Source organism: Aquarana catesbeiana, linkage group LG02 (genome assembly GCF_042186555.1).
Source record: "Aquarana catesbeiana isolate 2022-GZ linkage group LG02, ASM4218655v1, whole genome shotgun sequence".
In the NCBI taxonomy this organism is placed as follows: Eukaryota; Metazoa; Chordata; class Amphibia; order Anura; family Ranidae; genus Aquarana; species Aquarana catesbeiana.
Genome location: NC_133325.1, coordinates 635767509 through 636055866, shown reverse-complemented (window position 1 = coordinate 636055866; position 288358 = coordinate 635767509).

Below are 288358 nucleotides of genomic sequence, written 5' to 3'. Positions count from 1 at the left end.
CGCGAACGGCCCATAACGTTCGCAATTCGGTGAACGATCGAACAGCCGATGTTCGAGTCGAACATGGGTTCGACTCGAACACGAAGCTCATCCCTAATAGGTGCTAAGTATCTCCAGGGCATGGCTTGAGTCCTTAATAAATGATGGCAAATTCGTTACCAAACCCTGGAGAAAATGGTCAATATAGCTACCAAGGTTGCTGGTCAGGCTGTCCATTCCCGCAATGATTGGTCTACCTGGAGGCTTCTCCATATCCTTATGTATTTTGGGGATATGATAGAAGTATGGGACCACTGGATGTTTAGAATACAGGAATAGGTGCTCGCTCTTAGTGATAACCTGATTGGCTAGTGCTCTATCGAGAAGCTTTTTAAGCTCAGTATTGTAGCTAGCCATAGGATCCCAGGTGAGCCTTTCATATGTATTGGAGTCGCCAATCAATCTGAATGCTTCCTCCAAGTATTGGTCTCTATCTTGTATGACCAAGCCTCCACCCTTGTCTGCTCTTCTAATTATAATATCAGAGTTTTTTCTCAGGCTATTCAGAGGGCCATCCAAAAAAGCTTCATGGCCTTTGTTGTATTTCTGAGTATTACCTTCACAGATCTTCCTAAACTCTTCCATTACAACCTCATAGAAGGTGGGTATAAAATTACCCTTATTCCAATGGGGGTAGAAGCTCGATCTAGGTCTAAAATTGGTGTTAATGATCTCACCCTCGAGGATCAGAGGGGGGAATCTCGTTAGTGCACTCATGGCTTCTCTCTATATATAGTTCTGTTCCATTAAGTTCCTTCAGCCTAAAATGGCGCTTGACAGTAAGATTTTCTATATGAACACGTACAATAGGTTCGATATGCGTGTGTATACGTGCACATGTGTTGTGTTCACTTTTTTACTAATCATTTTTTACTGATAATTTTTAATCCTTTGACATTAATATATATTTTCAATGGTTTTATGCATCTAGTTCTACACCTTCATATGTATGTACGTGACTACATGTATATATGGTTTTGTGGATATATGTATGTATGTATGCACATTTGGTTTCTTTGATTTCCCATATGTACATGTCTTCTGAAGAAGGTGTATATATGTATATACATTCTCCTTATGGGGATTGTCTAAAGGTCTATGGTCTACAATGTGGTCCAATACATCTGTATGATTAAATTTTTTACCAGCTCTTTGCACTTAATATTCCATATTTGGGGACTTCCTAATGGCCAACATTTATGAGGCTGGTCTCCTCTGTTTGTTGTGTTGTGTGGTTCTGTGTGTCTTGACCACCTCGCAGCATCAGCTTTTTCCACTTCGGCCCTCCGCCTTCTTTTTTTTTTTCCCATTCCAGCCTACCCATTCAGTTCCATCTCCATCCCATTTGTATTGGGCCAATTAGGGGGGATCTGTGAGTAACATGCAGTGTTTTGGGGGTACCTATCTATTCCGGATGCATGCGCATCCACACACTCACTGTTCTCAGCGAGTGCTGAAGTTACAGCGGTCGGAGGTAGCGGGTGGAACGCATATCCACCCGTACTTCCGGACCGCGTCCTCTGCGCACGCGCTAGCGGAAGTGACGTCTGGGCCAGCCGGAATTCGCCGGTGGATCGCAAATGCACCCGCACTTCCTGGTTATTGAAGCGGCGTGCGTTCCAGCGATAGATAGCGGCTGAAGGCACCACTACATCCAGGTTGGTATGTGTTACCCCCACAACACCCCCTTAATACGCGGCAGTTGTGGAGGTGGTACAGGTAATATTCATGCCCGACCACCTCCGTTTGTAAGCCCATGCAGTCCCTACTGGTATATTAGGATATGGCCATCTATCAATCCTATTCATCCTGGTATAGTTCAGCCATGTATGTGCGGGGTCACTGGCTTAAATCACTATGGTGTTACTATGGCGATTGAGTGCCACTAGGGAGGGCCCTACCACCTAAAAAGGGGGGTGTGATTTCTGTGTAGGTGGGCATGTCCTGTGTGGGCTGGTGCTGGTGGTGATTGGGATGCACAAGTGCACACACATATATAGAGGAGTCGTTACATGTGAGCAGCCACTACCAGCTTAGGCTCCGAAGAAAGGGGTTCTCCCCCCGAAACGCGTTAGCCATCGCCTTACCCACCTGTCTGGTCCGGGTTTGTCGACGTTTATTACTGCTCACCTGCAGCCATTGTCAATGCCTGTTATTCATGCTCGTTTGTGAGTATTATTTTGCTGTTTTATATATTTTAATAAATGTTACCAGTGGTAATGCACTAGGTCGGTGCGCCCTCCTTTCTTTCTTTTTTCTGTAGTCTGTGAATACCCATTATTCTGAGGAGGGCTGCAAGATGGCAGATACCACTGAAGTATTCGGTCATACCACACATTGAGGAACTAGACACCTGAGCGCAGGAGAGATTTCTGGCTTTGGGAGATCACACCCATGATATGTAAAGAAATTATGCTCATTAGGGAACCATATATATTACCATGTGTGATAACTCTTACATATCTCTTAACTCATGTTTGTTTTCCTTCCTAAAATGAATTGCGTTCGCAATTCATCAAATATACTTCTCATAGTATACAGACAAATATTATGGACAAATTGTTCCCCTCTTGATAATGTGAATTCTTTTTTGCAGATATGCAACCAGGGGTGGACTGACCATTGAGCCACTTGGGCACTGCCCGAGGGCCCTGGGCCACTAGGGGGCCCCATCAGGGTTTCCCAGCCTCAGTAAAACCAGGAAAAGCATGTATAAATCTGTGGGTTTTTTTACATCTGTATGTGTATACTGTGTGATTGTATACTGTGTGTGTGTATACTGTGTGGCCCCATAATCTCTGATTGCCTGGGGGCCCCATAATCTCCTATTGCCCGGGGGCCCCATGAGTTATCAGTCCGCCCCTGTATGCAACTACATTGATTGCAAGATCTGCAATTGAAAGTCCTTTTAATATGAAGGAGTATAAGTCGATTTTAAATTTTACAGATTCAGCTTCCATTGATTTCAAACGGGTTTGAGTTTGGCATCCAAACTTCTTTGAAGTTCATCAAACCCTTCTCGAACTGAATCTAGAGCAATCTGGCTCATCACTAAATGTGTCCACAATGATTGTGCTTTGTGTCTAAAAAAAAATCTAGTATCCCATGTGTGAAAAGTCTATGGCCAATAGATTTGAAATACTTTTAAACTTTGCAGAAAGGACACAGAATTGGAAGAAAGTGCCCTGGATATTTATCTGTGGAAAATATAATTGGCTGGACTGAAACAGGTGAGCACCGAGAGTGTATGCCATGCAGGCGAAGCAAATAGCAGTGTCTCTTTCGGCTCCTCTCTATTGAATGTGACTGGCGGGGTTTGATTACTGCTGTCTGAGGAAGAAGTCTCAAAATGTTGCCGCTTTGTTTTGGCAACATAAAGGGGATAATTTACTAAAGCTGGAGAGTGCAAAATCAGGCTCACTTATACATAGAAACCAATCAGTTTCCAGGTTTTATTGCTAATGCTTAATTAAACAAGCTGAGGTTAGAAGCTGATTTCTATGCAGAAGTGAGTCTGATTTTGCACTCTAAAGCTTTAGTAAATAAACCCCAAAGTGTCCTGTCTGTTTTTTTTAAACATGGTGTGCTGGTGATATTTTGGATTGGACTTCTGCTTTGGAGGGTACCATCAACCATTTAAACATACAGTATCACCCTCCAGAGACGGTCATATTGCTATATGGCGTGCATTGGACTCTTTTTGTTTAGTGAGGTATTTGCCCACCCCTTTGAGGTACTAGCTATGAATGCCGTACACTTTTTTTGCTGCCACGTCTCTTATCTTTGCTTTGCTGCTTACTGAGGTTCTATGCTCCACCTCAACACAGGAGTGACAGGGAAGTTGAATGCTAAAACCACAGCATAAGGTGGGTGATACAGGCACCAAAATGTTGAATGCTGAATAATCTGATGGTGTTGCAGCTCCAAAACAGAAGGAGAACTAAAAGACAGGGGCTGTAGAGAAGTGCATATATTATCACTTGAATTTCAAGGAACTGGCATTTCATTTTTTTTAGGTGACGGACAGGGTTTTTTTTCCAAATACATCCTCCCCCCTACCAACCAAAAAAAAGAGAGATAATAGTATTTCAGTTTACCACTCATGCCAAAGGTTTTTAGTGACAAGAGGTTAACAAATGTGGATAAAAGGTAGCACCCATGGCAGTATTATTGTCTTTTTATAGACCATTTGGGCTGTAAGAAAATGTAAAGAAAATAAATAGGTCATCATAAATGAGATAAAGATGAAATAAACAGAACAAAACATTTTTGTGATAGTTGTTCGTTGACACATATTAATGTGGATACCCTGATGCAAATAAAAGCTGTAAAGTAACTACAGTGTGCCATAGTTATGTTATATATTTAAAAAGGGTACATTTAAAATGTTTATGGGCTTCTTATGTATTGTGATGAACTTACCAGTAAGAACACATTTAAGATTGCAATCATAATGGTGTAATTACACAGTAGGGTAGATGAAGAAAACAGAGGGAACTGCTGCAATTTTAAATCTGAGCAACTTATTAGCAAAATTAATTCTAAAAAATCTCTAAACAATAAAAAACAGATTTTTGTTAACATTTGGGCTGTGCTAAAAACCCACTGTGGATCGTTAACTATGGTCAGTTAAGAACCTCGCTTCAGATAAACAGTGTGCGTTTTGCTTACTGGAACCTGACAAAAATGAAATGACTGGTAGCCAAAGTGATAATAGCAACCAATAAATGTAGTGCTACAGAAGCTATAAATGTCTTTCTGGTAATAGGACAAAGTAAGGAAAAAAGCTGAACACACTGTTTTGCAGTTTGTCATACAATGTTGAAATGATCTAATATATTGATTTAATTTACTATAATTATATACAGCAGTATACTGAAATAAATACTGTGCACTGAAGAAAACACTCCATCATTTAAACAGTGTGTCATCATTATTTTGGCTACTGTCCTTATAAAATAAAAACCATTATCCTGTAGTGTATGCCAATGTAACATTAAAGAAATATGCCACCTTTCAGATCATGTTTTATGTATATTTTGGGTATAGCATGAAACACAGTTGCATCCTCAACCTGCCCTCCTTACCTGAATCGAAGCATACTTTTCCCTACAGCAGTCTCTATTTTCGCTATAGCTGAATGATGGCTACAGCATGGTCGTCTATTGACGTCCTCTCGGGAACTTACTCAAACTGTTATGGTCATGTCCCTTGGACACAGGCAATCACAGATCGTGGTGAATGGCCAATCACAGTGACCATTTACCATGTGATCACCATGTTCAATGAGAGGTGATCTCAAATGTAAACATATGAGACCATTTCTCATAGATGGCTCTCTTTCTCTCACACATATTGCGTAAGAGGGAAGGAGAGCTTCTGTGAGGTCGTGAGTTGGATACATTTTTGATATGGTTACAGGAATCAGTTCAAACAGTGCCCAAACAGTGTCCATCAGTGTCACAGTGCCCATCAATGTCACAGTGCCCACCATTGTCAACAGTGCCATTAGTGTCAACGGTGTCACCAGTGCCATCAATGTCCACATTGTCACCAGTGCCATCAGTATCACCATGCCATCAGTGCCACCTGCCATCAGTGCCATAGTATCACCATGCCAATAGTGCCATAGTTTCACTGTGCAATCAGTGCCATAGTGCCATCATTGTCACTGTGCCATCAGCGCCTCATTGTCATCAGTGCCATAGTGCCACCGTGCCATCAGTGTCATCAGTGCCCTAGTGTCACCGTACCATCAGTGTCATTAATGCCATAGTGTCACCATGCTATCAGTGTCATCAGTGCCATAGTGTCATCAGTGTCAACGTGCCATCATTGCCACAGTGTCATCAGTGCCATAGTGTCTTCAGTGTCACCAGTGCCATTAATGTCACCGTGCCATAGTGTCATCAGTGTCACAGTGCCATAGTTTCATCGGTGTCACAGTGCCATAGTGTCATCAGCGCCATCAGTGTCACAGTGCCGCATATCAGTGTCACAGTACCATCAGTGTAACATTTCCATCAGTGTCACATAGTGCCACATATCAGTGCTGCCTCATTAGTGGAACCTCACCAGCACCCATCACTGTAGGTGATTAGTGCTGCTTATCAGTGCACATTTGGATAGGCTCATCAGTGCACATTTGGATAGGCTCATCAGTGCTCATCAGTGAAGGCTAATCAGAATTCATCTGTGCAGCCTCATCACCACCACCATGTCAAAAAAATTATTTTCAACTGAGGAGGTGTACCAAATTCTTAGTGCGGCCGACAAGAGCAATGGGGAGCTCTCTGTATCGGATTCTACTTTGGATTTGGATTCTGGGTCTGATGTCAATTACAAGCTAGTGCTAAACAGTGGGACACTGACAGACTCAGAGGAGGAGGATAGGCAGTGGCTTCCACCAGCACTGCAATGCCATTAACCAGCAGTGCAGTACCTCAGCAAAAAAAGGCCAAGTACTAGTGGGGTGTCACCTCAGCCCCAAAGGGTTAGGACCCATGCCAGCCTACCCTATGCCCTTTAGGACCCTCTGTGGCTTCCTCCTAACTCAGGAGCAGCTAACATTCCCCTTTTCACTGCCCAGCCAGGAGTCCAGGCGAACACAGAAAATTTTGCCCCTATAGATTTCTTTAAATACATTTTTACAGGGGACCTGTTATCATCAATTGTGGCCCAGTTTAACCTGTGTCCAAAACAATTTATAGTGAGTAACCCAACGTCCTATTATTCCCATCCCTATGAGTGGAGAGACCTAACAGTGGAGGAGTTCAGGATTTTTTTGGGCCTTACATTCAATATGGGACTCACCAAAAAAAAAGACCTACGTTCATACTGGTCCTCCAACCCCATCCACTACATGCTGATCTACTCAGCAATAATGCCCAGAACCAGATATTTAATGATAATGAGGTTCCTCCATTATAACGACAACACCCAGTGCCCTCCCCGAAATGACCCAACACATGACAAGTTACAGTTGTGCTCATAAGTTTACATACCCTGGCAGAATTTATTATTTCTTGCCCATTTTTCAGACAATATGAATGATAACACAAAAACATATCTTTCACTCATGGTTAGTGTTTGGCTGAAGCCATCCTCACCTGTGATCCGTTTGCTTGTAAATAGTGGGTGTATAAAAGGTCATTGAGTTTTTGGACTCTTGACAGACCCTTGCATCTTTCATCCAATGCTGCACTGACGTTTCTGGATTCTGAGTAATGGGGAAAGCAAAAGAATTGTCAAAGGATCTGCGGGAAAGGATAGTGGAACTGTATAAAACAGGAAAGGGATATAAAAAGATATCCAAGGAATTGAGAATGCCAATCAGCAGTGTCTCAAACTCTAATCAAGAAGTGGAAAATGAGAGGTTCTGTTGAAACCAAACTAGGTAGGTAGACCAACTAAAGTTTCAGCCACAACTGCCAGGAAAATTGTTCGGAATGCAAAGAAAAACCCACAAATAATTTCAGGTAAAATACAGGACTCTCTGAAAACATGTGGTGTGGCTGTTTCAAGATGCACAACAAGGCACTTGAAGAAAGATGAGCTGTATGGTTGAGTCGCCAGAAGAAAGCCATTACTACGCAAATGCCACAAAGTATCCCACTTAGAATACACCAAACAGCACAGAGACAAGCCTCAAACCTTCTGGCACAAAGTAATTCAGAGTGATGAGACCAAAATTAAGCTTTTTGGCCACAACCATAAAGACTACATATGGAGAGGAGTCAATAAGGCCTATGATGAAAGGTACACGGAGGTGGATCACTGATGTTTTGGGGAAGTGTGAGCTACAAAAGCAAAGGAAATTCAGTCAAAACTGATGGCAAGATGAATGCAGTATGTTATCAAAAAATACTGGAGGAACATTTGCATTCATCAGCCAGGAAGCTGCACATGGGATGTACTTGGACATTCCAACATGACAATGATCTAAAACACAAGGCCATGTCAACCTGTCATTGGCTACAGCAGAATAAAGTGAAGGTTCTGGAGTGGCCATCTCAGTCTCCTGACCTCAATATCATTGAGCCACTCTGGGGAGATCTCAAGTGTGAAGTTCATGCAAGACAGCCCAAGAATTTACAGGAACTGTAGGCTTTTTGGCAAGAGAAATGGGCAGCTTTACCATCTGAAATGATAAGGAGGCTCATCCCCAAATACCACAAAAGACTTCAAGCTGTCATTGAAGTTAAGGGGGGCAATACATGGTATTAAGAACTGGGGTATGTAAACTTTTGATCAGGGTCATTTGGGTAGTTTCTGTTGTCATTATGATTTAAAAAGAGCAAACACAGTTGATTGAAAGTAAATGGCTTCAGCCAAACACTAACTGTTATCATTCATATTCTCTGAAAAATGACCAAGAAATCATAAATTCTGCCAGGGTATGTAAACTTATGAGCACAACTGTATATAAAATTCTGGCACTTCTAAATAATTTTTCATAAAAAAAATTTCCCCAGTTATTTACCCCAGACCAAAATATATCAGTGGATGAGTCGCTTGTCAACTTTACCAGCAGGCTGGGCTTCAAGCAATTCATCCCCAGCAAAAGGGCCCAGTATGGAATCAAAATGTACAAATCATGTGACCAAGCAACAGGGTACACCTATGACTTCACGATGTATGAAGAGAAGGATACCCAGTTGCCCAGAGTACATAGGATGATGCAGGAAAGTCGTTTTTGACCTCATATACCCACTCCTGGAAAAAGGCTATCACCTGTATGTAGACAACTTCAACACCAGCTTACCCCTTTTCTGCAACCTTCACCGGAGGAACTTCAGAATGTGGCACCGTGAGATAGAAAAGGAAAGGCTTCCCTCAAAAGTTTATTAACATGTGTTTCTTAGGTAGGGTCATGTGGTGTAGAAGGAATTGGGCCGGGCTGCAGTCTAAGGTATATGCGGTGATCTGTGTCATTAAAACGTGTACTTCTTCTTTCCAGAATTGTTGGAGTGGGGCACACTCCTACCAAATGTGGAGCATCGAGCCTTCCACTTCCTTGCATCTCCAGCAGATGTTTGGTATCGTGGGGGAAAATTTGTGCAGTTGGAAAGGGGTTCTGTACCATTTGGTCGCAATTTGAATTTTCTTAAATTGCTACATTCAGTGAGCCTTTATGCGTGTATTTGTATATATCAACCCAGTTGTTATCAGTGAGGGTGAGTTTCAGGTCTCTTTCCCACGATTGACAGGATGCATCTAGATTAGGGGGGGACACTCCTGAAGTAAGCCGTAGAGAAACGAGGCTGTGAGAAAATTTGTTAATATGAAGCTAAGAAGAGGAGACACTGTGAGTTTGCGAAACGAGGACATTCTGGCTGTGAAGTGGAGGGACAGAAGGGGTGTCTACATGCTGTCTTCAATCCACAATAACACCTACGTGAAAATTTCCAGAAGGAATGGCCCAATCCAAAAGCCAACATGTGTCTACTAATATAATTTGCTCATGGGGGTAGTGGACTTCAATAACCAAATGCTCTAACCCTACCTTGCCACGAGAAGAACCTACCACTGGTATAAAAAAGTCTCAATTTATCTTTTTAATTTTGCCATATACAATACTTTTGTAATTTACCGCACATCCACTGAGAGATTCTAATCCTTCCTTGGCTATCAGAAAGAAATTATCACTGCCCTTATATACCCAAATTGCCCACAAGAAAACATTCGATCAGATGTGATAAGCAGACTCAGTGAACACCACTTTCCGAGAAAATCCCTCCCAGACAATCAGGCCCAAGATGTTAAAAAAATGCAGGGTTTGCTCCAGAGGAGGAGTTAGAAGAGCCACCTCTTATTATTGTCCCCAGTATCCTTCCTAACCAGGTCTCTGCATAGGTGACTTTTACCGCTGTTACCATACTTCTATACATTATTAGTTAAGTATGGTAAACGTAATTAGCAATTCCTGCCATTTACCGTCACCCCCCTTATGCCACTGATTGCTCTTGAACTGACCCTGGCCTCTGATTCGACCATGCCTTTGCCTGCCGCTTTTGTACATACATCTGCCTGCTCCGGAACTGACCCTGGCTTGTTATTCGACCACGCTGCTGCCTACTGCTACTGTACATACCTCTGCCTGATCTGTAACGGACCCTGGACTGTTTGAGCACTTTTTTTGCCTGCCTCTTTGACTGATCTTTTACCCTGCTACTGGAGTAGTGGGATTCATAACACAGGGGTCTCACATATGTGAGGAGATCCAGAATTGTTTTTCTGGATGAAGAAAACAATTTTTGGGTTTTCTCATTCCCAGATTAGAGTCTGGAGAACAGAGGTTTCAAAGAGATGTGGGTGGGAGAAGCCTCTACCCCTGTCCCCATTCTGTAATGACCAATGCCCTATTTCTGCCTGCTGCCTGTAGGACTTACTGTAGAACTGACCACACCTCTGCCTGTTACCTGTACTATGGACCATGTTCCTGCCTACTACCATTACCAATATTTTGGCACTGCTGAATATCTCTGCCTGCACTGACCCTGGACTGTTTATGGACAGTATCCCTGCTTGCGCTGACTATGGACAGTATCCCTGCCTGTTGCCTGGACAATTCTGTTCACTGTTGTTGGCCAAGTTCCTGCCTACTGCCTGGACCAGTGCTCTCCTCCTGTGGACAACTGCACTATTAAAACCACAGGTAATCTTTTGTTTATCCTTTGCACAGCTGAATGTATTTTGGGGTGTAATTCTTGGTATGTGCATGCTATGTGTCTCTAGAACACCTGATGGTGTTCCTTGCATGTTGGGCCTCTGTATGTGGCCAGGCTGTGTAAAAGTCTCACACATGTGGTATCGCCATACTCAAGAGGAGCAGCAGAATGTATTTTGAGGTATCATTTTTGCTATGTAAATGTTGTGTTGGAAATATTTTATAAATGGACCACTTTGTGGAAAAAAAAATGCGTTTTCATTTTTTTTCCACATTTTTCAACAACTTCTGGAAAAAAATTACATGACTCATTATGCCTCATGGATTACAATTTGGGATGTTTGCTTTCCAAAATAGCATAATTTTGTGGGCGTTTCCATTGTCCTGGTGCTCCAGGGCCTTCAAAATTGTAATAGGTGGTTGAGAAATTAGATATTTCATTTCTACTCCTACAGTAGAATGCCTAAAGGTAATACTTCAATGTTGGGCCTCTGTATGTGGCCAGGCTGTGTAAAAGTTTCACACAGGTGGTTAACCTCCCAATACTATGCTGATATGGCGGTATTGGATTGTGAAATTGAGCGCCTGAATGCACAATTTCAACACATTATGGACTCCACCACTTTTGCTGCTAAGTGGAAAGAGGTGAAGGAACTTTTAGAAGAACTTAACAAAAAGATTATAGTAAAAAAGGCAAATTTCATAAAGATAAACTATCATTTTCAGAAGGCTATGCATAAAGATGAATGGGGAAGTTCCCCGTTAGAAGAGGCAACATGCGGACACAAACACCACAGGACACCTCTAACTTGATGAATTTAACTGAATCTGACTCTTCTGCATCTTCTCTTTCTTCACAGGCTCCATCAGGCTCTACTAAAGCACACTTACTGAGCACTTCCTGTAAGAGATCACTCACTGGTGATGGGCATCCTTTGAAGGACCCTAAATAAAAAAAGTAATTGACTCAAGTGGTATGGATGTGTCATTGCCATCATCGCATATAGCATTTCAAAATCTGGACAAACCTCTAATTTGGGATTTTTAAGGCAATGAGAGCAATTCAATTAAGTAAAAAATAATTTATTATAAATATAGATATAAATACGTAGAACAAAAATTGATAAGTAAGGCTTCCCCATATCACAAACATTAGGTAGTTTTAAAAAAGCACAGTGGATATTGAAGGGAGTGAAAGAAAGTGATACATCATACTACAAGATACAATCACCACAAATTCAAAGAGGTGGTGTCAAGTAGCAGAATTCTAACGTGTTTCAACATATATTATTTAATAGAGTCTTCCTCAGGGAAAATTGTATCACATTCTAAGAAAGATCTAAATCACAATGTTATAAGCTACATACAGATATCACATTTAATGCAAATGGACAGAGTGACTGGTAAACCACTTACATTTTCCATATGCATTTAATAAGCAACAACTAGTGCATTCCCAGTATCAGAGTGAGAGGTTCCAGTCCTCCATTTGCCCAAGCTGCCATACATATGTATTACAACCAATTACGTAATTTGTTGTCAGACCACTGGCATCTCCTAAGGGATCACCATGTCTTAGGGCAATATGTAAGGCCTAATCCGGAACTGGTGTTCAGCAGAGCAACCTCACTTAGAGAGAGACTTACCAGCAGCCACTATCGCCGGGGGCCCTCGAGGCACTTTCTGTTGTGGCCACTGTCCATGTTGCCTGTGGATTCAGGAGGGCACAACCTTTGTTCTTCAAATTGAGAGCTCTTCTCCCAAACATGCCAATTGTGGCATGAGGGGAGTTGTAAATCTAATGGTCTGTGCTTGCAATGCATTTTATGTAGGCAAGAGCATTAGATAATTAAGGAAGAGAATGGGAGATCATTTGTATTACTCGTTAAATGGAAAGCTCACTATGGTGGGCCGTCACATAGGCCTACCCCATAGATTCCAGCCTGAAGTGGTTAAGTTCATGGTTCTGGAGGTGGTTCCAGAGGATCCATGGGGGAGCGATTGGGATTGTTCAATCCTTAAATGTAAAACTATCTGGATTGAGCGATTCAATGTCCTTGTACCTCCGGGCATCAATGAAGCCCTTTCAAATAAACTCTTCTTATGAATGAACACCTTAACCCTTTTTTTCCCTCTTCATTCTTCCCCCTTACCCCCCATCTGTATTCCCCTCCCCTGTCTGTCTTCCATTCCTTCCCCACCCTTTTCTTTATAATCCATCTATACCTTATGCATTGGTGATGCTCTCTGGATTGCTTTGGGTCTATTTTCATAGTTTTAATAGCATTTTTTGCTTTTATTTTAGGATCTGTATGATAATCGTATGTGATCTTATTTGGTGAGATTGTGATTGGAGGAAAACTCCACATGCTCATATTTACCTGTTTGGTATGTATGTGCGTTGTGACGCTGATTGAGATGTGCTTGTTCACACTGTGATCATTGCCCTGACACACCTACCATTTGCTATATAATATTTTTCTACTTCCTTTTTTCTGCGTTGCTTCGTTGTGGTTTGTGCTGACACCAGCAGCCTGAGGTGTGGTTTGTGGTGACACCAGCAGCCTGAGGTGTTTTTTTTCCCCCATCGGCAGGCACGCATCTCTCCAGGATGGAGGAGGGTTTCCAGTTGATCTGGGGAATGCTCTCCCCTCCTACCTGGGCGATGGGCATTCTGGCCGCCACCCTTCTATGGTCACGCACGCGCATGGTCCCCGTGTGTGCGCAGCAACAGGTCGCCTTCCTTCCCCCGTGCTCTCTGCATCCCCCTCAGTGCTCTCCAACCCCCATGCCCCCCCTCCAGTGCTCTCTTGCCTCTCCAGCGCTCTCCACCTCCCCCGAGCTCTCTTGAGCCCTCCAGTTCTCTCTGCCTCCCCCCATGCTCTCCACCTCTCCCAGTATGCTCCACCCCCTGTGCTCTCTGACCCCCCTCCAGTGCTCTCCAGCCCACCAGTGCTCTCTGCCTCCCCCCATTGTTTTTTGCCTCCCCTCAGTGCTCTTGAGCCCCCCCTGTACTTTCTGTCTCTCCCTGTGCTCAACGCCCCCCCAGTGCCCTCCAGCCCCCCAGTGCTCTCCGCCTCCCCCTGTGCTCTCCACCTCCCCCATGTTTTCTGCCTCCTTCCATGCTCTCCACCTCCCCGTAGTGCTCTCCCCCCAGTGCCCCCCCCTCCCCCAGTGCTCTCTGCCTCCCACCAGGCTCTCTGCCTCCCCCTAGTGTTTTCCACCTTCCCCAGTACTCTCCAGCCCCCCCCCCCCCAGTGCTGGATAATAATAACATGTTCAAAAGATTCTTTATGCTTCATAGAGTATACATTGGGGTGTTTGCTTTCCAAAATGGGGTCATTCTGTGGGCGTTTCTATTGTTTGGGTGCTCCAGGGTCTTCAAAAGTGTAATATGTGGTTGAAAAATTAGAAGTGTAATGTATGCTCCTAGAATACTTGAAGGTGCTACTTCAATGTTGGGCCTCTGTATATGGCCAGGCCCGGACTGACCATAGGGCACAATGGGCACTTGCCTGGTGAGCTGGTGCCACCAGTCCTTGCAGAACCAAGGCAGCTGGGCTGCTCTTTGAGCCCACGCTGCTCACCTGACCTCTATGTGGCCGCCCAGCTGCCAATTCAGTTCAGCCGTCTGGGCCGGGGACGCAGATGATGATGGGGGAGAGCTAGAGAAGACACTTTTGGCCTCTCCACGGTCCCTGTTGAACCCCGCCAGTATATTTCAGCCATCTGCATCAGGGGGAATGACCATGAAGGGGAGGAGCTAGAGGAGACACCTGCTGAAGACACCATGGAGTCAGATCAGAGAGAACGTGAGTGTGGCTCACTGTAACCTGGATAGGAGGAGTGGTGGGGGTGTCTGCATATAGAAGAATCATTCTGTCCATTCCTTCTGCAGCTTCTGAATGCCTGCGTGAGGGATAGGAGGAGAAGCGGGCTTTCAGAGGCTGCAGAAGGAAATGGAAAGAATTATTCTTCTATATGGAGCCACCCCCACCAATCCTCCTATCCTGCTTCTTTCTGTTGCCCCCCTGTGCTCCCCCGTGCTCTCTGCCTCCCCTCAGTGCTCTCCAACCCCCCCATGCTCTCCACCTCCCCCCCATGTTTTCTGTCTCCCCCGTACTCTCCAGCCCCCACAGTGTTCTCTGGCCTCTCCAGTGCTCTATCCCTTTTTGTTTGTTCTAAACAATACAAAACCCACGGTCTATCTAACAAAACCCTAATGGACCAATCATTAAAAAACACACACAACCATGGCAGCTGCAGGGAAGTTGTATGAACAAACTCCTCTTCCAAAAAAAAGAAAGGAAGAAAAAAAAAGAGAAAAACAAAGGCACATGTTCATAAATGTATGTGCCCTAATGGGGGTACAGTCTATATCAACTAGATCAAAAAATGTATAACATTGCCTCTTCCATATTGTAAAGTGGTAATGTATAGCTCATAGCTGAATATTACTGAAGATTCCTTAAAAGGGATCCTTTGGTAAAGTATGTTCCAGGACTGGTTTGAAATGGATGTTTATTTAAAGTCCATTAAGAGAACTTCTCTTGGATATGCAGAAGTCCAGACCAAATGTTGACAATGTCGCCCCCTGCGTGGCCGACAATGTGATAAATTCTTTGGGCTGTAATGTAAAATCAACCCAGCTAAGGGTGATATGATAGGCCACTGCATGTGCTTAGTAACCTGTAGAGTCCATAAGGGTATCCCATATAGGATCAGTCCTTATATATACAGCCTGAGATGAGAGTGAAATAGTGGCTTGTATAATGAGCATCAGGTACAATTGGAAAAATCCCAGGGAAGGATTTCCTTGTCATCACATATAGTACTCTGGTAGTTTGTAGTAAAGGAAGTGTACTTAGCCTTCCATATGGGTCTTGAAAGGTCCAAGCTGTGTTTGTATCAGTAGAAGTACATAAGTCCATATCCAGAGAGAATTTCAATCCCTTAAAGGAATAGGAAGGAAAGGGGGGTAAGGGAAGAGGTATACCCAAGGCTGGCTGCATGGGACCGAGATGGAAGCCTGATCTGTTTCGCCGGTCACACCGGCTGCTTCCCATTTTATCTTTTTTTGTTTCAATCTGGGTGGGAGCCATCTGTGCTACAACAAAGCACTACTAATGCCCACTAAATCTTTGAGGAATAAATAAGCACATTGTAGGATTTTAAAGGTTCATCAAGAATTTAAGTTCATAATATTTAGTAAAAACTTTTTTCTACACTCATTACACTCTACACTCCTTACAATTTGACATGAAGTCATGATTTCAAAAGTTCCAGGCTGACATCCAGGTCTTGGGAGAGAGAGTAGACCCCATCGAGGATAAGTTCTGAGAATATTCCGATTCCTTCAACATGTTAGTGGATCCACACTCTGCTCATGATGAGGAACTGGCATGGCTTCTGACTTGGAAGACAAGTCCCCATGCAACAATTTGAAAATCTGAGTGCCAAAGTCTGTCCAGCAATCACAACTCCTGCAATATGTGTTGGGCCTTTTCCTGTTGGTCCTACCATCCTTCACATCTTCTGACCTTATCATTGACAGAATACACAACATCCCTACACCTGATTAACTTTCTTCTCATATACCATGGGATGTCACCCTATGTATTCACTTTTACAAAATGAAGCAAAAACTACTCGAGGTGTTTTGGTGTTCGGACCAAGCTCCTGATCGATTTTCAAAATTCTAACTACTGCCTGACCTCTCCAAACACACTCTTCAGCAGGACTCAAAATTATGTCTATTAATCCCCTGGGGTTAAATCATCCGACTAAGCATTTTTCTTTATGGTGAGAAGCACATAACACCGGCAATAGCATTGCTTGTGCCCAACATACCCATTTCCACCTTAACCCCACTCCTAAGTGTACAGAGACTTCCTGCACATTTTTATGGCTTGTGCACCATTAAAAAGCACCAATAAAAAAAAAGGATACTTCCCACCACCAAGAACTTCTTAGCCTTTACGCTTAGGGTTTTCTTTCCCTGACACTGAAAGTCAATATCTAATTCTCCATTGTGACAATAACAATTGCCATTTTCGTTAGTAGGAGTGTATGCAAACATGCACCAACTGCGGTTCATGTGTAAGTTGTTTATCAAAATTGACAAAGAGAAACATGGTAACATTTTTTGTATGCAGGAACTTTAACACAACATTAAACCCTCAGCTCGACACCACCTCCCCCATGCAGCATCGCTTGCTCTCCGTTCTGGATATTTTCCATAGGAAGGACCTCTATGATGTTTTGTGTTGCCTGCATGATAATGAAATGGATTCTATGTATCTCTCACCTAGACACATCATGTATTTGAGGACTGATTTTCCATAGTGAATAAATGGTTATTGCAATGGGTGTCTTCCGCCACCATCTTGAACATCACATGGTAATACCATGTGGTCATAACGATCATTATAGAGGAGCAGGGAGCTTGTGCTCCAATTTGTGTTTGGCGCTGTAATGCTAAACTTATTCAAGAACCATCTAATAGACGTGCTCTCTCAGCATCTTCAGGTACTTTTTCAATGAAATGCCCCAACTGCTGCAGATAGCTTTTCTGGAATGCTTACAAAGCATTTATAAGGGATATCCTTATCCAAATGGAGGCTAGGGTCAAAAAAGCATAATTCATACATTAATAATGTTCTGAAGGAAATCAATACTCTTCACTGTAGGAATAAACATGCCCTTACCATAGTCAACCAACTTTCTCTATCTAAGCTACAGTGTCACTTTAGAGCCCACTTATCTGAACAACATGACAAACACATTGGGGTTGATTTACTAAAGGTAAATCCACTTTGCACTACAAGTGCACTGAAAGTGCACTTGGAAGTGCACTTGGAAGTGCAGTTGCTGTAGATCGCTGTTGCTCTGAGGGGAAGTTATGAAATGAGGTGATGCTCTGCTGAGTTTATCATTCAATCATGTGCAAGCCAAAATGCTGTTATTTATCTCCCTTGCATGTCCCCCTCGGATCTACAGTGACTGCACTTCCAAGTGCACTTTCAAGTGCACTTGTAGTGCAAAATGGATTTGCCTTTAGTAAATAATCCACATTGGGTATCTTAAGCTTCATTTTTCTGCTTCGGGTAATAAGGCAGTGAAATTCCTAGCTAGTAGACTAAAAACTTGAGCGTCCAAATACAGAATCTCCCATCTTATCCATCCCAGTACCCAGCATAAGATAGTGAACCCTTGGAAATTTGCTGACATGTTTGCAGAATATTTTGTCAGCCTTTATTACCTTAACAATCTTCCTTCTGCACCAGGGGTAGGCAACCTCGGCCCTCCAGCTGTTTTGAATCTACAAGTTCCATGAGACATTGCAAGACCCTGACAATCACAGGCATGACTCCTAGAGGCAGAGGCATTATGGAATTTTTAGTTTCACCACAGCTGGAGGGTCGAGGTTGCCTACCCCTGGTCTACACCCTAACCTTCCACAACCAACATGACAGCTTTTCTATCCAAATTGAAGCTTTTATCCTTAAGTGAAGAGCAAGTTTAACACTAAAATAGGAAATTCACAAAATTGTTGCTTCCCTCCCTTTAAACAAATCTCCTGACCCAGATGGCTTTTCAAATTAATATTATAAGGCATTTAAGGACCTGCTTTCCCCCATCTTGCGAACCTTTTTGAGTCTGGCACGTTGCCTAAGTTGGGGAAAGACCCCACAACCCTCTCTATCTTTAAACCCATATTTAACGCTGTTAAATTCTGATGTGAAAACCTACGCCAAGTTTCTGGCCAGGTGCCTTATCTATGTAATGCCCGTTTTGGTCCAACAAGATCGGATGGGGTTTACTTCTGGTAGACAATCATGGGATGCCACCAGGAGGATCGTTAATATAATTCATTGTGCCGAGCTCATCAAATGTCTTCTCTTCTCCTCTCTATTGATGCAGAGAAGACATTTGATAGGGTGCATTGTCTCTATATGTCCCAAGTGCTCCTTAATGTTGATTTTCGGGGGGATATCTTCTCCGCCATCTTGGCATTATACTCAAACTCCTCCATGCAGGTCTATACCTCCAACCTGTTATCTAAACCCTTTTATATAGCAAATGGCATGAGCCAGGGATGCCCATCATGACCTTTTTGAACCTCAAGATGCCCATCATGACATTTTTAACCTCAAGATTGAGCCTTTGCTGGAATGATCCATTGCCACCCGTCCATATCTGGCTGTCAGTTTCACTCCAGACCACATAAGAGTAACCTTTTCACAAATGATGTGATACTCATTATTAAAAACTCTTGTCTGCCCTTACCCTGTGCCCATCAGGTCCCTACACAATTCAGCAATATGTCCTATTACAAAGTTAATTTCTCCAAATCCCTCATTTTGGATTTGGGTGTCCTTCAGAAAAACAAACACCTCGTACAATGAACTCCTTCCTACTTATGGAATGATAGAGAAATACCATATCAGGGTATCACTTTGACCTCTAAAGCATCTTCCTTTGCCCATATTAGGGATGAGCTTCGAGTTTGAGTCGAACTCATGTTTGACTCGAACATCGGCTGTTCACCAGTTCACCGAACGGGGAACAATTTGGGGTGTTCGCGGCAAATTCGAAAGCCACAAAACACCCTTTAAAAGTCTATGGGAGAAATCAAAAGTGCTAATTTTAAAGGCTGATATGCATGGTATTGTCATAAAAAGTGTTTGGGGACCTGGGTCCTGCCCCAGAGGACATGTATCAAGGCAAAAAATTTTTTTAAAAACAGACGTTTTTTCGGGAGCAGTGATTTTAATAGTGCTTAAAGTGAAACAATAAAAGTGTAATATTCCTTTAAATTTCGTACCTGGGGGGTGGCTAAAGTATGCCTGTAAAGGGGCACATGTTTCCCCTCTAGAACAGTCTGACAGCAAAATGATATTTCAAAGGAAAAAAAGTCATTTAAAACTACTCGCTGCTATTAATGAATTGTCGATCTGACAATACACATAAAAGCTCATTGATAAAAATGGCATGGGATTTCCCCACAGGGGAACCCCGAACCAAAATTTAAAAAAAAATGGCGTGGGGGTCCCCCTAAATTCCATACCAGGCCCTTCAGGTCTGGTATAGATATTAAGGGGAACTCCGCGCCAAATTAAAAAAAAATGGTGTGGGGTCCCCCAAAAATCCATACCAGACCCTTACATATAGTTACATAGTAGGTGAGGTTGAAAAAAGACACAAGTCCATCAAGTCCAACCTATGTGTGTGATTATGTGTCAGTATTTCATTACATATCCCTGTATGTTGCAGTCATTCAGGTGATTATCTAATAGTTTCTTGAAGCTATCAATGCTCCCCGCTGAGACCACCGCCTGTGGAAGGGAATTCCACATCCTTGCCGCTCTTACAGTAAAGAACCCTCTACGTAGTTTAAGGTTAAACCTCTTTTCTTCTAATTGTAATGAGTGGCCATGAGTCTTATTAAACTCTCTTCTGAGTTATCCGAGAACTCAACCTGGCAGGCCACAGGAAAAGAGGGGGGACGAGAGAGGACCCCCCTCCTGAACCGTACCAGGCCACATGCCCTCAACATTGGGAGGGTGCTTTGAGGTAGCCCACCAAAGCACCTTGTCCCCATGTTGATGAGGACAAGGGCCTCATCCCCACAACCCTTGGCCGGTGGTTGTGGGGGTCGGGGGGCAGGGGGCTTATCGGAATCTGGAAGCCCCCTTTAACAAGGGGACACCCAAATCCCGCCCCCCCTGTGTGAAATGGTAATGGGGTACAAAAGTACCCCTACCATTTCACAAAAAAAGTGTAAAAAATGTTAAATAGAGACAGTTTTTGACAATTCCTTTATTTAAAGTCTTCTTCTTTCCATCTTCTTTGGGTCTTCTTCCTTCTTCTTTCCTTCTTCCTTTGGTTTCTTCCTCCATCTTCTTCTTCCTCTGCTTCTTCCTCCGATCCTCTGCTTCTTGCTCCAGTATTCTCGTCCGGCATCTTCCTCCATGGCGTCTTCTTGCCCCGGTTACTTAACGGGTGACCCCAACCCCTTCTGACATCACGAAGAAAGCCATAGGGAAGTCCCCATCAAGTCCCCATGTGTCAGAGGGGGCGGGGTCACCGGGTGGCCCCTCCCTCTGTTATATAAGAAGTGTCAGAAGAAGAGAAGCGTCACACAGCGGGAGCCTCCCATGGATGCGGAGCGGCCCAAGAATGAAGCGGGGAAGAAGATGCCACGGAGGTAGATGCCAGATGAGAACACCGGAGCAAGAAGCAGAGGATTGGAGGAAGAACCAGAGGAAGAAGAAGATGGAGGGGGAAACCAAAGGAAGAAGGAAGGAAGAAGACCCGAAGAAGATGGAAAGAAGAAGACTTTATATAAAAAACTTTTTTGTGAAATGGTAGGGTTTTGTTTGTACCACATTACGATTTCACACGGGGGGGCGGGATCTGGGGGTCCCCTTGTTAAAGGGGGCTTCCAGATTCCAATAAGCCCCCCGCCCGCAGACCCCCACAACCACCGACCAAGGGTTGTGGGGATGAGACCCTTGTCCCCATCAACATGGGGACAAGGTGCTTTGGGGGGCTACCCCAAAGCACCCTCCCAATGTTGAGGCCTGGTATGGTTCAGGGGGGGAAATCTCTCGTCCCCCCCTCTTTTCCTGCAGCCTGCCAGGTTGAGTGCTTGGATAAGGGTCTGGAACGCCATTTTTTTTATTTTGGCACAGGATTCCCCTTAAAATCCATACCAGACCTGAAGGGTCTGGTATGGTTTTTGAGGGGGACCCCCACGCCTTTTTTTTAAATTTTGGCGCGGGATTCCCCTTAATATCCATACCAAACCTGAAGGGCCTGGTATGGAATTTAGGGGAACCCCACGCATTTTTTTTCTTAATTTTGGTTCAGGGTTCCCCTGTGGGGGAATCCCATGCTGTTTTTATCAATAAACTGCTATGTGTATTGCCGGACTGACAATTCATTATAGCCGCGAGTAGTTTTAAATAACTTTTATTCCTTTAGAAATGTCATTTTGCTGTCAGACTGTTCTAAACACGGGAAACATGCGCCCCTTTACAGGCATACTATAGACACCCCCCTGGTACGAAATTTAAAGGAATATTACACTTTTATTGTTTCACTTTAAGCATTATTAAAATCACTGCTCCTGAAAAAACGGCCGTTTTAAAACTTTTTTTGCATTGATACATGTCCCCTGTGGCAGGACCCAGGTCCCCAAACACTTTTTATGACAATAACTTGCATATAACCCTTTAAAATTAGCACTTTTGATTATTCATGTTAGAGTCCCATAGACTTTAACGGTGTTCACATGTCGAAAATACATTTTTTGCCTGTTCGCATGTTCTGATGCGAACCGAACAGGGGGGTGTTCGGCTCATCTCTAGCCCACACTAATTATAAACACCTTCTTGATATATTGACTAAAGAGTCTCAACAGTTCTCACAGGTGAAGTTCGGCAGATTAGCTTCCTATAAAATTATGCTACTGCCTAAGATTTTATATTTATTCTGGACCTCCCCATCCCAATTCACTCCTATTATTTAAGAGCCCTTACTTCCTTACTCAAAAAATACCTTTGGAAAGGGAAAAGCCCCAGATGTCCTTATACATGCCAAATTATAAACATAGAAGAGTTGGAGGTATAGGCCTTGTGATTATTAAGGACTACTATCTAGCGGCCCAGCTGGACCAGCCTAAACACTGGTTTGGCTAGACATGGCATTGGCCCTGGTGCCGGCTTCAGACTGGTATAACTTATTTCTTGCTGATCTTTAGTGGACCCAGTTACTTAAGGGAATGCTACTGCCAAAATATTTCATATTCTACAATTTATTTCCCAATACCCTCTCCCTGTCCTGACCTTACATCCCAAGGTGTGGAAATCTTAGATTTACACCCGTCTCACCCAGTAAGGGTATTTCACTATTCTATACCCTATTTCACAATAAACTATCCTTTACCAAAAAGCCCACCATGATGAAATGGGAATTATATTTGAATGACCAGTACACAGATGAATAATAGCTTAAAGCCTTTAAAGTATAACTAAAGGCATTTTTTTTTAGTTTTGGATAGAGGGGAGACGAATTATAACCCCCCTGTTAATTTTTATTGCTGTCCATGCCCCAGTTAGGGAGATTCACTCTCTCTATTTGTACTATTTACCATTATCATTTAAAGTGAAAGTAAAAAAGTAAATGTTGGGTTGTCCCCAGAAAAGTAATAGAGGGGAATCTCCCTAAGGGTTACTAGTTCTGGTGACCTGGGGGTCCCCAAGGAATTCCCCTAATTTGCAGGGATTTCCTCTCACTTCTTGTTTGGCTATGGGACACAAAGTGAAGAGAAATCTCTGCAATGGGACACAGAGGGCAAAAAAAAATATCTGACAGGGGCTGTAACTCTCCCTTACTCTATCCAAAATGAAAAAAAAAATGTTTTTCCTATAGTTCTACTTTAATTCTACCTACACTGCAACACACAGCTCTAATCATTGTGAATTAACATAGAAAACTACCTCTCAGTGGTATTACACACTATTCCATTTATCTAAGTTTTCCTTCACCAGTTCTCTGTACTACTGGCAGGTGGGAAACCTGTTTCATACCCTATGGTAGGGATGAGCTTCATGTTCAAGTCAAACCCATGTTTGACTCGAACATCGTGTGTTCGGTCCTTCGCCAAATTACGAATGATATGGATCGTTCGCGCCAAATTAGAGTGGCGCGTCATGGTTCATAATTCACGGCGGCATCATAGTGCATTGCTGGCTGATGATTGGCCAAGCATGCACTATGACCCAAATGCTTGGCCAATCACAGCACTGTGTGTGTACAGAGAGCTGTAATTAGCCAAAGCCAGGGAGGCTTTAGCCAATTATGGCTCAAGGGGTTTAGTACACGCCCCACACTATATAAGGCCACCTGCACGTAGGCCCTGTGTAGTGTGTTCCAGGTTGAGAGAGAGATAGACAGAGAGAGAGAGTGACATTTGATTTAAGTTAGATAGAGTAGGCAGGTCGAGTCAGTTAGCTGCACTTACAGTGAATTGTGTATATATATATATATATATATATATATATATATATATATATATATATATATGCATCCCAGGTGTTGTACATATATATATATATATATATATATATATATATATATATATATATATATATATATATATATATATATATATATACTGTATTCAGTTTAGCCTGTTCTGTTCTTCTCTACCTAATATACTGACAGAAAGTCAGGTGTTTTTACACTATTTCCAGTTACTGTACTGTGAACCCCGCACAGTTCCACCTACAGTATAGCTACCTGCAGCCAGGTGCTTGTGTAGGCTCTTGAAGCATTTCCAATCACTGTACTGTGTACCCCAAACAGCTGCACCTACAGTATAAGTACCTGCATCCAGGTGCTTGTGTAGGCTCTTTGAAGTATTTCCAGTTACTGTACTGTGTACCCCGCACAGTTGCACCTTCAGTATAGCTACCTGCATCCAGGTGCTTGTGTAGGCTCTTTGAAGTATTTCCATTATTTTACTGTGTACCCCACACAGTTGTACCTACAGTACAGCTACCTGCAGCCAGATGCTTGTGTAGGCTTTTGCAGTATTTCCAGTTAATGTACTGTATACCCTACATAGTTGCATCTATAGTATAGCTACCTGCAGCCAGGTGCTTGTGTAGGCTCTTTCAAGCATTTCCAGTTACTGTACTGTGTACCCCACACAGTTGCACCTAAAGTATAGCTACCTGCAGCCAGGTGCTTGTGTAGGCTCTTTGAAGTATTTCCAGTTATTTTGCTGTGTACCCTGCACAGTTGCACCTATAGTATAGCTACCTGCAGCCAGGTGCTTGTGTAGGCTCTTTGAAGTATTTCCAGTTATTTTGCTGTGTACCCTGCACAGTTGCACCTATAGTATAGCTACCTGCAGCCAGGTGCTTGTGTAGGCTCTTGAAGTATATCCAGTTACTGTACTGTGCACCCCACACAGTTGCACCTACAGTATAGCTACCTGCAGCCAGGTGCTTGTGTAGGCTCTTTAAAGTATTTCCAGTTACTGTACTGTGTACAATGCACAGTTGCACCTACAGTATAGCTACCTGCAGCCAGGTGCTTGAGTAGGCTCTTTGAAGTATTTCCAGTTACTGTACTGTGTACGCCGCACAGTTGCACCTACAGTATAGCTACCTGCAGCCAGGTGTTTGTGTAGGCTCTTTGAAGTATTTCCAGTTACTGTACTGTGTACCCCGCACAGTTGCTCCTACAGTATAGCTACCTGCAGCCAGGTGCTTGTGTAGGCTCTTGAAGTATTTCAAGTCACTGTACTGTGTACCCCACACAGTTGCACCTAGAGTATAGCTACCTGCAGCCAGGTGCTTGTGTAGGCTCTTTGAAATATTTCCAGTTATTTTACTGTGTACCCCGCACAGTTGCACCTACAGTATAGCTACCTGCAGCCAGGTGCTTGTGTAGGCTCTTGAAGTATTTCCAGTTACTGTACTGTGTACCCCGCACAGTTGCTCCTACAGTATAGCTACCTGCAGCCAGGTGCTTGTGTAGGCTCTTGAAGTATTTCTAGTCACTGTTCTGTGTACCCCACACAGTTGCACCTACAGTATAGCTACCTGCAGCCAGGTGCTTGTGTAGGCTCTTTGAAATATTTCCAGTTATTTTACTGTGTACCCCGCACAGTTGCACCTACAGTATAGCTACCTGCAGCCAGGTGCTTGTGTAGGCTCTTGAAGTATTTCCAGTTACTGTACTGTGTACCCCGCACAGTTGCACCTACATTATAGCTACCTGCATCGAGGTGCTTATGTAGGCTCTTGAAGTATTTCCAGTTACTGTACTGTGTACCCTGCACAGTTGCACCTACAGTATAGCTACCTTCAGCCACGTGCTTGTGTAGCCTCTTGAAGTATTTCCAGTTACTGTACTGTGTACCCCACACAGTGGCACCTACAGTATAGCTACCTGCAGCCCGGTGCTTGTGTAGGCTCTGTGATGTATGTAAAGGTTCCTGTACTATGTATCCCGCACAGTTGCACCTACAGTATAGCTACCTGCATCCAGGTGCTTGTGTAGGCTCTTGAAGTATTTCCAGTTACTGTACTGTGTACCCTGCACAGTCACACCTACAGTATAGCTACCTGCAGCCAGGTGCTTGTGTAGGCTCTTTGAAGTATTTCCAGTTAATCTTCTGTGTACCCCGCACAGTTGCACCTACAGTATAGCTACCTGCAGCCAGGTGCTTGTGTAGGCTCTTGAAGTATTTCTAGTGACTGTACTAAGTACCCCACACAGTTGCACCTACAGTATAGCTACCTGAAGCCAGGTGCTTTTGTAAGCTCTTTGATGTATTTCCAGTTACTGTACTGTGTTCCCCGCACAGTTGCACCTACAGTATAGCTACCTGCATCCGGGTGCTTGTGTAGGCTCTTGAAGTATTTCCAGTTACTTTACTGTGTACCCCGCACAGTTACATCTACAGTATAGCTACCTGCAGCCAGGTGCTTGTGTAGGCTCTTTGAAGTATTTCCAGTTACTGTACTGTGTACCCTGCACAGTTGCACCTACAGTATACCTACCTACAGCCAGGGGCCTGTGTAGGCTCTTGAAGTATTTCCAGTTACTTTACTGTGTACCCCACACAGTTGCACCTACAGTATAGCTACCTGCAGCCAGGTGCTTGTGTAGGCTCTTTGAAATATTTCCAGTTATTTTACTGTGTACCCCGCACAGTTGCACCTACAGTATAGCTACCTGCAGCCAGGTGCTTGTGTAGGCTCTTGAAGTATTTCAAGTTACTGTACTGTGTACCCCGCACAGTTGCACCTACAGTATAGCTACCTGCATCGAGGTGCTTATGTAGGCTCTTGAAGTATTTCCAGTTACTGTACTGTGTACCCTGCACAGTTGCACCTACAGTATAGCTATCTTCAGCCACGTGCTTGTGTAGCCTCTTGAAGTATTTCCAGTTACTGTACTGTGTACCCCACACAGTGGCACCTACAGTATAGCTACCTGCAGCCCGGTGCTTGTGTAGGCTCTTTGATGTATGTAAAGGTTCCTGTACTATGTACCCCGCACAGTTGCACCTACAGTATAGCTACCTGCATCCAGGTGCTTGTGTAGGCTCTTGAAGTATTTCCAGTTACTGTACTGTGTACCCTGCACAGTCACAACTACAGTATAGCTACCTGCAGCCAGGTGCTTGTGTAGGCTCTTGAAGTATTTCTAGTGACTGTACTAAGTACCCCACACAGTTGCACCTACAGTATAGCTACCTGCAGCCAGGTGCTTTTGTAAGCTCTTTGATGTATTTCCAGTTACTCTTCTGTGTACCCCGCACAGTTACACCTACAGTATAGCTACCTGCAGCCAGATGCTTGTGTAGGCTCTTGAAGTATTTCTAGTGACTGTACTAAGTACCCCACACAGTTGCACCTACAGTATAGCTACCTGCAGCCAGGTGCTTTTGTAAGCTCTTTGATGTATTTCCAGTTACTGTACTGTGTTCCCCGCACAGTTGCACCTACAGTATAGCTACCTGCATCCAGGTGCTTGTGTAGGCTCTTGAAGTATTTCCAGTTACTTTACTGTGTACCCCGCACAGTTACATCTACAGTATAGCTACCTGCAGCCAGGTGCTTGTGTAGGCACTTTGAAGTATTTCCAGTTACTGTACTGTGTACCCCGCACAGTTGCACCTACAGTATAGCTGCCTGCAGCCAGGTGCTTGTGTAGACTTTTGAAGTATTTCTAGTGACTGTACTGTGTACCCTGCACAGTTGCACCTACAGTATAGCTACCTACAGCCAGGTGCTTGTGTAGGCTCTCGAAGTATTTCCAGTTACTGTACTGTGTACCCCACACAGTTGCACCTACAGTATAGCTACCTGCAGCCAGGTGCTTGTGTAGGCTCTTTGAAGTATTTCCAGTGATTTTACTGTGTACCCCCGCACAGGTGCACCTACAGTATAGCTACCTGCAGTCAGGAGCTTGTGTAGGCTCTTGAAGTATTTACAGTTACTGTACTGTGTACCCTGCACAGCTGCACCTACAGTATAGCTACCTACAGCCAGGTGCTTGTGTAGGCTCTTGAAGTATTTCCAGTTACTGTACTGTGTACCCCGCACAGTTGCATCTACAGTATAGCTACCTGCAGCCAGGTGCTTGTGTAGGCTCTTTGAAGTATTTCCAGTTACTGTTCTGTGTACCCTGCACAGTTGCACCTACAGTATACCTACATACAGCCAGGGGCTTGTGTAGGCTCTTGAAGTATTTCCAGTTACTGTACTGTGTACCCCGCACAGTAGCACCTACAGTATAGCTACCTGCAGCCAGGTGCTTGTGTAGGCTCTTGAAGTATTTCTAGTGAGTGTACTGTGTACCCCACACAGTAGCACCTACAGTATAGCTACCTGCAGCCAGGTGCTTGTGTAGGCTCTTGAAGTATTTCCAGTTACTGTACTGTGTACCCCACACAGCTGCACCTACAGTATAGCTACCTGCATCGAGGTGCTTATGTAGACTCTTGAAGTATTTCCAGTTACTGTACTGTGTACCCTGCACAGTTGCACCTACAGTATAGCTACCTTCAGCCACGTGCTTGTGTAGGCTCTTTGAAGTATTTCCAGTTATTGTACTGTGTACCCTGCACAGTTGCACTTACTGTATAGCTACCTACAGCCAGGTGCTTGTGTAGCCTCTTGAAGTATTTCTAGTTACTGTACTGTGTACCCCACACAGTGGCACCTACAGTATAGCTACCTGCAGCCCGGTGCTTGTGTAGGCTCTTTGATGTATGTAAAGGTTCCTGTATTATGTACCCCGCACAGTTGCACCTACAGTATAGCTACCTGCATCCAGGTGCTTGTGTAGGCTCTTGAAGTATTTCCAGTTACTTTACTGTGTACCCCGCACAGTTACATCTACAGTATAGCTACCTACAGTCAGGTGCTTGTGTAGGCTCTTTGAAGTATTTCCAGTTACTGTACTGTGTACCCTGCACAGTTGCACCTACAGTATACCTACCTACAGCCAGGGGCTTGTGTAGGCTCTTGAAGTATTTCCAGTTACTGTATGTGTACCCCGCACAGTTACACCTACAGTATAGCTACCTGCAGCCAGGTGCTTGTGTAGGCACTTTGAAGTATTTCCAGTTACTGTTCTGTGTACCCTGCACAGTTGCACCTACAGTATACCTACATACAGCCAGGGGCTTGTGTAGGCTCTTGAAGTATTTCCAGTTACTGTACTGTGTACCCCGCACAGTAGCACCTACAGTATAGCTACCTGCAGCCAGGTGCTTGTGTAGGCTCTTGAAGTATTTCTAGTGAGTGTACTGTGTACCCCACACAGTTGCACCTACAGTATAGCTACCTGCAGCCAGATGCTTGTGTAGGCTCTTGAAGTATTTCCAGTTACTGTACTGTGTACCCCACACAGCTGCACCTACAGTATAGCTACCTGCATTCAGGTGCTTGTGTAGGCTCTTTGAAATATTTCCAGTTATTTTACTGTGTACCCTGCACAGTTGCACCTACAGTATAGCTACCTGCAGCCCGGTGCTTGTTTAGGCTCTTTGATGTATGTAAAGGTTCCTGTACTATGTACCCCGCACAGTTGCACCTACAGTATAGCTACCTGCATCCAGGTGCTTGTGTAGGCTCTTGAAGTATTTCCAGTTACTGTACTGTGTACCCTGCACAGTCACACCTACAGTATAGCTACCTGCAGCCAGGTGCTTGTGTAGGCTCTTTGAAGTATTTCCAGTTAATCTTCTGTGTACCCCGCACAGTTGCACCTACAGTATAGCTACCTGCAGCCAGGTGCTTGTGTAGGCTCTTGAAGTATTTCTAGTGACTGTACTAAGTACCCCACACAGTTGCACCTACAGTATAGCTACCTGAAGCCAGGTGCTTTTGTAAGCTCTTTGATGTATTTCCAGTTACTGTACTGTGTTCCCCGCACAGTTGCACCTACAGTATAGCTACCTGCATCCGGGTGCTTGTGTAGGCTCTTGAAGTATTTCCAGTTACTTTACTGTGTACCCCGCACAGTTACATCTACAGTATAGCTACCTGCAGCCAGGTGCTTGTGTAGGCTCTTTGAAGTATTTCCAGTTACTGTACTGTGTACCCTGCACAGTTGCACCTACAGTATACCTACCTACAGCCAGGGGCCTGTGTAGGCTCTTGAAGTATTTCCAGTTACTTTACTGTGTACCCCACACAGTTGCACCTACAGTATAGCTACCTGCAGCCAGGTGCTTGTGTAGGCTCTTTGAAATATTTCCAGTTATTTTACTGTGTACCCCGCACAGTTGCACCTACAGTATAGCTACCTGCAGCCAGGTGCTTGTGTAGGCTCTTGAAGTATTTCAAGTTACTGTACTGTGTACCCCGCACAGTTGCACCTACAGTATAGCTACCTGCATCGAGGTGCTTATGTAGGCTCTTGAAGTATTTCCAGTTACTGTACTGTGTACCCTGCACAGTTGCACCTACAGTATAGCTATCTTCAGCCACGTGCTTGTGTAGCCTCTTGAAGTATTTCCAGTTACTGTACTGTGTACCCCACACAGTGGCACCTACAGTATAGCTACCTGCAGCCCGGTGCTTGTGTAGGCTCTTTGATGTATGTAAAGGTTCCTGTACTATGTACCCCGCACAGTTGCACCTACAGTATAGCTACCTGCATCCAGGTGCTTGTGTAGGCTCTTGAAGTATTTCCAGTTACTGTACTGTGTACCCTGCACAGTCACAACTACAGTATAGCTACCTGCAGCCAGGTGCTTGTGTAGGCTCTTGAAGTATTTCTAGTGACTGTACTAAGTACCCCACACAGTTGCACCTACAGTATAGCTACCTGCAGCCAGGTGCTTTTGTAAGCTCTTTGATGTATTTCCAGTTACTCTTCTGTGTACCCCGCACAGTTACACCTACAGTATAGCTACCTGCAGCCAGATGCTTGTGTAGGCTCTTGAAGTATTTCTAGTGACTGTACTAAGTACCCCACACAGTTGCACCTACAGTATAGCTACCTGCAGCCAGGTGCTTTTGTAAGCTCTTTGATGTATTTCCAGTTACTGTACTGTGTTCCCCGCACAGTTGCACCTACAGTATAGCTACCTGCATCCAGGTGCTTGTGTAGGCTCTTGAAGTATTTCCAGTTACTTTACTGTGTACCCCGCACAGTTACATCTACAGTATAGCTACCTGCAGCCAGGTGCTTGTGTAGGCACTTTGAAGTATTTCCAGTTACTGTACTGTGTACCCCGCACAGTTGCACCTACAGTATAGCTGCCTGCAGCCAGGTGCTTGTGTAGACTTTTGAAGTATTTCTAGTGACTGTACTGTGTACCCTGCACAGTTGCACCTACAGTATAGCTACCTACAGCCAGGTGCTTGTGTAGGCTCTCGAAGTATTTCCAGTTACTGTACTGTGTACCCCACACAGTTGCACCTACAGTATAGCTACCTGCAGCCAGGTGCTTGTGTAGGCTCTTTGAAGTATTTCCAGTGATTTTACTGTGTACCCCCGCACAGGTGCACCTACAGTATAGCTACCTGCAGTCAGGAGCTTGTGTAGGCTCTTGAAGTATTTACAGTTACTGTACTGTGTACCCTGCACAGCTGCACCTACAGTATAGCTACCTACAGCCAGGTGCTTGTGTAGGCTCTTGAAGTATTTCCAGTTACTGTACTGTGTACCCCGCACAGTTGCATCTACAGTATAGCTACCTGCAGCCAGGTGCTTGTGTAGGCTCTTTGAAGTATTTCCAGTTACTGTTCTGTGTACCCTGCACAGTTGCACCTACAGTATACCTACATACAGCCAGGGGCTTGTGTAGGCTCTTGAAGTATTTCCAGTTACTGTACTGTGTACCCCGCACAGTAGCACCTACAGTATAGCTACCTGCAGCCAGGTGCTTGTGTAGGCTCTTGAAGTATTTCTAGTGAGTGTACTGTGTACCCCACACAGTAGCACCTACAGTATAGCTACCTGCAGCCAGGTGCTTGTGTAGGCTCTTGAAGTATTTCCAGTTACTGTACTGTGTACCCCACACAGCTGCACCTACAGTATAGCTACCTGCATCGAGGTGCTTATGTAGACTCTTGAAGTATTTCCAGTTACTGTACTGTGTACCCTGCACAGTTGCACCTACAGTATAGCTACCTTCAGCCACGTGCTTGTGTAGGCTCTTTGAAGTATTTCCAGTTATTGTACTGTGTACCCTGCACAGTTGCACTTACTGTATAGCTACCTACAGCCAGGTGCTTGTGTAGCCTCTTGAAGTATTTCTAGTTACTGTACTGTGTACCCCACACAGTGGCACCTACAGTATAGCTACCTGCAGCCCGGTGCTTGTGTAGGCTCTTTGATGTATGTAAAGGTTCCTGTATTATGTACCCCGCACAGTTGCACCTACAGTATAGCTACCTGCATCCAGGTGCTTGTGTAGGCTCTTGAAGTATTTCCAGTTACTTTACTGTGTACCCCGCACAGTTACATCTACAGTATAGCTACCTACAGTCAGGTGCTTGTGTAGGCTCTTTGAAGTATTTCCAGTTACTGTACTGTGTACCCTGCACAGTTGCACCTACAGTATACCTACCTACAGCCAGGGGCTTGTGTAGGCTCTTGAAGTATTTCCAGTTACTGTATGTGTACCCCGCACAGTTACACCTACAGTATAGCTACCTGCAGCCAGGTGCTTGTGTAGGCACTTTGAAGTATTTCCAGTTACTGTTCTGTGTACCCTGCACAGTTGCACCTACAGTATACCTACATACAGCCAGGGGCTTGTGTAGGCTCTTGAAGTATTTCCAGTTACTGTACTGTGTACCCCGCACAGTAGCACCTACAGTATAGCTACCTGCAGCCAGGTGCTTGTGTAGGCTCTTGAAGTATTTCTAGTGAGTGTACTGTGTACCCCACACAGTTGCACCTACAGTATAGCTACCTGCAGCCAGATGCTTGTGTAGGCTCTTGAAGTATTTCCAGTTACTGTACTGTGTACCCCACACAGCTGCACCTACAGTATAGCTACCTGCATTCAGGTGCTTGTGTAGGCTCTTTGAAATATTTCCAGTTATTTTACTGTGTACCCTGCACAGTTGCACCTACAGTATAGCTACCTGCAGCCCGGTGCTTGTTTAGGCTCTTTGATGTATGTAAAGGTTCCTGTACTATGTACCCCGCACAGTTGCACCTACAGTATAGCTACCTGCATCCAGGTGCTTGTGTAGGCTCTTGAAGTATTTCCAGTTACTTTACTGTGTACCCCGCACAGTTACATCTACAGTATAGCTACCTTCAGCCACGTGCTTGTGTAGGCTCTTTGAAGTATTTCCAGTTATTGTACTGTGTACCCTGCACAGTTGCACCTACTGTATAGCTTCCTACAGCCAGGTGCTTGTGTAGCCTCTTGAAGTATTTCTAGTTACTGTACTGTGTAACCCACACAGTGGCACCTACAGTATAGCTACCTGCAGCCCGGTGCTTGTGTAGGCTCTTTGATGTATGTAAAGGTTCCTGTACTATGTACCCCGCACAGTTGCACCTACAGTATAGCTACCTGCATCCAGGTGCTTGTGTAGGCTCTTGAAGTATTTCCAGTTACTTTACTGTGTACCCCGCACAGTTACATCTACAGTATAGCTACCTGCAGCCAGGTGCTTGTGTAGGTACTTTGAAGTATTTCCAGTTACTGTACTGTGTACCCCGCACAGTTGCACCTACAGTATAGCTGCCTGCAGCCAGGTGCTTGTGTAGGCTTTTGAAGTATTTCTAGTGACTGTACTGTGTACCCTGCACAGTTGCACCTACAGTATAGCTACCTACAGTCAGGTGCTTGTGTAGGCTCTTTGAAGTATTTCCAGTGATTTTACTCTGTTCCCCGCACAGTTGCACCTACAGTATAGCTACCTGCAGTAAGGAGCTTGTGTAGGCTCTTTGAAGTATTTTCTAGTTACTGTACTATGTACCCCGCACAGTTGCACCTACAGTATAGCTGCCTGCAGCCAAGTGCTTGTGTAGGCTTTTGAAGTATTTCTACTGACTGTACCGTGTACCCCACAAAGTTGCACCTACAGTATAGCTACCTGCAGCCAGGTGTTTGCGTAGGCTCTTGAAATATTTCAAGTTACTGTACTGTGTACACTGCCCAGTTGCACCTACAGTATACCTACCGCCAGGGGCTTGTGTAGGCTCTTGAAGTATTTCCAGTTACTGTACTGTGTACCCTGCACAGTTACACCTACAGTATAGCTACCTGCAGTCAGGAGCTTGTGTAGGCTCTTGAAGTATTTCCAGTTACTGTACTGTGTACCCCGCACAGTTACACCTACAGTATAGCTACCTGCAGCCAGGTGCTTGTGTAGGCACTTTGAAGTATTTTCTAGTTACTGTACTATGTACCCCGCACAGTTGCACCTACAGTATAGCTGCCTGCAGCCAGGTGCTTGTGTAGGCTTTTGAAGTATTTCTAGTGACTGTACTGTGTACCCCACACAATTGCACCTACAGTATAGCTACCTTAAGCCAGGTGCTTGTGTAGGCTCTTGAAGTATTTTTACTGACTGTACCGTGTACCCCACACAGTTGCACCTACAGTATAGCTACCTGCAGCCAGGTGTTTGCATAGGCTCTTGAAATATTTCCAGTTACTGTACTGTGTACCCTGCACAGTTGCACCTACAGTATACCTACCTACAGCCAGGGGCTTGTGTAGGCTCTTTGAAGTATTTCCAGTTACTCTTCTGTGTACCCCGCACAGTTGCACCTACAGTATAGCTACCTGCAGTCAAGTGCTTGGTTAGGCTCTTTTAAGTATTTTCAGTTATTTTACTGTGTACCCCGCACAGTTGCACCTACAGTATAGCTACCTTCAGCCAGGTGCTTGCGTAGGCTCTTGAAGTATTTCCAGTTACTGTACTGTGTACCCCACACAGCTGCACCTACAGTATAGCTACCTTCAGCCAGGTGCTTGTGTAGGCTTTTGAAGTATTTACAGTTACTGTACTGTGTACCCTGCACAGTTGCACCTACTGTATAATTACCTACAGCCAGGTGCTTGTGTAGGCTCTTGAAGTATTTCCAGTTACTGTACTGTGTACCCTGCACAGTTGCACCTACAGTGTAGCAACCTACATCCAGGTGCTTGTGTAGGCTCTTGAAGTATTTCCAGTTACTGTACTGTGTACCCCGCACAGTTGCACCTACAGTATAGCTACCTACAGCCAGGTGCTTGTGTAGGCTCTTGAAGTATTTCCATTTACTGTACTGTGTAACCCGCACAGTTGCACCTACAGTATAGCTACCTGCAGCCAGGTGCTTGTGTAAGCTCTTTGAAGTATTTCCAGTTATTTTATGGTGTACCCTGCACAGTTGCACCTACAGTACAGCTACCTGCATCCAGGTGCTTGTGTAGGCTCTTGAAGTATTTCCAGTTACTGTACTGTGTACCCTGCACAGTCACATCTACAGTATAGCTACCTGCAGCCAGGTGCTTGTGTAGGCTCTTTGAAGTATTTCCAGTTACTGTACTGTGTACCCTGCACAGTTGCACCTACAGTATAGCTACCTACAGCAAGGTGCTTGTGTAGGCTCTTGAAGTATTTCCATTTACTGTACTGTGTAACCCGCACAGTTGCACCTACAGTATAGCTACCTGCAGCCAGGTGCTTGTGTAGGCTCTTTGAAGTATTTCCAGTTACTGTACTGTGTACCCCACACAGCTGGACCTACAGTATAGCTACCTGCAGCCAGGTGTTTGTGTAGGCTCTTTGAAGTATTTCCAGTTACTGTACTGTGCAGCCCACACAGTTGCACCTACAGTATAGCTACCATCAGCCAGGTGCTTGTGTAGGCTCTTTAAAGTATTTCCAGTTACTGTACTGTGTACCCCGCACAGTTGCACCTACAGTATAGCTACCTGCAGCCAGGTGCTTGTGTAGGCTCTTGAAGTATTTCTAGTCACTGAACAGTGTACCCCACACAGTTGTACCTACAGTATAGCTACCTGCAGCCAGGTGCTTGTGTAGGCTCTTGAAGTATTTCCAGTTACTGTACTGGGTACCCCACACAGCTGCACCTACAGTATAGCTACCTGCATTCCGGTGCTTGTGTAGGCTCTTTGAAATATTTCCAGTTATTTTACTGTGTACCCCACACAGTTGCACCTATAGTATAGCTACCTGCAGCCAGGTGCTTGTGTAGGCTCTTTGAAGTATTTCCAGTTACTGTACTGTTTACCCTGCACAGTTGCACCTACAGTATAGCTTCCTACAGCCAGGTGCTTGTGTAGGCTCTTGAAGTATTTCCAGTTACTGTACTGTGTACCCCGCACAGTTGCACCTACAGTATAGCTACCTGCATCGAGGTGCTTATGTAGGCTCTTGAAGTATTTCCAGTTATTGTACTGTGTACCCTGCACAGTTGCACCTACTGTATAGCTACCTACAGCCAGGTGCTTGTGTAGGCTCTTGATGTATTTCCAGCTACTGTACTGTGTAACCCACACAGTTGCACCTACAGTATAGCTACCTGCAGCCCGGTGCTTGTGTAGGCTCTTTGATGCATGTAAAGGTTCCTGTACTATGTACCCCGCACAGTTGCACCTACAGTATAGCTTTGACCCCATGGACTGAGTTTGTTTGATTTTTAGATTTTCACGCTATTAATATCATTGTACTTCACATGTACACATTTTTTGTTTCTTCTTTTTATTTGAGTTTTTATGTTTTGCACTTATATATTTCTACCACTCATGGTTCATCAGTGAAAAAAAGCTTCCATCCATTATACAGCTCAACAGCAACTAATCCCCCTATGAGTGGATTGACAAAGAGAGAGATGTGCAGGATGGTGCAAATCCACTGGCGGTGACTCCAATAAGTGAGAAAGTGATAAAGGTGGACTCGTACCCTCCGTGTTGGACCCCCTCCTTTGCAGGGTCTATCAGGCATGCAGATTTTTGCCCTCTGCAGGGACCGTGTAATGAAAAGATCTCCCCAGCAGCTGTCAGGAATGTTGTCTCCGATCCGGGCTGGTCCAAGTGAAACGCCTGGAGAGGGGGGAAGGAAAGCTCTCTTGCGAGAGCTTTCAAGGAGGGGGTCCAAGGAGGGGGTCCAACACGGAGGGTAAGAGTCCACCTTTATCACTTTCTCACTTATTGGAGTCACCGCCAGTGGATTTGCACCATCCTGCACATCTCTCTCCTTTGTCAATCCACTCATAGGGGGATTAGTTGCTGTTGAGCTGTATAGTGGATGGAAGCTTTTTTTCACTGATGAACTTTTTATGTTTGAACCCATGGACTGAGTTTGTTTGATTTTTAGATTTTCACGCTATTAATATCATTGTACTTCACATATACACATATACACATTTTTTGTTTCTTCTTTTTATTTGAGTTTTTATGTTTTGCACTTATATATTTCTACCACTCATGGAGTCATTTACTTGCTCTCAGTAGATTGTGTTTTTTACTACCACCCACATGTATTCACATCTATGTGTGTATTTTCATATAATTAGCGCACTTTATTTATTTTTTATTTTTCATGGTATACACAGATATTGGTGTATTTTGTGTGCAGCTTTTACCTTTGATCTTTTTTGCTCTGCAGCGCAGTTTTTCTTTTTCTTTTTGCACCTACAGTATAGCTACCTGCAGCCAGGTGCTTGTGTAGGCTCTTGAAGTATAACTAGTAACTGTACTGCGTATCCCACACAGTTTCACCCACAGTATAGCGACCTGCAGCCAGGTGCTTGTGTAGGCTCTTGAAGTATTTCTAGTTACTGTACTGTATACCCCACAAAGTTGCACCTAGAATATAGCAAACTGCAGCCAGGTGCTTGTGTAGGCTCTTTGAAGTATTTCCAGTTATTTTACTGTGTACCCCGCTCAGTTGCACCTACAGTATAGCGACCTGCAGCCACGTGCTTGTGTAGGCTCCTGAAGTATTTCTAGTTACTGTACTGTGTACCCCGCACAGTTGCAACTATAGTATAGCTACCTGCAGCCAGATGCTTGTGTAGGCCCCTAAAGTATTTCCAGTTACTGTACTGTGTACCCCGCACAGTTGCACCAAGAGTATAGCTACCTGCAGCCAGGTGCTTGTGTAGGCTCTTTGAAGTATTTCCAGTTATTTTACGGTGTACTCTGCACAGTTGCACCTACAGTATTGCTACCTGCAGCCAGGTGCTTGTGTAGGCTCTTTGAAGTATTTCCAGTTACTGTACTGTGTACCCTGCAAAGTTGCACCTACAGTATAGCTACCTACAGCCAGGTGCTTGTGTAGGCTCTTGAAGTATTTCCATTTACTGTACTGTGTAACCCGCACAGTTGCACCTACAGTATAGCTACCTGCAGCCAGGTGCTTGTGTAGGCTCTTTGAAGTATTTCCACTTACTGTACTGTGTACCCCACACAGCTGCACCTACAGTATAGCTACCTGCAGCCAGGTGCTTGTGTAGGCTCTTTAAAGTATTTCCAGTTACTGTACTGTGTACCCCGCACAGTTGCACCTACAGTATAGCTACCTGCAGCCAGGTGCTTGTGTAGGCTCTTGAAGTATTTCCAGTTACTGTACTGTGTACCCCACACAGCTGCACCTAGAGTATAGCTACCTGCATTCCGGTGCTTGTGTAGGCTCTTTGAAATATTTCCAGTTATTTTACTGTGTACCCCGCACAGTTGCACCTATAGTATAGCTACCTGCAGCCAGGTGCTTGTGTAGGCTGTTAAAGTATTTCCAGTTACTGTACTGTGTACCCTGCACAGTTGCACCTACAGTATAGCTACCTACAGCCAGGTGCTTGTGTAGGCTCTTGAAGCATTTCCAGTTACTGTACTGTGTATCCCGCACAGTTGCACCTACAGTATAGCTACCTGCAGCCCGGTGCTTGTGTAGGCTCTTTGATGTATGTAAAGGTTCCTGTACTATGTTCCCTGCACCGTTGCACCTACAGTATAGCTACCTGCATCCAGGTGCTTGTGTAGGCTCTTGAAGTATTTCCAGTTACTGTACTGTGTACCCTGCACAGTCACACCTACAGTATAGCTACTTGCAGCCAGGTGCTTGTGTAGGCTCTTTGAAGTATTTCCAGTTACTCTTCTGTGTACCCCGCACAGTTGCACCTACAGTATAGCTACCTGCAGCCAGGTGCTTGTGTAGGCTCTTGAAGTATTTCTAGTGACTGTACTGAGTACCCCACACAGTTGCACCTACAGTATAGCTACCTGCAGCCAGGTGCTTTTGTAAGCTCTTTGATGTATTTCCAGTTACTGTACTGTGTACCCCACACAGTTGCACCTACAGTATAGCTACCTGCATCCAGGTGCTTGTGTAGGCTCTTGAAGTATTTCCAGTTATTGTACTGTGTACCTTGCACAGTCGCACCTAATGTATAGCTACCTGCAGCCAGGTGCTTGTGTAGGCTCTTTGAAGTATTTCCAGTTACTGTACTGTGTACCACGCACAGTTGCACCTACAGTATAGCTACCTGCAGCCAGGTGCTTGTGTAGGCTCTTTAAAGTATTTCCAGTTACTGTACTGTGCACCCTGCATGGTTGCACCTACAGTACAGCTACCTGCAGCCAGGTGCTTGTGTAGGCTCTTGAAGTATTTCTAGTGACTGTACTGTGCTCCCCTCACAGTTGCACCTACAGTATAGCTACCTGCAGCCAGGTGCTTGTGTAGGCTCTTGAAGTATTTCCAGTAACTTTACTGTGTACCCCACACAGCTGCACCTACAGTATATCTACCTGCAGCCAGGTGTTTGTTTAGGCTCTTTGAAGTATTTCCAGTTACTGTACTGTGCACCCCACACAGTTGCACCTACAGTATAGCTACCTGCAGCCAGGTGCTTGTGTAGGCTCTTTGAAGTATTTCCAGTTATTTTATGGAGTACCCCTCACAGTTGCACCTACAGTATAGCTACCTGCATCCAGGTGCTTGTGTAGGCTCTTGAAGTATTTCCAGTTATTGTACTGTGTACCCCGCACAGTTGCACCTACAGTATAGCTACCTGTTCCTGTTCTTCTCTACCTAATATACTGACAGGCAGACAGGCTCTTGATGTATTTCCAGTTACTGTACTGTGTACCCTGCACAGTTGCACTTACAGTATAGCTACCTGCAGCCAAGTGCTTGTGTAAGCTCTTTGAAGTACTTCCAGTTACTGTACTGTGTACCAAACACAGTTGCACCTACAGTATAGCTACCTAAAGCCAGGTGCTTGTGTGGGCTCTTGAAGTATTTCCAGTTACTGTACTGTGTACCCTGCACAGTTGCACCTACAGTATAGCTACCTACTGCCAGGTGCTTGTGTAGGCTCTTTGAAGTATTTCCAGTTATTTTACTGTGTACCCCGCACATTTCCACCTACAGTATAGCTACCTGCAGCCAAGTGCTTGTGTAGGCTCTTGAAGTATTTCCAGTTACTGTACTGTGTACCCCACATAGCTGCAACTACAGTATAGCTACCTGCGGTCAGGTGCTTGTATAGGCTCTTTGAAGTATTTCCAGTTATTTTATGGTGTACCCTGCACAGTTGCACCTACAGTATTGCTACCTGCAGCCAGGTCCTTGTGTAGGCTCTTGAAGTATTTCCAGTTACTGTACTGTGTACCCTGCACAGTTGCACTTACAGTATAGCTACCTACAGCCAGGTGCTTGTGTGGGCTCTTGAAGTATTTCCAGTTACTGTACTGTGTACCCAGCACAGTTGCACCTACAGTATAGCTACCTGCAGCCAGGTGCTTGTGTAGGCTCTTGAAGTATTTCCAGTTACTGTACTGTGTACCCTGCACAGTTGCACCTACAGTATAGCTACCTACAGCCAGGTGCTTGTGTAGGCTCTTGAAGTATTTCCAGTTACTGTATTGTGTACCCCTCACAGTTGCACCTACAGTATAGCTACCTGCAGCCAGGTGCTTGTGTAGGCTCTTTGAAGTATTTCCAGTTTTTGTACTGTGTACCTGTAAAGACACCCTGAGTATGAAAGGGGTTAAAGTCGTTTAGGACATTGCATACCAAAACACAAAAACTAGCTACCGAACACTCCAATCAGCCAAACAAGGAACCCATACAAATAATCCACCCCAAAAACAAGGCACGGCTCCGTCTTCAGGTTTCAAACAGGAATAAATTTTTATTCAAAAAACATGTTATACAGGTCCCACTTCAAAACATTTCCCCCCCACCCTTGGAAAACAGGGCGGGTTAAACTGTCCAATAACAATGGACACACAGGTCAGGTGTGCTTAACTTCTCATCAGTAAACAGTCTTAACAGGGGGGCTGCTGGAGGATTCCCCCGCCTCTTTCCTCACAGCAATACACATCCTGTGATCCAAGGCAGACAAACACAGTAGATCATTGGAACACAGCCCCACCCCAAACCATCACAGCAAACAGCACACACCACATACACACACACATACACAGCATTGAGTCTCTGACCAGCACATATCACAGTGGGGTTCCCATTCATCCCGTGCCTCTATTAGTGACTCTCGTCACAGTACCCCACACTTTTGCACCTACTGTATAGCTACCTGTGGTCAGGTGCTTTTTTAGGCTCTTGAAGTATTTCCAGTTATTTTACTGTGTACCCTGCACAGTCGCACCTACAGTATAGCTACCTGCAGCCAGGTGCTTGTGTAGGCTCTTTGAAGTATTTCCAGTTACTGTTCTGTGTACCCCGCACATTTGCACCTACAGTATAGCTACATGCAGCCAGGTGCTTGTGTAGGCTTTTGAAGTATTTCTAGTGACTGTACTGAGTACCCCACACAGTTTCACCTACAGTATAGCTAACTGCAGTCAGGTGCTTGTGTAGGCTCTTTGAAGTATTTCCAGTTATTGTACTGTGCACCCCACACAGTTGCACCTACAGTATAGCTACCTGCAGCCAGGTGCTTGTGTAGGCTCCTTGAAGTATTTCCAGTTACTGCACTGTGTACCCTGCACAGTTACACCTACAGTACAGCTACCTGCAGCCAGGTGCTTGTGTAGGCTCTTTGAAGTATTTCCAGTTATTTTATGGTGTACCCCGCACAGTTGCACCTACAGTATCACTATCTGCAGCCAGGTGCTTGTGTAGGCTCTTGAAGTATTTCCAGTTCCTGTACTGTGTTCCCTGCACAGTTGCACCTACAGTATAGCCACCTACAGCCAGGTGCTTGGGTAGGCTCTTGAAGTATTTCCAGTTGTTGTACTGTGTACCCCCCACAGTTGCTCCTACAGTATAGCTACCTGCAGCTAGGTGCTTGTGTAGGCTCTTTGAAGTATTTCCTGTTACTGTACTGTGTACCCCGCACAGTTGCTCCTACAGTATAGCTACCTACAGCCAGGTGCTTGTGTAGGCTCTTTGATGTATTTCCAGTTACTGTACTGTGTACCCCGCACAATCGCACCTACAGTATAGTTACCTGTTCCTGTTCTTCTCTATCTAATATACTGACAGGTAGTCAAATGCTTTTACAGTATTTCCAGTTTCTGTACTGTGTACCCTGCACAGTTACACCTACAGTATAGCTACCTGCAGCCAGGTGCTTGTGTAAGCTTTTGAAGTATTTCCAGTTACAGTACTGTGTACCCTGCACAGTTGCACCTACAGTATAGCTACCTGCAGCCAGGTGCTTGTGTAGGCTCCTTGAAGTATTTCCATTTATTGTACTGTGTACCCTGCACAGTTGCACCTACAGTATAGGTAGCTGCAGCCAGGTGTTTGTGTAAGCTCTTGAAGTATTTCCAGTTACTGTACTGTGTAACCCACACAGTTGCACCTACAGTATAGCTACCTGCATCCAGGTGCTTGTGTAGGCTCTTTGAAGTATTTCCAGTTATTTTACTGTGTACCCTGCACAGTTGCACCTACAGTATAGCTACCTGCAGCCAGGTGCTTGTGTAGGCTCTTGAAGTATTTCCAGTTATTGTACTGTGTACCCCGCACAGTTTCACCTACAGTATAGCTACCAGCAGCCAGGTGCTTGTGTAGGCTCTTTGAAGTATTTCCAGTTATTGTACTGTGTACCCCTTACAGTTGCACCTACAGTATAGCTACCTGTTCCTGTTCTTCTCTACCTAATATACTGACAGGCAGACAGGTGTTTTTACACTATTTCCAGTTACTGTACTGTGTACCCTGCACAGTTGCACCTACAGTATAGCTACCTTCAGCCTAGTGCCTGTGTAAGCTCTTTGAAGTACTTCCAGTTACTGTACTGTGTACCAAACACAGTTGCACCTACAGTATAGCTACCTGCAGCCAGGTGGTTGTGTATGCTCTTGAAGTATTACCAGTTACTGTACTCTGTACCACAAACAGTTTCACCTACAGTATAGCTACCTGCAGTCAGGTGCTTGTGTAGGCTCTTGAAGTATTTCCAGTTACTGTACTGTGTATCCCACACAGTTGCACCTACAGTATAGCTACCTGCATCCACGTGCTTGTGTAGGCTCTTGAAGTATTTTCAGTCACTGTATTGTGTATCCCACACAGTTCCACCTACAGTATAGCTACTTGCAGCTAAGTGCTTGTGTAGGCTCTTTGAAGTATTTGCAGTGATTGTACTGTGTACCACGCACAGTTGCACCTACAGTATAGCTACCTGCAGTTAGGTGCTTGTGTAGGCTCTTTGAAGTAATTCCAGTTACTGTACTGTGTACCTCGCACAGTTGCACCTACAGTATAGATACCTGCAGCCAGGTGCTTGTGTAGGCTTTTTGAAGTATTTCCAGTTATTTTAAAGTGTACCCCGCACAGTTGCACCTACAGTATAGCTAGCTGCAGCCAGGTGCTTGTGTAGGCTCTTGAAGTATTTCCAGTTACTGTACTGTGTATCCCGCACAGTTGCACTTGCAGTATAGCTACCTGCAGTCAGGTGCTTGTGTAGGCTCTTTGAAGTACTTCAATTTACTGTACTGTGTACCCCACACAGTTGAACCTACAGTATAGCTACCTGAAGCCAGGTGCTTGTGTAGGCTCTTGAAGTATTTCCAGTTACTGTACTGTGTACCCCACACAGTTTCACCTACAGTATAGCTACCTGCATCCAGGTGCTTCTGTAGGCTCTTTTTAAGTATTTCCAGTTATTTTACAATGTAAACCGCACAGTTGAACCTACAGTATACCTACCTGTTCCTGTTCTTCTTTACCTAATATACTAACAGGCACTCAGGTGTTTTTACAGTATTTCAAGTTACTGTACTGTGTACTCTGCACATTTACATCTACATTATAGCTACCTGCAGCCAGGTGGTTGTGTAGGCTCTTTTAAATATTTCCAGTTATTGCATCTTTTACCCCGCACGGTTGCACCTACAGTATAGCTACCTGCTGTCAGGTGCTTGTGTAGGCTCTTTGTAGTCCTTCCAGTTACTGTACTGTGTACCCCACACAGTTAAACATACAGTACAGCTACCTGCAGCCAGGTGCTTGTGTAGGCTCTTGAAGTATTAACGGTTACTGTACTGTGTACCCCATACAGTTTCACCTACAGTATAGCTACCTGCAGCCAGGTGCTTGTGTAGGCTCTTTGAAGTATTTCCAGTTACTGTACTGTGTACCCCACACAGTTGCACCTACAGTATAGCTACCTGAAGCCTAGTGCTTGTGTAGGCTCTTGAAGTATTACCAGTTACTGTACTGTGTACCATACACAGTTTCACCTACAGTATAGCTACCTGCATCCACGTGCTTTTGTAGGCTCTTGAAGTATTTCTGGTTACTGTACTGTGTACCCCACACAGTTGCACAATCAGTATAGCTACCTGCAGCCAGGTGCTTGTGTAGGCTCTTTGAAGTATTTCCAGTTATTTTACTGTGTACCCCACACATTTGCACCTATAGTATAGCTACCTGCAGCCAGGTGCTTGTGTAGGCTCTTTGAAGTATTTCCAGTTATTGTACTTTGAAGGCTCTTTGAAGTATTTCCAGTTACTGTACTGTGTACCCCACACAGTTACACCTACAGTATAGATATCTGCAGCCAGGTGTTTGTGTAGGCTCTTTGAAGTATTTCTAGTTACTGTACTGTGTACCCTGTGTCACGGAACATCCCACACTCCGCTTGAGTGCTTCCGTCAGTATACCGCTTCCTAAGTTCTGGAACACGAGTCCAATGGATCTGGCTATAGGAACCCCCAAGAACTAGACAACACCAGTCTTAGAGTACATCAGAACTACTCTTTATTTGAGATCTCACACACATTTATACACCAGGCTGACTCAAAGCTAACCTAATTAACATGAGCTAATTTACTAAAACATTTACGCAGACCAGATGACAGACTTGTGGGCACCGAGCTTCACATAGTAGTATAAACACAATAGCTGGAGCTAATTACAATTAACAATACAAACAAAACCTAATTAACCTATTTAACATGAGCTCCAATAGGAGTCCTACCGTCTCCTACATTGTATAGAGGACAATGTGATCAGCTCATTCAATTAACATACATTACCATAAACATCAACACAGGGTTAATTAGAACAAACAACAATGAGTTGAATACCCTTAGAACCTAGACTAAACTTATTTACATTAAACACATGATAGCTGACATCAGACAGGTGAGTGGAGTTGATGACATTAGCATCTCCTCACAGGATGTGTCCCAACAGTATAATTCAGTCTTATTCTAATATGGCTATAACGGGTTCCAGAGTCTGTGTGTTTTGGGGGGACATGGAGCTGAATCCAAAGTAACACCAACCCCAGGGTCCCCAGGCATACAGCTCACAGAGAGCACCATTCCCCCAAATGCTAGGGCCCATAATCAAAAAGCAACAGGCCTGCATTCAGTCCTCCCCAACTGTCTCTGTCCCGACTAGGTCTGTCACATTTCTCCCCTTTCGGCAGGAGACTAACACAGGAGGAGACCCCAGACGGGTTGACTCCGAAGTTAGTAAGTAGCTCCAGTCCTCTAATGCCTGTACCCACACAGTACCCCAAATAAATTGTTCCAAACAAAGCATTACTCACCCAGCCAACCTCTGCCTCTCTCAGAGAACATATCTGCCGCTGGGGAGAGGCCTGGACTGGTCCTTCTCCCTGGAGTTCTTTCTGCCACTGGAGAGAAGACAGGGTGACTGGGTCTCACTCTGTCATGCTGTTGTGGATCTGGGCCCACTGCCCAGCATCCCTGGGGTACACAGGTGGAGACTGAAGTCCCATCCACCTTCATAGGAAATCCATCCTCTTTTAGTTGAGGGAAGAGTCCAGCAGACCTCGGCCCTGTTGCCAGCCCTTCTGCTGGAAACCCCACACCATCTGCTCCGGCTAACTGTTGGGGAGGGTCAACACACACCTCCTCTCCCTTCTCCCCCTGTATCTGCTGCTGGGAAGTGATTGCCATCTTCTCACCCTGAGCCTCCACAATCGCTGCAGGTGTGGGGCAGAGGTCTTGGACCCTTTGTCCGGTTGCCAGCACTTCTGCTGGGGGTTTGCCAGGTGGTTCCTCCTCTACAGAAACGTCTATTAAATCCCCAGTCTCTGGAATTGGTAAAAGTGTGGGACAGAGGTCTTGGACCCTCTGTTCAGTTACCAGATCTTCAGCTGGAGAAGTTTGTTTTAACTCCATAGATGCTGCTGGCAGAAAATCACATGTCCCTGTCAGTGTTGTGGGAGAAAGGCCGACTACCTCTTCTCTCAAGAAGGCCGAAGCCACTGTTGGTGCTGGGCAGAACACAGTGAACTTTGGCCCTGATAGCAGCTCTTCTGCTGGAGGCTCATCAGGTTGTTCTTCCTCAGCAGAAAAGTCTATCAAATCCCATGTCTCTGCAACTGATGTCTGGGGATAGAGGTTCACCATCTCCTGTCAATGGAACCCAGAAGATGCTATCATTTCTGGGCAGAGGTTAGCAGAGCTCTGCTCTGTTGTCAGCACTTCAGGTTTGGGGACGGCAATCTCCGGATTTTCCACTGCCGATTCTCTGGCATGCTGCCGAACTTGTTCTAGCAGTTTCCTGTATGCCCTTTCCAGATGCTGTTCCTTCCTTAGCAAATGGTCCAGATCAGGTTTGAGCTCTGAGACCCCTGCAAGACCGAGCATAGCCTCTCTATATTCTCTAGGTCCTCATAGTCAGGTTCCCCTTCATTGCCAAACATAAAATGATCTGTAAGGCTCTCCCACAGCAATCCATGGCCGCCAAAGTCATATCCCTCCGGAGAGCATTCTGTTGTCTCCCCTAAATATCCCTCCTCTGCGTGCCATTGCAGAGCCCGATAATGATTGTCCAGCTCTATCTCCTGCTGGACCAGCCTGTCCAACTCAGTCACCCATTGCTCCTGGGGCCACTCTCCCAGGAATGACATCCGCAATGCCCGTTGATCACTGGCCCGTTGCTCTTGGGTTGGAAAGCACTTGCCCTGTGTCACGGAACGTCCCACACTCCGCTTGAGTGCTTCCGTCATATACCACTTCCTCCCAGTCTGTATACAGATATCCCAACCTCTCTGAGCACAAACAAGGCGACACTTGCTTGTTACTACCAAGAACTGACTTCATTCAGAACCAGAATACAGTCTTATATACACAGGAGAAGATTACTCTAACAATACAAACGTAACCTAATTAACATGAGCTAATTATATAATCCTTTATACAGCTTAGGTGACTGAGACATGACCTTTCGCCCAGACTTGTGGTCACCGAGCTTCACACAGTTATAGCAGTAGTCCCGTCTCCTACATTGTATAGAGGACAATGTCATTAGCTCATTCAATTAACATAAACACTGGTTGATGACACCAGCATCTCCTCACAGGATGTGTCCCAACAGAATGAATCCATTGAAAATCCAGGGCCCATAATGAAATGGCAACAGGCTTGCATACAGTCCTCTCCAACAGCCTCTGTTCTGGCTAGGTCTGTGACACCCTGTTTTATACCAGCGAGCTGAAGGGCTCCAATCCAGAGCTTCACCCAAATCAGCTGCCTGAGCTCCAGGTATTCATCCTCCGACACCGTTCTGGTGTATGTTGAAAGGATGATCTGCAGCAGCCCCGGGAACTCTGATGCCAGATCCATATCTCTGCTGGGGTGACTGACGTCTGCTATGCTGATCTTGGATTCAGTTGGAGGTTTGGATGTCCCAGACAGCAGGAAGCTTTCCCGCTGCTTGCCACCAATGTCACAGAACGTCCCACACTCCGCTTGAGTGCTTCCGTCATATCCCACTGCTGCCACCAATGTCACGGAACGTCCCACACTCCGCTTGAGTGCTTCCGTCAGTATACCGCTTCCTAAGATCTGGAACACGAGTCCAATGGATCTGGCTATAGGAACCCCCAAGAACTAGACAACACCAGTCTTAGAGTACATCAGAACTACTCTTTGAGATCTCACACACATTTATACACCAGGCTGACTCAAAGTTAACCTAATTAACATGAGCTAATTTACTAAAACATTTACCCAGACCAGATGACAGACTTGTGGGCACCAAGCTTCACACAGTAGTATAAACACAATAGCTGGAGCTAATTACAATTAACAATACAAACAAAACCTAATTAACATGAGCTCCAATAGGAGTCGTCCCGTCTCCTACATTGTATAGAGGACAATGTGATCAGCTCATTCAATTAACATACATTACCATAAACATCAACACAGGGTTAATTAGAACAAACAACAATGAGTTGAATACCCTTAGAACCTAGACTAAACTTATTTACATTAAACACATGATAGCTGACATCAGACAGGTGAGTGGAGTTGATGACATTAGCATCTCCTCACAGGATGTGTCCCAACAGTATAATTCAGTCTTATTCTAATATGGCATATAACGGGTTCCAGAGTCTGTGTGTTTTGGGGGGACATGGAGCTGAATCCAAAGTAACACCAACCTCAGGGTCCCCAGGCATACAGCTCACAGAGAGCACCATTCCCCCAAATGCTAGGGCCCATAATCGGTGGGCAAGAGGCTTGCGTCCAGTCCCCTCCAATAGCCTCTGTCCCGGGTGAGTCTGTCACACCCTGCACAGTTGCACCTACAGTATAACTACCTGCAGCCAGGTGCTTGTGTAGGCTCTTTGAAGTATTTCCAGTTACAGTACTGTGTACCCTGCACTGTTGCACCTACAGTATAGCTACCTGCATCCAGGTGCTTGTGTAGGCTCTTTGAAGAATTTCCAGTTACTGTACTGTGTACCCCGCACAGTTGCACCTACAGTATAGGTAGCTGCAGCCAGCTGTTTGTGTAGGCTCTTCGAAGTATTTCCAGTTACTGTACAGTGTACTCTGCACAGTTGCACCTACAGTATAGCAACCTGCAGCCAGGTGCTTGTGTAGGCTCTTGAAGTATTTCCAGTTACTGTACTGTGTACCCTGCACAGCTGAACCAACAGTATAGCTACCTGCAGCCAGGTGCTTGTGTAGGCTCTTGGAGTATTTCCAGTTACTGTACTGTGTACCCCTCACAGTTGCACCTACAGTATAGCTACCTGCATCCAGGTGCTTGTTTAGGCTCTTTGAATATTTCCAGTTATTTTACTGTGCACCCCGCACAGTTGCACCTACAGTATAGCTACCTGCAGCCAGGTGCTTGTGTAGGCTCTTGAAGTATTTCCAGTTACTGTACTGTGTACCCCGCACAGTTGCACCTACAGTATAGCTACCAGCAGACAGGTGCTTGTGTAGGCTCTTTGAAGTATTTCCAGTTATTGTACTGTGTACCCCGCACAGTTGCACCAACAGTATAGCTACCTGTTCCTGTTCTTCTCTACCTAATATACTGACAGGAAGTCAGGTGTTTTTACAGTATTTCCAGTTACTGTACTGTGTACCCTGCACAGTTGCACCTACAGTATAGCTACTTGCAGCCAGGTGCTTGTGTAGGCTCTTGAAGTATTTCCAGTTACTGTACTGTGTACCCTGCACAGTTGAACCAACAGTATAGCTACCTGCAGCCAGGTGCTTGTGTAGGCTCTTGAAGTATTACCAGTCACTGTACTGTGTACCACACACAGTTTCACCTACAGTATAGCTACCTGCAGCAAGGTGCTTGTGTAGGCTCTTGAAGTATTTCCAGTTACTGTACTGTGTACCCCGCACAGTTGCACCTACAGTATAGCTACCTGCAGCCAGGTGCTTGTGTAGGCTCTTGAAGTATTTTCAGTTAATGTACTGTGTGTTCCGCACAGTTGCACCTACAGTATAGCTACTTGCATCCATGTACTTGTGTAGGCTCTTCAAGTATTTCCAGTCACTGTATTGTGTACCCCGCACAGTTGCACCTACAGTATAGCTACCTGCAGCTAGGTGCTTGTGTAGGCTCTTTGAACTATTTCCAGTTACTGTACAGTGTATTCCACACAGTTGCACCCACAATATAGCTACCTGCAGCCACGTGCTTGTGTAGGCTCTTTGAAGTATTTCCAGTTACTGTACTGTGTACCCCGCACAATTGCACCTACAGTATAGCTACCTGTTCCTTTTCTTCTCTTCCTAACATACTGACATGCAGTCAGGTGTTTTTACAGTATTTCCAGTTACTGTACTGTGTACACTGCACAGTTACACCTACAGTATAGCTACCTGCAGCCAGGTGCTTGTGTAGGCTCTTTGAAATATTTCCAGTTATTGTACTGTGTTCCCCCCACAGTTACTCCTACAGTATAGCTACCTGCAGAAAGGGGCTTGTGTAGGCTCTTTGAAGTATTTCCAGTTACTGTACTATGTACCCCGCACAGTTGCACCTACAGTATAGCTACCTGCAGCCAGGTGCTTGTGTAGGCTTTTTGAAGTATTTCCAGTTATTTTACTGTGTACCCCGCACAGTAACACCTACAGTATAGCTACCTGCAGCCAGGTGTTTGTGTAGACTCTTTGAAGTATTTCCAGTTACTGTACTGTGTACTCCACACAGTTGCACCTACAGTATAGCTACCGGCAGCAAGGTGCTTGTGTAGGCTCTCTGAAGTATTTCCAGTTACTGTACTGTGTAGCCTGCACAGTTGCACCTACAGCATAGCTACCTGCACCCAGGTGCTTGTGTAGGCTCTTGAAGTATTTTCAGTCACTGTACTGTGTACCCCGCACAGTTGCACCTACAGTATAGCTACCTGTAACCAGTTGCTTGTGTGGGCTCTTGAAGTATTTCCAGTCACTGTACTGTGTACCCCGTATAGTTGCACCTACAGTATATCTACCTGCAGTCAGGTGCTTGTATAGACTCTTTGAAGTATTTCCAGTTACTGTACTGTGCACCCCGCACAGTTGCACCAACAGTATAGCTACCTGCAACCAGGTGCTTGTGTGGGCTCTTGAAGTATTTCCAGTCACTGTACTTTGTACCCCGCACAGTTGCACCTACAGTATAGCTAACTGCAGCCAGGTGCTTGTGTAGGCTCTTTGAAGTATTTCCAGTTATTGTACTGTGTACCCCACAACGTTGCACCTACAGTATAGCTACCTGCATCCAGGTGCTTCTGTAGGCTCTTGGAAGTATTTCCAGTTATTTTACTGTGTACCACGCACAGTTGCACCTACAGTATAGCTACCTGTTCCTGTTCTTCTCTACCTAATATACTGACAGGCAGTCAGGTGTTTTTACAGTATTTCCAGTTACTGTACTGTGTACCCTGCACAGTTACACCTACAGTATAGGTACCTTCAGCCAGGTGCTTGTGTAGGCTCTTTGAAGCATTTCCTGTTACTGTACTGTGTAGTATGCACAGTTGCACCTACAGTATAGCTACCTGCAACCAGGTGCTTGTGTAGGCTCTTTGAAGTATTTCCAGTTATTTTACTGTGTACCACGCACAGTTGCACCTACAGTATAGCTACCTGCAACCAGGTGCTTGTGTAGGCTCTTGAAGTATTTCCAGTTACTGTACTGTGTACCTCACACAGTTGCACCTACAGTATAGCTACCTGCATCCAGGTGCTTATGTAGGCTCTGAATTATTTCCAGTTATTTTACTTTGTACCACACACAGTTGCATCTATAGTATAGCTACCTGTTCCTGTTCTTCTCTACCTAATATAATGACATGCAGTCAGGTGTTTTTATAGTATTTCCAGTTACTGTACTGTGTACCCTGCACGGTTGCACCTACAGTATAGCTACCTGCAGTCAGGTGCTTGTGTAGGCTCTTGAAGTATTACCAGTAACTTTACTGTGTACCCCACAGAGTTTCATCTACAGTATAGCTACCTGCAACCAGGTGCTTGTGTAGGCTCTTGAAGTATTTCTAGTTACTGTACTTTGTACCCTGCACAGTTGCACCTACAGTATAGCTACCTGCAGCCAGGTGCTTGTGTAGCCTCTTGAATTATTTCCAGTTACTGTACTGTGTACCCCACACAGTTGCACCTACAGTATAGCTAACTGCATCCAGGTGCTTGTGTAGGCTCTTTGAAGTATTTCCAGTTATTTTACTGTGTACCCCACACAGTTTCACCTACATTATAGCTACCTGCACCCAGGTGCTTGTGTACGCTCTTGAAGTATTTCCAGTTACTGTACTGTGTACCCCGCACAGTTGCACCTACAGCATAGCTACCTGCACCCAGGTGCTTGTGTAGGCTCTTGAAGTATTTCCAGTCACTGTACTTTGTACCCCGCACAGTTGCACCTACAGTATAGCTACCTGCAACCAGGTGCTTGTGTGGGCTCTTGAAGTATTTCCAGTCACTGTACTGTGTACCCCACACAGTTGCACCTACAGTATATCTACCTGCAGTCAGGTGCTTGTATAGACTCTTTGAAGTATTTCCAGTTACTGTACTGTGTACCCTACACAGTTGTATCTACAGTATAGCTACCTGCAGCCAGGTGCTTGTGTAGGCTCTTTGAAGTATTTCCAGTTACTGTACTGTGTACCCTGCACAGTTGCACCTACAATATAGCTACCTGCACCCAGGTGCTTGTGTAGGCTCTTGAAGTATTTCCAGTCACGTCACTGTACTGTGTACCCCACACAGCTGCACCTACAGTATAGCTACCGGCAGCCAGGTGCTTGTGTAGGCTCTTAAAGTATTTCCAGTTACTGTACTGTGTACCCCACACAGTTGCACCTACAGTATAGCTACCTGCAGCCAGGTGCTTGTGTAGGCTCTTTGAAGTATTTCCAGTTACTGTACTGTGTACCCTGCACAGTTGCACCTACAGTATAGCTAACTGCAGCCATGTGCTTGTGTAGGCTCTTTGAAGTATTTCCAGTTATTGTACTGTGTACTCCGCACAGTTGCACCTAGAGTATAGCTACCTGTTCCTGTTCTTCTCTACCTAATATACTGACATGCAGTCAGGTGTTTTTGCAGTATTTCCAGTTACTGTACTGTGTACCCTGCACAGTTGCACCTACAGTATAGCTAACTGCAGCCATGTGCTTGTGTAGGCTCTTTGAAGTATTTCCAGTTATTGTACTGTGTACTCCGCACAGTTGCACCTAGAGTATAGCTACCTGTTCCTGTTCTTCTCTACCTAATATACTGACATGCAGTCAGGTGTTTTTGCAGTATTTCCAGTTTCTGTACTGTGTACCCTGCACAGTTTCACCTACAGTATAGCTACCTGCAGTCAGGTGCTTGTGTAGGCTCTTGAAGTATTTCTAGTTACTGAACTGTGTACCCCACACAGTTGCACCTACAATATAGCTACCTGCAGTCACTTGCTTGTATAGACTCTTTGAAGTATTTCCAGTTACTGTACCGTGTACCCTACACAGTTTTACCTACAGTATAGCTTCCTTCAGCCAGGTGCTTGTTTAGGCTCTTTGAAGTATTTCCAGTTATTGTACTGTGTACCCCGCACAGTTGCACCTACAGTATATCTACCTGCAGTCAGGTGCTTGTATAGACTCTTTGAAGTATTTCCAGTTACTGTACTGTGTACCCTACACAGTTGTACCTACAGTATAGCTACCTGCAGCCGGGTGCTTGTGTAGGCTCTTTGAAGTATTTCCAGTTACTGTACTGTGTACCCCGCACAGTTGCACCTACAGTATAGCTACCTGCAACCAGGTGCTTGTGTAGGCTCTTTGAAGTATTTCCAGTTACTGTACTGTGTACCCCGCACATTTGCACCTACAGTATAGCTACCAGCAGCCAGGTGCTTGTGTAGGCTCTTAAAGTATTTCCAGTTACTGTACTGTGCACCCCACACAGTTGCACCTACAGTACAGCTAACTGCAGCCAGGTGCTTGTGTAGGCTCTTTGAAGTATTTCCAGTTACTGTACTGTGTACCCCACACAGTTGCACCTACAGTATAGTTACCGGCAGCCATGTGCTTGTGTAGGCTCTCTAAAGTATTTCCAGTTACTGTACTGTGTACCCTGCACAGTTGCACCTACAGTATAGCTAACTGCAGCCAGGTGCTTGTGTAGGCTCTTTGAAGTATTTCCAGTTATTGTACTGTGTACCCCTCACAGTTGCACCTAGAGTATAGCTACCTGTTCCTGTTCTTCTCTACCTAATATACTGACATGCAGTCAATTGTTTTTGCAGTATTTCCAGTTTCTGTACTGTGTACCCTGCACAGTTGCACCTACAGTATAGCTACCTGCAGTCAGGTGCTTGTGTAGGCTCTTTGAAGTACTTCCAGTTACTGTACCGTGTACCCCACACAGTTGCACCTACAGTATAGCTACCTTCAGCTAGGTGCTTGTGTGGGCTCTTGAAGTACTTCCATTTACTGTACTGTGTACCCTGCACAGTTGCACCTTCAGTTTAGCTACCTGAAGACAAGTGCAGGTGTTATCATACTAATAATACTACAGGTAGGCAGTTGATTCTGCTAGCTGCATTATAATCAGTGTATATGTGTATATATATATATATATATATATATATATATATATATATATATATGCCAGTTTTGTGCAGCTCACTGCAGGCCATTAGTATGTCTGGAAGGCCAACAAAGAGAGGCAGACAGTTACAAGCCAATAAAAGAGGGCAAGCAGGCTCTGTGTCTAGAGGCAACAGTGCTGGTCATGGACACTGCGCATTCCTCATTAGCACGTGGCCGTGGGACACGCTTGGCCTGGCCATGTTGAGCGGCAACATGCGGAAGACTTGGTCGAGTGGATGACCAAGCCGTCCTCATCGTCCTCTCTCACCCAGATTCGGGGTACTTTGTCTGGCAAAGCAGCTGCCAACGCGACCTCTTCCCTCGGCTTAATGGCATCAGTGACTCCTTCCCTAGTCCCACCATGTCCTCCTGAGAAGTCCCTCAAACTATTTGACCACAGTGTTGGGTACATGCTCCAGGAGGATGCCCAGCATTTTGAAGGCTCTGATGATGGTACTCAGCTAGAGGAAGGCAGTTACGTGAGCCCAGACAGAGGGGGTGCCCAAGAAAGACAGCAATCTGTCAGTCATGTTCCCCCTGCTGCAGGTTTGCTCCAGTGATGAGGAGTGAGGGGATGATGAGGTCACTGACTCCACGTGGGTGCCTGATAGGAGAGAGGAGGAGGAGGAGTAGGAGGAGGAGGAGGCACATCACCAACAAGGCAGGATGCCCTCCAGGGGCCAGCCTGAGGGCAGAACACTGACTGCATCACACCGCAGAGCTCCACATGTGCAGGGCGCTGCTGTCTCTGCGTGTTATTCCATAAGTTCTTTGGTGTGGGCCTTTTTTGAGACGAGTGCATCGAATCCCACCGCTGCTATTTGCAACATATGTCTCATCATATCTAGCGTGGCCAAAACATCACCCGCTTGGGCGCCACATGCTTGACCAGACATATGTTACCTAAAAGACCCACACCAAAGAACAGAGGACCTCTCCTTGGTCCTCATCAGCTGGGATCTCCAACCCCACTATACCTTCAGTCCTCTCTGAGACCTGCACTGAGAGGAATGAAGGTGTAGAATTAGGTGTGTCAAAGCCAAATACTTGCGGGCAATCTACTATCGGTACACCAATGTCAGATTGTACCAGGCAAATTTCCCTGCCCCAGCTGCTGCACCGCAGAAATAATTTCGCTCCCAGCCATCCACATGCCCAGCGGTTGAATGCTAGCTTGGCAAAATTGCTAGCACTTCAACTGCTACCTTTTCAGTTGGTAGGCTCTGCCCCCTTCCATGAGTTTGTGGAATGTGCAGTTCCTCAGTGGCATTTTCCCAAATGCCACTTTTTCTCATGGAAGGCAATTTTGGCTCTCTACCGGCATGTGGAAGGCAATGTCTTGGCCTCGCTGGACAGGGCGGTCAGTGGTAAGGTGCATATTACCGCTGACTCATGGTCCAGCAGGCATGGACGTTACCTAAGTTTCACCGCGCATTGGGTGACTCTGCTAGCAGCTGGGAAGGATGCAGGACAAGGTGCAGTAATGTTGGAGGTTGTTCCGCCACCACACCTCCAAAATGCCAGTATTGGTGATTCTGACACACCTCTCTCCTCCACCCCCTCCTCTTCTTCTTCCTCCTTGGCCTCTTCCTGTGCTTTGTCCTCGGAACCAGCGGTGCTCCGTAGGCGTTCAAGGGGCTACGCAAGTACGCAGGTCAAAAGATGCCATGCAGTGCTTGAGCTGGTGTGCTTGGGGGACAGGAGCCACACTGGGGCAAAGATTCTGTCAGTTCTGCAGGGGCAGGTTCAGAGGTGGTTGACACCATGCCAACTTAAGGCAGGAATGGTGGTTTGCGACAATGGCACCAACCTCCTCTCTGCCCTCCGACAGGGACAACTGACCCATGTGCCCTGTTTTGCTCACGTCCTTAACTTGGTAGTACAGCGGTTCTTGGGCAGGTACCCAGGCTTACAGGATGTCCTGAGGCAGGCCAGGAAAGTCTGTGTGCATTTCCGCCGGTCATATAATGCCAGCGCTCAGCTGGCAGACCTCCAAAAGGAGTTTAACCTGCCCAAGAATTGCCCAATCTGTGACATTCTCACCAGGTGGAACTCAACGTTGGCCATGCTGACGTGGCTTCACACGCAGCAGAGGGCCATCAATGAGTACCTGTGCAACTATGGCACCATTACAGGGTCAGGGGAGCTTGTTTTTTTCCCCCACGCCAGTGGGCCATGATCAGGGATGCATGCATTGTCCTGTCACCATTTGAGGAGGCCACGAGGATGGTGAGCAGTGACAGTGCATGCATCAGTGACACTGTCCCCTTGTCCACCTGTTGGAGCACACGCTGCATGGAATATAGGACAGGGCATTTGAGGCAGAACAGGGGCAGGAAGAAGAGAACTTCCTTAGCTCTCAAGGCCCCCTTTATCCAAACAGTGCTCCTGCGTGCCCACCGATCACACAGGAAGAGGACGAGGAGGAGGAGGAGGAAGAGGAGGATTGTGTCAGCATGGAGGTGGAGCCTGGCACTCAGCAAGGGATAAGGGATCATTTACAGTCCCAAGAAACCCATGGACTTGTACGTGGCTGGGAGGAGGTGGCTGCGGATCATGTCATCCTTAGTGACCCAGAGGACTCCGGACCAAATGCCTCAGCAAACCTATGCTGCATGGCCTCCCTGATCCTGCAAAGCCTGCGGAAGGATCCTCGTATTCGTGGTATCAAGGAGAGGGATCAATACTGGCTGGCAACCCTCCTTGATACACGTTACAAGGGTAAGGTTGCAGACTTTATCTTGCCGTCACAGAGGGAGCAGAGGATGAAACATCTTCGGGAGGCCTTGCAGAAAGGTCTGTGCAAAGCATTCCCAGAGACTGGGAGGTTACAAACTCCTGTTCCTGGACAACGTGTTGCTGAGGCTTCGGTCAGTCAAAGAAGGAGCGGTGGAGAAGGTGGCCGTCTGACTGATGCGTTCAGACAATTTTTTAGTCCGCAGCCCCAAGGTATGATCGGTTCCAGCAACCATAGCCAGCGTCTGTTTTACATGGTGCAGGAATACCTAGGGGCAAGATCAGACTTGGACACCTTTCTCACCGAAAATCCTCTGGGTTACTGGATCTTGAGGATGATCAATGGCCAGAGCTTGCACAGTATGCAATTGAGCTACTGACCTGTCCTGCATCCAGCGTTCTTTCAGAATGCACATTCAGTGCTTCTGGAGGCTTTGTAACTGATCACAGGGTGCATCTGTCCACCGACTCGGTCGATCGACTGACCTTCATAAAAATGAATCAGTCTTGGATCACCACCAGCTACCAAGCACCTGATGCTGATGTAACCAAATAATTTTTTTTGAAACGTCAGATCCCTTCAAGACTGCCTATGCTGATGCTGAGTGACTACCCTGTTATGCTGAGTGATTATCCTCTTCCTCCTCAATGATGATGCTGATAGCTTGTAAGAACATTTTTGGTTCTGGGCGCCGCCACCAGTGCCTAAGGCCCAATTTTTCAGCCCCTGTTTAACAGGGGCGTGTAATTACAATTTTTGATGCAATACTTTGCAGCAGGGCTTGTTCCTGCACTCCAACTAGAGTATCTGTGAGGGGTTGCAGTGTTGTGGCACCAGCACCAGTCCCTAAGGCACAATTTTTCTGCCCCTGTTCAACAGGAACATGTAATTACAATTCTTGATCTAATATTTCACAGCAGGGCCCGTTCCAGCACCCACCAAGAGTAATGCCGCGTACACACGGTCGGACTTTTCGTCTACAAAAGTCCGACAGCCTGTCCGACATACTTCCGACATACCTTCGGCGGACTTGCGGCAGACTTTCTTACGAACGGACTTGCCTACACACGACCACACAAAAGTACGACAGCCTAGTACGCGGTGACGTACACCAAGTCCGACGAGACTATAAAACGGAAGTTCAATAGCCCGTACGACACCCTTTGGGCTCCTTCTGCTAATCTCGTGTTTATCTCGTGTTAGTAGAAGTTTGGTGAGAGACGATTCGCGCTTGTGAGACTCGTATTTTTCAGTTCGTTTTAACTGTTGTTCAGTCTGTGCTTGTGAGGTTTGTATCTGCTTTTCAGTGCGTTTGGTCAGTTGGCATTGAGAAATCTTTGTTTTATTGGCCGCTCGTTCCTGATTTTCAGGTCGTTCTTCACAGGCCTTGCTGTTCTTCAGTGCGTTCTGTTTAGTGCGTTCTGACCAGCCGACCGTTTTGAAACCATGTTACCTGTACGTACTCGTCGTCGAGCTCATGCATTGTATGTGCTTGGTGCTGTAGTTTATTCTTCAGCCCAAGACCAGTCCATGAACAGGGCGAGGAGGAGTTCATGGACCAAGAATTGGTTGCTTCAGCATGACCAGTTCTGTCACATGCCTTTGCTCCGTGAGATCCGTGAGAATAATCCTGAGGATTTCAGGAACTTTCTCCGGATGACGGACCCCGTTTTTGACCGTTTGTTGGCTTTGCTGACCCCCTATATCAGCAGGCAGGATACCTGCATGAGGCAAGCCATCACTCCGGAGCAGAGGCTGGTCGCTACCTTGCGGTATTTGGCCACAGGGAGAAGCCTGCAGGACCTTAAGTTCTCGACAGGCATCTCCCCCCAGGCTCTGGGGATCATTATCCCAGAGACCTGTTCTGCCATCATCCAGGTCCTGCAGAAGGACTATATTAAGGTAAGATATTTTTCTTTTATTAGCATCACATGTTCTTTTATGTAATCTTTGATAATGTAATGTATTTCTTGCTTCAAACACTACTTACCATCATTGCAATATAGTGTGAATGTCCCCTTTTTATCCTCACACATGCTGGATTTTTTTCCTGTTATTTTTTGTCATGCATGTATATTTTCCTTCAATAACCTTCCCAGCATGAAGTGATGGGAACATATCCACCTAGTCTACTCATTTTGAATGTATTTTGTTTGAGTGTATTTAGTGTGCTTATAATTAGCAATTAGCTAGATTTCCCAACCCCCCCACCCACCCCCACCTAAACTCAGTCCAAATAGTGTGCTGCTAATTAGCAATTATCTTGATTTCCCAACCCCCCCACCCACCCCCACCTAAACTCAGTCCAAATAGTGTGCTGCTAATTAGCAATTATCTTGATTTCCCAACCCCCCCACCCACCCCCACCTAAACTCAGTCCAAACAGTGTGCTGCTAATTAGCAATTATCTTGATTTCCCAACCCCCCCACCCACCCCCACCTAAACTCAGTCCAAATAGTGTGCTGCTAATTAGCAATTATCTTGATTTCCCAACCCCCCCACCCACCCCCACCTAAACTCAGTCCAAATAGTGTGCTGCTAATTAGCAATTATCTTGATTTCCCAACCCCCCCACCCACCCCCACCTAAACTCAGTCCAAATAGTGTGCTGCTAATTAGCAATTATCTAGATTTCCCAACCCCCCCACCCACCCCCACCTAAACTCACTCCAAATAGTGTGCTGCTAATTAGCAATTATCTAGATTTCCCAACCCCCCCACCCACCCCCACCTAAACTCAGTCCAAATAGTGTGCTGCTAATTAGCAATTATCTAGATTTCCCAACCCCCCCACCCACCCCCACCTAAACTCACTCCAAATAGTGTGCTGCTAATTAGCAATTATCTAGATTTCCCAACCCCCCCACCCACCCCCACCTAAACTCACTCCAAATAGTGTGCTGCTAATTAGCAATTATCTAGATTTCACAACCCCCCCCCCTCGTAAAAATTTGCTTGAATGTTCTGTGGTGTTGATTTGTCTAAAGCAAATATATGTTGCAGTTTGCAAAATGCATGTGCACTCTACAAGTGCATTTGTTCCAGTGCTTTAGTAAATGAGCAGAAGCTCTGCTGATTTCCATCATCAAATCATATGCAAGCCTCAAAGTTTTTTCATTAATTGCCCTTGCCTGTGATTGTGTACTCCTTGCAACATGAATGCCTTTTTACATTACCTCATTTACTGTAAGCTGGTTAGCAACTGCACCTGCAGAGTGCGACAACTGCAGTCTTGTAGCCTTTTTAGTCCCTAAATTCCTGCGTGTCCTAAAAGTAATCTTTTTTAGGGATTTCACAACCCCCTAAAATGTAATCAATGTTCCATCAGAGGGGGTGAGCAATCTGATAAGTGTGCCTTTCCATATTAGTTATTCCAGAAGAATTAAATTATTTAATGTTATACTGATGCTGGGGAATAATGTTTTTAATTGTCTAATTTTCTTGCAATGTTAGCTTCCAAATTAATTGATTTTGGTTTTCTTGTTTGATTCCCCAGTTTCCTTCAACGCCACAGGAATGGCAGACTGTGGCATCCCATTTTGCCAGCCGTTGGGACTTTCCCAATTGTGGAGGGGCAATAGATGGGAAACATGTCCACATTGTGCCACCACCCCCATTCGGGGTCATACTATTTTAATTATAAGGGGTTCCACAGTATTGTTTTAATGGCGGTGGTGTCGGCACACTATGATTTTTTATATGTGGACGTGGGGAAGAATGGCCGGATGTCGGATGGAGGAGTATTTGCCCAGACGGAGTTCTGCCAGCGTCTCCAGAGTGGTGGCCTGGGATTGCCACCTGATGCGGATAACGTGGAAGGACTCCCCTTTGTCTTCATTGCCGATGAAGCCTTCGCTCTCAGCAAGCACCTCATGAGGCCATTCCCCCAAAGAACCCTCACCCCGGAGAGGAGGGTTTTTAATTACCGGCTGGCCAGAGCTAGAAGAGTGGTTGAGAATGCGTTTGGAATTCTGGCCAGCCGGTCCTGCCTGTTTCAAACAGCCATTAATTTGGCGGAATACAAACTTAATTTTATCATTTTATCGTGCTGCATTCTGCACAACTTTTTAAACAAACATTCTCCGAATTATATAGGCACAGTTGGGCCTGAGGCCGGACAAATAGATGCCAACCTTACGGGCCTGGATACTGTCCGTACTGGCTTGGCCCCCCAAAGTGCCCGTCAAGTTAGACAGCAATATGTTAATTATTTTATGGGTAGGGGGGCCATTGCAATGGGCCAGGATATATAATTTTTTACAATAAAAAAAATATTGAGGAAATCTTGCATTATATTTATTGCTTGCCTTTCTTTTGGGCTGTCTCCTAGGTTATGGTCGAGCAGTTGTAGTGCCAACTGTATTTTAATTTTAAATGTCTAAATAAGCTCCATTGCCACTGTAAACAACTTTTTTACAATTATAACCAAACTGATACTGAGCCTTGAAATAACAAACCACACATTTATTTCATTCCTATAAGGAGATGTTTTTATTAATGGTTGTTATGCATTCAGTTCTGCATTTAGTATAAAATGTTCATAGACAAAAATATAATGATATCTTAATAATGTAGAAAAATATAATTATATTTAAATATTTCTACCTAATCCACAAAAAAATATTTTTGGCTTTTTGATTTTTGCAAACAGGCTTTTTTTGTTTTTTTTTGAAAATCAAGTTTTGTTATTTTTTTTGTTTTTTTAAAATCAAGTTTTATTTTTTTTGGTTTTTTAAAATCATGTTTTATTTTTTTTGTTTTTTTTTGAAAATCAAGTTTTGTTATTTTTTTTGTTTTTTTAAAATCAAGTTTTATTTTTTTTTGTTTTTTAAAATCAAGTTTTATTTTTTTTGTTTTTTTTTGAAAATCAAGTTATGTTATTTTTTTTGGTTTTTTAAAATCAATTTTTTTTTATTTTTTTGGGGTTTTTGAGAAAATCAAGTTTTATTTTTTTGTGGATTTTTTAGGTATTTACGAGAAACAGCCCTCCTTTTTTAAATTAGGTTAAACAGCCATTTATGTTCAGCCAAAAAAAGAAAGAGAAGGCCCAGAATGGGGTCAGCAAAACAGGAAATGAAGGACATGATTGATGTTTTGGGGTTTAAAAAAGGGCATTTAGATTCGACCCAAAACATCAATCATGTCCTTCATTTCCTGCTGCATACGATCCAGCCGATTACGCATTTCATCGATGTCTTTATTCCAGGCCATTATTTGACCAATTAGCCGTTGGGCACTTTCAGAGGTGAAATAGTCACTTCTTGTTGTACCTAAAGTGGAATGAAACCAAAAAATGTCTTTAGAAATATGCACACATACATAGTTTACCTTACCATAATAAAGCTGTTGTCTCAGACACTGACCTGGTGGGGTGCCCATGTAGCATAATTCCTCCACATCCTCGGGGGTGGTGCTGTTGCTTGAATCAAGCACAACCAGATCCCCTAAAATAGAGTAGACAAATTACATTAAACAAAAGGCAGCCATGCATAGATTAACGTAAGCTGGTGTGTCAGACACTCACCTGGTGGGGTGCCCATGTCGCCCACCTCTCCTTCCTCCACATCCTCAGTGGGACTTGGGCTGATTTCCCAATCATGTTTGGCTTGGGGTGGACTGTCTTCTTGTTGGCTGAGTGATTTTTCCCCTATGTGAAACAAAAAATTATTATTCTACTTAGCACACAGATATTTTAGTACATAGTAATTTTCCAACATTTGTAGTGAAGTGGTTTGTGTAGAGTTCCTATTTTACCTCAATATTTAAAATTATAAAGACATATCGGATAGATAGATATCAATATCTCAAAATATAGTTAATAATCTTTTGATCTCTCTCTCTCTATATCTGGAACAAAATCTCTAAATATCTAACTAAATGTAAAGAAAAAAAATAAAGATAACTTAAAATATTCAAAAAGAATGTTTTACATTTCTATATCTATCTATCTACCTATCTCTATATTTCTCTCTCTCTATATATTTCTCTCTCTCTCTCTCTCTATATCTATATATATATCTATATATCTATATAGATATATAGATATATATATATATATATATATATATATATATATATATATAGATATATATATAGATCTATCTATAGATATGTAACGAGGTTTATTAAAAGATCGTTTAAAACGATGAACAAAAAATCGTATAGGAAGGAAAAGCACATGGAGCAGTATACAAGGTAATAAACACAAGAGAAAAACACGACAAGTACTTACTTTTTTTAAGAACTTTCCGGATACGTCGGTATTGATCCGGCTCCCTGAGTTTCAGGTCAGACCATCTTTTTCTCAGTTGATCTCTGGAGCGCTGGACCCCAAAAGATGCCTGCAAAGTGTCCACGACCTTCGCCATTATTTTGGCCTTGCGCAAATTTGGCCGTGCGTACGGCCCATACTTCCCATCATAGTCGTCTTTGTGAAGAATGGCCACCATCTCCACCATCTCTTTAAAACTCATATTAGAGGCCTTAAATCTAGGCCTCATAGATTTGGTTGACGTTCCAGCCTCCGGGCTGTCTCCACTACCTGAGGTCGTCAACATTTCAGGTGTCTCCACCATTATTTAACTCCACTACGCGCCGTAACAAAAAATGGGCGGAGAACATGAGTTAAAATCGAACGTCAGGGGCGGGCGACGCAGGCGGAGTTTCACACATGCGTAGTGTATAAAGAGGGGCCTTGCGCACGTGTCGTACGTACGTTCTGTGCGTCGAATTAGGGGGCGGAGAACATGAGTTAATTTCGAACGTCAGGGGCGGGCGACGCAGGCGGAGTTTCACACATGCGTAGTGTATAAAGAGGGGCCTTGCGCACGTGTCGTACGTACGTTCTGTGCGTCGAATTAGGGGGCGGAGAACATGAGTTAATTTCGAACGTCAGGGGCGGGCGACGCAGGCGGAGTTTCACACATGCGTAGTGTATAAAGATGGGCCTTGCGCACGTGTCGTACGTACGTTCTGTGCGTCGAATTAGGGGGCAGAGAACATGAGTTAATTTCGAACGTCAGGGGCGGGCGACGCAGGCGGAGTTTCACACATGCGTAGTGTGTAAAGAGGGGCCTTGCGCACGTGTCGTACGTACGTTCTGTGGTAGGTGATAGTGGACCAGGACGTTACAAAACGAAGGTAATTTTAGATATATATTTTTTGGGTTTTATGGTCATGACTTTGTAGCAAGCGGCCTATATGGCTTGATAGATTGATGAGGCCTACATAGGGAGAAGATGATGAGGGGTTAGCAGAAACCTATAATAAAAGTGTTTTTTGTCTTGTGACTTCATCTTTTCCAGGTATAATGAATCCCCTATTTAAGGATCCAGAGTTCCTTACAGCTTTTATTTCGAAATATCGAGAGATGAGGAATTTGTGCGAGGTGAAACACCCTCAGTATTATGCAAAGCATGTGAGGAAGTCAACGCTGGAGAGACTTCTGTCCTTTGTCCAGGCGACCATCCCGGAAGCAACAATGGAGACATTGCTCAAGAAAATTGGGGTCTTGAGGAACATGTATAAGAGGGAGCATAAGAAGATCCAGGAATCAAGGAGATCAGGAGCATCAGCAGATGATGTTTATGTACCCAGGCTGTGGTACTACAATCAACTCCGTTTTCTTCATGACCAGAATGAAGCCAGGCCATCACTTTCAACCCTTCCCTCCACCCTTCCCTCCACCCTTCCCTCCACCCCAGCAGAGGCTGATGAGGAGCAAGCTGGGTCTTCCATCCTGGATGAACCAGATATGACCATCTGGAGTCAGGTAAATTATTTTAACAAATATTTACTGTACTAATATTAATGATGTTAACTGGATGTTATAATTGTCTAAAATAATTTGTCACTCAAAATTGTGTATACATATCAATTGACAGTAGTGGCTAAATATGTTTGGCACCTGCTTGAAATAATTAGGGTGTCTGATTAGACTCTTTTATTAAAGAGATGTATTCACATTGAATTTGCTATTCATGAGAAGCAAACTGTGTGTCATTGATGAACCCAAAAAAATATACTCAAACTATTGTCCTTTTTTTATACACAGGATGAGTCCATCCAGGAGGAATGTGGGGAAAGTGGCAGGCAGGAGGAGACCGGGCCCATGGACAGCCTGGAGGAGGCCGGATTCACCATCATCCTGGAGGAGGCTGGGCCCAGTGTCAGGCAGGAGGTGGCTGCTCCCAGTGAGGTGGCTGCTCCCAGTGAGGTGGCTGCTCCCAGTGAGGTGGCTGGGCCAAGTGAGGTGGCTGGGCCCCGTAGGAGCCTGACCGAATCCCAAGTGCCTCCCCTCCACCTTCCCAAAAAAAGGGCCAGGAAGGGGATGGTCACACAGGACGCATCCCTGCGCCTCATGCAAGAGGCCACCCGTTTTTTAAGGAGCCCCCCCGAAGCGGAAGAATCCTATGGCTGCTACTTAGCCAGCAGGCTTCTTCAGATGGATTGGGAGCAGCGCCTCATTTGTGAGCGCCTATTTGGGGAAACAATCCATAAGGGGCTGCAGGGCACGCTAACACAAAACACCCAACTACATGAGGCAGCCCCCCCTCCTCCTCCTCCTCCTCCTCCTCCTGCCACAACTGAAACACCAGAGCCACAGCCTCAAAAGAAGGCTACAGGGAAGGCTGCAGGGCAGCGTGGAGGAAAGGCTGCAGGGAAGAGAAGAAAGTGATGACCTGGGTTCAGTCTGGTCTGACAGAAGACGCAGGCTGTTGTAGGACCACAGTCTGGGGACATCTAGATCATCTGCTGGTGCTGTTGATCTCTGGGATTCTTGGACCAGATTGTGCTCCCTCTTATATGGACTCCGCAAGATCCCAATTTTCTTGTACACCGACTTTTTCCAGCGTTGACTTCCTCTTTATTTTATTTTGACCATGAATAAATGGATCTTTTTTGAGTTTAGCAAAAGACTTTATGTGTTTTCTTTTAAATCATTGATTTTACACACAATGTTAAATTAACAAGGGACAACAATCTCATTGAGTTTGGAAAAAACACACCAAAAATACATTACTAATGTTAATAATGTTCAAGTGGTAAGTCTTGAAAATAAAAAAATTTACATAACCAAAAACGGTGCTTTGGGTTAACTTTATCTAAAAACTAAAAAATAATCACTATAAAAAAAAAAAAAGAATAATGGGTTCTTTGTGGTAACTTTACAAACCTAAAAAAAAAAAAAAAGGGGAAAAAGTATTATTAGTATGGAAACATTGTTTTTAAAATGCATACTATATCATTCATGAAATCAAAGAGAAAAAGAATCCAGAAATCAGTTTGGGAGAACTCTGATTATGAACAGCAAAACACCTTCGTTCTTTAGAGCATTCGTAAAGAAGAAATAAAATGCGCTGCATTCAACGATCACAGATTTTGCAGCGTGATGAATGTGCTACCTACAATATGAACACTAGTTTTACTAGACCGAGTGCTTCCGTTTAGTTTTTGCTTATGAGCATGCGTCGTTTTTTTGTCCGTCGGACTAGCATACAGACGAGCGGACTTCGGGGTCCGTCGTAGTTACGACGTAAAGATTTGATGCATGTTTCAAATCTAAAGTCCGTCGGATTTGAGGCTAAAAAAGTACGTTGAAAGTCCGGAGAAGCCCACACACGATCGGATTACCAGCCAGCTTTAGTCCGTCAGCGTCCGTTGGACTTTTGTAGACGAAAAGTCCGACCGTGTGTACGCGGCATAACTGTGAGGACTTATAGGGCGTATACACGGTCGGACTTTGTTTGGACTTTCCAACAACAAAATCCTAGGATTTTTTCCGACGGATGTTGGCTCAAACTTGTTTTGCCTACACACGGTCGCACAAAGTTGTCGGAATTTCCGATCGCCAAGAACGCGGTGACGTACACCATGTACGACGAGACTAGAAAAGGCCGGTTCAGAACCAAGCGCGGCACCCTTTGGGCTCCTTTTGCTAATCTCGTGTTAGTAAAAGTTTGGTGAGAGACGATTCGCGCTTTTTCAGACTTGTGGCTTTCAGATCGTTTTCTGCCGTTCAGTTTGTGCTTGTGGGTTTTTATCTGCTCTTCAGTGCGTGCAGTCAGTTCGTATTGGAGTTTTCTGTGTGATCTTGCCTGCTCGTTGCTGTTTTTCAGGTCGCTCTTCACAGGCCTTGCTGTTCTTCAGTGCTTTCTGTTACTTCGTTCTGAGCAGCCGACCGTTTTCTAGCCATATTTCGTATGTGTACTCCTCGTAGAGTTCGTGCTGTGCGGGGGCTTGGTGTTGGGGTCCTGACCTTGACACAAGTCCAGTCCATGAACAGGGTGGGGAGGAGTTCATGGACCAAGAATTGGTTGCTTCAGCGTGACCAGTTCTCTCATATGCCTTTGCTCCGTGAGATCCGTGAGAATAATCCTGATGATTTCAGGAACTTTCTCAGGATGACAGACCCCGTGTTTCACCGTCTGTTGGCTTCGCTGACCCCTTATATTAGCAGGCAGGATACCTGCATGAGGCAAGCCATCACTCCGGAGCAGAGGTTGGTCACTACCTTGCGGTATTTGGCCTCAGGGAGAAGTCTGCAGGACTTGAAGTTCTCGACAGGCATCTCCCCCCAGGCTCTGGGGATCATTATCCCAGAGACCTGTTCTGCCATCATACAGGTCCTACAGAAGGAGTATATGAAGGTAAGATTTTTATCCTTTTATATCACATTTTATTGTCTTTAATGTTTGATAATATATTGTATTTCTTTCCTCATTCCCTAATTACCTTGATTGTAATATGCTGTGAATGTCCCCTTTGTCCTCATGCATGCTGGATTTTTATGCAATTATTATTTTCGGTCCTTCATACATATTTGCCCTTCAATAACCTCCCCAGCATGGTGTCTCTTGGCCCTATATTCACCCCATGTAGTCACTTAACAATGTATTTTATCTGCTCCATAGTAGTGCTTTACCCCAAACACCCCCTAAAATGTTTGGTAATGTTATTTTTGATTTAAATTCAGGCAGAGTGCCAGAGGCTTTTTTTTGTGGTGTCCCCAAATAATTTTTAGTAACCCTCCCTCCCCCAACTGCTAAGTCAGCTGATCCCAATTCTCTATCCTCAATCATCTATCTGCTGACTTTGCCAAACCCATACACACTATACCCATCTCTTTAGTGCTCTGATTTATGAATGAATTCCCCAAAGCATGTAGTGCAAGGGCCTGCCTGTATACTTTCAAATGGTACTGTTTAAAGTTTTTGTAATAGCAGAATGTCCAAATGTCCTCAAATGTGTACAGTGTGTATTTATATCTTTGTATTATGACACTTCTTACCTGTCCAGTGGGCTGCCAATAGTGTAACTAAGGAGGGGCTGTTCCAAGTAATACCCTGTATTTAGGCATTCATCTCTCAATGAAGTGAAGAGGGTTACCTGTCCAAGAGTTCCCCCCCTATAATGTTAGAAATGGCCCATGAGAGGGGTGGAGGGGGAATATGATAGGTGTACCTTATACTTTGGCGTTGTTAAATTCCCCTTAATAAATGCTATCTGGAGGTTGCCCCATAATGTTTGTGTATAATCTGCTTGCCATGTTTCTGTGAAAAAATAGTAATGTTTATTGTTTTTTCCTCAACAGTTTCCTTCCACGCCACAGGAATGGCAGACTGTGGCCTCCCACTTTGCCCAGCGGTGGGACTTTCCTAACTGCGGAGGGGCAATTGATGGGAAACACGTCCACATCGTCCCACCACCCAACTCGGGGTCGTACTATTATAATTACAAGGGGTTTAATAGTATAGTGATGTTGGCGGTGGTGTCGGCTAATTACGACTTCTTGTATGTGGACGTGGGGAAGAATGGCCGGATGTCCGATGGTGGAGTGATCGCCCAGACGGAGTTCTACAGGCGTCTCCAGAATGGCAGCTTGGACTTGCCAACTCCAGAGGACAATGTGGAAGATCTCCCATTTGTGTTCGTTGCTGATGAAGTGTTTGCGCTGGGGGACCACCTGATGCGGCCATTCCCGATGAGGACCCTCACCCCGGAACAGAGGGTTTTTAATTACTGGCTGGCCAGAGCCCGAAGAGTGGTGGAGAACACATTTGGAATCCTGGCCAGCCGGTTCCGACTATTTCTGACACCCATCCATATGGCGGAGTATAAACTGAACCATATAATACTGGCGTGCTGTGTTCTCCATAATTTTTTAAGAAAACATTCTGCCAACTATGCTGGCTCAGTTGGGCCAGAGGCCGGAATCCTACATCCAACAACACTGACGGCTCTTGAAAGTGGCCGTCCTGGCTTGCCCTCCCTGAGTGCCCGTGATGTCCGGTTACGATACCTGGAGTTCTTTGCGGGTAGGGGGGCTATCAACATGCCAGACAATATGTGAAGCCTTTTTCAAATAAAAAAAAAAAATAAATTCTTTGTGGACATTTACTGCTTGTGTTTGTTTTAGCTGACCCTGACAGAAATGTGTGGAGTCCAGAAAATGTAGTGATTGTGTAACCTTATTATACAAAGCACTGTTGGCTGGTATTTTCTAAATGCAAAAACACATTTCACTACAAGTGCACTTGCAACTGCACTGAACCTGCACTTGTAGGCAGAACTAGAAATAGCAAACATTGCTTGGAAGTGGGGTACAATTGTCTATTTTAGCCGAGTTCCAAGATGTATATTTTTTATTGGCCTTTGTCAAGCTGCAATACTTTACCTGTTTGGTACAAGCTTCACAGATGTAGCCCCCCTATAGTATACACTGGAGCACCTGTGTGGCCCCCCTAATAAAAATGGTGTTCTGGGGTCCCACACTAGTGCTCCAGTGTCCAGATGTGAAAACAGCTGCTCAGTGTCCTCTCCTTACACACAATCTAGTTTGCATTTCATTCTAGTAACAAAGCCATCTACACAACCCAATTCTTTGAAGACAAGTATAGGGCCTCAAAATGCTGGCCAAATGCATATTGGCTAAACAATGGTATTTTATAGTCCGAAAGAAAAATGTGTGATCCGAACGAATAATGTGCCCATAAACATGAAAGTTGCCATTTTAAACTGTACAACAGTTCCTAAAAGCACATGGAGCAGCACGAACGTAATAAACATAAAGAATAGGAACACAGCACAACTACTTACTTTTTTGCAGCACTCTCCGGATCTTTCTGTACTGCTCATGTTCTCGTAATTTCAGGTCCGACCACCGATTCCTGAGCTGATCTTTCGATCGTTGTACCCCAAATTTCCGGTGCAGACTCCTGACCACTTTCACCATGATCTTGGCCTTTCGGACATTGGGGTTGGGGTAAGGCCCATACTTTCCATCATAGTCGGCCTTCTTCAGGATGTCCACCATCTCCAACATCTCCCCAAAGGACATATTTGAGTCCTTTAATCTCCTTCTGGATCAGGACGTTTCAGGCTCCGGCCTTTCCTCCTCCTCCTCGTTGCTCCAATTATCACGATCATGCTGTCTATCCGCCATGTGCTCTTCCCCCACTACGCCGAACGAAAAGGGGCGGGGAATAGACTAGAAAGAACGTCAGGGGCGGGCGGAGTTATATGCATGCGCAGTGTGTATAAAGCTTAACACACGTTTGTCTTACGTACGATCTGTGAGCGGAGGAAGGAGCATCGGAGACGCCGATCGTGCTAACGAAGGTAGGATCTAAACTTGGGCCTATACTGCTTCTAAATGGAAGCCTATATTGTAACAAGATTAGGGGAGTTTGGCCTGACATTAGGGTTTGTATTGTGTTGTGTATTGCAGAGAAAATGGATGGGTTCAACGACCACAATTTCCTGCCCCTGTTCATAGACAAGTACAGGGAGCTGCCCTGTCTGTGGCAAGTGAGACACCCCCACTATAACCACAAACAGAAGAGGCAGGCAGCGCTGGAGAAACTGCTGGAGTTGGTGACGCCGGTGGTCCCCACGGCAACCATCCCCTATTTAAAAGCCAAAATTGGTGGCCTGAGGAGCACATATCTTAGGGAGCACAAGAAGGTCACGGATTCCCAGAGATCCGGAGCTGCAGCAGATGACGTTTATGTCCCCAGGCTGTGGTACTACGAGAGACTGCGATTTCTGTCAGACCAGACTGAAGTCAGGGAATCCCTCTCCACTCTTCCTTCCACGCTTCCTTCCACCCCAGCTGAGGCTTCCGATGTCCAACCTGGGCCTTCCAGCCAGGAAGAAGTGGAGGAGCCCAGCTGGAGTCAGGTATAGCATTCTTCTACAGATTTCAGGACAATAAAAAATGATGTTTACTAGATGTTATTATTAATCACTAATTGCTGATAAAAAAAAGTGTTTTACATATCAATAGACAGTAGTGGGCACCCAAAATTGGGACCAGAATGAAAACTGCTGGGCTCAGAAGGATAGTCTGTTATATTTGTTAACATTGAATTTGCAGCAGTCAGGAGGTGAAAACTGTGTGTGATTGATGACTAAAAATCTCAAACTATGTCCCTTTTTCATACACAGGAAGACCTCAGCCAGGAGGAGGTTGTGGAATGTGGCAGTCAGGAGGAGGCGGGGATTGTGGCAGCCAGGAGGAGGCGGGGCTAAGTGTCAGCCAAGAGAAGCCTGGGACCAGTCGCAGCCTGACTGAGTCTCAGGTCCCTCCCCTCCGCCTGCCACATAAACGAGCCAGGAAGACGACTCCGAGTCCCGTGCAGGATTCAGCGTACAGGCTGATCCAGGAGGCTTCTGCGTCCCTCAGAGCCTTCCCCAGTCCTGAAGAGGCCTTTGCCTGCATGGCTGCCACAAAATTGCAGGGCATGCAGGAGGGTCAACGCAAGCTCTCTGAGGACCTGATTTATAAAGTCCTACGTAAGGGGTTGAGTGGGGAACTAACAACCAAGACGGATGTCATTGAGATCGACGATCCTCCTCCTCCTCCTTCTGCTGCCACAACTCCACCACCACAGCCACCGCGTGGAAGGAGGCATGGAAAGAAGACCAGAGAGTGATGGCCCTGGGTTCAGTCTGATCTGACAGAAGATGCAGTCTCTCGTATGACCACAGCCTGGGGACACAGATGTCATCTGCTGCTTTCCGGATCTCTGGGACTTCTGAACCAGACTGCACTCCCATAGATAAGGACTCCTCAGGCCACCAATTTTGCTTTTAAATAATTGATGTCTGCCCTGGGGGTCCAAGGCTTCACCCACTTCTGCAGTTTCTCCAGCGTTGCCTCCCTCTTTGTTTAGTTGTGAGCCCTTAATAAAATTTTTTAGGTAAATTCTACTCTCCTGTGTGTGTTTTCATCCAAAAAGGACAGTTTGTTGGTGACGATTCAAGTACATTTCTAAAGTACAATGTGAAATTAACAAGGGACAACAGCACGAAACAATCTCCTACAGATTAAATAGAACAACATATCAATGGTGTTGTGGGAACTTGTCACAAAAAACACACACAAACATTTTCGGGAGTACAAATCAAAATCACCAAAAAAAAAAAAGAGAAACACAAAAAAAATCTACATTAAAGACAAAAAAAAAAAATAAAATATAAAAAAAATGTTGTCAGATGTGAGAAATCAAAATATATTGAGGGAATCCAGATAAATAGTAACGAAATAAGTTTGTGAGAAGTGTGTGTGAATATGAGCAGCAAAACTACTTAATTCTTGTCACATTATAAAGAAGAAGAGAGTGCGCTGTATTAAACCATTTTTAACATTGCAGCGTGACGAAAGTGCTGTATCCATTGCGAACGCTAAGTTTACCAGAACGAGCTGTCCCATCTCTGAATTTCTTCTGAGCATGCGTGGCACTTTGTGCGTCGGAACAGGCCACACACATGGTCGGAATTGACGCGATCGGATTTTGTTGTCGGAAAATTTTATCTCCTGCTGTCCAACTTTTTGTGTCGGAAAATCCGATGGAAAATGTCCAATGGCGCCCACACACGGTCGGAATTTCCGACAACACGCTCCGATCGGACATTTTCCATCGGAAAATCCGACCGTGTGTACGGGGCATTACAGTGTTGTGGCACCAGCACCACCAAAGGCCCAATTTTTCTGCCCCTGTTCAACAAGTGCATGTAATTACAATTCTTGATCTAATATTTCACAGCAGGGCCCGTTTCTGCACCCACCAAGAGTAACTGTGAGGACTTACAGTGTTGTGGCACCAGCACCACCACCACCAAAGGCCCAGTTTTTCTGCCCCGGTTCAACAGATGCATGTAATTACAATTCTTGATCTAATATTTCACAGCAGGGCCCGTTCCAGCACACACCAAGAGTAACTGTGAGGACTTACAGTGTTTTGGCACCAGCACCACCACCATCACCAAAGACCCAATTTTTCTGCCCCTGTTCAACAGGGGCATGTAATTACAATTTTTGATCTAATACTTCACAGCAGGGCCCTGTGAGGGCTTACAGTGTTGTGGCAACACCAACACCTAAGGCCACAATTTCTGCAGAGTATATAGGGCAGGCCCCTACTTTCAAACATCCAGCTTACAAATGACTCCTACTTGCAAACGGAAGGAGACAACAGGAAGTGAGATGAAATCTACCCCTAGGAAGGAAAATTCTCTCCTGTAAGCGTTAATATGAGAAAAATGTTTCTCCTTTCCACTGATGCTTTATCACCAATCCTTGTTTCACTAAAAACCCCAAATTTTCTAAAAACATTTGTCATTTGCACAGAAAGTGAGGTGAAATCTTCTAAAGAGGAGCACAGACAGCCAAACAAATGTCACAGGGGTGATAACCCTTCCCTGTTTTCCAAAAAGCTTAAAATAGATTTTTTGGCTGGAGCTAAACATGTTAAAAATGTACCAGTTCAAAATTGCAAACAGATTCTACTTAACAACAAACCTACAGTCCCTGTCTTGTTTGCACTGCCTGTATACTGCTGTTCAGAGTATATAGGGCCTGGTGGCCCCACGCCTTTCCTTTTTTTAATTTGGGTGCGGTGTTCCCCTTATATCCATACAAGACCCAAAGGGCCTGGTAATGGACTGGGGGGGTACCCATGCCATTTGTCTCACTGATTTTCATCCATATTCCCAGGACCCGACATTGCATTAAAGCCACAAGCAGTTTTTAAATTACTTTTATTCCTTAAAAATGTCATTTTTGCAGGGACTGTTCTAATCACGGGAAACACGCTCCACTTTACAAGCATACTATAGACACCCCCAGGTACGATATTTAAAGGAATATTTCACTTTTTTGTTTACTTTAAGCATCATTAAAATCACTGCTCCCGAGAAAACGGCCATTTTTAAAACTTTTTTTTGCATTGATACATGTCCCCTGGGGCAGGACCCGGGTCCCCAAACCCTTTTTAGGTCAATACCATGCAAATTAGCCTTTAAAATTAGCACTTTTGATTTCAAACGTTCGAGTCCCATAGACATCAATGGGGTTCTAATGTTCGTGCGAATCTTCGGTCCGTTCGCAGGTTCTGGTGCGAACTGAAGAGTTGGGTGTTCGGCTCATCCCTACCCTATGGACATTCAAATGTCCAACCACCTCCTGACGCAAAATTTTTCGAATCATTTCTGATATGACACGTATCCTAATGCCCACCAATCAAGCTTTAGCACTACTGAATCTGGGGATAGAGAGATATCCAACTGTATACCATAACATTATCACCCATATCCTATCAGAAGCTAGAACCTTGATAGTTAGGCACTGGAAGGCCATTTCTTACTGAGAACCAATTTTGCTTATGAAAAAGTTCTGGCCTTGTGCACTAACCAGTGTTAATTTTGTCAGCGAAAATGTTTTTGTCAAAGTTTTCGTCAGCGGTATCTGCTCTCCCTCCCTTTTCCCGCCCCTCCCTCTGTGCAGCCTGTCCGTGCACTGTGTATGTGCAGAAGATGTGTGGGTGGGAAAGTTTCAACCAAGCAGCCGAAATATGAAGCTGGGGACTGAGTGAGTGAGCAGTTCAGCACTGTGACTGTACTCTCCCACTTCTCCCTCAATCCCTTTCTGCCATCTCTCTCCTGAATATCGCCTCCTCCTCCTCCTCATTCTTATGTTGTCCCCCAGCAGAACCCCCAGCAGAACCTTTCCTTAACTGCAAGCATAGAACTTTCATTCATCAGGCTATAATAGTACTTGTTTCTATGTGCATTTAAGTGGGCTCGCCATGCCATTACGTTGAGGGATAGGCATTTAGGAGGTTAAAACAGACAGTGAGCAAATGTGATATCACCTCCTCACTGCCTGTCAAATGCCTCTGAAAAGTGACCTGAGCATAGATCACTTTTCTGTTGAGTGACAGTGTCTGCTGCAAGTGTGAACAACCTTTTGGGTTCACACTGGTATGCTGTGGTTTGGCCGCAGTGGTGGTGTACTCGCAGTTTTCCTGCGTGTTACTCCTGGCTTTAGCAGCAGTCCCATAGACTACTATTATGTTGCACATTTTTGACACATTTTGTGAAAGCGCACCTAAAGTCCTGGATGCTGCATCTTTTTTGTGCGCTTTCAGAAAACCCTACAAAAACGTGCAATCTAATAGTAGTCTATGGGACTGCAGCTATAACCAGGAGTAACAGCAGGAAAACCGCGAGTACATCACCACTGTGGCCAATCCACAGCACTGTGCATTTCAGGCCTCCTTAGACCAACCAAAGTTGCTAAATCTGTATCTGTGAGTTTGTTCAAACCTTAATACCACAAATATTAACATATTAGAATTTTTTACTTAGGAGTATATATTAAGTTTGGAAATTCTAGAGAAATGCGTAAATAATGCATTACAATTTAACTAAACCCATTTGATTTAAGTCGACGAAAATGATTTTAGTAGACTAAAATTTAGGGCATTTTAGTAGACTAAAATGTAGTGCAGATTTAGTCAACCAAATACGACTAAAACTAAAACAATTACAGATGACTAAAATGGGACTAAAACTAAAATTACATTTTAGTCAAAAGACTAATGCCCTGTACACAAGGTTGGACATTGATCGGACATTCCGACAACAAAATCCATGGATTTTTTCCGACGTATGTTGGCTCAAATTTGTCTTGCATACACACGGTCACACAAAGTTGTCGGAAAATCTGATCATTCTGAACGCGGTGATGTAAAACACATACGTTGGGACCATAAACTGGGCAGTAGCCAATAGCTTTCATCTGTTAATTTATTCTGCGCATGCGTGTGGCACTTTGTGCTTCGGATTTGTGTACACATGATCGGAATTTCCGACAACGGATTTTGTTGTCTGAAAATTTCATAGCAAGCTCTCAAACTCTGTGTGTCAGAAATTCCTATGGAAAATGTGTGATAGAGCCTACACACGGTCTGAATTTCCGACAACAAGGTCCTATCACACATTTTCCATCGGAAAATCCGACTGTGTGTACAGGGCATTAGACTACAACTAAATCAATGTTTTTTGCAAAAATATAACACTGGCACTAACTCATATCCTATTTTTTAAAAACTATGGCAACCCTGGGAAGACTGGATTTCTGGCGATAATGCTGATTAACCACTGTGATGGACCGCCTGGCACCCAGATACAGTTTTCTCCAATCTAGAACAAGGAACAAGGAAGCATTGCACCCAAGAACTAATCCACACTCGCTTAGGTGCAAACTGGCACTGACTATTGTAAGTTCACCCAGAATTTATACCAATCACAAAATCAGATAAGAGCTTGATCACAGTATCCTAAACAATGTAAACTTTAAACATTAATATTATCAGTACATCTAACAGTACATCCAATGAACAGATAGCAGTGAACAGTAATCAAATTAAACAGTTACCTAACTATCAGTAAGCTAATTAACAGCTAGGCACCTGAACAAGCCATGATTAGTCAGGGAGTGCAACCCCCAGACAGTCTGGCACCAGTATTCTAGAAGACCCATGGCTGTGTAAATCTCATTACCAGTTTTCTTTTCACATCCATTTTCTCGCTAAGTTTCAAGTTGGCAAAGACCATCAATCGCAGACTTTTAAATATGGTAGTCATCTTGCATTATATAACAGGACATCTTTCGGAATGCTTGTAGTAGACATGTGCACAACAAAAAATTTAGTTTAGTTTAGTTTAGTTTCTTCTTGTTTCCGTGGCTTCGTAACGATTCGTAATTTCGTAATACGCGAGGGTTCATATTCGGACTCGTTCGTATTTTCGTAACTGTTGTATTTTCGTTAAACTTTTAGCGATATAATTCGTAATTCCGTTAGTCTTGCAATTCGTAATTTCATAAAACATGGTTCGATTCGGAGTCGTTCGTATTTTCGTTGTTACTGAATGATTCGTAATTCTGTCTAATTTTATTTGATTCGAAAATTCGTAATTTTGTTAGTTATTTTTGTTTATTCTATTCGGTACGCTTCTCGTAATTTAGTAATTGTTACTTTTGTGGGATTGCCTTATGCTTTCTTTCCCTTTGATTCGTAGTTTCATAACATTGTTTTGTTTTTGTTGATTCGAGTCTACTAGCGTGCTTCGAATGGATTCGTACATTCGTAAATACATCGCGGTCATTAGTAATCTCGTATTTTAGTTTCGTTTTCATTTTCAACACGCGGCTAGCCAGCTAATTAGCCTCCGCCCCTGTACACCATTTTGAGAGGGTGTACTGTGCATTGGTACTGGTAGGGTGAGGTGTGGGAGCTGGGAGGAGCAGAGAGCAGAGAGTGAGATAGTTGTTGTGGTAGTTGTTTTTGTGTGGTTTGGTAGTTGTTGTTGCAATTACTATTAGAATGTCTGGGAGTGAGAATGGACGTGTGAGTCGTCTAGTGAGTGAGAATGTTGGTGTTAGTGAGTGTGTTGGTATGAGAGTTTTTGCCGTGACTGCGAGTAGAGGGGAGCGGAGAAGTGGAGTAGGGAACTCAGGGGAGAGGAGTGGAGGGGAGCGGAGGAGTGGAGGAGGGGACTCAGGGGAGAGGAGTGGAGGGGAGCAGAGGAGTGGAGGGGAGCGGAGGAGTGGAGGAGGGGACTCATGGGAGAGGAGGCGTGGAGGGGAGAGGAGGCGTGTAGGGGAGGAGAGGCGTGGAGGGGAGGGGAGGCGTGGAGGGGAGGGGAGGCGTGGAGGGGAGGGGCGAGGCGGGGAAGAGAGGTGTGGAGGGGAGGAGAGAAGAGGAGGGGACGGGAGGCGTAGATGGAAAAGGAGGCATGGAGGGGAGAAGAGGCGTGGAGGGGAGAGGCGTAGAGGGGAGGAGAGGCATATAGGGGAGAGTATTGTTGAGGAGAGGAGGAGTGGAGGGGAGGAGAGGCATGGAGGGGAGAGTATTGTTGGGGAGAGGAGGAGTGGAGGGGAGAGGAGTGGAGGTGAACGGAGGCCTGTAGTGGAGCCAAGGCCTGGAAGAGAGTGTGGAGGTGGAGCGGAGCGGAAGCATGGCCAAAAACGGAGACATGTGTCCCCCACTACATCAGAGAGTGCGGACTCAGACATGCAGCAACCCCACCAAAGCAAGCGACAAAGATCAAGGGGGCCTATATTTACCCAAGAGGAGAATGCTGCATTGGTTGCTGCAGTCCTAAGAGAAAAAATTACACTCTTCTGCCAAACTGTGCCAACATCCGAGAAAGCAGCAGGCTGGGGACGAGTCCGGGACTCGGTGAATGTGGTCTCCAAGTTTCGCAGGCCCACCACTGGCGTCAGACACAGGTAATTATTCCAATATTCTTTCACACTGGGGCGGTGGGGACGTCGGCGGTAAAACAGCGCTATTTTTAGCGCTGCTTTACCGTCGTTATTGCAGCGGTATTCGGCCGCCAGCGTTGCGGTTTTAAACGAAAAAGGGTTAAAACCGCTCGTATAGCGCGGCTATAGACGCGGTATTGCCGCGGTATTGGCGCAGTATAGTCGCGCTGTCCCATTGATTTCAATGGGCATGAGCGGTGAAGGAGCGGTGAATACACCGCTCCTTCACCGCTCCAAAGTTGCGGCTTGCAGGAGTTTTTTCTTCTCCTGCCAGCGCACCGCTTCAGTGTGAAAGCCCGACAGCAGTGGCTGTTTCGGGTCGGTTTGCAGGCGGTATTTTTAGCGCAATAACGCCTGCAAACCGCCCCAGTGTGAAAGGGCTCTTAGAACACACATTTGTAAAAAATACACAGTGTAATAGTCAATAAAAATTTACAGTTCTACTTTACAAAACTATTTATTTGGCACAGCCACATACAGAAGAGAACATTAACATACATGGAAATATTGTAACATAAAAAAACGACAGGTTGCTTTTCAAAAAAATAAATCAGTTTGCTTTCTATTTTATGTAACTAATAATGTTTATTTTTCATGTGCAGATTCTATGATTGTCGGGCGGCAGTCATCAAAAAGCTGAAGAAGCGTCTACGGGGAGAACATATTAGGGGAAAGCCTGTGGAGTTACGTGAGTGGGAGGTAAAGCTGAAAGATGGCCTTGGCCTTCTGGCAGAGGATGTCCCTGGAGTCAGCAGCAGGGGTCCACATGAAAGAGCTGTTGGTGAGTAAAATGAAATATATCATTATATATTGCTGTTATATGGTTGTTTCAAGCTCACTATTATTTTTTATGACTATGCATGTGAAATTAACGTTTTTCTTTACATACATGTTTTCCAGATCGAGAAACATCATCTGTAGAGCGATCAGCTCCAAGTCCATCCCATCGACATTCTGGTGAGTACCTAACACAAAGACAAAGGATGTATAATTAATGATAAACTTCTATTTAAAGTGGTGTTCCATCCTAAAAAAAAAAAGTCATGATTGTGCCTAAAAAAAAAATAAAAAAAAACATTTGGATATTTTTTTTTTACTTACCTCTAAATGCCTGGTGCTAGGGGGTCCCTCGTAGTCTGCCTCTTCCAGTGCCTGGGCTGGTGACATCACTTCCCCCTCGGCACAGGAAGGGCTCAGCTCTGCTCCCTCCCTCCTGTCAATCATCTGTGACCCATTACAGGTCCCGGGTGACTGAGCGGCCAATCACGGCGCGCGGCGCCGCTCGCGCATGCGCAGTGGGTGCCAGGCAGTGAAGCCACAGCCCGGCGCCCACAGTTGCAATGCCGGCGCCACTGAACGGAAGGGGGAGACGAGCGGGGCTTCGATCCCCCATATCGCTGGACCCTGGGACAGGTAAGTGTCCAATTAAAAGTCAGCTGCTGCAGTATTTGTAGCTGCTGACTTTTAATTTTTTTTTATTGACTGGCCCTCCTCTTTAACATTTAAAGCAGGCATCACTAAATGGCGGACTGTGGGCCAGATGTGGACCAAGTCACTGTGCCACCTGGAACGCCACAATCCAGCCATTTAGGTGACGGTTCTGTCTGCCTCCCTCTGCCGCTGTCACTATCGCAGAAATGCTGAAAATAACTTCACAAGTTAAACAGCAGGTGATTGGTTGCTATGCGGCCCTAGCAACCAATCAACTGCTGGTTAACTTCAGCAGCACCTCCTGCTCCCACCCATTATTCAGTGCTGCTGTGTCTCCGGCTCTGTGTGCCCAAATAAGGTAGGATGGGGCAGCGCTGCAGGGGGGATGTGAAAGTGTCAAAGGTGCAGAGGCTGTGTAATGTGATGGGGGCCAAATATGCAGGGGGCTGTGTAATGTGAAGGGGGCCAGAGGTGCCGAGGCTGTGATGTGAAGGAGGGTCGAGTTGCAGGGGGGTTAGGATGCAAAGGGGGAGGGCAGAGGACACAGGTGTGCTCAGGTGCTATGAAGGTGGGGGAGAAGATACCATTGTGAAGGGTGTTCAGATCAGAACACTACTGTCATGGGGAAACTAAAACAATCATGGGATTGTGTAATAAAAGAGGGGGGTGTACTATCAAAGGGCAGGCTATTTACCAAAATATTAATTGGTCAATTTGCCAAAAAATATATCATCTCATCTGTTTTAACACATCATCAACTTCAGATTAGATTAGATTTTAACATTTCCAGTGCAAATTAAATCGTTAGTAAACCACGGAAGAAAAAAAAAACACCTGCAAGACAATAGCATAATGTGCTAGTATGCATCGCATACTAGCACATTATAAAATAAACGAGGCCCCAGCAGCCCAACCTGGCCAGCGCTATGACACGTTGCCTAGCCTTCTCTTCCGGGCGTCGACGCTGTATGTGGCTGGAGGCGCTATGGGGTCTCTCCCACGCATGTGTGTGGGAGTCCAGTTTCCAGCGAGGTGCTTTGATTTTTCTGAACCGTCCGGCGTCCGCCGGCCCTTCAGAGCGCATGCACCGCCACTGACGTCAGCGGCTGCATCCGAGGTGGATATTTCCTAAACCGTACAGGTTTAGGGGATATTCATTTCATATTACCTACAGGTAAGCTTTATTATAGGATTACCTGTAGGTAAAAAAATGACAAAGTGGGGTATGCAATCCACTTTAATTCACCTCAGTGCACTGTTTTACGCTTTGATTATAAAATATGTTGTTGTCGTCCAACATATACCAGGCAAAAATAATAAATAAAGCTGTTGACTTTATCTTGAACATTACCTTGACTCTTGTCTTTTCTTCCGTCTTTAACAGAAAGCCCGATCCGTATCCCGGACTCTCCAGAAGCATCAACTGGCAGGAAGCAGCGGACCATTACGCCTCAGGGTAAGTAGTGTACATAATCTGGAAAGAAACAGGACACACCATCATCATCATTCATCTATGTCCTTGTCCATGATATTATATACACACAGGCATTATCATCTAATACACATTATTATTAAATATTAAGGTCCATTTTCAAAATCATACACACATGACACCTCATACCTTCAGAACACGACTGTGAAGGGGAAACTGTGAAGTGAAGGGGGGGAACTGAGGATACTGAAGTAAGCATGGGATTGTGTAATAAAAGAGGGGGGTATAGTATAGTATATGTAAAAGGATATTCACAAAAGTGTTCATTGTTCAATTTGCCCAAAAATATAACATCTGTTTTAATACATTAGCAACTTTAGATTTGATTTTACAGTTCCAGTGCAAATTAAAGCGGCTTTAAATAATTAAATAAATAGCGCTGTTGACTTAACTTTATCTGGAACATTACCTTGACTCTTTTCTTCCATCTTTAACAGAAAGCCCCAGCCGTATCCCTCCAGCGTCATCTGGCAGAAAACAGCGGCCCAATACTCCTCAGGGTAAGTACACAAGCTGCCAATATAAAGAAACAGGACACACCATAATCATCTACACATTACACACAGTCATTATTATCCCCTTCCCGCCGAGCGTACGCAGATGTGCAGCTTAGACTTTCAGGGGTTATACCGGGAAGATGCCCGCACTGTTTTGTAGAGCGGGCGATCGGCTTTCCAAGTATAACAACCGATGCGGCTAAAAGCTGCTCGGCTGTTATACCGGAGGAGTGAGAGGGGACTCCCCCCCCCCTCCCGCCGCCTCCTGCTGCTCTTACCAGGCCTCCCAATCCACCGGGAGGCCTGATCACCAATCCGCCATCTCGGCTACTGCCGGCTGCTGACAGTCTGGAACGAAGCTGAGAGCGGCTTCGTTCCAGTCTTCTAATTGTAAATGCGGAAGCGACGTCATGACCTCACTTCCCGTCTACTCGGTTGCCAGTGGCGCCTGTTTTAAAAAAAATATACAGTATTCAGAATTGCCCAAAATGGCGATCTGAATACTGTGAAGTGCAAAGGAGGGATCGGGGGTCTTTTAGACCCCCGATCCCTCCATAAAGTGTACCTGTCACCACCTATTACTGTTACAAGGGATGTTTACATCCCTTGTGACAGCAATAAAAGTCATCCAAAAATTTAAAGCGCCCCTGTCCCCGCGAGTTCGCTCACTAAAAAACGCATACGGAAGTTGCGCCCGCACATGTTAATGGTGGTTAAATCGCACATGTGAGGTATCGCCGCGATCGTCACAGCGGGATAAATAACTCTAGCATTAGGCCTCCTCTGTAACTCTAACCTGGTAAACGTAAAAAAAAATTAAAGAGTCGCCTATAGAGATTTTTAGGTACCGTAGTTTGTCACCATTCCACGAGTGCGTGCAATTAAAAAGCGTGACGTGTTTGGTATTTATTTACTCGGCATAACATCATCTTTCACATTATACCAAAAAATTGGGCTAACTTTACTGTTTTTTTCTTTTTTAAATTCATGAAAGTGTCCCTTTTACCAAAAAAATGTTGTGTTAAACACCGCTGCACAAATACCGTGTGATAACAAATATTGCAACAATCACCATTTTATCCTCTAGATTCTCTGCAAAAAAATATATATAATGTTTGGGGGCTCTAAGTAATTTTATAGCAAAAAAATACGGACTTTAACTTGTAAACACCAAATGTCAAAAATAGGCTTAGTCATGAAAAGGTTAACATATAAAAGATATTACCATTCATTTTCATACACACAACTCATACTCCATGAAATCATACAGTGAAGTGTTGTGTTTTAAAGTAGTAAACAATGATGTGGATTTACACAAAATTACAGTGCAAAATGTGGTGTAGCTCTGTAGAGAAATCAATCAGCTTCCAGATTTTTTGGGAAAAGCCTAATTAAACAAGCTAAAGTTAGAAGCTGATTGGTTTCTGCATAGCTTCACCAGAGTTAGCACTGTGTCCAGTGTTAGTAAATCAACCCTAATGTTTGTATGTGTAACCTAGAATTGTTTATGAATGCTATCGTCAACATTTGCTATCTCTTCTATTTTAGATCAACAAGACCAGCCAGAGGGGAGAGCGCAGTGCAGCCCGCAATCGCCTGTCCTTATTTTGGAGGGTATAGTGCAGAATGAGCCAGAATTGAGACCTGCTATGTCACAGACTCCTGCCTTCTCCCCATGGCCAGAGGAGGAGGTCAGGGGCCAAAGTTCAGGCATGCTGCTGCCACCATGTACTGCTGCTCCCAGTGTGCATGTACTGCAGTCGCCACCTCCTGTCCGGGTGCCAACTGCACCGGGCTTAACTGCACAAATTGAGAGGCTCCTTAGTGAAGTGAGGAGATTGACAACTGAAAATCGAAGGCAGTCACGGGACATCAGAAGGCTTACCCGGACCATACATCTCATAGGCAGACAGCAAATGGACCATTTTGAATTGTTGTTGAGCCGGGTAAACCAACAGCACAACCAGGCAATGGAGCATTTGAGACTCTCATTGATAGAAGCAATTTCCAGGCACAATGCTCCATTGCCTGGGAGCTCGTCTGTTAGTACAGAAAGCAGCAGAGAACCCTCTCCTTCTGAAAACTGAGGGTTAGTTCTTCCTCTGCCCCAGGACCCAAAGCAGCTCAGTTCACCATTTTGTTTAGAGTTGTATATATATATATGTATACGTGTTAACATATATGTTATTTTTCTACGTTTGTTTGTGCAAATAAATGCAAATAATTTTCGCCAAATAAAAGCATACTTTAGTGCCTTTATTTTGATTATTATGTGATAATTTAAAAACTTTATTACATATCTGGTTGCTTATTGCTTGATAATAACACACATGCTATCACACATGGTAATCATCAACTTAAAAAGAACATCTTTGCCAGTTGTCACCAACAACTTAATTTAGATTTAGCTAGGTATTATACTGGCTCGCTGACCTTACTATTCTCTTTTTATTTCCGCATCATTATATGTTCTAGTTCAAAGTTGCAGTAACAGAAATGGAAAAAGTATTAGTAATGAATACTAATACTATTTCCATTTCTGCTACAGAAACTTTGGACTACAACATATAATGATCTGGAAAAGTGTATAAGTGTTCAGTATACTGCTTTCTTGATTTTAGGTTTGAAATGAACATGCATCACTTGAGATTCCCTCTATGTAGGGATGCACTGATACCGATATTGGATACGAGCAATTTTTGATCTGTATTCGTCAATAACAAATGACTGCCAATCAAGAATCTGGGAGGCCTGGCTTCCTGATAAACTGTGAAGCTGGCGTCACACTCAGTACCTGGATGCACCTGAATGGTCTTTGGTATTGAAGACGAGTACAGAGAAATAATTACTAGTATCCAATACTGCTATTGTGCATCCCTACATACATGTTTGCCGTTATTTTTACATCCTAAAAGATGTGTATGGTTAATGCGTACCTGTGAAGTCTTCAACTTGTATGTGTCTGTCATGATGAAGTCTCATCCACTCATTCCAGTGGTACTTACACTACATTGGCAAATAAAACAAGAGTTACATAAATTAATGGAAATCAATGATGGATGGGGGAGTATGTGGGCAGTTGAGCAACTCACCTATTTCTGACTCACGGCAACGCGATAACAGTCTTTCCTTCCTTGTTGTGGATGATGACTTTCCAGATTGCCAACTTACAATTGCCATATTGCCAACAATGTGGCCTGGAAATTGCATGAATTTCTTGGTGAACTGGATATATTAGCAGCAAAAAACTTTTTGCCACGATGTAGGTGCCGTTAGAGGGTTGAACAAAAAAACATTTTGGTGGTGGGGGTATAGGAGACTCGTAGTACCATTGTAGGCCTTCATTTTCATGTGTCTGTAGGTATATTAGCATAGCAGCAGACTCAGTATCACCACTATTTCCACCACCAGTACTACAAGTATAGGAGTAACTAAGCAAGCAACAGCCAGGTTGGCAAGCTGCATAACACAACAACCAAAACTACAACATTTTTAACTTAATAAATACAAATCCAGCAGCTTGAGCCAGATTTGACACCTGTCAAGGTAGTGAAACCCCGACAGAAGGCAATCCTCCAAGGTGCTGTTTGCACTCATGCATGGTCTGTGCTTTCCTGCTATATTGCATGACCGTGTGCGCTGTCGCACTGCCAAACGGTTTGCCTTTCCCCTTCATGGTGTTGCTTATACCAAACTTAAAGGGAATGCGTTTGTGTTCCAGTGTCCTAAGTATTGGAGATTTGAGAAGAAGGCAGGGGGAGTGGAAACAACAGGAGTTAGGAGGACTTTTAGCAGGTAAGTTTCACGAACTGAATGTTTTAAAGTTTTAATATGTACAAAAGATACAGCTGTCCCATTTATTTTTTATGATACTAAATAAATGACACAGTTGTCTCAAAAGGACAACTATTTAAGTTAGACTACCAGATCAGTAGCTAACCTTGGACAGGAAAATGGCAGGGCAGGAGGTATGAGGTGGGACTTAGTAGGTGATCATTCCATGCCAAATCATCACAAACCAAATGGAAGTTTGTTTTCAACCTGACCATCTCAGTTGTTCATTATATTTGGATGGTATAGGGTCAGACATGGAGTAACTAACTACCATATTTAAGCCCTCACATAAATGGTCAGGATGGGATATCTGATGATTTCTGGCATGGAATGAGGACCTTAGGGGAGACGTGGGACTCGGTCAGGTGGAGAATTCAAAATTATGTTAACATGGATGAGTTTTTTTATTCAGCATCAAACTCAAGAGCAGGGTAACCAAGCTTTGGCAGGTTGACTTTTAAAAAAGCCATTTGCTCTAAGAGCTGGGGGAGCAATTGTGAGCGCTGAGGGCATAAAATATTTCCTGTTACAGAAAACACCCGCTCACTCTGGACCGTGGTTGAGGGACAGGAAAGAAGCTCCTGGGCTACCGAGGACAAAGCAGGCCACACACCCTTCTTCTCATCCCAAAAACTTAAGGGATCTGTACTGGGGGGCAAAGGAGGTTCCGCTAGGTAAGCCCTAACTATGTCACCAGCACTTTTTTCTTTTCTAGGGGGCTGTTTAGTGGGTCCCACAAAACTGTCAAGTGCCTCAGCCCAAAAGGCTGATGCTCTGGAGGAGTGAGCACTGGCAGCAGTGCTGCTAGTATTAGCTAACAGAGTATCATCACCAGACATCTCCAGCTCATCTTCTTCTCCCTCCTCTAACTGTATTCCCATTTGCCTTTCCCTCTCACGTACCCTCTCTATCAATATATCCCGCCAGGTGGTGAGAGTCTTTTTCCAGAGTGCTATTTTGCCTTTTATTCTGGGGTCACAAATTGTGGCTAACATGAACTCGGGGCGAGGGTCGATGAGCTCTTTTATGCGCCAACTGAGTTGCTCCTTCAGTCTCCTCAGAAGGGCATCAACTTCTGCAAGTATTTTGCCACCAGGCCATCTTTCCCTATTGGAAAGGAAGGAATCTATTTTATTAGAAAGGTGTGCAAAGAGGGGAACCACTTCTGCCAGGCTAGCACTCTCTTTGCTTAAATTTTCAGTGACATCCTCAAAAGGCCTGAGCACTGTGACAACTTGGTCAATCATGACCCAGTCCTCCCTGCCTAGTGGTCTGGCAATACCAATAAAATGTTCACATGACATTGCATGAATTGCCCTCTGTTGCTCGAGTATACGCTCTAGCATATGTAAGGTAGAGTTCCACCTCGTTCCAACATCCTGTTTGAGGCAGTGCTCCACGAGACCTGCCTTTCTCTGTTCCTGCCTGAGAAGGTGGCTATCCTTCACACTACGGTGGAAGTGACCAGCAATTTTCCGGCACGACTCTAAAAGTGCTGCTAACCTTCCACTGTTAGTATTATCATCAAGAGCACACCTAACAACTAGATGCAGGATGTGTGCACAGCAGCGCACACCAACAAACCCTCCATCACGGATAGCCTTTGTCATGTTAGCTCCACCATCACTGACAACAAATCCCATTTTGACGTTCGTGCCTGCCTGTTCCCCTAGCCACTTCCCTATCATTTTCTGAAGTGCATTTAGAATATTGTGTGATGTGTGCTGCTGATCCATCACCTCAGCATGGAGGAGGAAGGAGTGCAATCCTGTCTTGTGCACTGTGGCAGTGGCACTGGCCACAGCGCTTGAGGTTTTTCTTGACCTTGGAGTTTTTTTTGGTGTTGGTTGTACATCTTGCGACACATTGGGCTGCCACCAATGGGCAGTCAAGGACAGGAAGGCATGCTGGCCACTTGTAGCACTCCATAAATCAGTTGTGAAGTGAACTGATTGGCCAGCAGCCTTCCCCAGCAAATCCTTCAAAACCCCAACACATGACCGGTACAGTGAGGGCACTACCATTCTACTGAATGTGGTGCGTGAAGGGACCTGATATTGTGGTGCCACAGCCTGCATCAGCTGCTTGAAGGGCTCCCCTTCCACAAAATTGAAAGAAGCCCCCCCAACAGCTATAAGTTGTCCGATGAGGCGCGTAATTTTACGGGATTGCTGTTTAGACATACCCCGGTAATGTACCCCTCCAAAATGTTCTATAGTGGGCTGTATGGATGTCTTTGCCATTTTAGTATGATGACCTGCAGCTGCAGAAGTAGCTGTGACTTTAACACTGCTGCTGGTAATGGTGGTGGTAGATGGGGGAGCCACACCCATTTCTTCCCTCAGCACCACTGGCCTGTGGTGGGTAAGCATGTGTTGCTTCATCCCAGCGTTCGTGAGATGACCCAACAGTCTCCCACGGCTTACTTCTCTGCCGCATAGTTTACATGCAGCTGTGCGGCCATCACCAACTGTCACGAAATGCTCCCAAATTTTTGAACGACGGGTGCTGCCAGTGTGTGGTGAAGATTTTTTTGAGAGCGTTTCCTCTTCAGCTGCAGATGCTGAAGCAAGTTGCTTCATTTGGGTTGTAGCCTGGCCTGTGCACTCTGCTATGCTGCTGTGTTTTTGAGATAAAACGGGAGGTGGCCTCATGTCAGGGATAGTAAAGGAAGTTACTTGACCAACAGTTTTGCTGGCAGCTCTAATGTTAATGGGAGACTCAACCGGAACAGGAGAGACAGGTGCCACCGGTGCTGTTCTTTCAGGGGAATACAACAGTGGGGAATCACATTTAATATGGGAAGAATATTCTATCTCATCAATATTTGGTTCCTGATCGAGATTAAAAGGTAGGGTTAGGGTATAATCTGAATCTTCCACGTTTATGAAGGAGGATTTATCACCATCAGATGTTGGGGGGTCCTGCTGAATTCCCTTTTCTCTCGGACAGCTAATGGGAAATGTGCCTAAAAAATCGCCCTCATTACTTGTATGACCTGCAGATGTCATTTTTTCAGTGGTGATGGTGGTGCCAATGTGAGTGGTGGTGGTGGAACTATGAGCACGCAAAATGTCTTGCTCATATTCTATTATTTCACGTTTAGGCTGCTTAAATGGATCAGAATGAAAAGTATGTGTTGGTGGTACTGTCAGGCCTTTCCTGTAAAAAATACTTGGTGTCACCACATTTCCCAAAGTGCCCATAGCGGAGGTGGTGGTGACACAACTGGCACTAGTAATTGTGCAGGTTGTTTTTTGGGGAAGATCCTGAAAAAGGCGACGACATGCAATAGATGTAGATGATGACTGCTTCCTGGTCTCAGAGCAGGACCTCTTAGCCCTGCTAGTAGGGGATTTTTTTGAACCTACAGTTTCCCTCTCTGACCTTTTCTGTTTGGAGGGTGGCCTTAGCACAGCACTACTGCTAGTCATAGTATGAGAGTTTGGCCTTTTGCAGCTGCTAGCTCTGCCTGAAAGCTGTGGATGAGGCACTGAAGCAGGACAGGAAAGCTGCTCCTGCTGCTTCATTTGCCTCCCCTTTGAAAAGTCAGAACTGTGAGACCTAACAACACGACGTCGACTACTGGAACTTTGTGTAGTACTGGTGGTGGAAGTACGACTGTCTGGGCCTGGCAATACAGATGCTGACATACATGACACAGACAATGGTGGTACAAGGTACTCACAGGTGCTGGTAGTGGTTGTTGTTGCTGTGTCACTGCTGCGGCTGGTAACAGGAGGTGGAACCTCATGTTGAGAGCTTGAATCCATCTTGAAAAAAGACTGGACTCTCTTGTCTTCTGCTGCTTCTCAAATGTCTCCCCTCCTCTGCTCAATCTCCCTTTCTCACTCAGTTACCACCAGGCAGGCATGTGCAGTAAAGTTTTACCCCTAATCCAACCTCCAGCACAAAAGAAAGCAGCTGATTGGACTGTAAATTACTCCATGCCAGTAATCCAGCCCCCAAGGAATCAAGTGATTGGCTAAAAGAACTGTATCCGGAATAACGAATGAATTCACACTGAAATTGAAATTCGTATGAATTGTGCAACTCTCGGACATTCGGATGCATTCGTAAGTATTCGAATGCGTCTGTATTTTGCAACTTTCGGATGCATTCGTAAGCATTCGACTTCGTCTGTATTTGCAACTTTCGGACATTCGAGTGCATTCAAATTTTCGTTCAAAGCGATTACGAATGCATTACGCCGCGTTAAAGCATTAACGAATTATGCCGAAAACAACGACTATTTATGGTAGAATTTAGTTCGGATTAGGTTTTATTCGTAATTGCTTTGTTCGGATATTCGAATGCTTCCGAATGTCCGAAATTTGTTATATTCGGACGAATTTTGATTCGTTACGAAACGAATTGCACAAGCCTAGCTTGTAGTGCCCTCAAATGCCAAGTTCCATAGTCAGTAGGTAGGATGCTCCCCTGCTGTCCTCTCCAAAAGTCGCTGTCCCTTTTGGGTCTGTCACAACCACCTCAGCTGAAAAATGGCTACAGCATGGCTCTCTTGTTCTGGAAGGGCATCCATGGATTAGTGCTGCCTATCAGTGCCCATCAGTGCCACCTATCAGTTCCCATCAGTGTCCATCAGTGCCGCCTCATCAGTGCCTCCTCATCAGTGCCCATCAGCGCCACCTCATCAGTGCCCATTAGTGCCACCTTATCAGTGCCCATCAGTACCGCCTCATCAGTGCAGCCTCAGCAGTGCCCATCAGTGCAGCCTTATCAGTGCCCATCAGTGCAGCCTCATTACTGCCCATCAGTGCAGCCTTATCAGCGCACATCCGTGAAGAAAAAAATACTTATTTGCTAAATTTTATAACAGAAACTAAGAAAAATGTTCTGATTTTTTTTGTTTGTTTAGCAAAAAATAAAAAACCCATGGTGCTTGAATATCACCAAAATAGAGCCCTATATGTATTTAAAAATTTTTAATAAATAGAAATGGGTACAGTGTTGTATGACCACGCAATTGTCATTCAAAGTGCGACAGCGCTGAAGGCTGAAAATTGGCCTGGGCAAGAAGGGGGTGAAAGTGCCCAGTACCGAAGTGGTTAAAGTTTCCTAGCTGAGGTGTCTCATTATACTATTGTACTGATACCATGTGACTGAACTATATTGTCTGTATAACATTGTTACTGTTTATTGTTTTCCTTCTTCTTTTTTTCCCTTTGTATTCTGCGCAGTGCCTTGGTGACTGCATCCTGATGTTTCTCTGTACTTTTTGTGAAAATACCAATAAAAAATGTACGTAACAAAAAAAACTGTTCAAACAGTTCAAAACAGCTCAAAAAAAAAGTAAAAAAAACATTTAGAAGGTGTAAACGTGGCATTGTGGCGTAATGTGGCATTAATATCCCAGACACATGCAATATCAGATATGGTTCTTTTCCCAGGATGTAAAAAGGGTAGGTGTCAGTCACTTTAGTGATGTAAAAACAAGAATTAGTTTATGGCACATAGCAACATCAGAAGAAGGGCAAAGTGTGAATCAGGTTATCCCCAAAACATGGATGATCTCAAACACCAGACTAAGCTCCCAGCCTTTTCAAGTGTCTAATTTGTATCAGATGGATTAATTTACTAAAGGCATATAGACTGTGCACTTTGCAAGTGCAATTGCATAAATTTTCCCTAGAGCTTAGAGAATGTAATGAAGCTCTGCTGATCTCCATCATCCATTCATGTGCAAGAAAAAAAAAAATTATATATATATATAGATATCTATCTATATATCTATAGATAGATATCTATATATATCTATAGATATAGATATATATCTATAGATATATATATATATATCTATAGATATATATATATATCTATAGATATATAGATATATATATATCTATATATATCTATATATATATAGATATATATATCTATATATCTATATATATATAGATATATATAGATATATAGATATATATATATATATAGATATATATATATATATATCTATATATATAGATATATATATATATATATCTATATATATATATAGATATCTATATATATCTATATAGATATATATATATCTATATAGATATATATAGATATCTATATAGATATATAGATATCTATATAATTTTCATCTGTATGAGTATTCTTTAGAAAGTGAAGATTAACCACATTTACAAAGCTCTAGGGAAAATGAGTGCAGCCTCACATGCAAAGTGTTCAGTCTATTTACCTTTAGTAAATCCACCCCAATGTCTTCAATGTCCATACCTTCTGAACACAGACTACACTGTCTAAATTTTTTCAAGGGTTTAACTCCTTAAATATTGAGGCTCTATTAATGTTTTATTTCTGGCAATTCTAGACAGGACTGCTAAAAATGCTCCTGTGTATACTCCTCTTTCAGTTAGTCAATCGCCACGTCTCTTGTGAGGGACAATAGCAATTGCTTCCCTAGCACTACTTAACCTCTAGTAAACAACATCTTCAGAACACCTTCCAAGACGGCATATTCTTGCTTCTTTTTAGTCACTAGGCCCAACAAACTGGGGGGAAAGAAAGATCTTTCAAAGTTTAGACAGACTAATCTAATAAGAACACTAAACTAATTCTCAAGAATCCAATATTTGTAACGATAATTAGTTAATTGCAGGACAGAATATAGCAGCCAACAAAAGGGGTGTTTTATTAGTCTCATATACATGAATTCTCATTTGTGGATCACTCCCTTTTCAAAGGCATCCCTTACTTTGTGGAAAGCTTTTGAATCACAGCTATTGAGCCCAAGCCATATTTTTTCTTACCTACATTACTTAATACATGTATCCAAGGTCTCACTTTCGTCCGTATTTAGATCTTTAATAGTGTCATCCTTATAGGGCAGAATCCCATGAGGGAAAAGGCAGAATAGGAAGAGCCACAAATATTTAACAGTTCTCCAAGCATGTATCACCAGGTCCCCCAAACCTTTTGATCGGCTTGGTTATACACATTCATAACACTGGGAGTGACCTCACTAATGCAGCCTGTTGGAGCAAGCTAAAACAAGTGGCAGAGAAATACACCTATGCTTAGAGATCACTAAATTTTAGCTACACATAGGTTGACTGAACCCTACTGCTTCCTATAGAATCATAAAAATACAAAAAGGAACGTAGCAAAAGTGTTTTAATTGCAGATGTAACTACAAGTACAGGCATACATTGTCATATTCTGTTTATCAAACCTGTGAAGCTCTCTGGGTGATTTCATTATTTTGTTACATGGAAGTGTCTCAAATAAAGAATGAATTCCCATTCAGACTATGGTGGTAATGTATGCAAAATTATCAACTCTCCATTTAAATGGCTCTACACAAGATCAAAAATATTACTCTGACATTAGTCAATTTTGCATTCAGACAGTGAGGAAATAACATCTGAGCAATTTATCACCAATAAAAGAATAGCAATAAAAGTCCATGTCTTGGAATAATATATGCTAGTCAAAGCTTCATAATGGTTAGGCGAGTGCAAGTTGAATTGATTTATAAGGAACAATGAAGCATTAAAAAGTTGGTTGACTATAAATCCCATCCAGTGCCCTAGAAATGTCAGTTTCCTAGGAAATGGCAGCTTTCTGAATGAGCATTCTACTGTTCAGAAATTGATATGCATATGTATTCGGGAAAGCTAATTTTCCTGTCATTTAGTGGAACTTTGCTCTGCCCTGCAATGAGGTGCAAGCTGTCTCCCACCCACATTAAAAGCAGCCTTTATAATTTTTTGGCAACTTCCTAGTAATTACATGACCCTCAAAGTGCTCCTGTGTAGGATACAAGGATAATCCTCTCAGCTTGAGTGTGAATCTTGTCTCATTTGTGCTTGGCACATAGTTATTAGCATTTCCTTGGGATGACAGATGTAGTGGGCGACTAAAACAGAAGGGTAGTGCGAGAAAATATACAAACTAACAGCAACATACAAAATGAAATGATAGAGAAAAAATAGATTGTGTGTTTCGAGCTCCAAGTAATTAGTACTGATAAATGCTCTTTGTTTTTAATTTTTTTTTTATTACAGCAGTTATATCAGAAATAACAAAGATACTATCAGAAGTAATTTCTGTCATTAAGTATATTTACATTTAGACCACATATGCACATATTTTTTTTCTGCTTGTATAGATAAGAAGCGATCTGTGTAATTTGCATTTACTAGTATATTATGTGATTATGATACAGTATATGAAGGAAACATCTAAAATGTTTATATATAAATGTTTACTGTAATTTAATTTAGATTACTTTATGATCCAGGATTTTCTTTGTTATCAATGTCATTCGTTTTTAGACTACTGTGACATAAATAACAATCAATAAAATACCCTGCTCTTCCTATACAAATCTCCTTATTTTGTGTGTGTGTGTGTGGGGGGGGGAGGAGCTGCAAACAGTAAAATGTGTTCCCACATCCAAAAGTGAATACATATAAAAAAAATCCTGTTGCCCCTCCCTATATAATCTTAGTGTATTATAAACCTTAATATGAGAATAATATTGCATATAAAGTGCATAAAGTGCAAACGATTAAAAACCTCCTATGACATGCATGACATTGCAAAATGGAGTGAGTGGAGTCGGGTGACAGCTGAAACCAGAAGTGACGCGGGAGCTGCGGCCCCACAGTTTTTATACATAGCTGACTGTTTTATTACCCTTGTAAGTGCATTTCTCTTAAATAAATACTTGTTGTTTAAACGTACTATGCTATGGGGACCTCCTATGTCATTTGAGCCCAATACAGGCCGAACACTCGTATTTTTAAAGGGGCACACATCTTCTTTATGTGAATACCCCAGGGAGGATAGAGGATGCATTTAAGGAGCATCCCAAATTTGGAGCAGCATTTTAAAAGCATTCCCTGCCAAAGGGGAAGGCGTTTTTGACCTTGCTTAAAACAGATCCAACTTGGGAGGTGAGTGCATAGCAGAAATGGTAGTGGAAATCACTAGATCACTGTGGATTAATAATATTTTTATTTTTTTATTTTATTTTATTTTTTTTTTATTTTGTTATTTTTATTTTATTATTAATTTAATTTTTATGTTTTATTTTTCCCCACGTGAGTGTGAAATAGCTCTCTGTTCCGATAGAAGTTCAATGTGGCCTGCGATCTAAGGGGTTTAAAAATCAGTGGTAAGGCATTGATTAAGAGTGTGCCTTGTGTTGTGGGACTACAGGTAAAAAGTTAGCTTTTAAATAGCTTTTATCTCTGTCTGTGTGTTTTGTATCTGTCTGTCTCTGTGCGCATTGTGAAGGCTGTTGTTTATACTGGTTGGGCAATTTCAGTGTAACTAGTTGTGAATTAGCATATCAATGGAAGTCATTGAAGATTTCATTAACGAGCATGGCTGTGTTAGATTTAAGTCTATACAAGAGAATGATTTAACACACCAATTCAGTGATCTTTTGAGACAATGTAATAATCATAATGATACAGCAAAATATAAAAAGTCTTCAAAAAAAGGCAAGAAGGAGAGAATGGCCAATATTGTAGGCATGTTTTTGAAGATGAAAGACGTTGTGGATAAAAAACAAGTCCAATGGTGTGCGGAGAAAAAGCAATTCTTGGAGCAAGTACAAAACTGAGAATATATTAGCAATGGTTGCAAAGGCATATGCAAATGTTGCTGATCATATTCAACAATTAGTGACTGAGAAATGTGTATTGGAACAGAGATTAGATGACTTGGAGAAAACATGTATGTTGAAGGAACAATGTATAGCATCTTTAGGACAGAGAGAGGCTAGGAATCAAACTGCGATAGAAATACTTAAGAGACAGTTACAAGAATGTAAAACTCAACTAGCCCAAAAAGATCATGCCATTCTATCTTTGAAAGCACAGGCAATGGAGAAAGTATGCAGCCATTGTTGTGTTAACAAGGATACACATCCCTTTGTGACACAGGAGCAGGGAGATAGGATGCTGATTGAACAGCAGCCAATATATGTGGCTGACAATCCTGAAAAATCCCCAAGTCAAAGTTCCTCTCTCTTTACTCCTGCGTCAGAAAGGACTGGATAAGGATTAGGAATTATAAAAAGGGAGGAACTTACAGGGTGCACAGGCAGCCATAATGGAGTTATCCTCCAAACATGCAAAAGCTAAACAGTCACAGTGCTCAGCAAAGATAGAGGCTCTAGAACAACAATTTGGTAAACCAGATGTTATTGTTGCTGCAAGTGATGTTACTATGGTAGGAATCAACGTTGGAGATTTAAATAAAAGTGCCGTAACTGCGCTTGAAATTGACTCAGGAGTTGAAACAGTGGAAACTTCTGATGACTCCTCAGACGATGAAAGTGTAAAGTCTGTTCATTCCAATCATATTAATCATAGTAATATTATCCAGCAATGTGAGTTTCCAGTGTCATATGCTCAAAGAAGGGCCTATGCAGGGAGACCAGCGCTCAAGTGCTAAGTATTGTTTGATGGCTAAGAATGATATGCAAATGAAGTACCCTAAAACGGCCCCAAGGCGTTATGAAGTGTATGAAGTGTGAAGTGTATTAAGTTATGAAGTGTATTCTGCCAGATGGGAGAGCAATCCAAAGCATGGAGGCCATAGTAATCAAACAGATTTCCATTTTAAGACCCAAATGTGGAGACTACAAACTGAAAATCATCAATATGTAGAACAGTTGCATAAAGTCAAAATGGAGGTAGCCGCATGGTTATTCAAATGTAGCACTGGGGGAAACAGTGTTAGCAGCACTTAGTGAGCTGCATGGATGCTAAGAATTTTCTGGTCAATGTTTCCTTGCTGTGAATAAGGTTTAGATATGAGCTTCATGTTTTAAATATAATAGAGGACCTTGATATATTTTTAGTATTTTCAAGGATAAGCCTCTGAATTTCTCTTTTTTGTTCTAAAAACATTTTCCTGTTATGATTATTGTTTTTTTCTCTTCTCTTATTTTTAATTTTTGTATTAAATTTTTGTTTTTATTTTATTTTTTTAAATTGTATTAATTTTTTTTTAATTTTTTTTATTTTCATTTTTTTTTGTTTTTATTATTTGTATTCATTTATTTTATTTTTGTTTTGTTCAGGTGGAAAAATGATTATGTTTAGTCCACCTGAAAGGGGGGTAATTGGATATACCCTCAATTAGCAGCTGAATAGATGGTCATGGCATATGTCCTCCAACTGGTTACATTTTGTTTAAGACAAGAGTTGGTAGGAAGCCATTCTAGCTGCGGGAGTTTGTTTTTCCCTAAACACAGCCAACAACAAGACTGGATGAACATTCCAATATTTGCCCCCTGGGCTAAGCTACCATTCTGGCTTGTATGTAGTTGGACGCAAATTGCATTGACAAGTTTACCAATATTGCTTGCTTAGTATAGGAAAATATAGCAATTGTGGATTAATAATATCTATTAAAGATCACATTGGAAATTTTTTTCACTGGATGAATGTCACAAAACGTTTATTGATTGCACAAAAGCAGAGATTCTATATACTTATGTGGAGGATTTGAATACATATATTTTGCAATGTCATGCATGTCATAGGAGGTTATTAATTGTTTGTACTTTATATGCAATATTATTAATATTTTTAATTTTTCTCTGTGACATAAATGTTTTTGTGATCCAAAATTGTATTTTTGATTTATTAAACACAGATACTGTATGTTTTGCTCACAGCGGTCACTTCGATTTTTCCTTTTATTTTTACCCTTATGTAAAATGATGTTTGAGACCTTTAATGCAGATACTATTCATAAATAAGACATATGTGGGTTTCCCCAATAGAATTGTTCTATAGGGGGTGATAATCTGTAAAGACCAGTAATCCTGGATAGTTACTCAGTTGTATTGTTTTCTGTTGGCTATTTGATTGAATAATTGCTAGGTGAAGCTTATACATGCCAATATTGTGTTTTTTTATGTACTGTTATTTGTTATGACTAAAGCCATTTAGGCTGAAACATGTCAACTTGCTACATTTGATTTGTACACTGTGGAATCATTAATAAATTGAAGATTTTAAGAGCAATAAGCTTCAGTGTTGATCATTTACTTGGAGGACCTCAGACCATATTCCTGGCATTTCAACCTGCCATAATTTGGGGTAATGGGTCATTTTTTTTAAACTTAAAATGAATAAATGGATTTACAGTGCAACTAATTCTTCCTATCCTTTACAGTCAATGAGGCTGCCTTCTTATCCTCCTTTTGAACTTCAGTTGCCTTGGTGCTGCACATGTGGTCAGCTATGTCACTAGCCATTTGATGGCTTAGCAATTCAGGTGGGATCTAACATAAGCATACTAGTATCTGTAACAGTTATCATTCAAAACATGCCGTGAATGTCATTGTTCTGGTAAACAGTTACGTTGGTAGGTTTAGTTCTGCTCTAAACCTAGCAGATTAGATCTCAAGTTCAAACCAGGTAAATTGCCAGCAGAGCAGATTATTTATTCATACACCTTTACTGCTGACAGGGCTGAGTGCTGGGGAGCTTTTTCATTTTAAGCACAGCTTCAACATAAAAAAAAAACCTCTTATTGAGAAATGCAAACAGACCCTAAAAGTCATAGTCCAATATACCTGGTAAGTATACATTGTGTCAATTTTTTACATGTTTAACCATTGGTCGACCGCCTCGCGACGATATACGTCAGCTGAATGGCACGGGCAGGCAGAGTAATGTACCTGTGATCACGCCCCCCGCTGCCCGAGGTGGTCGGCATCATTGCAGGAGCGATCTGTCCTGAGGGGCAGGCCACTGATTCATGGCCACCCCCTCATGATCGCTCCTGATCAATGCGAAGCTTCCTCTGCTTCTGAAATGTTCTGGCACCAAAGGAGAGAAGACATCAATGTGAGTTTGCACCAACACTACACTAACACTAGTACACATAGACACATAAAACACCCCCAATCACCCCCCCCCCGCACCCCATGTCACCCCCTGTCACAGTGACACCAATAGCAGTTTTTATTGTTTTACTGATCACAGCATTGGTGTCATTTTGTGACTGTTATAAGTGTTAGGACTGTTAGTGGTAGGCCCCCTTTAGGTCTAGGGTACCCCCCAACCCCCCTTAATGAAGGTTTAACCCCTTGATCACCCCCCAGTTAACCCTTTTACCCCCTGTCGCCAGTGTCACTAATAAATCATTTTTCTGATCACCGTATAAGTGTCACAAGTTGCCTGTTAGTTATTTAGGTTTACAGTCAGCTTTTTATAGCATCAGGTACCCCCATATACTAACTAATAAAGGTTTTAACCCCCTGATTGCCCCTAGTTAACCCTTTCACCAGTGATCACCGTATAAGTGTTACGAGTGATGCTGGTTAGTTAGTTTGCTTTTTATACCCGCCGTTTATTACCCAATAAAGGTTTAACCCCCTGATCACCCGGTGGGTGATATCAATTAGGTTTTAGAGTCAGATAGTGTCTGCGGTTGCCCAAGGCAGCATCAGATTAGTGCCAGTACCACTAACACCCATGCATGCAGCATAAACCTCCCTTAGTGGTATAGTGTCTGAACGGATCGATATTTGATCTGATCAGATCTATACTAGCGTCCCCAGCAGTTTAGGGTTCCCAAAAATGCAGTGTTAGCGGGATCAGCCCAGATACTTGCTGTCACGGAACGTCCCACACTCCGCTTGAGTGCTTCCGTCATATACCACTTCCTCCCAGTCTGTATACAGATATCAGATATTCCAACCTCTCTGAGCACAAAACAAGGCGACACTTGCTTGTTGCTAACATGAACTCACTATATTTAGAATCAAAATTACAAGACTTTTTATGCCGTTGGAACCTCCTCTAACGGCATTAAGTGTCATTAACCTAACTAACATGAGCTAATTAACTAATCCTTTATACAGCCTAGGTGACTGAGACATGACCTTTTGCCCAGACTGAGTTAATTATCACAGGACATTTTCTCACATTTTCTCACAATAGTAGCAGCTCCAATAGGAGTCGTCCCATCTCCTACATTGTATAGAGGACAATGTGATCAGCTCATTCAATTAACATAAACACAGATAGTTGGAGTTGATGACACCAGCATCTCCTCACAGGATGTGTCCCAACAGTATGAATCAGTCTTATCAGCAGGGGGCTGCTGGAGGAATCCCCCCTCCCTCTTCAGGGACACAAATCCCAGATGACCACAGCAAGGAGTCCCCAACAGAATCAAACAACATACAATACACACATATATACACGACTGAGTCCGATCAGCACAGTTCAGACCGGACCTCCAATTCACCCCACAAAAAGCATTGTTCCATTGAAAATCCAGGGCCCATAATCAAAAGGCAAGAGGCTCGCACCCAGTCCTCTCCAACAGCCTCTGTCCCAGCTAGGTCTGTCACACCTGCTAGCACTTGTTAAGTAATCTATGCAATAATATACGATCTAATACTGCTGTTATCGGTGAGATTGACACCTGCGAGCCCCGTCGCAGGAGCCAGCACCTAGCTGGCTTGCTTATCGGGAAAAGAAAAATGTGTTTTTTCCTTTCCCGATGAGCGACAAGCATTGCTGACAGGTGTTTGGTATGAATCATGAGGGGGAACTCCACGCCAAATTTTAAATAAAAAACCAGCATGCATTCCCCTCCAAGAGCATACCAGGCCCTTAAGTCTGGTATGGATTTTAAGGGGAACCCCCTACTCCAAAAAAGCAGTGTGGGGGTCTCCCCCAAAATCCATACCAGACCCTTATCTGAGCACGCAGCCTGGCCGGTCAGGAAAGGGGGTGGGGATGAGCGAGTGCCCCCCTCCTGAACCGTACCAGGCCACATGCCCTCAACATGGGGGGTGCTTTGTTGAAGGTGGTGCCCTGAGCCCCCCCACCCCAAAGCACCTTGTCCCCATGTTAATGAGGACAAGGGCCTCTTCCTGACAACCCTGGCCGTTGGTTGTCGGGGTCTGTGGGTGGTGGGCTTATAGGAATCCAGGAGCCCCCTTTAATAAGGGGGCCCCCAGATTCCAGACCCCCACCCTATGTGAATGAGTATGGGGTATATCATATGTTGACACAATGTACCCCCATACTTTGGCCGCAGATGTCCAATGTTGACACAACGCTGTCTCCCACTGTAATGCTGCGTGTGCTGTGCGCAACGACTTATATAGGCATAGGGCATTGTCACCGGGTGATGTCACTTATGACTTCACCGCCCGGGGCATAAAGGGACTGTGACATCATAAGGGGCGGGGTCACCAGGTGACATCACCCGGTGACCACGCCCCATGCCTATATAAGTCGTTGCACACCGCGCACACTGCATTACAGCAGGAGACAGCATCGTGTCAAAATCGGAAGAAGAGAAGAGGGAAGAAGATGACGGAGAAGACCAGGCCACCGCTAGCAAAAGAGCGGCAAAAGAACATAAGATAGCGGAGGGACCCGACAGAAGAACCAGAGAGCAAGAGAAGAACCGGAGACTGGGAGAAGAGGCCAGAGAGTGGGAGAAGGGGCCGGAGAGAGCGGAGGAGTCAGAAGAGACCCCCGAAGTCGCAAGAGACCCCCAGAGCTGCCTAATAAATTACTTTAAAAACCTGTCTAGTGTGTTTTTATTGACCCTTTTTTCCCCAGGTGAATGGGTAGGGGTACGATGTACCTCCATACTCATTCACATAGGGTGGGGGACCAGGATCTGGGGCCCCCTTATTAAAAGGGGCTACCGGTTTCCGATAAGCCCACCACCCAGAGACCCGGACAACCAATGGCCAGGGTTGTCGGGAAGAGGCCCTTGTCCTCATGAACATGGGGACAAGGTGCTTTGGGGTGGGGGACCCCCACACCTTTTTTGGGCCTAGGGGGTTCCCCTTAGAATCCATACCAGACCTAAGGGCCTGGTATGCTCTTGGAGAGGAATCCCTCGCACTTGCTGCAATAGGAAAATGTGTTTTTCTTATTGCAGTCAGCGCGAGATGTACAGTACCCTGTCGCCGAGAACCAGCGCGATGGGATCACGCTGGAAACACATTCTCGTGGGCAGGTACTGTATATCTTATATAACTATTGCATACATGTATTAACTTGCCTATCCTTATAAATTAGCTAGTCTAAAGAGTCTGATAAGCACAATGGTATAACAAGCACATCTGCTTAGTAAACAATGTTACATTTGTTTCCCAAGAAAATAAGAATATAATTAGGAAAAACTAACATAAAGGTATTAAAAGAAATTACAATGTTACAAAGTTTACAATCAGAACACAATACAAGAACATACTTATCACATCCTCTAGCTAGACTCATCGGCTGATCTCAAGATGTTGAAAGAGCTCTGGGCCACATGGCTGAGGCCCAAGCCAGCATTTAGAGCAAGGTCTCAAGATGGCAGATCCACCAGGCTCATGCAAAGACCAGCATTGGAAGAGAGAGAGAGCAAATTGCCTGTGTGTGCTCCTTTTTACTCAAACATACACGCCCACTCGTAGCCACCCCCACTTGCATCCTCTTCATAGATATTTCCAAGAGGTATTCCTAATATCTATCCATTCTCCAGGAAGCATGCTGTATTGTCCACTAGGGGGCAGCACTTGTGCATGAATCGCCACTGTCCGACCTGGGTCAAATATTAGCTTAACCCATCAATCATCTTGGCAGCAGTGGCTTTCTTTGAAGCTTTGTTTGCAGACGTGCTAATCAGGAATTCTCATAGACAAACCGGAGTCAGTATTGTCATGCAGAGTTAGGCTTAATTGGCTACACTCCAACCTAGGCCACCTGGCTGTATCAACCAGGAAGTAAACCTCCAGAAATATGATACTAATTCATGTTGAACTCCAACAACCTCCGCATTGCGCCTAAAGGGCACATACCACCCTTCTTCAGAACAGACTCCTATGGAACAGTTCAACTGTCTTAACATGTTAGGTTTTCAAACAGGTCCTTTAGAAACAGTTCCTATGGAACAGTCCATAATGGTCTTAATGGGTTGTGCTTCCCAACATGTGCCGCATTGCCACTGAGTGACACACCACTATCATTCTTCAGCGACAGCTTCCAGGTTACCATTCTATATCTTAGGTATCTTCTCCTTTATCATATCTTCAGGACGGGGTGCATTACAGGCAAGGGGTGTCCATTCACTCACTATTCACCAGCACACATTCAGAACAACATATCAACCAGCTTTCAGATACAGAGTCTTGAGGAGGGCCTTACTCACCCATATTACTAACCTAAAATACACATAGGTCACACTATACTATAGCACAAATCAACCCATTACCATAATATATACATATATATGTGACCCATCTACTTATGCATCCTGCTCCCAACCTCCTATAACCCTTTACTGTAAATACAGGTCGGGATTAGTCAGGCTTGCTCACAATGGGCTTTCCTACCGCAACTTGGCATGTCTGCGGTACTTCAGGGCTCTGAATTGGCAGCAAAGTCTCTAACTTGTACGAAGAGACCTTACCATCAATTCATCCCTCAGCTTGCATAGATAAGTGGGAGACCCTTCTATATAAGTTTTGAGTCTAACAACATATAAAATCTGACACATAAAATCATAAATCTGAAACAATGACAAAACCCACACAATTCCATCCCTGTGCCTGGATTTCCGTGACCATGCCCAGGGTATATCATGCACCTCTACCTACTGTTAGGTTCAAGGAACAACCTAGTTCCATGACTAACGTTACATTGGTATCCTTTAGGACAAAGAAAAAACTTGTCTATGTTCCAAATAATACCCAGGTGCTTCCTTCTCAGCAATGATCTCTCCATCCAGAACACGGAGTGAAATGTCTTCCCAACATTTCTCATTCACCATTGTGTATTGACCTGGCATGCAAAGGACATCATGGTCATGCTTCCGACCGAGGGAAATATCAACCTGCATCCGGCTTCCATCTTCTCTGATCATATGTGGATAATTTAGCCTCAAATGCAGCAAGATAGAATCCCCAGTCAGTAAGCCCATTAATGCCACCAAATATAAAGACTGAGTATGCACTTCTGTATATGGGATCATACAGCATAACACCTTTCACAATCCAAACTAGTACAGCCCATCCAGGCATTCAACCACCACTTTGGATTAGTGTAAGTGACGTGTTTTGGCAAATTCTTACTGAGCGGTGATGCTAACTCATCAGGCCACTGCCCCTCATACAGAGACTATACAATCAGCTTAATGCTGGTTGATAATTCCACCTGCCACTGCGTGCACACCAGAGCCCATGACAGATTTCTGTCCTGTACCATCACACTCTCTACCAACCTCTCAACACAGTTGGCAAAATCTGGAGCCACTTTACACTGGGTATTTATGTGACTTTGCTGAATGTTATTAAGGATGCCACCAATCTCTCTGAGTAACAAAGCCCCACTTAAGCTATGGCTGAAAGTTTGTTCCTCAGAATACCAATGACCACTCCATTAACAACACCCATCCCAGCTCCCATTCCCCCCCCAATATAGTGCTGAATACATCCCTCCTCTTCCAGTTACTCCTCATAAATAAGCGCCCTGCGTGAACCTCATCCTGTGTCCACACATCTCTGGGAGTAAGCCACTGTTACAATGAGCGCATTTGATTCAGTGTATACTCAGCACTTATAGGGCAATAGGCTTTTATCAACCACAGTGAGATGCTGAAGTGCCATGTGGTGAAGGCATAATTGTACCCTGGTAGCCAGAGCTTGTTCCCTTTATCTAATGGAGCATGCTCCTATGTGTATTCCCTGGCATTACCTGTGCAGGGTTTCAACCTCTCAGGTGAGACATCAGCCAGGCGCATCTCCCCATGTCCAGTTCTGGTGTCCCACATATCCAGAAACCGAGAGCTTTTCTACAGGACTGCTAAGATTGAGACACCACCCCTACAAGGAAATTTTCACCCCATTGATGTGTCACCTGGCACCCTCTAGTCTGGCCAACCGACACATTATTATGCATAAGTGCCAACTTCCTGGGTACCTGCACCATATTAATTCCGTCAATACATGTCATACATTAAAAACCTTTTCTTCTTTCAATTCCTCCCTCCAACAAAAAAAACACATTTTTACATTTCATGTTTTGATGGATTGGATATGTTATATTCCTTCCCCAACCTCCAACCCATTGCACATGTATTAATAGCACGTTTGCATTCATCAGGAGAGACTCTGGCAAAAATGTTTCACAAGTCTTGTTGATAAGCACAGTCTTTCAGATTCAGCATTAGCACTAAATTGTCCATAAGAAAAAAACAAGTATTAATCTGAATCTTTTCGTCTGTCCCTTCTCTCCTGAATGTTTATCAGAACAAATTTGCGGTGTGGTATGGCACAGGCAAACTGCCAACCAGATGAACCTGTCATCCATGTTCCAGAGACCTCTCCAATCTTGCTCCACCAGGACTCTGGAAGTAATAAACAAGAGCAGAATCAAATTCTTATCCATAATATCTGCTCGCTTGCTACGTTTACTTATAGTTCCTTCCTTGGAACCCAGGAACCTACTATTCCTGGCTTCTACAACTGACCAAACTATCAAAACAACCATGACTTCTAGGATGAACCCACTCTAAAATGGATCCCCATGGTATGATCAAAAATTTTAAAACAAAACGAACGTCAATGTTGTTTCTCAAAAATTATCAATTTAAACACTAAAAACAATGCATTTATCTATACCTTAAGACCTATGCACTAACTCCCCTTTCAGGTGGACAACGCCTACACCTTTTGGAACTTTTTCCACCTGAATGAAAAGAAAAAACAAAAAAACAAAAGAAACAACAACAACTCCAGCAGCTAAAATGGCTTCCTACCAACTCTTGTCTTAAACAAAATGTATTCAGCTGCTAATTGGGGGCATAGCCAATGACCCCCCTTTCAGGTGGACTAAACCTAACAATTTTTCTGAACAAAACAAAAATAAAATAGATGATTAAACAAATACCAAAAATATAAGAAAAATTAAAAAAATTAGTAACAAAAAAAAAAATAAAAATCTGGCCATTATCACACAAAAATAACATGACAAGATAACCACCATAAAACAATGACAAACACTCAACTTTTAATTAAAGACATCCATGGACTTTCCTCATGAGAAGAGTAAGTGCTCATTTCAATCTAAAAGACAATTAGTTAATGGGAAAAACAAAAAACAAAACATCTGTACCTCATCACAACAATTATAACTTCATTTGTAACTCTTTAATCCATTAATGCCTGATTATTGTTTATTTTTTTCATTGTTTGAAAACAATTACTAATTAATGAGCTCATGGTACCATGTGATAATCGATTATGCATTTACATAACCTAACCCCTCTTTTGCTAAATTTGCCCACTGTTGTTCTCACTTTGAAGGACCTGCAAACAAAACACAAACATTAGTATCCAAACCAGTTTAACTTCTTCCCTGGTCTCTGGAAAAGGAACACAAAGACAGTGATTACACACAATTATTATGACAATTGACTTTTTAAGTCCCCCAAGCCTTTTCCCCTTAATTGTAATGATAGGGGAACAATTACCACATTTTCCTATACTAAGCAAGCAGCATTGGTAAACTTTGCCATATTACTCAGGAAAAATGGCAATGCAATGTGCGTCCAACTACATACAAGCCAGAATGGTAGATTAGCCCAGGGGGCAAATATTGGAATGTTCATCCAGTCTTGTTGCTGGCTGTGTTTAGGGAAAAACAAACGCCCGCAGCTAGAATGGCTTCCTACCAACTCTTGTCTTAAACAAAATGTATCCAGTTGGAGGACATATGCCATGACCATCTATTCAGCTGCTAATTGAGGGTATATCCAATTACCCCCCTTTCAGGTGGACTAAACATAATAATTTTTCCACCTGAACAAAACAAAAATAAAATAAATGAATACAAATAATAAAAACAAAAAAATAAATAAAAATAGAATAAAAAAAAACACAATTTAAAAAAAATAAAAAATAAAAACAAAAATTTAATACAAAATTAAAAATAAGAGAAGAGAGAAAAACAATAATCATAACAGAAAAATGTTTTTAGAACATAAAAATTCAGAGGCTTATCCTTGAAAATACTAAAAATATATTAAGGTCCTCTATTATATTTAAAACATGAAGGGCGAGGCCTAACCCCGGACCAGAATGGATGCCTAATCTGCTCTCTCCAGCACACAGGAGCAGCTAAAAACGAGCACAGGAGACAACACACCAGTCCCAATCATGGGAAAGGGAGACCGGAGCTCCTCTTCAGCCCGTGAACCCCCTGATCCAAGCCAGCATCCTCAAAACAACATCCCCGTGATGTTCCGGACATCGCAGGGAGAAGGCCTCAAAGCCTCGCCTAAACCACCCGGCCCGCTCGGCGGCTCTGGCCTCATAATAGACAGCGTGATCGGCGCTCAAAGCTCCACATCACAGCCTGCATCTCCTCTACCCCACAACCCTCCAGCCTCACAAACACTCTGCCTGTCAGATCTACAAGCAGTGGCCCTGGACATCAAAGCCACGGTGTCTGCAGCCATCACAGATCTCAAGACAGACATACAGAGCATTGCAGCAAGGATGGGATCGGTGGAGCAGGCCACAGCACTTCATGCAGAGGCCATAAAACAGGTACAAAAATCTTCTGACATACACTTAAACCATATAATTGAAATTCATCGCCACTTAGAAGACCTCGATAATAGAGGAAGAAGGCATAATATAAGAATTAGAGGGGTCCCAGAATCAGCAGACCAAAACCCTGTAGAACACACTGCTACAACCATATTTAATGATTTACTTGACAGACCCCCAGACTCCCCCATTGACTTTGAAAGGATTCACAGAGCCCTCAGAGCGAGAGGAAGGGATACTGATCCTCCCAGGGACATAATTTGTTGCTTGGTAAACTTCCCTCTGAAAGAAGCCATTTTAAAAAAGGCGAGAGAGAAAAATAGAGTGCTGTTTAATGGAACTGAGATAAAACTATACCAAGACTTGTCAAACATCACATTACAGCAACGCAGGGCTCTGCGTCCGATTCTCAACCAACTGCGTACCAGAGGTATTCCATACAGGTGGAAGTTTCCTTTTTGTCTTTCAGCCACCTGGAGAGGTCTCACAGCACTGTTACGCACACCAGACGACTTGCAATCTTTCTGCGAAACATTAAACATTCCCCCAACTGAAGTTCCAGATTGGTATAATTCATTCATGCTGAATGACACGTGGATTGAAGTAACAAACAACTACACTCCCAGAGCTCAGAGAAACAGAGATAGACGACGCAGATCACCTTCATCTCATCAACATAGAAGAGGAGTAAACCAAGGAAGCCCAGGACTCTCCCCTCCTAGACGCAGAGATTGCATGGATAGACAAGACCAAATGCCAAATGAACACCTGAAACTCAAACATCCACAACCAACACAGTTGGCACTCTATGTACGCTTATCTTCAATCAACTACCAACCATCAATACGTCCTTTATTCTTTCAGTTGAAACATCTTCAAACCATCCAACAAGAAAATATCCAACCACATGGATAAAAGATTTAGCTTAAAAGCTAACTGTCTACCTATATCTTTACCCCTCCCTCATGTTTGCATTTTTTTTTTCTCTTTTCTTTTTTTTTTCTCTTTTTCATTTTCTTCTTTTTTATAGTTACGGTGTTACACAAGAAGGGAAACAAATCAATACACCCAAGTTCAATAGCATGTATGCAGATTTCCTGAACAGAACTATCATCATAAAGGTATGCTAGATATGTGTGAACTAAAAAATGTCTGACTGTAAGTACGGTTTTTAAAGCACATTTATCTTGATACCCAGAGTTACATTAAGATATGGCTATATCTTATACTACTTTAACTACTGACCATCAGCCATACCTGTATACTCAGGATCTACATTATCTTCAGTGCATATATATATTTGAGACAAGTTTCTCCAAAATGTATGGTACACATAAAGAACATCCAAGAATCCTCATAGGAGAGAATAGGGGGAGGGTGGAGGAAAAAAAAAAGGAATATATATATATTATACTGAACATACCATAAGTGGTAACATACTTGTACTTTAATATAACAAAATGAGCAAAAGTTATTGTGGTTGTGAATATCTTAGATTCATCTAGGTTAAAAATGTTTCAATAATGCTTTGATATACTTAAAAAGGGCTGAATAACAACCATTACATGTTACGGTTAATATAGAGCAGGGATCTGTAATAAGTGGACCTCCAGCTGTTGCAAAACTACAATTCCCATCATGCCTCTGCCTCTGGGTGTCATGCTTGTGGCTGTCAGAGTCTTGCTATGGTTCATGGGACTTGTAGTTCTGCAACAGCTGGAGGTCCACTAATTGCATATCTCTGATATAGAGGATGTTTATATTTAATATAAGAAATAGGCATGATGGTGGATCACATTGGACTTACCTTAATTTAACTTACATAAGGTAACTCTCCTTCACAGAAATGCAATACTTGTTCCAAAATTAACTAAATAGGAGGTAACTAACACTGCTAAATAATACTCCTAACAACAGTCGAACTCTTGACAATACATGATTATTTAAAAAAAAAAAACATTTAATAGGACATTTCGACCACCATAATGCCTTATACTCACACTACCTATCTTTGAAGGATATTTATTGAAGCAAGAGTTTTTTGCAAGTTTGTTTGTTACATTTAAGTTTAATAGACTACGTAAACAATATGGTACTACTTAATTTGCACTAAAATTTTCCATAGGATATGCAGAACAATCCCCTTAATTACGAGAAGCTCAAATTTCCTATGATAAGGGCTCCCCCTAGTGGCGAACAAGTATAATTATTTGGGTTATTGTATTTTGCTTGCACCTATTAATTCCAACACAATTTAGAGTTCAGGATGTGTCTTTATATGACAGGGTTCAATATAATCACTTTTCTGTATACAGATATTCAACTCCTCCAAATCTACAACCCACACATACATTTCAATCAATATTTCATTATCTCCCACGTTTAATATGTTTTACATATACCCTGTAATATCTGATCAATACAATTAGATAGCTGCTCCAGAGTGCTAAGAGTCTTAGTAAACAAAGGAAGAAAGAAGAGAAGAGGACAGAAATAGTCGAATTGAAATCCATCTGATCCTACTTAGACCTTGCTCCCACACAAGGAGTGAAATATTTTTCACTCTTCGAACTTACCGGACCTTTCTAATAGGGTAGACTAGCTGGTCTAAACCTACCTCCGGAACACTTATCTATCCCCTCCTTGAGGAAGGAAAACCTCTTCCCCCCTCCTCTCTCTTTTTTTTTTTTTTTCCTTACCCCCCTTGAAACCCAGGGCAAGTTTATAAGATCTAGAACAAGGCATACAGATAAGTTAAACCTCACTATAATCCTGAGTCCAAGTACCCTTTCTTTTGGATACAGAAATTTTTCCAAAATGCCTATTCATAAACAGCAGACCATCTCAACATCAATTAAGCTAATTCCAGTAAATGCTAAAGGACTTAACATCCCTGAAAAAAGAACCAAATTCCTCAATGAATTTCATAAACTCAAAGCAAATATCATTTGCATACAAGAAACTCACTTTAAAGCTAATAAAGTTCCCAAATTACAGGATAAAGGATTTCCAACGGCATTTCACGCCACCAATCCTGAAGGAAAAACCAAAGGAGTCTCTATTTTGATTTCCAAACAGACTCCTCTTCAGATTCACGACACAATGCTTGACCCAGGGGGAAGATACATATTCATAAAAGGGAAGTTAGGACATCACCCCATCACAATAGCTAACATATACACCCCTAATTCAAAGCAGGTAACCTTCTTTCGTAAAATAAAGGACCTATTAACAAACTTTGCAGCAGGCATAATTACCTTAGAGGGAGACTTCATTACTCCATTAAATCTGCTTATAGGTACCTTGAATGGTACAACGAGCCTTCCTTATAAAGCGTTGAAACAAATCAAACTCCAGCTACAAGAGCTAATGTTACATGACACCTGGAGAACCCTAAACCCTCAAACTAAAGACTTTACCTATTTCTCTACAGTCCATCAAAAATACTCTAGAATTGACTACTTTTTTATCTCGCAACCAGACCTAGACTTACTGACTGACTCAACAATCGAAACCATGACTTTATCCGATCATCATCCGATTACCATAACATTAACTTTCCCAGAAAAATCTACCATAATTAAAACGTGGAGACTTAACACCTCAGTCTTGAAAGATCCTGTAGATGTAATACATTTCAATGACAAACTAAACGAATACTTTTCACTAAATGAAAAGGACTAGACATCTTTGATTACACAGTGGGAAGCACACAAATGTGTCATGAGAGGTGAATTTATAAATAAATTAGCCAAACTAAAGAAGGAAAAACAATCCAAAATTAGATCATTATTAGATCAAATTCATAAAGTAGAAATAACCCATAAAAGAACTGTGGCACTCTCTACATTTGAAGACTTAACTAAAGCAAGAACTCTACTATCAGAAGAGTTGAACATGACAACTAAAAGACAATATATCTTAAGACACAAGATATATTGTGAGCAAGGCAACAAAAGTGGAAGGTTGCTCGCTAAAGCAGTCCAAAACAAGAAAGTTGCTTCAACAATTCACCAAATAAGAGACAAACAAGGCACACCACACTCTTCGAATGAGGAGATGGCTAAACAGTTCGAACTTTACTACCAATCCCTATATAACATTCCATCTAACCCCAAATGCCCACAAAATTCAGACAAAAGAACAAAGCTTATTCAAGAGTTCCTAGAGAAATATTGCCCACCCCAAATATCAAAAAACACAGCACAAGACCTAGAGACACCTATAACTGGCCTAGAATTTGATAAAGCCCTAAAAGATATGAAAATAGGCAAGGCACCAGGTCAAGATGGACTACCCCTTCAATATTACAAAACGTTTACCAACATACTAAAACCAAGATTTTTGAAAACCTTTCAATCACTATATTCTGAACAACATCCCCCTAAGCAACTACTGGAAGCACATATAACGGTTATACCAAAAGAAGGCAAAGATACAACTCAAGTTACTAACTATAGACCAATTTCCCTAATTAATGTCGACATCAAGATATATGCCAAAAAACTAGCAAATAGACTCCTACCCCTGCTATCTTCCCTTATTTCCTTAGATCAAGTAGGCTTTATTCCGGGAAGAGAAGGTCGTGACAACACAATTAAAGCAATAAACATAAACCACTGGTTATCAACCCAAAAGAGACAGGGTTTCTTCCTGTCTCTTGATGCTGAAACGGCGTTTGACAGAGTGGCCTGGGACTTCATTGATGCAACGTTAAAACATATAGGGATCCTACCCCAAATGAGATCATATATCAAAGTACTATACTCAAATCCAACAGCACGAGTTTGAGTCAATGGCCACCTGTCAAACACCTTCAACCTTCGCAATGGCACAAGACAGGGATGCCCCCTCTCACCTCTATTGTTTGTCCTTACATTAGAACCACTATTAAATAAAATTAGATCCAACCCAGACATCAAGGGTATAGAAATTCACAAACACACGTATAAAGTTGCAGCCTTTGCTGATGACATGCTTCTATTCCTCTCAGAACCCCATATCTCCTTACCCAACGTCATCCAAGATTTAGAACACTTCCAATTACTCTCAAACTTAAAAATTAATCACTCAAAATGTAGCACCTTGAATATCACACTACCCCCAAACTCAGTAGAGTTATGTAAAAAAAACTTCCCCTTCTCGTGGGCCAATCAAAGTATAACATATCTTGGAACTGAAATCCCTACAGATTTAAATGATCTCTTCAAACTCAACTATTTACCCATTCTAAAAGATACACAGGATGATTTAAAAAGATGGAATTCCCTCAATATATCTTGGTTTGGTAGAGCTTCTCTGGTCAAGATGACAATTCTACCCAGATTTTTGTACGTGATGCAAACAATTCCCATCAGACTGCCATCTTCATTCTTTAATTCCTTCCGCAAAGCATGCTCTACCTTTATCTGGAGGAGCAAACCTCCCAGAATCAAACTTACCAGACTAAACTTACCCAAAAATAAAGGTGGGATAGCTCTACCAGACCTTTAAAAATACCACCAAGCTGCTCTTCTGACACGAATAATAGATTGGAACATTCACCATACAGTTAAAGACTGGGTGACACTAGAGCAAACACTTTTCTCCCACCAAATAAACTATCTTCCGTGGATTCGTCCAACGCACCACTCAAAAAGCATTAAAGCCCACCCCCTCATAGGTCCCACACTTGAAATATTTATTAACACCTATAAAAAAACAACCCATTTCCTTGGATGAGTCCTCTAACACCATTAAGAAACAATCCAGATTTTATCCCAGGTACAGAAAAAAACTTTCTTTCTAAGTCATGGCCATACAAAGAAATTCTGGTCAAACACTTCTTTAAAAATGGAAAACTCTTATCAAGAGATGAAATAAACAAAGACAGTGACCCCCCCCAGATCTCTCAATGGAATTACATACAAATTAGACATTACCTGACTAGCAACGAGATAACCCAACGCTGGACTAGACCTCTTACGACACTAGAAGACCTTTGTACAAAAACAACCCCACAGAGACATATCATTTCTATTCTCTACAACTCGCTCTTTGTGAGTAATTCTGAATTCTTCAGTTCGTCATGTCAAGCTTGGGAACAAGACCTCAACCTAAACCTGTCAGAGGAAAATTGGGAAAAAATTTTTATGTATGCACATAAAGGTTCTCTTAATGTTGCCACTCAAGAATCAAATCACTAAAATCATCACTAGATGGTATAGAACCCCCACCCTATTGTTATATTCTTAATATCTAAATTTTAATTGGCTTTATTAAAAAGAATATGCATTCTCTACAATTGTGTGAATGATAAGACTTTGAGCTAATGACATTCAGATGGCGACTCATTGACGGAGATTGCAGGTCAAGAACCTGTCAGAATTTGATGGATTTTGTAAATAATATATGTATGGGTTGAAAATCTTCCTATGTAACCGATACTCTGTTTGATATATGCGTTTATGTTTTAAGTGGTCTGATAGTCTCTCTCACATATATCTTGTTTCATGTTTAGAAGGTTTGTTAAAGTAAACCAGATGTTGCTCCCTGTTAGCCCCCACTCTTAGGAAGGAAGAGAAAGGGGAGTGTATGGGAGGGATCTGTGCTTGGGCGCGAATTTGAAAGACTGAGTTCATATAATCAAAGGAAAACAGCCTTCCGCCCCTTGCTACTTCCTGCCTTCAAGCTACATACATCTCCTTCAAGACACACAGCTCTTTTTCTCTCTTCTATGCATACAGTATTTCTTCCAGGACACAAGAAGTTAATCGGCCATCTTTAAAGAGCCAAGACAAAGGGAAGCACATGGTCTAATGACGTTAAGAACTTTTTTCAGATCTTTGAAACAAATTAACTATATTTGAACATTTTTTGCATATATGAAACAACACTAATTCTGAATATGAATGTACTATTTTTGTAAGTATTTTCCAAGTTTTATGTGTGTACAATAAAACACACAGTTTGATTTAAGCTGACTCAAGCAGACATAATTCCAAAATTCGTCTCATGAACAATCATCATTATTGAAAGCTTTTTATACAATATTAAGCCATTTATTTCACCTATTGCACAAATTCTCCCCTCAGACCTCTGACAGGTGTTGGAGATGCAAACATGAGGAAGGCTCGATGATACACATCTGGTGGACTTGCCCGCTTATCCAAAATTTTTGGAAAATGGTTCACGGAACCGTCACGTCAATCACCTCAGAAAACTTTAGTTTTAACCCAGCACAATACCTGCTACACTACAATTTAATACCCAAAAGACAATACCTAAAGTCTCTAACTATGTTTATGATAAACGCTGCAAGACATTGTATCCCCTGCCACTGGCGCTCGAATTGTATTCCATCAAAAAAAGAATGGTTTCGCAGAATAAACAATATAGAAAGTATAGAAGAACTCATAAGCATATCTCAGGAGAAAATAACTTATTTTGCTTCAACATGGTATAAATGGATAGAATTCAAAAACTCTCAGGCATACAAAGCAATTAATATTTAATAACAAAACTACATTTAATAAATAAGGTTCATAAGAAGGTTCAAGAAAATGATACGGATATTATATGTCATTTATTCACTCCCATCTCCCCCCCCCTTTTTTTTTTCAAACCCCCCCATCTTTATTCCGTCCCCATCACGACACAACTCAAGTTAGTTAATAATTACTACTTCATTTCAAGATTTCCTTAATGCTACTTGAAAATATGTAATTAGCATAAAAAAAAATAGTTTTTGTTTTTGTAACTGTATACAACCATAATGTATCCATATAATGTCCTAAACTGTATTTAATTCAAACGTCATATGTACTACTTTTATGCAAATGTACCACTACAGCGGTGTTATGTCATTACATGTTCAATCAATAAAAACTTTTGTGAAACAAAAAAAAAAAACATGAAGCTCATATCTAAACCTTATTCACAGCAAGGAAACATTGACCAGAAAATTCTTAGCATCCATGCAGCTCACTAAGTGCTGCTAACATTGTTTCCCCCAGTGCTACATTTGAATAACCATGTGGCTACCTCCATTTTGACTTTACGCAACTGTTTTACATATTGATGATTTTCAGTTTGTAGTCTCAGCATTTGGGTCTTATAAGGGAAATGGGTTTGATTACTAATACCTCCATGCTTTGGATTGTTCCCCCATCTGGCAGAATACACTTCATAATGCCTTGGGGTCGTTTTAGGGTACTTCCTTTGCATATCATTCATAGCTATCAAACAATACTTAGCTATGTGACCCCCTCCGTTTTACACAAAAAGCACTTGAGCGCTGGTCTCCCTGCATAGGCCCTTCTTTGAGCATATGGCACTGGAAACTCACATTGCTGGATAATATTATTATGATTACTATGATTGGAATGAACAGACTTTGCACTTTCATCATCTGAGGAGTCATCAGAAGTTTCCACTGTTTCAACTCCTGAATCAATTTCAAGTGCAGTTACGGCACTTTTATTTATTTTTTTAAATTTAAGATTTTTATTGTATTTTACGAAGAGAAAAAGAATACAGAAACATCGCCAATTTTTCATACCCTGGCGTCTTAATGTTTATATAAATGGCAATGAAGGTAAAAGCTTACTTAAGTGTAGCCTTTGTCGATCTACCTCAAGAACAAGGGATTAGAGTTAAGTAAACGATTATACTACAGATATCTATGGTAGCATACAGTAATCCTGTAACAGTGACCTAAGTACTATGAGGGTGGACACTTGTGTGCAATAAAAGTAATGGCATAACAATGTGACCTGTACTGAGTTTCATAACAAGATGTCCGTAAGACTGCAGTAAGGAAGGGAGGCTGGTGTGGGATCCAGCCAATCTAAAGGTAGAACTGCTACGATAGTGGTGTACTTCTAGAGTCCAAGATCCAAGGTTGCCAGATTCTATTAAAGCGCTTAGTGGACATGTTGGCCTTGGCAAAAGAGAATTCCATCTGGAAGTGTAGGTTAAGTAGATGAATGGCATCTCTCAGTGTAGGTGGGTCGGTTGATTTCCACTTCTTCACGATTGTCAATCTTGCAGCAATGAGGATGTGTGTGACCAGTGTTTGCAAATGGTTAGGCAATGTGGGGATCGAGAGTCCTAGGAGTAGGTCAAGCAGGGACAGAGATTGGGATATACCACACAGAGACTCAATTAGATTTTGCACCTTTCTCCAAAAATTTTTGACAAGGTGGCACTCCCACCATATGTGTGAAAGAGATCCAGTTTCAGCACATCCCTTCCAGCAATTTGGGGATGTGTTCGGGTATATTTTCGCTAGCCTTTCTGGGGTAAAATACCATTTGTGAAAAAGTTTTTGTAGTGCTTCCCAGTGATTAATGCAGTGAGACAGGCGTAAGGGCAATGTGAGGGCCTTCAGCCATTGTAGTTCTGTAGGTGGTTGGTCCAACAGTGAGGACAAATACTGTGAGGAAGAAGATGGTTAGTAGTCGGTTTGGTGAGCAGTTTGTACATAAAAGAGATTCCTTTGGCCTTAGGTGTAACCATATTGTAGAACTTGAGCAGAGGGAGTGAAACACTATCCGAAGTTGACCAGCACATTTTTGATAGGCTAGATCTGATCCTTAAGTAAAGAAAAAACGTATGTTTGGTTAATCCAAACTTCTGCGTTAATTGCTCAAAGGAAAGCAAACCTGATGGTGAAAAAAGCGTACCTAGGTAGCAGATGCCGGCTTTTGTCCATTCTGAGAGAGGTAAGTCTGGGGAGGTAAGGTGTAGCGCCTCAGTGGGTATTGCTGTCAGCGTGTCCTTTGATATCCCTCCATTGAGTTGCAGTATTGATGTCCAGACTCTTGTGGAGGATGTGATGGTATCAAGAGGATATTGTTTGGGGTGAGGGTTGAGCCACAGTGCAGCTAGGAAGAATTTAGGGTCCATGGGTAGTAGGTTGGCTTCAATTTGTTTCCAGGTTGTGTGATGTCTATCTGACCACCATGTTTTCAGTTGGTCCAGAATAGTTGCTCGATTATATGCTTGGACGTCCGGGGCACCCAGGCCTCCATGTTGAACTGGAGTTGTAAGTATGACTTTTTTTATTCTAGGTCTTTTTTGTTGCCAAATAAAGCCGTTGATGATTCCCTGGATTTTTTTTATCTGATTTTGTGCTAGAGGTAGGGGTAATGTACGAAAAAAATATAGGACGTGGGGGAGTAAATACATTTTTGCCTGAGCTATCCTACCAGCCCAGGAGGCTGGGACCTTACTTATTTCTTTTGCTAGTCGTGTAAGCTTGACCACGAGGTCTTCCAAATTGGTTCTCAATATCATCCGACTTGGGAACGTTAGCTGAATACCCAAGTATGGGAGAAAGGAGTTAGGGGCCCAAGCAAAGGGAGAGTTAGCAGTAATGGTGTTTAAAGTTTGAGAGTCTAGGCAAAGATTAAGCATTAGAGATTTACTGTGGTTCAGTTTGTACATAGATACAGTGCTGAACATGTCAAGGACTTGTTGGACTGCTGGTAGAGACAAGAGCGGATTGGTTAGGGCAATAATCACGTCATCTGTGTATAAGCTGATTTTATGATCGGTTTGTCCAATTTTTGTACCCGTAATCAAGGGGTCAGATCTAATGAGTTGTGCTAAGGGCTCCATTATCATGGCAGAAATTAGAGGGGACAACGGGCACCCCTGTCTTGTGCCATTAGTAATTTGGAATGGGTTGGAAACGATACCCGACGTCCAAATGCGTGCAGATGGGTGAGTGTATAGGCCTAATTTGGCAGAGAGAAAGGTGCCCGAAAGTCCAAATTTTCAGAGGACTGCCTCCATGTACGGCCAATATACCCTATAGAACGCCTTCCCCCACATCCAAAGATAGGAAGAGAGAAGGCGCTCTGGTGTGCTCCGTCCATTGGATAAGGTCAATAAAACGTCTAGTTCTATCTGAAGCCTGCCTGCCGGGCACAAATCCCACTTGGTCAGGATGGATAATCTGGGGGATGATGGTGGAGAGGCGTTGTGCCAAGAGTTTGGCATAAATTTTGGTGTCTGTGTTGAGGAGTGATATCGGCCTGTAGTTGGCTGGGTTGTCTGGGGGCTTACCCGGTTTGGGAATGGTAACCACTAAGGCATCGAGGGATTCCTTAGGGATTTTGCCTGTGGTAGCAAATTGATTATACATGTCACATAGGTGGGGGACTAAGGATTGGGCAAATGGTTTATAATATTCATTGGATAGTCCGTCAGGTCCTGGCGCTCTATGTACGGGTAAGTTGTTTATCAATTTTTGGTATTCAGTCTGTGAAAAAGGAGCCGCTAGGCAGTCAAGTTGTTCTGGAGAAATCGAGGGGAGGGAGAGAATAAAAAAAAATTTTATATCAGCTTGGGTAGGTGCGAGATGGGGGTCTGTTTTCGTAAGGTTGTAAAGTCTTTGTGTAAAAATTGCCAAATTCGTTGGCAATATCTAGCGGGTTAGTCAAGCGTTTGCCCTGGGGACTAGTGATAAATGCGATTTTCTTATTGGAAAGTTGCTTTTTACATTGTTTGGCCATAAATGCTCCTGAATTATTGGCTGATGAGTAGATCTGAAGTCGTAGTCGCTTGATAAAATAATCAAAATTTTTGTGGAGATGACCACTAAGTTTGGATCTAAGCTTTTTAAGTTCTGAAGAGATAATAATAGAGGAGGATCTCTTGTTTGTTAGTTCAAGAGATCGGATTTGTTTCAGGAGGGACTCAGTTATATGAGTGTTGTTTTTTAGCCTGGGCCCCAAGTTTAATAAAAAGACCTCGCAGACAAGCCTTGTGAGCATTCTAAACAACAGCACAATCAGTTACAGAATTGACATTTTGCTGGAAATAATGATCAATCTCGGATTGTATCTGAGACTCAAAGGTGGGATTGTTGAGAAGGGATGTGTTCAATCTCCAAACCGTATGTCTAGTAGTTTGGGAAGGAGATGCTAGTTTGATCGTGACTGGAGCGTGGTCAGGCCACGATATGGTGCCTATGTTGGAGGCAGTAATGGATTGTAGTAGGTGTTTATTTGTTATGAATAGGTCAATTCAGGAATAAGATTGGTGCGGGGGGGAAAAATAGGTGTAGTCTCTCTCCTCATCATGCATGCACCACCAGGAGTCATATAGGTCCTCTCTTTTAAGAATATTGGATATCGCTGAGGGCCTACTTCAGACAGAATTGGAAGTATCAAGTGTAGGGTCAATTATTTCATTAAAGTCTCCACAAATTATCAGGGGGGGGGATCTATAAGGAGCTAATTTGGCAAAGAGATTGGCATAGAATCTTTTTTGGGCTGTGTTGGGGGCATAAATGTTGACTATAGTAAGAGGGCGGTTGTCAAACGTTGCTGATAGGATTAAGAATATGCCATCTTTGTCAGTTTCACAGTGGTAAAGTTTAAAATGTACTGTTGCGTTTATGACAATCATTACTCCTCTCTTTTTTTTAGGGGCGCTTGCAAAGAAGCAATGGGGATATTTTTTGTGATTGCATTGGGGTTGTTTAAGTTTGGCATGGTGTGTTTCCGGGGCACAGATTACATCTGCACGCTGTTTTAATGCTTCCTTCCATAAAAGGTTACGTTTAAATGGCGAGTTTAGGCCTTTAACATTGAGAGAGGTGATCGAGAGCGTCATAGCGGTAGTGCAGTTATGAGGGCCTGGGCAGAGGGAGAGAGACCTCACCTATTCTTGATGGATGCAAAATACACAAGCAAATGAATAAATGCCGTATATGTTACAGGTATATGACAAAAACCAGTTAGTTGCTAAATATAAACAAACTAAAATTCTAGGAGAGAAATACGGTCAATGCAGATTAATCTATACTGTAAACAACAAAAAAAGGAAAAAAATCTGAAAAATGTGTGCTTAGCACAACTTTAAACCTGAGGGGTGGTGAGGAGAAGGTATAGGTGTTTTGCCCAGGCTGGATATGACTAGATCTGGGGACCTGGGCTTAAACCAAGGTTAGGTATTTTTGGATGTTTTGGTTGCCATATTTCTGGAATCAGATGGCTTTTGGGAAGGAGTAGCTTGTTCCGCTTCTCTGGGAGCAAAGGGGAGTAAACCCCATTTGGTGAGCTTCTTGTAGCCATCTTTCGGAGAGAGAATAGGGACAATCTTTTGTTGGTGAGTAACCAGCAGCTTGGTAGAGAAGCCCCACTTGTACATTATGTTTTTCTGTTGAAGGATGGAAGTCACAGGATCAAAAGCTCTGCGCATCTCCATTGTGGCAGGGGACAGGTCAGTGAACAGCTTGATATTAGTGTAAGGGGCCGGCAGGGGTTTCGAGGATCTGGCAGTGGAGAGAACTTGGTCCTTAACATGGAAGAAATGTATACGCGCCAAAATATCTCTAGGGATATCATCGGAGAGGTGTGGCGGTTTAGCAATTCTGTGGGCCCGGTCGATTAGGGTGTCGTGGGCGTTAAGGCGTGGAAGTAAGGCGGAGATAAGTTGTTGCAAGTAAGGCGTTATTTCGTTCGGTTTGACCGTTTCAGGGATGCCTCTGAATTTGATGTTGTTCCGCCTAGAGCGGTCTTCTAAATCCGCCAATTTCATTTTAATACAGTGGATTTCTTCCGAGTGATGCTCATGAGCATCTAACATTTCGTTGTGCGCCTTAGAGTAATCCTGCAGATTTTCTTCTAGAGCGTCTGTACGCTCTTCTAGGCAGTCTATTTTGTCATGCATCTGGGATAATGACATCTGGAGCTCTCTATGCAGATCCTGCTGCAATGTAAGAAGCATAGCTTTCAGCATAGCTTCAGATACAGTGTTGTCAGTGACAGGTATAGCAGCCAGGGAGGGAGTATTTTGGGATCCGTGTGTCCCTGCAACAACATGGGACCATAGCTGCTTCTTTGCATGTGGCTCTATATTTGGGGAATGTGCAGGGGAGGTAGCCAGCCTCTTACCTCTGTCTTGATAAAGTCCTCCTGGGGATTCCTCTGGAGGGGGATGTGTGTCCATGCTGTCCCTGTTAGTTGATGTGGCTGTATCTCCCTGAACAGGGAGCGCTGGAGAAGCAGCAGGCAGGCACTCTGAGTTGCTGTTGAAGAGATCGCCCTTTCTTTCGTCAACGCCATCTTGGGCCTTCTGCATGGCGGTGGCCGTTGGATAGTAGTCGGTGAGACAGCAGGGATTCGGCGGCTTCTACCGCCGCATCAATATGTCCTGGAGTCTCCCTAGTCCTTCCCTGCTTCTGTGGTGTAAGCAGCGGGGAGGAAAGTAGCTGAGGGTTACCGGTATCCAGACCGTGGAGCGGAGCTCGGACTTCAGGCAGCCATCCTGGTCCACAGCAGGCCACGCCCCCCCACAGCACTTTTATTTAAATCTCCAACATTGATTCTTATCATAGTAACATCACTTGCAGCAACAATAGCATCTGGTTTAACAAATTGTTGTTCTAGAGCCTCTATCTTTTCTGAGCACTGCGACCATTCAGCTTTTGCATGTTTGGAGCGTAACTCCATTATGGCTGCCTGTGCACCCTGTAATTCCTCCCTTTTTATAATTCCTAATCCTTGCCCAGTCCTTTCTGATGCAGGAGTAAAGAGAGAAGAATTTTGACTTGAGGATTTTTCAGGATTGTCAGCCGCATATATTGGCTGCTGTTCGATCAGCATCCTATCTCCCTGCTCCTGTGTCACAAAGGGATGTGTATCTTTGTTAGCACAACAATGGCTGTGTACTTTCTCCATTGTCTGTGCTTTCAAAGATAGAATGGCATGATCTTTTTGGGCTAGTTGAGTTTTACATTCTTGTAACTGTCTCTTAAATATTTCTATGGCAGTTTGATTCCTAGCCTCTCTCTGTCCTAAAGATGCGATACATTGTTCCTTCAACATACAGTATCTCACAAAAGTGAGTACACCCCTCACATTTTTGTAAATATTTTATTATATCTTTTCATGTGACAACACTGAAGAAATGACACTTTGCTACAATGTAACGTCCGGAGTGTACAGCTTGTATAACAGTGTAAATTTGCTGTCCCCTTAAAATAACTCAACACACAGCCGTTAATGTCTAAACCACTGGCAACAAAAGTGAGAATGTCCAAATTGGGCCCAATTAGCCATTTTCCCTCCCCTGGTGTCATGTGACTCATTAGTGTTAGAAGGTCTCAGGTGTGAATGGGAAGCAGGTGTGTTTAAATTTGGTGTTTTCGCTCTCACTTTCTCATACTGGTCACTGGAAGTTCAACATGGCACCTCATGGAAAAGCACTCTCTGAGAAACTAAAAAAAATAATTGTTGCTCTACATAAAGATAGCCTAGGCTATAAGAAGATTGCCAAGACCCTGAAACTGAGCTGCAGCATGGTGGCCAAGACCATACAGTGCTTTAACAGGACAGGACAGGTTCCACTCAGAACAGACCTCTCCACGGTCGACCAAAGAAGATGCATGCATGTGATCAGCGCCATATCCAAAGGTTGTCTTTGGGAAATAGATGTACAAGTGCTGCCAGCATTGCTGCAGAGGTTGATGGGGTGGGGGGTCAGCCTGTCAGTGCTCAGACCATACACCTCACACTGCATCAAGTTGGTCTGCATGGCTGCAATATGATGCACAAGAAAGCCTGCAAACAGTTTGCTGAAGACAAGCAGACTAAGGACATGGATTACTGGAACCATGTCCTGTGGTCTGATGAGACCAAGATAAACGTGTTTGGTTCAGATGGTGTCAAGCAAGTGTGGCAGCAACCAGGTGAGGAGTACAAAGACAAATGTGTCTTGCCTACAGTCAAGCATGGTGGTGGGAGTGTCATGGTCTGGGGCGGCATAAGTGCTGTCGGCACTGTGAAGTTACAGTTCATTGAGGGAACCATGAATGCCAACATGTACTGTGACATACTGAAGCAGAGCATGATCCCCTCCCTTCGGAGACTGGGTCGCAGGGCAGTATTCCAACAGGATAATAAACCCAAACACACCTCCAAGACGACCACTGCCTTGCTAAAAAGCTGAGGGTAAAGGTGATGGACTGATCAAGCATGTCTCCAGACCTAAACTCTATTGAGCATCTGTGGGGCATCCTCAAACAGAAGGTGGAGGAGCGCAAGGTCTCTAACATCCACCAACTCTGTGATATCTTCATGGAGGAGTGGAAGAGGACTCCAGTGGCAACCTGTGAACTCAATGCCCAAGAGGGTTAAGGCAGTGCTGGAAAATAATGGTGGCCACACAAAATATTGACACATTGGGCCCAATTTGAACATTATCACTTAGGGGTGTACTCAGTTTTGTTGCCAGTGGTTTAGACATTAATGACTGTGTGTTGAGTTATTTAGAGGGGACAGCAAATTTACACTGTTATACAAGATGTACACTCACTACTTTACATTGTAGCCAAGAGTAATTTCTTCAGTGTTGTCACATGAAAAGATATAATAAAATATTTACAAAAATGTCAGGAGAGTACTCACTTTTGTGAGATACTGTACATGTCATCTAATCTCTGTTCCAATACATATTTCTCAGTCACTAATTGTTGAATGTGACCAGCAACATTTGCATCTGCCTTTGCAACCATTGCTAATATATTCTCAGTTATACTTTGTACCTGCTCCAAGAATTGCTTTTTCTCATCACACCATTGGACTTGTTTTTTTTCTGCAACGTCTTTCATCTTCAACAACATGCATACAATATTGGCCATTCTCTCCTTCTTGCCTTTTTTTGGAGACTTTTTATATTTTGCGGTATCACTATGATTATTTTGCGGTATCATTATGATTATTACATTGTTTCAAAAGGTCAGTGAATTGGTGTGTTAAATCATACTCTTGTATAGACTTAAATCTAACACAGCCATGCTTGTTAATGAAACCTTCAATGACTTCCATTGATATGCTAATTCGCAACTAGCTACACTGAAATTGCCCAACCAGTATAAACAGCAGCTTTTACAATGCGCACAGAGACAGACAGATACAAAACACACAGACAGTGATAAAAGCTGTTTAAAAGCTAACTTTTTACCTGTAGTCCCACAACACAAGGCACACTCTTAATCAATGCCTTACTATATTACCACTGATTTTTAGACCCCTTAGATCGCAGGCCACATTGAACTTCTATCGGAACAGAGAGCTATTTCACACTCACGCGGGGAAAAATAAAAAATAAAAAATAAACTAATAATAAAATAAAAATAACAAAATTTTGAAAAATTTTAAAAATAAAAATCTATATTTCTCCCACTTTTTCCTCAAAGATGTGTGGTTTATCCTGTCAATCTGCAGGCTACATCAGATAACCAGGGTTAATCAAACCCTCACTCTCACCAGTACTCTTGACAGGCTACAGGCCTAACAATACAAACGTTTAACATATATGCATATAGCAGCCAAAAATCTCACCAGGTTTCTATCCAGCATGCTGTATTGTCCACTAGGGGGCAGCACTTGTCCATGAATCTCCACTCTCTGACCTGGGTCAAATCTTAGCTTAACCCATCAATCATCTTGGCAGCAGTGGCTCTATTTGAAGCTTTGTTTGCAGACGTGCTAATCAGGAATTCTCATAGACTGACCGGAGTCAGTATTGCCATGCAGAGTTAGGCTATATTGGCTACACTCCAACCTAGGCCACCTGGCTGTATCAACCAGGAAGTAAACCTCCAGAAATATGATACTAATTCATGTTGAACTCACACAACCTGCGTTTTGCCCCTCCACCCAGCCCAGCCCACCCAAGTGCAGTATCGATCGATCACTGTCACTTACAAAACACTAAACACATAACTGTAGCATTCGCAGAGTCAGGCCTGATCCCTGTGATCCCTAACAGTTTTTTTGGTAGCCTTTGATACAGTTGCTGACAGCCTAGGAGCTTTTTTACCTGTGAGTTTCACTAGTGTACCAGTAAATTTAGAGCCCAAAATGGCAAATCGAAGGTACACTAGTGAAGAAGCCTACACGTTTCTGAGTATGACAGATAGTGAAGAGAAAGTCACTTATCTGTCAGATTCAGGCTCAGAATACAATCCTGTAGATGACAGCGGCTCCATGAACTAGAGCTCTGATGACAGAGTTGTGGTCCCTGCCAAGGTCAGGCGTACCAGACCCGATCTTTTTCTGCTGTTGTTGAGGTGCAAGAACTGCAGGGCTCTCATATGGAGCAGAGAAGTACTACTGCGGCTCATCCTCCTCGTGAACTGGCAAGCACCAGCGGCCTAGTACAACCTGGTCATAGTCAAACCAGCACTGCAGTAACACATGGTGACCTGGTGAGTCCCATAAGTGCAGATCAAACTGGCGAGGGGGCAAGCACAAGTAGTGTCCCACTGCCACCAAGAAGACAAAGACAGGCCCGTCATGCCCATAGTGTCCTTCCTGCAGAATTTGCCAATCCTAATTGGGAGCCCACCACTTCTGCAGCACCTGTACTTCCCCATTCACTGGCCAACCCGGCATTCAGGTGTAAACAGTTGATTTTATGTCACTTGATTTTTATTCGCTGTTTTTCACCGAAGATCTCTATAGATCTATTGTGGACCAAAGTAATTTGTATGCTGGTCAATTCATTGCCACTAATCCTTAGTCCTCCCTTGCCAGAGATTGGAAACCAATTACGGTTTCCAAATGTAAGACCTTTCTGGGCCTATCCCTCGACATGGGCATAGTTAAAATGAGTACATTGCAGTCATATTGGTCCACTGACCCAATTTACCATATGCCCATGTTCTCTGCCTCTATGACCAGGGCACGATACAAACAGATCTTGCAGTTCATGCATTTCAACAACAATGAACTCTGCCGTCCTCGTGGAGACCCTGGATACGATCGGCTCTACAAAATTCGGCCCCTCGTAAACCACTTCAACCAACGTTTTGCAGACTTGTTTACTCCCCATCAAGTTGTCTACATTGATGAGTCCCTGATTAAGTTTTCTGGCTGCTTGTCTTTCAAACAGTATCTTCCCAGCAAGCGTGCCAGATACGGGGTCAAGATGTATAAGCTCTGTGACAGGGCCACAGGCTATACATGTGGTTTAATGGTTTATGAGGGAAGAGATAGAGACGTAGAGCCACCAAACTGCCCAGATTACATAAGGAGCGCTGGCAAGATTGTGTGGGACTTGGTGTCACCCTTATTCGGAAAGGGGTACCATTTGTATGTGGACAATTATTACACAAGCGTGCCACTTTTTAGTCACTTTTTTGATCATCAGATTGCCGCATGTGGCACCGTGCAATCTAATCGCTGGGGCTTTCCCCAGCAGCTTGTAGATTCCCATCTTAGGCTGAGAGAGAGAGCAAAATAGTGCAATAACTTGCTCACTGTGAAGTGGAGGGATAATAAGAATGTTTTCGTTCTCTCCTCCCTTCATGCAGACACAAGGGTCCAAATTCCTACGGCGACTGGTGTTGTGGAGAAACTCTTCTTTGTCCATGAATATAACCAAAATATGGGAGGGGTGGACCTCAAGGACCAGTTGTTGGCACCATACCTAGTTGCCCGTAAGGCAAGATGCTGGTACAAAAAAGTGTCTGTATACTTATTTCAACTGGCTTTGCTGAACGCTCATGTGCTATACAGAGCTTCAGGATGGACTGGATCCTTCCTTAAATTCCAGGAAGAGATTGTCAGAGCCCTTCTTTTTCCAGGCGGTGCTCCACCTCACCTTCCCAATCCAAATGCAGTAAGCCGGCTACATGAGAGGCATTTTCTGTATGTCCTCCCGAGTACCCCTACCCAACGAGCCCCCCAAAGAAGATGTCATGTCTGTAGCAAGCACGGATATAGGCGTGACACCTGCTATCATTGTCCCTCCGGTCCTGACAATCCAGGTCTTTGCATTGGTAAATGTTTTAAATGCTACCATACACTAGTGGAGTTTTAGCGTAGGGTACAGCACTGCACAGACTAGGACACACTTTCACAGGGTCTCCCAAGATGCCATCGCATTTTGAGAGACCCGAATCTGGAACCGTGTAACAAAAAGTGTAAAAAAAAGTAAAAAAAAAAAAAAACACAAAAAAAATATAAAACAAAAAAAACAAAAATAGATAAATAGATTTTGTTTTATTGTTCTCTCTCTCTCTCTCTATTCTCTCTCTATTGTTCTGCTCATTTTTACTGTATTCTATTTTGCAATTGTAACAAGCCCCTTGCTCGCTCGGTTCCACTCTCCCGATACTCCTCTGCTGCTATAGAATCAGACTGCAGATCACAACATCTGATTGTTCGGTCATCCAATGTTCCGGGATTAGAACTACAGCTATGTGCCGTTCTAACCCAGTTGTGATAGCTCAGAACAAACACCAGGCAGGCTGTATGTAAGTTCAAACAGGACTATCCTTTATTGCAAAATACAGGCTTTTATACACTCAAAATAGAGGTGCAGACCTCCTGCTCATATTACTCTAACAATACAGCTGTAACCTAATTAACCTAATTAACATGAGCTAATTAACTAATCCCTTTAGTCCCGTTAGGCCAGACTGGCTGTCTTGTAGTTCAGAAAATCCAATCAACATTATCACAATCAACATAGACTCTTCTTCACACAATAGCAGAGTTAATTAACACAAATAACAATGGGGATCTAATGACTCTTAGATCCCATAGTAGACTTATTTACAATACACATTTTAGCAGACAATAGACAGACAGGTGTTGGAATTTACATCAGCATCTCCTAACAGTATCTGTCCCAGCATTATGAATCAGCCACTATTCCAATATGGCAAATCCAGGGTCCCCAGAGTCTGTGTGTCCTGGGGGACCAGGACCCGAATCCACAGTAATACCACCTCAGGCATACAGCTCACACAGAGCACCGTTCCCCCAAATGCAAGGGCCCCCGAACGATCGGCAAGAGGCTAGCATACAGTCCCCTCCAAAAGTCTCTCTCCCGGCTAGGTCTGTCACATTTCTCCCCTTTTGGTAGGAGACTAACACAGGAGGAGACCCCAGACGGATTGACTCCGAAGTTAGTCAGTAGTTCCAGTCCTCTAATGCCTGTACCCACACAGTACCCCAAACAAATTGTTCCAAACAAAGTATTACTCACCCAGCCAACCTCTGCCTCTCTCAGAGAAAATATCTGCCGCTGGGGAGAAGCCTGGACTGGCCCTTCTCCCTGGAGTCCTTTCTGCCGCTGGAGAGAAGACAGGGTGTCTGGGCTCACTCTGTCATGCTGTTGGGGATCTGGGCCGACTGCCCAGCATCCCTGGGGTATACAGGTGGAGACTGAAGTCCCATCCACCTTCACAGGACATCCATCCTCTGTTAGTTGAGGGCAGAGTCCAGCAGTACTCGACCCTGTTGCCAGCCCTTCTGCTGGAAAACCCACACCATCTGCTCCTGCTAACTGTTGGGGAGGGACGACGAACACCTCCTCTCCCTTCTCCCCCTGTATCCTGATCTGCTGCTGGGAAGTGACCACCTCCTTCTCACCCTGAGCCTCCGGAACTGCCGCAGGTGTATGGCAGAGATCTTGGACCCTCTGTCCAGTTGCCAGCGCTTCAGCTGGGGAAGTTCCTTGTAACTTCACAGATACTTCTTTTGGTGCTGGGCAGAGCATAGTGAAGTTTGTCCCTAATAACAGCTCCTCTTCTGCTGGAGGCTTACCAGGTTGTTCTTCCTCAGCAGAAAAGTCTATCAAATCCCCTGTCTCTGCAACTGGTGTCTGGGGATAAAGGTTCACCATCTCCTGTCCCTGGAACCCAGAAGATGCTATCAGTGCTGGGCAGAGGTTAGCAGAGCTCTGCCCTGTTGTCAGCACTTCAGGTTTGGGGACGCAATCTTCAGATTTTCCACTGCCTATTCTCTGGCATTCTGCTGGACAGGCATATACCTCCATCCACGATCATCCAATGCAGAAACAGGTTCATCAAGGTCAGTCAGCGCTTGCTGCATCCGTCATAAGACCTCTGCCTCCATAGCTGTGGGTGCAGGTTGGCAAAGCACACCGTTACTCTGCTACATTGTCAACTCTTCAGCCAGGATTTCAGAGTTGTCAACTGGTATTTCATGATAGTCCCAGGCAAAGGGAGCACCACCCTGCTGCTGAGCAGAGTCTAACAGCTGTTTGTAGGTGATCTCCAACTCCCATTCCTGAACGGCCAGAAACTCCAAATCTTCCAGTGCCTAGTGCACTTCTGAGACATTCAGTCTCCGCTCTCTGTGCTCCATTATTTCCTCCAAACGCCACTCCCGATCACTTCCAAAGTCAGGGTCCCTGGACAGCCTCCAGTATAACAATCCCAGGCCATTGTAGTCAAAGCCTTCTGTGGGGCTGTCATCCGCTGTCCATGGGCACACTTGGGCTACATACCACTGGAGGGCTCTGTAGCTCTCGTCCAACCGCATTTCTGCCCGGATCAGCCTGCTTAACTCGGCTGTCCACTCCTGGTTCGGCTGTTCCCCCAAAAACAGCATTCTCACTTCATACTGCGACCAGTACCTCACATGGATGGAGGGGAGAACTTTTCCCTGGTGTCGCTGCTCACGGGCTAGCGCTTCCTTCCAGAGTTCACAGATAGAATCAAATCATCCTAGCAGGACCTGCTCTGATACTGGTCCTCTGTGCTGTATCTCCTTCTCTCACAACCTCCTTCTGAATTCCTCATCCATGGTGGCTGGTATCTATCCTCTCCTGCTATCCTGCTACCTTGGATCCAGGTGATGGTTTGGATGTGTTCACGGCAAGGAAGCACGATCCCACCATTCCCTCCACGGCTCTCAAGTAAGTCTTTCAGCGTGGCTCTCCTGCAGGCTGGTTTGGAGTGTCCCAGTAACTGGAGAGCAAATCCCACTGCTGCCACCAATGTAACGAGCCCCTTTGCTCGCTTGGTTCCACTCTCCCGACACTCCTCTGCAGCTATTGAATCAGATTGCAGATCGCACCATCTGATTGCTCGGTCATCCAATGCTCCGGGATTAGAATTACAGCTATGTGCCGTTCTAACCCGGTTGTGATAGCTCAGAACAAACACCAGGCAGGCTGTATGTAAGTTCAACCAGGAATCTCTTTTATTGCAAAATACAGGCTTTTATACACTCAAAGTGGAGGTGCAGACCTCCTGCTCATATTACTCTAACAATACAGCTGTAACCTAATTAACCTAATTAACATGAGCTAATTAACTAATCCCTTTAGACAGCCTAGATGACTCAGACATGACCGTTAGGCCAGACTGGCCGTCTTGTAGTTCAGAAAATCCAATCAACATTATCACAATCAACATAGACTCTTCTTCACACAATAGCATAATTAATTAAGACAAATAACAATGGGGATCTAATGACTCTTAGATCCTATAGTAGACTTATTTACAATACACATTTTAGCAGACAATAGACAGACAGGTGTTGGAATTTACATCAGCATCTCCTAACAGTATCTGTCCCAGCATTATGAATCAGCCACTATTCTAATATGGCAAATCCAGGGTCCCCAGAGTCTGTGTGTCCTGGGGGACCAGGACCCGAATCCACAGTAATACCACCTCAAGGGTCCCCAGGCATACAGCTCACAAAGAGCACCGTTCCCCCAAATGCAAGGGCAAGAGGCTAGCATACAGTCCCCTCCAAAAGTCTCTCTCCCGGCTAGGTCTGTCACAGCAATGTTTTATTGTTATTATGTTTTATCATGTTTGCTTTTCAGGTATGTCTTTTTTTATAATTTACTGTTTACTGTGTTTTATCGTTAACCATTTTTTTGTTTTCAGGTACGCCATTCAGCTGCAGCACAGATTTATTTATCTTGACAGCAACAGCATTTGCTCCCATGATACATAAAGCTGTGACTCCACCACTGTAGGAGGTGATTTCACCACCACATTTAAAAAAAAGAGCATATATGTCAAAGCATGGGGGTAGCAGGGGTGGAGGAGCCATTTGCTCCTAACTTTTGGGCGGATGCCCCCATGCTTCGGCATATATATATATTTTAGGCACAGATTGCGTTAAAAAAATGTTTTATTTTTACTATTTTTTTGTATTTGCTTTGCAGGTATGGTATGTCTTACTGTTATGCCCTGTACACACGGTCGCATTTTCCGACGGAAAATATGCGATCGGAGCTTGTTGTTGGAAATTCCGACCATGTGTGGGCTCCATCGGATTTTTTCCATTGGATTTTCGACACACAAAGTTTGAGAGCAGGCTATAAAATTTTCCGGCAACAAAATCCGATTGCATCAATTCCGACCGTGTGTGGACAATTCCGACGCACAAAGTGCCACGCATGCTCAGAATAAAATCCATGACGGAACTGCTCGGTCTGGTAAAATTAGCGTTCAGAATGGATATAGCACTTTCGTCAGGCTGCAATGTTTTAATTTGTTTAATGCAGTGCACTCTGTTCTTCTTTATAATGCTAGAAGAATGAAGTAGTTTTGCTGCTCATATTCACACAGACTTCTCACAAACTTATTTCTTTATTATTTATGGTGATTTCATCAATATAATATTTGTATTTGTCACATCTGATTCAAACATTTTTTTGTATTTTATTTTTTTTTGTTAGGATTTTTTTCAAGCCTGATGTTTATTTTTTTTAAACTCCAGAATAGTTTTGGGTGTGCTTTGTGTGTCAAGTTATCACAACACGATTATTATCTTGTATTATTTAATCTCAAGGAGATTGTTTGGTGTTGGTGTCTCTTGTTAATTTCACATTGTATTTTTGAAATGTACCTGCCTTCTCACAAACAAACTGCCCTTTTAGAAGTTAAACACACATAGGCAAGTACAATTGAAACAAAAATTTTTTTATTAAGGGGTCTTAACCAAACAAAGAGGAAGGCAACGCTAGAGAAACAGCAGAAATTGGCGAAGCCTTTGGCCCCCAGTTCACACATCAATTATTTCATGGCAAAATTGGTGGCCTGAGGAGTCCTTATCTAAGGGAGTTCAATCTGGTCCAGAAGTCCAAGAGATCATGAACAGCAGCAGATGACATGTATGTCTCCAGGCTGTGGTCATACAAGAGCCTGCATCTTTTGTCAGACCAGACAGAACCCAGGCCATCCCTCTCGGGTCTTCCTTCCATGCTTCCTTCCATGCTGTGCCTGTGGTGGTGGAGTTGTGGCAGGAGGAAGAGGAGGAGGAGGAGGATGGTTCAACTCACACAGGTGGGTATTGGGTGTGATTTCGCCCCTCAGGTTTTATAATGAAGGTCCTCACACATGAGGCGTTGACCCTCCTGCATGTTCTTCAGTTTTGTGGCACCATGCAGGCAAAGGCCTCTTCAGGAGTGGGGAAGGCTCTGAGGGACGCAGAAGCCTCCTGAATCCTGCACGTTACTCCCCTTCCTGGGTCTTTTGTTTGGCGGAGGGGAGGGACCTGCGATTCTGTCAGGTTCCTACTGGGCCTGGCCTTCTTCTGGCTGCCACTTAGCCCCGCCTCCTCCTGGCTGCCACTAACCCCCACCTCCTCCTGGCTGCCACATTCCACAGCCTCCTCCTGGCTGCCACATTCCACAGCCTCCTCCTGGCTGAGGTCTTCCTGTGTTTGAAAAAGGGACATCGTTTTAGTTTTTTTCTTCATCAATCACACACAATTTTCACCTCATGTCTGTTGCAAATTGAATGTAAACAAATATAACAGATTATCATTCTGAGCCCAGCATTTTTCATTGTTGTCCCAATTATTTGTGCCCACTACTGTCTATTGATATGTAAAACACTTTATTAAATCAGCAATTAGTGATCAATAATCACATCTAGTAAACATCATTTATTTATTGACCAGAAAGCTGTAGAACAATGCTATACCTGGCTCCAGCTGGGCTCCTTCACTTCTTCCTGGCTGGAAGTCCCAGGTTGGACATCGGAAGCTTCAGCTGGGGTGGAAGATAGGGTGGAAGGAAGACTGGAAGGAAGGGTTGAGAGGGATTCCCTGACTTCAGTCTGGTCTGACAAAAAAGTCTCTCATAGTACCAGAGCCTGGGGACATAAACATCATCTGCTGCAGCTCCTGATCTCTGGGAATCTGTGACCTTCTTGTGCTCCCTAAGATAAGTGCTCCTCAGGCCACCAGTTTTGGCTTTTAAATAGGGGATAGTTTCCGTGGGGACCACCGGCTTCACCAACTCCAGCAGTTTCTCCAGCGCTGCCTGCCTCTTTTGTTTATGATTATAATGCGGGTGTTTGATCTGCCACAGACACGGCAGCTCCCTGTATTTGTCTATGAACAGGGGGAGGAAGTTGTGGTCATTGAAGCCATCCATTTTTTCTGCAATACTCAAGACAAACCCTATTGTCAGGCTAAAGTCTCCTAATCTTGTCCCAATATAGGCCTCAAACTAGAAGCAGTATAGGCCCAATTTTTAATGTTACCTTCATTATCATGATCGGCGCCTCCGATACTCCTTCCTCCGCTCACAGATCTTACGTACTATGCACAAATGTTATACTTTATATACACTGCGCATGCATGAAACTCCGCCTGCCCCTGACGTTCTTTCTAGTCTATTCCCTGTCCCTTCTTGTTCGGCACAGTGGGGGAAGAGCACATGGCGGAGACAGAGCAGGTGCGTGCTAATTACAGCAACGAGGAGAAGGAGGAGGAAAGCCCGGAGCCAGAAACATCCAGATCCCAGAGGAGATGATTTAAGGCCTCAAATATGTCCTTTGGGGAGATGTTGGAGATGGTGGACATCCTGAAGAGGGCTGACTATGATGGGAAGTATGGACCTTACCCCAACCCCAATGTCAGAAAGGCCAAGATCATGGCGAAAGTTGTCAAGAGTCTGCAGAAGAATTTTGGGGTACGTCGATCCAAGGATCAACTGAGGAAGCAGTGGTCAGACCTCAAATTAAGGGAGCACGATCAGTATAGAAGGATCAGAAGAGTGCTTCAAAAAAGTAAGCAGTTGTCCTGTGTTCCTATTCTTTATTTTTGTAACGTTCGTGCTGCTCCATGTGCTTTTCTTAACTGTTGTACAGTTTAAAATGGCAACTTTTATGTTCATGGGCACATTATTCATTAGTATGAAACATTGTTCGTTCGGCATAGAAAACACCATGTTTTGGACATATGCATTTGAATACATTTTTGCTAGCCTACTTCTCTTCAAATAATTTTGTTGTCAAGATGGGTTGTTAACTAGAATGAAATGCAAACTAGATTCTGTGTAAGGAGAGGACACTCAGCAGCTGTTTACACATCTGGACGCTGGAGCCCTAGTGTGGGACACCAGAACACCCTTTTTTTTAGAGGGCCCCACACAGGTGCTCCAGTGGATACTATAGAGGTGTTTCCATCTGTGAAGCTTGTCCAAAACAGGTAAGTATTCAAGCTTGACAAAGTAAAAAAATATTTTGTCATCTTGGAACTGCCAAAACAGACAATTGTACCCCACTTCCAAGCAATGTTTCATATTCCTATTTCTGGCATAAAATATCTGTGTGCTAAGTATACCTATCTTTTTTGACATAGGGGAGAAAAGACTCAGAAGGACACCACTCATCCGAGGAGACCACAGACCCCCCACCTCATGAGGAAGTGGAAATCCATCTAAGCCAACAGGAGGAGGAGGAAGGAGATGTAGTGGAAATAGTCACCACAACAGGTGAGTATCTGCGACCACAGGCTCAGGTAAGAGATGGATGCTTGCATATTTATAATACATGGTGTTTTTGTTTCTATATTTTTAGGTGATCGTGATGTTGTGGATGAAGGTCATTTCACCAGTGAGAGTGCCCAGATCCTAATCGGGGAGATCATGGGGTGTAATAGGGACTTCGAAAACATCCAGAAAACATCAATGATGTTCAAAACAAAATGAAGAACATCATTGATGTTTTAGGGAGAGTTTAAAACACCTCCAAATCCCTTACTTTTTTGTGCTTTTTGGAATCTAAAAATTTTTCTCATTTTTTGACATATTATCGAAAAGCCAAATTTTGAAGATGCACAGAGTGTGTCAACATGTGCTATCTGCCATCACGGGAGATCAATGTATGCGTTTTGTGGGTGCAACCCCTTCCTCAATAATAAAGTAGCTGAGAGGAAGGGGTTGCACCCGCAAAACACATCCCTTGATGGCAGCTAGCACATGTTGACATTCAGCAATTTGTGTGCATCTTCAAAATTTGGCTTTTCCAGGGGTGACTTCACCCCATCTAAACGCAATATCAAACACAGTTTATAAATACTCATGTCTTATATTGCCTTCAATTTCTACAAAAGTTGAACTTTGTAAGTTCCAGATTTGTGTGTTTCTTGTTGCTTTTAAACATGCCTGTTTTACTTTAAATGGACATTTCTACTTTTATTAATGTGACCTAAAAAATTGTTATACAACAAACATGTTGGTTTGTTTTAAAAACCTTTTAGAAATGCACATGTGATTGTGCTGGTATTAAAAAGATTGATAATCAAGAATGTGTGGCTTCTTCTTTCAATGCTCCAAAACTTTTGTTGTGGTAAAATTGTGGTTTTCGGTGACAATGGGCAAATCTACTTTGCACTACAAGTGCCTTTCAGTGCAGTCTCAAGTGCACTTGTAATGCAAAGTGTCTTTGCCTTTAGTAAATAACACCCAACAGTGCTTTCTAATGTTACACAATCATGCCATTTTCAGGACTACCCACATTTCAGTCATGGTCAGCTAAAAGTAACACAAGCAGCAAATATTTTAGTAGTTAAAATTATTTTTTTATTTAAAAAATGTCTCAGACATTGTCTGGCATATTGATGGCCCCCCTACCCGCGAAGGGGGGGCAAGCCAGGACGGCCAGCTTCAACCGTCATGGTTGGTTCATTTACATGAATTCCGGATTCAGGCCCAACTGAGCCAGCATAGTTTGCAGAATTTCTCCTTAAAAAGTTGTGTAGAACACAGCAAGCCAGGATGATATGATTGAGTTTATACTCCGCCATATGTATAGATGTAAGAAATAGGCAGAACAGGCTGGCCATGATTTCAAACGTGTTCTCCACCACTCTTCTGGCTCTGGCGAACCGGTAATTAAAAACCCTCTGGTCCAGGGAGAGGGTCCTCATAGGGAATGGCCGCATAAGATTGTCCCCCAGCGCAAACACTTCATCCGCAATGAAGACGAATGGGAGTCCTTCCACATTGTCTTCTGGAGGTGGCAAGTCCAAGCTGCCATTCTGGAGATGCCTGTAGAACTCCGTCTGGGCAATGACTCCCCCATCTGACATCCAGCCATTCTTCCCCATGTCCACATACAGGAGCTCATAAGTAGGGATGAGCCAAACACCCCCCGGTTTGGTTTGCACCAGAACCTGCGAACAGACTGAAAATTTGCACGAATGTTAGAACCCCATTGACGTCTATGGGAATCAAAATTGATCATTTTAAAGGCTAATTTGCATGTTATTGTCCTAAAAAGGGTTTGGGGACCTGGGTCCTGCCCCAGGGGACTTGTATCAATGCAAAAAAAACTTTTAAAAACTGACATTTTTTCGGGTGCAGTGATTTTAATGATGCTTAAAGTAAAAAAAAGTGAAATATTCCTTTAAATATCATACCTGGGGGGTGTCTATAGTATGCCTGTAAAGTGGCGCGTGTTTCCCGTGCTTAGAACAGTCCCTGCACAAAATGTAATTTTTTTAAGAAAAAAAAAGTCATTTAAAACTGCTTGCAGCTTTAATGTAATGACGGGTCCTGGCAATATGGATGAAAATCAATGAGATAAACGGCATGGGTACCCCCAAGTCCATTACCAGGCCCTTTGGGTCTTGTATGGATATTAAGGGGAATCCCGCACCCAAATTAAAAAAGGAAAGGTGTGGGGCCCCCAGGCCCTATATACTCTGAACAGCAGTATACAGGCGGTGCAAACAAGACAGGGACTGTAGGTTTGTTGTTAAGTAGAATCTGTTTGTAATTTTGAACTGGTACATTTTTAACGTGTTTAGCTCCAGCCAAAAAAATTATTTTAAGCTTTTTGGAAAACCTAGGGAAGGGTTATCACCCCTTTGACATTTGTTTTGCTGTCTGTGCTCCTCTTCAGAAGATTTCACCTCACTTTTTGTCCCAATGACAAATGTTTTTTGAAAATTTGGGTTTTTTTGTGAAACAAGGATTGGTGATAAAGCATCAGTGGAAAGGAGAAAAGTTTTTCCCATATTAACTCTTACAGGAGAGAATTTCCCTTCCTAGGGGTAGATTTCATCTCACTTCCTGTTGTCTCCTTCCATTTGCAAGTAGGAGTCATTTGTAAGTTGGATGTTTGAAAGTAGGGGCCTGCCCTATATACTCAGCAGAAATTTGGGCCTTAGGTGTTGTTTGTGGCCACAACACTGTAAGCCCTCACAGGGCCCTGCTGTGAAATATTAGATCAAGAATTGCAATTACATGCCCCTGTTGATCAGGGGCAAAAAAATTGGGCCTTTGGTGGTGGTGGTGCTGGTGCCACAACACTGTAAGTCCTCACAGTTACTCTTGTTGGGCGCAGAAACAGGCCCTGCTGTGAAATAATAGATCAAGAATTCTAAATACATGTCCCTGTTGAACAGGGGCTGAAAAATTGGACCTTAGGCACTGGCACTGGTGCTGGTGCCACAACACTGCAACCCCTCACAGATACTCTAGTTGGAGCACAGGAACTAGCCCTGCTGCAAAGAATTGCATCAAAAATTGTAGTTACATGCCCCTATTAAACAGGGGCTGAAAAACTGGGCCTTAGGCACTGGTGCTGGTGCCACAACACTGCAACCCCTCACAGATACTCGAGTTGGAGTGCAGGAACTAGTCCTGCTGCAAAGAATTGCATCAAAAATTGTAATTACATGCTCCTGTTATACAGGGGCTGAAAAATTGGGCCTTAGGCACTGGTGGCAACGCCCAGAACCAAAAATGTTCTTACAAGCTATCAGCATGATCATTGAGGAGGAAGAGGATAATTACTCAGCATAACAGGATAGTCACTCAGCATCAGCATAGGCAGTCTTTAAAGGGATCTGACATTTCAAAAAAAAATTGGTTACATCAGCATCAGGTGCTTGGTAGCTGGTGGTGATCCAAGACTGTTTTGTTTTTATGAAGGTCAGTCGATTGACCGAGTCGGTGGACAGAAGCACCCTGTGATCAGTTACAAAGCCTCCAGCAGCACTGAATGTGTGTTCCGAAAGAACGCTGGATGCAGGACAGGCCAGTAGCTCAATTGCATACTGTGCAAGCTCTGGCCAGTGATCCATCCTCAAGACCCAGTAACCCAGAGGATTTTCGGTGGGAAAGGTGTCCAAGTCAGATCTTGCCCCTAGGTATTCCTGCACCATGTAAAACAAACGCTGGCGATGGTTGCTGGAACCAATCATACCTTGGGGCTGTGGACTAAAAAATTGTCTGAACGCATCGGCCAGATGGCCACCTTCTCCACCGCTCCTTCTTTGACTGACCGAAGCCTCAGCAACACGTTGTCCAGAAACAGGAGTTTGTAACCTCCCAGTCTCAGGGAACGCGTTGCACAGACCTTTCTGCAAGGCCTCCCGAAGATGTTTCATTGTGTGCTCCCTCTGCGACGGCAAGACAAGGTATGCAACCTTACCCTTGTAACGTGGATCAAGGAGAGTTGCTAGCCAGTATTGTTCCTTCTCCTTGATACCAAGAATATGAGGATCCTTCCACAGGCTTTGCAGGATCAGGGAGGCCATGCAGCATAGGTTTGCTGAGCCTTTCGGTCCGGAGTCCTCTGGGTCACTAAGGACGACATGATCCGCAGCCACCTCCTCCCAGCCACGTACAAGTCCATGTGTTTCTTGGGACTGTAAATGATCCCCTAAAGCAGGGGTCTCAAACTGGCGGCCCTCCAGCTGTTGCGAAACTACAAGTCCCATGAGGCATTGCCAGGCTGACCATTACAAGCATGACTCCCACAGGCAAAGGCATGATGGGACTTGTAGTTTTGCAACAGCTGGAGGGCCACCAGTTTGAGACCCCTGCCTTAAAGACTGCTGCTGATGCTGAGTGCCAGGCTCCACTTCCATACTGACACAATTCTCCTCCTCCTCTTCCTGTGTGATCAGTGGGCATGTAGGAACACTGTCTGGATCAAGGGGGCCTTGAGAGCTAAGGAAGTCCTCCTCTTCCTGCCTCTGTTCTGCCTCAAGTGCCCTGTCCATTATTCCATGCAGCATGTGCTCCAACAGGTGGACAAGGGGGACAGTGTCACTGATGCATGCACTGTCACTGCTCACCATCCTCGTGGCCTCCTCAAATGGTGACAGGACAGTGCATGCATCCCTGATCATGGCCCACTGGCATGGGGAAAAAAAATAGTCGCACAGGTACTCATTGATGGCCCTCTGCTGCGTGTGCAGCTGCTGCAGAATGGCCAACGTTGAGTTCCACCTGGTGGGCATGTCACAGATTAGGCGGTTCTTGGGCAGGTTAAATTCCTTTTGGAGGTCTGCCAGCCGAGCACTGGCATTATATGACCGACAGAAATGCACACAGACTTTCCTGGCCTGCCTCAGGACATAGTTACATAGTTACATAGTTAGTAAGGTTGAATAAAGACACCAGTCCATCCAGTTCAACCTGAGTGAGTGTGGGTGCGTGTCTACAATCATCCCTATTTTTATTTAAGGTACCCATATAGTGCCGCCAATTCACGCAGCACTCTGCACATACATCGTACACCCACATCGGTCCCTACCCTCAAGGAGCCCACAATCCAAGGTCCCCAACTCACATATTAGGGCCAATTTTGAACAGAAGCCAATTAACCTACCAGCATGACTTTGGAGTACCCGGAGGAAACCCACGCAGGCACAGGGAGAACATGCAAACTCCAGGCAGGTAGTGTCGTGGTTGGGATTTGAACCAGCAACCCTTTTTACTGCTAGGCGAGAGTGCTAACCACTACACCACTGTGCTGCCCTGTAATCCTGACATCCTGTAAGCCAGGGTACCTGCCCAAGAACCGTTGCACCACCAAGTTAAGGACGTGAGCCAAACAGGGCACATGGGTCATTTGTCCCTGTCGGAGGGCGGAGAGGAGGTTGGTGCCATTGTCGCAAACCTCCATTCCTGCCTTAAGTCGGCGTGGCATCAACCACCTCTGAACCTGCCCCTGCAGAGCTGACAGAACCTCTGCCCCAGTGTGGCTCCTGTCCCCCAAGCACACCAGCTCAAGCACCGCATTACATCTTTTGGCCTGCATATTTGCGTAGCCCCTTGAACGCTTACGGAGCACCGCTGGTTCCGAGGACAAAGCACAGGAAGAGGCCATGAAGGAAGAAGAAGAGGAGGGGGTGGAGGAGAGAGGTGTGTCAGAATCATTAGTAGTGGCATTTTGGAGGCGTGGTGGTGGAACAACCTCCAACACTACTGCACCTTGTCCTGCATCCTTCCCAGCTGCCAGCAGAGTCACCCAATGCACCGTGAAACTTAGGTAATGTCCCTGTCCATGCCTGCTGGACCATGAGTCAGCAGTAATATGCACCTTACCACTGACTGCCCTGTCCAGCAAGGCATGGACATTGCCTTCCACATGCCGGTAGAGAGCGGGAATCGCCTTCCGTGAGAAAAAGTGGCATTTGGGTACCTGCCACTGAGGAACCGCACATTCCACAAACTCACGGAAGGGGGCAGATCTACCAACTGGAAAGGCAGCAGTTGAAGTGCTAGCAATTTTGCCAAGCTAGCATTCAACCGCTGGGCATCTGGATAGCTGGGAGCAAACTTCTTTCGGCGGTGCAGCTGGGACAGGGAAATTTGCCTGGTACAATCTGATGTCGGTGTACCGAAAGCAGATTGCCCACAAGTACTTGGCTGTGACACACCTAATTCTACACCTTCATTCCTCTCAGTGCAGGTCCCAGAGAGGACTGAAGGTATAGTGGGGTTGGAGATCTCAGCTGATGAGGAGCAAGGAAAGGTCCTCTTTGTTCTTTGGTGTGGGTCTTTTAGGTACGCTTGCCAAGGAGCTGCATGGCAGGTCAACATATGTCTAGTCAAGCATGTGGTGCCCAAGTGGGAGATGTTTTGGCCACGCGAGATACGCTTGAGACATATGTTGCGAATAGCAGTGGTGCAATCTGATGCACTCATCTCAAAAAAGGCCCACACCAAAAAACTTTTGGAATAACGTGCAGAGACAGCAGCGCCCTGCACATGCAGAGCTTTGCGGTGTGATGCAGTTAGTGTGCTACCCTTAGGCTGGCCCCTGGAGGGCATCCTGCCTCGTTGGTGATGTGCCTCCTCCTCCTCCTCTCTCCTATCAGGCACCCACATTGAGTCAGTGACCTCATCATCCCCTCCCTCCTCATCACTGGAGCAAACCTGGCGGTATGCTGCAGCAGGGGGAGCATGACTGCCAGATTGCTGTCCCTCTTGGGCACCCCCTCTGTCCGTAATCACGTTACTGCCTTCATCCAGCTCAGTATCATCATCCTCCTTGAGCATGTACCCAACACTGTGGTCAAACAGTTCGACGGACTCCTCAGGAGGACATGGTGAGGCTAGGGAAGGAGTCACTGATGCCATTGAGCCGAGGGAAGAGGTCGCCTTGGCAGCTGCTTTGCCAGACAAAGTACCCTGAGCATGGGTGAGAGAGGATGAGGAGGATGAGGACGGCTTGGTCATCCACTTGATCAAGTCTTCCGCATGTTGCGGCTCAACATGGCCAGCTGTCAAAAAAAAGGCCAAGCATGTCCCACGGCCACGTGCTGATGAGGATGAACCATATCCACGACCAGCACTGTTGTCTCTAGACACAGAGCCTGCTTGTCCTCTTTTTTTGACTTGTGACTGTCTGCCTCTCCTTATTGGCCTTCCAGACATACTAATGGCCTGCAGTGAAATGTAGCTGCACTAAGCTGGGATATATATACATATATATATATATATATATATATATATATATATATATATATATATATATATATACTGATACTGCAGCTAGAAAAATCAACTACAGGTAGCTTTAGCTGAACACTGTGCAGAGGTCGCACTACACTAACTTGTAGCTTTAGCTGAACACTGTGCAAAGGACGCACTACACCAGCATTAAAATAATGTAGCTGCCTGCAGTAGTGATACAGTAGGATCAGGAAAACACCACCCACCTTCTACAGGTAGCTTTAGCTGAACACTGTGCAGAGGTCGCACTACACTAACGTGTAAATAATTTAACTGCCTGCGGTAGTGATAGGATCAGGAAAACACCACCAACCTTCTACAGGTAGCTTTAGCTGAACACTGTGCAGAGGTCGCACTACACTAACGTGTAAATAATTTAGCTGCCTACGGTAGTGATAGGATCAGGAAAACACCACCAACCTTTTACAGGTAGCTTTAGCTGAACACTGTGCAGAGGTCGCACTACACTAACGTGTAAATAATTTAGCTGCCTGCAGTAGTAATAGGATCAGGAAAACACCACCAACCTTCTACAGGTAGCTTTAGCTGAACACTGTGCAGAGGTTGCACTAAACTAATGTGTAAATAATTTAGCTGCCTGCGGTAGTGATAGGATCAGGAAAACACCACCAACCTTCTACAGGTAGCTTTAGCTGAACACTGTGCAGAGGTCGCACTACACTAACGTGTAAATAATGAATCTGCCTGCAGCAGTGATAGGATCAGGAAAACACCACCAACCTTCTACAGGTAGCTTTAGCTGGACACTGTGCAGAGGTCGCACTACACTAACGTGTAAATATATTAGCTGCCTGCGATAGTGATAGGATCAGGAAAACATCACCAACCTTCTACAGGTAGCTTTAATGGAACACTGTTTTGAGGACGCACTACACTAACATGTAAATAATGTAGCTGCCTGCGGTAGTGATAGGATCAGGAAAACACCACCAACCTTCTACAGGTAGCTTTAGCTGAACACTGTGCAGAGGTCGCACTGCACTAACATGTAAATAATTTAGCTGCCTGCGGTAGTGATAGGATCAGGAAAACACCACCAACCTTCTACAGGTAGCTTTAGCTGAACACTGTGCAGAGGTCGCACTACACTAACGTGTAAATAATGTAGTTACCTGCAGTAGTGATAAGATCAGGAAAACACCACCAACCTTCAACAGGTAGCTTTAGCTGAACACTGTGCAGAAGTCGCACTACACTAACGTGTAAATAATGTAGCTGCCTGCGGTAGTGATAGGATCAGGAAAACACCACCAACCTTCTACAGGTAGCTTTAGCTGAACACTGTGCAGAGGTCGCACTACACTAACGTGTAAATAATGTAGTTGCCTACGGTAGTGATAAGATCAGGAAAACACCACCAACCTTCAACAGGTAGCTTTAGCTGAACACTGTGCAGAAGTCGCACTACACTAACGTGTAAATAATGTAGCTGCCTGTGGTAGTGATAGGATCAGGAAAACACCACCAACCTTCTACAGGTAGCTTTAGCTGAACACTTTGCAGAGGTCGCACTACACTAACGTGTAAATAATTTAGCTTCCTGCGGTAGTGATAGGATCAGGAAAACACCACCAACCTTCTACAGGTAGCTTTAGCTGAACACTGTTTTGAGGATGCACTACACTAATGTGTAAATAATGTAGCTGCCTGCGGTAGTGATAGGATCAGGAAAACACCACCAACCTTCTACAGGTAGCTTTAGCTGAACACTGTGCAGAGGTCGCACTGCACTAACGTGTAAATAATTTAGCTGCCTGCGGTAGTGATAGGATCAGGAAAACACCACCAACCTTCTACAGGTAGCTTTAGCTGAACACTGTGCAGAGGTCGCACTACACTAATGTGTAAATAATGTAGTTGCCTGCAGTAGTGATAAGATCAGGAAAACACCACCAACCTTCTACAGGTAGCTTTAGCTGAACACTGTGCAGAAGTCGCACTACACTAACATGTAAATAATGTAGCTGCCTGCGGTAGTTATAGGATCAGGAAAACACCACCAACCTTCTACAGGTAGCTTTAGCTGAACAGTGTTTTGAGGATGCACTACACTAATGTGTAAATAATGTAGCTGCCTGCGGTAGTAATAAGATCAGGAAAACACCACCAACCTTCTACAGGTAGCTTTAGCTGAACACTGTGCAGAGGTCGCACTACAATAACGTGTAAATAATATAGCTGCCTGCGGTAGTGATAGGATCAGGAAAACACCACCAACCTTTTACAGGTAGCTTTAGCTGAACACTGTGCAGAGATCGCACTACACTAACTTGTAGCTTTACAAGAACAAATTGAACCTAAAGCTAAAATGGGACTTTAAATGAGGCAGTGAACTACACATACGCCTCCATCCCCGATACATTGAACAAAAGGGAAAACTAAATGGTGGGACTTTAAATGAAGCAACCACTACGTTGTATAAACCAATCAGTATACCAATGTTTATTAATTGCAAGGTTTGTACATAACCCAAGGAGTAATAAATAATAAATTCATATAGCAATGCACTAAGGGTCTAAATGAGCGGATCCAGACAATACAATATAGTACACGATAAGTTCATTAACAAGAAAACAATGTATAGCAGTATAATATGTTAATGAACAATGGTTGACAGGATCAGGACATTCCACATCAATGCAAAGCTGATATAGTAGTGTACATGGTTTTAACTTGGGTATGTAAACCCCAATGGTAACAACAACAATATTAGGGTATAAAAGCAAGGGTAGATTGATTAATAAAAGTAAAAAAAGTATAATACAAATATTGGACATAGATACTGTGACAACGCATCATAGGAAAGCTCTACGCGTTTCGTGGTCATACCACTCGTCAGGAGCAGATGCAAAATTAGGGGGTATCTATAATGAAATACAATTACCAGAATGAGTATAATATAAAATATACAATTGTAAAAAATGTATAAGAAAGGGAAACAAAATAAGGGTCCCAAACATTCTCACCTTGTTAAAGTATAAAATATATATAAAAATATACATGAAAATGGTATCCCAGGTAAGAGACATTATAGGGCACGTCAACCCCGGAAGCTGAGATGGAGAACCTCAAGGCACGGCAAAGAAACAGTGACCAGTAGTGATTGTATGACAGGATGAGCCAATTTTTTAACTGTGGTATATATATTGTTTAGTATGAATCGTCTTATAGCTAACTCCCAGGGGTATCTGTAGGAATCAATACGTAAAAAATGGTAAGATAATAAAGTAAACCAGTTCCACAGCTAGAAAAATTGGAGAAAAAACTCCCCAAGATTAAAGTGTGTAAAAAGATAACAAGATAAATAAAAAATAAAAAATAAAAAAATGAAAAAGTGTAGAAAGTGTAAAAATAGGGAAGTGTAGAAATAAAATAAAGATGTGATTAAGGTATGTTTCTAGAGTGTAGTGTAGCATAGGTACCTGCATAAATAGGTGTAGATAGTTTAAAATCCAAAAACTGTGCAGCAATAAATGCTTAGTGAGAGAAGCCATTAATAGTGTGAGCATGAAGATATGTGAGGTTTAAATAGCGGCCGTGCACTGGGGGCAACCATCAACGTCACGCAGCGTAATCAAAGGGGGTGGCGCCGCCGTCCGAGCCACAATGTGTGCACGGCGTTTGGCGCCAAATTAACCTCCCTGGAATGCGCAGATGGACACACGTGTCAACGGAATGGCGTCAGGATGTGACATCATCCGTAGGATACGTAGGCGTGGCGTCGACCCACAGCGGGTGCCTACCCCACCCCCCGCAGGTGGGAGGGGAGGGAGAGGTCACGGTGCGGGTCGCAGCTTCCGGGTATGACAAAGCAAACCTCACCCCAAGCTGGTAAACATGGTCCCTGATGGAGGAATTGGCGTGGTGGCTCATTTAGACCCTTAGTGCATTGCTATATGAATTTATTATTTATTACTCCTTGGGTTATGTACAAACCTTGCAATTAATAAACATTGGTATACTGATTGGTTTATACAACGTAGTGGTTGCTTCATTTAAAGTCCCACCATTTAGTTTTCCCTTTTGTTCAATGTATCGGGGATGGAGGCGTATGTGTAGTTCACTGCCTCATTTAAAGTCCCATTTTAGCTTTAGGTTCAATTTGTTCTTGTATACAACCAGGGATGGAAGCAGATCACTAAAACATTCTATCTACTTTATTACAATCTGTGACCTTTCTAGCCACCACGCCAATTCCTCCATCAGGGACCATGTTTACCAGCTTGGGGTGAGGTTTGCTTTGTCATACCCGGAAGCTGTGACCCGCACCGTGACCTCTCCCTCCCCTCCCACCTGCGGGGGGTGGGGTAGGCACCCGCTGTGGGTCGACGCCACGCCTACGTATCCTACGGATGACGTCACATCCTGACGCCATTCCGTTGACACGTGTGTCCATCTGCGCATTCCAGGGAGGTTAATTTGGCGCCAAACGCCGTGCACACATTGTGGCTCGGACGGCGGCGCCACCCCCTTTGATTAAGCTGCGTGACGTTGATGGTTGCCCCCAGTGCACGGCCGCTATTTAAACCTCACATATCTTCATGCTCACACTATTAATGGCTTCTCTCACTAAGCATTTATTGCTGCACGGTTTTTGGATTTTAAACTATCTACACCTATTTATGCAGGTACCTATGCTACACTACACTCTAGAAACATACCTTAATCACATCTTTATTTTATTTCTACACTTCCCTATTTTTACACTTTCTACACTTTTTCATTTTTTTATTTTTTATTTTTTATTTATCTTGTTATCTTTTTACACACTTTAATCTTGGGGAGTTTTTTCTCCAATTTTTCTAGCTGTGGAACTGGTTTACTTTATTATCTTACCATTTTTTACGTATTGATTCCTACAGATACCCCTGGGAGTTAGCTATAAGACGATTCATACTAAACACTATATATACCACAGTTAAAAAATTGGCTCATCCTGTCATACAATCACTACTGGTCACTGTTTCTTTGCCGTGCCTTGAGGTTCTCCATCTCAGCTTCCGGGGTTGACGTGCCCTATAATGTCTCTTACCTGGGATACCATTTTCATGTATATTTTTATATATATTTTATACTTTAACAAGGTGAGAATGTTTGGGACCCTTATTTTGTTTCCCTTTCTTATACATTTTTTACAATTGTATATTTTATATTATACTCATTCTGGTAATTGTATTTCATTATAGATACCCCCTAATTTTGCATCTGCTCCTGACGAGTGGTATGACCACGAAACGCGTAGAGCTTTCCTATGATGCGTTGTCACAGTATCTATGTCCAATATTTGTATTATACTTTTTTTACTTTTATTAATCAATCTACCCTTGCTTTTATACCCTAATATTGTTGTTGTTACCATTGGGGTTTACATACCCAAGTTAAAACCATGTACACTACTATATCAGCTTTGCATTGATGTGGAATGTCCTGATCCTGTCAACCATTGTTCATTAACATATTATACTGCTATACATTGTTTTCTTGTTAATGAACTTATCGTGTACTATATTGTATTGTCTGGATCCGCTCATTTAGACCCTTAGTGCATTGCTATATGAATTTATTATTTATTACTCCTTGGGTTATGTACAAACCTTGCAATTAATAAACATTGGTATACTGATTGGTTTATACAACGTAGTGGTTGCTTCATTTAAAGTCCCACCATTTAGTTTTCCCTTTTGTTCAATGTAACTTGTAGCTTTAGCTGAACACTGTGAGGAGGACGCACTACACTAACTTGTAGCTTTAGCTGAACACTGTGCAGAGGTCGCACTACACAAACTTGTAGCCTTAGCTGAACACTGTGAGGAGGACGCACTACACTAACTTGTAGCTTTAGCTGAACACTGTGCACTACACTAACTTGTAGCTTTAGCTGAAAACTGTTCAGAGGACACACTACACTAACTTGTAGCTTTAGCTGAACACTGTGCAGAGGTTGCACTACACTAACTTGTAGCTTTAGCTGAACACTGTGCACTACACTAACTTGTAGCTTTAGCTGAACACTGTGAGGAGGACGCACTACACTAACTTGTAGCTTTAGCTGAACACTGTGCAGAGGTTGCACTACTTTAACTCGTAGCTTTAGCTGAACACTGTGCACTACACTAACTTGTAGCTTTAGCTGAACACTGTGAGGAGGACGCACTACACTAACTGTAAATAGTGTAGCTGCCTGACTGTGGTACTAATAGGATCAGAAGAGCACCACCATTTTCTTTATGTAGCTGTACTGTAACAACACCTGCCTGCCTGTCAGGAACGGATCTAGCTAAACTGAATACAGTGTATATATATATATATATATATATATATATATATATATACACAACACCTGGGATACATATATATACACAATACACTGAAAGTGCAGCTAACTGACTGACTGCCCTGCCTAATCTACCTAACTTAAATCAAATGACACTGTCTCTGTCTCTCAATGCCGGAACAAACTACACAGGGCGGCCGTGCAGGAGGCCTTATATAGTGTTGGGCTTGTACTAAACCCCCTGAGCCATAATTGGCCAAAGCCACCCTGGCTTTGGCCAATTACAGCTCTCTCTACAGACGGCGCTGTGATTGGCCAAGCATGCGGGTCATAGTGCATGCTTGGCCAATCATCAGCCAGCAATGCACTGCGATGCCGCAGTGAATTATGGGCCGTGACGCGCCACGCAAATTTGGCGTGAACGGCCCATATCGTTCTCAATTCGGCGAACGGGTGAACAGACGATGTTCGAGTCGAACATGGGTTCGACTCGAACACGAAGCTCATCCATAATGCCTACTCATAAGTAGCTGACACCACCGCCAACATCACAATACTATTGAACCCATTATAGTTGTAATAGTATGACCCCGAGTTGGGTGGTGGGACAATATGGACGTGTTTCCCATCAATTGCCCTTCCGCAGTTAGGAAAGTCCCACCGCTGGGCAAAGTGGGAGGCCACAGTCTGCCATTCCTGTGGCGTGGAAGAAAACTGTGGAGTCAAACCAGAAAAATAAATTAATCATTTTGCACATCAACATGGAAAGCAGATTAGACACAAACATTCTTGACCAACATCAGTATAATATTTATTTTAAGGAGTATTTAAAGACAAAGGTATAAGGTCCACCTATCAAAGATGTTTTGGACAGGTAACCCTCTCCACTTCATTGAGAGATTAATGCCTAAATAATGTGTATTACTTTCATCAGCCCCTCCTTACTTTACACTATTGGCAGCCCACTGGACAGGTAAGAAGTGCCATAATACAAAGATATAAATACACGCTGTACACATTTTAGCACATTTTTACATATTACCTATCAAGATAATAATAGGATACAAAAACTTTAAACATTAACATTTGAAAGTATTCAGGCAGGCCCTTGCACTACATGCTGTGGGGAATTCATCCATAAATATAACCACAAAACAGGTGGGTATATTGTGTATGGGTTTGGCAAAGTCAGAAGATAGAGGATTGGTATCTGCTGAGTTAGCAGTTGGGGGGAGGGAGGGTTCCAAATGATTTTGGGACACAAAAAAAAAACCTCTGGCACTGTGCCTGAATTTAAAGCACAAATAACATTTTTACACATTTTATCGGGTGTTTAGGGTAAAGCACTACTATGGAGCTGACAAAATACATTGTTAAATGACTACAGAAGGTGAATATAGGCCCAGAAGAGCATGCTGGGGAGGTAAGTGAAGGCAAATATGTATTAAGGACAAAAAAAAAAACATAAAAATACAGCATGCATGAGGACAAAGGGGACATTCACAGCATATTACAATCATGGTAATTAGGAAATGAGGAAAGAAATACAATATATTAGTAAACATTCAATACAATAAAATGTGATGTTAAAGATTAAAAAAATTACCTTAATATAGTCCTTCTGCAGGACCTGAATGATGGCAGAACAGGTCTCTGGGATAATGATCCCCAGAGCCTGGGGGGAGATGCCTGTCAAGAACTTGAGGTCCTGCAGACTTCCCCCCAAGTACTGCAGGGTGGCGACTAACCTCTGCTCCGGAGTGATGGCTTGCCTCATGCAGGTATCCTGCCTGCTGATATAATGGGTCAACAAAGCCAACAAACGGTGAAATACGGGGTCCGTCATCGGAGAAAGTTCCTGAAATCATCATAATTATTCTCCTGGATCTCACAGAGCAAAGGCATATGACAGAACTGGTCACGTTGGAGCAACCAATTCTTGGTCCATGAACTCCTCCCCACCCTGTTCATGGACTGGGCTTGTGTCAAGGTGAGGACCCCAACACCAAGCCCCCGCACAGCACAAACTCTACGAGGAGTACATATATGCAACATGGTTAGAAACGGTCGGCTGCTCAGAACGAAGTAACAGAACGCACTGAAGAACAGCAAGGCCTGTGAAGAGCGGCCTGAAAATCAGTAACGAACGAACACGAACACAATGACAAGTCAATTGTACTCGCTGCACGCACTGAAGACCAGATACAAACCCCCAAGCACAAACTGAACAGCAGAAAATGATCTGAAAGCCACGAGTCTGAAAAAGCGCAAATCGTCTCTCACCAAACTTTTACTAACACGAGATTAGCAAAAGGAGCCCAAAGGGTGCAGTGCTTGGTTCTGTTCCTTGTCAAAAGAAGTTTATTGAGTATACAATGTTATAAAGATACATAAAGTAAGTTTACAAGGATCTATAAAGTAAGCTCATTGTTTTACAGTAGGGTTTATATAGGTAAATATCATGAAATTTCAAATATTAAACATTGGGTTCACGTAAACCTAAATTAAAGATATATATCATTTCCTTTGTTACTTTTGTAGGTATTTAAATGATTTATACCTACTATACATATTGTTTACAAGTAGAGTGTATATAGGTCAAATAAATTCTGATAATGAGCTTTAATCGTAAGGTGGAGAAAAGGAAAGAGAAAGAAGAAGCCTTAGAATGGGTGTCTCTGTAAGTCATTTAATCTGCTACCATGGCAACAGGACAGAGTCATTGAAGTTTGACAGGAACTGTTGTTTTATCCAAGGATGCCAAAGTTTTTCAAATTTTGGAATTTGATTTTGATCGATGGCTACCATCTTAGCATGGGACATTGTATTATTCATTCTGTGAATTGTTTCTGCTAGTACCAATGTAGGAGATTTCCATGCCTTGGCCACTGTTTGTTTTGCAGCCGTTATTAGTTGGATCATAAGTTTGAATTGAGAGAGTGTTAACCATTCCGGTTTTAGATTAAGTAAAGTTAAATATGGATCTGGTTGTATTATTTTTTTAAATATTTTAGATGCAATCACAAAGACTTCCTTCCAGAAGGTTTGGATTACTGGGCACGTCCACCATACGTGTAAATATGTGCCTATTTCTGGGCATCCTCGAAAACAAAGAGCTGAGGTATTAGGTGAATATTTTGCCACTCTAGCGGGTACAAGGTACCAGCGAGTTAGGACTTTATAATTTGTCTCCAGTGCTAAGATGTTGGGTGAAGATGTCTTAGATGTGAGCCATATGTTAGACCAGTCCGTGTCTTCTAAAGTTCGTCCCAGGTCCTCCTCCCACCTCTGAACGTAAGAGGGTCTATTAAGATTTGCTACTCCATATAATTGATTATAAAGTGATGAAATTGTACCTTTAGCAAATGGATCTTTTGTACAGATTGATTCAAAAATGGATAATTGGGATAATGGTGTATCCCCCTTTAGGAATGGTGTATAGAAATTTTTGATTTGGAGATATCTAAATATCTCAGAGTTTGGTAGATCATATTTTTCTCTAAGCGATGGGAATGAAAGGAATGATTTAGATGCTATGAAGTCATTTAGTGTCTGAATGCCTGATGTTGTCCAAGCTTTAAAAGAATTTGGGTAGATCCATGCCGGATAAAAGGCCGGATTTCTGATAAAAGAAAGGAGAGGATTGTGTGGAGATTGTAACTGATATTTGGTTTTTAGTTTATCCCAGAGAGATAAGAAGTGTTTAGTTATGGGATTATGAATTTTAAAGCGGTCTTTAGGATCAAGCCATAATAAATTTGATATTAATAGAGGGTCATTTTCTGAAGCCTCTATAAATACCCATAATGGGATTTCCTGTTTTGCATGGTATTTGGACAGACTGGCCAAATGTGCTGCTCTGTAGTAGTTAGTAAAATTAGGGTATCCCAGGCCTCCTTTATTTTTGGGAAGATGTAGTGTGTGTATAGGTATACGTGGTTTAGAAGAGCCCCATATAAACGAAGTTGCTCTTTTTTGTACTATTCTCAAAAAATAGGAAGGAATTGGAATAGGGAGGACTCTGAATAGATAAAGCAATTTGGGTAGAATAGTCATTTTGATTGCATTAATCTTCCCTATCCAGGATAAAGGAAGTTGCGACCATTGTTTTATTAGATTTGTGATCTGTCTTAATACAGGAGGATAATTGGTTGAGAATAAGTCAGAAAGAGATGCTGTTAAATGAATTCCAAGATATGGGATTGATTTTTCTGCCCATGTGAATGGGAGTGCAGCCCTAGCCGGGATCAATTCCATGTTTGTGAGTGAAATATTAAGCACTAGGCATTTCTTAGGATTAATCATAAGGCCGGATAGGGCTGCAAATCCATCAAGAGCTGGTATTAAGTTAGGACCAGAGACCTGTGGTGATGATAGAAAAAGTAATATATCGTCTGCAAATATACATAATTTGTGTGTAATACCTCCTACTTCAATGCCAGTTATAGTTTGGTTTGTTCTGATGTATTGGGCCATGGGTTCGAGTATAAGGGCAAATAATAAGGGAGATAATGGGCAACCCTGTCGGGTACCTCTTTCAATATTAAAGGCTTCAGATTTGTATCCAGCATATTTTATATAGGCTTTGGGTTTATTATATAATGCTTTGATCCATGTTAAAAAGTGGGGTCCAAAACCCCATTTTTGTAATGAATATTGCATATATTGCCAGGATACTGTGTCAAATGCCCTCTTAATATCGAGAGATAGAAAACATAAAGGGATTTTTCGTTTTTTAGCAATATGTGCCAATAACACTGCCCTGCATATATTATCGCCTGCCTGTCTATTTGGCATGAAGCCTACTTGATCTCTATGTATTAATTTTCCTATAATGCTATTGAGGCGTTTTGCTATTATTTTTGCTAATAATTTAATATCGAGGTTTAACAGAGAGGCCGATAATTCACACAGGAAGTATCATCAGAAAGGGGTTTTGGGATCATACAAACAATTGCCATTAGTGTTTCTTGCCGTAAAGAGTGTCCATCTAGAAGTTTGTTAAAAGTTTCAGTGAGAATGGGAGAGAGTATTTCTGAGAATGTTTTATAGTATAAAGCCGAGTAGCCATCTGGGCCTGGTCTTTTGTTAAGTTTTAGGTCTTTTATGGCGTTAGCAACTTCATCTATAGTTATAGGCTCATCCAAACTGCTTTTTTGATTCTGAGATAACTCAGGTAAGGTTATTTTTGAGAAGAAGGATTAAGCCTCTGTAGGATTAAATTCATTGTTTGTCTTGTATAAAGTTGCGAGATGTGAGTGAAATTTATGGACTATTTTAACTGGATTACAAGTATAAACATTTTTTGATAATTTCAAACGTATTGGTTTGAAAGATTTGTTAGTTGAATTTAATGCCCGAGCCAAATATGTACCTGGTTTGTTTGTATTCATGTAGAAATTGTGTTTGGAGCATTTGAGGGATTTATCAACTGACTCAGTGAGAAATAGATCGTATTCCAATCTAGATTTTTCCAGATGAGATTTTGTACTCTGAGATGGATTATCTTGAAATGATATGTAGGCTGCATTTAAATTGAGTTCTAGTTTTTTTGCTAGATTTTTGCGTTCCCGTTTAAATAATGCCATTTGTCTTTGTATTGTACCACGCAAGACAGGCTTATGAGCTTCCCACAGTGTTATTGGGGAGATGTCTGTTGTATTATTAATTGATATGTATTCCTTTAAAGCTTGTTCAATGGCGATCTGATGTAGTGGGTGTTTGAGCATTATGTCCGGTAAGTACCACGTTGGGTCATGCGCTTTTGGTATGGCTGAGGCTATAGTAGTGTATACTGCATTATGGTCAGACCACGGAATCGGAATTATATCTGATGCAATAATTTCTGGTATCATTCCTATTGTTAGAAAAATATGATCTATTCTGGTGAAGGTTTGATGAGGGTGCGAGAAATAAGTGAATTTCTTTTTCATTGGGTTACTTTCTCTCCATGAATCTACCAGATTGTATTTGGAAAGAAGTTGAGAAAAAGGTAATCTAGAGGTTATTTTGGATGGTGTAAAAGGTGATTTATCTAGAAATGGGAGGAGGACCTGGTTCGAATCCCCACACATTATCACTGTTCCTATTTTGTGTGTATTAATCACTTGTAATATATGTGAGAGGAATGGTGTAGGTTGTTTGTTAGGAGTCGGTTTGGTAGGAAATCACAGTGATTGCTGTATCCATTATATAACCCATGAGTATCAGGTATCTACCTTCTGGGTCTTTAATTTCTGATGATAAGGTGAATGGTGTGGATCGGTGAAATGCAATTAGAGTTCTCCTTTGCTTGGTACAGGCAGAAGCCGTGTAAATTTGTTGATAAAAAGGAGAAATATATTTTGGAGTAGAATCTTTGGTGAAGTGTGTTTCTTGGAGGCATACTATGTGAGCCTTCTTGTTATGGAAAGTACGGAAGGCTTTGGTCCTTTTTTGAGGGACATTTATTCCCTGAACATTCAGGGAAAGTATATTCAGTGGTGCCATGGCAATAGATCAAATAGTTTTGACTTACTTTTTGTTATGCAGAGCTGACTGCGCAGATCAACCTGTGTGGACTGAAGAGATGAATAGATAGAAAAGAAACCAGTGAATTCTGGAGTAAAGAGTAAACAAAAAACATATGAGATTAGATGATACATTGTATAAATTATTTTTTTCAAGTAATCACAATTTACCCGTGAAAGAGAATAAATATCTCTCTCAGGGGAATAAGTGCCTTCGTCACACTCCCACATAATATGGTTGGGAGAATGAGGAGGGCTAATGGGGGTACACGGATCTTCCGCATACAGGAGAGAAGTGCTATGTCAAAAGACATCAAAATGATGTTTCATTAATTGGAGTGCAGAATATAGTTTTTGTTGAAATTATTTAATCCAGGGTGGTTGTATATGGTTAGTCTTGCCCTAGGCTAAATAATTCAGTTAGAAAGGTACTGTTAATAACTTTGGTATTGATGAAGATAGTTTGAATTATTTTGGGATTTTAACCCTTTTAGAGTAAACAATTACATATTTTATACATATGCAACTGTTTAGATATGTTAACTCATAAAATTGAGGTTGTATTGCTTCAGATTAGAACAAAAACATAATTCTAGGAACTAGTTAGGTAATAATATATTTGTTTTAAGAAAAAAAAGAAAAAGCTTCCATTACTTCTGGATTATTGAACATACTTGTCCTAAAAAGTAATAAATCTATTGTTATTACCTGATAATATATAACTGAACAAGAATTTCCTTATTTCACTTATATATTCTAAGGCTATATGAATCAGAAGTAATAAGAAATACAACTGGAATGTAACATGATCCCACACAGTGTGTGACTATCAGAATGCAGTTACATTCAGTTATAAATATAGTTTTTTTTATAGAGAACCATCTCTTAGTATAATAAATGAAGAGATATCAGGAATTAGGATGTCAGTCCATTGAATCTTCTTGGTCCATGGATGATGTGGCATAACGGCCTCTTTTGTGAGAATGATGATTCCCATTTTGTTCTGGAATTTTCTGGGTGCTGCCTGAAGGTGAAGATGATGCCATTCTTCTGCGTGTGGGGGTGTTGCTGCTTGTGGGTTCTGTCAGATTTAATTTTAAAAGGGTTTGTTGTAGTTCATCTGTTGATCTGCTTCTGTAAATTGTACCTTGGTAGTTAAATCTGACTGAAAAGGGGAAGCCCCATTGATACATAATGTTGTGGCGTTGCAGTTCCATTAGTTGGGGTTTCATGGATCGTCTTTTAGTAATAGTAAGTTGGGATAGGTCAGCAAAAATTTGATAATTGTGTCCTTGAAAATTAAGTTCCTTTTTTTCTCTTGCAGCAATTAGTATTTGTTCTTTCGTTCTGTAATAATGAAATTTTGTAAAAATATCACGTGGGGATCCATCTTTCTTTTTGGCTGTGAGGGCTCTGTGTACTCTGTCCAGTTCTAAACGTTCAATAGGGATATCTGGCTTTAGTTCTTGTAATAGAGCAGTAATAGTAGATTGCAGGTCTGTCACAGTTTCAGGTATTCCCCTTATGCGCAAGTTTGAACGTCTGGCTCTATTTTCGTAATCTTCAAGCTTAGTTTGAAGTATTAAATTCTCTTTTTTTAATTGTTCCAATTCTGTTATATTTTCTTGGGTTGTAATTTCAATTTCATCCATTTTTATTTCTAAGGCTGCGGTGCGGTTTCCCAGCTCTCTTATTTCTTTGGTTAGGCTTTTTGTTATTTGGTCTGAGGTTTGTTTTAAAGCCTTATGAAGCATCTTTTCAAATTGTAATAATATTACTGGGGATACTGAGGAGGCTTGTGGAGAAGTTTGTGAGAGGATTTGTTCTGTATCTGACTCAAATGGAGAGTCTTGCTGTGACATTTTCTGTCTGTGAGAGCGCCCTGATGCTGTATCTTGTGAGGTGACTGGAGCTGCTTCAGCTGCAGTGAGTGCCTGTGAGCTCTTTGTGAGGTGATTTTTATTTCTGCCACGGCTTCCTCCCAGTACCATATTTCCTGCCCAAACTTTCACAGTTTGTTCCCTGGGGCAAAAAGGTTCAAATGGATACCTTTTAAGCCTGCAGGCTCCGCTTTGTCCTTCTCTTCTCTCCTCAGCGGTGTGGAGCTCTAACAATGCATGTCTGCTCCGCTAGGCTCCGCCTCCTGCCCCCCCCAGTGCTTGGTTCTGAACTGCCCTTTTATAGTCTCGTCGTATGTGGTGTACGTGACCACTTTCTTGTTGATCAGAAATTCCGACAACTTTGTGCAACCGTGTGTATGCAAAATAAGTTTGAGCCAACATCCGTCAGAAAAAAATCCATGGATTTTGTTGTCGGAATGTCTAATCAATGTCCGATCGTGTGTACGGGGCATTATACTGTAATGTTACTTTGTTTTATTGTTAACCATCATTTGCGTACGCCATTCAGTTGCAGCATGGATTTATTTATCTTGACAGCAACAGCGTTTGCTCCCACAATACATAAAGCCTTGACTCCAGCGCTGTAGGAGGTGATTTCACCACCACAGATAAAAAAAGAGCATATATGCCAAAGCATGGGGGCAGCAGGGGTGGAGGAGCAATTTGCTCCTAACTCTTGGGGCAGATGCCCCCATGCTTCAGCCTATTTTTTAGGCCATTCAGCTGCAGCACTGATTTAACTATCTTGACAGCAACAGCGTTTACTCCCACGATACATAAAGCCATGACTCCAGTGCTGTAGGAGGTGATTTCACCACCACAGTTAAAAACAAAATGTTGCATGTATGCCCATCATTAGAAGTGGGTGGATGAAGGGAGGTATTCTAATGGTGGGCATACCCACCGATCAATCTCTTTTTTTCGTTCAGCCCACAGGCTGCATGAAAAAAAAGATTACAATATACGCCCAACAAGGACCAGCAATGTACTGGTATGCTGCTGGACTTTGAGTAGTTATACAAGAATGATGCCTGCGGGTTTAGGTATCATCTTGCTATCATTCTTTTCAGCCAGCAGTCGGCAATCCAAATTGCCTCTAGACTGCTTTTACAAGCAGTGGGCAGGAATGTCCCCCCCCACCGTCTTCCATGTTTTTCTCTGGCTCTTCTGTCCCAACAGGAAACCTGAGAATGCAGCCAGTGGTTCTGTCAGCTGACCATAGAGCCGATCAGAGACCAGAATGGCTCCAATCATCTCTATGGCCTAATAAACCGGAAGCTACAAGCATTTCATGACTTCGCCGGATGTAAACAGCCCCATTGGCAAATTGGGAAAGCATTTTATCACACCGATCTTGGTGTGGTCAAATGATTTTAGGGCAGAGGAGAGATCTAGGGTCTAATAGACCCCATTTTTTTAAAAAAAAGAGTACCTGTGACTACCTATTGCTATCCTAGGGGATATTTACATTCCCTGAGATAACAATAAAAATGATAAAGAAAAAAAATGAAATGAACAGTTTAGAAATAAAATAAAAAAGCAAAATAATAATTTAAAAAAAGCACCCTGTCACCTCCTGCAAAGGTGGACCCAAGTGTCGGTCTGGTGTCATATGTAAACAGCAAATGCACCATACATGTGAGGTATCACCGCGAAGGTCAGATCGAGGGCAGTAATTTTAGCAGTAGACCTCCTCTGTAAATCTAAAGTGATAACCTGTAAAGGCTTTTAAAGGATTTAAAAAATGTATGTAGTTTGGCGCCGCTGCGCGTTTGTGCGCAATTTTAAAGAATGTCATGTTTAGTATCCATGTACTTGGCCTAAGAGCATCTTTTTTATTTCATAAAACATTTGAGCAATATAGTGTGTTTTAGTGCATTCAAATTTAAAAAGTGTGTTTTTTTCAAAAAACAAAATGCGTTTGCAAAATCGCTGCGCAAATACTGTGTGAAAAAAAATGAAACACCCACCATTTTAATCTGTAGGGCATTTGCTTTAAAAAGTATATAATGTTTGGGGGTTCAAAGTAATTTTCTTGCAAAAAAATATATTTTTTTCATGTAAACAAAAAGTGTCAGAAAGGGCTTTGTCTTCAAGTGGTTAGAAGGGTGGGTGATGTGTGACATAAGCTTCTAAATGTTGTGCATAAAATGCCAGGACAGTTCAAAAACCCCCTAAATGACCCCATTTTGGAAAGTAGACACCCCAAGCTATTTGCTGAGAGGCATGTTGAGTCCACGGAATATTTTATATTTTGACACAAGTTGCGGGAAAAAGACAATTTTTTTTTTTTGCACAAAGTTTTCACTAAATTATATATTGCTCAAAACATGCCATGGGCATATGTGAAATTACACCCCAAAATACATTCTGTTGCTTCTCCTGAGTACGGGGATACCACATGTGTGAGATTTTTTGGGAGCCTAGCCGCGTACGGGATCCCAAAAACCAAGCACGGCCTTCAGGCTTTCTAAGGGTTTAAATTTTTGATTTCACCCCTCACTGCCTATCACAGTTTCGGAGGCCATGGAATGCCCAGATGGCACAACCCCCCCAATGACCCAATTTTGGAAAGTAGACACCCCAAGCTATTTGCTGAGAGATATGGTGAGTATTTTGCAGACTTCGCTTTTTGTCACAAAGTTTTGAAATTCGAAAAAAGAAAAAAAAGAAATTTTTCTTTTCTTTCTTCATTTTCAAAAACAAATGAGAGCTGCAATATACTCACCATGCCTCTCAGCAAATAGCTTGGGGTGTCTACTTTCCAAAACAGGGTCATTTGGGGGGGTTGTGCTATCTTGGCATTTTATGACCTTCGAAACTCTGATAGGTAGTGAGGAGTGAAATCAAAAATTTACGCCCTTAGAAATCCTGAAGGCAGTGATTAGTTTTTGGGGCCCCGTACACGGCTAGGTTCCCAAAAAGTCCCACACATGTGGTATCCCCATACTCAGGAGAAACAGAAGAATGTATTTTGGGGTGTAATTCCACATATGCCCATGGCATGTTTGAGCAATATATCATTTAGTGATAACTTTGTGCAGAAAAAAAAAGTTTGTAATTTTCCGGCAACTTGTGGCAAAATATAAAATATTCCATGGACTCGACATGCCTCTCAGCAAATAGCTTGGGGTGTCTACTCTCCAAAATGGGGTCATTTGGGGGGTTTGTGCCATCTTGGCATTTTATGGCCATCAAAACTGTGATAGGTAGTGAGGCGTGAAATCAAAAATTTACGCCCTTAGAAATCCTGAAGGTGGTGCTTGGTTTTCTGGGCCCCATATGAGGCTAGGCTCCCAAAAAGTCCCACACATGTGGTATCCCCGTACTCAGGAGAAGCAGCAGAATATATTTTGGGGTGTAATACCACATATGCCCTTGGCATATTTAAGCAATATATAATTTAGTGACAACTTTGTGCAAAAAAAATCAAAATAAATAAAGTTTGTCATTTTCCTGCAACTTGTGGCAAAATATAAAATATTCCATGGACTCAACATGCTTCTCAGCAAATAGCTTGGGGTCTCTACTTTCCAAAATAGGGTCATTTGGGGGGGGGGGTTTGTGACATATTGGCATTTTATGGCCTTCAAAACTGTGATGGGTAGTGAGGAGTGAAATCAAAACTTAAGCCCTTAATAATCCTGAAGGCGGTACTTGGTTTTCAGGGCCCCGTACACGGCTAGGCTCCCAAAAAGTCCCACACATGCGGTATCCCCGTACTAAGGAGAAGCAGCAGAATGTATTTGGGGTGTAATTCCACATATGCCCATTGCATGTGTGAGCAATATATCATTTAGTGACAACTTTGTGCAAAACAATTTTTTTTTGTCATTATTCAATCACTTGGGACAAAAAAAAATATTCAATGGGCTCAAAATGCCTCTCAGCAATTTTCTTGGGGTGTCTGCTTTCCAAAATGGGGTCATTTGGGGGGGGGGGGTTGTACTGCCCTGCCATTTTAGCACCTCAAGAAATGAAATAGGCATAAACCAAAAATGTAAATTCCAGAAAATGTACCCTAGTTTGTAGATGCTATAACTTTTGCACAAACCATTAAATATACGCTTATTGACATTTTTTTTTTACCAAAAACATGTGGCTGAATACATTTTGGCCAAAATGTATGACTAAAATTGAGTTTATTGGATTTTTCTTCTAATGCCCCGTACACACGGTCGGACTTTAACAGGTTGGTGACCACCGCTCCAGGTAACTGGGTTTGAATTTCCCGTCCTCCGCTGGGTGAATTGTGAGAGCTCCAGGTGCTGGCGATTGCTATTCCAATGGTATAGGTGCAATAAAAAATCTGGACTCATCTCTTGGTGTGCCGTCTTCATGTGTATGGGCAGAACTATATGAGATAAAGAAGATAAATGTTATGTCTAAATGTGTTATCGTCCCCCTCATCCATCCAGAGTATGGTACTTAAAATACACATATTTCTAAGTAAATACCAATTCAAGTGGATGAGTGACAAGACAGACATATGGACGGTGTATCTCCTTGCTCGCTGCAACCCCTGGTATGGGATGGTGTGTATATAGGCCCCCTGAAGGTGAAAAATGGACTTATGCGTTCAAAATCGTGAGGGCTATTCCTATAAATTAGGTGTTGTGGCTTGCTTACAGCAACCGTTGGACAGCGCTAGTTTTAGCACCTATCTCAGTCCCGTGGAAAGAAAGGAAACTTTATATCTTCCTAACTTTCCTTCTTCAAAAGACTGTTGCCTTATAAGTTTGTGTGAAATCTCCATTAATAACTGTAAAATATGGTAATAATGAATATATTTCAAAAAGGGTTTCATTTAAGTTTTTGCTAAGAGCAAAGGCCCAAGGCCCAAGGCTTGTATATGCAAACAAGGGAGAGCCAATTCCATTGTTCTACACCTACTCCTTTGAAAGAGTGCCATGCTGGGATATGCAATGGACCTAACTTCCTGGGGAAATACAATTGACACACTTGGCCAACATAGTCACAAGGATTTGCATGAAAGGGGGCCGACTTATGGAGTAAGCCCTCCAATCATGATCCAAGCTAGGCCAACCAATGAGACATCAGCTTGGTTTGATATACTCAGAGGCAAGGGGGAGCTAGGGTCTCTCTCTCTGATGACCAGCAAGCTGAAAGGAGCTTTGGTAAGGATGGGTAATTATGGGAAAGGAATGCCCTTTTACTTGTAACTAAATATGTGTGTAGATTACTGTATTGAGGAATATACCCTGTATTCCTTAATGTAAATACTTTATTTCAACCTAATATTTTCTTCCTTGGTGTAAGGCGATAGACAGATGATTGTGTATTAGCTAGACTTCCAACTGCTTCCTAATAAATGTTGTTATATTTTAAGCTTTCACTCTTCGTCAAAAAGAACTCTTATTTAACCCACCTCATATCTATGAGATATGAAAAATCTTAAATATAGATTTTTCAGGGTAACAGATGGCGACCACTGGAGTAGATTACAAGACTGAAAGTATTTAATATAATACCGAGATTTGTGTAAGGCAGATTAAGGTTATTGGGGGGGAATTTAAACTGAGTCAGTTTGTCCCGGAAATTGGAGGTCAGAACAATTTTATCTAGGGAAAAATATAGGTAATTGGTTGTTTTATTAGTGGGTATTAGATGAACTCTAAAAAGGAGGGAGGATACACCACATATTTTGTTTTGCTTAATATCCCGTAATTATACTTGAAAAAAAGTACTTTGGATGTACCATTATAATCCGGATTAAATGTAATGGGGAGGAAGTACAGAGCGGGAAAAATTTTTTGTTTTTGTTTTGTTTTTGTTTCTTTTGGGCTCACCAAGCTTCATTGCTCTCTATCTAACCAGGGTTTGAGTGTGCTGTATGGTGAGTACATGTGTTTCATTGAAAAGACACCGATTAAGGGTGGTCTTAGTTTTGTTGAAAAGGTTCAACAGATGTTTGTTTTTAATTTAAATGGTGTGTCCACTAAAGGCATAGTATTGGGTGAAGGACATTGGAAATGAGCTACAAGAGAGTACTTTGGTTTATTTGTTTGGTTTTTTTAGCTGTGAGAATTTACAAGCAGTAATATTTTCATTGGCGGGAGTTAAAGTACAAAACGGTGGACGTCTTGTTACTGAAGCTAATATTTGATAAAGATTATTATTATTATAGGGTATAAGGTGCCTCTAGCATACTGTATCATACCGTGAAATTTTTTGTTAAGGATAAACCCTATCCAAAATAATTTGATAATCTGAGTTTGTGGTAGATTTTTTTTTTTAAACTGAATTTGGTTTAACATTGGTGTAAACCCGGCTGTGTTTACCTTTCTATTGTAAACCTAGAGGGCTACCAACCCTATTTGATCCTGGTGGCTTTACTATTGTTCCCTTTATCCCCCGGGTCTATTGTTTTGCGGGTGTAGGCCCAGACAAGGTAAACTACAGTCTATTGTGTGTAGGCTACAGGCTAGTGAGTGTGTCTCCACTAAGCTGAAAGATTGTGTTATTGAGAACTGAAAAGATTTTTTATTTTCTACACTTTACTGTATTTTCAGAATTTTTATTCTATTTGAGTTTCTGTTTATTGTTTTGTCCCTCCTTCTATAGTGACTGTATAGTACAGGGGAACATTTAACTTAATCTAGCTTACAAATTGTGCATATTTGTTGATAATGGCATCCATGTCCTCTCTAGAAAAGTTTGTAGCAACGTATACTCTTAAATATAAGAGCAATGAATTTGCATGTGATGCTAGATTACAAAGCTCGCCTTGGGACTATGTCCAAGAGTTATTCGAAGAACAATGTAAAACAACCAAAAAGGATAAAAAGCTCAAAGGTTTAGCTGTAGCAGGCATGTATTCGGCTTGCATCGCTATGAATGCTAACATACAGCAATTAGAAGCTATAGTCTATAATAAAAATAGTACAATTTCTGAGAGGGAAAAGGAGAATACAGCTTTACATAACCAAGTACAAACCTTAACTACCCTTAATCAAATGGTTAATGCCTCACAGGAGGAAAATGTTAAAAAGTACGAATTGGCTCAAAAAGAAGTGGTACAATATAAAAACAGGCTAACCAAAGTGGAGACTGAACTGGACCACATAATTACTGCATATAAAGTGATCCAAAATCAGTTACATGAAACTAAGAAAGGAAAATTTATAGATCACACACAGTGCACACAAACAGAGTCACAGTTGCTACAAACCATTTCAATTCTCAAAGGACAGGTGGCTGGGGCTAGCAGATGTGAACATGCTAATGCAACGGCACCTACTTGTGCCTATAAAATAGGGGACACAGAGGAATATGAAAAGTACTGGGGAGGTGAAGATATGGGTCCTAATTCTACTTTTCCTGTGGCGATGGGAGAAATCGCTGAGCCACAGGAAAATCGAGAATGCACCATGGTCACAGACCCACTAAACAATGGGGGCCAGCTATCCACAAATGAGGAGCAAGACAAGTTCCCCATCATGGGTAGGATCCAGACCCTCTCCTCTCCTGAAGGAAATCAAACACGTTTGGGGTTTGATAGTAAAGGAAATGAGGGGATTTCAGAGGTATATCCAATTCAACCAGTAAAAACCCTCAGGAGTGTGGCTGCTTTCACTCACAAAATTAAAACTAATGAACACATTCCACACACAACCAATGTACAACAGAGCTGTGAGCTCTTAGATGGGCGAAGGCCTAGTGGCCAGGTTAAGGCATCTTCCAGCCCAGGGCAGCGTGTGCAATCTACACATACCATAGATTGTAATGCAACCAGGTTGAGTATTTCTAGAGACAACAGGAAGTTATCTCCTCCTGGAGAAGTTGTTAATTTCAACAACTCATTAAAAGGTGAGAGCTCTTTTGTAAATACCCCTAGACCTCCTAGGAAGACAGGAAATGTGGTTAATCAAGTTGGAGCCATGGAATATTCTCGGCCTAAAACCACACCAGTTGTTAAGAGATGCTTTAATACTTTACAAAAGGTAAAGTGCTACACGTGTGGGTTATGGGGGCATATTTCGCAGTTTTGTTTGTCTTCTGGGAAAAAGTTATTTAAACACAAGCAATATACAACCAAGAGGCGTGATGTGGAAGTATACTCACCGCGCTGGGGTGAAGGGCCTAGGAAATATGAAAATGCAAAATCATACATCCCTTCCTCAACTATTAAAGCCGAAAATGAGGCTTTACAGCAGGAGATTAGGCAAATTAAACAGGAACGGGATGAGTTTGTGAAAGAATTCCAATCCTTTAAAAGAAATGTTATTGACTCCTTGAATTGGAAAAATGGAGGGAGTAATTTGTCCATCGAGAAACAAACCACTACACTAAAGCCGGGGTGGCAATACAATATATAAGTTATGTTATAGAGTTCTATGGCATTTAAGTGTCACTATATCCAGACAGGAATGTTATGGACCATTTACCAATATACACGTATGAATGAGGTATTGTTTGCTTTAAATAAAGTTAAAGAGAAAAAAGAGGGGGATAGAGTTAATAACTGTTTTCTACAAGTTTTTTTCAGGTTAAGTGAGTTCCTGAAAATAAATGTACATATAAAGCAGCTGTATTGTAGGTTGCTGTACATATGCGTAAAATACGCGCCTAACAAAGGTAAGGTGTAACAGTCCATTGTGTTGGTTTTTCTTTCTCTCTCTTCTTTCCTTTGTATTCTCCCAGAGGCCTGAAACTCCTAGCTTTTCATTTGTAATTAACAAAGCTTTATCCACAATGTATGGGTTCAATCTAAATGAATGTGTGTGTCTGAGTGATGGAATGCATGGGTATGAACTGTCCATGTGTAAAGAAAGATTTTTTTTTTTTTTTTTTTGTAGGGGTGTACATTGTTTTTATGGCCATCAATAAGTGTGATCACACTAATGCGCATGCTTTGTAATGTTTATGATTATTTTAATAATTTTTTTTCTCGTTTGTAATGAGTTCAATACTGGTACCAGTTTAAATTAATACTATTTTTTTTACAAGTTTATATGTATTCGCGAATAAATAACCTGTGCACAGATAAGAGATCTCGATCCCTATAACTCTGAGTAGGGATTTTGTTTTGATAATTTATCCTTTCCTGTGGCTTAGAGTGAAGTTTCATTCACTCTGATACATGAAAAATACATAACAATGCATTGCTTTGCACCTTTGTGGCATCTTATGGATTCAGTAGGTCTGATGTTTTGTTTTTCCTTCCAAATTGACGCATGTGCTGTTAATATGTGTAAAGGTTTTATGTCTACAGGTTGTCTTCTTAAACTTTAAGTTCTTACAAACACACCAGGTTTTCCTATAACTTTTTGTTTGTCAGAGTACAGATATGTGGGTGTGTCTGTACATTTTCGACTGTACTTACTGTGGATGGACGCATTATCTCAGCTGAAAGTCTGTTCCAATCATCCACTACTAGTTTAGTCCATTATGAACCTCTCAGAGAGGTACAGTGAGGTGTTATTAATTTTTGAGTTTTGTATTTTAGGAGACATACACAGACAAGGACAAATGATTGGACCCAGACTGGACAAAGTACTTTGAAACACAGAGGACCTTGAAACATAATTTTTATTTTTTTTTTGTTTTAAGGAGAAGCCTTGAATCCAATTAATTGCAGTCAGGCCCAACTAAATTCTAAAAAGAAAAACATTTAAACTTTTTTTTTTTAAACAGAGATCCTGCTCTCTGTAATACAAGTTCTTGTGGCCTTATTGAATTGCAAATAGATTTGCACTGAGAGTCAATTAATATGTTAATCACCACCGACAGAGGGGGTTGCCTTTTGAATAGCTACAATGTTTGAAGGCAGTTTCAATGTTTTTTTTTTGACAGAATACAGATTCAATTTTTTTTTAATTTGTTACATTTTTTTTCTCTCATTTTTATTCTTTTTTTTTTCTCTTAACGGTAATTTTTTTTTTGTTTACAAAAAAAAAAACAAAGGGGGGAAGAAAGATTTTTAATTTTTTTTATTAATTCTTTTTTTTTAATGTTTACTATTTTTCTTTCTTTCCTATAGTACCTTTATTTTTATTTATTTATTTATTTATTTTTTATTTTTTTTATTGTGATTCTTGAGTTTGGTGTCACCAGGGTGAAATAAATGAATAAAATAAAGAAAAGAAAAAAAGAGGGGAGTAGGGGGAACATTAAATGGAGAACATTTAAAATGGTTAGAAATGTTGATATAGAATATTAAAGCTTCCCTATAGCATTTTGGGGATGGACCAAGTTCCAAAGTTTTTCTTCTCTCTTTCGACATTGGATAATTGTTATATAAATGTATGTGATTGTAGCTATTACCAAATATGACAGTAACAACTGGGTGTTAGCAACAGTCATGTGACTATTTTCTTTGTATATGTGACATACAACCCTCTCTACAGTTCTAATATTGGGCAGTCATCATATGTGGTCATGGATCAATTTTTTTTTTGGTCAGTTTTCTTTTTGTGCCATAATCAAGTTCAAAGAGCATTGCGTGAATATCATATAGATATACTGGGACTGGTGAGACTCATAGTGATTGGCAAATAGCAGGGAGTATAGTACAATTGTACTTAAGAGTAATTTAGTTTGATTGTTCCTGAAGCCACTAGTGACTGATGACATCACACTTATCCGTATTCTGAAATCAAGTTATTTTTGTCTGCGTAGGCAACACTGCCTAATCTGCACGGAAAACTCTTAAGGTGATGACCTCTTCCGTAGCCTGCTAAAGGCAGGACTCATACAGTAGCTACACATGGTAGCCAAAGGTTTGGCACCAGCCAAGGTTGAATGGAACACAGTTCCAGTAAAAGGAGTTAGTGGTGAGTTGCGATGGCAGCTAAACTCCCCGGAACACGTGGAGGGTCATACACGCACACGCAACGTGGTATTCCACAGAAGGTGGGGCAGAGGTACTTGCAGGCATATGACAATGGAGGAAGAAAGATGGGGGGATGAAAATCAGACACCTGGCTGAAGGGCGTAACCATTCAAATTGTTACACATGTCACTGGGAAAGGGGTCTCATTAGTATGTCGCAGTATATCTATGACAATTCTAATCAAAGGTCCTTACGGCTCAGACTTACCAGACAAGCATTCAGTTGAATGCATATGTTTTAAATGTACTTGTGTTTTTCTTTCTCTACCTTTGTCCACATTAATAAAGTATAATCTTAGAAAGCCAGGAAAAGCTGGTCCCCAGGCTATTATTGTATGCTGTATCCAATTGGAATCACCAGTGAAGGCCGTCCCAGAAGCAAGGGCAACAGGACCAGATTCGCCTTATGGACTTTCGTACTGCTATTATCGGACTATTGTTATTATTGGACTGTTGAGAACAAAGATCCTCATGTTGTTGTTTTTTTTTTTTTTTTTGTTTTTTTTTCCTTATTGTTTTGGTGCTGTTTCTCATGATTTCTATTTTGGACTTATGACATCCAGAACAAGTGATGACTACCAATACTGGGATCCAGAAGTGTGAACTGTAGAGATGGAGAGTTTAAAAGTTTTTTTTTCTTCTCAAAGAGTTTTATTTCATTTCAGAGGGTAAAGCCGAAAGTGCCAAATATTAAAGGAGATTGCACATAAACCATTATTCTAGGTGTGGCCGAGTCTCATATTCTCAACTGGCCACAAGGGGCCATCTGTTGCCTTATAAGTTTGTGTGAAATCTCCATTAATAACTGTAAAATATGGTAATAATGAATATATTTCAAAAAGGGTTTCATTTAAGTTTTTGCTAAGAGCAAAGGCCCAAGGCCCAAGGCTTGTATATGCAAACAAGGGAGAGCCAATTCCATTGTTCTACACCTACTCCTTTGAAAGAGTGCCATGCTGGGATATGCAATGGACCTAACTTCCTGGGGAAATACAATTGACACACTTGGCCAACATAGTCACAAGGATTTGCATGAAAGGGGGCCGACTTATGGAGTAAGCCCTCCAATCATGATCCAAGCTAGGCCAACCAATGAGACATCAGCTTGGTTTGATATACTCAGAGGCAAGGGGGAGCTAGGGTCTCTCTCTCTGATGACCAGCAAGCTGAAAGGAGCTTTGGTAAGGATGGGTAATTATGGGAAAGGAATGCCCTTTTACTTGTAACTAAATATGTGTGTAGATTACTGTATTGAGGAATATACCCTGTATTCCTTAATGTAAATACTTTATTTCAACCTAATATTTTCTTCCTTGGTGTAAGGCGATAGACAGATGATTGTGTATTAGCTAGACTTCCAACTGCTTCCTAATAAATGTTGTTATATTTTAAGCTTTCACTCTTCGTCAAAAAGAACTCTTATTTAACCCACCTCATATCTATGAGATATGAAAAATCTTAAATATAGATTTTTCAGGGTAACAAGACTTTTAAAAGCAATATAAACTTTTTATTTATGGATATTTTTTGTATTGTCTATAGAAACATCTTGTCTGCACATTCACGTCTTCAATAAACACTCCACCATAAAACACACACCCAATTAACTCTATGTTAAGAGGCCATACAATCTAACGATCAGCTGTTTAGAGTTATACAATCAGTATGGGGTCATGTGTGAGACGTACAATGTGTATATAAGTGACTTTCATTGTTGTACAAACCAGCTATGAGTAAGCGCTCTATGGGAGCGTGAAACGCGTCAGAGGTTATGCTGTATCACTTCAACAGAGCAATGTACGCATTTTATACCATGTCATTTTTTCAATAAAGAAGATTTTACCTTTATTATTCCAATCCGGAGTGCGGCAGTCCAGATTTTTCATTGCACCTATAACACGGTCGGACTTTGTTCGGACATTCCGACAACAAAATCCTAGGATTTTTTCAGATGGATGTTGGCTCAAACTTGTCTTGCATACACACGGTCACACAAAGTTGTCGGAAAATCCGATCGTTCTGAACACGGTGACGTAAAACACGTACGTCGGGACTATAAACGGGGCAGTGGCCAATAGCTTTCATCTCTTTATTTATTCTGAGCATGCGTGGCACTTTGTCCGTCGGATTTGTGTACACACGATTGGAATTTCCGACAACGGATTTTGTTGTCGGAAAATTTTATATCCTGCTCTCAAACTTTGTGTGTCGGAAAATCCAATGGAAAATGTGTGATGGAGCCTACACACGATCGGAATTTCCGACAACAAGGTCCTAACACACATTTTCCGTCGGAAAATCTGACCGTGTGTACGGGGCATAACAAAAAGTAGAAAATATCATTTTTTTTCAAAATTAAAAAAAAAATAAAAATCATAGAGGCAATCAAATACCATCAAATACCAAGAAAGCTCTATTTTTGTTAACAAAAGGACGCAAATTTTGTTTGGGTACAGCATTGCATGATCGTGCAATTACCAGTTAAAGCAGTGCAGTGCCAAATTGTAAAAAGTCCTCTGGTCTTTAGGCAGCCAAATGGTCCGGGACTTAAGTGGTCAAGAACTCCACAATTTAGCTCTCTGTTGCATATTTCATGGATATTTTACAGTCTATCTTGATATTTGGACTATTCCTGTTCACCTTGGGGTAATCACACTTTTCTCTTGTATCCTGCACAGTATTAAAACATTGTAAGTAATGAAGTATTCCTTCATTACAGCAAGTCTGGGGACCTTGTGTCCGGGAAATTTTAAGCTTCTCCTTATGAGCAAATAATTTCTTTGCGCTTAAAAGCACAAATACAGCTCTCTTGCATAGTTCCGGGAATGCGCGCTTGTATATCTCCAAGTAACACAGACACAGATGCTGTTATCACATTGAGCTTAGCAGAATCCTGCCATTGAATGCTCTACTGCTTTTATTTATACTGTCAACATGAATAAACAAAGAAAGGTGGTGGCTTCAGAATCACCTATCAGACACTTGTATTCTTTCAAAAGAACCAAGCATCCTGTGAGACAAAAGTCCCTCACAATTTGATTACTAACTACATGGCTCCGAACATGATTGTGTGCACACTCCCAATGCTACCAATGATGCGAGCCATACTCTCTAATGGCTCAGTGGGCCATAATTTTGCATGGTTATGCTATGGTTCCCATGTATGCAGATCTGCTTACTAGGATTGTAAATGCAATCTCCATGAAGTGGCTAGTCCCTTGGTGAGGCATGAACAAACATCCTTAAAAGAGCAAACAGGTCTGCCATGCCTATGGGAAGGTTCCCGCAGCCAATGGTCTTCCACCAATGTCTGTATGTGCGAACAAGCTGGCATGAGCATATTACAGCAAAACGGACACTGGGGGACATCTGACAACATACATTAATAAAAATTTCCACAACACTTGTAAAATAGTAGAGGCAGCCATTTGTGACCTTTGTTTCTGAAAATGCCCATGGCCTTGCTGTTATATAGACCCTCATGCTGAAATACTCTTCCATTTTCCTGATCTGCATGCTTATTTTAGGTAAAAGGACAACTCATTTAAAAAAAATGACAGGATTGCTTTAAGAGCAGACATCTCACCAGTGAAGTCCTCAAGGAACATACATAATCATATTTGAAAGCTGCAAGGTGATTTAACTCTCCACATCAAAATTGAAATATTAGACCTGGTAATATTTTCTCAGATTAACTATAAACCAATGCTTATGTATTGTTATTCGCATCAGCTGTATTGTTTTTAATTTGTATTATTTTTTCCTATACCACAGTTCAGATGTTATGTTTTCAGGAATGTTACTGAGGGGGAACTTTAGCCAGAACCTTGCTCTGCTCATTATCAAAATAATACTCTCATCTGTTTTGACAGGAGATACTCATCTGCATTCCCAGCCAGAGGCAATTGGCTGCCAGTTGGACAATTAGAATAAATTGAATGCAATAAAGGGGAAACAAAGTCTTGTTGAAACAGAACGCAAAGGACAATGACTTACATGTTCATAATGGTTATTACAAAAATGTATGCTAGAGAAAGATTCTTGTTTTGAGGGACTGATGGAATTAATGATAGGTCTTCCAAGCAGCAGAGATATATCACTGGTGTGGCCTAAGGTTTGAAGTACTCAGGCTGAATATATACATTGCATGAAAGGATTCTATTCCAATGATAGTTTTATAACTTTTAACATTGAACATGTAACAAATAATGACAATTGCCCATGGCAGAGCTATATATAGGCAGGGAATGCTGCAAAAAATCGTATTTTGAATGTGTGTTTTTCTCAGTGAATTTCAAAATGAACCTATCATTAGGAGAGATTGGCAGATTTTCTCAGCAGTCATGCATGAATGTAACCTTATCTGTGAGATATTAGGTCTTCCTGAGTACTCTGAGAGCCCCTAATCAGGACACAACAGATATAGAGATATTGTGCACCATTTTGGGTTGCCAACCATCATGTATAGCTATATGGGGGGTAAACACAATCATTACCTATACGGTATGTGTGTTAAATCGCAGCAAACTGGTCACTGACACTACAGCATCCTAGCAGAACAATATGAGTATCCCCAAGTCTAAAGTGGGAAACTAGACCCTTGACAGACCAGAAACAAGAAAGAAAAGAAGGAGAAAACAAAATTTTATCAGAACTACAGCTGGTCTCAAAAGCAATTGGAGAAGGACCTCCTATCCATAGTTTGGGTGTGGAGTCAGCCAGCTACAGCTGAGGATCACTGGTCAGCTTATAGCTGGACTAGCAGTAAAATCCCACTGATACCCTTCACAGGCTGTATACTGTACAGTTACAGTCATGTGTGTGGTACAACTAGGGTGATTGCGACCCAGTAGACTCGTGTAATTCCAAAAGAGTAATACATCCACTCAGACCAGTGTCTAAAAATTGTTGTTCTTTATTCTGACTCTCTGCCTCCATTAGCCTCTCCACCTCCTTCTGCCAATCCTCCAGGGTGGGGCAAGGACTTTGCCACCGGTACCTAGGAATTAGACACTTGGCTGCATTCAGTAAATGTGGAGCGATGCTGCGTTTGTATGATTTTAAAGATGAGGGGGTAGCATATGACAAGTAATGGAGAGGAGTACATTCAATGGGCTTGAGAGTGTTTTTTTGTATTCAGGGCAAAATATCTTGCCAGTATTTTTGAATTTTAGGATGTTTCTGCCATGGGGGCGGAGCTGGAGCGCAGCATGTGAGGACATCTGGGAAGGAGCTCTCCCTGCAGATTTCAGATCCTAACCTAATCCTGTGAGCTAAAAGTCTGGAGCATGAGTGGAGGATGCTCAGGAGAGCCTCCGGTTATGGTAAAATACGGGCCACCCTGGCCAAAAATGCCGGGAGAGAGGCTGGCCCGCTATGTATGGGGCTCTCAAGATGGCGCTGCAGCGCCGGAGGGAGAGGAGGAGGAGGAATGGCCGCTGCTCCAGCGACATGAGGAGACAGCGAGACCGATGCCTGCATCCCCTGGTCGGGTGAGTCCCAGAGTGCAGAGAGATCGCACCGTACGCAGGGGGAGATCACTGGACAGGGGAGATGAGATCATGCATGGTGCTGACAGGGCCCTGGAAGAGGATGAGGAGCCGTCCCTTAAGCAAATAATGGCTGCCATACAGGCATGTCAAAACAAGCTGCTAGATCATTTTGGGGAACTGCAAGTGGAATTCTCCTTTATCAAGAATGATATGCAGAAGCTTAGAGAAAAGGCCCAGGCTACTGATCACCGCATTGCTGCTTTGGAGGACACTGTTAGACCTATGAGCACAGATACCCAAGTGAATAAAAAAACCCTTTCTGAGCACACTCTCAAAATGGCCGACATAGAGGACCGCATGAGAAGGAATAATATAAGGCTGGTGGGGTTCCCTGAAGGAGCGGAGGGTAACCATCCTGAAGAATTCTTGGAGGAATGGCTGAAAGTACATATGGCCCCTGGAACTTTCACCGATATGTTTGCCATTGAGAGGGCACACCGAGTCCCAGGTAAAGCCCCACCAAAGGGAGCAATCCCCAGACCCATGATAGCAAAGATTCTGCACTTCAGGGACAGAGAAAATATCCTGAAAGGGGCCAGGACAGGGCCTGAGCTGAAGTTTAATAATTACCGGATATCTATTTATGGGCTACCACGCAAAAAAAGAGGGCTTCCTTCTATCGGATAAAGAAACGGCTTAGAGAATTGAACTTGATTTACAGTATGCTGTATCCAGCAAAATTGTGAATAATGGCAAGGCACATTTTTTTACCACCCCCCACGGAGGCTTTTGACTGGCTGGATGCTAGGGGACGTCCGAGAGGAGGGAGCTTCCCGAAATCACCTTAAATCCTTATATACCTATGGCGGGAGCCCTGGGGGATGAAGGATGTAAGGGGAGGAAGTCTGGTTGTTGCTGAGCTGTTCTTTTACCACCCCTTTTTCCCCTTGATCTCTTTCTCTATTCTCAGGATGAACTGACTAGTGACATATGATGTGGCCTTATCCACCTGGTAGTACGGAGAGCTACAGTTTGATCATTCTTTCTGTTTTAATGGCTCAATTTTACTTATAAGGTTGAAGGAATCTGCAGGTGCTACTCCTTCCGGAAACAGTTTTTTTTTTATCTCTCTCTGTCTGTAATTTGAGGAGTGGAACAGGATGAAGGGAGGAACGTGGAAATTTTTTTTTTTCTCTCCTCTCTGAACTTTTTTTTTTTTTTTTTTTCCTTTTTTTAACCCCCTTTTTTGTGGGTTGAGGTTTGGGGAATGAAGTGCCTGGCAAGTTGGGGGTGGGTACAGGGTGGGGGGAGGGGGACAAGGGGGGGACCTGGGATAATTATCATTTTGTTCTATGTATGACCTTGATTTTAAGTTTGTTTAAAATGTTTGTCATCTGCCTTCTGTGTTGCCCTACAGGGCAGGGAGGGGGAGTGGTGGAACCCTGGAAGATGCCCTACCCAAGTATCGGGGGGAGGGAGGGAGAAAGGCTCTTGCCTTATTTGCTATGGCTGTGAACCTTAGAGGGAACTCTTGGAATGTTCGAGGCCTTAATTCTAAATTTAAATGGTCACTGGTATTTGACTACCTCAAAAAATATAAACCGCATTTAATTTTGTTGCAGGAAACACATCTGCAGGGCTCCAGCACTCTCTCTCTAAAAAGAGTGCATATTGCTGGAGCTTACCATGCCAGCTATTCCTCATATGCTAGGGGAGTTTCCACTTTAGTAGCTAAATCTTTGCCCATGTGCATCCATGTGATTAAAAATGATAAAAAGGGTAGATATGTTGTTCTAGTGATAAAAGTCCATAATAGATTTCTGACATTGGTGAATTTATATGTACCACCTCCCTTCTCCTTGTCTCATTTAAATGACATGCTGCAGGCGACTTATGAGATAGCGGAAGGGAGGATTTCCATTCCAGGAGACCTGAATGCAGTGGCAGATCCAACACTGGATAAGTTGGACGCCCCGCCAAGGACTCCAACACCACTGGCGAAGTGGCTGTCAGCTAATGGCTTATGTGATGCATGGCGGGTGAGGCATCCAGAGAATAGGGAATACTCTTGTTACTCTGAGATGCATAAGACCCTGCCCAGAATAGACACTGTGTTGGTTGAACCTGAGGGATTGCAAATGGTGGGTGAGACAAGGTACTTACCCAGAGTACACTCGGATCACTCACCTATGCTATTAGATATCACATTAGGACAGAGGCAGGGGATTCGACACTGGTGGATGGAGGCTAGCTGGCTGCAGGAGGAGTATGTTAAAATTAAATGACAGGACGTTTCTGCCATAAATGGAGATGAGTGCCACCTTGCTGTCATCCTCTCCAGCACTTACAGTCATTGTAGCTGAGGTGGGGAGAAGTTGAATCCCAGCTCAGCCTCCCATACCCATATAAAATAAGGAATAGCTTGTGTCTGCGCCCTCAGCGAGAGCTGATACGTTTGAGATAGTAAATGGGAGGTATCAGTTTGGTGAGTGCACATTTCCTTGAACTCTGTGAGGGAGTCTGAGGCATGGAGTTTGGAACACAGTTTGTGGAGGAAATCCTGCATCTGTCTATGTCGCCAGGAATCCAGTGGAAACCCACCATGCCTTTGTCTTAACTGCTTCAGCCACGGAAGATTTTACCCCCTTCCTGACCAGAGCACTTTTTGCGATTCGGCACTGAGTTGCTTTAACTGACAATTGCGCGGACGTGCAACATGGAACCCAAACAAAATCAATGTCCTTTTTTTCCCCACAAATAGAGCTTTATTTTGATGGTATTTGAGCACCTCTGCGGTTTTTATTTTTTGCGCTATAAACAAAAAAAGAGTGTCAATTTTGAAAAAAACGCATTGTTTTTACTTTTTGCTATAATAAATATCCCCCAAAAATATATAAAAAAAATCTTTTTCCTCAGTTTAGGCCGATATGTATTCTTCTACATATTTTTGGTAAAAAAATCGCAATAAGCGTATATTGATTGGTTTGCGCAAAAGTTATAGCGTCCACAAAATAGGGGATAGTTTCATGGCATTTTTATTATTCTTTTTTTTACTAGTAATGGCGGCGATCTGCGATTTTTATCGGGACTGCAACTTTATGGTGGACACATCGGACAATTTTGACACATTTTTGGGACCATTGGCATTAATACAGCGATTACTGTAAAAATGTCACTGGCAGTGAAGGGGTTAACACCAGGGGGCGATCAAGGGGTTAATGTGTTCCCTAGTGTGTGTTATAACTGAAGAGGGGAAGGGACTGTGCAGAGGAGATGACAGATCGCTGTTCATACTCTGTACACACAGATCCCGGTTCTCCGTGTGTCAGCGGTAATCGTGGGAGCGAGGGGGTGAGCCGGTTGTGTGCGCGCCCCCTAGTGGCCACAGGGAACATAACGTAGTTTCTCCCAGCCGTGCCATTCTGCTGCAGTACAACTGCGGCGGCTGGTCGGCAAGTGGTTAATTGATCCAGGGACAGAACATGCCCTGTAGAGGCCAATTTTAAGCACCTAGTTTCCCAATTCGCACCCCAACGATGAAAAAAATTAAACATCTTCCCCTGATACAACAACAATGGAAATCCCCCCAGGGGTGCCAGATGAGAAGTTGGGGGAGTGAGCTCCTCATTCCTGTTCATCCTATCCCACATTCTCAGAGCGGCTAGTGTGAGTGGGGAAATCCAGGTGGTCAAACCCCTAGCCATAGGGGGAATCTAGGGTGCCCCCCGCTAGAGTTTTTACTAGCGGTACCCATAGTTTATCCGAGGAATTATGGTGCCAATTCAGGATGCGTACGAGGGCCATTGCTTTATAGAAAAGGTTAATATTGGGGGAGCCCCAAAGCACCATCTTCCTTGCGTCTACATAGGAGCAAATAGGCCAGCCTGGAGCGCGTATTCTGCCAAATGAACGCTGTAAATGATTTACGTAAGCGGTGAGAAAACGTACGTTTTCAGCACATTAATACGCCCTAACCAAGTATGGGCTCTGGTCCACCATTTTTTAAGGTCCCCGTCTATGGACTGCAAAAGCTTTCCGGAATTATTGGAATAGAGAAGGTGGTGTTCAGGAGATATATGGGTACCTAGGTGTAGGTGTGTCTGAGATTCACATGAAAAATAAAAATTAACCTTCAAAGGGGACATGATGTCTGGGGGGGATTGTAAATGGTAAAATTTCTGATTTGCCATAGTTGACCCAAAATTTGGATACATGACCATACCTCTGCAATTCAGATGCCAAAATCAGCAAAGTAGAATTAGGTTGTGTAACATAAAAGAGTATGTCATCAGCATGCTGATAATTTGTGTTCAGTCGAGCCAATACGGACACCTTGCATGTCTGCGTTGTTTATAATCTTGTGTAGGAGTGATTCTAGGACTAACGTGAATAACAATGGTGAAAGGGGACAACCTTGCCTGGTGTCGTTATGGATGGTAATAAGGGAGGAAAAAGTCCCATTCACTTTAACCTTGGCCTCTGGGCTGTGGAAAAGTGCCAATATTCATACCAGCATTTTCTGCCCTAAACCCAGCCTACTGGTATAACCAGTAAAGCAGTAAACCCTGTCAAAGGCCTTCTTGGCATCGGTGGATAATAGCAATGCTGTAGGTTGGGAGGGGCCATGGTGCAACCAATGGAGGAGATGTAGAGCCCTAACAGTATTGTCTCAGGCCCCTCTACCAGGCATAAACCCAGTTTAGTTAAGATGAATTATCCTCCGCAAAATTTCTTGCAACCGTAAGATCAGGATTTTGGAGAAAATGTTTGTGTCACAGTTTAGTAATAATATGGGGCAATAATTATGGCATGACATGGGATCTTTCTCCGTTTTGGGTAATACTACTATGTGTGCCAATAAGGCTTCCTTAGGGAAGGGATTTGCAGATGTAATAGTAGAGCTTAAATAAAACATGGGAGAATTTTTTGTAATAAGTGTTGGAAAACCCATCAGAGCGTAGACTTTTATCATTGGGAGAAGCTGCAATAACTGAGACTACTTTGAAGGAAGTAATCAAGGGTTCCAGGTCCCGAATAACCTCACTAGGCAGGGTTGGAAAATCCACCTCCTGCAGGTACTCCTGAATCAAAGCACGCTTACGTTGGGCCATATGAGGGCTAGGGGGTGGGTTGAGACTATATAAGGATTGATAGTATTTTTTAAATTCCAGATATATGTGAGGTGTCCGTTATGGAACTAATATGAACCACCAGCTTATGCATATGACATAGGCTTTGTTTCTTCAGAAGAGCCTGTGCCAAGAGACACCCACATTTTTTTCCATTTATTTCCATATTTGTTAAACCTGTGAGCATAAAACCTAATGCTGCGTACACACGGTCGGACTTTCCGGCGGACTTGGTCCGGCGGACCAGAGTGTGCCGGACAATCCGCCCGTGTGTAGGCTCCAGCGGACTTTTCCGGCGGACTTTTTCCCCAAAGTCCGCCGGACCAAGATTTGAAACCTGTTTTAAATTTATCCGCCGGACTCAGTTTCGGGCGGAAAGTCCTCTTGTCTGTGTGCTGGTCCGACGGAAAGCCCGCTCGTGTGTATGCTGGTCCGACGGACCAGATGCGACACGAGGGCAGGGTATTGCATCTCGCGCTCGCTGCAATAGGAAAAACAGATTTTCCTATTGCGGTGAGTGCGGGGCATACCAGGCCCTTAGGTCTGGTATGGATTATAAAGGGGAACCCCCTACGCCGAAAAAACGGCGTGGGGTCCCCCCTAAAATCCATACCAGACCCCAATCCGAGCACGCAGCCCGGCCGGTCAGGAAAGGGGGTGGGGACGAGCGAGCGCCCCCCCTCCTAAACCGTACCAGGCCGCATGCCCTCAACAAAGCACCTTGTCCCCATGTTGATGAGGACAAGGGCCTCTTCCCGACAACCCTGGCCGTTGGTTGTCGGGGTCTGCGGGCGGGGGGCTTATCGGAATTCGGGAGCCCCCTTTAATAAGAGGGCCCCCAGATCCCGCCCCCCACCCTATTTGAATGAGTATGGGGTACATGGTACCCCTACCCATTCACCTAGGGAAAAAGTGTCAATAATAAAACACACTACACAGGTTTTTAAAATAATTTATTAAACAGCTCCGGGGGGGTCTTCCTCCGGCTTCGGGGGTTCCTCCGGTTCCTCTTCTCCCGGCGTCCGGTTGGTTCTTCTCCGCTCTCTTCTCCCGGTGTTCCAGTTCTTCGGCCGGCTCCTCTGCTGTCTTCAGGTAGCTCTCTTGCCAGCAGAGGTCCGGGCTTCTGGGCTTCTGGGCTTCTGGGCTTCTTGGCTTCTTCCCTCTTCTCTTCTCCAGATGTTGACACGACGCTCTCTCCGGCTGGACTGCTCTCTGAGGGCTCCGTTGTGACTTATATAGGCGGAGACCCCGCCCCCTAATGATGTCACAGTCCCTGGGCATGCTGGGACTGTGACGTTTTAGGGGGCGTGGTCAATATCGCCCGGGTTGTCGGGAAGAGGCCCTTGTCCTCATCAACATGGGGACAAGGTGCTTTGGGGTGGGGGGCCCCGCAGGGCGCCCCCTCCCTCAAAGCACCCCCCCATGTTGAGGGCATGCGGCCTGGTACGGTTTAGGAGGGGGGGGGCACTCGCTCGTCCCCACCCCCCTTCCTGACCGGCCGGGCTGCATGCTCGGATCGGGGTCTGGTATGGATCTTTGGGGGAACCCCACGCCGTTTTTTTCGGCGTAGGGGGTTCCCCTTTATAATCTATACCAGACCTAAGGGCCTGGTATGCCCCGCGACGGGGCTCGCAAGGTGTCAATCTTGCCGATAAAAGCGGCAAGATTGATTTCCTTTTCTAGTCCCGTCGCACATGAGTCAGGTTCAAAATGAATGGACTTGTCCGTGTGTGGGCAAGTCCGTTCATTCTGAAAGTCCGCCGTACCTCCGGCGAAAGTCCGTCGGAAAGACGGGCGGACTTAGCCCGCCGGAAAAGTCCGGTCGTGTGTGGGCAAATCCGTCCGTTTTAAAGTCCGGTGCACCTGGCGGACAAAGTCCGTCAGAAAGTGTGCCAGACCAAGTCCGCCGGAAAGTCCGACCGTGTGTACGTAGCATAAGTTTATTCCTTGCCGTGTGCTCTAAACACTCTGACATTTAGCTCTCAAGTCTTTCAGTTGATCTGTAGCTGCTGGTAGCAAAAGAGATTTATGCCTCTGCTCTAGCCACCTAATCTCCTTCAATAGATCATTCACCTCTTGAAGTTTTAATTTTTTAATGCTAGTGCTATATATGATCAATACACCCCGGATCACAGCCTTTTGGCTTTCCCAAAGTGACTGCGCTGAGACCTCATCTGTGGAATTCAGCTCAAAACAGGACTTAAGCGAGGATTCAAAGTCTTCCAGCACTTTCATCTAATACATTTTCGCTGAGTCTTCATGTCCACTCTCTTCTTCCTAAATCTAAGAGGGAAAGTGTAGGATACAGGAGCATGATCAGAAATAGTTATCTGCCCAATAGCTGCATCCACAAGGAAGTGTAGGTGATACTGATCCATGTAGAGGAGATCCAGCCTGGAGTAAGAATTATGAACTCCAGAGAAGTAGATAAAATGTTTTTCAGAGGCATGTTTTGCCCTCGAGCCATCCACCAGATGCAGGGGTGCAAAAACTTCTGAAAATGTTTCTTAGCTTTAAATGAGAATGCCAATCTCCCAGAGGAAGTGTCCAATTGGGGATCTGGGGGCAGATTAAAGTCTCCTCCCAAAACTAAGAGGCCTTCTTTAAATACAGATAAATTCCATAAAACAGGAGATAGAAAGCCTATTCTATGCACATTTGAGGCATAGATATTTCCAATGGTTATAAGCTTGCCCGAAATAGTACCTTTTAAAACAGATATCTGCTGTCAGGATCTAAAAGCTGTGACACAAGAACAAAACACCTCTTGAGTATGGCTGTAGCTACCTCCTAGCTTTAGGTAATGGAGAGGGGCATAAGTATCACTGTGCATACACTGAATGGGGCAATTTAGGCATAGAGATTGGCGTTGTGGAGTTCCTGCCATACTTTACCATGTTTGTTGGGAGAGCATAAATACCTGTTATAAGAAAGTAAGTATATTTAATTTAGACATCATCCTGCTATGTTTTCAGGGTGGCAGTGAGGGAGAGTGACGCAATTTCCAGGGAATCCACTCAAGCGACCCACAGTAAGAACCACAGGAATATCCGAACTATGGCTCTACATTATCTGTACAAAAATCCCATATGCATAGAGACTACTTCTGAACAAAACAAACATGAACAACAGTAGGAAAAAAACACTTAAACAATCCTACCCAATGTAGGTATGCATAAAGAAGAATGGGTTTGCTGATTGCCACTCGAGCTGAGGTAGCACCCAGGAACCCTTGTGAATTGTGAGTCACAGTTAAGTCCCCAAAAAGGGGGATCAAGTCATAGGGGGAATGTAATTAGAGAGAATAAATAAAATAAAAGCAAACTGTGCTACATTATCAACATTAACTAAGAACAGCAACTCTGCTGTGAGATACAAACACTCATGATCCACATGAAGAATAGAGCTGCGCTAAATATCAACCTAAATAAATCACAATGAATGAACCAACAATTATTGATTAAATCCCAGTTAGAAATTTGGTAAAGTCTGTAACAGAAGCCTGACCACTCGTGTAGAGAGAAGTGAAAAAAGTGTGTATAACTTTAAAGATCCTTCTGGTGATGTTGGTAACTCACACCGCAACAAGAAGTATAACCTCCACCACATAAAATACACGCTTACCAGATAGCCATGGGGGGGCAAGCAGCATAGAGCAAGGGGGGCAATTGCCCCTCCCCCCTGGAATCGTAAGAAGGTATGAAAAGTGAAGACAGTTGCCCTGTGTAACGCAATGGCCGCCGTGGCTGCCTTCATGGCAGCCGTGGACTTTTTTCTTGATGAAAACAACCTATACAGTATAGGCTGTTTTCATAAAGATCAAAATATGGCCACTAGGGATGAGCCAAACACCCCCCGGTTCACACTAGAACTTGCAAACGGACCAAAACTTTGCACAAACGTTAGAACCCCATTGAAGTCTATGGGTCTTGAACTTTTGAAATCAAAAGTGCTAATTTTAAAGGCTAATTTGCATGGTATTGTCCTAAAAAGGGTTTGGGGACCAGGGTCCTGCCCCAGGGGACATGTATCAATGCAAAAAAAAGTTTTAAAAATGGCTGTTTTTTTCGGGAGCAGTGATTTTAATAATGCTTAAAGTGAAACAATAAAAGTGTAATATTCCTTTAAATTTCGAACCTTGGGGGTGTCTATAGTATGCCTGTAAACGGGTGTATGTTTCCTGTGTTCAGAACAGTCTGATAGCAAAATGACATTTCAAAGGAAAAAAAGTCATTTAAAACTACTCGCGGCTAATAAGGAATTGCCGGTCTGACAATACACATAAAAGTTCATTGATAAAAACTGCATGGGATTTCCCCACAGGGAACCCCGAACCAAAATTAAAAAAAAAAACTGGCTTGGGGGTTCCCTTCAAAATTCATACCAGACCCGAAACGGTCTGGTATGGATGTTAAGGGGAACCCCGTGCCAAAATTTAAAAAAAAAATGGCGCGGGGGTTCCCCTCAAAATTCATACCAGACCCTTAAGGTCTGGTATGGATTTTAAGGGGAACCCCGTGCCAAAAAAAAAAATGGCGTGGGGTCCCCCCAAAAATCCATACCAGACCCTTATCCGAGCACGCAACCTGGCAGGTCGCAGGGAAAGAGGGGGGATGAGAGAGTGCCCCCCCTCCTGAACCGTACCAGGCCACATGCCCTCAACATTGGGAGGGTGCTTTGGGGTCCCCCCCAAAGCACCATGTCCCCATGTTGATGGGGACAAGGGCCTCATCCCCACAACCCTTGCCCAGTGGTTCTGGGGGCCTGTGGGCGGGGGGCCCAGATCCCACCCCCCCGTGTGAAATGGTAAGGGGGTACAAAAGTACCCCTACCATTTTATAAAAAAAGTGTCAAAAAATGTCAAAAATGACAAGAGACAGTTTTTGACAATTCCTTTATTTAAAGTCTTCTTCTTTCCATTCTCTTTCTTCTATCTTCTATCTTCCCTCAGTTTCTTCCTCCATCTTCTTCTTCCTCCGATCCTCTGCTTCTTGCTCATGTGTTCTTGTCCGGCATTTTCCTCCGCGGCCTCTTCTTCCCTTCTTCGTTCTCGGGCCACTCCGCATCCATGATTGGAGACTCGAGAATGAAGAAGAAGGAACGAGGGAGAAACCAAAGGGAGGTAGAAGAAAGAAGATAGAAGAAAGAAGATGGAAAGAAGAAGACTTTAAATAAAGGAATTGTCAAAAACTGTCTCTTGTCATTTTTAACATTATTGACACTTTCTTTGTGAAATGGTAGGGGTACTTTTGTACCCCATTACCATTTCACACAGGGGGGTCAGGATCTGGGGGTCCCCTTGTTAAAGGGGGCTTCCAGATTCCGATAAACCCCCCCGCCCGCAGACCCCCACAACCACCTGGCCAAGGGTTGTGGGGATGAGGCCCTTGTCCTCATCAACATGGGGACAAGGTGCTTTGGGGGTCTACCCCAAAGCACCCTCCCAATGTTGAGGGCATGTGGCCTGGTACGGTTCAGGGGGGGCGCTCTCTCATCCCCCCCTCTTTTCCTGTGGCCTGCCAGGTTGCGTGCTCGGATAAGGGTCTAGTATGGATTTTTGGGGGGACCCCACACCATTTTTTTTTAAATTTTGGCGCGGGGTTCCCCTTAAAATCCATACCAGACCTTAAGGGTCTGGTATGGATTTTGAGGGGGACCCCCATGTCTTTTTTTGTTAATTTTGGTGCCGGGTTCCCCTTAATACCCACACCAGACCTGAAGAGCCTGGTATGGAATTTAGGGGGGCCCCCATGCCATTTTTTTTTTTAATTTTGGTTCGGGGTTCCCACTTTTATGTGTATTGTCGGACCGGCAATTTATTAATAGCCACAAGTAGTTTTAAATTACTTTTTTTCCTTTGAAATGTCATTTTGCTGTCAGACTGTTCTAAACACGGGAAACATGCGCCCCTTTACAGGTATACTATAGACACCCCCCAGGTACATAATTTAAAGGAATATTACACTTTCATTGTTTCACTTTAAGCATTATTAAAATCACTGCTCCTGAAAAAAGTGTTTTAATGCTTGCGGCTAATACCCACCCTGGGCCTTTATCTATAAGAGGGAAGTCAGATAACAGCTTGCATCATATGAAACACTCCAACATGAAGCAGAGCAGATAATCCAGCCCTTTCATGGGATCCAAACGATCCAGAATCCACTTTCAATTTGTGTACTTTACTACATTTCCTGTGACAGAAAACAGAACCCATTCCACTGTCACTTCTGTCACCAATGTAAAACAAAATGGAGAATTTAGTCATAGAAGAGCAGAGAAGGGCCAGACACCTCACAGCCATTACCTTGAGTTTCGAGTTCAGGTTGACCATGGGTTCCATCTAAACTCAAGCTGTTCACAAATGGGCAAGGAAATAGGCAGATGTGACCAGTTTAGTTTGCCTGCCTGCCCTGTCATTCAGTGGCTGTATTACTACCACCACTAAATAAAATCTTTTGGTTGCATGCCTGCTTGTTTAAAATAAAAAAATGGGTTAATGTTGTTAGTATCAATGGCTGGTTGTTTGGCATTCAGTAACTGACTCACCCAGGAGTCATGTAGCAATTGGAGAGGATTGTTATGCCACAATGTTGTTGTGTTGGAAAAGTCATTGAGCAACAAAAGTTTTTTTTTTCTATGTCACTTTTGAATACAGTACATCCTATAGTTGTGCCACTTTATGTGCAGGTTTAAGGCATCTCCCAAACATTTTATGTAAAGGAACTGTGTATTTTTAATGTTACCTTTAAAGTGTTACCAAACCCACAACAGTAAAATCAGCCAGTTTATGCAGTAAAGCATGCTTGTTATACTCACCTGGAACCTAAGGGGTTAATCCCCCACATTGTATAAAAAGGCTGTTTGAGCCTGTCTTCTCTCATCCTCCCCTTCTTTCACTGTCCCCAATCTCCTGAGAAGACAGAGCCGTTGGAATCACTCTGCACATGCTCAGTTTGGTGTGTATTGCTAGATAGTCTTTCTTTCTTAGGAGGGTGCATGTGATCAGTTCAGGGCTAATCAGCACTGCCCAGACAGAGGGTCAGGGGTTCATCCTCATAGGACACTCAGAGGAGAATGAAAACTCCTCCTACAAGCTTTAACCAGACACTGATAATAGTCACAAGACTGCTATATACTGCTGATGAGAAAAGGTATTTAGCATGTAACGGAACGTCCTACACTCCACTTGAGTGCTTCCGTCAGTATACCACTTCCTCCCAGTCTGGACTCAGATATCAGATATTCCAACTGCTCATAAGCACAAAACAAGGCGACACTTGTTTCACTGCTAACATGGACTGTTCTATTTAGAATCAAAATTACAACACTTTATATGCTGTTGGAACCTCCTCTAACAATACAACTGTAACCTAATTAACATGAGCTAGTTTACTAAATCATTTACCCAGACTAGGTGACTATTCAATACACATTACCATAAACATCAACACAGGGTTAATTAGAATAAACAACAATGTGTGGAATACCCTTAGAACCTGTGGTAAGCCAGACTAGACTCATTTACATTATACACATTATAGCAGGCAACAAGACAGGTAGTTGGAGTTGATGACACCAGCATCTCCTCACAGTATGTGTCCCAACAGTATGAATCAGTCTTATCAGCGGGGGGCTGCTGGAGGAATCTCCCCTCCTCAGCCTAGTCATCAACAAACTATAGTAGGAGTAGACTGTGGTCTCCTAGCCAGTCCTGGAGGCCAATGTGATCAGCTCACTCAATTAACATGTTGAGTTCAGAATCAAACAAACCAATAATAGTCTTTACATATATATCCTGGGAGATATTGGGGATAAATATTACTGTCCCATTTTAAGCAATCCAAGACATACCCTCCAAGTCACCATTTCCCATATGGCATACAGAGGGTCCCCAGAGTCTGTGTGTCCTGGGGGACCAGGACCTGAATCCACAGTAATACCACCTCAAGAGTCCCCAGGCATACAGCTCACAAAGAGCACCGTTCCCCCAAATGCCAGGGCCCATAATCGGTCGGCAAGAGGGTTGCATTCAGTCCCCTCCAAAACCCTCTATCCCGGGTGAGTCTGTCACATAGCAGTTTTGTCACGGAACGTCCCACACTCCGCTTGAGTGCTTCCGTCATATACCACTTCCTCCCAGTCTGTATACAGATATCAGATATTCCAACCTCTCTGAGCAGAAAACAAGGCGACACTTGCTTCACTGCTAACATGGACTGTTTATTATGAATCAAAGTTACAAGACTTTATATGCTGTTGGAACCTCCTCTAACAATACAACTGTAACTTAATTAACATGAGCTAATTATCTAATCCTTTATACAGCCTAGGTGACTGAGACATGACCTTTCGCCCAGACTTGTGGTCACCGAGCTTCACACAGTTAATTAACACAAACAACAATGGGTGAAAAGACTCTTAGAGCCACACTAGACTTATTTACAATAAACACATTATAGCAGAATTGATGACATTAGCATTTAACAGTACGAGTCCCAACAGAATGAATCCATTGAAAATCCAGGGCTCATAATCAAAAGGCAACAGGCTTGCATACAGTCCTCTCCAACAGCCTCTGTCCCGGCTAGGTCTGTGACATTTCTCCCCTTTCGGCAGGAGACTAACACAGGAGGAGACCCCAGACGGGTTGACTCCGAAGTTAGTCCATAGTTCCAGTCCTCTACTGCCTGTACCCACACAGTACCCCAAACAAATTGTTCCAAACAGAGTATTACTCACCCAGCCAACCTCTGCCTCTCTCTGAGAACATATCTGCCGCTGGGGAGAGGCCTGGACTGGCTCTTCTCCCTGGAATCCTTTCTGCCGCTGGAGAGAAGACAGGGTGTCTGGGCTCACTCTGTCATGCTGTTGGGGATCGGGGCCCACTGCCCAGCATCCCTGGGGTATACAGGTGGAGACTGAAGTCCCATCCACCTTCACAGGAAATCCATCCTCTGTTAGTTGTGGGCAGAGTCCAGCAGTCCTCGGCCCTGTTGCCAGCCCTTCTGCTGGAAACCCCACACCATCTGTTCTGGCTAACTGTTGGAGAGGGAGGCCGACTGCCCCGCCTCCCTGGAACTCTGTAGTTGTTGCCGGTGCTGGGCAGAGGTTGGTAGCACTCTGCCCTGTTGCCAGCACTTCTGCTGGGGACTCTGCATCCTCTGCTCCGGCTAACTGTTGGGGCAGGAGGCTGGCTTCCTCCACTCCCAGACTGTGTAGCTGCCATTGGGGAGGTGAGCCGGCTGCTTCCTTTTCCATTCCCTCATCTGGCTGCTGGGACGACATGTCGATGATACTGTCTCCCAGGTAAATGGATCTTTGCTGGGGAGGAAAGCCCACTTCCTCCACCCTGGCCAACTGTTGGGGAGGGACAACACACACCTCCTCTCCCTTCTCCCCCTGTATTTACTGCTGGGAAGTGATTGCCATCTTCTCAGCCTGAGCCTCCACAATTGCTGCAGGTGTGGGGCAGAGGTCTTGGACCCTCTGTCCGGTTGCCAGCACTTCTGCTGGGGGTTTGCCAGGTGGTTCCTCCTCTACAGAAACGTCTATTAAATCCCCAGTCACTGGAATTGGTAAAAGTGTGGGACAGAGGTCTTGGACCCTCTGTTCAGTTACCAGATCTTCAGCTGGAGAAGTTTGTTTTAACTCCATAGATGCTGCTGGCAGAAAATCACATGTCCCTGTCAGTGTTGTGGGAGAAAGGCCGACTACCTCTTCTCTCAGGAAGGCTGAAGCCACTGTTGGTGCTGGGCAGAACACAGTGAACTTTGGCCCTGATAGCAGCTCTTCTGCTGGAGGCTCATCAGGTTGTTCTTCCTCAGCAGAAAAGTCTATCAAATCCCATGTCTCTGCAACTGATGTCTGGGGATGGAGGTTCACCATCTCCTGTCCATGGAACCCAGAAGATGTTATCAGTGCTTGGCAGAGGTTAGCAGAGCTCTGCCCTGTTGTCAGCACTTCAGCTTTGGGGATGGCAATCTCCAGATTTTCCACTGCAGATTCTCTGGCATGCTGCTGGACAGGCACATTCCTCCATCCAAGATCATCCCATGCAGAAACAGGATCATCAAGGTCAGTCAGCACTTGCTGCATCCGCCATAAGACCTCCGCCTCCATAGCTGTGGGGGCAGGTTGGCAAAGCACACTATTGCTCTGCCACATTGCCGACTCTTCAGCCAGGATTTCAGGGTTGTCAGCTGGTATTTCCTGATAGTCCCAGGCAAAGGGAGCCCAGCCCTGGCACTGAGCAATGTCTAGCAGCCGTCTGTAGGCGATCTCTAGCTCCCATTCCTGAACGGCCAGAAACTCCAAATCTTCCTGTGCCCAGTGCACTTCCGAAATGTTCAGTAGCCCTTCTCTGAAATCCATGATTTCGTCCACCCGCCGCTCCAAATCACTCCCAAAGTTAGGGTCCCCTGTCAGCTTCACAAACAACAGTCCCAAGCCGCCGTAGCTTAAGCCTTCCGTTGGGCTGTCATCCGCTATCCAGAGACATGCTTGGGATACATGCCACCGGAGGGCTCTGTAGCTCTCATCCAGCTTTATCTCTGCCCAGACCAGCCTGCTTAATTCAGCTTTCTGCTTCTTGTGTGGTTTTTCTCCCAAAAACCGCACCCGCAGTCCGTACTGCGACGAGTACCTTTCCTCGATGGAGGGGAGAACTTTTCCCTGGTGTCGCTGCTCACGGGCTAGCGCTTCCTTCCAGAGTTTGCAGCGAATAGAATCACACCATCCCAGCAGGACCTGCTCCGATACTGGTCCTCTGTGCTGTATCTGCACCTCTCGCAACCTCCTTCTGAATTCCTCATCCATGGCGGCTGGTATCTGTACCTCTCCTCTCCTGCTATCTGGACCTTGGATCCAGATGGAAGTTTGGATGTCCCAGACAGCGGGAAGCTTTCCCGCTGCTTGCCACCAATGTCACGGAACGTCCCACACTCCGCTTGAGTGCTTCCGTCATATACCACTTCCTCCCAGTCTGTATACAGATATCAGATATTCCAACCTCTCTGAGCAGAAAACAAGGCGACACTTGCTTCACTGCTAACATGGACTGTTTATTATGAATCAAAGTTACAAGACTTTATATGCTGTTGGAACCTCCTCTAACAATACAACTGTAACTTAATTAACATGAGCTAATTATCTAATCCTTTATACAGCCTAGGTGACTGAGACATGACCTTTCGCCCAGACTTGTGGTCACCGAGCTTCACACAGTTAATTAACACAAACAACAATGGGTGAAAAGACTCTTAGAGCCACACTAGACTTATTTACAATAAACACATTATAGCAGAATTGATGACATTAGCATTTAACAGTACGAGTCCCAACAGAATGAATCCATTGAAAATCCAGGGCCCATAATCAAAAGGCAACAGGCTTGCATACAGTCCTCTCCAACAGCCTCTGTCCCGGCTAGGTCTGTGACAAGTTTATATTTACTAAAATAATTGCATTTCCATATTCTGTGTACTGTAGGACCAGATATAGGGAATGCAGGGTCCTGGGTTTAGTAACATTTTAAGCCCCTATAAAAGACCTGCTCCTTTCTGAATGGTATTTTTTTTATTTATTTGTATTAGTACATGTCCTCAATGGCAGGGCCCCAGCTTTTCATGACTTTTTGTTATCAAAAGCATGCAAATTGGCCTTGAAAAAGTAAAAAAATAAAATAAATATATTATATGAGTCAGCTACCATTGATTTTAATGGTGTTCAGGCGCTAGGTTTGACATTTTTGGATTTCAGGATGGGTTAGAGAAACCTCCCATAAGCTGAACCTAAACAAATTTACTCATCACTAATAAAGGAGCAGCAGGAGGAAGCAGACTACATCAGAATTGGAATACTTTATTAATCCCAAAGAGAAATTATTGAAAAAGAAAATGATTTTCTGTTATAAAGTCAGCTTGTATTCTGATTTCTAGTACACGTGCTATATAATAAAATCACCAAAACAGAACTTCAATTACAGGTGTGGTAAAATATTGTAATGTCTAATTGTATGTGGAGAAAAAGAGCAATGAACTCTGAAATTACCCTTGGCAAACATCTAGCCCAGCTGAAGGCTATTCACTTACAGTAATAAAAAAAAATCATATAATCAAAATGGTTCAGTCCAAACCAACAGAAATAACATGTACAGCAGAAAGACCAATGATTGAGCACTCCAATATGTGTAACATATCGAATTCTAAGAAGTGACAAATTTGTCTTCTATTTGATAGCAAGAATTTTGCTTGCTTTCCAAAAGATTTTATTCTTTAAAATAATTCTAATATATCATCTCCTCCTCAGCTTTCCATTAGGTATATAAGTAAAGACCTGGCTTTTATTTACTTTTAGTTATCAAGGTTTAATTCTGAGAATTTCCATGGTTAAAAAAAGATGCAGTAGGTACAATTTTAGAAGACTGCAACCTTGATAAGCTAAAATGTCTTCCAGTTGCATAAATGGGCAAACAAGAAGGACCTGAAATGAAAATGGAAGGCAGTAATACCCTAATTAACCTCTTTAGCCCCGAAAGGTTTTACCTCCTTCATGACCAGGCCTTTTTTTGTAATACGACATTGCATTATTTTAACTGACAATTGTGTGGTCGTGCAACACTGAAGCCGGACAAAATTGATGTCCTTTTTTTTCCTCAAAAATAGAGCTTTCTTTTGGTGGTATTTGATCACCTCTGCGTTTTTTTATTTTTTGTGCTATAAACAAAAAAAGAGCGACAATTTTGAAGAAAAAAACAATATTTTTTACTTTATGCTATAAAAAATATCCAATAAATTAAATGTAAAAAATCAAATTTCTTCATCAATTTAGGCCAATATGTATTCTGCTACATTTTTGGTAAAAAAAATCCCAATAAGTGTTTATTGATTGGTTTGCACAAAAGTTATAGAGTCTACAAACTATGGGATACATTTATGGAATTTATGGACTGCAACATTGTGGTGGACAAATCTGACACTAAGTGACACTTTTTGGGGGCCAGTGACAGTGATTAGTGCTAAAAAAATGCACTGTCACTGTACTAATGACACTGGCAGGGAAGGGGTTAACATCGGGGGCGATCAAATGTGTTCCCTGGGAGTGCTTTCTAATTGTGTGGGGGGGTGCTTTGACTGGGAGAAGACAGAAATTTGTGTTCCTGATCTCCATCTTCCCCTCTCACAGAAAGTGATCTGCCTCTCTCGGGAACAATCGCGGGGACCTGCTGATTGGTTCCCACTGTGTCCAATCACAACAGGAGCGGGTCGCTGGCAGCGCACGTGTGGGTCCCAGACCCAGAACTGGAAATCACATACAGGTATGTGATTTCGCCCAGGAGGGCCGTCCTGCCACAGTATACGGTATATGCGTGGGGTGGTCCAGAAAAAGTTTAGATTTTACCCTTTTGCCTTAAAGCTGATCTCCAGCTTTTCCTCCCCAAAACACCAGATGTGTTGTGCATGTGAATGAGCCACAGCCCCACTGTCAGTTTGCATGCAACATACCTCCATAGCTGTATACAGCAAATTTCTTTGTCTGTGATGTCATTCCTCTTCCTGGCTGAATTTCTAAGTTCTCTGACTTCCTGTTTCCTTCCTTGTCCTGATACTACATCTCCCATGATCCTTTGAGCCTCTCTAATTTGAGGACGGGCTATGGGAGTCACTTGTACCAGTTTTTGGAGTTGATGTGGGTGAGTCCTAGGGTTACTGTGGATTTTTCTGGGCCTTCATATGGGTGGTAAATAGGGGAAGAATGGAACTGTGTTATCACCATCCACACTGCACTGTGCAGTACAGTGGGAAGGGAAGAAGCAAGAAGTGTTTAAAGTGAAACTTTAGTCAGAAAACTACAGTGATTCTAGGAAAAGTTTTTATTTTTTTTAAATAACAAACCTGTAATGATTTTGCACAGGGAAGCCCAGATCTCTTTCTCTTTTCGGGTCCCACCAGACAACACTCCTGGCTCACCCCTCACCATGTGCGCACAAAGCAAGCAGCTTGCATAGACACAAGGGAGGCTCAGTCCTGCCCCCCCTCACGCTCCCTCCTCAATGGCTGTGATTGACAGCAACCTTTATGATCACAGCGAACCCTAATTCTGTATGGGGGCCTGATATGGATATTAAAGGGGAACACCACACTTTAGTTTTGTGGCAAAGTTACCCTTTATATTATTATCGTTTTATATAGTTTTGATACCGGGTATCCTTTTATAATCAAAGCAGACCACAATCTTAGATGATGGTCAGAAATGAATATTAAAGAGGAACTGCAGTCTGCTCAAATAGTTTGTAATAAAAACATCTTTGCCATTCTGAAGCTTCCCTCCAACCACTTTGCATATTATTTCATATATACTGTGATTCTGTACTTGCCAAATATGCTGCAGAAATCTCCCTCCACTGAGTCTGGCTGCATCCATTTTAACTGTGGGCAGCTGTAGCTGCTACCTGTTCACATCCTGGATTTACACAGACACACATAGGCACACACACACACACACACACACACACACACACACACACACACACATAGATATACTGTATATACAGACACACACACACACACATATAGACATACTGTATATACAGACACACACATACATTTACAGACACACTCACACCACTGTTTACCTGCACATTTATCCTCTGTCTATGAATACACATGAATCTCGGCAGTCTCCTCCTATCTCAGCCCTCATCCAGCCCACTCCAACTCTGCAGCTCTCCTCAGCTCTCCTATGACTCATCCCTCCTCCATTCTCCTGCTCCCCCCTCCTTGCTGGAAAACTCTCATGAGAGTGAGTGAGAAAGTGAGCTGTGCATGATGTCATAAGCCTAGGCTAATCACCAGACAGGAAACCAGAAGTGGGCTGTATAAGGTATTTACTGGCAGAAAAAAAAAGTACTATCCAAAGTTAAAACATCAAGGGCAGAAGATTTAATAGATGGAAAGATGAAAAAATGACTGAAGGTCCGCTTTAAGGGGGAATCCACCAATTTTTTAGTAAGCTGCAGAGATCCCCTTTATATTCACATCAGACACTAATGCTGGATGACAGTGGAGCACCAAACATGATGCGATTTTGCCCTGATTGTCACATAACAAAAACATGCGGCAATTGTGAAAAAATGTGCATGAAAAAACTGCACAAAGTGCATTGCCCAAAATGATGCAGGAGCTTCTTTGGCACAACAAACATATATAGGGCAGCCCATTTAAGTGAATGAGCTGCCCTATGTGTGAAACGTGAGTGAATTGCTCTGAAATAATTGTGAGCGGGAACACACGTTCCTGCTACACGAAGTGTGAATGGGGCCTGTGTTCGCATCTGTGGCGTTCCAAATACCTGGCAACGCGCGTTTCGGAAATGCACAGCAAACACACTCCCATTGCCATTTAGGCAACTTTCGCATTTGCATGTTTCCGAATGCATGCAACTCGCACAGAAAATGTGCGGCAATGCATGTCACACTTGCCTTACAATTTAGTCTGCATTCTTATCTGTGCGTTTCTGAACGTACGGGAACCCACAAGAACATTTGGGCTTTGCCATGCATTTTGAAAATGCGCGCCAACATGTGTTGCATTTGCGTTATCATTCCTTTGCATTTGCGCATTTCCTAATGCCACGTACACACGAGCGGACTTCTCATTGGACTGAACTCCGAAGGACTTTTCAACGGAGTTCCGATGGAGTTCCGATGAAACGGACTTGCCTACACATGATCCCACCAAAGTCCGATCACTTCGAACGTGATGACGTACGGCCGGACTAGAAAAGGAAGTTCAATATCCAGTAGCCAATAGCTGCCCTTGCCTCGTTTTCGGTCCGTCGGACTAGCATACAGACAAACGTTTTTTTTCGATAGGAATCAAGTCTGTCGGAAAGATTTGAAACATGTTCTATTTCTAAGGTCCGTCAGATTTTTCGACAGAAAAGGTCCGATGAAGCCCACACACGATCGAAATGTCCGACGGATTCATTCCATCGGACCTTTTCTGCCAGAAAGTCTGGTCGTGTGTACGCGACATTACACATGGCAACCTGAAAGAAAATGCATGCTTTGCCAAGCATTTTAAAAATGTGTAGCAATGCATATCATGCTTGCGTTACCATTCATTCATATCTGTGCATTTCCAAATGCATGGCAACACACAAGAAAATGCATGATTTGCCATGCAACTCAAAAACGAAGAATTATCATCTATCATACATCCCTTCCAATATACCGACTGGTACTTGAAACGAGATATCACTAACGCCCTGGGAAAACTCAAAATAAGGGATCCACTCAATCCTTCCAACCCCCTGGTGCTTTGAGCCCCCCTCATTGGGCTGTTGATCTAGTACAATACGCTGACCACAGCCCCCTAGTCCAAGATGAACAACTCTATTTATCAATATTACTCTTATTTTTATTTTCTCTACAACTTATGACAGTTGTTCCACTCTCAAAACACTGACTATGTGTGGTTCTAAATGGACAGCTAAACACTTGTCAGAGTCTCCAGTAAACGGAAGCCCAATGCTTGATTTGTCTACCAAAGTAATCCAACTTTATTTTACTTCTTTGTGAAACTGCAATACAATACAATAACAAGATATCAGTACACATAGAATAACTAGTCTAGCATAAATGACAGATGACACAACAGAAAGGCACTTACAGGTGATGATGTCTCCAGCCCCTTGGGAGAGAAACGGACATGCTGCATCCATATAGAATGGCAATCTAAAATGACTGAAGAACTTCCTAAACCAAATGTCACTTCCTGTCTGAGAAATTTTCATAACTAGAGATAAGGCTGCTACAGACTTTGGCCACTAGATGGCAGTGGTAACTACACATTCTATATAAATAACTATAACTAAATTAGCCTGTAAAGGCAGCACAGTCCCTGTCTGATATAATACATTATATCACTACTTATACATATCTACTGTACAGGGAAAAACACACTAAGAAAATATGTTCCCATCTAGAACTGGTAACATAAACTAAAACATGAGTCCACAATATCAGTGTCTCTTGGCTATGGTATTTCAAGCTGGTAGCCCCACATGAAGAAATAGTTTTGTCCATAAACCCATCTTCGGATTGGAGAAGCCACACTAGGCCAAACTATCTCCAATGCCAATTGTAATCCACAAGATGAATTTTACCTCATGGCGAATGTCATGTCTGAAAGCCGTCAGTGACAAGCTCTATGTTACGTATTGTGTCAACAACATAACAGAAATATCTGTTAAAAGGAGAACAATGACATCCCAAACTGGTCTGGCGTATACTTTAACAGTCCCTTGTTTCATCACTTTGACTTCAACCTTTCTGACATTACCATCTTTGCTTGGCAACGTATTTGTAACAATTCCCATAGGCCAGTTGTTTCTGCTTTCTTGACTATCTTTCAACAACAAAACATCTCCAACTTTAACATTGGGACTGGTCTTAGCCCATTTCCTGCGACTTTTGTAAGGTAAACAGGTAATCTCTCCTCCATCTCTTCCAAAACGTATCAGCCAGATACTGGACTTGTTTCCATTGCTTTACATGAAGTTCTGTTGTACTAAAGTCTCCACAAGGAGCCGACAAAGAGTCTACCTTTTGGGTCAAGAGCATAGCAGGAGTAAGAACTGTTGGATTATCTGGATCTGTAGATAGTGATACCAAAGGTCTTGCATTAATGATGGCCATAACTTTTGCCATTAAAGTACTCTTATGAGACAAACAAGTAGGTTTAGCTTGGAGTAACATTACATCTAAAACGCGCCTAGCTACACCTATTAACCTTTCCCAAGCATCTCCCATGTGAGATGAGTATGGAGTGTTAAAGATCCATGTCCATCCTTTGTCTTCAAGATAGTCTAAAAGTTCTACGTCATTTGAACATATATGCAGTTCCTTGCATGCTCCTACAAAATTAGTTCCTCTATCCAAGCGAATTAACTTAGCCGGACCACAAACAGAAAACAATCTTCTTAAAGCATTGATGATACTGGATGCTGACATGGACTCAATCAATTCTATATGCACTGTTACCTCCTCTAGTTTGGCGTGTTACAATTGCCCAGGGACCAAACACATCAACACCCACACTTGTGAATGGAGGCTCTGGATTGACTCTATATTTTGGTAACTCTGCCATCTTTTGGCTTTCCAATCTCCCTCTGAGCTTACGGCACATGACACATTTGTGAAAGATTGCAGACACTAGACGTTTTCCACCAAGAATCCAGAAACCTACAGCTCGGATTGAACCTTCTGTTATGTGACGCCCTTGGTGAACTATTTGATTGTGATAATATCTTACAATCAAAGTAGCAATGTGGTGATCATGAGGAATGATGACAGGCTGCTTCTCCTCATCTGACAGCGTGGCAAAGGATAAACAGCCACCTACTCTCAATAGTTATCTTGATCTATAAAGGGACTGAGTTTTGTAAGACGGCTATGTTTTGGAAGCATCTTTTGTTGTTCAATGCAGTCATATTCTTGCCTGAAATATGTGTGTTGTACAGAAGAAATTATGACTGTCTTGGCTTGTGAAAGTTCTTCTAAACTGACTCTTTCATGGAAAACTCCCCAGCTTCTGGGTCGATCATCATTGGTATTCTTCTGGAAGCTTTTTGCAACATGAATTAGTCTTGCTATAACCCTGCTTAGTCTCTTCCAGTTGGAAAATCTTTCAAAACAATGCAGCTGCAGTCTAAAGTCAAAGGCTTTAGTACTGAAGTTTACTACTTCTGACTTAATTCCAGGATCAGCTTCAGGTTCCACTAAAGGGTAAACATTGGTGTTATCAGGATTATCTACCTGAGTGCACATAGAACCATTGCTCTGAACAGGTTGCTTGTCTGATTCTATTCACCCGACTGGAAACATATAAGAAGAATCTCTTTGTAGTGTTACAGATATAGCCTAGGGCTGTTTTACTGTCTGTAAAGCATTTCACAGCATCTAGGCTTAGGTCCATCTTGTCTCTCACTAGCTCATACAGTTCAACCGCTAGTACAGCTGCACATAACTCTAGGCGTGGAATTTTATCTGCCGGCCTAGGACTCAGTTTGGATTTTCCCATAACAAATCCAACATGACAGACATTTGCTGCATTGTTTATCTTCAAGTAAGCAACTGCACCTATTGCTGTAACAGATGCATCTGAAAGAATGTACAGTTCTCTTTTGCAGGCTTGTGACAATGAAACAGGAACATAACATCTGGGTATTTGTAAACATTGTAAAGCTTGTAAAGACTCTGTCCATTGGACCCACTCATGGAGTATCTCTTGTGGAAGTAAGGCATCCCACTCACTTTCTCCACTTGACAGTTTACCTTTTATGGTGACAGGTTCTACAAACCCAAGAGGATTGTAGAGACTGTTCACAGTGGATAGAATTCCTCTTCTCGTGAATAGCTTTTCTACTGAAGAAATCTGAAAAACAAAACAGTCTTTCTCTATATCCCAGCTTAGGCCTAAACTCTTCTGTAAAGGAAGGGTGTCTGTTCCCAGGCAAAGGTCCTCGAGATCCTTAGCTTTGTCTTCCATGGTGAAAGCTTCCATGACTTGTTTGCTGTTAGAGGCTATCTTATGAAGTCGCAAATTAGACTCTGCCAGCATTTGTTTTGCTTTATTGAGAATTTTGATTGCCCCTTCAGGTGTGTTAGCTGAAGCAAGTCCATCGTCTACATAGAAATGTCTCATCACAAGGTGTTTGGCATCTTGACCATAATGTTCTGCACCTTTCTGGGCAGCTTTGCACATGCAGTATATGGCAACAGCAGGAGAAGGGCTGTTACCAAAAACATGCAGCCTCATTCTATACTCTGTCACCTCTTTATCTGTGTCGTTATCCTTGTACCACAAGAAACGCAAATAATCACGATGGTCCTCTCTCACTAGAAAACAATAAGACATCTGTTGCACATCCCCTGTGAAGGCAATAGGCTCTTTCCTTAAGCGTAAGAAGACACCCAGAAGTGTGTTGTTTAGATCTGGGCCACTCAGCAGAACATCATTTAATGAAACACCTTCATGTTGAGCACTGGAATCGAACACAATTCTTATTTGGTCTGGCTTGTGTGGATGGTAAATGCCAAACATTGGCAGATACCAGTGTTCGTTACCTTCATTTAGTGATGGTGCTACTTCAGCATGATTATTGTCAAGCATCCTTTTGATGAATTCTGTAAAGTCTTTTTTCACTTCAGGTTTTCTTTGCAAAGTTTTACGTAGTGCGCTCAGGCGCTTCATGGCTTGCTCTCTGTTACTAGGTAAATAACACCTGGGTGTGTGAAAAGGTAAAGGAGCTACCCAATTGTTGTTTTCATCTTGGAAAGTCTCTTTATCCATGATATTGAGAAAGGCTTGATCATCTATAGACATTGCTTGTTTGTCATCATCTTTTGTTCTCTGGAACACTGAGTTCCCTAAAGTGTCAGTCTTCATGCCACTACTAATGTCTCTTTTGTAATTAGAAGGAGAGTCACAGTATGGTTTTAGGTTTTCTTTAACAACAAAGCTGTTCTGACATGGACTAAGAAGGGACGTGCACCCATTCACTAGCGCAGATGTCCTTGAAGTGTTCACGCTGTCAGGCCGATGTGTTGCTCCTAGACAAACTTCTCCTACTATAACCCACCCTAGGTCAAGTCTTTGAGCATAAGGTGCATTAAAGGGCCCATTAGTCTGTTGGCGTACCTTATGAAGGGTCACTTCTGGTGAAGGGATCTCTGCTTTATAGTCTGGTAACACATCGCACTCTATCAAAGTGGGAAGTGAGAGATTGACTCTCTTGTCAAGAGACTCGATAGTAAAGTCAGTAGCTCTTCTTCCTGAAGTTTCTATCACTCCTGCACATGTCTTTATAGTGTATGGAATTGCACTCGATGTAATGTTGAAGGCATCAAAAAAGTCTGACTTTGCCAGTGACCTGTTACTCTGTTCATGCAGAACCACATACATCTTAACTGCTTTTTGCTTTTCCCTTGTGGGGTACACTGTTGCTAGGCAGATCTTGGAACATGAACGTGTATTTATCCTGTCACCACAGATTTCAGTGCATTTGGACATTACTGGGGTAGATGAATTATCTTTTTGCTCCCTGCCCCCATCTTTCAGGGCTTCAGTGACCTCTAATGGTTGATGCAAAGTATCAGGGGCTAAAGCTGTGATGTGTCTGTTCCTGCCACATTCGGAGCAATCCGCTTGTACTTTGCAGTCTTTGGCTACATGTTTAGTTTAGTTACACATGTCTTGTACGTCACTACATTTGTAATTGTTGGCCAACATTTGTGTGACCGTGTGTATGCAAGACAAGTTGGAGCCGCAGAATCCCAGCACACTGTGCCCTGGGGACGATCCCGGCCACCATGGGCAAAAGAAAAAAGGACTAAGAAAACTGACAGATTTTTATCCGCCGACAAGCACTCCTAGGCTGCAAGATGGCACCGAGGCCTCGGACTCGCGGCGCGGCCAACAGCACGGTGGTGACTGTCCAGGACCGGCTCATAACACAGGAGGCTCACTGCTTCGCAGCAGCAGTGGAGGATCATCACCGGGCACCTCTCCCATCAACAGCTTGCAAAAATCAGCCCAAGAGAGGTCCTCATATCACAAGTATGTAGGTGAGCAAGATGACCATTGTGACTCACAAGACAGCACAAAAGATTTCATTGAGCAGATTAATGAATTCCCAACCACAGGGCTACCCCTAAGTGACACAGTAATGAGGGACATGTTAGTAGCCCTCAGGGGATCACTGCACAAAGACATAAAAGTGATGTCTCATCAATGGGAGATAGAATCAGCCACATAGAAGACAAAATGGGAGAATTTAAAGTTGCACATAATGAATTGGTGGATGCACATAATGATGCAGAGGGTGACATGCAAGCTATGAAAGAAAAAAATCGCAGATTTAGAGGACAGGTTGCGAAGGAACAATATTAAACTGTAGGGGATAGAGGAATCTGTGACCCCGGCCAAGCTGGGGCACTATGTCCAAAATTTTTTAGCAGCCATTTTACCTAACACTCCAGACAGGCAAGTCATAGTGGACAGAGTGCACCATCTTCCAAAACCAAAATTCCTGCCTGAAAAGGTCCCAAGGGATGTAATTGCTCGCATCCACTTCTCCACTTCTTCCACATCAAAGATGAACTCATGCGCTTTACCAGAAAGAATCACCCTCTTCCAGGCCCCTATTCTGGCATTTGTATCTGTATTTGAAGACCTATCACAGCATACCATGATGGCATGCAAAAACCTGTACTCTATCACAAAACTGCTGCAAAATTATAAAATCCCCTACTCATGGGGCTTCCCCACAAAACTTCTCATAACCAGAGATAACCGTACTCATGCTATTACAAATATTGAGGATGTACTGACTTTGCCAAAAGATGGAACCTGATACCAGAAGATGCAAAAATCCCAATACCCAATCCAGCGCAGCTTAGATTGTTCCCAGTGTGGCGCACAACATGATCAATACTAATATAAGGGCCAAAGCCTCTTGAATCCTTAATACACCAGTCCCTTTAAGGTTGGAAGGATGCCTATTTTGATTCACTGGGAGTTAATTGCCCCCATCAAGTTACTCCGAAAAGTTTTCGCACTTAGTGAAAATATTCACCTTTTTATGTTCTTGTTATTGTTCGTGACTTTTTTTAATTGTACCTGAGGAGCACTATGAAAAATTCACCTTACTTCCACACTGGACGTCCATTACAAGTAACCTCTACAACACAGGTCTTACCTGGCTGCATATTCCTGATCAAACAGCACCACCTACAGGTAAAAAAATATCACTACACCTGTTTAATACCATTGCAACACCATACATAGCAAACTCACTGTTTCTGGACCAATAACTCTGTCAATTCTCTCTATGAATGTTCATGGCTTGAATAGCCCTTTCAAAAGAGCTTCATGTGGAGGGAAATTGACAAACTCAAAGGAGATGTACTTTGTGCTCCAGAAACTCATTTTTTGACAACCAAACAACCTAGATGCTGGAAACAAGTTTTTTGAAATTTCTTTAAACAGTAAGTAATATGCGATTTGGGCTGGATTACAGTGGTTATAGTTTGATAATTACTTATTATTATATATAAATGAAAAGAATCATCAGAGTGCAAGAGTTTACTTCCTCTTTAATAGCATTGTCAACAAAACCATGGATTGCTCTGTCCCGAACCCCACCAATAGACAGGAACTTCAACCCTTTCTAACGGAAAAAAATCTATCTGATACATGAAGATGTGTTCATTCCTCTGAAAGAGATTTCACTCATTATTCATTCCCTCACCGGGCGTACTCCAAGATTGACCTCATCCTCTCAGACTTTAATCTGCTTCAGAGGACTATCTCAGCCACGATCCATTCTATAACTTGGTCGGATCACGCTCCGGTCTCTATAGTTTTGAAAGAGCAAAACTCAGTTTTCCCAACATACCTCTGGAGAAACAACACTGATTTACTTGCCAACCCTATACATGTCAAAAAACTGAACCAACAACTTACCAAATTTTTTCAGATCAATGACAAAGAGGACACTAGTATTGCATCCTTGTGGTGCACCCATAAAGCTTTTAGCAGGGATTTGCTTATTCAGGCAGCCGCAAGGGAAAACAGGAGGAGGGCAGGGCTGTTGAACACCTTGCTTGAGGACCTTAAACAACTGGAAGAACAGCATAAAAACAACCCTTCCCCAAAACAGAAATTTACCTGTAGACAAAAAGTCCGCCTGTCACTTATCTCAGATCATCAAAAACACTTGAGATGCACAAAAGCAATGTACTATACACAGGGAAATAAAGCAGGTCAATTACTAGCCAATTACATCACAAAAACACAACAAAAATCAAAACTCAATAATATTAAGGATCCGCATGCTCTAAGATTCTTAGAGCATCTCCTAGCAAAGATAGCCAATGCTTTCATGAAATACTACCGAGACCTATACAATCTTCACTTAGATAGCAACACACCACAACCCACAGAACAGTCTATCAATGCATTTCTGAGTACAGTGACCCTACCTTCCCTAACGGAAGAGGATCTAACCTCACTTAATGCACCAATTCTACCTAAAGAAATCTTAGATACCATCCATGCCTTACCAAAAAATAAGTCACCATGTACTGACGGTTTTTCCTCAGAATATTATAAAGCTTTTTCACAAATTCTGGTCCCCCTCTTGTTCAACAGCACTGCCTCATCAGCCTCCTTCCCTGAAGAGATGTTACAAGCAACTATTGTCACCTTGCCAAAGCCAGGTAAGAAGCCAGATACCCCACAGAATTTCAATCCCATCTCCCTCTTGAACACAAATTTAAAAATTTATGCTAAAATTTTAGCAAACAGGTTAGCTAAAATTACCCCATCCCTAGTGAAAGCAGACCAAGTAGGCTTTGTCAGGGGTAGACAAGCTCCAGACAGTATGAGGAGACTATTTAATCTCCTACATATAGTAGAGACTAGAAAAACACCCACAGCAATTTTGGCGTTAAACGCAGAAAAAGCCTTTGATAGGGTTCATTGGGAATACCTCAAAGCTACCCTACAAAAATTTGGTCTTCAGGGACCAATACTCGCAGCTGTCTCTGCATTATATACTACACCTTCGGCCAGGATTTTGTCGTCCAACGCCATCTCCGAAAAATTTTACATTACCAATGGAACCCACCAATTATGTCCATTGTCGCCCATCATATTCAACCTAATGATGGAACCTTTGGCGGAGGCTATTAGAAACGACAGCAAAATATCAGGGATCAATGTTGCAGGTCACGTTCATAAGATTGGACTTTATGCAGACGATGTGGTCTGAACAATCACTAATCCGGCTTCTTCCCTGGCTAGAATACAAACAGTATTGCAAAATTATGGTGCAGTCTCTTATTATAAACTAAATGTTACAAAATCTTGTATATTACCTATTAACATATCAAAAAGGCAAATATCCCTTCAAAGGGAAAGGTATCCCTTTCAATGGATGAACAATGCAATTCCCTATTTAGGCATCAAATTAGCTTCTCCAACATCATCCATGTACGCAGCTAATTTCCCTGCCCTAGTAGACACCTTTAAAAGTGACCTAAATCACATTTCCTGCTACAAACTCTCCTGGTTAGGCAGAATAGCAGCCCTGAAAATGATTCTCCTACCTAAACTCATTTATTATTTCAGAACCATCCCCATCTGTTTGCCAGAGTCCTTTTTCAACCTTATAGACAAACTATTCAGACAATTTATATGGAAAAGCAAAATGCCTAAAATACCATATTCCATCATCCAAAAACATAGGTCTAAAGGTAGGGCGGGATTCCCAATTATACGTCACTATTACAGAGCAGAATTTTTGGATCAAATGAAGGCTTGGTTCGAACCGGACTCCACCAAACTTTGGGTTCAAATAGAAAAATCCATACTATAAAATAGAGCTCTACCTTCTTTACTATTAACTAAATTAACAAATATACCATTAAGTTGTCCCAAATTCCCTTCCATTATAGCAACCCTCTTGGTATGGGAAAAGCTCCACACTAGCTTAGACCCCGACACTAAATCACGTCAAGAAATAACACACCTCCAAATATATGAATATCTTATCCCGAACCCTAATATTCAATCCTGGCTAAAAGATAACATGCTCACATATCGAGACCTACTCTCAAAAAGACCAATATCACATGCTTATGCTATGATCCAGATACAGCATTTTACACCCTCCTACAAAGTAAGCATAACTTCACCAAAGCTTCCAACATGATTAATTGGGAGAAGGAATTAAGTACCTGTCATAAACCAGATGTGACCAGAACTGTGTGACTGCGACAGAGTGAACCAGACATAAATAGGTGAAAGTAAGTTTATTAAGGAAAATGCATATGTGAACACACCACCAATACAGAGTGAACAACCAAACAATCAGTGATATAAAACCAACTAGCATATGTAGCAAGTGGGAATACCAGAATCGTAGTCAAGCCAGGCCGGGGTCATAAACAGGGAATCAGTAGCTGGGAAGGGAGATAAACAGCACAAGAGAGGATGGATGGATCACAGGAGGGACGGGTCAGGTACAAGGCTCAGAGTCCAGAGTCCAGGGTTCAGGTAATGGACAGGAAACAGGATCAACAGGATCAACAGGTTCCAGGAATCAGGCTTCAGGTTCAGGCTACAGGATCAGGAATCAGAGTAACAGGATACAGTTCAGGGCTCAAGGAACAATACCAGGGCAACATAAGTCTGCAATTGCTGGGTATTTATACTGCAGCTCTGCTAATTAAGGTCAGGTGATACCTGTCTGCAGAGGGGAATACCTGCTCCATACTGCCAGGATTCCTCTGCTGGTGGACGCCAGTACTGAGGCCCAAAGGTGACAGAATACTTGCAGGAAAGAGCAGCTCCGAACTGCCAGGAGACACCTGCTGGTGGACCTCAATACTGCACGCCAAATGATCGATATTACCAGCGGAGAAGACCTTTCCTGACAGTACCCCCCTCGAAGGAGCGACCTCCGGACGCTCCAACTAGCCGTTGCTGGGGAAAGTCCATGGTGTCCAGCCAGGCAGCGGGCACCTCAAGCTGGGCAGCAAGCAGTGGCACATCAGGCTGGGCAGCGGGCAGGAACACTCCAGGCTGGGCAGCAGACCGGAACACTCCAGGCTGGGCAGCGGACCGGAACACTCCAGGCTGGGCAGCGGACCGGAACACTCCAGGCTGGGCAGCGGACCGGAACACCCCAGGCTGGGCAGCGGACCGGAACACCCCAGGCTGGGCAGCGGACCGGAACACCCCAGGCTGGGCAGCGGACCGGAACACCCCAGGCTGGGCAGCGGACAGGAACACACCAAGCTGGGCAGCGGACAGGAACACACCAAGCTGGGCAGCGGACAGGAACACACCAAGCTGGGCAGCGGACAGGAACACTCCAAGCTGGGCAGCGGACAGGAACACTCCAAGCTGGGCAGCGGACAGGAACACTCCAAGCTGGGCAGCGGACAGGAACACTCCAAGCTGGGCAGCGGACAGGAACACTCCAAGCTGGGCAGCGGACAGGAACACTTCAAGCTGGGCAGCGGGCACTCCAAGCTGGGCAGCAGGCACTCCAAGCTGGGCAGCAGGCATGGGCACTTCAAGCTGGGCAGCAGGCACATCAGGCTTGGCAGCAGGCATGGGCACTTCAAGCTGAGCAGCAGGCACATCAAGTGGGGTAGCAGGCTCATCAAGTGGGACAGCAGGAACATGCACATCAAGCTGGGCAACAAGCACAGGCACATTAAACGGAGCAGCAGGTACTTCAAGCTGGGCAGCAGGCACATCAGACTGGGCAGCAGGCACGGGCACTTCAGGCTGGAGAGCGGGCTCATCAGGCTGGGCAGCGGGCTCATCAGGCTGGGCAGTGGGCTCATCAAGCTGGGCAGTGGGCTCATCAAGCTGGGCAGCGGGCTCATCAAGCTGGGCAGCGGGCTCATCAAGCTGGAGAGCAGGCACTGGCACCTCAGGCTGGAACACTGGCACCTCAGGCTGGAACACTGGCACCAAGACTTTGGGCTGGAAGGCAGGCATCAAGACATCAGACTGGAAAGCGGAGACATCCAACTGGAAGGCAGGCACCAAGACATCCGGCTGGAAGGCAGGCACCGAGACATCAGGCTGGAAGGCAGGCACCGAGACATCAGGCTGGAAGGCAGGCACCGAGACATCCGGCTGGAAGGCGGACACATCTGACTGGAAGGTAGGCACGTCAGGCTGGAAGGCAGGTACATCAGGCTGGAAGGCAGGCACCGAGACATCCGGCTGGAAGGCAGGCACCGAGACATCAGGCTGGAAGGCAGGCACCGAGACATCAGGCTGGAAGGCGGACACATCTGACTGGAAGGTAGGCACATCAGGCTGGAAGGCAGGTACATCAGGCTGGAAGGCAGGCACCGAGACATCAGACTGGAAAGTGGAGACATCAAGCTGGAAGGCAGGCACCGAGACATCAGGCTGGAAGGCAGGCACCGAGACATCAGGCTGGAAGGCAGGCACCGAGACATCACGCTGGAAGGCAGGCACAGAGACATCAGGCTGGAAGGCAGGCACAGAGACATCAGGCTGGAAGGCAGGCACTGGGATGTCAGACTGGGTTGGATTAGCTGGTGCGGAGGCAGGTTGGGTTACTGGCAGGATCGTCTTGGTTGGAAAAACTTTCTTTTTTTCTTTGGCTTAGCCACTGAAGCTCTGTAGGTGAGGGGTGCAGCAATTCTGGAAAGGAGGGTTAGGATATGGCAGAGAAGAGGTAACAGTAGCTGGGGGAAGATCTTGTGGGTTTGTAGGCAGCTGAGAAGAGGCAGGTGGGTTGAATGCAGGATAGGTACAGGGAGCAGTGACTGAATATGAGTATTTGGTTGGCAGCAGCGTATACTGAGCTGCAACTGCAGTTGACATGGGTGATGGGGAAACATACATTTGGGTAGGCTGGTGTTTGGTGGCAGATAGGGATGAGCTTCGAGTTTGAGTCAAACTCATGTTCGACTCGAACATTGGCTGTTCGCAAGTTCGCCGAACAGCGAACAATTTGGGGCGTTCGCAGCAAATTCGAATGCCGCAGAACACCCTTTAAAAGTCTATGGGAGAAATCAAAAGTGCTAATTTTAAAGGCTTATATGCAAGTTATTGTCATAAAAAGTGTTTGGGGACCCGGGTCCTGCCCCAGGGGACATGGATCAATGCAAAAAAAAGTTTTAAAAACGGCCGTTTTTTCAGGAGCAGTGATTTTAATAATGCTTAAAGTCAAACAATAAAAGTGTACTATCCCTTTAAGTTTCGTAGCTGGGGGGTGTCTATAGTATGCCTGTAAAGGGGCGCATGTTTCCCGTGTTTAGAACAGTCTGACAGCAAAATGACATTTCAAAGGAAAAATTCCATTTAAAACTACCCGCGGCTATTGCATTGCCGACAATACACATAGAAGTTCATTGATAAAAACGGCATGGGAATTCAACACAGGGAAACCCCGAACCAAAATGAAGGAAGATAGAAGAAAGAAGAAGCATTTAAATAAAGGAATTGTCAAAAACTGTCTCTTGTCATTTTTAACATTTTTGACAGTTTTTTAGTGAAATGGTAGGGGTAAGTACCCCCTTACCATTTCACACGGGGGGGGCGGGATCTCGGGGTCCCCTTGTTAAAGGGGGCTTCCAGATTCCGATAAGCCCCCCGCCCGCAGACCCCCACAACCACCGGCCAGGGTTGTGGGGATGAGGCCCTTGTCCTCATCAACATGGGGACAAGGTGTTTTGGGGGGCTACTCCAAAGCACCCTCCCAATGTTGAGGGCATGTGGCCTGGTATGGTTCAGGAGGGGGGACCGCACTCTCGCCCCCCCTCTTTTCCTGCGGCCTGCCAGGTTGCGTGCTCGGATAAGGGTCTGGTATGGATTTTTGGGGGGACCCCGCGCCGTTTTTTTTTTTTTTTTTGGCGCGGGGTTCCCCTTAAAATCCATACTAGACCTGAAGGGTCTGGTATGGAATTTAGGGGGAACCCCACGTCATTTTTTTTTTTAATTTTGGCCGGGGTTCCCCGTAATATCCATACCAGACCTGAAGGGCCTGGTATGGAATTTAGGGGGACTCCCACGTCATTTTTTTTTTTTTTAATTTTGGTTCGGGGTTTCCCTGTGTTGAATTCCCATGCCGTTTTTATCAATGAACTTCTATGTGTATTGTCGGCAATGCAATTGCCGCGGGTAGTTTTAAATGGAATTTTTCCTTTGAAATGTCATTTTGCTGTCAGACTGTTCTAAACACGGGAGACATGCGCCCCTTTACAGGCATACTATAGACACCCCCCAGGTACGAAATTTAAAGGGATATTACACTTTTATTGTTTGACTTTAAGCATTATTAAAATCACTGCTCCTGAAAAAACGGCCATTTTTAAAACTTTTTTTGCATTGATCCATGTCCCCTGGGGCAAGACCCAGGTCCCCAAACACTTTTTATGACAATAACTTGCATATAAGCCTTTAAAATTAGCACTTTTGATTATTCATGTTCGTGTCCCATAGACTTTAACGGTGTTCGCGTGTTCGAGCAAACTTTTTTCCTGTTCGCATGTTCTGGTGCGAACCGAACAGGGGGGTGTTCGGCTCATCCCTAGTGGCAGAGGTGGTTTGTTTGGCTGGAGCTGCTTGCATCATGTCAGACCATGCTGAAAGTATAGATTGTACAAACTGTGCTTTTAAATCTCCCTGTCTAACAAAAGACTGAGCAGACACAATGCACTCCGCAATCACCTGTGGGGAACAGGCTGAATAGTGCTCACAAAAATCGGCTGGATCATCTTTAAAAAGCCACACTAGGGATACAACCTGATTCATATCAAAAGGAGGAGTGAAATCATCACGGCCCTCTGGAATACAGGGCAGGGCCAGCTCAGTACATAGCTTGATCAAAGGCTGCACCTCCCCAAACAATATATAACCCTGATCGACCAGGGAGTGAGCCAAACATATAGTGGCAAACAACTGGTCACTAGACCATCCTTTCAAAGCCTGGCGGCAATAATCACCACTTTCAGATGCCAGCAGAGAAAAATAAATAACCTCATCGGCATTCATGTTTGCAACCAACTGAATCAAAATGGTTCCCCTGTGCAGCCACTTCCGGTCAGGGATGGCCCTGGTATTCTGTCATAAACCAAATGTGACCAGAACTGTGTGACTGCGACAGAGTGAACCAGACATAAATGGGTGAAAGTAAGTTTATTAAGGAAAATGCATATGTGAACACACCACCAATACAGAGTGAACAACCAAACAATTAGTGATATAAAACCAACCAGCATATGTAGCAAGAGGGAGTACCAGAATCAAAGTCAAGCCAGGGTTGCCACGTCATCCCTTTAATCCAGGACACACATTAAGTACACAGGTTCTGTGGCTGATTAAGGTGGTAATTAAATTCACTTGGTGCTTTATCTGTATTAAATCAGCCTCAGAACCTGTGTAATTAATATGTGTCCTGGATTAGAGGGATGATGTGGCAACCCTAAGTCAAGCCAGGCCGGGGTCATAAACAGGGAATCAGTAGCTGGGAAGGGAGATAAACAGGACAAGAGAGGATGGATGGATCACAGGAGGACGAGTCAGGTACAAGGCTCAGAGTCCAGAGTCCAGGGTTCAGGTAACGGACAGGAAACAGGATCAACAGGTTCCAGGAATCAGGCTTCAGGTTCAGGCTACAGGATCAGGAATCAGAGTAACAGGATACAGGTCAGGGCTCAAGGAACAATACCAGGGCAACATAAGTCTGCAATTGCTGGGTATTTATACTGCAGCTTTGCTAATTAAGGTCAGGTGATACCTGTCTGCAGAGGGGAATACCTGCTCCATACTGCCAGGATTCCTCCGCTGGTGGACGCCAGTACTGCGGGCCAAAGGTGACAGAATACTTGCAGGAAAGAGCAGCTCCGAACTGCCAGGAGACACCTGCTGGTGGACCTCAATACTGCATGCCAAATGATCGATATTACCAGCGGAGAAGACCTCTCCTGACATTACCACTCATTCTCAAGAAGAATGGAAAGACGCAATAAAGACTTGCTACCGATACTCCCACTGCACTAACCATTGGCACCTTATGATGAGGATCCTACATAGATCTTATCCCACCACGGTAACAATGTCCTTAATCTTCCCCTTGGAATCCAGCACATGCTGGAGGTAATGCGGAGCAAAGGGCAACATTTACCACATACTATGGGACTGCAAAAACATCCGCAGCTTCTGGTATACTGTCTTCAAACTAATTTCTTCTATAACTTTTTTTTATAAAACCGAATCCTCAATTGGCCCTCCTCACCCTCAAAATTAAAAATATTCCAACACAATTCAGAATTGTAGTAAACCATGTACTTATTGCAGCTCGGCTGATAATCACATCTAAATGGAAAAACAATTTGGTACCTAATACCACCGAAGTTATCCAAAGGGTCAACACACAGCACTCCTATGAAAAACATTTTGCCACACAGTCTCACACGGTAATAACCTTTAATGAACAATGGATACCATGGACCTCCATATTCGATAATAGTGTTTAATTTCATTAATGGAGCCGTCCTAAACAATTAAATCAGGAATATTTACACAACTATGGTACAGTTATTTATGTTCCTCTTTTCTTCTTTGTTTTATTTTTGATTAAAGTTCCTTTATACTTTAAACTTCTGTTTAGACGTTAAAAAGTTTTCTGCTACAATAGTATGCTTATCAGAGACAAGGATTATATATAGTTTCCTCTCCTTATGATGAATCTATAACCTTCCTGCACCTTGCCTATACAGGGAGCCGTAGCATCCACATTGTGAAGTAGGATGCGCGGTCCCTTCAACTAATAAAGAAAACTGCAGGTATGTCGTTTACAACTGTATTATATCAAACATGCATATTGTACTCTGTAAAACAATGTTGTACTGTTATTTCCCTTTTCATTGAAAACTAATAAAAAATAAATAATTGAAAAGACAAGTTGGAGCCAACATCCTTTGAACAAAACACGGTTTTGTTGTTGGAAAGTCCGATCGTGTGTACTGGGCATAATAGTTCACCTTTGCAATATTTACAGGTAAATTCACCCCCCGTTTTTCTCTTTTTCTTTTTTTCCTCCCTCTCCCCCACTTCCTCCCCTTCCCCTCCCTCCTTTACTCCCTCTTTACTTATCCTATACATTGTTTTGCTACCATGTTTTAGAGTACTCCGATCTATACTTTTCATTGTAGACTGGTTTATACTCTGTATTGTAATAATCCAATAAAAATTTTACAAAAAAAAAAAAAAGAACGAGCGGCAACACCTGTTGTGCTTGCATTACGTTTTGTTCACATCTGCGCATTTCCAAATGCATGGCGACCCTTAAGAAAATATAAGCTTTGCTGTGCATTTTGAACATGCATGGCAATGCGCATCACACTTTCGTTACCATTTAGGCTGCATTCACATTTGAGCATTTTGGAACACAAAGCAACCTGCACAGAAAATGTGTGCTTTGCTGCAGATTGCAGGAATGTGCATCCTACTTGCCTTTCCATTATGGTGATGCAAGTCCTATGTGAGTTTGCAACACATTTCTGAAATACGCGTCAAAGCATCCATTGCCATCCATTTTAAAACATGCAGATGTAAATGCAGCCTAATTGTAATGACACCCCAATCATGGTTAGCAGATGTGTGTTTTGCTTGCAGATAATATTGGGTTGCCTTGGAGCTGCTCTGCAACTTATGCATGTATTTGCAAATGTGTGCAAACTAAACCCCTGTTCTTAACATAAACTGTTAGATGGGTTAATTTAATTGGTTGCAGACTGGCTGGTGAGTTGAGCTGGGAATTTTCTTTGGTTTTATTATGCATGTGTTGCCCTTCCATGTGCTTCTTCCTGCGAAGGACAGTTATAGGTGGGAGAAGTGGCCAGTTGTTTGTTACCAATAGTTGTTGCAATGTGGTGCAGACTGCACTGAACAAAGCTGGACAAGATTGGGATTGTTTGGTACAATGTTTGTCAATGATGTTGAAAGATGTCTCACAGTCCACTGCTGGGTTGCTTCCTGGTAATTCTGTGTTTTTGAGACACTCACGATAGCTCTAAGATATCAGAGATGTAAGAGACATTTTTGTATAGCAGTTCGGCAGAAAGTATTGTTGCTGTTTATGTCCGAGGTGCTGCTGATCAGCTTATAATCAAGAGCACACACACTGCAGCAGCAGACAAACCACAGGGTTTTGAAGGGTGAGACATTATGAAGAAATGAGAGAAATTCTTTCTGTAGCCCAGGGAGAGTTTAAAAAGGCTATGTTGCCAAACCCAGAGGTATTGATGAAAGTGTCAGAGTGTCCAGTGGTGGTTAAAGAGACTGGGGTCACCAATCCAAAAGTAGGTTTATGCTGTAAACCTGATAAAGTCCCTGAAAAACAGGAAAATACGGTATATCCTGAATGGGGAAACCAGCAAGGCAAGTCAGAAGAGTTCTCATCCAGTCGAGGATAGGGATTTAGAGTAGTATGTTAAATATCGGATGTCAGGACAATTGCCTACAGAGTAAGTTTCATGAGGTTCCAATGTGAAAAACAAATCATTGATTAGTGTATATTTCTTCTGCAGATACTGCAGAATGCAATTAATTATTAAAATATTGCTGAACATTATTGTTCATAATGAACAGGGTAATGTGTTGCTGGTCTCTAATGTTTTGGTTACCAGGGGTAACCACAAAGGTAATGATAAACCTGAAAGACAGGTTGTGATGGCTGAAGCCGATACATGTAATAAGATGGATGATTGCTTAACAGTCACAGATAAACAGTACAATGGAGGTAGGCTGCTTAAAGCTTTAGGAAAATAGGTTTGGGAGAGGATTCCTGAAATCCAAGAGTTTGTAAAGTGATCGGTGGTTCCCCAAGGTTTAGGAAAAGATGCTTGTGAAAGCACACCCAGAAAAGATTAGGTTGTTTGGGCTTTCACTTTAGCTAAGAAAGTGACAAGGACATTATGGCCAGACCAACAGGTATTTTTTGTACTTTCTGAAATTGTTCTTAGCTTGTAATAAGAAAAAAAAAACTATAGACACCAAATCTAAAGACTAGTATGCAGCAATACATGACCTTTTTTGGGTTTAGCACTACTTTAAGCTTTGAATTTCAAATTCAAATGTAAGGTTGAGTGAAGACAACTGCACCTTTACACATCCGTTGCTTGACGTCTAAAAAGATTTCAAACAGCTCTACTAAAAATGAATAGTAATAATGCTCTTTCTTAACTCTAGATTCTGAACTGCTGATTAACCTTATGAATTAGTACCACTGCCTTCCAGGAAAAGAAAGATTAGTTGCAAAAGAAGACTGTCTTTTATGTACATTTAAAGAAAATTTGTCCATAAAAAAAGCTCACTTTAATATGAAATATTTTACCATTCAGGAATAATAGCAAGCTGCTGATGATTTGTGTCCAAATAAATTTCATATTATGAACCTCGTGTACTTATATTAGACTGAAGTAACCCTAGAGATGGAAATCTGCATCAGCCAACTGATTGTCAGTGCAAATTACTGTGTGTCAGGCAGAAATCATTTATTGGTTGAACTCAATAGAACTTGTGTCTTTTCTAAACCCGACTAACTAGGGTCAAATACATATATATGCTGCGCTATCATAAATGTGAGCCTAAATAATAAAATATTATGATATGAAGTAATAACTATAAAGTGATAATAGTGCAATGCATGAAAATTATAATAATATAATAAATAAACCATGCAATATTGTAAATATTAGGATATAGGATAAAATAAAGTGACAGTGTGCATTCACGTGATAAATGTCTGTATGTTTAAAACACAAAAGTGTGAAATAAAAATGCTTCAATGTGCTGTGCAAAGTTCAAAATGATGACAATCTATAAGTGCTCCAAAAAAAAATCCCTGCGATTCGGTAAATGCTGTGAAGGTGATCCAATAGCAGGATGCTGTGTTCTCCCTTAGGTGCTCCCCCTAGGTATTGGACGCTCTCTTTAGAGCGTGTGACCTTGCTGTTAAGCCTGGTCAATACACGCATTAGAACCATTTCTGGGTTCAGCAGTATATCCGGAATCCTGGACTGGTTCCCACTTATGCCCATATGTCAATAGAGAAAGGAGGACTTCATGGTGAAGAATGTTAAAACAATTTATTGAATGAAACACAATAAAAGATCCCACACAAGGTACTCACAATAGCCAGGCGCGTCAGTGCACCACTCTACATAAAGCATGAATGAGTGGGAGAAACCAGCCGATAACGGGATGGTGTGCTGATCGTTCCCGGCAGATAGCCTGCCAAACGTTCCATCCTGTCCTCTTCCCCAACTCGTGTCGATACAAGGGGTTTCCGTATCTTCCTCAGGGGGCAATATGATTGGACCGTAAGGCTGTCAATTAATATAGAGTGTCCGCGGCCATTTTTTTGTGGCCTGAGGACACTCAAGTGCTCAGATAGATCAATGTACTTCAATGAGATTAACATCTATGGTTGTACTGCTTGGATACATTAAGGGAACACTACTATATAGTGAATCATCATTTTGCCTGCACTGTACAGCGTCCTATGTGTACCACCAAGCCCAGCAAACTGATGTATACATACATTCAAAACGGACGCGGAGAGATCAGCATAACATCCCATATGTTAATCGGCGACCACATAATAATACTACAAATAATTAACTGTTCCACATACTAGTAATTTAAATATATGCGTATTACTACTACTCCTCAGACACAAATATATACAGAATAAAATAAAATAATACCTAATTAAACTGAACCTTACTACGTATTTTTGATTGTTTTAAGATCACTTGGGAACTCATTGCTAATTGCTGTGACTACTATAAAGAGGCCAGTGGTGGATAAATGTGATCACATATATCTATGAATATTTAATTAATTATACTATCATATGTAAAAATATTTTGTATATTTAACTAGAGGATTACGTTATATAAAATTCTAAAATTATTTTAAATAATTTAAAATTTAAATGGGGAATAAAATAAAAAATTGATAAAATTAAATATATATAAAAATGCAGGTACTAGTGATATGGTCAAAACTCATACGGAATGCTATTAAAAACTATGTATATTAAAAAAAATATATATATATATAAAATAAAAAATAAAAAATACTTATATCTAATAGTAATAAAAATCTTTATCCATAAAGTGGCTTCATATCATATCGAATATACACCATCAGAGATTTTATTTCGTGTGACACGATGGGTGTAGTTTACGCAGTTAAATGCCCGTGCAATTTGATCTATGTGGGTAGGACTATAAGGGCATTGAAAGAACGTATTGAGGAACATGTGAAGAATATCAATAAGGGGTTTGATAAACACTTTTTATCCATACATTTTAGGGATGTACACAACAAAAACACAGATGGTATGCAATTTTGGGACATTGAGGCACCTAAACGCCAATGGAGAGGATCAAATTATGTGAAAGAAATCAGCAAGCGAGAATCATGGTGGATACATCAGTTAGGTTCCCTTGCTCCTGGAGGGTTGAATAAAGAATTTGACCTAAAGTGTTTTTTAAGCAATTACTAATTATTATCATAACCAGGGGTAGATGCCCGTAAATGACCAATCCAGCTCTCAATATATAATATGATACCACTTTATGGATAAAGATTTTTATTACTATTAGATATAAGTCATTTTTATTCTTTATATATATTTTTAATATACATATTTTTTAATATTTTTTTAATAGTATTCCGTATGAGTTTTGACGATATCATACCTGCATCTTTACATATATTTAATTTTATCAGTTTTTTATTTTATTCTCCATTTAAATTTTAAATTATTTAAAATAATGTTATAATTTTATATAAAGTAATCCTCTAAATATACAGTAAATATACAAAATATTATTACCTATGATATTATAATTAATTAAATATTCATCGATATATGTGATCACATTAATCCACCACTGGCCTCTTTATAGTAGTCACAGCAATTAGCAATAAGTTCCCAAGCGATATTAAAACAATCAAAAATACATAGCAAGGTTCCGATTAATTAGGTATTAATTAGGTATTAGGTAGGTTATTTTTATCTCACTATATATATTTGTTTCTGAGGAGTAGTAGTATATACGCAAATATCTAAATTACTAGTATGTGGAACAGTTAATTATTTGTAGTATTATTATGTGGTTGCCATTTAACATATGGGATGTTATGCTGATCTCTCCGCGTTCATCTTGAATGTATTTATACATCAGTTTGCTGGGCTTGGTGGTACACATAGGACACTGTACAGCGCAGGCAAAATGGTGATTCACTATATAGTAGTGTATCCAAGCAGTACAACCATAGATGTTAATCTCATTGAAGTACATTGTTTGATCATTAGAGTGTCCTCAGGTCACAACAAAATGGTCGCGGACACTCTATATTAATTGACAGCCTTACCGTCCAATCATATTGCCCCCTGAGGAAGATATGGAAACCCCTTGTATCGACACGCGTTGGGGAAGGGGACAGGATGGAACGTTCGGCAGGCTATCTCCCGGGAACGATCAGCACACCATCACGTTATCGGCCGGTTTCTCCCACTCATTCATGCTTTATGTAGAGTGGCGCACTGACACACCTGGCTATTGTGAGTACCCTGTGTGGGATCTTTTATTGTGTTTCAATAAATTGTTTTAACATACTTCACCATGAAGTCCTCCTTTCTCTATTGACATACCGAGGCATAAGTGGAGACCAGTCAAGGATTCCGGATATACTGCTGAACCCAGAAGTGGTTCTAATGCATGTACTGACCAGGCTTAACAGCAAGGTCACACACTCTAAGGTGCACGTCCAATACCTAAGGGGAAGCTCCTGAGTGAGAACACAGCATCCTGCTATTGGATCACCTTCACAGCATTTACCGAATCGTATGGATTTTTGTTTTGGAGCATTGTCATCATTTTGAACTTTGCACAGCACATTGAAGCACTTTTATTTCATTTTATCTTGAGTATTTTGGATCAATTGCTTTTTATGATCCTATGGACTTTTGTGTTTTAAACACACAGACATTTATCACGTGAATGCACACTGTCACTTTATTTTATTCTATCACAATATTGCATGATTTATTTATTATATTATTATAATTTTCATGTATTACACTATTATCACTTTATAGTTATTACTTCATAGCACAATATTTTACTTTCAATAGATTTTTATTGAAGTTTTAACATTGGAAAAATAACATGGTACAGTGAAGACATGTATCAAGCAGAGAATAAATCAACTGTGTGTTTCAGAGGTGCAACAAAGCCAAAACAAACATGGTCCTACTTACAGAGTGAATTCAATGAGCATTCTTCATCATTATTCAGGGAAGGACAGAACTCCTCAGTCCCAACACCCCTAATGGGAACTAACTGTTTTGGGGTCCGAGAAGCACCACCCCCCCGGAAGCTGCTCGCTCATCTATTGTTCGCTTCCTAGCTGTCTGGCCTGGGCCGCTCGATTGGAGAGGACCCATTTTAAGAGCCCGTAGGAGTCTGTTTGGGTGTATCCCCAGAATTTCACATACAGCTTAGCTGCATTTAGTATCTGTGACCTCAACTAGAACCATGCTGTACCTATAAATCAAACCAAGATATTAAAGGGATAGTGTAAACAGAAAAGAGTATAGGGAGGAAAAGGAGAGAGAGAAAGAGAGGCATAGATAAAGTGACATAAGACAGAGTGGTGCTCGTTCCTCTGTGTTTAATCAGGAGGTGAAACACAGTTCAGTGGCCCAGAAATGTAATTGACCCAGGGTTCCCAAACTGCGTCATTTCTGTCTACCGTGTCCAGAAGGATGCTGACTGTTTTTCCTGAGCCATGATCCAGGATATCTTTCTTTTAACTAACATAAATGAGATGGTGGGTTGTTTCCAAGCTCGAGCTATTGTTATTTTAGTTCCAAGAAGGATGAACCTGATAAGATTTTGGGTTAATTTTGGTATACCCGGGTTGGAGAAGTTTAATAATTTTGTGATAGGTACATTTGTGATTTTCCTAATAATATGGAATATTTTGTTCCATAAATCCCTAATTTTGGGGCATTCCCACCATATATGGATCATGGATCCAATATGTCCGCATTTACGGAAGCATAAGGGGGATGCATTCGGGTAGATTTTAGCTATCCGCATGGGAACCATATACCATCTCATTAAAATTTTCAAGTTAGCTTCAACTAACGCTATGTTGAAAATGCCTTTTGAAGCTCTGTGCCACTCAGTAAGGGTCCATTCTTGTTGTAGATTGGTCTCCCATTCTTGCATGAAAAGCATTTTAGATACAGCTCTAGCAAGTGCTCGGTAAATCACCGTTATCCCCCCCCCCTCTGCTCCATGGTCTGACCACATCATAGGTCGTATTCCGTGATGGATAGAGGTTTGTGAGTGGAGATTCTTAGAGATCTGATAAAATGGGATATTTGTTGGATTCTAAACCTTTCCGTCCCTGGCATGTCAAGTTTACTGGTACAGTGGGTAAAAGTAAGAGGGCCGTCGGGTTTACAGTACCTGACCGCGAGATTGTGTTTCCAGCACGATCCCATCGCGCTGGTTCTCGGCAACAGGGTACTGTGCATGTCGCGCTGGCTCGCTCATCGGGAAAGGAAAACTTTTTTTTCCTTTCGCGATGAGCGTCAGGCAGTGCTGACAGCTGTCTGGTATGAATCATGAGGGGGAATGCTGCGCCAAATTTTAAATAAAAAAACAGCGTGGGTTCCCCCCCAAGGGGCCTACCAGGCCCTTAGGTCTGGTATGGATTTTAAGGGGAACCCCCTATGCTGAAAAATTGGCCTGGGGTCCCCCCAAAATCCATACCAGACCCTTATCCGAGCACACAGCCCGGACGGTCAGGAAAGGGGGTGGGGATGAGCGAGCACCCCCCCTCCTGAACTGTACCAGGCTGCATGCACTCAACATGGGAGGTGAGTGCTTTGGGGGAGGGGGGGCACCCTGCGGGCCCCCCACCCCAAAGCACCTTGTCCCCATGTTGATGAGGACAAGGGCATCTTCCCGACAACCCTGGCCGTTGGTTGTCGGGGTCTGCGGGCGGAGGGCTTATCGGAATCCGGGAGCCTCCTTTAATAAGGGGGCCCCCAGATCCCGGCCCCCCACCCTATGTGAATGAGTATGGGGTACATGGTACCCCTACCCATTCACCTAGGGAAAAAGGTGTCAATAAAAAAAACACACTACACAGGTTTTAAAAGTAATTTATTAGGCAGCTCCGGGGGTCTTCTTCCAACTTCGGTGGTCTTCTTCCAACTTTGGGGTCTTCTTCCGACTTCGGGGTCTTCTTCCGACTTCTCCACTGTGACAGACCTAGCTGGAAAAGAGGCTTTTGGAGGGAACTGAATGCCAGCCTCCTACAAACCCATTATGGGCCCTGGCATTTGGGGGGACGGTGCTCTTTGTGAGCTGTATGCCTGGGGACCCTGGAGGTGGCGTTACTTTAGATTCAGGTCCATGTCCCCCAAGACACACAGACTCTGGGGACCCTGGATATGCCATTGTGATGGGAGTCACTAATAGGGGCACAGGGTGAATGAGAACCCCACTATGATCTGTGCTAGTCAGAGACTCAATGCTGTATATGTTTATATATATAATGTGTGCTGTCTCATTGTGTTGTATACTGTTTGCTGTGCTAGTTTTGGGTGGGGCTGTATTCCAATGTTCTATTATGTTTGTCTGCCTTGGATCACAGGATATGTATTGCATTGGAGGGAGGGGAGATTCTTCCAACAGCTCTCCCTGCTAACACTATGTACTGATGAGACGTTAAACACACCTGACCTGTGTATCCATTGTCATTGGACAGTTTAACCCGCCCTCTTTTCCAAGGGTGGGGGGAAAGTGTCTCTGAGTTATTTTATCTTTTGTGTCCATGTGTTATAATAAATGAGTTGATTCCTGCTTGAAACCTGAAGACAGAGCCGTGTCTCGTTTTTGGGGTGGATTATTTGTATGGGTTCCTTGTTCGGTAGCTGCCTTTGTGTTTTGGTATGAAATGTCCTAAACGGCTTTAAACCCCCTTTCATACTCGGGGTGTCGTGACACTGGTGGCTAACAGTGGGATCATTCCACAGCCCAGAAGGACAGCTACAAGAGAACACAGGACAATGGAAGCACAGTATGGACGGCTAAAGCTCTCTTCCCTCAAGGACTTACTGGAAAACCGGGGCTGACCAGCCAACAACCGTAAGAAGAAGGACATTATCGCAGAACTAGTCGAAATGGATAGAGCTGAAAGACCCAACATAACCAAAAGGCCCAGCATAGCAGACCTCAGTCACCCCAGCGGAGATATGGATCTGGCATCAGTGTTCCTGGGGCTGCTGCGAATCGTCCTTTCAGCAATCCCCAGGATTGTGTCTGTGGATGAATACCTGGAGCTCAGGCAGAAGATTCGGGTAAGACACTGGATTAGAGCCCTCCAGGTTGCTGCAACACAACAGGGCAAGTGCTTTCCAACCCCAGAGCAGCAGGCCAGTGAACAACGGGAGTTACGGATGCAATTCCTGGGAGAGCGGCCCCAGGAGCAATGGGTGACTGAGTTGGACAGGCTGGTCCAGAAAGAAATAGAGCTGGACAATCGGTATCAGGCTCTGCAATGGCACGTGGAGGAGGAATATTTAGGGAAGACAACAGAATGCTCTCCGGAGGGATATGACTTTGGTGGCCCTGGATTGCTGTGGGAGAGCCTTTCAGATTGTTTTGTGTATGGCGATGAAGGGATACCTACCCTGGAGGACCTGTGAGAATACAGAGAGGCTATGTTCAGTCTTGCAGGGGTCTCAGAGCTTAAACCTGATCTAGACTATTTGCTAAGGAAAGAACAGCATCTGGAAAGGGCATACAGGAAACTGTTAGAATGCGTTCAGCAGCATGCCAGAGAATCAGCAGTGGAAACTCCGGAGATTGCCGTCTCCATAGCTGAAGTGCTGACAACAGGGCAGAGTTCTGCTAACCTCTGCCCAGCACTGATGGCATCTTTTGGGTTCCACGGACATAAGATTGTGAACTTCTATCCCCAGACACAAGTTGCAGACACAGGGGATTTGATGGACTTTTCTGCTGGGGAGGAACAGCCGGGTGAGCCTCCGGTGGGGGAGCTGGTGTTAAGGCCGGGCTTCAGTGTGCTCTGCCCAGCACCAACAGCAGTATCTGTGGAGTTACAAGGAACTTCCCCAGCTGAAGCGCTGGCCACCGGACAGAGGGTCCAAGACCTCTGCCCTACACCAGCAGCGGTTCCGGGGCCCAGGGTGAGAAGGAGATGGTCCCTTCCCAGCAGCATATGGCACCCCAGAATGATGCCACCAATCCAGCAAAAGAGCTGGCAACAGAGCAGAGTGCTGTAAGCCTCTGCCCTCACCTAACAGAAGAGGGAGTTCCTGTGGTAGTGGAAGGGACTTCGGTCTTCACTGACACAACCCCAAAAATTGGTGCGGCACTGGGACAGGAGGATGTCAGCCATGCTTTGCAAGCACTGGGGGATTTTCACCTACCAAAAGTGGATGGGACTTCAGTCTCCACCTGTATACCCCAGGGATGCTGGGCGGTCAGCCCAGATCCCCAACAGCATGACGGAGTGAGCCCAGTCACCCTGTCTTCTCTCCAGCGGCTGAAAAGACTCCAGGGAGAAGGGCCATTCCAGGCCTCTCCCCAGCGGCAGGCATGTTCTCTGAGAGATGCAGAGGTTGGCTGGGTGAGTAATTCTCTGTTTGGAATAATTTATTTGGGGTACTTTGTGGATACCGGGATTGGGGGACTGGAACTACTGACTAACTTCGGAGTCAACCCGTCTGGGGTCTCCTCCTGTGTTAGTCTCCTGCCGAAAGGGGAGAAATGTGACAGACCTAGCCGGAAAAGAGGCTTTTGGAGGGGACTGAATGCCAGCCTCCTACAAACCCATTATGGGCCCTGGCATTTGGGGGACGGTGCTCTTTGTGAGCTGTATACCTGGGGACCCTGGAGGTGGCGTTACTTTAGATTCAGGTCCATGTCCCCCAAGACACACAGACTCTGGGGACCATGGATATGCCATTGTGATGGGAGTCACTAATAGGCGCACAGGGTGAATGAGAACCCCACTATGATCTGTGCTAGTCAGAGACTCAATGCTGTATATGTGTATATATATAATGTGTGCTGTCTCATTGTGTTGTGTACTGTTTGCTGTGCTAGTTTTGGGTGGGGCTGTATTCCAATGTTCTATTATGTTTGTCTGCCTTGGATCACAGGATGTGTATTGCATTGAGGGAGGGGGATTCTTCCAACAGCTCTCCCTGCTAACACTGTGTACTGATGAGACGTTAAACACACCTGACCTGTGTGTCCATTGTCATTGGACAGTTTAACCCCCCCTCTTTTCCAAGGGCGGGGGAAAGTGTCTCTGAGTTATTTTATCTTTTGTGTCCATGTGTTATAATAAATGAGTTGATTCCTGCTTGAAACCTGAAGACAGAGCCGTGTCTCGTTTTTGGGGTGGATTATTTGTATGGGTTCCTTGTTCAGTAGCTGCCTTTGTGTTTGGGTATGAAATGTCCTAAACGACTTTAACCCCTTTCATACTCGGGGTGTCGTTACATCCACTCTCTCTGACCTCTCCCGTTGTTCCGCTTCTTCTCCGGCCTCTTCTCCCGGTGTCCGGATCTTCTGCCGGGCTCCTCCGCTATCTTCTGCTCTTTTGCTGATCTTTTGCTAGTGGTGGCCTGGTCTTCGCCGTCTTCTCTTCTCTTCTTCCGATGTTGACACAATGCTGTCTCCCGCTGTTATGCTGTGTGAGCGGTGTGCGATCACTTATATAGGCATGGGGCATGGTCACTGGGTGCTGTCACCCAGTGACCCCGCCCCTTATGATGTCACAGTCCCGGGGCATGATGGAACTGTGACATCATAAGGGGCGGGGTCGCCGGGTGACAGCACCCGGTGACCACGCCCCATGTCTACATAAGTGATCGCACACCGTTCACATAGCATAACAGCGGGAGACAGTGTTGTGTCAACATCGGAAGAAGAGAAGAAGAGAAGAACAGAAGACAGCGAAGACCCGGCCACCGCTAGCAAAAGAGCGGCAAAAGAGCAGAAGATCGCGGAGGAGCCCGGCAGAAGATCTGGACACCGGGAGAAGAGGCCGGAGAGAGCAGAGAAGTTGGAAGAAGACCCTGAAGTCGGGAGAAGACCCCTGATGTCGGAAGAAGACCCCCGGAGCTGCCTAATAAATTACTTTTAAAATCTGTGTAGTGTGTTTTTTTATTGACACTTTTTCCCTAGGTGAATGGGTAGGGGTACCATGTACCCCATACTCATTCACATAGGGTGGGGGGCCGGGATCTGGGGACCCCCTTATTAAAGGGGGCTCCCGGATTCCAATAAGCCCTCCGCCCGAAGACCCCAACAACCAACGGCCAGGGTTGTCGGGAAGAGGCCCTTGTCCTCAGCAACAAGGGGACAAGGTGCTTTGGGGGGGCCCACAGGACCCCCCTCAAAGCACTCACCCCCCATGTTGAGGGCATGCGGCCTGGTACGGTTCAGGAGGGGGGGCGCTTGCTTTTCCCCACCCCCTTTCCTGACCGGCCGGGCTGCGTGCTCGGATAAGGGTCTGGTATGGATTTTAGAGGGACCCCAATGCTGATTTTGCGGCGTAGGGGGTTCCTCTTAAAATCTATACCAGACCTAAGGGCCTGGTATGCCCCTTGGGGGAGAACCCACGCTGGTTTTTTATGATGAGCAAGCCAGCTCGGTGATGGCTCCCGCGACAGGGCTCGCAGGTATCAAATCTCGCCGATAACATCGGTGAGATTGACACAATAACGCGGTCACCTACTGTACAAAGTGGCTGATCCTGTAAAGCCCCTTATCTAGCCACCATTGGAAGGCTTTAATGTCCTGTCCATCTGGAAAGAGGGGATTTCTGAAAATGTGGGATAGAGGGCGCCAGAGGGAGATCAAGTGCAAATTGTTTTTAAGGGAATCCCAAAGTGTCAAGGAATGAGAGAGTGTGGGTGCTAGGATGGCCGGTCTGGTCTTGGTTGAACACCAAAGTATATAGTCTAAAGTGTGGTGTGGGATAGCCTGTCGTTCCATATGCACCCAATCAGGGTGAGCGATTTTGGAATATATAGTGGATAGTTGGGATAGTTGAGCTGCTTGATAGTACCAGAGTATGTTTGGCACTCCCACCCCACCCTGGTCTCTACTGCAGAAGAGAGTCCCCTTGGCAATTCTGTGCCCTTTGGTGCCCCATATAAACGTTATGATTTTTGATTGGAAATTCCGGATACGGTCCTTAGGGATGGGGATAGGTAAGGATCTGAAGAGATACAGGATGCGAGGTAGTAGGGTAATTTCCACTGAGTTCACCTTGCCTAGCCAGGAAAGGCCCAGTTTGTCCCATGTTGAGAGATCTTCCTCCATTATGCGAAAGATTGCAGGGAAGTTGGCTGGGTAGAGTTTGTCTATAGTCACAGTCAAATTAATCCCTAAATAGGGGAGCACTGTCTCTGTCCACCCGAACCTAAAGTTGTTTTTAAGCTGAGAGACCAACTGAGCTGGTAGATTAATATTGAGAGCTAAAGATTTTGAATAATTGACTAAGAGTCACAAGACTTTGCAAAAATCATCCAGCACCCTGCATAAAACAGGAAGGGAGGTGATTGGTGAAGATATAAAGAGCAAGATGTCGTCGGCGAACAAAGCGCATTTGTAAGATTGTGGTCCACATTGTACTCCTTGTATGTCAGGGTTGTCTCTGATGGAAATGGCCAGGGTCTAGATGATCTTGGCAAAGATTAACGGGGATAAGGGACACCCCTGTCTCGTACCGCGGAGGATTGGGAAGGAATTTGATTGGTATCCCTGCATCTTAATTTTCGCTTCCAGAGTAGAATACAGAGCACCTAATATTTTCATAAAGAACTCACCAAATCCCCATTTTTGCAGGGTAGGGACCAGAAAAGACCAGGAGACAGAATCGAACGCCTTCATAAGATCCAGCGAAAGCAGAAAACCCTTTTGTTGGTGGCCTCCGTCCCATCCTGATCCTAAGAGCGAGACAATGTCGATAGCCCTCCTGATCTGGTCCGGCCCCTGTCGCCCTGGAATAAAGCCAACTTGATCCTTGTGAATGTAAAGGCCAATAAAGTTGAAAATCCTGTCAGCTACAATTTTTCTTAGAATTTTAAGATCATTGTTGATCAGGGATATGGGCCTATAATTGCATAGCATAATATTTTATTATTCAGGCTTCTGAATTCTGTATATATATATTTGAATTGATTACCCCTGCATGCTATTTGAGACATGTGTAAAGCTTGCAGCTGATTCAAAAGAGAAAAGAGAAATGACTGGTTTTATAATCAGTGGAGGCTCACAGGATGTTATATATTTTATTGCGACTAACTAGGTTACTGTCAGGCCAGAGCTAATAATGGAAAGTTAGAGTGTCCTACCTCATCAGGCTTTCAAAAGGCCTCAGAACACATGCTAGGTGATAGAGCAGTTAGGGCAAGGATTGTTAAAACATCCAGAAACAATAAAAGATCATTGTGCAGTAATAGGTTGTGATGAGCACATACCATTAATTATTTCCATTGAGAATTCATGCAGTGCCTTGAAAAAGTATTCATACTCCTTGAAATTTTCCACATGTTGTCATGTTACAATCAAAAACATAAATTTATTTTATTAGGATTTAATGTATTAGACCAACACAAAGTGGCACATAATGGTGAAGTAGAAGAAAAATAAATGTTTTTCAATTTTTTTTACAAATAAATATCTAAAAAAGTGTGGCCTGCATTTGTATTCAGCCCCCCCGAGTCAATACTTTGTAGAACCACCTTTCATTGCAATTACAGCTGCAAGTCTTTTTGGGTATGTCTCTACCAGCTTTGCACATATAAATAGTGAATTTTTGCCCAATCTCCTTTGCAAAACAGCTCAAGCTCTGTCAGATTGGATGGAGAGCGTCTGTGAACAGCAATTTTCAAGTCTTGCCACAGATTCTCATTTGGATTTAGGTCTGGACTTTGACTGGGCCTTGCTAACACATGAATATTGTTTGATCAAAACCATTTCATTGTAGCTCTGACTGTATGTTTAGAGTTGTTGTCCCGCTGGAAGGCAAACCTTCACCCCAGTCTCAAGTCTTTTGCAGACTTTAACAGGTTTTCTTCTAAGATTGCCCTGTTTTTGGCTCCATCCATCTTACCGTCAACTCTGACCAGCTTCCCTGTCCCTACTGAAGAAAAGCATCCCCACAACATGATGCTGCCACCACCATGTTTCATGGTGGGGATGGTGTGTTCAGGGTGATGTTCAGTGTTATTTTTAATAGCTGTTCGCTTTTAGGCCAAAAAGTAAAATTTTGGTCTCATCTGACCAAAGCACCTTCCTCCACATGTTTGCTGTGTACCCCACATGGCTTCTCGAAAATTTTGAAAATTTGTCTTTCTTCCAACAATGGATTTCTTCATGCCACTCTTCCATAAAAGCCAGATTTGTGGAGTGCATGACTAATAGTTGTCCTGTGGACAGATTCTCCCACCTGAGCTGTGGATCTCTGCAGCTCCTCCAGTGTTACCATAGGCCTCTTGGCTGCTTCCTTGATTAATGCTCTCCTTGCCTGGCCTATCAGTTTAGGAGGACGGCCATGTCCCGGTAGGTTTGCAGTTGTGCCATACTCTTTCCATTTTCAGATGATGGATTGAACAGTGCTCCGTGAGATGTTCAAAGCTTGGGATATTTTTTATAGCCTAACCCTGCTTTAAACTTCTCCACAACTTTTTCCCTGACCTGTCTGGTGTGTTCCTTGGCCTTTATGATGCTTTTTGTTCACTAAGGTTCTCTAACAAACCTCTGAGGGCTTCACAGAACAGCTGTATTTATGCTGAGATTAAATTACACACAGGTGGACTCTATTTACTAATTAGGTGACTTGGGAAGACAATTGGTTCCACTAGATTTTAGTTAGGGGTATCAGGGTAAAAAGGTGCTGAATATAAATATTTAAGATATTTATTTGTAAAAATGTTTAAAAACTATTTATCATTTTCCATCCACTTCACAATTATGTGCCACTTTGTGTTGATCTATCACATAAAATCTGAATAAAATACATTTATATTTTTCATTGTAACTTGACAAAATGTGGAAAATTTCAAGGGGTATGAACACTTTTTCAAGGCACCGTATATGTTGGAGTCTCAGACTGTTTTGCATCAAAGCAATACTTTTTAAACCACAACTTTTATTGTATTTCTTTTTGGAGGAGGAGTAAGCTTGGAACCTTTCCCCTATACACTAATCTACCTTCAGAACAAAATGTACAATAGATGTTGGGTATGCACAGATGTTGGCTAGATGTTGGTCCAGCAGGGGACACAAGAAAAAAAAAAGTTCTTAGTATTGTTGGATGCAGATTTTTTCCCAGCGGACATTGTTATGGTATTTCATAAGCACAGCGCTGAGTAGCAGCCAAAGTCCTGTTCTATGGGTATCAACAGAACACAAAAATAAAGAGAGAAAAAAAAAAACCTGAGGGATGTTTCATCTCTTCTCCACTCTACCAAATTACTATACCTTTATTGCTGCGTCCGTCCCCATCACCTCTATATTACTGCCTAGAACACCTTGTCACCAGGACAGAAAATGAGGGTATGTCTCCCTAATAGGGACATAGACTGCAATAAAGACCTACTAGAATTCCTAACCTTTCCCCACTCTGTCCAAAAATAGAAAAAACAAGTATGGGCTGAATCTGGGTCCTACTTCTAACTTAGACCACACACAGCCATTTCTGTAATTCTGTACATGGTCAACCTGGCTAAATCCTAGATGCAGATAAAATCCATAAAAGTGTTATCCACATGCTTGCAGCTCATTAATGCAAGAACATTAGTGTGAGTTACATCATGCATTAAGCTTGAGCTGCGTAAGGCAGCTTATTTATTTATTCATTTATTTTTTCGATTGTAATTTTTTATTGAAGTTTCAAACGGGTACATACATGGTAAAGCCATAACAGTGGCTACAATTACAGATGTTCCGACTAGAAACTATCTTTTCGTAAATTAACACTATGGTGAATGAAAACAGTAAAATTTTGAACAAAGTTTGGGTGTCGAGTAGTAATAGGTTCTAGACAGGGAAGGGGGGGAGGATTAGGGATGGGGGGAGGAAATAGGATGAGGAGGGAGAAGGGCACGAGCAGGTTTTGAGATAAAGAATAAACTTATCAATAAGTAGTTCACATCTGGGTAATTACAGTTGAACGGTACATTTTGGATGATGTTACCAAAGAGACCACATATCTTTGAACTGATTTAATCGTGAGTTTTTCCTAGCTACTATTCTCTCCATTTCGCATTAAAAGTTGAGGTCAGCGATTGTATGCGAGATGGAGGGAATTTTAGCAGTTTTCCAAAATCTAGTGATATTCAATTTGGCAGCATAAAGTAGGTGAATAATACATCTAGCTGAGAATGGGATTTTGTCTATGCCAATATGTAGCAGGGCTAGAGCCGGGGACAGGGTGGCAGGACGCCCCAGTAATGGGGGAGATTAAAGCGAATACTTGGTTCCAAAAGGAGCTAAGGGATTTGCAGAACCAGAGGGTATGTGCGATGGAACCTATACTTTCACAGTTCCTCCAGCATGATGGAGGGTGGCCGGGATACATTTTTGAGAGTCGGTAGGGTGTGAGGTACCATCTGTGGATGGTTTTCTGGTAGGATTCCCAGTGGTTGGTACAGTGTGATGCCTGAAAGGTTTCCGTAAAGGCCCTTAGCCACTGGGCTTGGGTGAAGGGGACGTTCAGTTCTTCGGCCCATTTATTTAAAGAGTGCACCTGAGAGCAGGGTCTGGTGTCGTTAAGGCAGGAGTATATCCGGGAGATACCTTTGCTAGGGGATGGGTTTGAGAAGTAATTTAGGTATATTGGTAAGGGAATGTTTACTGTGGAGGGTAGTTTGGTCATGTTCAGGAAGTGAGTAATTCTAGTATACGTCTAAGCTTCTGAGTTTGGGAGTTTAAATTTAGTTTGCAGAGCGGCAAATGAATGTAGTGAATTGTGGTTTATCATGTCATCGATGGTCAGCACGCCAGCTTTGTGCCACTGGGAAAGGTTCAAGTCGGGAATGCAGGAAGACAGGGCTCTTAGCAGTATTGGTAATGTCTTACTAGGTGAGTCACGTGGGTACGTGGTAAAAAGTCTATTCCATGCCTGCAGGGAGGCAGATATCATAGGATTAGTGTATCTAGGTGTTGGGGAGTATCCGGCCATCGATAGTAAGAGGAAGTCAGTTAGGTTAGCCGGTTGGGGATAGGAGGCTTCAATGGTGGACCATTGTTTTTCAGGTGTAGGATGCCACCAATAGTACAGTTGGTCCAATATTGAGGCGTAGTAGTAATTTCCAATATGGGGCAATCCAGCTCCGCCTATCTTGTGGGGCCTGGTAAGTATGTAACCAGTGCATCTAGGTGGTTTAGAGTTCCTGATAAATTTAGTTATCTGACTTGATTGACTTTGGATTGAGGTCAGGAGAGAGCGAGGAACAGGTAAGATGAGTGTTCGGAATACGTATAGAAGTTTTGGCAATATTATCATTTTGAAGGTAGCTATACACCCCAATGTAGAGAGGCCTATGCAGCGTAGAGATTTCAGTAGTGTGGGTAAATTTCGAGAGAAGGTATGGAAGTTCAAGTCGATCAATCATTTTAGGTTGGGGGTAAGCAGAATTCCTAGGTAGGGAATAGATGTATTTGCCCATACGTATGGCGTGGTGGATTTTAGGTGGGTAGCCATTTGAGGAGGGAGATGTACAGGGAGAACCATAGATTTTGTGGCATTTAGTTTATAATAAGAGATAGAGCTGAATTGGTGAAGGATGTTTTGTATTGTCTGTATTGACTGGATGGGGTTAGTGACCATTAGAACCACATCTCCTGCAAATAAACTAATTTTGTGGTCTGTACCATTACATGGAATGCCTGAGATTAGGGGATCGGATCTAATTTTGGAAGCCAAGGGCTCCATTAGTAGAGCAAAAAGAAGTGGGGAGAGGGGGCACCCCTGCCGTGCACCATTAGATATTTCAAAAGGAGCGGATATCGTCCCCCTGGTGAACACTGTAGCTGATGGGTTAGAGCAGTGATGGCGAACCTTGGCACCCCAGATGTTTTGGAACTACATTTCCCATGATGCTCATGCACTCTGCAGTGAAGTTGAGCATCATGGGAAATGTAGTTCCAAAACATCTGGGGTGCCAAGGTTCACCATCACTGGTTTAGAGTATAAGGATAAGATTGCGCTTTGGAACCATCCTGTAATACCGAATTTTGTCAGCACTGCCTGGAGGAACGTCCAGTGTACCCTATCAAATGCCTTCTCTGCATCAAGGTGTAGAAGCAGAGAAGGCGTTCGATTTTGCGCAGCCTGATGGACGAGGTTGAGCACCCTTCTAGTTGTGTCAAGTGCCTGTCTGCCTGGGACAAACCCAACCTGGTCTGGGTGAACCAGCTCTGGGAGAAACATCATCAGTCTGTTGGCAATAACTTTGGCGAGCAGTTTGATGTCGGTATTTAGGAGCGATATTGGCCTATAGTTAGAGGCAACAGAGGCGTCTTTCCCAGGTTTTGGAATGGTGGATATAAGTGAGCGTAACATATCTGTAGGCAAAGAGCCAGAGGAACCAGCAGTGTTGAAGAGGTCAGTTAGTTTAGGGACTAAGATGTCGGCAAATTTTTTGTAGAATAGGGTAGAGAAGCCATCCTCTCCCGGGGACTTATGGAGAGGAAGGGCTTTTATTGCTTTGAGGACTTCTTCAGTGGTGAATGGTTTAGAGATAGTTTCGAATTGTGCCTCTGAGATTGTAGGTAATTTAATCGGGTCTAGATAGCTAAATATTTGTTCCGCTGTGGGTTGGGGAGTGAGAGGATCATTCCTGAGGTTATAGAGGGATGCGTAGAATTCACTAAACGCATCTGCAATTTCCTGAGGGTTGGTTAAGAGTTGCTTTGAAGGAGGGGGGGCGGAGCCGGCAGCCAGAGCTCATGGATGTGTGAGAGGAGAGCTCTGACACACCGGGTGTAATCAGCGGCTCACAGCGCGCCATAACCAGCCAAAAAGCACACCATTTAAAAAAGGAGAGCAAGGGGAACACAGCAGGCAAGATGTTTAAACGCAAGGAGAGAGAGGGACCCCGAAAATTGACCGATTTCTTCCGTCCTGCTGAGGGCCGAAATATCCAAGATGGCGCTGGGAGCCGTTTGTCTGGATCCACAGCACAGTCTCACAACAATCCGACGCCATCCTTGGGTGAGTCACATTTTAATGACAATCCCTTGTCATCCTCCCCATTCTGCAGCCCTGTCAAACAAAAAAGGAGGCTTGGGGAAGGAGGGGAAAATGAGGATGAGGCAGGAGCAGCAGGGAATGAAATGGAGGAATCATCCACACAGGCAGAGCAGCTAGATGCATTCCCTACCTCAGGTCAGCCTATTATTGACACCACAATGAAGGAGATGCTGCAGACACTGAGGGGAGCTCTTCAATCTGATATGGCAGTGTTTATGAGCAACACAAAAAGGGAAATCTCAGCTGTCAGCAACAGAGTGGAATATGTAGAGAATAAAATGGAGGAGTTCACTCTAGCACACAATGAACTGGTAGATGCTCACTTTGAGGTAGAAGACGAAATTAGGGCCATGCGTCTCAAAATGGCAGATATTGAAATCCGGGCCAGAAGGAACAATATCAAATTTAGGGGGGTCCCTGAGATGGTCAAACCCGCAGAGATCACTACCTACCTACAAAAGCTCATGATGACTGTTCTCCCTTCTCTAAGCCCAGCAGACATCACTATTGACAGGGCACACAGACTGCCAAAACCATCTTTCCTGCCTGAACAAATACCTAGAGATGTGATAGCAAGAATCCATTTCTACCACATTAAGGATCAACTCATGCGATTTGCAAGACAGCATCCCTCTCTCCCTGACCCATATGCTGGTATCGCACTTTATGCAGACCTGTCACAAGCCACCTTGTCAGCCAGGCACAACTTAGTACCTATCACTAAGATTCTGTGCAACCATAAGATCCTCTACAAATGGGGTTTCCCTGCTAAACTTCTGGTTGACATGAACAATGAATCGCATGCGATAACATCGCTAGAAAAGGGCCTGGACCTCCTCCGAAAATGGTGCCTGCTCCCAGCAGACGCAGTACCTGAGGACTCTAAATCTCAATATACCAGACGCAACAACCAACGTACAGCTAAGAAATACTAGTAGCAACCTGCCTAAGTTTATACCACTTGATGCTATTTCTTTCAGTGAGTACTCTCCTCTCACAACTGTCATCTGGCTAGTTATGGTGATTTGCAGCTTTCTAGGAAGTTGCTCTTTCTGATCAACCACCCGATGTTCGGCTGTTCAAGGGTTTACCTTGCTGAACCCCCTACGTTAGTTACGAGATGATTCCCGTGACCTACTACCCGCAATTCCTGCGGCCTACATCTCATTATTTATCAAAAGTTCAAGTTTGTTCAGTTAAACTGTTCACTTACAAGGCTATGAGGACATTGCTTTCTCAAATCCCATGCATTTTGACCATGCCCAACATCTCTTCTCCAATTCCTGGAAACACCACTAGATGGCACTGCTGCGCAACTTTCCACAAGAATGAATCTTAAACTGATGTCGTACAATGTGAGAGGTTTGAACAGCCCCTACAAGAGAAGAGCCCTCTGGAAATCTGCATTGGAAGAGAAATGTGACATTCTATGTGTACAAGAAACTCATTTCACCAGTGATAACTCCCCGAAATGTACACATCCCAAGTTTCCACATGTATATATGGCCAAGAATACGACAAAGAAGAATGGAGTAATGATTGCATTCAGAGACACACTAACCTTCTCTCTCTTACAGGAACATCTCGATCCCCAAGGTCGATTTCTGATTGTAGTCGCAGAACTGGACCATGTCACATATACTATAGTTAACTTGTATGCACCTAATGTTAGAACTCTCAGGTTTGTTCGCAAAGTTGTAAGTATGGCTAAAAAGGTGCAAAAAGGCAACTTAATAATATGTGGTGATTTTAACTTGATTATGAACACAGAATTAGATGTGTCCTCGATGGCCTCTAAGCAGCGGCCCTCTCTAGACTCGCTGTGCCACGAAGAGAGGCTCTATGACCCTTGGCGCTGCCTTAGAACCACCGAGAGAGACTACACATTTTATTCAGCTGTACATAAGAGCTATTCTAGAATAGATTTTTTCCTCACGGACCTGTATACTCTGCAAAATGTAATGAAAGCTGACATCCACAATATCACATGGTCTGACCACCCTCCAGTGACTATTGAGATTGTGGATGCCAATAAACACTCCCACAAACCACTGTGGCGTAACAATACATTTCTTTTATCACACCCCAAACTTAGGGACGAAATTGCAGCAAAAATTACGGAATTCTTTCATTTCAATAACAATGGGGATTGCTCGCCTATGACCATCTGGTGTGCACACAAAGCATTCGCTAGAGGCACCCTTATTCAGGGAGCCTCTAGGGAAAAGAAAAAGAAACAGCAGCGCATGACAAAACTACTTGAGAAGATAGCAGATCTAGAAGCACAACACAAGAATCCTGCTACCTCCTCAAGTGAAATACTCAAAAGTCTCAATAACTGCCGGGAAGAAGTAAGACAGGAAATTAGAGCGGACTATGATACTTTTTTTAAAAAACTTAAAGTCTCCTACTACTCCCAAAAAACCAGAGCAGGTAAAATCCTAGCCTCCCAGCTAAAAAAGAAACAGGCACGGTCTAATCTCAAAAATATCAGACACCACAGTACCAAAATCATATACCAAAATCCCAAAGACATCGCCAACGCCTTTAAGGACTATTATGAATCCTTATACAATCTCAAGACTGACCCAAACACTCACCAACCCTCGGACACAGAGATTGAACAATTTTTGCAGACTGCTCATCTTCCCTCCATAGACAAAACTTCCCTACAAAAAATAAATGCGCCCATCACACTCACAGAGGTTGAATCTGTTATTCAATCTCTACCCATGCACAAATCACCAGGAGCAGACGGATTCTCCGCTGAATACTACAAGGCTTTCTCTGCCATCCTAGCCCCTGAATTGTTAAAAATTTTCAATATAGCAGCCTCCGAGGGTGCCTTCCCGAAAGAAATGCTCCAAGCTATCATTATCACTATCCCTAAACCTGGTAAAGACATATCGGACCCACAAAACTTCAGGCCTATTTCCCTACTAAATTCTGATTCAAAGATATATGCAAAAATTTTAGCAAATAGACTTATGGAAATAACCCCCTCCCTTATAGGGCTCGACCAGGTAGGCTTTGTGAAGGGCAGACAGGCACCAGATGGGACGAGGAGGATGCTAGACCTCCTGCGTATATCAGAACTAAGCAAGCATCCCAGCATCTTTTTAGCATTAGACGCAGAAAAGGCCTTCGACAGGGTCCATTGGGGATACCTGTCCAGGACCTTACTCAAGTTTGGCCTATCAGGACTAATACATTCAGCAATTATGTCCCTGTATTCAGACCCATCTGCAAGAGTCTTCACCTCTAGCTTGCTATCTGATCCCTTTGCACTAACCAACGGTACCCGACAAAGGTGCCCATTGTCACCAATTATTTTTTCTCTGGTCATAGAACTGCTAGCAGAGTCTATTAGAGCAAACGACAAATTAGAAGGCATTAAAGTCGGTTCTGTCAGCCATAAAATAGGTCTGTTTGCTGACGATATAATCCTTTCTCTATCAAACCCAGCAACATCTTTACCCATTGTCAAAACACTTTTACATACCTTTGGGCAAATCTCCTTTTATAAAGTTAATACAACCAAAAGCTTTGCACTTTCGCTTCATATACCAAATGATAACAAAACAAGATTAAAAAGTATTTTTCCCTGCAACTGGGATCCCCCTTCCATCACTTACCTTGGTGTGCAGCTCACCTCCACTTCCTCCAAAATATATTCACAAAACTTCCCTCCATTATTAACAAAAATAGAAGAGGAATTACATCAAATTAACAAACTACACCTTACCTGGTTGGGAAGGATAGCTGCATACCAAATGCAAATATTACCAAAACTCCTATACTATTTTAGATCATTACCCATACCAATCCCCCAGAAATTTTTTGCACAACTGGAGAAATGCCTGAAAACGTACATATGGAGGATAAAAAACCCAGAATAGCACTGACCTACCTCTATAAACCTAAACATCTAGGGGGGGTAGGACTACCTAATGCACAGACATACTATAAGGCTGCAATACTGGATCAAATGAAATACAGGTTTTCCTGCTAAACAGATAACCGCTGGTCAGATATTGAACGCACAGTAACACCAGGCCATGACCTCCCTGCGTTGGTTACAGCAGCATGTATACATTGCAGACCAAAAACCACACCCTACTTAACTATACAAGCAACGATAGATGCCTGGTCCTCCTTAGTGTATAATCATTTTACAGACACCCCAATTAGAAAACTAAACATACCACTAGCATCCTACGAACACCTAATCCCAAACTTCTCAGTCCAAACATGGAAATCCTCGGGATACAACTTCACCACACCTGCTCCACCACATCAAAATGCGATAGATAGATATAGAGCATATCAAATACAGCACTACAAGGGCAAAAACCCAACACGACAGATATCCATACCACAGATTCTGTGGGACTTCCTTTTAAGCAAAACCTCCAATACTCGTAAGGGAATATCGCTCTTTTACAAATTCGCCACCCCCCTCTACTTGCAATCCAAAACCCCCAGTATGGTAAAATGGGAATCTGAATTACAGATTACAATCTGAAAAGAATATTCTATGTCCCAATGGCATGAAGCGATAAAATACAATCATAAATCTTCAGCATGTGTAGATCACTGGGATAATGCACAAAAACTCTTACATAGATGGTACATGACTCTGTATAGACTAAACAAGATGAACCCTAGCATCACACCTCTCTGTTGGAGAAACTGTCAAGCTATTGGCAATATCCTCCATATATTCTGTAACTGTGCAAATATACAACCTTTCTGGCAAAAAATACAGAAACTACTTAGAAATATCACCAGCTCTGACTGTGACATTAGCCCTGCTCTCGCTCTTCTGAGCCTAGGTATCGAAAACTATCATCCCTTGAAGAGAAAAGTAGTAACCCATGTTTTACTTGCCGCACGTATAGCAATAGCCAAAGAATGGCGCTCTACATCACCTCCCAAACTTGCAGAAGTCGTTTCTAGAGTGAACACTCAATTTACTATGGAAAAAATGCTAGCATATACAGAAAGAGGAACCCCGAGTTTCCACAAACATTGGGAAATTTGGAGTTCCTCTAAATATGCCTCCTCACATGGATGACAGTTATTCCTACCTCTCCACTACTGAAACACAACCACCAAATGTCTAGTGGTACAATCCAATGTTGAGTATGGTCAAATAGGAAATGATATTATAGTTAGCACATACCATAGCAATAATACACGGTTTACCTCATATTGAGAGACTGAGAAAGTTTAACAGATATATATGAGTCAATCTAAGTTGGTTATTACTATTATTACTATTGGTTACCAACAAGCTTACAAGGAACTTACATGATAGTATGTTTGAGTGGACCCTCAGTAAGGTCCTCTCAGGGCTAACTTTGAAAATCTAAGCAGAAAGTCTGTTTACAGTGTGTACCCACAAGGGATGACACACTTGACAATTGTACAATGATCCAATGAGATTATTTCTTAGTAACCTTACCAGTTAAGCTGTTTTACGCTTTTAAAGTAGTAAGTTCCTGAATGTCAAACAAGTTGTACATATGAGAAATGTATATTCTACTTGCATTCTGAATTTTGTATATTTTGCAAATATACCAATAAAAATCTATTGTTTAAAAAAAAAAAAGAGTTGCTTTGAAGTGGGGTAATGGAGGGAGAGAATTTTGGCTTTTGTGCGATGGGATTTTACTTGTTTCACTAGTAGTGATCCAGCTCTATTGCCTAAAGCATAAAAGTTGGCCTTGGAGAATTTAAAGTTATGTTCAAATTTATGCAGCAGCAAGGTGCGTAATTTTTGTGTTAGCTCCAGGAGCTTAATAGATTGCATATGGGAGGGGGAAGATTTGTTTAGTTTTTCAATTTCTGAAATGTTAGACAGAACCTCATCAATCTGCTGGGTCCTCTGTCGTCTCGCTCTTTTACTTAGCTTTATGAAAATTCCATGAAGGTAAGCTTTTTGTAGGTTGACCAGAGTAAAAATTTGTTGGTATCGGGCTGGTCATTGAGTTCAAAGAAGGAGTGGTGCTCAGTCTCTATTTCTTGTTGAACGTTATGGTCTTCTAATAGGGAGGTGTCCAGTCTCCATATTCTCGGTGGTCCCGGTCGAAGATCGCCAAGGGTGATCGAATTAGGGGCATGGTCCGACCAGGTAATGAGACCAATATCAGAGTCCATGACATTTTGGAGGGTCCATTTGTCTACTAGGAAGGAGTCAATGCGTGAGTAGGATAGCTGCGGGTGAGAAAAGAATGTATAGTCACGTTCCGATCCATGTTGCGCTCTCCATACATCAAAGAGATCCAGGTCGTGGAGTAGGGGATTCAGAGCTGGTCGGGGGTGGCCTTTGTTGGTGGAGGTGTATATGTATGGGTCGCCAATTATGTTCAGGTCACCGCCCAAGACTAAGTTGCCTTGGCGTAGGGTGTTGACTTTCTTGAAGAGGCGTCTTAGAAAGCAAAGTTGTCTGGAGTTTGGGCCGTAGATATTGACTAGGGTGTAGGTGGTTTGAGTGATGGAACATATGAGAATTAGGTAGCGACCTTGCGGGTCGACATAAGTGTGAAGGTGTTGGAACTGGAGGGTGGAGCGTATAGCCGTCAGTACACCGTTTTTTTTCTTTGGCCCTGAAGCCAGATATGTGGTTTCGTATCCTTTTAGCCTAAGCTTTGGTGTTTTGGATTCTGCAAAGTGCGTCTCTTGTATAAAGACAATGTCCGCATTGTGATTTGTTCTCTTTGCAGATTAGCCCTTTTTTGTGGGCTGTTTAGGCCTTTGACATTTAGTGAGGTCAGTTTAATTGGCATGGTAAGGCTGTGGGTTATGGCCCTCTATACTTAGACGATAATGCTATGTGTGGTCAGGTATACGCTAGGAATGATTATTCGATGATAGTGTGGTCGGGGTTGATCGGGTCAGTCAGGTCGTTAGCTATGGATCATCGTAGTAGGTCCAGAAGGCTTGGTGAAGGCTGGCATGGGGTGGGGAGGGTAGTAAAAAGAGAGAGCCCGTGAACAATACGGGTTCATTGTGCAGAGTTACTGCTGGATCTTTCCAACCGGGGGGGTTTCCTCCAGTGGCATCCAGGAACGTGGAGCCAGTGGATGGAAGGATAGGCTTGAAAGAGACAGTAAACTGCCGTTACCCGGCTGAGTGGCATATGAGAACTTATGCACCAACAAAGGCATCATGCATCTTGGAGGGACCATTCGGCTTCCATTTGGGCAGGAGGAGATGGAGGCAGTCTTGGGCTATCCTCCGGGATAATGCGCCATAGCCTCAGTAGTTGGAGGCCAGCTTGAAGTGTGCACACCACATGTGTTTTGCTTTGAAACGTGACCAGCAGTTTGGTGGGAAATCCCCATTTATATGGTATGTGGTGGTTCTGGAGGGCTTTAGTAATCATGGCTAGTTGCCTACGATTCTCCATGGTCATCTTGGAGAGATCTGTATATAGTGCGATAGCCGTGAACGGATCAGGAAGGTTAGGTGATCGTTTTGCAGCGAGCATCACTTTTTCTTTTGCGTTGAAGAAGTGTATGTGGGCCAGTACATCTCTGGGTTTTTCCGCCGGGAGGTGAGGCGGTTTTGGCAGCCTGTGTGCCCTGTCTATTTCCAGATCTCTGTCAGTGAGGTCAGGCACTAGTGCTCGCATCAGGGATTGCAGGAACCATACCAACTCGGGTGGTTGAACCGATTCGGGTATGTTGCGAGATTTGATATTGTTCCTGCGAGAACGATCTTCGAGGTCTGCCAGCTTAAGATGTATTGCCTGCATTTCATCTTCATGTTCCGTGTATACATCCACCATATCATTATGGGCAGTGAAGAGGTCAGACATTTTGTTTTCAACATGCTGGAGACGCTGGTCCTGTTGCTGCACAACAGTGGCCAGTGAGAATACTGCAGCAGAGAGGTCTGAGTATAGTGATTGTTTAAGTGAGATCAGCATGTTTTTCATTGTGAGCTCAGATAAGGCCTGATCTGAAGCAGGAAAACTATCTATGGCTGAGTGGTGCTGGACATCAGAGGGAGGTAAAGTGAAGGGCAGGTTAAGGCTGTGTTCTGGAGTGTCATCTTCTCTCCTGGGCTTGGATTTCACAGGGGAGGCTGAAGAGGGCGAGCGAGGTGGAGAGTACTCACAGTTTGCCTGTGATGGGAAGGCTGGGCTTTGTGGTCTGCCGCCGTTAGTGTGAGGAGACGGTACAGCTGCATTCCTGTGAGAGCCGGCGGCGCCATCTTGTCCTCTGCCCGCTCCCGCATGCGAGTAAAAATCTGTCAGCTTGTTAGGCACATTCCGCTGTTTTTTCCTCTTCAGCATTGCGCCCAGGTGCCGAGTGACCCGGGGAGGGGATGATCGGGTGTTTTTCGTAGTTAATGGAGTGCTGTGGAGCCGCTATTAGCTGGGATTAGAGCGGAGAAGAGGGATTAAGCAGCCATTACAGATGCCGGCAAGCCACGCCCCCAGCTTATTTATTTTTATTGGGCAGCCCACATACCCCAATGCACAAGCAACTGCACCTCACTCTTTTTTGGGAATGAAGAATGCAGAAACACATGTGCAGGTGCATTGCTTTTTTGTGTTTGAATACCATTCAAGATAAATGTGTTTGAAGAGGCACCATGCACTTTGGTAACACAAACATATGAATCTGGCCTTATGCAGTGCATACGACTGAAACAAAACTAAACTATTATCTAACATTTAATCAGCCCTGGGGTTTTAGATTGAAAGGAATGACTATTAAAGCAAATTTAGCAGAATACCTAACTTTGCTAATATATATTCTTAGACAATGACTAATAATCACAAGATTATATCACTAGCTGTCACCAGATTCTGAGGCAATAATCATCATTATGATCACCTTAACAAACAGAAGATTAACTCCTTAAAGCACTTTAATATTTGCTTGAACCTATCAGCTCAAAAACAAAGAAAAAGCTAGCTGATTTACCAACCATTCTGCAACAAAACTGACCCTGTCTAATAGGTAAAACAAGGGGTTTAGTCTCACACATTTGCAAAGATATATGTAAGCTGCAGTAGCCACATCAAGGCGTCCCAGTGTACTGCAGCCCTAGCTATATAATTTTAAGAATAAGGACAGGTGTGTCTGGAGGGAGCCCACCCCTTCTTAAAGGTACAGGAATGCATGGGACACCCAGCAATGGCACCATGGCGGCTGAAGGTATCCCCTGCATCCTCTAATCAATTCACCAAATATACACACATATGGCAAGCACCCCAACCTATAACTAGCCTTTTCAGCAAGGAGTACATGGAAGGGCAACACACATCAAAAAACAAACAAATAATCCTAGCTTACTTACCAGCCAGCCCTATAACAAAACCAAACTGACCCTGTCTAACAGTTCAGGTTAAAAAAAAGGGTTTAGCCGCACACATTTGCAAATATATGTGTAAGCTGCAGTGGCAATATCAAGGAACCCCAGTGTACTGCTGTCCTAACTCTATAATTTTGAGAGTCTCTCAATTTGGAGCACATATAGCAGTAGGATTGATTAAGGGCAGGTAGGCCTGGAGGGAACCAATCCCTCCTTAAAGGTACAGGGACACCCAGCAAGGGCACAATGGCAGCTAAAGTATCCCATACTCCAATTTAGGAGTCTCTCATAATTATAGAGTTGAGAGTGTACTACACTGGGGTGCCTTGATGTGGCCACTGCAGCTTACACACACAGTATAGTTATAGGTTGGTGTGGCTGCCATCTGTTTGTACAGTTGGTAAATTGATGAAGGGACACCAGGGGAACTGTCAGCTGCCACTGTGCCCTTGTTGGGTGTCCTGTGTGCCCCCATACCCTTAAGAAGGGGTGGTCTCCCTCAAGGCACACCTGCCCTTAATCTAGCCTACTGCTATATGTGCTCCAATTTTTAGGACCTCAAAATTATAGAGCTAGGACTGCAGTACACTAGGGTGCCTTGACATGGCCACTGCAGCTTACACATATATTTGCAAATGTATTTAACAAAATCCCTTGTTTTTAAAGTATAACTAAAGGCAAAACTTTTTTTTTAGTTTTGAAAGGAGTGCAGAGGGATTAGAACATCTGTAAGGTTTTTATTGCTGTCTGTGTCCTGTTAAGGAGATTCACCCTCTCTATTTGTTTTGTTTAGCATTATCATTGAAAGTGAGAGTAAAAGAAAATCACAAATTTTGAGTTGTCTCCAGAGAAGTAATAGAGGGGAAATCTTCCAATGGGACACTAGTTCTGGTGACCATAGCCTGTTTGGTTATGGGACAGGAAGTAAAGGGAAATCTCTGCAATGGGACGCAATTAGCGGGGGGGGGAAACCTGACAGGGGTTATAACCCTCCCTTGCTCTTTCAAAAAAAAACAAAAAACTTTTGGCTATAGTTGTACTTTAACATAAACTGTTAGACAGAGTCAATTCAGTTTTGCTTCAGGCTGGCTGATAAGTGACTAGGGGAATTGTTGTTTGTTTTTCATGTGCGTTTATAGGCTGGGGTGGTTACCTGTTTGAACTTATCGGCTTTATGGTGTTTGCATGGGAAACCAGTGGCTGAAAAATTGACAATCTTTTTAAATCTGTAGCTTTCACTAAAAGAACACTTTGTTGCCCAATAAGAGACTTTTCCTCTTATTAGGCAACATCTGTCTCCCAACTGTAATTTTGTCACCCTGCACCCGACACATTGCACAAGAATGGTCCAGTGTTACGATCTCAAAACTAGTCTATAGTAGAGATGAATGAATCAGCCTGGGCGAATCCTATCTGAAAGCAGCAAAACCCAAACTTTAAACTGAACCCCATTTTTAAGGTTAATAGGCAAAATATTGACAACAATTGGCATGGGTAGCCTAGCACTGGCATGAGAGACACTATCAGGGTGAGGGTCCTCCTTTTAATGTAATTTTGGGGGCAACATGGAAGACCATCAATGTTTTAAATTACATGCTTGAGAGCATCCCATATATTTTGGATGGATTGTTAATTTATCACTTACTTACATTTAGATTGGCTATAGCAGCAGCAACCCAATCTGATTCATTTGAAAAAAATCTTATATACAGTATATACAAACTGTATATATATGCCAGTGGCACAAAAGTTCAATAGTATAGTTTGTGAGCTTCTTTTTTTATTATTTTATTTTGCAGTAACACACTGCACTAAAAAGTGCAAAAAAAAACACACTTGAAAATCACAACCCCACTTTCCTCAAACTCTCTCCCAAACAATATAAAGCGAGGCAAAGCAGTTAAATACAATAAAATACCTGTACAAGAGGGTTAAGAGGGCTTTGTAAGACCACATACAACTTAAGTGTATCTCTAAAGCATGTGATTTAAATTGCATTGCAATAAAAGGAGGATCTGCTCCGTGATATTTTTGCTGATGTAAAAGGAGAGATGGAGGGGCTGCGATTAGAAGTAATAGGTGGCTTTGCTGATGCTTTGCTTATGTGCCTTCTTACTTCTAATCCACATCCTCTTCTTCCTCCACCTTGTCCTCTTTCACTTCCACCCTCATTACCCGCAAAGCCTCTTCTATAACGTCAAATTTCAACATACAGTATCTCACAAAAGTGAGTACAACCCTCACATTTTTGTAAATATTTTATTATATCTTTTCATATGACCACACTGATGAAATGACACTTTGCTACAATGGAAAGTAGTGAGTGTAAATTTGCTGTCCCCTCAAAATAACTCAACACACAGCCAATAATGTCTAAACCACTGGTAACAAAAGTGAGTACACCCCTAAGTGAAAATGTCCAAATTGGGCCCGATTAGCCATTTTTCCTCTCCGGTGTCATGTGACTCATTAGTGTTACAAAGTCTCAGGTGTGAATGGGGAGCAGGTGTGTTAAATTTGGTGTTATCGCTCTCACTCTCTCATACTGGTCACTGGAAGTTCAACATGGCACCTCATGGCAAAGAACTCTGAGGATCTGAAAAAAAATTGTTGCTCTACATAAAGATGGCCTAGGCTATAAGAAAATTGCCAAGATCCTGAAACTGAACTGCAGCATGGTGGCCAAGACCATACAGCAGTTTAACGGGACAGGTTCCACTCAGAACATGCCTCGCCATAGTCGACCAAAGAAGTTGAGTGCACATGCTCAGCATCATATCCAGAGGTTGTTTTTGTAAAATAGACGTATGAGTGCTGCCAGCATTGCTGCAGAGGTTGAAGGGCTGGGGAGTCAGCCTGTCAGTGCTCAGACCATACGCTGCACAGTGCATCAAATTGGTCTGCATGGCTGTTGTCCCAGAAGGAAACCTCTTCTAAAGATGATGCACAAGAAAGCCCGCAAACAGTTTGCTGGAACCATATCCTGTGGTCTGATGAGACCAAGATACATTTATTTGGTTCAGATTGTGTCAAGCGTGTGTAGCGGCAAGCAGGGGAGGAGTACAAAGACAAGTGTGTCTTGCCTACAGTCAAGCATGGTGGTGGGAGTGTCATGGTCTGGGACTGCATGAGTACTGCCTGCACTGGGGAGCTACAGTTCATTAAGGGAACCATGAATGCCAACATGTACTGTGACATATTGAAGCAGAGCTTGTTTCCCTTCCTTCAGAGACTGGGCCGCAGGGCAGTATTCCCACATGATAACAACCCCAAACACACCTCCAACACGACCACTGCCTTGCTAAAGAAGCTGAGGGTAAGGTTGATGGAGTGGCCAAGCATGTCTCCAGACCTAAACCCTATTGAGCATCTGTGGGGCATTCTCAAATGGAAGGTGGAGGAGCGTAAGGTCTCTAATAGCCACCGGCTCTGTGATGTCATCATAGAGGAGTGGAAGAGGACTCCAGAGGCAACCTGTGAAGCTCTGGTGAACTCCATGCCCAAGCTGGTTAAGGCAGTGCTGGAAATAATGGTGAAATGTACAATATAATTCTGCGCTGCCCTGAAAACAAAAAACCAGCAGCTAACACGGCCAACAGGATATATGCCAAGTAAAAAGAAAACAAAATAAGTGTAGCGCTAAAAAAGTTTTAAAATGTCCAATATCAAGATGAAAAAATAAACCAACAGTTCTAAGTGTAGAATATGGGAGGAAATCATCCATATATATATTGATCCTAATGATAGGAAGTCCTCAGAAGTAATATGACTTCAGACAAAGAGCACATCAATGGACATATAACATCTGGAGTGAAGACAGACACACCACCACCGACAATGAAGAGGCTTACCAGATCTAATGGACCCAAAGGGGCATACTTATCAGTTCATCATTATACAGCTTTATAATGCTCTCTTTCACTGCATATTTATGCACTTTACAGATGACATCTCTTGGTGTCTCCACCTTCTGAGCATTATGGGGTGGGGTCCGGTGGGCCTGATCTATCTCTATGATTTCTGGTGCAAAGTCCCCCAAAATCTGGCAAAATATTTTTTGAACTGTTGAGACCAATTCGGGCATTTGAATTGATTTAGGCAACCCCTTTATGCGAATGTTCTGTCTTCTGTCCCTGTTCTCATAGTCATCCAACTGATCTCTATAAGAATTTAACACATCTTCATGATTTTTAATAGCGTCTTGAACATCCGCCACTGCGTGTACCATGACCTCCTGGTCATTCTCCACTTTTTCTACTCTCTATGTCTTTTTCTACTACTCTATGTCCCAGAGCCCGTGTGTCTTCCCTTAAGCCCTCTACAGCTTGAATGCATTACTGTTCCACGGCACTTATTAATTGCTGAATATCCGTCTTAGTAGGGAGGGCCCTCAATAATTCCCTGATGTCCATCTCAGTGTCCTCCGTATGCCCATTTAGTCCCGGGGGCCACCTGTCTCCACCTTTTGAGTTTGAATTAATTGCTGCTAGGGTCTGATTGTCTCCCTGCGAACCAGGACCAGGACCTACGTCAGACGCTGTTTGTTTACTTGTATGGCCATCTGACCCCCTTTTGAAACTGGGGCATCTCTACCTGTTACTGATATGGCCTCTACACAGTATGGAGCCTCTAATGTCCCCCCATCTGCCTCCAAGTGCCCTGGATTGCCATGTTCCTGTGCCCATGGCTCTTGTTTGAGGATTTTATGTCCTTATGTCCATTATGGCCATGGTCCACTGCTGGGGCTCCCCTGCTGGGCATTAGTGACCCTGCTCGGGGGCCCTCACGTCCTCTCCCATCCTCAATGGGCCCTGTCTGGATCCTGGGGTACCCTGTTCAGGGGCTTTCCTCCCCCTTCCTGCTGACGGAGATCTCCTACCGTACTCCATGAGACCACGTCCTACCGCCTGGGTGCCATGGCTCAGCATTGAGGGCCCCCGCTCTGTTCGGTCCATGCTGCTACTGATGTTTAAATCACTGCGCTTTTTCTCCTCCTGTCTCCCCGTTAGCCGCCCTGGTCCTGATTCCGAAGCACGGGGGGACAGATAGGCTCGGATTTCATCTGCCGAGCTCCGACCTCCTCCAGTAGGCTGTAGTGTGGCCTGTCTGTGCGTCGTCATGGTCAGCTGATCGGCTGATCAGCTGCTCCGTTCGTGGTCTCTGCCCGGGATTCCTGGGAGGGAGGAGCGCTCACTCAAACATGTCTGCCCCTCACACCATCACTCCTAAAAAAATGCTTTGCATCTGTGTTCTGCAAGTAACTTTGTTATCCTTTAATCTGCACTCCCCCCATGTGCCGTTTTAACTGGATACATTGAGTTTTGCTTTGGTAGGTAGCCTAGAAAATGGCCTTAACTTTTTTTATTTATTTACAACAATTAGCGCTCATTGACTTCACTGGGGTTCAGAATTACCACCCAAAGTTTGTTAATGTTCGCTGAACCCAACTCAAACTGAACCCACATATGTTCACCTCATGTCTATTTCTAAATTTTTATATGGTTTATATTTTGACTGTATAATCAATCAACGTTTAGATCCAGTATCTCCTACCTCCATTTTTCATCTTTCTGACTAAGGCACAGGTGAGTATATAACAAGGCTAGAATTGCTATTCATTGTAAAGGTAAAATGCTATATACTGTATGTGGAATATTTATCAAATAGGTTTTAGTTTTTTATAAAATTTGCCAGTGGCATCAATGGAAACAGCTGTCTTAGATATAAAAACACACAAATAAATGTAAGACTACTATCATCATATTCTCCCTCTCTAATTTTGCTAGATAAAATGAAAAAAGACCTCTAGACAAGAAACAAAAACAGCCAATATCAATAACTATAGCCTTGATGTTGCATTTTTTATTTTGAAAGATAGCACATTTGAAATACATAAATATACTTTGTCATGTATAAGAGAAATTTTAGCAACAGATGAAATATGAAACAAACATAGGTTAGCTGCCATAGGAGAACTCTGACTGTCGGATAAGCTAAAGAATAACAGCCTGGTTGACATAGGGTCATAGGGACATAGGGTCTCTCGCCTCCTGGCACCCCTAACGGGAACATACTGTGCCAGAAGGGGAAGCCCCTGATCATCATCAACAGTTCAAGCTCTCCTAATACAGAACAGTGATACATCAGGGCATATAGAACAGAGAGCTAAAAAATCAGAGGGTTATCAACTCTCTACCCTTCCCTTAGCGCTTTAACTGTCCAAATTCATGTCTAGGCTAACAAAGACGCTGAGTAAATATAAATAAAACCAAGGTCTCGAATGGACCAGGAAGAAAGAAAAGGAGAGGAAAGAAAGGGGGAGGGGAGAAGGGAAAGGGGAGGAGCATCACTAATCATTCTGAGAGCATTTTATATTGACCTATTAGAAGGGGCCAATGGGTATGCCCACCAGTCGAGCCCACGGTTCCCAGGTAATCTCAAATTTTTTGGCTGAATCCTACACAATACTGTATAGCTTTTCCTGGGACATTATCCAGGATATTTTCCTTTTTGTCGCTAGGAGAGAAATTCCCGGCTGTTTTCAGGCCCTGGCAATCGTGAGTTTAGCCCCAAGTAGCACAAAGTGTACCAGTTTACTAAAAGATTTGGAGATCTGTGGGATCGAGGCATTTAGGAGGGCCACCATAGGAGTCCTGGGAACCCGAGTCTCCACCAGCTTGTCTATTATGTTGAATATTTTTTTCCAAAAAGAACGTATTCTGGGGCATTCCAACCAAATGTGAGACATCGTGCCTGTGAGTTGACAGCCCCTGAAACACAGAGGATCCACTGCGGGAAAAATAGAAGCCAGTCTGGAAGGAGTGTAGTACCATCTGCAGATCACTTTCAGGCTGGCTTCTATCAAGGTGGTGTTAAGGATACCTTTGAAGGATTTGAAACAGGCCCTCTGCCAGCTCTCCAGGTTCCATTGGAATTGGAGATTGGATTCTCAGGCCTCCATGAAGGACGCCTTTGAGGCAGTAGAAGTAAGCGACGAGTAGATTACAGAGATCCCCCCTTCTGATCTATGGCTTGACCGCACCACAATTCATAGTCAGTAAATTTTGGAAGGAGAAGTTCATCTTTACATAGAGATTGTAAAAAATGGGATATTTGGCCAAACCTATATTGTTCAGAGTTGGGAAGGTCAAGCTTTTTGATGCAGTGCTTTAGGGTGAAAGGGCCTACAGCAGTGAAGAAATGGCCTATCCTAGTCCTTTGTCCACCCACCACTTAAAGGCCAAGAAATTTTTTCCGGGGGGAAGTCTGGGTTATTATATAGATAAGTAGGGATGAGCCAAACACCCCCCATTCGGTTCGCACCAGAACATGCGAACAGGCAAAAAATTTGTTCAAACACTCGAACACCGTTAAAGTCTATGGGACACGAACATGAATAATCAAAAGTGCTAATTTTAAAGGCTTATATGCAAGTTATTGTCATAAAAAGTGTTTGGGGACCTGGGTCCTGCCCCAGGGGACATGGATCAATGCAAAAAAAAGTTTTAGAAACGTCCGTTTTTTCGGGAGCAGTGATTTTAATAATGCTTAAAGTCAAACAATAAAAGTGCAATATCCCTTTAAATTTCATACCGGGGGGGTGTATATAGTATGCCTGTAAAGGGGCACATGTTTCCCGTGTTTAGAACAGTCTGACAGTTGACAGCCCCTGAAACACAGAGGATCCACTGCGGGAAAAATAGAAGCCAGTCTGGAAGGAGTGTAGTACCATCTGCAGATCACTTTCAGGCTGGCTTCTATCAAGGTGGTGTTAAGGATACCTTTGAAGGATTTGAAACAGGCCCTCTGCCAGCTCTCCAGGTTCCATTGGAATTGGAGATTGGATTCTCAGGCCTCCATGAAGGACGCCTTTGAGGCAGTAGAAGTAAGCGACGAGTAGATTACAGAGATCCCCCCTTCTGATCTATGGCTTGACCGCACCACAATTCATAGTCAGTAAATTTTGGAAGGAGAAGTTCATCTTTACATAGAGATTGTAAAAAATGGGATATTTGGCCAAACCTATATTGTTCAGAGTTGGGAAGGTCAAGCTTTTTGATGCAGTGCTTTAGGGTGAAAGGGCCTACAGCAGTGAAGAAATGGCCTATCCTAGTCCTTTGTCCACCCACCACTTAAAGGCCAAGAAATTTTTTCCGGGGGGAAGTCTGGGTTATTATATAGATAAGTAGGGATGAGCCAAACACCCCCCATTCGGTTCGCACCAGAACATGCGAACAGGCAAAAAATTTGTTCAAACACTCGAACACCGTTAAAGTCTATGGGACACGAACATGAATAATCAAAAGTGCTAATTTTAAAGGCTTATATGCAAGTTATTGTCATAAAAAGTGTTTGGGGACCTGGGTCCTGCCCCAGGGGACATGGATCAATGCAAAAAAAAGTTTTAGAAACGGACGTTTTTTCGGGAGCAGTGATTTTAATAATGCTTAAAGTCAAACAATAAAAGTGCAATATCCCTTTAAATTTCATACCGGGGGGGTGTATATAGTATGCCTGTAAAGGGGCACATGTTTCCTGTGTTTAGAACAGTCTGACAGCAAAATGACATTTCAAAGGAAAAAAAGTAATTTAAAACTACTCGCGGCTATTGCATTGCTGGTCCAACAATACACATAGAAGTTCATTGATAAAAACGGCATGGGAATTCCCCACAGGGGAACCATGAACCAAAATTTAAAAAAAAAAATGACGTGGGGGGTCCCCCTAAATTCCGTACCAGGCCCTTTAGGTCTGGAATGGATTTTAAGGGGAACCCCGTGCCAAAATAAAAAAAAAAAACAGCGAGGGGTCCCCCAAAAATACATACCAGACCCTTATCCAAGCACGCAACCTGGCAGGCCACAGGAAAAGAGGGGGGACAAGAGAGTGGCCCCCCTCCTGAACCATACCAGGCCACATGCCCTCAACATTGGGAGGGTGCTTTGGGGTAGCCCCCCAAAACACCTTGTCACCATGTTGATGAGGACAAGGGCCTCATCCCCACAACCATGGCCGGTGGTTGTGGGGGTCTGTGGGTGGGGGGCTTATCGGAATCTGGAAGCCCCCTTTAACAAGGGGACCCCCAGATCCCAGCCCCCCCTGTGTGAAATGGTAAGGGGGTATAAAAGTACCCCTACCATTTCACTAAAAAACTGTCAAAAATGTTAAAAATGACAAGAGACAGTTTTTGACAATTCCTTTATTTAAATGCTTCTTCTTTCTTCTATCTTCCTTCATCTTCTTCTCCTTCTGGTTCTTCTGGTTCTTCCTCCGGTGTTCTCGTCCAGCATCTCCTCCGCGGTGTCTTCTTCCCTTCTTCTCCTCGGGCCGCTCTGCATCCATGGTGGCATGAAGAGAGGCTCCCGCTCTTCTCTTCATCTTCTTCATCTTCTTCTCTTCTTCATCTTCTTCTCCTCGGGGAATGCCACAGGGAAGTCCCGTCATGTCCCGTGCTTCAGAGGGGGGCGGGGTCACAGATGAAATATGAAACAAACATAGGTTAGCTGCCATAGGAGAACTCTGACTGTCGGATAAGCTAAAGAATAACTCAGCCTGGTTGACATAGGGTCATAGGGACATAGGGTCTCTCGCCTCCTGGCACCCCTAATGGGAACATACTGTGCCAGAAGGGGAAGCCCCTGATCATCATCAACAGTTCAAGCTCTCCTAATACAGAACAGTGATACATCAGGGCATATAGAGAGCTAAAAAATCAGAGGGTTATCAACTCTCTACCCTTCCCTTAGCGCTTTAACTGTTCAAATTCATGTCTAGGCTAACAAAGACGCTGAGTAAATATAAATAAAACCAAGGTCCCGAATGGACCAAGAAGAAAGAAAGGGAGAGGAAAGAAAGGGGGAGGGGAGAAGGGAAAGGGGAGGAGCATCACTAATCATTCTGAGAGCATTTTATATTGACCTATTAGAAGGGGCCAATGGGTATGCCCACCAGTCGAGCCCACGGTTCCCAGGTAATCTCAAATTTTTTGGCTGAATCCTACACAATACTGGATAGCTTTTCCTGGGACATTATCCAGGATATTTTCCTTTTTGCCGCTAGGAGAGAAATTCCCGGCTGTTTTCAGGCCCTGGCAATCGTGAGTTTAGCCCCAAGTAGCACAAAGTGTACCAGTTTACTAAAAGATTTGGAGATCTGTGGGATCGAGGCATTTAGGAGGGCCACCATAGGAGTCCTGGGAACCCGAGTCTCCACCAGCTTGTCTATTACGTTATTTAAGAACCATCAGACGAGGAGACGCATCACACAGCGGGACCCTCCCACCATGCCAGCATGGATGCAGAGCTGCCCGGAGAAGAAGATAAAGAAGAGATGAAGATGAAGAAGAGAAGAAGATGAAGAGAAGAGCGGGAGCCTCCCTCCATGCCATGGATGCGGAGCGGCCCGAGGAGAAGAAGGGAAGAAGACACTGCGGAGGAGATGCTGGACGAGAATACCGGAGGAAGAACCAGAAGAACCAGAAGAACCAGAAGAAGAAGAAGATGAAGGAAGATAGAAGAAAGAAGAAGCATTTAAATAAAGGAATTGTCAAAAACTGTCTCTTGTCATTTTTAACATTTTTGACAGTTTTTTAGTGAAATGGTAGGGGTACTTTTATACCCCCTTACCATTTCACACAGGGGAGAGGGCCGGGATCTGGGGGTCCCCTTGTTAAAGAGGGCTTCCAGATTCCGATAAGCCCCCCACCCACAGACCCCCACAACTACCGGCCAGGGTTGTGGGAATGAGGCCCTTGTCCTCATCAACATGGGGACAAGGTGTTTTGGGGGGCTACTTCAAAGCACCCTCCCAATGTTGAGGGCATGTGGCTTGGTACAGTTTGGGGGGGCGCTCTCTCGTCCCCCCCTCTTTTCCTGCGGCCTGCCAGATTGTGTGCTCGGATAAGGGTCTGGTATGGATTTTTGGGGGAACCCCACGCCATTTTTTTTTTTTAATTTTGGCGCGGGGTTCCCCTTAATATCCATACCAGACCTGAAGGGTTTGGTATGAAATTTAGGGGACCCCCACTTCATTTTTTTTTTAATTTTGGCCGGGGTTCCCCTTAATATCCATACCAGAACTGAAGGGCCTGGTATGGAATTTAGGGGGACCCCCACATTGGTTCGGGGTTCCCCTGTGGGGAATTTCCATGCCGTTTTTATCAATGAACTTCTATGTGTATTGTCGGACTGGCAATGCAATAGCCGCGAGTAGTTTTAAATGACTTTTTTTCCTTTGAAATGTCATTTTGCTGTCAGACTGTTCTAAACACGGGAAACATGTGCTCCTTTACAGGCATACTATAGACACCCCCCCAGCTACGAAATTTAAAAGGATATTACACTTTTATTGTTTTACTTTAGGCATTATTAAAATCACTGCTCCCGAAAAAACGGCCGTTTTTAAAACTTTTTTTTGCATTGATCTATGTCCCCTGGGGCAGGACCCAGGTCCCCAAACACTTTTTATGACAATAACTTGCATATAAGCCTTTAAAATTAGCACTTTTGATTTCTCCCATAGACTTTTAAAGGGTGTTCTGCGGCATTCGAATTTGCCGTGAACACCCCAAATTGTTCATTGTTCGGCGAACTTGCGAACAGCCGATGTTTGAGTCGAACATGAGTTCAACTCGAACTCGAAGCTCATCCCTAATTGTCACTAAGCATAACAGGATAGTCACTCAGTATCAGCACAGGCAGTCTTGAAGGGATCTCACATTAAAAAAAAATCAATCGGTTACATCAGCATTAGGTGATTGGTAGCTGGTGATCCAAGATGGATTCTTTTTTATGAAGGTCAGCCGATCGACCGATTCGGTGGACAGGCGCACCCTGTGATCAGTTACAAAGCCTCCAGCAGCACTGAATGTGCGTTCCAAAAAAACACTGGATGCAGGACAGGTCAGTAGCTCAATTGCATACTGTGCAAGCTCTGGCCAGTGATCCATCCTCAAGACCCAGTAACCCAGAGGATTTTCGGTGGGAAAGGTGTCCAAGTCTGATCTTACCCCTAGGTAATCCTGCACCATGTGAATCAGACGCTGGCGATGGTTGCTGGATCAGACCTTGGGGCTGCAGACTAAAAAATTGTCTGAACGCATCGGTCAGACGGCCACTTTCTCCACCGCTCCTTCCGTGACTGACAGAAGCCTCAGCAACACGTTGTCCAGGAGGACCAGGAAATTGTAACCTCCCAGGCTCTGAAAATGCATTGCACAAGCCTTTCTGCAAGGCCTCCCAAAGATGTTTCATCCTCTGCTCCCTCTGCAATGGCAAGATAAGGTCCACAACCTTACCCTTGTAACGTGAATCAAGGAGGGTTGTCAGCCAGTAATCATCCCTCCCCTTGATACCACAAATACAAGGATCCTTCCACAGGCTTTTGCAGGATCAGGTAGGCCATGCAGCGTAGGTTTTCTGAAGCATTCGGTCCAGAGTCCTCTGGGTCACTAAGGACAACATGATCCGCAGCCACCTCCTCCCAGCCACGTACAAGTCCATGGGTTTCTTCAGACTGTAAATGATCCCTTGAAGACTGCTGCTAATGCTGAGGGCCAGGCTACACCTCCATGCTGACACAATCCTCCTCCTCCTCCTCCTCTTCCTGTGTGATTGGCGGGCATGCAGGAACACTGTCTGGATAAAGGGGGCCTTGAAAGGTAAGGAAGTCCTCCTCTTCCTCCCTCTGTTCTTCCTCAAGTGCCCTGTCCATTATTCCATGCAGCATGTGCTCCAACAGGTGGACAAGAGGGACAGTGTCACTGATGTATGCACTGTCACTGCTCACCATCCTCGTGGCCTCCTCAAATGGTGACAGGACAGTCCATGCATCCCTGATCACAGCCCACTGGCGTGGGGAAAAAACCAAAGTCCCCTGACCCTGTCCTGGTGCCATAGTCGTATAGGTACTCATTGATGGCCCTCTGCTGCATGTGCAGCCACTGCAGCATGGCCAACATTGAGTTCCACCTGGTGGGCATGTCACAGATTAGGCAGTTCTTGGGCAGGTTAAATTCCTTTTGTAGGTCAGCCAGCCGAGCACTGCCATTATATGACCTGCAGAAATGCACACGGACTTTCCTGGCCTGCCTCAGGATATCCTGTAAGCCCGTGCACCTGCCCAAGAACCGCTGCACCACTAAGTTAAGGACGTGAGCCAAACAGGGCACATAAGTCAGTTGTCCCTGTCGGAGGGCAGAGAGGAGGTTGGTGCCATTGTCGCAAACCACCATACCTGGCTTAAGCTGGTGTGGCATCAACCACCTCTGAACCTGCCCCTGCAGAGCTAACAGAATCTCTGCCCCAGTGTGGCTCCTGTCCCCCAAGCACACCAGCTCAAGCACCGCATGGCATCTTTTTGCCTGCTTGCTTGCGTAGCCCCTTCAACGCCTACAGAGCGCCGCTGGTTCTGAGGACAAATCAGCACAGGAAGAGGCCATGGAGGAAGAAGAAGAGGAGGGGTGGAGGAGAGAGGTATGGCAGAATTACCACTAGTAGAATTTTGGAGGCGTGGTGGCGGAACAACCTCCAACACTACTGCACCCTGTCCTGCATCCTTCCCAGCTGCCAGAAGAGTCACCCAGTGCACGGTGAAAGATAGGTAACGTCCATGTCCATGCCTGCTGGACCATGAGTCAGCGGTAATATGCACCTTACCCCTGACCGCCCTGTCCAGCAACGCCCAGACATTGCCTTCCACATGCCGGAATCGCGTTCCATGAGAAAAAGTGGCATTTGGGAACCTGCCACTGAGGAACCGCACATTCCACAAACTCACGGAAGGGGACAGAGTCTACCAACTGAAAAGGCAGCAGTTAAAGTGCCTACCAACTGAAAAGGCAGCAGTTGAAGTGCTAGCAATTTAGCCAACCTAGCATTCAACCGCTGGGCATGTACATGGCTGGGAGCAAACTTCTTTGGGCAGTGCAGCAGCTGGGGCAGGGAAATTTGCCTGGTACATTCTGACGTCGGTGTACCAATAGCAGTTTCCCCTTAAGTACTTTGCTGTGACACACCTAATTCTACACCTTCATTCCTCTCAGTGCAGGTTTCAGAGAGGACTGAAGGTATAGTGGGGTTGGAGATCCCAGCTGATGAGAAAAAAGAGAAAGGTCTGGTGTCCCCAGTAACATACTTCCATCCCTATAACATATAGTAAAACAAAGGATTCGCCCTGGGACTTTAAATGAAGTGGGTACCGTTTCCGCCAGTAAACATAACAGTAGTAAATACAGTATATGGTTTATTCAAGTAAAATTGTTTACATGCATAGATAACACCAACAGTTGCCAAAAAAAAATATAAAACAAGAAATATTGGTACATGGATGTAATTGCAGTACACGGGCATCATACTACCCGACTAGTTTCGCGAGATCCAGCTCGCTCTTCAGGGGTGGATATGTGTAACATTGTACCTAAGATAAAAAAATATATAGTTGGCAAAATGGCACAGTATTAGTTATAAAGGCACAGGGTAGGAGGGGCTGTGGGTCCCCATACTTACCACTGAGCTTGACCATGGCTACAGGTGTGCGGCTCCAAGATAGCGGCAGCAGGTGCCTCACCAGGGAGCTGAGGGGGCGAAGTCAGATGGGACCCCACCAGGGGCCAAACGGCGAGTAGCCATGGTCAAGCTCAGTGGTGAGTATGGGGACCCACAACCCCTCCTACCCTGTGCCTTTATAACTAATACTGTGCCATTTTGCCAACTATATACTTTTTTATCTTAGGTACAATGTTACACACATCCACCCCTGAAGAGCGAGCTGGATCTCGCGAAACTAGTCGGGTAGTATGATGCCCGTGTACTATGACTGCTATTACATCCATGTACCAATATTTCTTGTTTTATATATTTTTTTGGCAACTGTTGGTTTTATCTATGCACGTAAACAATTTTACTTGAATAAACCATGTACTGTATTTACTACTGTTATGTTTACTGGCGGAAATGGTACCCACTTCATTTAAAGTCCCAGGGCGAATCCTTTGTTTTACTATATGTTTTAGGGATGGAAGTGTGTTACTGGGGACACCAGACCTTTCTCTTTTTTCTTTATATTGAACCCGGGTGGAAGACACTCACTAGCCCAAACCTGGTCTGTTGTCACCCCCGCTAGTATATACATGTATAAACAACTTCTACACTTTGATGCTATACTAGCTAATCATCCTCCAACATATATTTTTTATCCCAGTATTGTTTTATACCCTGGCTCCTTGTTGTGCGATTCTTTGGTTGGCATTTTCTGTCTCACATTGGGGGCTGCGATGTGTACAAAGGGAGGCTTTTCCATGTCTCCTGCTGTCCCCATCTGCTTTCGGGTGGATGGGGACACCTACACATCGGCAACATGTTCAGGCTCCGGAGGTGTGGCGTCTGCGATTTTGCGTACGTCAGCACAGCTGGACACATTATATCATCTGATGGCTGGGGGATGTGTCCGCATTTGCGTGCCTCCCTATGACAGTGGGCGCCTCCTGTGCTCACATGTCAGCCATCCACACATGGTGTTGGGGGCGGAGCCTCCTGGGCTCTCCCGGGGTTAAATTGGAGGTCAGGCATGGCTTGCATTTTAATTTCATTCTTCATTGAGGATATACACAGCTGTGGAGGTTGCCTGCTGTGTCTCATTACTCTTATATTCAAGGTATTCACCACACTCAGGTATTTACCATCTTCACCTTTTGATACTTGTTACCTTTAGGCATACTTGCATACCTCATACATAGCTTTATTTATTTTATTCATTTTTATTTATTTTTTGAGCACTTATTTTTATTTATTTTTGATATCACACATCTCACTACACCATCACAATCCACCCCTCTTTCCTCTCCATCTTTTTCATCTTGTCACTTGTTAGTATCCCTCTGCTATCCTATGTTTTCCACCATCTCCATGTCCCTACCATCCCTGGCCCAGGCCTTTTACTTATATATATACATATCTGTATGTGAATACTCATTGATTTTACTACTTTAGATGCCTGACAAACATACTCATGTTTATAGCCTATAATCTTTATGGACTAATGAGGTTTTTAGGGAAACATCACTACCCTACTATTACACAATCACAGTCCACCTCTTTCACTTCCTTTTCTTTTCTATCTTTGCACCTGTTAGTATCCCTCTGTTATCCTATGTTTCCTACCATCTCCATGTTCCCTACCATCTTTTGGTCCAGGCCTCTCATTTCATGCATATATATCTTCATGCTAGTACTTATTGATTCTACTTTATTACTTTAGATGCCTGACAAACATACTTATGTTTACAGCCTACACTCTTTATGAACTAACGAGGTCTCTAGGGTTACATCACTACACCTATGCCATACCTGCTCGCCGTTTGGCCCCTGGTGGGGTCCCATCTGACTTTGCCCCCTCAGCTCCCTGGCGAGGCACCTGCTGCCGCTATCTTGGAGCCGCACACCTGTAGCCATGGTCAAGCTCAGTGGTGAGTATGGGGACCCACAACCCCTCTTACCCTGTGCCTTTATAACTAATACTGTGCCATTTTGCCAACTATATACTTTTTTATCTTAGGTACATTGTTACACACATCCACCCCTGAAGAGCGAGCTGGATCTCACGAAACTAGTCGGGTAGTATGATGCCCGTGTACTATGACTGCTATTACATCCATGTACCAATATTTCTTGTTTTATATATTTTTTTGGCAACTGTTGTGGGTCTTTTAGGTACGCTTGCCAATGAACTGCATGGCAGGTCGACATATGTCTGGTCAAGCATGTGGTGCCCAAGCGGGTGATGTTTTGGCCACGCGAGACACGCTTGAAACATATGTTGCAAATAGCAGTGGTAGGATCTGATGCACTCATCTCAAAAAAGGCCCACACCAAAGAACTTTTGGAATAACGTGCAGAGACAATAGCGCCCTGCACATGCGGAGCTCTGCGGTGTGATGCAGTCTGTGTGCTGCCCTTAAGCTGGCCCCTGGAGGGCATCCTGCCTCGTTGGAGATGTGCCTCCTCCTCCTATCTCCTATCAGGCACCCACGTGGAGTCAGTGACCTCATCATCCCCTCCCTCCTCATCACTGGAGCAAAGCTGGCAGTATGCTGCAGGTGGGGGAACATGACTGCCAGATTGTTGTTCTTCTTGGGTATCCCCTCTCTCTGGGCTCACGTTACTGTCTTCCTCTAGCTGGGTACCATCATCGGAGCCTTCAAAATGCTGGGCATCCTCCTTGAGCATGTACCGAACACTGTGGTCAAACAGTTCGGGGGACTCCTCAGGAGGACATGGTGGGGCTAGGGAAGAAGTCACTGATGCCATTAAGCCAAGGGAAGAGGCTGGATTGGCAGCTGCTTTGCCAAACAAAGTACCCTGAGTCTGGGTGAGAGAAGATGAGGACGATGAGGACGGCTTGGTCATCCACTCGACCAAGTCTTCCGCATGTTGCCAAGTGTGTCCCACGGCCAGGTGCTGATGAGGATGCACCGTGTCCACGACAAGGGCTGTTGCCTCTAGACACAGAGCCTGCTTGCCCTCTTTTTTTTGGCTTGTGACTGTCTGCCTCTCCTTGTTTGCCTTCCAGACATCCTAATGGCCTGCAGTAAGATGTAGCTGCACAAAACTGGGATGTATATATATACTGATACTGCAGCTAGCAGAATCAACTGCCTGCCTGTGCTATTAATAGGATCAGAAACAACAGCAATTGTCTTCAGGTAGCTTTAGGTGCACACTGTGCAGGGGACGCAGTACACTAACTTTAAATACTGTAGCTGCCTGCCTGTGGTGCTAATAGGATCAGAACAGCAATTGTCTTCAGGTAGCTTTGGGTGCACACTGTGCAGTGGACGCACTACACTAACTGTTAATACTGCAGCTGCCTGCCTGTGGTACTAATAAGATCAGAAGAACACCAGTAATTTTCTTCAGGTAGCTTTAGGTGCACACTGTGCAGAGAACACATTACACTAACTGTAAATACTGCAGCTGCCTGCCTGGGGTATTAATAGGATCAGAACAACAGCAATAGTCTTCAGGTAGCTTTAAGTGCAGAGGACGCACTACACTAATTGTAAATACTGCAGCTGCTTGCCTGTGGTACTAATAGGATCAGAACAACAGTAATTGTCTTCAGGTAGCTTTAGGTGCACGCTATGCAGAGGACACAGTACACTAACTGTATATACTGCAGCTGCCTGCCTGTGCTACTAAAAAGATCAGAAGAACACCAACAATTTTCTTCAGGTAGCTTTAGGTGCACACAGTGCAGAGGACACAGTGCCCTAACTGTAGATACTGCAGCTGCCTGCCTTTGGTATTAATTGGATCAGAACCACAGCAATTGTTTTCAGGTAGCTTTAGGTGCATACTGTGCAGAGGACGCACTACACTAATTGTAAATACTGCAGCTGCTTGCCTGTGGTACTAATAGGATCATAACAACAGCAATTGTCTTCAGGTAGCTTAAGGTGCACGCTGTGAAGAGGACACAGTACACTAACTGTAAATACTGCAGCTGCCTGCCTGTGGTACTAATAGGATCAGAGGAACACCACCAATTTTCTTCAGGTAGCCTTAGGTGCACACTGTGCAGAGGACACAGTACACTAACTTTAAATACTGTAGCTGCCTGCCTGTGGTACTAATAGGATCAGAACAACAGCAATTTTCTTCAGTTAGCTTTAGGTGTACACTGTGCAGAGGACGAAGTACACTAACTGTAAATACTGCAGCTGAATTTCCTGTGGTACTAATAGGATCAGAAGAACACCACCAATTTTCTCCAGGTAGCGTTAGGTGCACACTGTGCAGAGGACAAAGAACACTAACTGTAAATACTGCAGCTGCCTGTCTGTGGTATTAATAGGATCAGAACAACTGCAATTGTCTTCAGGTAGCTTTAGGTGCACACTGTGCAGAGAACGTATTACACTAATTGTAAATACTGCAGATGCCTGCCTGTGGTACTAATAGGATCAGAAGAACACCACCAATTTTCTCCAGGTAGCTTTAGGTGCACACTGTGCAGAGGACACAGTACACTAACTGTAAATACTGTAGCTGCCTGCCTGTGGTACTAATAGGATCAGAAGAACACTACCAATTTTATTCAGGTAGCTTTAGGTGCACACTGTGTAGAGAAAACAGTACACTAACTGTAAATACTGCAGCTGCCTGCATGTGGTATTAATAGGATCAGAACAACAGCAATTGTCTTCAGGTAGCTTTAGATGCACACTGTGCAGAGGACGCACTACACTAACTGTAAATTCTGCAGCTGCCTGCCCGTGGTACTAATAGGATTAGAAGAACACCACCAATATTCTTAAGATAGCTTTAGGTGCACACTGTGCAGAAGACACAGTACTCTAACTGTAAATACTGTAGCTGCCTGCCTGTAGTGTTAATAGAATCAGAACAACAGCAATTGTCTTCAGGTAGCTTTAGGTGCACACTGTGCAGAGGATGCACTACACTAATTGTAAATACTGCAGCTGCTTGCCTGTGGTACTAATAGGATCAGAACAACAGCAATTGTCTTCAGGTAGCTTTAGGTGCACCCTGCGCAGAGAACGCATTACACTAACTGTAAATATTGCAGCTGTCTGCCTATGGTACTAATAGGATCAGAAGAACACTACCAATTTTATTCAGGTAGCTTTAAGTGCACACTGTGCAGAGATCACAGTACACTCACTGTAAATACTGCAGCTACCTGCCTGTGGTACCAATAGGATCAGAAGAACACCACCAATTTTCTTCAGGTAGCTTTAGGTGCAAACTGTGCAGAGGACACAGTACACAAAGTGTAAATACTATAGCTGCCTGCCTGTGGTATTAATAGGATTAGAACAACGGCAATTGTGTTCAGGTAGCTTTAGGTGCACACAGTGCAGAGAACGCAGTACACTAACTTTAAATACTGCAGATGCCTGCCTGTAGTACTAATAGGATCAGAAGAACACCACCAATTTTCTTAAGGTAGCTTTAGGTGCACACTGTGCAGAGTACACAGTACACTAACTCTAAATACTGTAGCTTCCTGCCTGTGGTACTAATTAGATTAGTACAACAGCAATTTTCTTCAGGTAGCTTTAGGTGCACACTGTGCAGAGGACGAAGTATACCAACTGCAAATACTGCAGCTGCTTTCCTGTGGTACTAATAGGATCAGAAGAACACCACCAATTTTATCCAGGTAGCTTTAGGTGCACACTGTGCAGAGGACACAGTACACTAACTGTAAATACTGCAGCTGCTTGCCTGTGGTACTAATAGGATCATAACAACAGCAATTTTCTTCAGGTAGCTTTAGGTGCACACTGTGCAGAGGACGAAGTACACCAACTGTAAATACTGCAGCTGCTTTCCTGTGGTACTAATAGGATCAGAAGAACACCACCAATTGTCTTCAGGTAGCTTTAGGTACATACTGTGCAGAGGACGCACTACACTAATTGTAAATACTGCAGCTGCTTGCCTGTGGTACTAATAGGATCATAACAACAGCAATTGTCTTCGGGTAGCTTAAGGTGCACGCTGTGAAGAGGACACAGTACACTAACTGTAAATACTGCAGCTGCCTGCCTGTGATACTAATAGGATTAGAAGAACACCACCAATTTTCTTCAGGTAGCCTTAGGTGCACACTGTGCAGAGGACACAGTACACTAACTTTAAATACTGTAGCTGCCTGCCTGTGGTACTAATAGGATCAGAACAACAGCAATTTTCTTCAGTTAACTTTAGGTGTACACTGTGCAGAGGACGAAGTACACTAACTGTAAATACTGCAGCTAAATTTCCTGTGGTACTAATAGGATCAGAAGAACACCACCAATTTTCTCCAGGTAGCTTTAGGTGCACACTGTGCAGAGGACACAGAACACTAACTGTAAATATTGCAGCTGCCTGTCTGTGGTATTAATAGGATCAGAACAACTGCAATTGTCTTAAGGTAGCATTAGGTGCACACTGTGCAGAGAAAGCATTACACTAACTGTAAATACTGCAGATGCCTGCCTGTGGTACTAATAGGATCAGAAGAACACCACCAATTTTCTCCAGGTAGCTTTAGGTGCACACTGTACAGAGGACACAGTACACTAACTTTAAATACTGTAGCTGCCTGCCTGTTGTATTAATAGGATCAGAACAACAGTAATTGCCTTCAGGTAGCTTTAGGTGCATACTGTGCAGAGGACACACTACACTAACTGTAAATACTGTAGTTGCTTCCCTGTGGTACTAATAGGACCAGAACAACAGCAATTGTCTTCAGGAAGCTTTAGGTGCACACTGTGCAGAGGACACAGTAGACTAACTGTAAATAGTGCAGTTGCCTGCCTGTGGTATTAATAGGATCAGAACAACTGCAATTGTCTTCAGGTAGCTTTAGGTGCACACTGTGCAGAGGAAAAATTACACTAACTGTAAATACTGCAGCTGCATGCCTGTGGTACTAATAGGATCAGAACAACAGCAATTGTCTTCAGGTAGCTTTAGGTGCACACTGTGCAGAGGACACAGTATACTAACTGTAAATACTGCAGCTGCCTGCCTGTGGTACTAATAGGATCAGAAGAACACCACCAATATTCTTCAGGTAGCTTTAGGTGCACACTGTGCAGAGGACACAGTACACTAACTGTAAATACTGCAGCTGCATGCCTGTGGTACTAATAGGATCAGAACAACAGCAATTGTCTTCAGGTAGCTTTAGGTGCACACTGTGCAGAGAACGCAGTATACTAACTGTAAATACTGTAGCTGCCTGCCTGTAGCGTTAATAGGATCAGAACAACAGTAATTGTCTTCAGGTAGCTTTAGGTGCACACTGTGCAGAGGACGCAGTACACTAACTGTAAATACTGCAGCTGCCTGCCTGTGCTACTAATAAGATCAGAAAAACACCACCAATTTTCTTCAGGTAGCTTTAGGTGCACACTGTGCAGAGTACACGGTACACCAACTCTAAATACTGTAGCTTCCTGCCTGTGGTACTAATTAGATCAGTACAACAGCAATTTTCTTCAGGTAGCTTTAGGTGCACACTGTGCAGAGGACGAAGTACACTAACTGTAAATACTGCAGCTGCTTTCCTGTGGTACTAATAGGATCAGAAGAACACCACCAATTCTCTCCAGGTAGCTTTAGGTGCACACTGTGCAGAGGACACATTACACTAACTGTAAATACTGCAGCTGCCTGCCTGGGGTATTAATAGGATCAGAACAACAGCAATTGTCTTTAGGTAGCTTTAGGTGCACACTGTGCAGGGGACACAGTACACTAACTGTAAATACTGCAGCTGCCTGCCTTTGGTACTAATAGGATCAGAAGAACACTACCAATTTTCTTCAGGTAGCTTTATGTGCACACTGTGCAGAGGACACAGTACACTAACTGTAAATACTGCAGCTGCCTGCCTATGGTATTAATAGGATCAGAAGAACGCCACCAATTTTCTTCAGTTAGCTTTAGGTGCACACTGTGCAGAGGACCCACTACACTAACTGTAAATATTGCAGCTTCCTGCCTGTGGTATTAATAGGATCAGAACAAATGCAATTGTCTTTAGGTAGCTTTAGATGCACACTGTGCAGAGGACACACTACACTAACTGTAAATACTGCAGCTGCTTGCCTGTGGTACTAATAGGTTTAGAACAACAGCTATTGTCTTCGGGTAGTTTTAGGTGCAGACTGTTCAGAGGATGCACTACACTAACTGTATATACTGCAGCTGCCTGCCTGTGCTACTAAAAAGATCAGAAGAACACCAACAATTTTCTTCAGGTAGCTTTAGGTGCACACAGTGCAGAGAACACAGTACCCTAACTGTAGATACTGCAGCTGCCTGCCTTTGGTATTAATTGGATCAGAACAACAGCAATTGTCTTCAGGTAGCTTTAGGTGCACACTGTGCAGAGGACGCACTACACTAATTGTAAATACTGCAGCTGCTTGCCTGTGGTACTAATAGGATCATAACAACAGCAATTGTCTTCAGGTAGCTTAAGGTGCACGCTGTGAAGAGGACGCAGTACACTAACTTTAAATACTGTAGCTGCCTGCCTGTGGTACTAATAGGATCAGAACAACAGCAATTTTCTTCAGTTAGCTTTAGGTGTACACTGTGCAGAGGACGAAGTACACTAACTGTAAATACTGCAGCTGAATTTCCTGTGGTACTAATAGGATCAGAAGAACACCACCAATTTTCTCCAGGTAGCTTTAGGTGCACACTGTGCAGAGGACACAGAACACTAACTGTAAATACTGCAGCTGCCTGCCTATGGTATTAATAGGATCAGAAGAACGCCACCAATTTTCTTCAGTTAGCTTTAGGTGCACACTGTGCAGAGGACCCACTACACTAACTGTAAATATTGCAGCTTCCTGCCTGTGGTATTAATAGGATCAGAACAAATGCAATTGTCTTTAGGTAGCTTTAGATGCACACTGTGCAGAGGACACACTACACTAACTGTAAATACTGCAGCTGCTTGCCTGTGGTACTAATAGGTTTAGAACAACAGCTATTGTCTTCGGGTAGTTTTAGGTGCAGACTGTTCAGAGGATGCACTACACTAACTGTATATACTGCAGCTGCCTGCCTGTGCTACTAAAAAGATCAGAAGAACACCAACAATTTTCTTCAGGTAGCTTTAGGTGCACACAGTGCAGAGAACACAGTACCCTAACTGTAGATACTGCAGCTGCCTGCCTTTGGTATTAATTGGATCAGAACAACAGCAATTGTCTTCAGGTAGCTTTAGGTGCACACTGTGCAGAGGACGCACTACACTAATTGTAAATACTGCAGCTGCTTGCCTGTGGTACTAATAGGATCATAACAACAGCAATTGTCTTCAGGTAGCTTAAGGTGCACGCTGTGAAGAGGACGCAGTACACTAACTTTAAATACTGTAGCTGCCTGCCTGTGGTACTAATAGGATCAGAACAACAGCAATTTTCTTCAGTTAGCTTTAGGTGTACACTGTGCAGAGGACGAAGTACACTAACTGTAAATACTGCAGCTGAATTTCCTGTGGTACTAATAGGATCAGAAGAACACCACCAATTTTCTCCAGGTAGCTTTAGGTGCACACTGTGCAGAGGACACAGAACACTAACTGTAAATACTGAAGCTGCCTGTCTGTGGTATTAATAGGATCAGAACAACTGCAATTGTCTTCAGGTAGCTTTAGGTGCACACTGTGCAGAGAACGTATTACACTAATTGTAAATACTGCAGATGCCTGCCTGTGGTACTAATAGGATCAGAAGAACACCACCAATTTTCTCCAGGTAGCTCTAGGTGCACACTGTGCAGAGGACACAGTACACTAACTGTAAATACTGTAGCTGCCTGCCTGTGGTACTAATAGGATCAGAAGAACACTACCAATTTTATTCAGGTAGCTTTAGGTGCACACTGTGTAGAGAAAACAGTACACTAACTGTAAATACTGCAGCTGCCTGCATGTGGTATTAATAGGATCAGAACAACAGCAATTGTCTTCAGGTAGCTTTAGATGCACACTGTGCAGAGGACGCACTACACTAACTGTAAATTCTGCAGCTGCCTGCCCGTGGTACTAATAGGATTAGAAGAACACCACCAATATTCTTAAGATAGCTTTAGGTGCACACTGTGCAGAAGACACAGTACTCTAACTGTAAATACTGTAGCTGCCTGCCTGTAGTGTTAATAGAATCAGAACAACAGCAATTGTCTTCAGGTAGCTTTAGGTGCACACTGTGCAGAGGATGCACTACACTAATTGTAAATACTGCAGCTGCTTGCCTGTGGTACTAATAGGATCAGAACAACAGCAATTGTCTTCAGGTAGCTTTAGGTGCACCCTGCGCAGAGAACGCATTACACTAACTGTAAATATTGCAGCTGTCTGCCTATGGTACTAATAGGATCAGAAGAACACTACCAATTTTATTCAGGTAGCTTTAAGTGCACACTGTGCAGAGATCACAGTACACTCACTGTAAATACTGCAGCTACCTGCCTGTGGTACCAATAGGATCAGAAGAACACCACCAATTTTCTTCAGGTAGCTTTAGGTGCAAACTGTGCAGAGGACACAGTACACAAAGTGTAAATACTATAGCTGCCTGCCTGTGGTATTAATAGGATTAGAACAACGGCAATTGTGTTCAGGTAGCTTTAGGTGCACACAGTGCAGAGAACGCAGTACACTAACTTTAAATACTGCAGATGCCTGCCTGTAGTACTAATAGGATCAGAAGAACACCACCAATTTTCTTAAGGTAGCTTTAGGTGCACACTGTGCAGAGTACACAGTACACTAACTCTAAATACTGTAGCTTCCTGCCTGTGGTACTAATTAGATTAGTACAACAGCAATTTTCTTCAGGTAGCTTTAGGTGCACACTGTGCAGAGGACGAAGTATACCAACTGCAAATACTGCAGCTGCTTTCCTGTGGTACTAATAGGATCAGAAGAACACCACCAATTTTATCCAGGTAGCTTTAGGTGCACACTGTGCAGAGGACACAGTACACTAACTGTAAATACTGCAGCTGCTTGCCTGTGGTACTAATAGGATCATAACAACAGCAATTTTCTTCAGGTAGCTTTAGGTGCACACTGTGCAGAGGACGAAGTACACCAACTGTAAATACTGCAGCTGCTTTCCTGTGGTACTAATAGGATCAGAAGAACACCACCAATTGTCTTCAGGTAGCTTTAGGTACATACTGTGCAGAGGACGCACTACACTAATTGTAAATACTGCAGCTGCTTGCCTGTGGTACTAATAGGATCATAACAACAGCAATTGTCTTCGGGTAGCTTAAGGTGCACGCTGTGAAGAGGACACAGTACACTAACTGTAAATACTGCAGCTGCCTGCCTGTGATACTAATAGGATTAGAAGAACACCACCAATTTTCTTCAGGTAGCCTTAGGTGCACACTGTGCAGAGGACACAGTACACTAACTTTAAATACTGTAGCTGCCTGCCTGTGGTACTAATAGGATCAGAACAACAGCAATTTTCTTCAGTTAACTTTAGGTGTACACTGTGCAGAGGACGAAGTACACTAACTGTAAATACTGCAGCTAAATTTCCTGTGGTACTAATAGGATCAGAAGAACACCACCAATTTTCTCCAGGTAGCTTTAGGTGCACACTGTGCAGAGGACACAGAACACTAACTGTAAATATTGCAGCTGCCTGTCTGTGGTATTAATAGGATCAGAACAACTGCAATTGTCTTAAGGTAGCATTAGGTGCACACTGTGCAGAGAAAGCATTACACTAACTGTAAATACTGCAGATGCCTGCCTGTGGTACTAATAGGATCAGAAGAACACCACCAATTTTCTCCAGGTAGCTTTAGGTGCTCACTGTACAGAGGACACAGTACACTAACTTTAAATACTGTAGCTGCCTGCCTGTTGTATTAATAGGATCAGAACAACAGTAATTGCCTTCAGGTAGCTTTAGGTGCATACTGTGCAGAGGACACACTACACTAACTGTAAATACTGTAGTTGCTTCCCTGTGGTACTAATAGGACCAGAACAACAGCAATTGTCTTCAGGAAGCTTTAGGTGCACACTGTGCAGAGGACACAGTAGACTAACTGTAAATAGTGCAGTTGCCTGCCTGTGGTATTAATAGGATCAGAACAACTGCAATTGTCTTCAGGTAGCTTTAGGTGCACACTGTGCAGAGGAAAAATTACACTAACTGTAAATACTGCAGCTGCATGCCTGTGGTACTAATAGGATCAGAACAACAGCAATTGTCTTCAGGTAGCTTTAGGTGCACACTGTGCAGAGGACACAGTATACTAACTGTAAATACTGCAGCTGCCTGCCTGTGGTACTAATAGGATCAGAAGAACACCACCAATTTTCTTCAGGTAGCTTTAGGTGCACACTGTGCAGAGGACACAGTACACTAACTGTAAATACTGCAGCTGCATGCCTGTGGTACTAATAGGATCAGAACAACAGCAATTGTCTTCAGGTAGCTTTAGGTGCACACTGTGCAGAGAACGCAGTACACTAACTGTAAATACTGTAGCTGCCTGCCTGTAGCGTTAATAGGATCAGAACAACAGTAATTGTCTTCAGGTAGCTTTAGGTGCACACTGTGCAGAGGACGCAGTACACTAACTGTAAATACTGCAGCTGCCTGCCTGTGCTACTAATAAGATCAGAAAAACACCACCAATTTTCTTCAGGTAGCTTTAGGTGCACACTGTGCAGAGTACACGGTACACCAACTCTAAATACTGTAGCTTCCTGCCTGTGGTACTAATTAGATCAGTACAACAGCAATTTTCTTCAGGTAGCTTTAGGTGCACACTGTGCAGAGGACGAAGTACACTAACTGTAAATACTGCAGCTGCTTTCCTGTGGTACTAATAGGATCAGAAGAACACCACCAATTCTCTCCAGGTAGCTTTAGGTGCACACTGTGCAGAGGACACATTACACTAACTGTAAATACTGCAGCTGCCTGCCTGGGGTATTAATAGGATCAGAACAACAGCAATTGTCTTTAGGTAGCTTTAGGTGCACACTGTGCAGAGGACACAGTACACTAACTGTAAATACTGCAGCTGCCTGCCTTTGGTACTAATAGGATCAGAAGAACACTACCAATTTTCTTCAGGTAGCTTTATGTGCACACTGTGCAGAGGACACAGTACACTAACTGTAAATACTGCAGCTGCCTGCCTATGGTATTAATAGGATCAGAAGAACGCCACCAATTTTCTTCAGTTAGCTTTAGGTGCACACTGTGCAGAGGACCCACTACACTAACTGTAAATATTGCAGCTTCCTGCCTGTGGTATTAATAGGATCAGAACAAATGCAATTGTCTTTAGGTAGCTTTAGATGCACACTGTGCAGAGGACACACTACACTAACTGTAAATACTGCAGCTGCTTGCCTGTGGTACTAATAGGTTTAGAACAACAGCAATTGTCTTCGGGTAGTTTTAGGTGCAGACTGTTCAGAGGATGCACTACACTAACTGTATATACTGCAGCTGCCTGCCTGTGCTACTAAAAAGATCAGAAGAACACCAACAATTTTCTTCAGGTAGCTTTAGGTGCACACAGTGCAGAGAACACAGTACCCTAACTGTAGATACTGCAGCTGCCTGCCTTTGGTATTAATTGGATCAGAACAACAGCAATTGTCTTCAGGTAGCTTTAGGTGCACACTGTGCAGAGGACGCACTACACTAATTGTAAATACTGCAGCTGCTTGCCTCTGGTACTAATAGGATCATAACAACAGCAATTGTCTTCAGGTAGCTTAAGGTGCACGCTGTGAAGAGGACGCAGTACACTAACTTTAAATACTGTAGCTGCCTGCCTGTGGTACTAATAGGATCAGAACAACAGCAATTTTCTTCAGTTAGCTTTAGGTGTACACTGTGCAGAGGACGAAGTACACTAACTGTAAATACTGCAGCTGAATTTCCTGTGGTACTAATAGGATCAGAAGAACACCACCAATTTTCTCCAGGTAGCTTTAGGTGCACACTGTGCAGAGGACACAGAACACTAACTGTAAATACTGCAGCTGCCTGTCTGTGGTATTAATAGGATCAGAACAACTGCAATTGTCTTCAGGTAGCTTTAGGTGCACACTGTGCAGAGAACGTATTACACTAATTGTAAATACTGCAGATGCCTGCCTGTGGTACTAATAGGATCAGAAGAACACCACCAATTTTCTCCAGGTAGCTCTAGGTGCACACTGTGCAGAGGACACAGTACACTAACTGTAAATACTGTAGCTGCCTGCCTGTGGTACTAATAGGATCAGAAGAACACTACCAATTTTATTCAGGTAGCTTTAGGTGCACACTGTGTAGAGAAAACAGTACACTAACTGTAAATACTGCAGCTGCCTGCATGTGGTATTAATAGGATCAGAACAACAGCAATTGTCTTCAGGTAGCTTTAGATGCACACTGTGCAGAGGACGCACTACACTAACTGTAAATTCTGCAGCTGCCTGCCCGTGGTACTAATAGGATTAGAAGAACACCACCAATATTCTTAAGATAGCTTTAGGTGCACACTGTGCAGAAGACACAGTACTCTAACTGTAAATACTGTAGCTGTCTGCCTGTAGTGTTAATAGAATCAGAACAACAGCAATTGTCTTCAGGTAGCTTTAGGTGCACACTGTGCAGAGGATGCACTACACTAATTGTAAATACTGCAGCTGCTTGCCTGTGGTACTAATAGGATCAGAACAACAGCAATTGTCTTCAGGTAGCTTTAGGTGCACCCTGCGCAGAGAACGCATTACACTAACTGTAAATATTGCAGCTGTCTGCCTATGGTACTAATAGGATCAGAAGAACACTACCAATTTTATTCAGGTAGCTTTAAGTGCACACTGTGCAGAGATCACAGTACACTCACTGTAAATACTGCAGCTACCTGCCTGTGGTACCAATAGGATCAGAAGAACACCACCAATTTTCTTCAGGTAGCTTTAGGTGCAAACTGTGCAGAGGACACAGTACACAAAGTGTAAATACTATAGCTGCCTGCCTGTGGTATTAATAGGATCAGAACAACGGCAATTGTGTTCAGGTAGCTTTAGGTGCACACAGTGCAGAGAACGCAGTACACTAACTTTAAATACTGCAGATGCCTGCCTGTAGTACTAATAGGATCAGAAGAACACCACCAATTTTCTTAAGGTAGCTTTAGGTGCACACTGTGCAGAGTACACAGTACACTAACTCTAAATACTGTAGCTTCCTGCCTGTGGTACTAATTAGATTAGTACAACAGCAATTTTCTTCAGGTAGCTTTAGGTGCACACTGTGCAGAGGACGAAGTATACCAACTGCAAATACTGCAGCTGCTTTCCTGTGGTACTAATAGGATCAGAAGAACACCACCAATTTTCTCCAGGTAGCTTTAGGTGCACACTGTGCAGAGGACACAGTACACTAACTGTAAATACTGCAGCTGCTTGCCTGTGGTACTAATAGGATCATAACAACAGCAATTTTCTTCAGGTAGCTTTAGGTGCACACTGTGCAGAGGACGAAGTACACCAACTGTAAATACTGCAGCTGCTTTCCTGTGGTACTAATAGGATCAGAAGAACACCACCAATTGTCTTCAGGTAGCTTTAGGTACATACTGTGCAGAGGACGCACTACACTAATTGTAAATACTGCAGCTGCTTGCCTGTGGTACTAATAGGATCATAACAACAGCAATTGTCTTCGGGTAGCTTAAGGTGCACGCTGTGAAGAGGACACAGTACACTAACTGTAAATACTGCAGCTGCCTGCCTGTGATACTAATAGGATTAGAAGAACACCACCAATTTTCTTCAGGTAGCCTTAGGTGCACACTGTGCAGAGGACACAGTACACTAACTTTAAATACTGTAGCTGCCTGCCTGTGGTACTAATAGGATCAGAACAACAGCAATTTTCTTCAGTTAACTTTAGGTGTACACTGTGCAGAGGACGAAGTACACTAACTGTAAATACTGCAGCTGAATTTCCTGTGGTACTAATAGGATCAGAAGAACACCACCAATTTTCTCCAGGTAGCTTTAGGTGCACACTGTGCAGAGGACACAGAACACTAACTGTAAATACTGCAGCTGCCTGTCTGTGGTATTAATAGGATCAGAACAACTGCAATTGTCTTCAGGTAGCATTAGGTGCACACTGTGCAGAGAAAGCATTACATTAACTGTAAATACTGCAGATGCCTGCCTGTGGTACTAATAGGATCAGAAGAACACCACCAATTTTCTCCAGGTAGCTTTAGGTGCACACTGTACAGAGGACACAGTACACTAACTTTAAATACTGTAGCTGCCTGCCTGTTGTATTAATAGGATCAGAACAACAGTAATTGCCTTCAGGTAGCTTTAGGTGCATACTGTGCAGAGGACACACTACACTAACTGTAAATACTGTAGTTGCTTCCCTGTGGTACTAATAGGACCAGAACAACAGCAATTGTCTTCAGGAAGCTTTAGGTGCACACTGTGCAGAGGACACAGTAGACTAACTGTAAATAGTGCAGTTGCCTGCCTGTGGTATTAATAGGATCAGAACAACTGCAATTGTCTTCAGGTAGCTTTAGGTGCACACTGTGCAGAGGAAAAACTACACTAACTGTAAATACTGCAGCTGCATGCCTGTGGTACTAATAGGATCAGAACAACAGCAATTGTCTTCAGGTAGCTTTAGGTGCACACTGTGCAGAGGACACAGTATACTAACTGTAAATACTGCAGCTGCCTGCCTGTGGTACTAATAGGATCAGAAGAACACCACCAATTTTCTTCAGGTAGCTTTAGGTGCACACTGTGCAGAGGACACAGTACACTAACTGTAAATACTGCAGCTGCATGCCTGTGGTACTAATAGGATCAGAACAACAGCAATTGTCTTCAGGTAGCTTTAGGTACACACTGTGCAGAGAACGCAGTACACTAACTGTAAATACTGTAGCTGCCTGCCTGTAGCATTAATAGGATCAGAACAACAGTAATTGTCTTCAGGTAGCTTTAGGTGCACACTGTGCAGAGGATGCAGTACACTAACTGTAAATACTGCAGCTGCCTGCCTGTGCTACTAATAAGATCAGAAAAACACCACCAATTTTCTTCAGGTAGCTTTAGGTGCACACTGTGCAGAGTACACGGTACACCAACTCTAAATACTGTAGCTTCCTGCCTGTGGTACTAATTAGATCAGTACAACAGCAATTTTCTTCAGGTAGCTTTAGGTGCACACTGTGCAGAGGACGAAGTACACTAACTGTAAATACTGCAGCTGCTTTCCTGTGGTACCAATAGGATCAGAAGAACACCACCAATTCTCTCCAGGTAGCTTTAGGTGCACACTGTGCAGAGGACACATTACACTAACTGTAAATACTGCAGCTGCCTGCCTGGGGTATTAATAGGATCAGAACAACAGCAATTGTCTTTAGGTAGCTTTAGGTGCACACTGTGCAGAGGACACAGTACACTAACTGTAAATACTGCAGCTGCCTGCCTTTGGTACTAATAGGATCAGAAGAACACTACCAATTTTCTTCAAGTAGCTTTATGTGCACACTGTGCAGAGGACACAGTACACTAACTGTAAATACTGCAGCTGCCTGCCTATGGTATTAATAGGATCAGAAGAACGCCACCAATTTTCTTCAGTTAGCTTTAGGTGCACACTGTGCAGAGGACCCACTACACTAACTGTAAATATTGCAGCTTCCTGCCTGTGGTATTAATAGGATCAGAACAACTGCAATTGTCTTTAGGTAGCTTTAGATGCACACTGTGCAGAGGACACACTACACTAACTGTAAATACTGCAGCTGCTTGCCTGTGGTACTAATAGGTTTAGAACAACAGCAATTGTCTTCGGGTAGTTTTAGGTGCAGACTGTTCAGAGGATGCACTACACTAACTGTAAATACTGCAGCTGCCTGCCTGTGGTATTAATAGGATCAGAACAACAGCAGTTGTCTTCAGGTAGCTTTAGGTGCACACTGCGCAGAGGACACAGTACACTAACTGTAAATACTGTAGCTGCCTGCCTGTGGTACTAATAGGATCAGATGAACACCACCAATTTTCTTTAGGTAGCTGTAAATACTGTAAAAACACCTGCCTGCCTGTCAGAGTTGGAAGAGAATAACAGGAACGGATCTAGCTAAACTGAATACAGTATATATATATATATATATATATATATATATATATATACAAAACACCTAAGATGCATATATATACACAATACACTGTAAGTGCAGCTAACTGATTTGCCTGCCTACTTTATCTAACTTAAATCAAATGACACTGTCTCTCTGTCTTACTCTCCGCCGTCACAACACACTTCACAAGGCCGCCACATAGGCAGCCTTATATAGTGTGGGGCGTGTACTAAACCCCCTGAGCCATAATTGACCAAAGCCACCCTGGCTTTGGCCAATTACGGCTCTCTGTACAGACGGCACTCTGATTGGCCAAGCATACGGGTCATAGCGGATGCTTAATCAATCATCAGCCAGCAATGCACTGCGATGTCGCAGTGAATTATGGGCCGTGACGCACCACTCGAATTTGGCGCAAATGGCCCATAATGTTTGCAATTCGATGAACGGTTGAACATGCAATGTTCCGGTCGAACATGGGTTCGGCTCGAACTCAAAGCTCATCCCTAGCTGCGAGAGTGGGCATCCTTGTTTAGTCCCCTTTTTTATCATTATAGGTTTGGAATAGTAGCCTTGGAGCCGTATAAGGGCTGTGGGATTGGAGTATAGTGCCTGCATCAGTCCCATGAATCGCTGGCCAAAGCCCCAACGTTCCAATATGGCAAAAATATAGGGCCATGATACTGAGTCGAAGGCCTTTTACAGGTCCAACGACAGGAGCATCCCTTATTTTTTATTGCCCCCCTTCCAATTAGTTTGGAGAATGGATACCACATCTATAGCCTGCCTTATCTGATCTGGGCCTTGTCTGCCCGGGATGAAGCCCACTTGATCCTTGTTTTATATGTGTTGATGAAGGAAGCTATACGGTTAAGAATTTTGGTTAGAATCTTGACATAGCAGTTGATAGCGATATTGGGCGATAGTTTCCTACTCCTTACGGATTCTTGTCCGGCTTAGGTATCACTGCAATGTACGCGGTATTAAGTTGTGGATCAAGTGGGTCCCCCTTCGTTTTTGTATTGAAGAATTTCGTTAGGTGCAGGACTAAGGTGTTGGAGAACGCTTTGTAATAGGGATTTGACAGACCATCAGGGCCAGAGGCACAGCCAGTCTTCAAGGCATTTATCACTCCCAGCACCTCGCCCTCTGTGAATGGGGCTTCTAGGCTTTCTTTGTGTTCTGCTGAGCGTGACGGGATAGGGAGGCCATCTAAAAATGAGCCTAATGAAGCATCAGTGAGGGGCGTGCATGGAGAGTAAAGGTTGTCAAAAAAAACATGAAATGCTTCCAGGATTTTGAAGGGGTCAGACGTGGTGCCTTAACCCAGAATTCTTATTTTTGGCTTTATATAGGACTTAATTCGAGGTGTTATTTTAGCGGCCAGCATGGAGCACATCCTGTCCCCTTGGGTATAAAACCTGTTTTTGTTCCAACGGATTTGTTTTTCCACTTTAGCTGTCAGGGCTAGGCTGAGCTCCAACCAGGCCTTGTCAAGTTGGGATATCGTGGAAGGGGAGGGGTTTGATTTGTGAATAGCACTAAGTTTTGAGTACTCATCCTCTAAGCACTTTATGTCAGCTTCTCTTTCCCTCTAAAGTCCCATTTGGTGGGGTTCAACTCCCTCCAGACATCCACCATGCCTTGGGCGTGGACTAGTCTAACTATCTTAAGGCTTTCTTTGGTTGGGTGGGTAAGTTGGTCGGTGGGGGGTCTAGACTTGTCCAGCCCCTGATCGAAAGCAGCATTGGAGTCTCCTCCAAAAACAACTGTGCCCTCTAGCGATGGTGGGAAAAAGATGTTTAAAAAATGCTGCTTGGCCTTTATTGGGGGTGTAATAGGAAACCAGAGTATAAAGCTGCCCGTCTATTGTTTCTTTTACCATGATGAACCTGCCTCCCGGATCTTTAGTGTCTGAGATCCAACTAAAGTTACATGTTTTAGCAAACGCAATGGCCACCCCCTTGGTCCTATTTTCCGCACTGGCTAAATAAAAATTTCTGAAGTGGGAGTGAAGGAACTTGGGGCAGTACCTAGCTGGGAAATGAGTTTCCAGCAGCATGATAATATCTAGTTTTGAGGATTTGTAAGTGTTAAATACCTTTCTACGTTTAAGGGGGGAATTTAAGCCCTGGACATTATGGGTGGCGACCCGTAGGGTGTTGTGTGTGCGGTCAGCCATGAGACCCGGGTGGAGGTGCGCTATTGAATCTACCGTCACTTACCTGCACAGGTGTCTTCCGGTGCCATGCTGGGAAGGGGCATATTGTTCAGCTACCAAGTGGAGTCTCAGTCTGCCTCGGGCCACTGGGGAATTCCTCTGAAATGGATAAAATGATTAAGTGATGCTCCATAGGAAGAGAGGGAAAGAGAGGAAAGGAGAAAGAAAAGAGAGTAGAGGAGAATTTTCCCCTCCCGAGGCTACCTGGGACCCGGGGAAGAAAAAAGACCCCGTGTGTCATCTCACTGTAAAACATGAGATAGTATAAGGTCAGATACACCAACCAAACGGTTGGATGTCCTGTCCCCTGGATACCCGCAGGCATCAAAGGGATAGGAGGAGGCACATGCAGTCTGCCCCAAATCAGGGTGCCCTACAACCTATGGTGATCGGGTGCCCACCGTAACATAGACCAACAAATAAACTACAGGTTGTAACATATGTAACATATAAAAGGATTTTCCGAACCCCAAAGTCTTTCCAACATGAAAGCCCCCCCACACCCCCATGGGACAAGGAGGGGAGGCGGGACCACAGGGTCGCCAACCATCGCTAGGGTGATTCCCAAGTGGTGTTGAATTGCCTGAGAACCCAAGTGGATACAGGATACAGGAGTGGATATAGGAGTTATGGGGGAACCACTTCTGATAAAAAATAAAGAGAAAGGAAAAAAAATATATATATAAAAAAAACCCCACAGTCAACAGGGTGACTAAATTAGCGTCATTGAGAACCAAATTTTCCCCTGAGCAGAGGTAGAACACTGGACTAAACAACTCCCAGGAAATGAGAGGGAACCAGTCTCAGCAATTAGAGGAATAATCAAATGCGGAGGCAAGTGATTACATGGGACACAGATTGCAGTGTGATCTTGCGATCACGGAGGACCATTGTGGGATGATCTTCTGGACTTGGTCTTGTTCCAAAGGGTATTTGGTGAGCTGACCGGAGGAGGATGCTTGTTGTATCCAGTCGAGGAAGAGGATGCTTCCATTTCCATCTCCTGAGAGATTATCTTCAGGTTGAGCAGGAGCTTTTCTCCCATTGCAAAACTGGAGAAGGAGTGGCTCTGACCCTTGTGGGAGAATTTCACCATGAATGGGAATGCCCATCTATACTTGATGTCCCTCTGGGTCATGGCAGACAAGAGCGGTTTCAGAGTTCTTCTTCGCTGAGTGGTGGAAGGGGACACATCCGCAAAGATTTGCACTGGGTGACCTTGACAGGAAACCTGGGGGAGGGCCAGGTCCTGTTTCATGACAGCCTCCTTGACGGCATAGTAATGAGGTTTGGCAATGATGTCCCTGGGGGAACCGTACTTTCTGGGGGGACCCAGGGCCCTATGCACCCTGCCAGTTCCAAGCGTGATGGCTGAATGTTTGGGATCAGCAACTTCATTAAGTCCTGCATAGCTGCTGTGACATCGAGAATTGTTTCCGGCAGTCCTCTGATCCGAAAATTGAACCTCTAGGATCTGTTTTCCAAATCGCCTATGCGTGAGAATGCAGTGTCCAGTTGGTCTTGAAGGGTTTGGATTAGGTCAGAGTTCTGATGAGAGACAGCTGCAGTCTGATCCAGCTTGCCTTCAATGGCGTCCATCCTGGAGCCGATATTCTGGATGTTCTCCGGGGGGCAGAAATGCTGTTCGCATGGCGCTCAAGCGCGGTCGGGAAGGCAGTTGTGGGCGCTCCTGGATCGGTGAGGTGCAGAGCTCCGGCTCAGGTGGCCATCTCGGAGTTCTCGCACATGCGCACCTGCATTTTGCTTTTATATACCCAGTTTTAAATAAAAAGTAATGTTCCCTAAGGTTTTGTCCTCAATAAGGAAGTAAATTCAGCCTCCAATATTATCCTAGTTTTGTGCACCTTGCACACAAACTAACTGTATATACAAAATAGAGGTTTATTCAACAGTTTCTGCTACTTATAGTTTACAACTCTCAGCACAGTAATTTCTGAACCTCACAATTTATAAAAAGGAAAGAAAATACGATTACTTGAGAAGAGAAACACTTTTCATTTTCAACTAGTACAGTTTTGTACAATGTTACAATTCTTTTTCCATAGTTTTTTTTTTTTGCTTTAGGTTTGAAGAAATAATTTAAAAAATATATGCAGTGCTAATGGTTTATGCCAAATGTCACCAAAAGTTGGGTTAAATGAGGATAGAAGAATTGATTCCTGCACGTTCCTGACTTGAGTACACAATAGCTGCATTGTTTCTTGTTAATGCGTATGATGAATGTAATAAAAAGAGAAATTGTAGAGTTCCAAGTTAGTCAATGAAAGAAAAAGGTCAGCCTGGAGGTATTCTTTACTGAGGAAACCATAGGGAATTACAATAAAGGGAATCACTGACAGTGTGTCTGTCTTACTGACAATGATAAAAGTCACATCAGAGCTACTGTCACACTGATACATTTAATTTACCAGCATGCGTGTTTTTTTATTTGATAAAAAGTGTCCTTATTCAGTCCAAAATACATAGGCTTTTGTTTTTTGATTAAATGATGTTCATGACATATTAGAAGGCTCATAGGTTAAATTTAGTGACCTATTTATTATTATTGGTAAAACAATTGCATTTCACTGTACAATACCTTATCTGTTACACCTTTTTGCCTCCAAGTTATAAAAGGTTGACATTGAAAGTTGTTGAAATGCAGTGTTAAGAAGTAAAAAAGGAGGGAAGTAGGCAGACTGGGAAAAGGCTTTGGCCTGATTCACCCATTGCATTGTGAAAATGTCTACAGTTGTGTGTCTTTGTAACACATCATACCACTTGTTTTTATACTTATACCACATAATAGCATGAATTTTGCTTACTTTCCCTGCATTCGTGTTACAAGTTCTTGAGTAAAAAAAAATATCTTTGTTTGCTGGTCATATGGTTGTTAAACTGTTTAATACAAATACCTGAATACAGGGCTGGTGCAAGGATTTTTGACACCCTAGGCAAAACCTTATTTTGCTGCCCCCCCTTTGGCTCCGCCACTGACTCCACCCCTTTTTCCCTGCCAATGAATACACATACCTCCCAACTTCTGAACTTAAGGGTCATGGTTAAATAAAAACCTGGGCTTCCTTGTACCTATAAAATATGCTTTGATTGCTGTGCCTCAAGGATACATATAAACCTCAACACAATCATTTAGAAAATTACTTCAAATACATCTGGTTTTGTATACACTGAAAATAGACATAGAGCTTATAATAGAGTATTTTAAGGATCTGAGGACCCTGGGGTGGAGCCAAAGAATAAGTACTGCAGTATGAACCAACCCTTAGGGAGAGAGAGGGAAAGATCACTATGGAATATGGAAGAAAGGAAGGGGGAATCACTATGGTACATGGAAGGAAGGCAGGAAGGATCACTATGACACACAGAAGGCAGAAAGGATCACTATGCCACAACAAGGAAGGCAGGAAGGATCACTATGGTACATGAAAGGCAGGAAGGAAGGACCACTATGGTACATGGAAGGCAGAAAAGAGGGATCACTATGGCACATGGAAGGCAGGAAGGAAGGACCAGTATGGCATATGGAAGGCAAGAAGGATCACTATGGTACATGGAAGGCAGAAAGGAAGGGCCACTATGGCATATGGAAGGCAGAAAGGAGCACTATGGTACATGGAAGGCAAGATCACTATGATACATGGAAGGCAAGATCACTATGATACATGGAAGGCAGGATAACTATGGTACATGGAAGGCAGGAAGGAAGGACCAGTATGGCATATGGAAGGCAGGAAGGATCACTATGGTACATGGAAGGCAGAAAGGAAGGGCCACTATGGCATATGGAAGGCAGGAAGGAGCACTATGGTACATGGAAGGCAAGATCACTATGATACATGGAAGGCAGGATAACTATGGTACATGGAAGGCAGGAAGGAAGGACCAGTATGGCATATGGAAGGCAGGAAGGATCACTATGGTACATGGAAGGCAGTAAGGAAGGACCACTATGGCACATGGAAGGCAGGAATGAGCGCTATGGTAAATGGAAGGCAAGATTACTATGGTACATGGAAGGCAGGAAGACTATGGCACATGAAAGGCAGGAAGACTATGGCACATGAAAGGCAGGAAGACTATGGCACACAGAAGGCAGGAAGACTATGGCACATGGAACGCAGGAAGACTATGGCACATGGAAGGCTGGCAGACTATGGCACATGGAAGGCTGCAAGACTATGGCACATGGAAGGCAGGACAACTATGGCACATGGAAGGCTGAGACTATGGCACATGGAAGGCAGGAAAACTATGGTACATTAAATATATTTGGAAAGAGTTCGTATCACCACAGGGTGGCTGTCAGGGAAATGGCCGTAGGACTGGCAACATCACCAATACTCATCATGGCAGCACCAGGCAAGCTTCCAGGCATGTTGGTGCACGTAGATTCGCAATGACGCGAATTAGTGCATGTGCACTCTGCTTGTTCCAGTCATCAAGCCTTCAAACCATGGCCACTGGCAAACTATCTTTCTCTGGGCACTGCATTCCCTGTTTCATTCTCAGTGTTGCGCTGCACTCAGCCGCAAGGGGAGCCCTATCAGCACCTTGGCCTCCAACCGGACTCCTGACAGTATAATCCAGCCACTATGTCAGAGGCCAACAGAGGTGCTTCCCCTATAGAGGCTCTGTGTCAACAGGTCACTGTCTTCACCCAGGTTGTACAGAGACTACAGGAAGGGTACTTCCAGCTGGAAGGCCGCTTACAGCACTTGTCAGTGATACCTGCATCTATGGATCGTTACCCTTCCAGGTCCGCTTGTGCAACTCCAGTTCCAGAATGCACCGCTTCTACACCTACAGTGGAAGTTCCTCCACCAGAGTCACGGGTGCCAACTCCCGAATGGTTTTCCGGAGATCAGAAAAAAATTAGAGCACTCAAAAACACCTGCCTGCTGTATCTGGCTCTGCAGCCAAGGACTTTCTCTATAGAGACTATAAAAATAGGGTTCATTATTTCTTTGCTCTCGGATGAACCACAGGCTTGGACCCACAACATGTTGGAACAGAATAGTCCTATCATTAATGCAGTAGACTAATTTTTTTAAGCCATGGCACAACTATATGTTGATCCTCAGCAGGTGGTGACCGCGGAAGCAATAATCCTTACATTACAGCAGGGCCAGCACCTAGTGGAGGACTATACTGTAGAGTTAAGCAAATGGTCTGCCAACACAGGGTAGAATGAAGCAATACTGGTTGGGACTATCTGAGGCTCTCAAAGACAAGTTGGCCAGAGTACAGACTCCTGCCTCACTAAAGGGTCTCCTTCAATTGGCTATTAAACTTGACAGATGCCTGTGAGAATGACGGTCCGAACTATCCTAAACCTTTAGACGCACCTAGATGATGCCCCAGGTCTCCTCTTCACCAGCTTCTGTACCGCCTACCGCAACCATGCCTGAGACTGAACCTATGCAAATTGGCTTGGTCCATCCTGCTGTCCCATAAGACACAACTGTCCCATAAGACCCAGTAAGTCCTCCTCAAGTATCCCAGTATAGTTCCAAGTTTCTGGGTCTTCCTTATCTCAGATTTTCCTCCCTATCATGTTGCAGGTGGCAAAAGAGAAGGTCCGGCTATTGGCCATAATTGATTCTGGGGCATGTAGCTATTTTATGGACTTGGCTCTGGCAAAGAAACTCAGCATTCCCCTCTACCATAAGGAGCATATACTGAAAGTACACCTTGTCCATGGCTCCAGGCCCAGTTCAGGGCCTGTCACACGTGAGACTGTACCCATTCTTACTTCAACTGACTCCAGCCACCAGGAACACTTACGTTTTGATGTTTTGTGTTCACCCATGTTCCCGGTCATCTTGGGAAAACCATGGCTGCAGGAACATAACATACAAATCAATTGGGGCAAGAAAGAAGTTTTCTTCACCTCTTCTTACTGTCTGCAGCACTGTTTTGTTCCTGAATCCAAAGATTCCACAAGTTGTCTGACTGTCCAACCAATGACCAGCACCCATCAGGACACACCACCAGTTTATCAGGAATTCCTGGATGTTTTCGACAGAAAAGAGTCCTCCCATCTCACCGGCCTTATAATTGCCCAATCAAGCTGCTTCCAGGTTCTAAGATCCCCGTCGGCCGTATATATTTCCACTTTCCGAAATGTAGCTTGAGACGTTGCGGCAATACATTGAGGAAAATCTGGATAAAGGGTTAATTCGCCCTTCCTCCCCTCCTGCTGGTGCGGGCATATTTTTTATTGAAAAAAAGGATGAAACACTAAGACCATGTGTGGACTACAGGGAGCTTAATAAAATTACCATAAAAAACCTTACCCACTTCCACTTGTTCCTGAACTCTTTCAAAGATTTTGTACAGCCCGTATTTTTACTAAACTAGATCTGTGAGGTGCCTACAATCTTGTCCACATTCGAGAGGGGGGCGAATGGAAAACGGCGTTCAGGACATGGTTCGGACACTTTGAGTATCTAGTAATCCCGCTTGGATTCCGTAATGCACTGGCCACATCCTAAAATCTCATGAATGACATCTTTTGAGAACACCTTGACCACTTTGTCATCGTTTACTTAGACAATATCCTCATCTTTTCAGCCTCTCTGGAGCTCCAAAGAACTCATGTGAAGAAAGTACTACTTACTTTGAGAAAGCATGGACTATATGTTAAAGCTGAAAAACGCAACTTCAAACAAATGTCTATCCAATTTCTGGGGCTTATCATCTCTACAGATGGAAAAATAGTAAGGGCTCCACGCTTAGGATACAACTACGGTTGCGGCCTCCCCTAATAGACTCCCACAAGGGGCTATAGTGAAAAATTAAAACCAAAGTGGGGTTGGTGGCACTACCTATAGGCCAGAAGGTGATTAATCAAAAACCCTCTATATGTGAACGTGGATAAGCAAATGGTGCGGCAACCAGCATGGGTATAATACTCCAATATTTTATAAAACCTCATGTGCTAGATAAACATAAAAACATCCTATAAACTAACATGTAGTGAGATGTTTATGTGTGCAAACAACAGTGTGTGTGAAGCAACACCTAACTTCACAGATAAGTGATGCAAAATGGGGTTAAAAGTTCCTAATAAACCCAAAAGGTTCTATGTGTAAAGTGACACCAAATTTGTATTAAAATATATACGTGCAGAAACTTAATCAAACCACCGTAATTAGTGATCAAAAATAGAAAAATGAAGATAAATATAAATGTCCATATGTACACTTCAAAATGAAAAATATATATATATATAAATAGTCCAATCAAAAATGTAATATTGCTGTAAGTGCAGGAATGCCAAGGTGACAAGTGCTCAGGTAATCAGGTGACTCTTGTGCTCCCCCTTGCGGGTCCCCACTCACCAGCTCCTATTACCCCTGATTAAGTTTCTGCATGTATATATTTTAATACAAATTTGGTGTCACTTTACAGGTAGAACCTTTTGGGTTTATTAGGAACTTTTAACCCCATTTTGCATCACTTATCTGTGAAGTTAGGTGTTGCTTCACACACTGTTGTTTGCACACATAGACATCTCACTATATCTTAGTTTATAGGATGTTTTTATGTTTATCTAGCATATGAAGTTTTATAAACTAGTGGAGTATTATACCCATACTGGTTGCCGTACCATTTGCTTATCCACCTTCACATATCACTTTTGTTTTAATTAATCTCTACAGATGGGATCGCAATGGATCCGCAAAAGGTGAAAGCTATTCTGGAATCACCAGCCCCGTCTGATAAGAAAGACGTGCAAAGGTTTATTTGCTTCGCAAACTTCTACAGGAGGTTTGTGAAAAACTTTATTTTATCATTTCACCTAAGCAACTCACCAGCATATCTGATTTCAGCGGTCTTCAGAAGCTCAGACAGCCTTTGATAAGCTAAAGTCTCTATTCATTTCAGCCCCAGTGCTACATCATCCGGACCCGGCTCTACCCTATGTACTGAAAGTCGATGCTTCGAAAATTGCTGTCTCAGTGGCAGGGGCCCAAGGCATTACTCCACCCCGTGGCTTTTTCTTCACAGAAGGCTGAAAGATTATGGCACATGGAAGGCAGGAAGGCTGTGGCACATGGAAGGCAGGAAGACTATGGCACATAGAAGCCTGGAAGACTATGGCACATGGAAGGCTGGACGACTATGGCACATGGAAGGCTGGACGACTATGGCACATGGAAGGCTGGAAGACTATGGCACATTTAAGGAAGAGAGAGAGGGGAGAGATCACTCAACCAGGGCTGCATTATCTTCAGAGGCTCAGGCAGCGACATCAGGACAGAAACACTGGCTGCTTTGAAATCTCCCACCCACAACCCCTTCCCAGGCACAGATTGTATGCAGGCAGGGGTTGTGGGCAGGCACATTGGGGACATGGGGAGGAGGTGGGGCAGACCTAGCATACCTCCTCCTCCCACCTCATATATACAGCGGACGAGGGATGTGCACAATGCAACTGGCAAGCCGGTGGGGGGGATGTGCAGTGGACGAGCCAGCAGGCGGGTGAGTCGGCAGTGGAGGTGGGGGCACTGAGCAAGGCTGCGGTGCCCCGGACTGATAGGTAGCACTGGTCCTGCCTGAATAAGATAATTGTTTATCTGCTGGGACCCGAAAAGAAAAATATGACCACAATGTTAACAAAACCAAACAAAGGCAAAAAAGATGGGCATATACACTTTGCAGACATTCTTCACTCATTTCTGTAAAGTTTAGTAAAGGTGGGATAAATAAATTATGTTTTATATTTATTTTCTTTCTAGTGGCAGGGTCTCTTCACCTCAAAACATTGTATAATCCTCTCTTCCCCCTGCCTTGTATGCACTGTAGTCCCTAATATGTGTCTGTGTTTTAAATCATGTTTGTTTACTTGTTTCATTGTTTTAAGGAGGGGTAGTTGTGTTGTGGGAGGGAATATCTCTTAGGAGTGCTTTCACGCTGAAAGCGCCGGCCGTTAGCGGCGCATTAGTGCTGTTTAAGCGGTGCTCCTCCACTGCTTTTCAGTCACTCGCGGGCATCTTTTAAAAAAAAGGTTAAAACCTCCCGTTTTGCGGCACTTTCAAATAACTTTTTAGGCACTTTGAAAGCACTGCACATTCATTCCAATGGGCAAGGGGTTTTGGGAGCACTAAATACAGTGCTCCCAAGCCACCCCAAAGATTCTGTTTGCAGGACTTTTCGGAATGTCCCACAAGCGCACCGCCAGAGTGTGAAAAGTCACACTTGAATGAATGAGAGACTATTTCCAATGCTAAAGCGCCTGAAACCCCCCCCAGTGTGAAAGGGGTCTAAGTTTCCATTCCATAGAATCCCTCTCTGTGATACATTAACCTCATTGTTTATAGGCTACATCTCAGTACATGGTAGTAGACAATTTAAAACATCAATAAATTTTATCACTCACCACTGATTTCGCACTTGGATAAACTAGTTTATTATACAGTCATGTGGCTACCCCTCACAGACATGTCCATGACCCAATTTGGGTCCCAAACCATGGCTTAAGAGACACTGGCACAGTGCTTTAAAGTGTAATATAATGCATTGTCACAAAGAAAATCTGGGCTGTTTTTGCTTTAATGGTCCCCAGAACACAAAAAATGCAGTTTTTGCTGCAGCCCTTTAGTTCAAGGTGTCATCTGGAATATTTATATTCTGTGACAATGTTCTTAGTTTTTAATGTTGGATGATGTCCATTGTTATTCAACAAGGAAGACTAAGGACATCCTGTAAGTGCAAGGTGTCGCGGTCAGTCCCCTGGGGGGATATCATTATAGCGCCCTGCACTAACATTTTTTTGATGCAGAGGATGTCACATCATTAAGGACACAGGAAAATGTAAGTATAGATAAAAATAGAATACCGTACATACAGGGGGGACCACAATGGGGTGAAGTGAACCTTTCATCATATATTTTACTTTGTTATTCTCTGCCTTCCTCCTCTCTATTACACGATTTCTAAGAATTTTCATGTTTTGTAACCTGTAAATCGTTTAACCACTTCAGTCCCAGAAGGATTTACCCCCTTCCTGACCAGAGCACTTGTGATTCGGCACTGCTTCGCTTTAACTGACGATTGCACTGTCGTGCGACGTTGTACCCAAACAAAATTGATGTCCTTTTTTTCCCACAAATAGAACTTTCTTTTGGTGGTATTTGATCACTCTGCGTTTTTTATTTTTTGCGCTATAAACAAAAAAAGAGCGACAATTTTGAAAAAAAAGCATTATTTTTTACTTTTTGCTATAATAAATATCCCCCAAAAAATATATACATTTTTTTTCCTCAGTTTAGGCCGATATGGATTCTTCTACATATTTTTGGTAAAAAAAATTGCAATAAGCGTATATTGATTGGTTTGCTCAAAAGTTATAGCGTCTATAAAATAGGGGATAGTTTTATGGCATTTTTACTTTTATTTTATTAGTAATGGCGGTGATCTGCAATTTTTATCGGGACTGGGACATTATGGTGGACACATCGGACATTTTGTACACTATTTACGGACCACTGTCATTTATACAGAGATCAGTGCTATAAAAAATGCATTGATTACTGTGTAAATGACACTGGCATTAAAGGGGTTAACCACTAGGGGGTGATGAAGGGGTTAAGTGTGTCCTAGGGAGTGATTCTAACTGTGGGGGGGAGGGGCTACAACACACATATAAGGTATCACTGCTCTCGATGACAGAGAGCAGTGATCTCTGTCCTGTCACTAGGCAGAACGGGGAAATACTTTGTTTACAAAAGCATCTCCCTGTTTTACCTCTCTGTGACGCGATTGCAGGCACACAGTGGACATAGAGTCCATGGGACCCGCAGTCATGGTCACGGAGAACGTGGCGCCGTGTCGCTTCTTAAAGGGGACGTACCTGTACGCCCTTTTGCCCACCAGTGCCATTCTACTGACCTATATCGGCGTGCGCTGGTTGGGAAGTGGTTAATATTGCTCCTATGCCCTCAATTTCATCATTCCTCCCAGTGACTTACCTGTAACGCTGCGTACACATGATCGGAATTTCCGTCAGAAAAAACTTGGATGGTTTTTCCGATGGAATTCCGCTCAAGCTTGCCTTGCATACACATGGTCACACAAAAGTTCTCTGAACTTTCGAGTGCCAAGAACACGGTGACGTACAACACTACGATGAGCCAAGAAAATGAAGTTCAATGCTTCCTAGCATGCGTTGAATTGTTTCCGAGCATGGGTTATTTTTTGCATGTCCGAATTGCAAACAGACGAACGCATTTTCGGATAGGAACTTTTCCCGACAGAAAAATAGAGAACATGCTTTTAATCTTTTGCTGGCTGGAATTCCACCAGCAAAAGACCGATGGAGCATACACATGGTCGCATTTTCTGACAAAAAGCTCTCATTGGAGCTTTGCTGGAGGCATTTCCGATCGTGTGTACGCGGCATTACAGTCACTTCACACATCCCACTAGACTGCAGGTTGGTAAGTATTCCGTGTTTTCACTCCTGCATAGCTGAAACTAATGCTGGAGCATAATCTCAGGATACTTCAGCACTTATGGACCTGGAGTCCCCTAGGATGTGTGACATGAACATCCCTGGAGGCTACATGTGGATGAAGGTCACTTACAGTGAGAAATAAGGAGGTGGGAGGGTGGAGTGGCAGATTTTAAACTATTTACAGGTCACAGAATTTGAAGATGCTTAGAAATTGTAAACAGAGTGGGAGAGAGAGACTCACCTATTGGAGAAAGGTCCACTTTTAAGTGTTACTAAACCCACAACAGTAAAATCAGTCTGTATATGCAGTAAAGCATGTTTGCTATACTTACTGTGGAACCTAAGGAATTATTCCGCTGCATTGTGTTAAAAGGCTGTTTGGTCCTGTCTTCTCTGATCCTCCCCTTCTTCTATAGACCCTAAACCATCTTCTGAACAGAGCCTTGGGGGTGAGCTGCACATGCTCAGTTTGGTGTTTATTGCTAGAGAGTTACTTTTTTCTTGGGAAAGTGCATATGATCAGCACAGGGCCAATCAGCACAGTCCAGACAGAGGGTCAGGGATCCTTCAGCTTCATAGGACAGTCAGAGTAGAATGAAAAATCCTCCTACAAACTTTAACCAGATACTGATAGAAGTCACAAGACTGCTCTAACTGCTGATGAGAAAAGGTGTTTAGCAGTTTATATTTACTAAAATAATTCAATTTCCATGTTCTGTGTACTGTGGGAAACCAGATATTGTGAATGCGGGGTCCAAAGTTTAGTAACACTTTAACTATTATTTGTCCCAGAATGGACATTGATTAGGGAGGAATGCAGGATGTGATTTTTTTTTAGCCCTCTAAGTCCCTCCCACTGTAAATAGTAAACTTCCATATAGTTCTATTCAAAACAGTGAATGTGGTATGATAATAGTATATAATGTGATATATGCAAAACAGACATTCCCATTGTAGTT